Here is a 241,097-nt window from a genome sequence, read left to right as displayed (position 1 = left end):
CTGGTTCAGACCGAAAAGTGATGGTGGGAGGACCTTTTCTATGCCAGGAGCCAGATCCTGATGGACTATCTTCCAGGGCCAGCCTTCTCAACTAGTTGAGAGGGAGGCGTTAGTAAACTACATCAGCATTACATCACATTGCTTCCCCCTTGCAGTAGAAAGCTGTTTCATGCTGTCCACTCATTCACATCACATACTTGAAACAGTAATTCCAGGAATTTAGGAAATGCTAAAACATGTGCTGAAAGCACAGTATAATGATACTTAAGTTAAAATTGTAGACACAGATCACTTTTGCTCCCTAAAAATTTTCATTTAGAGTACGAAGGCATATACATGACTCACTGGAGCACACCGGGCTGATAATTTCTTTGTGAATAACAGTTCAGATGGTGTTTTCTGAGTGGGGAAAAATACAAGCTCATAGAAGTGACTCATGCCAAACAGGGCCTCTGTAAACATGATGAATCACATTTGTGATATGGATGTAAGTGTCTGTGCCACCATAGCATCTTTACATTGGTGCCTAATATTCTGGAATGGTCTGCTTGGCTCTACACCTCACATTGCACAGAGGTTTCTGCTCCTGCCATGGCTCAAATTATTAAATTCCTTTCAGAGTTTAAACATCCATACTAATATTTTGAATTTTATTTCTTTTCCTTTTTAAATATAGATTTTGAAAAGATTTTTAAACTAGGAGTTTTTGAGTGTTAGTCCTGTTTTACACATGAAAAACCATCTGGATGACTTTGGGCCAATCACTCTCACAGCCCAACTCACCTCACAGGGTTGTTGTTATGAGAAGAATAGGAGGAGGAAGAAGTATAAATAACTCACCACCTTGAGTTATTTATTAAATAATAATAAAGGTAGGTTATAAACTAATTAACCTACTAAATAAAGAACTCAAGGTGGTGAACCTACCAAATATTCCTCCCTCTGCCTATTTCCCCCACTACAACCTTGTGAGGGGTTCAGCTGAGAGAGAGATTTGTCCAAAGTCATCCATTTAGTTTTCTAGTGGGACTAGAACTTACAGTCTTCTGGTTTCTAGCATGCTATCCTAACCACTAAACCAAACCGGCCCTAATCTGAAAAAAATATTAATGCTCTAATTAACATTCAGTTAATGCACTTTTTTTAATTTGTAGGGGGTATTTTTACTACATCTGACTTGATGAACAGTTCAAAAAGGTGGCATATGCTTTTGTACTAATTCAGTGGATGGTAATGAACTTCCCAATCAGCTGTACAGTATATTGGTCAGTGGTGGGATTCAATATTTTTTTACTACCGGACGTGGCTTGGCGGGTGTGGCTTGGTGGGCATGGCAGGTGAAAGATACTGTAAAATCTCCATTCCATCCCGATCAGCTGGGACTCGGGAAGCAGAGAATAGATGGAGGCAAGGCCAGTCATAGGTGGTATTTACCGGTTCTCCAGAACTGGTCAGAACCTGCTGAATACCACCTCTGATATTGGTATGTAGCTTGCATTATTTATCCCAGATGGATGATGTCCTTCAGCACCAAGGACAGCTCCTGTTAATTATTGCCAAAATTAGCCAGCAATCTAAATAATAGCAAAAGCCTGTATGTCAAAAAAAGGGGGGGGCTTTGGCACCAAAGTTCTTTTTGCAGCTGACTTTTGAAAATGAAGGTTGCCATTTACTGAACAAGGCTGAGTTCAAAAGCAAAAGCTTTAAAAAAAAAGGGGGGGGGAGCAGTATGCAAATCAACCTGACCAAGAAGAGGGGTTTGGACTCAGAGGCATCCACAAAGAGGAAGAGTTAAAAAAAACAGTCTGTCTGCCAGTTATGTCTGTATGATTGCAGCTCTGAATCTTTTTTATATTGGCTACCTGCATCCTTGTTTGAATTCCAGTCTTAATTGATGGAAGAGAATTGAGGTTCTCCAATATGTTGAGGAGAAGCCCCATTAAACACACAAAACTCCCATCAAAATGTAGCCTATTGTAAAAAAATTCTTAGAGAACAACACGTTATTTTGATTCATGCATTCACGACAACATTGGGGCAATTTTTTTTACTACAAGTAGTCCTCAACTTACAACCATTCATTTAGCAATTATTTGAAGATACAACAGCATTGAAAAAATTAGCTTATGACCAGTCCTCACACTTACAATCCTTGTTGCATCCTTGCAATTATTTGATCAAAATTTGGGCGCTTGGCAACCAGCATGTATTTAATGGCAGTTGCAGCATCCCAAGGTCATGTGATCATTTGTGATTCCCCCCCCCCAGACAGCTTCTGACATGCAGAGTCAATGAGGAAAGCCAGACTCACACAGTAAGTTGCTTGATGACCAAATACTCTGTTTCCCTGAAAATTAGACCCAATTGGAAAATAAGCTCTAGCATGATTTTTCAGGATGCTCATAATATAAGCCCTATCCCCAAAATAAGCCCCAGTTAAGATCCTCAGCCAGAAGGAACCATTTAGTAGTGTATTTCCCCGAGAGTAAGACCTTAACTGGAAAATAAGCCATTTTGGAGCAAAAATTAATTTAAGACCTGGTCTTATTTTCGGGGAAACACAGATAGTGGTAAAACTGGGAGTGACTCACTTAATAACCATACCTGGTACTAATGGCAGTTGTAAATTGAGAACCATCTGTAATAGAGGGTGAACTGGATTAGCTTTCTGCTACCTGAAAAGGAATACAGAATAAAATAGAGAATTTCTCCCCCTCTCACACACATATCACACACATATACGAGAGAGAGGGAGGGAGGGAGGGAGGGAGGGAAGGAGGGAGGGAGGCAGGCAGGCAGGCAGGCAGGCAGGCAGGCAGGCAGGCAGGCAGGCAGAGGGAGAGAGGGAAAGAGATGGCAAATGTTTTGCCTTTGTAGACTGGGAATAACTCCTCTCTATTGCCCTGATCAACATTCAAGTGATGAGAAATACAAGCATTTTTTTCATTCTACAATTGAAGCTGCTTTAGGAATAGGATGTCTTATCATCATATTGATAAAGCCAACCAAATCCTAACTAATGTGTTTCATATTGAAATACGTGTCTGCAAAAAATGAAAGAAGACCCCTGCTGATTCTCCCTGGATATTTATAAAGCATATAGAAGATACTGCCTGAATGACTGTGTTTATGTTGTTTGTTTTTGTATGTAGGTGTGTATGTATGTGAAACTGTTCAGGGGAGAGCTTAACAACTTGTAAAAAGCAGCTGAGGAGAGACTCGGTTAGGCTGCCAGAGTGCTTTAGAGTGAGTAAAGAAGGGTTTTAATTATGCCTCCCTTCCCTCAAAATTTCAAATTGAAATTGCAGCCACAGTCTGCTTCATTAGAATATCCAATCTTTTTTCTTACAGTACAAGGAACATCTTATTTTGCTGGTCTGCGAAATGAGGAGGATAGAAGCTTACAATTGTTTGATGCCACAGATCCTATTATTCCCCAGTTATTTAATAATTTCCTTTCCTATCACATTGCAACTCACAGGTCAGTGGCAATAATACAGAGGTGGTATTCAGCAGGTCCTGACCAGTTCTGGAGAACCAGTAGTGGAAATTTTGAGTATTTCAGAGAACCGGTAATATCACCTCTGACTGGCCCCACCCCCATCTATTGTCTGCCTCCTGAGTCCCAGCTGATTGGGAGGAAATGGGGATTTTGCAGTAACCTTCCCCTGGAGTGAGGTGGGAATGGAGATTTTACAGTATCCTTCCCCCACCACGCCCACCAAGCCACACCAACCAAGCCACGTTCACAGAACCACTAGTAAAAACTTTTGAATCCCACCACTGCAATAATGTATGTGTGTGGAAGGGGTTAGCTTAGCTATCTGGGAGTCCATCTCAATTTGCACTTGAGGGAAATAAAACATAAGATTTAAATGTGTTTCCAAGAATAAAGAGCTATAATGTTTGCAGGCAACCAGTGAGTCAAGTGCTCTGCAGCTCATGAGCCACTTGGGTTTGGAGCCTTTTTTGGAGTGGCCCCCATTTTTGTGCAAATTAGATAAGGTAGAGAAAGAAGACAATTTGGGGAAAGGAAACTGTGGGGAACAATTTGACAGGCAACATTTATACAACTAAGCAAAGGATAGGCAAATATTCAAGATCTGCAGCCCGGGTTGTCCTCCAAATGCCGCTATCCCCAGGGTAATAATGTGAGTGAGCTAGGATTTCCAGACATTCAAATTCAAATTATCCACTTGGAGTCCCTTAATGAGTAAACACACAAAACATACAAAATTTAAAATACAGGAAAACTAAACATGAAACAATAGTGAGGAGAGGATATAGCTTTTGCAAGCTGTTCGAGATTTCCCCCCTTTTAATTTAGTTTTTAAGGAAGGATCTCTCTACTTGTTGAAGATTCTTGAAGCCTTTCTAGGACTTGATGCTCCTCTTTTGTTTCTCTTATTCAGGAATTTGCCATGGAATTTCAGGGTGGGGGAATTCTCGGTGCCACAAGAAGGGAGATTGGGGGATTCATGTGACTGCTGGTTATCTATCCTTAAATTACCCACCCCAATAAGCTTTGCCTAGTTTTTGCTTAACAACCATAAAAGGGAGCAGCCAGTCTATCACTATTCTCAAAAGTCAGAGACTTCTTTGGGCCCCCTATACAAGAACAGGAGATCCTTGCAACTTCAAGAGATGCTTCCTTGCCCCATCTTTCTCGTCACGCCCCCGTTTTGGTTGCAACGTTCATGGGTACTTTTAAAGTAGGAAGAATGATTAATTAGTTGAGAATTAATCGTAGAATTCTTTGTGATGTCTGTCTAAATCAGAATGCATCTCCCTATTTACATTGCCAGGTGATAGTAAAAATACCACCTGCTCCTTTCTGCTTTTTTTTAGAACTCCAGATGTTAACAAAGCATTTTTTGCTTCCTCTTACACAAAAATAAAGTGAGCCATTTCCCTTTGCCCTTGGTTATGTGAGGTCTTTCAAGAAGAGAAATGGGCCGGTCTCCCAAGGATTTCACCAACCACCTTTTGCCCTCTGGATGTTATTTTCTGAGCCTGCATTCTTAGTTAGTGAGATTTTTCTCTATCTCTAATATAGCTATAGCATAATCCCAAACTGCTTGTCTGTGCCATATGTGTAGATTTTCACGGGTACAGGTATGCAGGTCTTGGCCTATTCGGGTCTTTCCCCGTGTAAGATTGAGAGTATCTTGGCGATGTTTCGATGAGGTGAAGTACCATTCATGCAGCATCACAAAATCTCCAGAACTGTAAAGCCTACAAACTTGAAATTTGGCACGCATGTTCCTCTTGGCTTCTAGGTGCTTGTTAAGAAAGGATTTTTTAGAATGGCCATCAGATCATTAGTATTTGTTATATTATTATTAACATGCTCTGATGCTAAGGAGTTAGACATTCTATTCCCCCTCCCCACCTGAAAAGAATTCTGTTCAAACTGCCACTTGGGCATTTGCATGGGTGTGGCCAGTGTGTGACTCATCCGGCTTGTGGGCTGGGAGTTTAGACATTCTTCTCCCCCTCCACACCTGAAAAACTGATGCTAAAGAGTTAGACTGCGGGAGAGAAGGGGATAAGATAGAAGAGTTCTCTGTGGGGCAAGCCTGAGGGAAAGAAGGGGAGAAGATTGTAACTACACATTAATTTTCAAGCTGTAAGTGTTGATTTATCAAGCCCGATCACATGGTTTCGTAGCGCAGCACGGGTATCTAGTTAGGGATCTTATATAACAAACTAACCTTCCCTTTCTGTCTTGGTATTTTGCATTGTGACAAGAAGAATGTCTTTGAATTGGAGATTTATACATTTTAGCGAGATGCCTTTTAATTGGAAATTTATACATTTTAACTGATTTTGATGCCATGGTTAAATTATTCTGGTTGATAGCCTTCTTTGGGAGGTAGGGTGAATTGGAAACAGCTCTGAGAAAATGAAGACAATGACTGTGGGAAAGATCAACGAACTGGCGAGTAGACTGGTTCTTTGGAACCTCTCTGGATAAGGAGAAAATGGGAGATCACCTGCATGGGCTCTCGGTGGCTGCTTCTCATGAGGAGTTCACCGAACAGTGGCTTTCCCTGGGTTGGAGAGCAGGGAGATGATGGGATTAGCTACCTTGCTTGCAATCGTGGACATAAACAAACCTCACTTTCTAATCAGTCTCGAAAATTGCTCATGAATCACTTCTAAGCTATTAGCGAGCTTCAGATTGATCAATGCGGAAACACCAGGTGAGCCTGCCTTCAGTTCTGAATGGAAGAAAATTTCGCTGATAAACTTAAGAATGTAAAGAATCTGAAAATACACAGCAAAAAGCTAAATCATATTTCGATCTTAGAAAGTTATAGGTGGACTAAGTTGCCAGGTGAAATTGAAATATTGAAACTTTTACAATAGGATTTTGGAATTGGTTAGAAAGAACTAGCAGTTTCTCATAAGTAATAGATTGTTTTTTGTTTATGCAAGAGAAAAAGCAAGAAAAGCAATTTCATGATTTCAAATATTGGACATTAGAAGAGACTAATGTTATCAGGCAGAGGGAAGATTTACAACCATCAGAAATGTTGCAAAGGGTTTAACAATGAAAGAAAGTTTTGAAGAATGAAATCAGAAAATAGCAGCCACAATATCAATGCTAGTAATGATCTCTGTTTCTTTTTTCTTTTTTAAATTTTTTTATTACATAGACAACATATATACACACAACAATAGAAAAAGAAAAGCAAAAAAAATTAATTTTATTTTATTGTTGTGTCTATTAAATATATAACAGAGAGATACGGGTTGTGTATGTGGGGGGAAACATAGTTGGGATGGACTGCCACAGGTAGGGGAATAAGAAACGATACTAAATTATAATCTATTAAATGAAACAATGAATGTATAAGAATGATAAATGTTAAAAGACCTGTAACCAAACGACATACTGTATGTGATGATGGGCATGATCTCTGTTTCTATGGATAGACTTCAGGTAAGCTACAGGTAGTCCTCGATTTATGACCACAATTGAGCCTGGAATTATGGTTATAAGCCATTGTGATCATTTAGTGAAATGCCCACATGATCATCTTTCTTGACAACCACAATTCTGGCACTTCCCATTGTGTTTATTAAGTGAGAAAGTAACATCTTTACATATTTTTCTCTTTGCTTATTGTATTCCTACATTTCTTTTCTTCTGTTTTTCTTCTTGCACTTTCTAGTCTCATTTCTTTCTCTAAGTTTAGTTTGTATTAGATTTTACTATTATAATAAAAATGTCCTCTTTAAGCCCCCTTGATTTAAATCAAGAAAGCCACCGCACTTGCATCAGACTACGAAGGTCCCAATTTCCTCATAGTATCTTCATGGTAGCCACTCGGATACCTTTAGGAACCCCTCAATCAATAGCATATGTGATGTGAGTTACCCAGAAACTGGTATTCAGAGTTATCCTGTCTTTACACTGGGATTAAAAGGGAGGAGGAAAGTTGGTACTTTTCAGAGGTTCTAGGTTTCAACTCCCAAACCGTGGGAAGGTTTATGGGGATTGTAATCCAAAATGCCTAAAGGGCCAAAGGTTGGTTTCCTCTGACATAAAGCCATTTAACTGGCTTTCAGCAATAGAAGCATCTTTCTAATCTGTGATTTCTTCATTTAATTTATGCCTATCTCACTTAGAGGTGAGATTTTAAAGCACTTTGTTGGCTGTCACTACTTCTCACAGGAGCTCATTTACTGTCTTCTGGAAAAGTTTCTTCCAAGTAAGGGAACATGGCATTGAATCCATATTGCGTAATTCCATGCCAGTTTACTTTAACTCCAGTCCCATTGAGACCCATGAGCCTGATTCCTTAATAATGACAATTGTAATGTTTGTTCTAATTTGCATTTCCATAGGAAGCCAAAGACAATTGTGTGTTCCTTTTCCAAACACTAAACATTGACTGCAGTATAGATATTTCCAATTGGTTGCATTCTAGATATAAATAGGCACCATCTCCCATTTAAAGCAGCTAATTTGCCCCAAAGTTATGCTCTTTCTTGAACCTTGCAGGGATAACTTTGAGGGGAAAGGGAGAAACAAGAAAAGAGATCCATGCTAGTTTCTGGCAGATTTCTTAGTAGGTTGGTGATTGTTTTAGAAAGAGTTGGGGATAAGAACCTGAAAGCGTCATATTTTGGCTGAATTCTGTATACAGAATAACAGAGTTGGAAGGGACCTTGGAAGTCTTCTAGTCCAACCACTTGTCTAGGCAGGAAACCATACACCACTTCAGACAAATGGTTATCCAATCCCTTCTTAAAAACATCCAGTGTTGGAGCATTCACAATTTCTTGAGGCAGGTTGTTCCACTAATTAATTGTTCTGTCATGAAATTTCTCCTTAGTTCTAGGTTGCTTCTGTCCTTGATTAGTTCCACCCATTGCTTCTTGTCCTGACCTCAGGGATGTTGGAGAATAGCTTGACTCCCTCTTCTTTGTGGCTCCCCAAGTCCTTCTTTTCATTAAACTAGACCTACCCAGTTCCTGCAACCGTTCTTCATATCTTTTAGCCTTCAGTCCCCTAATCATCTTTGTTGCTCTTTTCTACACTCTTTCTAGAGTCTCCACATCTTTTTTACATCATGGAGACCAAAACTGAATGCAGTATTCCACGTGTGGCCTTACCAAGGCATTATAAATTGGTATTAACACTTCACGTGATCTTGATTCTATCTCTCTATTTAGGTGTTTCAGGAGTGCCTCCTTCAATAACCAAGAAAAAAACTCTCAACTCCATTTTTGTAGAGATAAAGATACTTTTACTGGTTATGAAAAGAAAGCAGCGAAAGGAAAGCAAGATCTGAGCCAAAAAGGCATGAACATGTATATATCAAACGTTTGCCCAGCACTCTCCCCCCAATTACCCCAACCCAATGACCAATCTGCAGCTTCCTAAAGTGTTATGTGGGGTGCATCTTCAAAAAGCCTCATCCAGTTGGTATGCAGAGACAGTTGATCTTGACCAAGTCCAAACCCAGGCCATCAGCATGCTCAGAAGATGGTGAGAAGTAAACTCCCTCTTGATAACTCCTCCACACAAGAAATTCCCCATCCCAAATTCCTCAAGCCCCCTCCCTCCGTGTTTCCATGGCAGCTGATGCAAGCAAGCAAAGTAGAGACTGTCATTGCAGCCTAGAACTGTGTTGGCTTTTTTGGCAGTTTCTGCACACTGCTGGCTCATATTTAAATGGTTGTCCACTAGGACTCCAAGATCCCTCTCACAGTTATTACTATTGAGCAAGGTACCACCTATACTGTACCTGTGCATTTTGTTTTTCTTGCCTAAATGTAGAACCTTACTCTTTTCACCATTGAATTTCATTTTATTAGATAGTGCCCAATGTTCAAGTTTGCCAAGATCCTTCTGTATCTTAAGCCTATCTTCTGGAGTGTTGACTATTCCTGCCAGCTTGGTGTCATCTGCAAATTTGATGAGTTGCCATCTCTCCCCTTGTCCAAATCATTGATGAAGATGTTGAAGAGTACTGGGCCTAAACCAAAGAGTAATGGGCCTTAACCAAAGTGGCTCATGAAGTGACTGGATGGAGATTTTGCTTCAAAGAAGAGGTGCCATCTGGTGGGATAAGGAAGAGGGTCTTTTCTGTCATGGCACTCAATTTCTGGAACATCATCTCCCTAGAAATTAAATTTGCCCCAATCCTTCTGGCTTTCATTCACTTGGTTCTCCTACTGTGCCTTGGGCACTGGGTTTATGGTTAAATTTATATCTTGATTACATTGATTGTATTAGTTTTTTTAAAAAAAAAATCTACATAGGTTATTTGTGCTTTGGTCGTGATGCTTTTGTCTTTGTTTTTATTTCTTGTTAGCCACACAAAGTCATGTGAGATGGAGAGCCAGATAAATTGAATCAATCAATCAATCAGTCAATCAGCCTCGGGAGCGGAGAGCCCCAAGTCGACAACATGTTGGTTTGATTTATTAATTTTGAGAGAACTATTTTTACTAGCTGTATGTATGTTAAGCCTCTTAGACAGTTAGCTTTGTTTGTTGCTTCGGTTCAGAACAATAACAGAAGCAACCAGAAAAAGGGCAGCATTTTTGCAAGGTGAGGTTGGTGGGTTTTGAGGTGCAGAAGAACGGAGGGAGGGTCTCTGTAAACTGCTTGGGGCTTACGTACCCTACCTGAGGGGATCAGAAGCCAGATATGAAAGTTCTGCCACAAAAGCTCAGTGAAGCACAAAACCAAATCAATGTTCAGATCCTGGGCAATAGATTTCTTATGCGTTAGGCTAAGAACATTTGTGGTAGTTCAAAATCCTGAGCTACAAATATTTTCTTCTATCAATCTCTAATATTAAATGTTTATATGACATCCTGAAGGGGGGAACACATAGGAGAAGAATTAATCATTTTCTCCATCTCCCTTCCCTTCCCTCTTTCCCTTTCCCTTACCCCTTAATATACTGAAGGTTCAGGGCAAGCTGTGTGACTGGCATTGCCCAGCATCTTCCACCTGAGGCCATTTCCTTGCTCTTCCTTAATGGTAGGACCACTCTTGAATCCCTGCCCCATTTTTATTTGTCCTTGCAAGAAACTTTTCATGATCTTATTGCAAATTTCACAACTGAGCCCTGAACAACTGTTATTATTTCTTATTAATAAAGGATAATATTTGTAGGTTAGGGTTGACATGAGGGGTCCTTGGTGCTCTCTGAGCTTGCTGGTTTTCTTGCAAACGTTTCATTATCCAAACTAGGTTTTCATCAGTGCTTTCTTATTGAATTCATCCACAAGGTGGCAGTATCTCCTTACATTCACCAGTTGATAAATCTAGCACTACCCTCCCCTCTTTTCTTTTTAACACCCTTTTAGTGTTTCAGACCTCAATTGCTTTCCAACATCTGTCTCCTGCTGGGTGATTATTCGTAAGGAAGATTAAGAAGCAGGAGACAAGATTCTGCAATTGGAATGAACATTCTAGTCCAGGTAAGTTAGACATTTGCTTCCCAGTCTATTTCAAAGTGATGAAAGAAATGTCTTTCTGGGTTCGGCTCCAAGTGGGGAAAAAGACACTGGAGACATGGAGGATGCTTGGAAAGATGGTTTATTGTTGGACAGGGCCACATGGCTTGAGCCCTGAACAGAAAAGGTGATCACATGCTTCAATGTTGGTGGAGAAGAAGAGAAGGGCTGAGAGAGGGGCTTGCTAGGCTTTTTATAACCTGTTCAGTCCCACTTCTCTGTTTCCTGTTCCTGTGTAAGAAATGTATTCTGATTGGTTGTCAGACTCCCAGGGGGCCATGCAGGGGCTATTCTCTAGGCTGCGTTTTGAATCCAGGTTTGGTTGAGTTCTCAGATGCCATGTGGTGAGTTGGGACCAATATTATCATGCTTTAATCCCATCTCCCTAGAGCTGAAGTGGAGAAGCCTTTATTATGTAAAGGGACTAGCTTGGCCTTCTTAATGGCCCATTGACAAAGTGGGGATGGGCAGGAAGCCACAGGGAGCTAATCTGTCTTTTAAAACATGTTTCTTTCCTTTCACATCCAGAGAAATATTCTACCTTTTCAATATTTCCTAGGATATTTCATTTTTCTGGGAGAGGGCTGGGTGATTACTTCCTGCAAAAGGACATCGATAGCCGCTTGCCAAGGGGCTCTAAAAGAGAAGCTTATAGTGTCTTTCATTGACAGTTAGAACAATTAATCAGCAAAACGACTTGCCCCCAGAAGTAGTGGCCACTTCAGCACTGGTGTTATGACCCAGGGCTGGCGTGTAAGCAACACATGCTAGGTGGAGGCTTGTCAGCCTTTGTACAACCACCATCCTCACAATCCAGCAATTCCCGGTCTGTTCCCAAAGTCTCTGTACACAGTTTACACGTACAGTCCAAGAGCAAGCCTCGAACGTGCACACATTGCACCTGTGTAGTGCAACTTTCTGGCAGTGGAAGTCCAAGGGAGCCGCACCGCTCTGGGAGGAAGACATGACTTCAAACTTGTCAAAGTTCACGACAAATGCCTTGGAATATTGCGGCATAGAGAATGCACCAAGAATGCAGCAAAAACTCAGAACAGAGCCATGCCGCCATTAGCCTGCTGATGTCAAGGCAAAGAATCAAACATCCATCTACAACAGCATACAACCTGGTCTGCTAACATCAACCATTGCCTTGCTATTTGGGAGGGACTGGTTTGGAATCCTGCCAGAACCATGCCCTGCGAGCGTGCTCCTTCTCTGTGGACTTTCTTTGTTATATACAGGCTGTTGTTTGGGGGACTGAGGGTGGCTGCCTTCAGAGAAGCGTGGGGTGGAGACTTACCAGTTGGTCGTTGGAGGGCTGTTTATTGGAACATTTACTTAGAGCAATAAAGGACTCTTTAGAGGTCTGCCTTGCCTTGATGACATGGGTCATAACAAGATGTATCAGATCATTTGCAAAACAAATCATTGTCCAGTTTCTACCTGTATTGGACTTCACATCTTATAATTCCCAATCAGTTTTGGGAAATGAAACCCAATACAGATGGAAGGCACCAGATTGAAATTGGCTGGCTTAGGAGTTGTGTGGAAAAAATATATAATTTAGGAAGAGGAAGCAGTGTTATCATTGACAGTTAATTTAATTTACCGTATTTTTCAGAGTATAAGATGCATCTTCCCCCCCCCCCCCCAAAAAGAGAGTGAAAATTTAGGTGCGTCTTATATAATGAATACAGCATTTTGGGCCTACTGAAACCCCGCCCCCTTTGCAAAATGGACATGGACAGGGTTTGGGAGGCTTGCAAAGTATTCCCAAAATGGACCGTTTTTGCTCATTTCCCCCCCAGCCCCCAGGAGGACTCTACAAGCCTCCCAAAGCCTCTGCATGCCCCCTTTTTTTTTTTTTTGCAAAAAATGGCCCATTTTTTTACTCGTTTTTACCTCTTCAAAATCATGGTGCGTTTTATACTCTGGTGCATCTTATAGTCCGACAAATATGGTAATCTCATTTAATAGAAATATACAATTGCATTTCTAGAACATGCACACCATTCTGGGCAGTTAACAGTCCTCTGTATTTATTGTCAGTCTCTTTGTTGCACCTACTAATAGGTGGAAATTTGCACTGGTGTATTGTTGCTCCCATGCTGCAACCATTTTTAAACAAACAAACCAGTGGTGCAATTCAGCCGGTTCTATTCGGTTCAGGTGAACCGGTAGTGGTGGGGGCGGGAGGCTCCCCCCTCCCCCCTGGATGTCATCACGTCCTGTTTTTTACGCTCTTCGCATGCTCACATTTACGAACCGGTAGCGAAGGTAAGTTGATTTCATCCCTGAAGCAAACCCTCCCCTCATGACAGTAATATTGTGATAACCAAAACACTATCTCAAAATTCTCCAATGGGCCCACTCAGGAACATTAGACACTTCTTGCCATAAATCACAGTCTATAGACCACAAAAGCTGGGTTCATACATCTCACTGGATGGCTTTAAAGAAAGCATCTATAAATTTAGAGAAGATATATTTGTCAATGGAATTGATCCTGGTGGTGAGACAGCAGTAATAGAGGCAGATGCAGCATCTTTTCTACTATCACTGCCACTTTGAATAGCAATCTTAAATAGGTAAGGGCTTGCACAGTGTTGAAACAAGGGAGGGAAAGTCTGCGGAACAGGGATTCTGCAATTATTTCTGTAAGCCTTGAGTCACATGACCAGGAGGGCGGGAGGCTTAGAATGATGGAGGCGGCAACATTCTGAGACCCTCTCAGGAAGATACGGAGTGGAAATTTATTTATCTGGATTATTTCTGCAAGCCTCCATTAGATCTATTTTGAAACTCAACATTTCTTTTGCCAGTTTCAGGCCGCTTCACCTCATGTCTTTCCAAAGTTCTGTTGGATTGGAAATAATGTAAAGAAGAAGACAGAGGAATCTTCTTGCAGTGGGGAAATCTGTTGGTTGCAGATTAAACATATGTAATGCCCTACCCTGATGGCTAACTCTCTTTGGGAGGGTGGAAAGTGGAGTTCCACAGAAGAAATCATTGGCTGGAACCCAAAACAATTATATATATATATATTGGATAGCAATAGCAATAGCAGTTAGACTTGTATACTGCTTCATAGGGCTTTCAGCCCTCTCTAAGCGGTTTACAGAGTCAGCATATCGCCCCCACAGTCTGGGTCCTCATTTCACCAACCTCGGAAGGATGGAAGGCTGAGTCAACCTTGAGCCGGTGAGATTAGAACCACTGAACTGCAGATAACAATCAGCTGAAGCGGCCTGCAGTACTGCACTCTACCCACTGCGCCACCTCGGATAGAAGACATAGCATTTCGTTGTCAATCCACTTGCTTCCTTTAATAGTGACATTGGTGGGAATCAGGGGTAGTAGTAATTATTTACCTTTCCTACCGGTTCGCGAATGTGAGCATGCGTGCACACACTTTACTCACATGTGCCACTTCTGTGCATTCACAAAGCCTTCTGCATATGCACTTTTTACTGAAAAAGGGCCTAAATGGGATGCCATAGAACTGGGGTAGGTGGGCAGGGCCACCCGCGATTTCTGCTACCGGTTTGGGTGAACTCATCCGAACTGGTAGAATACCATCTCTGGTGGGAATGCCAAACATTTTGGAAGAAAACAGGAGATCTGATGGTAAAATGCTGGCTCTTATAAATGGGAGGAAACTCAGACGTACTAAAAGTTGTCAATTAAAAGAAAAAAGTTGAATACTCCACCAGATTGCTGGAAATGCAGACAAAACCAAGGAACATACTATCATATGTGGTGGACGTGTCCAAAAGCAAAACAATATTGGAATAGAATAAGAAATTGGCTAGAAAAAATAACTAACATCAAATAGACATGAAACCGGAATTATTTTTATTGGGAATATTTGCAGGGAAGTACGATAGGAAAACACAATATTTAATTTTACATATTACAACAGCAGCGAGAATAATGTATGCACAACTTTGGAAAAATAACAATATACCATCAGAGGAATACGTGATAAGGAAAGTTTTAGAGTGTGCAGAGATGGATAGTCTCATAATAGAAATTAAAGATAAAGGAGAAGCAGATTTCTATATGGTATGGAATGATTGGTATAAATGGTTAGATGATAGGTGTAAAGGTTAAGGATGATATAGGAGTTAGAAAATAGTAATAAACTTGTATTAATGGAAATGACACATAATGAAAGAGTATAATTCAATAAATGAATATATTAGTATGTATAGAAAAATATTGGAATTATATGTATAGATATTTATAGATAAAGATAGATTGAAATAGGGGAGGGGGAAGTGATATATAATGGATGTATACCGATGTAGAAACATTGTATAGAAGGAAAATGTCTAATTTCTTTTTTAAAAAAACTGTTTAATAAAAATATTGGGGAAAAAAAATAAAAAAGAAAAGAAACAAGCCATTTAAAATTTATTTAACCTAGCTGGAGAAGATCTGTAAGTTTCCACACATAGCACCCTGCATTATGTAAGGAGGTTACCAGAAACAAAGAATGTGCATTTGTTTTCCACAAGTTTTGCCCCATTTTAGGACCTTTCTTTTCAATGTTGTTAAGCGAATCATTGTGGCTGTTAAGCTAGCAACATGATTATTAAGTGAATATGCCTTCCCCATTGACTTTGCTTGTCAAAAGTTCGTAAAAGGGGATCACATGACTCTTTTGGGGACACAGCAGCTGTCATAAATATGAGTCTGTTGCCACGTGGCTGAAATTTGATCACGTGACCATGGGAATGCTGCAATGGTCGTAAGTGTAAAAAATTGTCATAAGTCACTTTTTTCAGCCCCACTGTAACTTTGAACGATCACTAAGGAACTGTTGTAAGTTGAGACTACCTGTAGTTTACTGCATATATCACCCTTTCCTTCAAAGATGGGGATTTTCCTTCCATTTCCTCTTATGCTCTGTCCCTCATATAGTACATTCTGTCCAAATGAGAGGAAGTGGTTGTGATAGCAGCTTCAATGTACAATTGTTGAGTCACAAATTTCTGCTGACAATGACCACAGGGGTTTCCCCAAGTGAGGAGCTTTTATTCCAGCTCCAGGCAGATCAAGGCAGAACGGTTGAATTTGTGTAATGTACTGTACCAACTCAAGTTGAACAGAGTCAAGTTTTACTTCATAAATTGTGTCTGTACATTGAACCCTAAATTAAACCATGATGAGGAACATGGGTACGTTTCTGCACTTCCCAATCTGTAATCTAGGATGCTATGTGAACTTGAACAATGTCTCATATCTATTTGGTGATTGAATAGGGACTTCTCTTTGCCATTTCTGCTTCTGCCAACAAGCTCTTAAGTAATGCCTTTGTTCCACTGATGCTTTTCTATCTCTCATAAAACTTTTAATAGCAGCATCAGAGAGTGTGAAGCATTCTCAGATATGTCAAATGCCTATGAAATATCATTCACAGACAACAAGCAATGGCAGAGTGGTTATGGCTTGTGGGATTTGTTACCTAAATATATTGACGGCATTTAGCTGGGAAAAGAGCAGGCCTAAAATATGTTGGATAACTCAAAGGCATCAAAAGCAGGTGCGAGAGAGATAATGCAAGGGGTAAAAGAGATCACTTACAGCAGTCTGTCATGGAAGAGAAATAAATATTGTTTGTTTGCTCTATTCAGAAAGTTGATTTGACGACAGTTTGATTGAATCTCTGACCTAAACGGTCTATCTGTACAGCATCAGAAAGCTGAACTGAACCACTGAATTGATTGAATCACTCAATTCAGAAGTAGGAATTGGATTGACTTCATTTGATAATTCATTTTTAACATCTGCATCAAATTGGATCTGATTTTCCAAATTGAAATGAGATGGTTTAAATTAGATGCTGCAGAATTTCCACAAGTCTAATAGCCAGGAACAACAGATGAACAACAAATCACTGTTGAGAACAGTTAACAGACATGAAAATGTCAAGATCGTATATGGAAAGTTTGAATTAATCAGGATTTGATTCCCTTGTAAGGAATCGGTGGTAGAAAATCTACCTACCCAGCAAAATCTATCTTTGGGAAATAATGGGGCAGAAAAGTGCCTGTCAATGTGAAAAGAGATAAAAGATGTTCTTTGCTTTTAAAAAAGAATTTGTTGAAAAGTTAAGAGGGAAGAATTAAGGGGTGAGTGTGCCTCCTGGCTCTATTTCTATCATGCACATGGAGGAGAGAGGTATTGAAAAGTATTGGGAAGGATCAAAGACACACAAGCTTCTTCAAATGATACTAAATTAACCAACCTTGGCTGATGACTAAAAGTAAGGCCAGATCTGGTTAATATGTAGATGAGAAACTACTCAGGAATTTTAAAGCTGTAAGACAGCTTGGGGAATAATAATAATAATAGCAGAATAGAAGAGAAATAACTGGACAAGATAACAAAATACAAAGTTTCCGAAACAGAAATAGAATGACTGTGGCAAACAAAAGCAAAGGGAGTACAAATAGTAATAGGTGCCTTGGGTGTAACCCCAAAACAATTGGAGCACCCGTTGAACACAATCAGCATTAACAAATGTTACCATCAGTCAATTAAAAATGGTAGATTTACTTGGAACAGCTTATATCCTGCGACAATATTTCTAACACCATCAAATACCAAAATCTGACTACCCCTTGAAAAGGACTTGATAGAATAGATGGACAAAAATGCAAAATGCAATTATAACATGTGGCTGATTGTGTGATGAACCATAACAACAACAATATAAGTTTATACATTAATAATAATAATAATAATAATAATAATAATAATAATAAACTAAGTTAGATACAATTAAAGTTTTGATTATTAGGAGGAAAATGTTATGATACAGGATATAGTCAAATAAAGGAGGGACAAGAATAACAATGCATATATAGATATGGGTATAACATAAGGAAACTGGATGCAAACTTTAAACAGTGATTTGGAAAGGAGGATTAGAAAACTTTGTTATTAAATATTATGGATGTTTAGCTAGAAGGATTTAGTGTTAGTGGAGGATTTTAGAATTAGTAATTGAAAGGCCAGTATATGGTTATGTATTTAACTTTGGTATATTTTATGATGAAGGATGTTTAAACAATTATAGTCAAATGAAAATGGAGATATAATGATAGTGACATGTATAAATATTTGAGATAAAATATTTAAGTTAATATGAATTATGTTTGTTGACTGTGGAAGAGATGCACGAAAGGGTTTTTTTTTTTGTAACCAACTGATACACTTTCTATAGCATGTAAAGAAGGATTGTCAGCCTCTGCTTCGCTGCTGCTTTTCGGCTGCCATTGAAACGGGGAGGGAGGGCATGGTATTTGGGAGGGGAATCATTATGTACTGGGAGGATTGTTATTAGGAGCGCATATGGAAGAAGGGAGTTTCCCGCCAAGGCCAACTGTCCAGCATTCCAGCCTGATGATGCTTTTTGAAGACATCTCCCACCTGGCGGTTGGGTGAATTATTATTGGATTATGAAATGGGGTGCCAAGGGGAGGGGATTGAATTATACATGATATCTATTGCTTTCGCGCCTTTTACTCAGACTCAGCTTTGCTTTGCTACTCATCGTTTGTAATTAGTAAAAGTACACTTAATTCTAAAGCATGGAGTTGAGTGGCTTCTTTCTTGATTATTAAACGAAGGAGCACCTGACAAGGATGATGTATTTGTTTCAAATTAAAAATTAAAACATGTTTTAAAAAAACAATATAAGCATAAAAAATCTGGGAGGAAGTCAGGGTAAACAACTTCCATATTATGACCAACCAAGACATATGCATGGACATCTCCATGTATTCACGGGGAGATAATTTGGAGGAGTTTTTACCGTGTATTTTTTTCCCTTATATTTATATGCTGACACAATCAGAATGGTCCCTTGGATGTGTGGAAATATTGTCTGCCAATTCAGATTTACTCAGAAACCATAATTAAGCAAGTCCTGGTTAGCTGCATGTGCATATAAAAACTATCAGAACAATAAAGAAAATAGTACTTACATCAGCAATTTTTGTTAAACCCCTCCCCAAATCCCATTTAGCATGACTGACAGATGGCAGTGAAAACTGTATTTGACTTGAGACAGGCTGTACCTCACAGGTGAAGAACCTATAGATCTTTGGATGACACTAGACATTATAGCCCTACAACAGTGATGGTGAACCTTTTAGATACCAAGTGCCCAAAGTGCATGCACGTGCATGCCCAAACTGAAAGCTGTGCATGAACGGACCAGCTGGCTGGCAGGAGGCAAGCCATCTCAAGGCAGCGCAGCAAGAGATAAGATCTTTTTCTTTCGAGAGCTTCTGTTTCATCATTTGCAGGGAAACAGAAGCAAACGACAGAAACGCCACGGAGATCTGAGCTGGGGCGACAGCTCAGGTGCCAGCAGAGAGGGCTCTGCATGCTATCTCTGGCATGTGTGTCATAGGTTTGCCCTCATGGCCCTACAATATCTAGGGGATTAGATTGTTGCCAACCATAGATGGGTTTAAAACCCTCATAGTTGCAGTTCATCAAAACAACACCAATGCCAGGCTTCCTCTTCCCCAAATCTTTCTTTCTCAGTTATTTCACGGTTACTTTTGTTTATGTGTTGTTGCTATTCTTTCTTTCTTTCTTTCTTTCTTTCTTTCTTTCTTTCTTTCTTTCTTTCTTTCTTTCTTTCTTTCTTTCTTTCTTTCTGTGTGTGTTCCTTCAAGTCAAGTTTTGATTCCTGGCAACAGACAGGACTATTTTCTTGCCATGGTTTTTGGACAGTGGTTTGCCCCTGCCTTCTTCTTAGGAGTGACAGAGGGACTGGCCCAAGGTTCACTTAGCTTTTGTGCCTAAGGCGAGACTTACGGTCTCCCCATTTTTAGCCTGATGCATTAACCATCGTTGGAAGAAATGTCCATCTGGGTTCAGCTCCAAGTGGGGAGAAAGACACTGGAAACATGGTGGCTGTTTGGAAGGATGGTTTAATGGTGGACAGGACCACATGGTTTGAGATCCTGGCCAAAAAAGTACATAGGTGTCTGTGAGAGAGAGATTTATACTCTCTCTTGGGGGGGGGGGGGGGCTTGGAGCTGCCTGTTCCTGTGTAATAAATGTATTCTGATTGGTTGTCAGACTCCCATGAGACTATGCAGGGGTTCCTTTGTAGTGTCTTGAGTCCCAAGCATGGATGAATCTTGCTGGGTAATGCAGTGTTTTTCAACCACTGTGCCGCGGCACACTAGTGTGCCGTAACATAGTGTAAGGTGTGCCGTGGGAAAAACACCCGCCTATAGTCAATATAGGCACAGAGTTAAAATTTTTAAACATTTTCTAATGGTGGTGTGCCTCGTGATTTTTTTCATGAAAAAAGTGTGCTTTTGCACAAAAAAGGTTGAAAAGCACTGGGGTAATGTAATCTCCCCAGGTGCCATGTGAGGGCATTCACTTATGAATCGATCTAGCTAACTCTTTATCTCTTAAGTGGTGACATCTGCTGGGGGCTATTGAGGAGGGTGGGGGCTATTAAGAGTGAGTCTGCTTCCTGACTCAAAAAACCACGTTTCTCCATTTCTCATCCAGGGAAATATAATATTCTGCCTTTTTAATAATTCTTAGAATATTTAATTCTTCTAGGAGAGGGGTGGATGCAAACCTCCTATACCACTACACCAAACTGGAAAGCCAAGATGGCAACCATAACCTTGTCATCAAAGCCCAAGCTTTTTTTTTTTTAAATGTGCATTGCAATTGCTACAGTTATGGCCACCATCTTGGACTCTCCTTCCCCCCTGCGGAGACCCCTGAGTGTTACTGACGTAAAGATTGCTCCAGCTTACAAAAAAGAGACACATTGGGCAATATGGGGAAGTAATGAGAAGAGAACTATTACATCCTCAAAATATTTCTGACTTATTGGAAATTTTTTTAGAGGAGGCCTCTTCCTCAGGAAATCATATGAAAGAGTGAATAAGAATAGAATCTCATTGGCTAGAAGGACCACTAAAGCAGTTAGCCTGACTATGAAAAACCAAGCAAAACCTATTACTTTAGCCAACAGTTATAAGAAACAGTTAGTAGATTTAGACTGCAATCCTACATCTTAGTTTTTCCTATGTTAATAGAAGCAAAGGGTTACTTATTAATACAGGTAGTCCTCAAATTACAAACATTATTTAGTAACCATTCAAAGTTACAACAGCAGTGAAAAAAGTGTCTTATGATCATTTTTCACACATGTCTGTTGAAGCATCACGTGATCAAAATTCAGGTGTTTGGTGACTGGCTCATATTTAGGATGGTTGCAGTGTCCCAGGATCACATGATCACCTTTCATGACCTTCTGACCGGCAAATTCAACAGGGAAAGCAAATTCACTTAACAGCGGTGTTACTAACTTAACAACTGCAGTGATTCACTTAACAATTGTGGCAAGAAAGGTCATATAATGAGGCAAAGCTCACTTAACTGTCTCACTTAGCAACAGAAATTCTGGGCTCAATTATGATCATAAGTCAAGGATTACCTGTACAGTAACCCTATTATCTTGGTGGGGGGGACGACCCAAAAGAGGCAAATCTTAAAGAGGCTTATAGGGATAAAAAAAATTGCTTATGTTTATAATTTTGCTTCACAAAGAAAAATTCAACAGCAAAACCAAGAAAAATGCATATTCTAATAAAAATATCTAAATTAGCAAACAGGACATGTAAATGTATTTTTCAATTATCTTTCAATTTCCATATTTTTCATTTAAATACGAGGAACTGTGAATTTAGTGGTACCATTTGTAGGGTAAATGTTAAATGACCATATGAAGGATAAAAGTGAGTATTTGCAAAATAAATAAATCCAAAGGACTGCTTTTCCGAAATAAAGTACTGCTCTTTATGTTAAAGGATGTACGTTGTTGTAATCATGAGTCTAACGCAGCTTGGAGGTTACATCCTGGGGAACTATCAAATTTGTGTGACTCATCTTTGAATAATCTTGTATACATTTAGGATTACTGTATAAAATGCTATGGCAACACTGTATTCATAGGAAAGCATCCAAAAGTTTCTCCATCATTGATATATCCTGAACACAGTCCTGGATTGATATCATGTGGCTTGCCTGTCTGTACCATTGAAGTAGGTTTGAAGGCATTTATATCTCAGCTGTGAAAAAAAATAGTGCATTTCTCTATCGGAAGACAAATGGGAAAGGGAAATGAGGTAAATCGTACATTAGGTGAGAAGAAAAATAAAACCAAAATGCTTAAGTGGTGCATATGGGAAATTAGCACCCACCCCTCTCCTAGAAAAATGAAATATTTTAGGAAATATTAAAAGGACAGAATGTTTCCCCTAAAAGGGAGGCAGAAACTCACCCCCCCCCCTTTGTCAAAGGGCCATTAAGGCCTGAGCCAGTCTATTTTACATAACAAAGATCTATCTCCTTCAGACAGAGCCATAATAGGAATCCCAAAGCCCTTTCATTACATCATCACCCAGCAAGAGTCAACCAAGCTTGGGACTCAAAGACAACCTATGAAGTTACTCCTGCATGGCCCCATCGGAGTCTGACAACAATCAGAATACAAGCTCAAATTCAAAGCCCAACAGAGGGTATAAATCAGAAGTGGTATTCTACCGGTTCGCCTGAACTGGTAGCGGAAATCATGGGTGGCTCCGCCTACCTGCCCCCGCATCTATGGCATCCCATTTAGGCCCTATTTTCTCCAAAAGTGCATGCGCAGAAGGCTGAGCTCATGCGCCGAGATGGCATGTGTGAGTGAAGTGAACGTGCCCCTGTGCTCACATTTGCGAACTGGTAGGGAAGATAAATGAATACCACCCTTAGTATAAATCTATATCTATCTCTCATCCTTATGCCTTTTTTCCCAGGATCTCAAACCATGTGGTCCTGCCTACCACCATTAAAACATCTTTCCAAGCAGCCTCCATGTTTCCAGTGTCTTTCTCCTCACTTGGAACCAAATTTCTTCCAACGTGCAAATGGCTGTAGATTTGGGTACTGCAAAAACCTTCAAAGGTTATCTTGGCTGCTGCTGGAGATTATCTATTTGCCCAGTAAATTTAAAGCTTAAATAACATTAACTTTTTTTCCTGCCTAATCTTTGATTTCTAGCCCCGTTTTTCCTTTTCCTTCCTTTCTCAATGCTGCAAATGCTTCCCCTTATGTTCTTTTCATCTTTTTCCTCCCTCCCCTCTTTTGCTTGCTTTTTATGGGAAAGTATGTACATGTAGGATCTGAGCTAATGGTTTATTTATAAGGGGGAACAGTTGCTATACACACAGGGATCAATTTATTTTGCAAATGGCATAGCTTATTTCATAGGCAATTAATTTTTATCAGTAGCTATTAATTTAATCAATAGTGTCCTTTTACTGTTCAATTAACTGTCTACCCCTCCCTCTCTTTTTTGCAATGTAGCTGCTGCAAAAATCTGCGACACCTGCACAGTTTTATTGAGGAAGGGGAAATTCCAAAATAGGTTTCAGCAGGAGCTGATAGTCATTGGCTGGCAAGCTAGACACCAGCATTCTGGCTGTGGAATTCTGGGAGTTGAAGTCCACACAGGTTGCCAAGGTTGAGAAACACTGCGGAGGACAATCAACTTATTTCTTTATATGTTGTCTGTAGACTAAAGGTAATCCTCGACTTAATGACCGCAATTGAGCCCCAAATTTCCATGACTAAGCAAGACAGTTGGTAAGTGAGTTTTGCCCCATTTTACAACCTTTTATTTTTACCACCGTTGTTAAGCAAATCACTGAATTTGTTAAGTGAATCTGGCTACCCCATTGACTTTGCTTGTCCAAAGCCAACTGGGAACATTACAAATGGTGATCACATAACCTGAGGATAGCGCAACTGTCATAAATACATGCCAGTTGCCAAGCGCCTGAATTTTGATCATGTGACCAGAGGGATGCTGCAATGGTTATAAGCATGAAAACCGAACATAAATTACTTTTTTTAGTGTTGTCATAACTTCAAACAGTGACTAAACAAATGGTTGTAAGTCGAGGACTACCTGTATACTGAAAACTGAGACAAGTCCTATATAATTACTCCAGGGGCATATTTGCTGTTACGTATTTAGCATAATGGTCAATCCCACTTTATGCTATCGATGCCTTTGTAATGTTTATCAGATATACTCTCCAGTAAGAAGTGCCAAAGGACTCCTGAAAAGATTCAAAAACAAATTTCAATGGAACAAGAGCTTCCGGATTGATCTACCACATCCTTATTACTTCTATTTCTTTGACCAACATAATGTACCAATGGCTTGTTTACCTAACAGTGTGTCAATAGTAATTCTGAGATTATGTATTTGCACATCAATCAACCTTGCATACAGAAACATTTACAGATACAGAAACATTTATCAGTCATAGCACAGAGAGAGAAAGAATTTTATCAAGCTGACTACCTAGATTACTTGATTCTGCATATGTAGCAAGTTTGCTGTGTATTGCTTTAATTCGCACAGTAAACCTGACCTTAGATAAATATTGCAAAGGGCAGCATATAAATCCCTCCAATGGTGGGAAAGCCGTAAGAAGATTTCCTGGCCTTGCTTGTTTTCACCTCTGCAGGAGCCTCATAATGAAGAAATTAAACGGGGCAGAATTTTCCTGGCATAAGAAATCAGTGGCAGGGAAATGGCTCCCCTGTTTCATCTGTGTGATCTCAGCTGCTAGTCAGCAGGAGGGTATGGGTCAATTATGAAAAAATAAAAAATAAAGAAAGCAAAAATGAAAAAACATGTTTGCACAGGGTCTAAACAGAAGAGAAACAGCAATGTGGCACAGATTGCAAGGAGTTTGGTTGAAGCCAAGCAGATCTGGCTTTGATTAATATCTTGATGGGAGAGAGAAGGTGGCTTCAGGAATGTACAAATATGTCAAGATGATCAATACATTTCTTTAAAGAAAAAAAATCAAGAATCCTTTTTTAGCAGCTGCAGTCTGGCATGAAGAAAGTAAATATTTAACAACTTCTTATCCAGACTAGGGACGCAATGACTCAGTGGCTTAAGGAGTGGAGATGGTCTCTGTTCCAACGCTTGAAGCCCTAGCATCACATAGTGGTGTGAGCCTCCATCACTCACCTCAGCTTCTGCCCACCCAGGAGTTCAAAATTGTGTTATATGCAAGTAGATAAATAGGTACCACTTTGGTGGGGAGATGAGAGCTGGTGCTTTGTGTGGATGGTTAGAATCCTGCTGGTGCTGGCCCTTTCCAGGTGTAACCCCCGTTTGCAAGGCAGCTTTGATAGAGGGAGAGGGTCCCAGGTGACGCTGCAGGAGAGCCATGGAGATAGGTCGTCCCCTGTGTGGCACACCTTGGAAAGTGCAGAAGTGTGAACCCAACAGAGCTAGCAATCTTAAGCAGCCAAACTATTATTCTATATTAGTGTATTGGCATTGTACTGTCCTAGCTAATGTAACATCGTCATATGCTAAATAATAATAATAATAGTAGTAGTAGTAGTAGTAGTAGTAGTAGTAGTAGTAGTAGTAGTAAAAATCAAGACCAGAAAGAGGGATGAAAAAAGCTGCAACTCTAGATAGTGATAGTGAAGACATGAGTAACAGTAACCTAATTGGAAGGGATCTTGGAGGTCATCTAGTCCTACTCACTGCTCACACATGAGGCCAGATATAGCCCTCCAAAGCATGGGAGTCCTGCTGGAAGAAACATTGACCAAGTTGTAAGCAAGCGACCAAGCAGCTCAGATCTGGAGCCCCACCCTGGCCATTCTGGCAGTCATTTGGCCTCCTTTCCACATGCATAGAGTTGTCCTCTTCCTCAAAAGCCATTCCAGCTGTCTCACTAATCTCAGCTCTTGAGAAATAGGACATGCACAGGAAGCCATGGTGAAAGTGAATGGGGCCCAAATCCATTTCACCCCAGGCAATTTAAAAATTATTTTGCTGAAAGCTTAGAGCAAGCAAAAAAGAAAAAAAAAAACCAATGACTTAAGCATGCAAACAAGAGCTTCCAACTGTCTGTTTTGCAGTTGGACTCTCAATGGCTGTAATAGATAATTCAGGGTTTCCAAAGGAGGAACAGAGATCGTCCTTCATCAAATCATTGCGTAGAACCCTTGCTTAGCGTGGGGCCGCTAAAAGGTGGCCAGATGCAAAGGAAACTGGGAGGCGGGTGGAGGCAGCCAATATTTCATAACTGGTTAGTAGACAGAATTCCAGCAGGTTCTGCTTTCCATCCCTTTATGCACCCTTCTTTGCTTCAGTGTACATTGTGTACAGATCTCATTTCAAAAAGGATGTTGCAGCAGAACAGTAGAAGTTCCGAAATAACCCACAAAGGCAACCTCTATCCCTGGGCAGAGGCAACTTCCCCATTTGGGATGGGTTGGTTGAGAAGATTAAAAAAAAAATCAATCAACAAAAGAGGAGTCTATGATTTGGTGATTTTTCTGGAGAAACGCTCTGACCTAAGCGTAGTACATAAAATTATCTTCTAGAATGTCCTACCTGTCAATTACTACTTCAGCGTCAACCACAGCAATACACGAGCACACAATAGATACAAACTTAAGGTAAACCGCTCCAAACTCGACTGCAGAAAATACGATTTCAGCGACAGAGTGGTCAACGCCTGGAATGCACTACCTGGTTTCTTCCCCAAACCACCAAAACTTTAACCTTAGATTGTCTACTGTTGACCTCACCCCATTCCTAAGAGGTCTGTAAGGGGCGTGCATTAGTGCACCAGAGTGCCTACCCTCCCTGTCCTACTATCCCCATTTATTTGTATCCATTTCATGTATCCATACCATGTTTATACTTATATCTGTTATCTAATCCATGTTTGATGAAATACATACATAAAAATAAATCCTTTTGACTGGGCAGCCTTAGTGAAACATTTTGAGCATGTTTAATTATTTATTTATACATAATATACATACATTGCTGTACTAATAGATGAGGTACATTGCAAAACATTGTCTCATGTTTTGTATATTAGTCATTAGCTTCTCTTTCTTTAGATTAAAAAATAAATAGAAATTCTTTAATCTTTCAGTAGGTGTTGCTACTCTAAGTAGACTTTTTGAATGTCTTCGAATTTCTTCATCTACTGTAACAACGCCACAAAAACTGGGTTCCAGATATTTGCATCTACCCATTCTTTTACTGATGTGTTTATTGGCCTAGTCAATTTTGATCTTTTTTGACATGAGCAGCACGACCAAAAGACTATTTTTAGATACATATTAGACAACCCCATCACCCACTGGGTTATCCTTTGAGAGAAAGGTAGAGCAGCCTGATGCAACTAGAATTAACCTTAAATTGTAGGCTGATCATATATATTTTTTAACCTCAATGTTGGACAATCCCATGCTAAGAAGAGTAGCATATAGCAGTATTTATCATATATGCTCCCATATTTATATGATAGAGTATTCCAGTATTTGAGAGGCTGCCACAAAAGAACCAAAGGGCAGGACAAGAAACAATGGATGCAAACTAATCAAGGGGAGAAGTAACCTGGAATTAAGGATAAACTTCCTAATAGTGAGGAATTGTGGGTGCTTCATCACCAGAGTTTTTAAAGAAGGGACTGGACAACCACTTATCTGAAATGGTATAGGGCAGTGATGAAGGGTGGACTAGAAGTCCTCCAAGGTCCCTTCCAGCTATATTCTGATTGATTGAATACATATCATAAATGGAAAAATAATTGGCAAATGAACTTCAAAAATAATTGAACTGAATTGAATTGAATTTATTTAGCTTATATGCCGCCCTACTCTTGGAAGACTCAGGGCGGCTAACAATAAAAAGGGAAGGGGGGGATACAAGAAATAAAAAACAACAATTAAAAATACAACAACATTCATAACTTAGAATGGGGATGGATAGTTCAACAGCCCCAGGCCTGCCGGAACAGCCAGGTCTTGGTCGCTTTGCGGAAGGCCGGAAGGGTAGTAAGGGTCCGGATCTCAACAGGGAGATCATTCCACAGGGCCAGAGCAGCTACAGAGAAGGCCCTCCCCCGGGGGGTCACCAGCCGACATTGGCTGGCAGATGGAATCCGGAGGAGGCCTAGTCTGTGCGATCTAATAGGTCTCTGGAAGATAATTGACAGGAGGCGGTCTCTCAGTAAATCAATATTTCTTTACTTAAAGAGATAGAATGACCGTGGGGAGGAAGGGGCAGGAGCAGGAGCAATTTCCAACTTCTTGCTGACTTCCCCACTGACTTTGCTTATGGGAAGCTGACAGTGAGTGTTGGAAATCATGATCATATGACTGCTGGGATGCTGCAGAGGCCTCAATTTTGCAAATAAAACTGGTCTGGCCATTGTGGAAATTTCAATTTCATAGGCGTAATGGGTCCCAGATATATTTATGCATCGTTTCAGTATAAGCGCTGTTTGAATCAATCTGTGTGTACAAACAGAGAAATGGATAAATACAACAACAATTTTAGTAGTACATAGATATCACAAAGCCCCTTTTATATGTTGTGATCCTTTAGCACCACACCTACATTCAAGGAATTGTAATCTACAATCCATCATAAAAGAGATAGCTATGATGAGGGCTAGGGGAAAATAGTGAGAGAAACACTAGATTATTTATTAGGGAGGCAAATAAATGAATGGTCTCAAAGATTTGTGAGTTTGGATGAGAGATCTAAAGGAAGAGAAAATCTTTCTCCAGTTGAGCTTCATTTTTGATGACTGCATAGACTTATGGCATCTTCTTGGCAGCAATATAGAAGTGGTTTGTCTTTTTTAAGGATTTCTTTAGTTTCCAACTCTTGTTGGCAGCCTTGAGAATTTTTGGGTGGTTTCTCATCCAAATAATGACTGGATCTATCCTTCATAGTTTTACTGATTACTGAAGGATAGTTAGATGAAAGAAAGCAAAAGGGGCAGAATAGCTTCATCTGAGGAATTGGAAGACCTTGGAGAGCTGAGGGTGGGAGATTTGGCTGAGTGTAACTGAAAGATCTGTGAATCTTTGAATTATGGTGCTGGAGAAGACTCCTGCCGAATCCCTTGGACTGCAAGGCAATCAAACCGGTCAATCCTGGAGAGGAGAGGAGATCAATCCTGACTGCTCTTTAGAAGTCCAGATCCTGAAGATGAAACTCAAATACTGTTAAAATATTCATGACTGGGAGAGACATGGGAACAAGGTCAGCCAATGAATATGCATAACAACTAAGTCAGCCAATGGGAGCTTAAACAGATCTGAGTCTGTGCAAAGAATTGAAACAGAAACTTAAGCAGTCGGCTGCTCTGTGAAGTAAACTAGCAGACTATCTGGGCTTGTCTGTTGAAATGAAACTTACTACTTGTGTTTGCCTGTAACTCTCCTGCCTTGTATTTACTTGGAAGAACCACCTGTTGGTATTGTACATTTATACAACTATTCTTATGTATATAAAGAAGTTAATGAATCCAGCTGAATTGGTTATATGTGTATGCTTTATGGATTTAAATTTTGCAACAAACTCTGACAAATACTTTGGCCACCTAATGAGAAGGAAGGGCTCACTGGAGAAGAGCCTAATACTGGGAAAGAATGATGGCAAAAGAAGAAGGGGACGACAGAGAATGGGGTGGCTGGATGGAGTCACCAAAGCAGTAGGCGTGAGCTTAAATGGACTCTAGAGGATGGTAGAGGACAGGAAGGACTGGCGGAATGTTGTCCATGGGGTCACAAAGGGGTTGAAACAACTTCGCAACTAACCACAACTGAAAGATCTAGATACAACATAAGACTGAAGAGATATGGGCTAAGCCTTAAATGCGATTTAGAATAGAGAGAATATATTTCCTCTCTATTCTAAGCTAAAAATATGTTTTCAAAGTAGAAGATCCAAGGTCTTTCCAGATAGAAAATCCAAGGTCTTTCCAGATAGACCTGGAAAAACGTTTGCATGAAAACCTGACAGCAACTTTTATTATTACTAAGGGTCGAATACAAAAACTACCCAGGTATTGTGAAAACAAGGACAAAGAGTTTTTACCTGATCTGGGAGCAGACAGGAGATTGTAATTTGGGGAGGAGCTCAAGAAGTGAAGGGTTTTTGGCAATGAAACACAAAACAGAAATAATGCATAATAATACAAAAATATGTACCATGTACACAGGCAACTGATGTACAGACAATTCATGCCTAACACAGAGAGAGCAGGTTGCCCCACCAAACAATCCTTTACGAAGGGCAACATTTGCAGTATTAACGTGAACCTGGCCAGTTTTTTCCCCCTCTTAGATGCAGACCCAAAGTGGAGTTTCCATAGTTTTCAACCACTCAGATTGAGGCTCAGTCAGTCAATTCTGTTTGATTTACAAAGTCACTCCCCATTGGCTTCCACAGAAGATGGAGTATAAAATACAATAATAATAAGAACAGAAGTTAAAACTCTGGGGATTTAGTCCTCAGTGAAAGTGTAGGCAATTTCCTGTCCATTCCTGGAGGACAAATCGAGGTCAGAGAACTTAGCCATGAGGAGAAGGGGTTTCACAGCTCCCGACAGGTTAGCGGCACCAGCGGATTTTCTTGCCAATGTTGTAAATCACTCCTCTGTAGGCCTCACGGAACTGCCGGTTCATAGCTGCATAAAGTAAAGGGTTAATACAACTGTTCAGCCATGTCAGATTGGCAGCAATCATGTGCAGGAGAGTTGGAGCCCGGTTTTTGGCATCAAAGATGTTGATGAGCAAAAAAGGCATGTAGGAAAGGACAAAGAAAATAAACACCACAAAGCACATGCGGGTCACTCGCTGGAATTCGGTGTTGCTATCCTTGGGTTTGCAGGGGGTCGCTTTCTTTGATGGGACCACAGGCTGGGCCACAGAAGGAGCCGTGCTGCCGTCCAAACTCGGGGGAATGCTGGTCTTGGATGTGGGCTCAGAGGACAGACCCTCACAGGAATGCTGTGAAGCAGCTGCGCTGTCCACTCCACTGTCCAGTTCCTGGTACTGTCCTGGTATGGCTGAGTTGGTTCCAGCTACATGAGCTCCCTTCAAGCTGGCCTTCTTCAGTTTGTATTGATCCAAGGCCTGGGAAGCTATCTTGACTTTGCGATGGATGAGGAAATAAAAGATGCCAACACAGCTCAGGCCCACCACAAAGTAGAAGCCCAAGAGGATGGTGGTGTAGGGCCTCCCACGGAGGCGATGGAAGCTGCAGGTACAGACTTTGGGGACCAAGACATAAACATTCCACAGGGGGGCAAAACTGGCAATTCCAGCGACCCAAGTCCCCAGGGAAATTAGTATCACTCCCAGATGGGTGAAGATACGGTCAAAGAGAGCCGTATGAGCAATGAGGAGGTAGCGGCTCACTGCTATGAGACAGAGTGTCAAGATGGAGACCGAGTTGGAGACAAACAGCAGCATCCCAAAGACACGGCAAAAATCAGCTCCTGCCCTCCAGTAGAGATTCAGGTAGGTGTCCACGGAAAAGGGCTGCAGAAAGGTGCAATAAAGGATGTCGGCCAAAGTCAAGTTGACAATGAGAATGTTGAAGCGTGTCTGCAGTTTGGTGTCAAGAGCATAGGCCAACAGAGTTAACACATTGCCCACTGTGCCCACTATTACGACCACAATGCCCCAACTCACTGACATGTAACGGTAACCAACAATGGATGGGTCATAGCAGGAGAAGTTGTTAGCAAGATTTTCCATCTTAGCAGGAAGTGGTCCCAACTAGGCCCCCCTCTGGGTGAAAGCTTGGAAGTAACCACAGCAGTATTGGTTCTAGAAGAAAGGAGAGATGGACGGAATTAATCCAGAGTAAGTTCTGATTAACAGAGATGTCAGGTTAGGCATAAGGATTGTCATTCAATATATAATATACACCATGTATAAAATTAAATATGTAATCAATTCAAAGGATTGTTTGGCCAATAGCACAAATACTATTTTCAAAGGGTAAATGTATTGGGAGATAGAATTCTAAAGATGGGTCTTAGCCTCGGTAACTGAGAGCCAACCATCCATTCAAAAAAAATATCTCTCTGATGCTCATATGTGGTTTACTCTGCTTTTAAAATTCCATTTGAAAATTTTATAAATAAAATCCTCAGCTGGTGTGCACTTGGAATAGGTTATAAATATAGGGATAGATAGATAACTACATATAGACGATAGATAGATAGATAGAGATATAGATGATGATAGATAGATAGATAGATAGATAGATGATAGATAGATAGATAGATAGATAGATAGATAGATAGATGATAGACAGACAGACAGACAGACAGACAGACAGACAGACAGATCCGGATCACTATCTCTGAACCACTGTCAACCAAATGGCTTGTTTACCCAGGGAAGCTTTCACAAAGGTTACACAACTTATTTTTTAGAAGAAAATCCTCCATTAGAGAGGGTGGTCAAGTCCATTCAGTTTAACTATATACTGTATTGTGAAGTTATTGTTATTTCATGAAATCCTGGGGAACATCAGAGACAGGGTTTGCTATGTTTTTTTACAGTGCCTAGAGAGAAAGGGTTCCAATCTCCGTTGGAAATTCCAATATCATGATCAAAAGAAGATTGGAAAATGTTGGCAATTAACAAACAACAAATATTCAGCTAGCCTTCCATAATGTCCATGATTAGCTCTACTACAGTATTTATTTTATTTTATGGACATGCACACATGTATTTACAACGTAATTCCTTTCAGGGAATAGAGATAAAAGTTTTAACCCATTTCTTCTTTCTTATTGTGCCTAATTAGGATAGTCTTCTTATACAATTCTATTAATTTGATTGCCAACAAAATCTCAATCCTTTTGACAAACAGGATCCTTTTATACTATAGAGCTCTGGTGACAAAATGTTCATTTAAGACACCCATACCTTACCGTTCCTTTCCTTTCCTTTCCCTTCCCTTCTTTCCTTTCCTCTTTTCCTTTCCCCTTTCCTTTCCCTTCCCTTCTTTTTCCTTTCCCCTTCCCCTTTCCTTCTTTCCTTTCCTGTCATACTTTCTCATCACTTTCTTGTCACTTATGGATTTTTCTCCTTTTCTCTTTCTCCATCGAATTCATCACCTTAAGAAAAGGGGGTGTTTGAGAAAAACCTGAACTATCCAAATTACCAGTGAATGAATAATTATTAGTTTTATTTTCTTGATTGAAGAGCATTAATCTAACTGGCCATTTCAATTTCCTATTGTGGAGTAGCCGGGATAGTGCTCCATGAAAATTGTATTCCCTCTCCTCCAAAATTGGGAGGGAGAAAGATACTGCATTGCCCTTACACCAGTAGTCCAAAAGGCCTTCTTTCAACCTATTTTCTGTCAAGAGCTCTTTGGGAATCAGATGGAAGTTATCGAGTCAACCCCACACTTTCAGCTGGTCTGCCATCAAGTTTATGTTCTCCAGATTGCTGAACTCTACAGTATGTCCTATACATCCTGCCCCTTCTTTTTAACAGCCAGAACTTCCCCCCATGGCCAAGTCTAAGGGGGATAAGATCTATCACTATAGACCCGTGATGGCAAACGAATGGCACCTGTGCCAGAGGTGGCATGTATGGCCCTCTCTGTGGGCAACGTGCCATTGCCAGCTGCTTTTCTGGTTTTCAGCTGGTCTTCACAGGTGTTGGAGCACTGGAAAACAGCCCAAAAAAGGCCCCCAAAACAGCTTGTTTTCAGGCCATTTTTCAGGTTGTTTTCAGGCCATTTTTGGCCTGAAAAACGGCCTGAAAATGGCCCCAAAAGCAGCCTGAAGAATTGAAAAAAAAACAGGCACGCATGCACCAGCCAGCTGGTCTTTGGGTTTCCGGTGCTCCAGCATGTGCGCATACAAGCACATTGCAGCTTGGTGCTGAAAAGGTTCACCATCCCAGCTATAGACTATTTCTGAGTTCTTGTGCGTGACAAAGAAACCAATCTGTAATGCTGAAGGATCCCCGAGTACTTCTGTTATCTCCTCACCCCTTATGAAAATGTATGGGTTTTTTTTTTTTGTCAGTTGAGGCTTTTTCTCCTTTTTTCTTTGACCATTGAATTCAATGTCCTCCAGCATATTTCAACAGGAAGTAAATAGATGAATTGTCTTCTGCAAACTTCGACTTCAGGTTTCTGCCTGATCAATTGTTGACAAATCTATGTGTACATTGTTGAGCGGATGCCAATCTTGATGCAAACAAAGAACTTCAGCTTGCGATGTACTTGCTGGAATTCCCTCTTTTACATAATATTGGGCAATGTAAGGAACCGTGTGCCCATTTCCCTTCAACTGGCTGTGAGGGTGGCATGTAATGAGGTTAGGAGTAAATAGAACCAGCAAGAATTTGGAGAATGATACAGGCATGGCTGAATGGAAGCTGTTCACTATGGCATCCCTTTCTGCTCTCCCCCCCTCTTTAAAATTACAATTATGATTATTCATGTTACAATTTTACTTTAACAATTTCTTTTCTAATACAAAATGGTGTTTATCCCTAACAACATTAATTTACGATCATGGGAAGCCATCATTAAGATTTATAATTATGGGTTTTAAAATTGCCTTAAAGGTAAAAGTTTCCCTCGCACATATGTGCTAGTCATTCCCAACTCTAGAGAGGGGTGCTCATCTCCGTTACAAAGCTGAAGAGCCAGTGCTGTCCGAAGACATCTCCATGGCCATGTGGCTGGCATGACTAAATCCCAAAGGCACAAGGAACACTCTTACCTTCCCACCAAAGGTGGTTCCTCTTTTTCTACTTGCATTTTTACATGTTTTTTGAACTGCTAGGTTGGCAGAAGCTGGGACAAGTAACGGGAGCTCACTCGGTTATGCGGTGCTAGGGATTCAAACTGCTGAACTGCCGACCTTTCTGATCGACAAGCTCAGCATTTTAGCCACTGAGCCACCACATCCCTCTAAAATTGCCTTACTACACCCTAAATCTCCAACCAGTTTCACCCAGTTCCTGTGTTTTAAGAACATATTGATCCCCCCCCCCCAAATCAACAACCAAAAGTTTCACAGCAAGAAAATAAGTGTGAACTGGCAACAGGTCACACTTTAAGCTGTCATGATATATTCCAGAGCTGAGGCTGATACATGCAATATCTTCCCACAGACCTTCAGAATTCTATGCCCAGGAGGCACAGATAGCAGCAAATAAATTCACAAAATGAGAGGCTCACTGATACTTTCTCATGTTAGTTTTCTCTTGAATATAACTTTCCTTATATGAAGTAAACAAGAATGACTTACTGGAAACACAAGAACCAGATGACGACTCCAAGCAACCGTTCAAAGTCTGCAGCTCCCACAATCTCCACCTTTTTATTTTTTGACACCCATATTTATAAAGGTTCCTCCCAGGCTTGAATTAAGAAAAACTCCCAGGTTTCCAAACTCCCTGAAGTAACTTCCTCTTGTGACACCCTTGAATGCCTATTTGTTAGACTGATATAGTCTTAGAGAACTTGCCCAGCCCTGGCCCTGGTCTTCAGGAATGCCTCCAGACTCGTCCTCTGCAATTAGCGTGAGTTTTAAACGAGCCTCAATAAAGATTAATCATTAAACCTATCTTGCCTGGGATGAAGAAGGAGAAAGGCAAGAGAAAAACGAAAGTGCTGCTTCAGCTCAACCAATTTTGCTCATGAGGCCACCAAAGAAACTTGTTGACTTAGGTAGGATGTTATACTTTCTGAGCAGAAAGCATATGAAAACTGAAGGGAGGGTACCCTCATTGTCGTTGAAGGTTTGCTATCTCCTTTGTAATTCAGAGTTCAACTTTCCATTCCCCAACCTCAAGAGTATACGTGTAGTTTCTGCATAATAAAATCCTTTGTGCAGTGACCTACAGCTTTTTTAGCATCATCAGCATTTTATATAATAGACAAAGCTTTGTCCAAAGGACTTGGTGTGTGTGTGTGTGTGTGTGTGTGTGTGTGTGTGTGTGTGTGTGTGTGTGGTGTGCATGCATGCCCCTTCAAATCGGTGTTGACACTTGATGAAAAAAATCCCTGCAGTTTTCTTGGCAAGATTTTGGGAAGTGACTCGCCCTTTCCTCTTTCCTAAGGTTGAGACCAGAGTGGTATTCTGCCAGTTCGTCCCAATTCAGGCGAACCAGTAGTGGCAGTAGCGGAAGGCTCCACCCACCCAGCCAGACATCACCACAGATGCTCTGCACATGTGCAGAAGGTTTTGCGCATGCGCAGAAGCGCCATGCATGAGCGCTTCTGGTTCCGGAACCAGTAGTGAAGATAAGAGGAAACCATTACTGGTTGAGACACAGTGACTGGCCGAAAGTCATCCAGCTAGCTTCATGTCTAAGGTGAGACTAAAACTCACGAAAACTAGACAAAAACTAGTTTCATGCCTGAACTACTAGACCAGGGGTATCAAACTCGATTTCATTGAGGGCTGCATCAGGGTTGTGTTTAACCTCGGGGGGCAGGGTGGCCATGGCCAGCTTGACGTCACTTGTGTTGGGGGGCACCTGTGGTGGCCCAATTGCTCTGACAGCGAAAACAGGCTCCTGAGCTCTGTTTTCTGCTGCAGTGGCCTCCTGCAACCCTCTGCCAGTGAAAATGGTGCTCTGGAGGGCTGCCTACTGCCCTCACACGGTCCGTTTTTGGCCGCAACACTCTGCCAGAGAAAACAAAGCTCCATTTTTCCTGGCAGAGGCACTGTGGGTCGGTCCTTTGCTGTTTCCAAGACAGCCCTGCGGATGAGATCTAAGCACCCCACGGGCCAAATCTGCCCCCTAGGCCTTGAGTTTGATACTCCTGCACTAGACCAACTGGGCTTTTAGAGTACAATAAATATACCTTATGACTCGCAGAGTAAGATAAATAACAAGAGAGTGTATGGAAACAATTCCATTGTTCCTTGGTGGTGGTGGTGCGACTGCTCAGTTAAGGAGAACAAAACATAAAGGCACCCTTCCATGTACCACACTGAGGTGCACGGTGGGGTATCATGATGAGTAAATATGCTCAAGGATTGCACTGCAGCTACCTCATATACGGATAGTAGCTTTTTTTGTACATTCTTGTGTACTGTGCAAAAGTTTCTCCTTCTCAAAACACTGTGCGAAGAAAATGTTGACACTTGTCATAAGAGAAGCCATTTTGTAGGCAGCTAGACTAATTGGAGTACTAGTACATTTCCAAAGGCCTGGTTTACTAGCAAATGGTGGACAATTGAAACAAGATGTTCTGTTTCCAGGAGGTTGTACTTCCAAAGACTGCCAGGTATGTCTTAGAAGCATTAGAATTATAGGGCTGGAAGGGACCTCAAAGGTCTTCTAGTTCAACTCAAGGTAGGAGCCTTATACCATCCCAGTCAAATGGAACACGAAGATTGGGTTTTCTTTCTGTACATGTAATACCTGCAACTCTGCAGGTTTTTTTTAGTTATGTGAGGTGCTGTTTGGATAGTATTTTGTTTCTCTTTACTTTAAATATGCACTCACTTTTTAAAGATCACAGACAATCTTTGCAGGCAAAGGTTGCAAGCTCCTGCAACATGGACTGGAAAACTGTGCCCCGTTCCGAAGGTGTTGCATCACATCTTCTGCTCTTGGCTATGCTATGCACGGGGGTTTGAGCCTAACAACATGTGAAAGCAACACGCTTTCCCTACCTTTGCCTTAAGTCTGATGAAGTCTCAGAAATATGTAGAGAAAAAAAAAACGGAGCTGCTTAGCAACCTTTCAAACTAAGATCCAAACTGAAAATGTTGTCTCATCTCATTAAAAACAGAACTGGCAGTCTCCCACGGCCTGTGGTTTTGGGGTAAGATAAGGCCTTTTGGCTGGTGCTTTGTTTATCTTGCACATCTTGGAATGTTTACATGATTCTTTCCTTCTTTCTTGTGCACACAAAAACTGTGGCAGCTGACAGATGAAAAAGGATGTGCTAAAAGCTTAAAGGGATAATATTGACTTGGGAGACAGCAGTTTAAAGGAGAAAATGAAATCTTGGCCCGGCTATTAACATTTGCCTCTCCCAGGCCTTATAGAGAGGGCTTGAAGGCAGGCCCGGAAACATATTATATATAAGTCTTAGGAGGAACATTTCCTTCCTCCTCAAGTAGTTTTATTTCCAAGCTGGGAAGATGTCAAAGGCCAGTTGACTGGCAAAGACGTAAAGGGAGATTTTATTTTGCCCAAGATTAATAGGATGTTGGATGGCAACTGCATCTTTGTTAACTGTTTTTTAAAGTTTCTATTCCATAGGTATGAGTCAATCATTAAAAATATGGGTATAGTGCAGTGGTTCCCAAACTTGGCAACTTTAAGACTTGTGGACTTCAACTCCCAGAATTCTCCAGCCAGCTCTGGAACCACTGGTATAGTGAATCAATCAGTCATATTTTCCTCCTCCTGTTGAAGTTCTCTCATGCTGCTCAACTGTGCAAAAGTAGTTGGAACAGGTGGTTTTCTTCACCATGCTTAGAAAAATACCAGTGGACAGCCTCAGAAGTAGCATCTATAGCTACTGTCAGAAGAATAATTTGAGCAGTGTTTCTCAACCTTGGCAACTTGAAGATGTCTGGACTTCAACTCCCAGAATTCCCCAGCCAGCGAATGCATTCGCTGGCTGGGGAATTCTGGGAGTTGAAGTCCAGACATCTTCAAGTTGCCAAGGTTGAGAAACACTGAATGTGAGGTTCCAACTTGAGCCAGGGTTGTGCAAGAAGAAATAAAAATGAGCTCCAGACAGCTGTGAGGAAAGAAGACATATTTATTCCTAAAAGCAAACAATTTGCTTTTAGAGGCAGCTGCAGAGAAATGGGATATAGCAGCAGACTTTTATATGAGGAGCTTGTCCGCACTGTGGAAGTGTCTGTGTGCTGATTCTAGGGTGACACTTGAGAAGTATGTGTGTGTATGTGTGTTTGTTTGTTCTTGTGAACATGCAGTTTCACTGTGAGACCTAATTTAATTACCGTATTTTTCAGACTAAAACGCATCGGTGTATAAGACACACCAAGATTTCAAAGCCGTAATAGCAATAGCAATAGCAATAGCAGTAGACTTATATACCGCTTCATAGGGCTTTCAGCCCTCTCTAAGCGGTTTACAGAGAGTCAGCATATTGCCCCCAACAATCTGGGTCCTCATTTTACCCACCTCGGAAGGATGGAAGGCTGAGTCAACCCTGAGCCGGTGAGATTTGAACCGCTGACCTGCTGATCTAGCAGTAGCCTGCAGTGCTGCATTTAACCACTGCGCCACCTTGGCTCTTAAGTAAGAAAAAAAAGTTTTAGCCTTCCCTCAGCCCCCAGCAGCACTCTGCAGGCTTCAGCAGGGCTGGGATAAGGCAAAAACAGCCCCATTTTTGGCAAAAGGGGCAGAAAACGGGCCGTTTTTTGTAAAAACCGAGGCTTTTTGCCTTACTCCAGCCCTGCTGAAGCCTGCAGCTAGGGACTGAGGGAAGGCAAAAACTCCTCCATTTTTGCTAAAAATGGCTGTTTTTCACTCATTTTTTGCAAAAACGGGGGGATTTTTGCATTACCCCAGCCCTGCTGAAGCCTGCAGAGTGCTGCTGGGGGCTGAGGGAAGGCAAAACCTCCTCCGTTTTTGCGAAGAACGGCCCATTTCCCCCAAAAATGGGGTGTGGGGGCAGAGCTTTGGGAGCCCAAAAATGGTTGTATTCAGTGTATAAGATGCACCTACATTTCCACACTCTTTTAGGGGGGGGGAGGTGCATCTTATACTCCAAAAGATTTGGTAACTATTTGTGTTTGCAGACCTTATCCTTTGATATGTGGATTAGGTCTGGGTAACTTATTGGGGAGTTTGAGGAAGTTGGGTAAAGGATTTCCCCCCGTTTGCTATTTTTACTTGATTAATGTAGTTTCATATTGATTGTCAATTATCTAGTGGAGACGCTGATTCACAGACCATTGTGGATTCTGTTCTAAGGCAGGGGTGTCAAACTTGCGGCCTCCAAACCGGATGCATCATGCGCTGGCCACGGCACCCCTGTTTTAGCAAAGAGGAAAAAGTCGTGACACGTCACATGACAACAATATGACAACATGTGTTTGACATCCTGTTTTAAGGGAAGATGGGAACAGTAAAAAGAATAAAATATATTTGGGTACAAAACTTCTCACACTACCCACAATACATGAGCCATTGGTCTTTCCTGTACACACTTCTTTATATTTGCTCGCTTAACCTGAAATGACAGAATTAGTTCTTTCTTTATAAGATGGCATTTCTACTGCTTACTACAACCCTTAAGCTCAGTACCAATCTTTCATGCCATTTAAAATATTATTGTGAGTAAATAAAGAATATATTCCAATTCAAGAGATGGAGGTATACAGAGAGATTTGGCAGATTCACGAGGAATTTAGTCCTAATAAAGAGATTTAAGCTTAACCAGACAGACTTCATTATTATGAGGCAGGGTTAGCAGAGACAGCATGGAATAGATAAGCAAACAGCCACTATGCTTTTATGGCTGCAAATTCAGGTGTGATGGAATTGCACATCAGGCCACAAAAGACCTGGTATCAATAGTGGGGCAAACCCTATAGTAGGTTGCTGTGGAAATGCTACTATGATGGTACATCTGAACAAAGACAAACTTGCGGGTGGGAGTTGTTGGTCGTTTGTAGTTACACACTAGAAATGTGTAAATAACCAAATGTAGATTATACAATGCAATTGCAATATTTGAAATTGCATTGTTCAAGGTCTTTTATTTGGGGATGTCACTTTTTATGTCCTTATATGACTGATCATGACTCAGCACACTTTTAATAAAGTTTGGAGAGTTTTAATTTGTGTCCTGACATAATAGAAGAATGGATCCAGGAAGGTAGGAGGTAGCAAAGAAGGGAGAAGGGACTTTTCTTAGGGTATTTCTCCAACAATTATAAGTCAGTCAGTCCTTCCTTCCTTCCTTCCTTCCTTCCTTCCTTCCTTCCTTCCTTCCTTCCTTCCTTCCTTCCTTCCTTCCTTCCTTCCTTCCTTCCTTCCTTCCTTCCTGTGGTGGGATTCACCTCCTTCACTACCAGCTCGCAACGCTACCACATTCTGCACATGTGCAGCGCCTTCTGCGTATGCGCAGAAGGTCGCACATTATGTCATGGGTGGAGCCTCCAGCAGCCGCTGCTACCAGTTCGACTGAACCAGCAAGAACTGGCAGAATACCACCACTGCTTCCTTCCTTCCTTTTTCTTTTTTAAGCAACAAAATGGCCTAGCTGGGTAGAAAATTTCAGAAGCCTTTAGTTTCAGTTGATCTGCCTTTATGAGCCATTCTCCAGGTATAAAATTAGTAAATAATGTTTTCAGACATGAAATTTGCCTGCTTGACTTCTATACTGTAAGGCCTTAGCTCTAACCTGCAAAAATCAAGGCAGTTTAGTCATTTGTATCTGTTTGCTGCCATCTAGTAGTCAGTTTAATTTTGCAACCCAAATCTGGTAACTCTACAGTTGTGTAACTTGGTATATTGTGAAGGATTCCGAAGCCAGGACAGTAATACAACATAACAATTGCTATGTCTAAGGTTAAAGTTTAATTCTGTTAAACTGATCCATTACAGGTTAGTATGGTCAATCCTACATTAGATCATTAAGTATGAAACAAACCCTTAATGTTTATTAGACCTCAATTTAATTAAAGACATGAGTAATCATGTCACCTATTGATCGTTACTTCTAGAGCAGCAATGATCATTTTTCAGAGAATGATGGAGTTTGATCAGAATTTTGGAGGGCTTCCAAGGCCTGGAAAAATTCTCCAGCTCCTTCTGACATAACATCTTCTGTACCTTCCAACAGTTTTTGAAATTTACAGACAATAGATCCTTCTCTTGGAGTCCTTGTCACTTTCTTTTTGACAATATGGACTTTCCTACTAATTCTAGTTTTCAATTGACCTTTTTTCTCTCTCTCTCATAATTTGCAATTTAATGTTTGCCCATCCTCTATATAGATTCTAAAATGCTTATGTGCCATTTCAATTGAATAGAAACAAGCCACATATGCATAATTAATGTAGACATTATGGGAGCAATGATCAGTGAGTATCTGAGTGTCTCTGAATTAAAATAAACCAAATACCACACATGCTAATAGGATGCTGAATACAATTTATTACAACAAATTCTGCAGGGATTCCTGAGCATAGGTGAAGAACCTTAGGTTAAAAAGGAAATTTTGAAAATTGTTTTTTAAAAAGGATGCCAGGTTTTGAAGCATTCTCTGTAACTGTTCCATTAACAAAAACTTTTGGTAGCCATGAGTTTGGTCCCAGGTCACAACATACTCAATCTGCTGATTTTTTTACCCACAATGAAAGCTTTCAAAGGCATGTAGGCACACACCAAGCTTTATAGTTCTGGTTAGTTGTCAATGCTGTAAGTAAGATTGTTGTGACACATTTGTCATGTGGCTTGGGGGGGGGGGAGATCTCCTGTTTAAAACATGTTGAAATTAATCTTCATAACCCATCCTGCATGGCTTCTAACAATTCTCGGCTTAACACCTGATTGAAGAACGCTGAAGGTGTCACCTTCCTAATCTTCCTTTTGAGCAACTACATAAGCCTCTGATTTGTAGCACAATCCCAAATGTATTTACTCAGTAGTAAGGCCAAAGAGGGTTTAAATGGCATTTTATTCCTTGTAAATATGTTTAGGACTGCAGTCTAAAAAGACTTAACAAATCACAACTGATCCTTTTGTAACTCTTTCACTGTTATGAATCATTTGCTAAAACTGATTCATTTTACATAGCTGGATCTCGAGAGGAGTCACTGGAAGCATGTTTGGGGCAGTCAGCTGTTAAACAACTGACATGTTCAACAATTTCATATCTGAGGAATATGTTGGAAAACTGCTGTATTTATCTGTAAGGAAGTCTATTTTCTTCCTTACAGATTTTCTTCCCAAATGATGTACCACTAAATGGGAAGGGGTCCCCTAGATTTGTTGAAAATGTGGAAGTCAGATTTTATCTACCTAGTTTATTTTGGAACAGGAGCATCTTCTTACATTGAGGGTTCAATCTGCGCCATTGCTTGTATATATCATAAAGTGATGGCGAACCTATGACATGCATGCTGGAAGTGGCACGCAGAGCCACCTCTCCGGGCATGCGAGCTGTCGCCCGTTGCTCTTCTGGTTTCCAGTGCACCAGCCAGCTGGTCTTCACATGCGCAGGAGTGCCAGGAACTGGAAGAGCAGCCGCCTGGTGCGCATGCATGTGCCGGAAAGATGATCTTCCAGCCACCTGGTCTTCCAGTTTCTGGTGCACATGCGTGCATGAAAACCAGCTGGCCAGTGAGCATGATCTTACTGACTTTGTAACTGAAGGGTTTGTAACTTGCTTACAAAATCTGATAAAGAGTCAAGGGCACGAATTGTTTTTTGCAGGTGCTCTTGGAAAATATTTTGGCAAGAGAAGGAAATGGAAAGAAAAATATAAGAACCCTTCTCCTTTGAAGAGTACAAAAGAACTTGTGCTTAAGACTTTACACACACACACACACACACACACACACACAAACACACAAAAGAAGCTTGGAAGGCTAGAGTGGCAGTGGCTATCACACTCCTTTTTTTCCTTCTTCTTCTTCTTTTTTTTTTTTTTTTTTTGAAAAATGGAGCAATATCCAGATGAGGAAACCTTAAAATTTCGAAACATCCTAGCTGGAATTCAAAATATTTTAGAAGGATTTGGGAGATTTGAGAAGAAGTTGGATAGACTATTGTTTCTCACAGCAAATGATGATGGGGTTGGAGCCACAAAAATTAAAGAAGAGAATGAAAATATAGAAGATAAAGACAAGACAATAGATGAACTTATTAATGGAGCAAATATGGGTGAAAGCGGAAAGAAGGGAAAATGGAAAAGTGAGCTTGACAATTTGGAGCTTTATCCCAGATTTCAAGATACAGGAGAAAAAAAGGGTGATAATGATGGAGTTAAGAAGAGAAATCTATTCAGAAATAAGTTTGACAACCAAAGACAAGCTAATGTTAATAACAATTCAAGGGCAACGAGACTATTTGAGAGATCTTTTAAGCAATAAAGTGCAGAGAGAAGTTTATAAAAACTTTATAAAGGAGTTGAAAAGAGAATTGACACAACTGGCAAGAGAGATAAGACTGTTTTGCTACTGGAAAGATGCAGGTTGATAATGAAAGTTAATGATAAAAAGTTAGCTAATTTTTGGTGATTAATAAATAGGGATTTCAGTATTTTGTAGATTGTTTTAGATTATCATTGAATGTTTATTCATTAACATACAATTAACTATGACAACAACAATGAAATGATAATCTTAATTAGTATAAGTAACCTGGTTATAAATTGTAAATTGGGACTTGGTGAAAAGACCTATAAATTTTATTAATACAATTTTGTTTAGATCTTGTTATAAAGGTATAATTACTTTGGGTCTGAAGAGAGGAGATGTGATATAAATAGTAAATATTTTTTTTGTTAACCACAACAATAACAAAGAAATGTTAATGGATATTTTTGGTGATTAATAAGTAGGAATGTTAGCATTTTGTAGATTGTTTTAGATTCTTATTAAATGTTCATTTGTTAACATATAATTAACTACGATAATAATAATGAAATGATGACCTTAATTAGTAAAAATAACTTGGATATAAATTGTAATTTGGGACTTAGGGAAAAGACCTATAAATTTTATTAATAAATTCTTGTTTAGAACTTGCTATAAAGGTATAATTTCATTTGGGCCTGATGAGAGGAGAGGTCATATAAATAGTAAATAATTTTTAGTTAACTACAATAATAACAAGGACATGTTAATGGATAGTGTTTAATTATATATATGTGTGTGTGTGCGCGCGCGTGTGTGTGTGTTGTACTAGTAAAAGCAAATTGGATATAAGCTTTAAATTGTGAGTTGGGGGAAAAAGGGGGGGGGAAATGCTTAGATTTCTTACTAACTAACTTTGTTTCAGAATATGTTATAAAGGTGTAATGTTATTGGAGGTTTATTGAAATTGCGAATGAATGCAATTGGGTCTTTAAATAAAATGAATGAATGCAATTGGGTCTTTAAATAAAAAAGATTTTAGATAAAAGCACGTTTAAATAATTGTAATTAAATGAGAATTGTGGTACAGTGATAGTAAAATACATAATTTTTTTTATTTAAAATGTACAATTCAATTTGAATGAAGTATACGTAATGATTGTGGAAGAAATGCACGAAATGTATTTGTAACCAATCGACACGCTTTCTACAAGATGTAACAAAAGATTATTCTTTTTTTGTGTTTTGATTTAATTAAAACAATAAAACTTAAAAAAAACAAACCCATCCCTGAGGAAGCCAAGGAAAAGGTCTTCTTAATATTGTCCCTCCCTCCCCACCCAAATTATAAATATTTGCTGAAAGGCGGTGGTGAAATTCAGCCGGTTCTATCCGGTTCGGGTGAACTGGTACCAGTGGTGGCAGGAGGCTCTGCCCACCTGCCCAGACGTCATCACCTCCGGTTTTTGATGCTCTGCGCATGTGCAGAAGGTCCTGCGCATGTACGGAGGTGGTGCATGCGCTCACATTTGCGAACCGGTAATGAAGGTAAGTTGATTTCACCCCTTTCTGAAAGGTATCTTTTTTATTTATAGTCCTCTTTTAGTGACTGCCTATTTTTAGCAACCAGTGAGGAAAAGGCAGTTTTGTGACCAGTCCTCACATTTATATCTTTTGCAGGTCAGTAAAGCAAATGAAAGATGAAATAACATCATAAGCACAGTCATGGTTTCACTTAGCAACTGCTTCACTTTAACAGCCAGGTTGCCGGTCTGAATTGGTGGTTGCTAAACAAGTACCATCTCTATTTGTTTTAAGGCTCTCACAAAAGTCCCAAGGCAAAACTTAGGCAAGCGTAGTCAAATGTCCAAACCCTTGTCTAATCCTAGTTTGTTGGTTGACATTTCTACTTTCTTCACAACATTTGAATCATTGAGCAAATGATGAAATAAGGTAAGAGGCAAATGTTTCTACATACCAAGTTGCTGAAGTTAAAAATACAGTTACAGAAAATGATTACAATTTCCCCATCCCCAATGAGTTCTTCCTCTACTAAATCCTCACAGGAGGACTAGTTTGTTGATTATTTAATTTTGTTAAATAAATTGATCTCTCAATGAACATTGTTATTAGGGAGGGGAGGAAAAGGAAATACAGATAGTCCTCCACAACGGAGTCCAAAATTTCTGTTGTTAAGTGAGACATTTATTAAGTGAGTTTTGCCCCATTTTACGACTTTTCTTGCCACTGTTGTTAAGCGAATCTCTGCAGCTAATAAGTTAGGAATACGGTTGTTCAGTGAATCTGGCTTCCCCATTGTTTTTGTTTATCAAATGATTGCAAGAGGGGATCATGTGCCCTTGGGACAGCAAAGGTCATAGGTATGAATCAGTTGCCAAGCATCTGAATTTTGATCACATGAACATAGGGAAGATGCAAACGTTGTAACTATGAAAAATGGTCATAAATCACATTTTTCATTGCCATTGTAACTTTGAACAATCACTAAACGAACTGTTGTTAAGTCAAGGACTACCTGCACAGTACTCCTTGATTAACAATCACAATTGGGGCTGAATTTCTGTTACTAAACAAGTAGTTCTTACATGGGTTGTGCCCATTTTTGCAACCTTTTTCCCCTTGATTGCTAAATAATCACTGCAGTTGTTAAGTGAATCACACGGTTGTTAAAGGAATCTGGCCTCCCACATTGACTTTGCTTGTTGGAAGCCTGCTAGGAAAGTTGGTGATCATGTCATCTCAGGAAGTACAACTGTCATAAATACATGTTGATTGCCAAGGCCGCCAATTTTGATGACAAAACTGTGGGGCGCCTGTAATGGTCGTAAGTGTGAGGACCAGTCATAAGTCACTTTTTTCATTTCCATTATAATTATGAAAAGTCACTAAACAAATGGCTGTAAGTTGAGAACTATATGCTGGTCTTGTTGTATTCGGGTCTTTTCCCGTGTATGTTTGAGATTATCTTGGCAACATTTCAGCGAGGTCTCATTCACCATCCTCAGGCTGGTGTTTTTGGCTTAAAGTGTGGCCGGAACTGCCGTCTTTAAGCCAAAAACACCAGCTTGAGAATGGCGAGTGAGACCACGTTGAAACGTTGCCAAGCCAATCTCAATCTTACAGTGGAAACGACCAGAATACAACAAGACCAGTACACCTACACCCATGAAAATCTACAAACACACACACACACACACACACACACACACACACACACACACACGGGAGTGCTGATATATCTAAAGAAGAAATATTAATATTTCAGTATTCTGAGTTTGCCTCAAAAGCCCTATATACTGTACACAGAAGTAATCTACTGGAAAGACTATGTTAATAAAGACCCACATGTTGTGCTTTGACAGTTGCCAAATTTGTTTAGGCGCCAGCAGCAACAGCAGGTTGGGGAAAGGTCTCTTATATTTAATAATGACTACAATAAGCCTGTGTTGGAAACTTGATTATCTGGACAGAGAAAATGTTTCTATTAAAAAGAAAACAATCCCCCTTTTACAGAACATCACCAGGAAAATGAATTCAAGTCTAGTCCTCCTGCTGACATACTCATTTTCTATAGGGAATGAATCCATTTTATTTATATTTCTGTCCTGCAGTAGTGCGAGACTATCTTCCTATTGGGCAGTGGGAAAAGGATGGGATGGAAGCGATTTGTGCTACATTTGCTGTAACAACTAAATAACAGGGAAGGGAACTGAAGGAATTCTTTTATTGCAATTTTAACAGCACGTTCCAATAAACAGCGACAACACATCTGCCAAGCAAAATGTGAACTCCATCCATAGGGATACGGAGCTCGGTTGGAGAAAATGAGTTTTGTGTCAGCCAAGCCTGAAGATAAGTCAACTGGCTTACACAACTTAATAGCTGGGTATAGTTCAGGAGATGGTGAGTTCTAGTCCTCCTCTAGGCACAAATAGTGGCTGGAGGGGGGACTTTGCTCTCTCTTTCTCTCTCTCTCTCTCCCTCTCCCTCTCCCTCCCTCCCCCACAACCCCTCCACCCCCACCTCACAGATTTTTGTTCTGAGGAAAATAGGGACTCAGGAATATTACATATGTTCAGGATCTTGAGTTACATATAAAAAAGACAGGATTAAAATATAGTATTGATAGTACTGCGTTTCCCCAAAAATAAGACAGGGTCTTATTTTCTTTTGACCTCTGAATTGATCGCTTATTATCCAGGGAAGTCTTAATTTCAGGAAAACAGGGTACTACTACTACTACTACTACTACTACTACTACTAGTAATAATTATTATTATTATTATTATTATTATTATTAATTATTATTAATAATAATTAAAAAAAGGCCAAAATCGAAAAATCCTCTGATGATGCCAAATGCAGACTTTGCAAAGAAGCTGATGAAACTGTTGATCACATACTCAGCTGCTGTAAAAAAATCGCGCAGACTGATTATAAATTGCGGCACAATTCAGTAGCACAAATGATCCATTGGAATTTGTGCAAAAATTATAATATTAAAACAGCAACAAACTGGTGGGAACATCAGCCTGAAAAAGTCACCGAAAATCAGATGGTCAAGATCTTGTGGGATTTCCGTATACAAACCGACAAAATACTGGCGCATAATACACCAGACATCACACTGGTTGAGAAAAATAAGGTCACAATCATAGACATCGCAATACCAGGTGATAGCAGGGTCGCCGAGAAGGAACATGAAAAAATCGCAAGATACCAGGACTTAAAAATCGAAATTCAACGACTATGGCACAAACCAGCAGTGGTAATTCCAGTGGTAATTGGCACACTGGGTGCTATTCCAAAAGCACTGGAATTACATTTAAAACAGTTAAAAATTGACAAAATCACCATCAGTCAAATGCAAAAAGCCGCACTGCTTGGATCTGCACGCATATTACGAAAATACGTTACGACGTCCTAGGCCCCTGGGTGGGGCCCGACTAGTAACCAATGCCAAATCCGGCGAAACAACTGGCCGCTGTGATACAATTGTATAATAATAATAATAATAATAATAATAATAATAATAATAATAATAATAATAATAATAATAGCAGCCAAAGAAGCTGAAAAAATTTCGCATTTACTATATATGGATGATTTGAAACTCTATGGAAAGTCAGAAATAGAAATCCAATCATTGACAAACACAGTCCGAGTATTCAGCACTGATATTTCAATGCAGTTTGGCATGGAAAAATGCGCCACTGTATCCATAAAAAGGGGCAAAATCACTGCATGTGAGGGAATTGAAATGCCCAATGGCCAACTAATTAAATGCAACGAAAATGAAGCCTACAAATACTTAGGCATTCTGCAGTTGGATAACATCAAGCATGGAGAAGTAAAAACTATTGTCAGGCGAGAGTACACCAACAGAGTTAGGAAAATTTTGAAATCTAAATTGAATGGTGGAAATACAATCAAGGCCATAAATACCTGGGCAATACCAGTTATAAGATACACAGCTGGTATAGTTAACTGGACACAAGCTGATTTGGACCTTTTGGACCGAAAAACCAGGAAACTAATGACAATGCACTACAGTTTACATCCACGTGGTGATACTGATAGACTGTACCTGCCCTGAAAATCAGGTGGCAGAGGATCTTGTGGGATTTTCACATACAAACAGACAAAATACTGGCGCATAATACACCAGACATCAGATTGGTTGAGAAAAATAAGGTCACAATCATAGACATCGCAATACCAGATGATAGCAGGGTTGCCGAGAAGGAACATGAAAAAATCGCAAAATACCAGGACTTAAAAATTGAAATTCAACGACTATGGCACAAACCAGCAGTGGTAATTCCAGTGGTAATTGGCACACTGGGTGCTATTCCAAAAGCACTGGAATTACATTTAAAACAGTTAAAAATTGACAAAATCACCATCAGTCAAATGCAAAAAGCCGCACTGCTTGGATCTGCACGCATATTACGAAAATACGTTACGACGTCCTAGGCCCCTGGGTGGGGCCCGACTAGTAACCAATGCCAAATCCGGCGAAACAACTGGCCGCTGTGATACAATTGTATAATAATAATGGTGATTATGATGACAAGGCTTCAAAGCCTTTAGCCATCTCCATTTGAGGACACCATTTGCCCCTTTCACATGCTATTTTTTTAAAAAAAAAAAACTAATTTCTACAATTTCTAGAAATGTGGGCATTTGAAAAATAACATGTCTGGAGACAGACACAAATCCAAAACCCACTTACAGTATTTCAAATGAAAACTCCATTAAAGAATGGAGATCATACCTGCTAAATCAAGACCTGAAAATTATTGCTGTCTTTGGGAAACCTTTCCTGCCTGAAGTCCAATGTGGTGTGTTTATCTCAGGGTCAAAATATCCTTTCTATTTCATGAAATGGTACACTTGCCATTTGGGTGATTTAAAAACAAAACAAAGCCAACAACAAATGGGGTCCTTTAGCCTTATGAGACTGCCTTAACAGGAAGAGACGGGCATTAACCAGCCTGGATCCTAATGAAGGCTCCCCTCCCCTCCTGCAGCTATTACTGGGGGTGGGAGAGAAAAATGACCCTGTCAGGAAGCAATTCCAGGAGAGGCTTGAAACACAATGATGGCATGGAAGGAAGGGAGGGAAAATCTCTATTACTATTCACTTTTTAATGCCACCAATGACTGAATTCCTTATTTAATATTACACAGGGAACTTGCGAGTGAGGGATAGTTTTGCAGTTCCATATATTGTCTTTTGGCAACAGAAAGACAATTTCCTCTTGCCTGGATGGTTTTGGCTCCCAGGCTTGCCTTAAATGGGATGTGTGTGTGTATTAGTTGATGCCATTGATCGGAGGGCCACGCCCGAAGGACACATTGGGGACTGTATTACAAAGGGGACTGGGCTGTTTTTAAAATGGAGGCAGAACAAGCATTAAGCTTAATTCTGATTATGTGCTATCAAGTCAGTGTCCATTCTTAGTGACCACATAGTGGGATTTTCTCCAGGATGACCTATTCCATACCCATCCTCTTCAAGGCTTCCAATGGTGCACTGTCACCACTGTAAACTGAATCTAGCCACCTTGCTCCTGGTATCTTCTTCGTGTCTTTCCTTCTATCCTTCTCAGAATTAATTAATAAATAATAAGCATAAATTCAAAAATAAATAAAAAGAATAATCTTCTCCAGAGAGCTAGCTCTTCACATATTGTTTCCAAAGTAGGATAATTTGATTCTGGTTATTTATGCCTTGAATGAGAAATCTGGCTTGATTTGTTCAATGAAATATTGGTTTAGTTTCCTGGCTACCCATAGTATTCAATCAATTAATCAGACTAGAGCTGAAAGGGACCTTGGAGGTCTTGTAGTCCAACCCCTGGCTCAAGCAGGAGACCCTATACCATTTCAGACAAATGGCTGTCCAATCTCTTCTTAAAAACCTCCAGTGATGAAGGGCCCACAACTTCTGAAGGCAAGTTGTTCCACTGGATCCAAAACCATAATTCAAAAGTATGCATACTCTTTCTATCCTGCTTGTTCCAAGTCCAACCTTCATTTCCATACAGTGTCACACTGAAGGTCATTGCCTGTATTCTTCTGATCTTTGTAGATATAGACACATTCTGGATTCTGAATCTTTTCCAAGCTCTTCATAGCTACTTTGTCAAGTGCCAGTCTGCAGTATAAACTTAATGTTATTGCATGGGAATTGCTGCTTGGTGGAAGAAGGACTCAAGGAGCCAATAGGCTGAGATAGATGAAGGTAGAGGGTAAGGGCTGTCCTTGCTGGTAGGATAGAGAGGTGAAGGGACGTGACAGTTGGTTTGGGAGAGACAAATAACACTGACAGTGCAGAAAAAAGGGATGAACCTGAATGGGGGGGGGGGGAGTATGATAGAGGCTACATTGAAAAACATGGTTGGTCACCTCTAATTTTTTGGGTGCATGTTGTGTGCCAGTGCTCTAAGAAGAAGACTAGCTGGTGTGTTTCTCCACCATATTTGTTTATCTATTTTCATTACCATTCCAGGTAAGTAGAAGTTACTTGACGAACAAACATGGGCAACCTCTTCCAGTAAACATGAACCAAAGCTTTGGATTGACCCACATGAGCTCAGGAGATGGTCAGGTAGCCAATCACAGAACTAGGACTTACTGTGGATATCGGTCAGTGAGTCCAGAAGCTGCCTATTGGACAGCACTAAATCAGTCGATGGTCCCTTCCACTTTAGTACTGCTTAAGCATTGCCTTGTTCACAATCATCCCTTCCTACACTGCATTTTCTTGAGAAGGTCCAGGTTTGAGCTACAGCCCCGTGGTAGTCTTTTTCATCCAAGCTGTAGAGCATCCTGGGCAATGGTTGCTATCCAGTGTTTTTGATCAGCAAAAACGAGAGAATTAAAATAGATCAAAAAGTTGTATAAACTTGTAAAAAGGAGTGAAAAAAATATCAAAACAAAGAAACCAGAGAGAAAGATCAATACTAGTTTAAAATAACTATAATCTTAATTCCTTGTCAGTCATGTCCTCTAGGGCAAGGTGCTCATCTCTGTTTCTTGGCCAAGGGAGTCAGCCATTATCCAAAGACAATGTCAAAGTTGTATAGACTATATCAGTGGTCCACAACCTTTACGGCTTGGCGGTTCGGGGTGGGGGGGAGAGGGGAACCAGCCTGCGCAAGTGGCAGGCTGCCCTACACAGGCATGCGTGTCAGCCCAACACTGATGCAGATATGGGTTGCAAATTTTTTTACTACCAGTTTGGGTGCACTCCCGTGCACACTTGCGCATGTGTGAGATACTTCTGTGCATGCGCAGAAGCAACTGGGCTGGTGGGTGGAATCTCCTGCCACTGCTACTATTGAGTCCTAGACTTGCGACCAGCCACAAGTCCTTGACTTAGGAGCCGGCAACTGCTCAGCCGCGCCTGATTGGCTAAGGTGCGGCTGGCTGAGCATGGGCTGTTTTCACCTTCCCCATTGGTCGCCCTGCTTGACAGCTCACATATAAATAGCTGTCAAGCAAGGCGAGGTGCTGAACTCTGTACATAGTTATTTGTTAGCTGGTTCTGTTAATAAACAGCTGTTCTACTTACCTCAGCCGTTCCACGTCTCTTCAATCAGGCTAGTCTTCAACAGCTACTACCGGTTCGCTCGATCTGGCAGCAACCCATCTCTGCACTTATGTGACTTGAGCTGTGTGTGTGCGCTGGCTTGCCACTCATTTGACTCAAGCTGCACCTGCGCACATGTGCGTTGGCCAACCACTCACGTGGCCCCATAGTGGGCTGCAGCTTGGGGGCTGGGGACTCCTGGATTGTACTATATTTCTCCACAATAGTTTTAACCATACCAGTGACATGTGCTAACCATAATTATTGTTCCATTCAGGTTTGGTATATTTTGGGCAGTATTCCAGAAGCACAACCCAAACCAATGTTGCCCCAAGGAGCTCACGCTATTTTGTACAAAGTAGATCTTCAGCCCAGAGATTATTTTGCAGGTCAAAATCCTGTTGACTGTATCTCACCAATCAGGAAGAATATGCCACATACTAATACAGACTCAGGATGCTAATTTTCTTCCTGGGGATGCCAACTCATCATTAACGATAGCAAGAAGGCTTGGGTGTTTTCCTTGGCATCTAATTTTATATTTTCAAATAGTACTTTGTTTTCGTCCCAGCATTCAAGCACACGATCCTCTAACAACCTAAATTCCAAGAGTTTTGTCAAGCAAAGTGTTATGTGTTTAAAGAGTCTCTTGGCTTACTCATGAAAAGAACAGGATATTGACAATTTCCAGCTGCTTTTGGTGGTGGCTTGAACATGCAGCATAGGTTAAAGCCCAAGTCAGCAAACATGAACCTAAACTTTACCTGATCCCAGTAGAATCTTCTTCTGAACTCACAACTCAGCCTTGTTTGGGCTGTCCTGTTAGACAGATTGAACTACAAGTTCTATATGCTGTTTGAAAATAGAGGAGCTGTATCCAGCATATCAAGAAGGTCTTAGGTTGGAGAAGTCTTACTTAATCGAAAAAATTGCTCCAATGGTGAAATTCAATTTTTTTACTATTGGTTCTGTGGGTGTGGCTTGGTGGGTGTGGCAGGGAAAGGATACTGCAAAATCCCCATTCCTCCCCACTCCTGAGGGAAGGATATTGAAAAATCTCCATTCTCACCCCACTCTGGGACCAGGCAGAAGTGGTATTTGCCGGTTCTCTGAACTACTCAAAATTTCCACTACCAGTTCTCCAGAACCTGTCAGAATCTGCTGAATTTCCCCCCTGAATTGATCCAGTACCCACTGAGTTTTTATTTGTACCATTAGGGATGACCTATGTCCACATGTTGATAGTTTTCCTGATGTACTATTTACTGACTTAAGGCAGTGGATGAAATCAGATAGATGGGAAAAGACTCTGGAAAAATCCCATAATTTAGGGATAGGAATTTGACGTGGGACCATCAGTGGTGGGTTTCAAATTTTTTTAGAACTTCTTCTGTAGGTATGACCTGCTTTGTGGGAGTGGCTTGCCAGCCATGTGACAGGGTGGGTGTGGCCAACTTGTAAAATGTGGTGAAACTCACTTAACAACGCTCTTGCTTAGCAACCAAAATGTTGGCTCAGGAACTCTGGCATTTGAAGCACGCAAGTCTTAAAGCTGTCAAGTTACAATACCCTTGCACCCCTAACCCTTTAGAACCCCCCCCCCCGGGGTGTTCAAACTTGACAGCTTTACGACTTGCGTGCTTGTGGACTTCAACTCCCAGAATTCCTCCTCTCGCTCTTCATCTTGATGATGAGTGGACGGGCAGGGAGGGGAGGGAGCTGGAACTGGTCCTAAACGGCACTGTAGATTTATGAAACCTCTTCTATAGATATGATGAAGATATGATCAGGTCCTAGGTTTCTATGCATCTGGCAGCCAGGATTTCCCTTTGGAATCACGGTCTTTTGGACTGCTTGAGTTTTGTATTTCTCCAAACTCAACTAAAGTTGTTTTCCTGGGAGGCCCACTGAGTTCACAAGGAAAAAAAGAGCCCATTCATTAATAGATTAAGAATGAGGATCTTTAATTGGACCCATTCCACTAAAAAAGAAAGAAAGAACAGTGTTTCCAGCACTGCTGATGCCTCTTCATTGGAGCAATATTTGAATGCGTCCCTTAATTCAACTTTCTCCTACCAAAAACCTGTGCCCCTTTATTTTCTCTCCCCCCTCCCCATTGGCTGACCCAGTTAATTGGTTTATTACATCAAAAAAGCTCAGCTCAGTTGACAGCCTGGCAGACAACCCTCTTTGCAATTTTTTTATAAAAGGTCGGGGAGGAGAGATTTTATTTTCTGCAGGGGCATTTGAGAAGAAACACTCTTCTCTCATTTCACACTCTTCCCTTGGCTGCTTGGGCACTACAGTTCTGAACACAGCTGCAGGTCTGCTGGCTGCCAATAAAGCTTATTTTCTTTTTTCTTTCTTTTTCTTTTTTTTACCTTTAGAGGCTTTTGTTAATTCCAGTTTAAGAGAACAGCACTCGGATGGAATCACCTTACTCATTAATTAAGGAGCAAGGAGAAGGAAGTTTCTTAAGGTACATCAGCAATCCCCAGCATTGTACCCATTAGATGGCTTGGATTACAGCTATAATCAGCCTCAGCTTGCATGACCTATGGATGGAGCCTGAAAGATGCAGAGAACCTGGCTGAAGGCAGGCCTATTTCTAAAAAATATACAAACTGTAGACCTCCCCCAAATCCTGCAAAGTGTAGGGAAAAGGGTTATGCTTAACCCACTCTCTGTGGTTGCTTTCTCTTATCTTAGCTGTTGGTTTCATGTGCCGAAATGTCATAGCCTTCACCACTATCACAACCTTAAATGGCTGGGTTGTGAAGTTACTTGAAGGATTGTCCATTCCTATATCAATCCATCCCTAGTTCAAGATTTGTATTAGGTGTTCTTCCCTGGGCAACTATACCATGTAAAATGTTGCTGGTGTTGGGAGAAATATCCTGCTGGTTCAGTTCCAAGCTGAGAGAAAGACACTGGAAACATGGAGGCTGATTGGAAAGAGAGTTTAATGGTGAACAGGACCACCAAGTACAAGGTCCTGGGGCAGCTGACCACATGGAGTTGAAAGTGAAGGCTATTGATACCTTATCTTTGAACTTGAGCTTCCTGTTCCTATGTAAGAACATGTATTCTATTGGCTGCTATCAGACTCACATGAGACTATTCAGGGGTCATAGCTGAGGTTGTCTGAGCTCTCAGGTTTGGTTGAAGCTTGTTGGGTGATGCAATGCCCTTAGATTGTGCCATGTGGTGAGCTCTGCTGCTAGATGGATTAATCCTATTATGTCCTGGAGGCCATGTCTTAATCCCATCAGCCTGGAGCTGGAGGTCTTTTGTCTTGTATTTAGGCTGGCCCAGTCTTTCTTAATAGGCACTAAATATCTGCTGGAGGCAGGGAGCTGGAGCTCTGAGTTTCTGTCTCCCTTAGGATTTTTTTATTTCTCTTGAGGGGAAATAATTTATCCTTTTAATATTTCTCAAAATATTTCACTCTTCTAGGAGAAGGGTGGGTGCTAATTTTCTACACTAGGAAAATAGGTAAGCAGCAGTGTAAAGCATAAAAGAATGAAAACATTAAAAATGTAAGCTTAATTATTTTATATGTATCAACATTAATATTTACATCTATTGAATACTGTGAGGACAGATGAGGCGCAGGTAGCTGAGGTAACTTAGAACAGCAGTTTATTAACAGAACTAACAACAAACGCAACTATGTACAAGTTCAGCACCTTGCCCTGCTTGACAGCTATTTATATGGAAGCTGTCAAGCAGGGCAGCCAATAGCAACAAGGTAAAAAGCCCGCTTCCAGCCCGGTGCGCCTTAGCCAATAAGTGTGAGCCTCTGGTTGCTGGGCGGTCATTTGTAAGTTGAGGACCTAGGACCGGTTGCAAGTCGAGGACATAACAACATCAGTATTTTCCTCATGGAAAATGAAGAAATAGAGTTCATGAAATGATAGTGCAGAAAGAACACTGTGAAATAGATTGGCTCCAGGTTGGCAAAGACACAGGACAAGATTGTATATTCTTCCCTTATTTATTCAGTCTATATGCGAAATATCTGTTAAAGGAAGCTGGATTGGACAAAAACATGTGATTTTAAAACAGGAGGAAGAAGCATCAGTAACCTGCCCTAAACGGATGACACTACTAGGATAGCCAAAAATGCAAAGTATCTGCAAGCATCTAGCACTAAAAGTCAAAGAATACATTGTCAAAAAATAGGACTAAAATTAAATATAAAGAAGTCCTAACTAATGACTAACGTAGCTTGTTGAAAACATCTGGGAAGATCACAAATGGTGATCAGTTGAGTCTGGGAATCTGCAACTATCATAAATACACACTGACTTCCAAGCATCTGAATTCTGATTTATGCAACCAGGTGAATGCTGCAACTATAAGTGTGAGGACCAGTCTTAAGTCATTTTTTTCAGCACCATCATAATTTCAAATGGCTGTTAAACAAAATAGTTATAAGTGGAGGACTTCTTGTAATTAGTTCTTTCATTTGTATGGGCAAAGATAGGATATAGGGGTATTGTTAATAGAAAAGAAGATCTAAGGGGGGGAAATTACCAGGATATTCAGCGGATGCTTATGAAAAATTGATTATCTCAAATAAAAATGTTTTAATAAAAAGCAACTGAAGCAGAAATAGGATGAGAGTTTTTGCTTATGGGAAACAAAATGGGAACATTATTTTTCAAGTTAAGAAACTTTCTGGTGATTTAGTTAATATTACAAAATTATTAATAAGATTTTGAAAATGATATTTCTTTTACACAGAAAAAAAAGTCTCTGATAGCTTAGATATCTCCCTTTCTTAGGTGGGTGTGGGAGACTGCAAATTCCTAAAGGCTTGGCTGAAAACAATAAAGAATTAATTGCACACATTTTCCTTCAGAAGAAGAAAAATAAACCCGGTTTTCAAGTCTCTAAAAAAGAATGAGACTTCTGGCATCAGTGGTTGCATAACATCGGTATGTTTTTCTCTTTGGGGGAGAGGGTGTGGGGCTCACATTCAAATGAATAAATACTGGCACTTATCTTGGTAAGTCCGTATTGCCTTGATCAAGGAGTCCGATTCTTTTGCCAAATTCCATCACTGGGATTGCAGATAATAAAATATTGGTGTGGTTTTTGCCAGCCAGTGTAATAATGTTTCAGATATCATAAATATAATAATTCAAATGAGGGACATTTTTTGTAACTTTTTGAAGAATTTGGGAAACAACAGCCAGAGGAATAAATGCTGGTAAGATTTCAAGCCTCTCTGTTGCTGGTGGTTCTGATAGCTCTACCTGTCCAAGTGAGAGCCTAGCAGCCATTTAAGATTTTAAAATTGATTCCCTCACACCGAAAACTTCTCTAGTAGCCCAGATATCTTCGTGTGTGTGTGTGCGCAGGTGTGCATGTGTGAACAGAAAAAGGTTTTTGGATGAGAAGCAGGGATGAAATGCTACCGGTTCAGACCGGTTCACCCGAAAAAAATGCTACTGGTTCGCCTGGTGATGATCAGCTGTGACGCACAATTTATATTAGCTACAAAGCAGGATTGCCTGCTTTTTAACTAATCTAAATCGTGTGGCACAGCGGATCCACCCCCCGCATTGTTCTACTTACCTTTGCAGGCGTGCTCAGAAGCAGGCTCCGCCCACCCACCCAAATGTCATCATGCCCGTTTTTGATGCTCTGCACATGTGCGGAGGTGGCATGTGCACACTCACATTTGTGAACCATGACCTGGATGATTGAGAATCTCCATAGACATTCAGCCGTTCATGCTAGATTCCTCCTCCTCCCTCTCTCTCCCTCCCCCCTCTCTCTCATGAGACTAATTAATAAAACATTCAAAGAGTTAAAAGTAGTATTTTCCTACTTAGTTCCACCACTTCTAAAAGAAAGGTCAAGGTGAGTAAATTCTGCTAGGAGGCAGGAGAAGGAGCAGAAGTTTTTATGCCAGTAGTTTTCTGCTTATTCAAAGATGAGTTGAGGGCACTTCAACTCAACAGTGGGAACAGCCTCATTGTGCTTCATTTTCCCATCCTGTTAAAATCTACAAATTGGGAGGATGACCATCTGTACATGGGATACTATATCTTGTTATTGTATTCAGTCCAACAATTGGTGAGTACTTTTGGTGATGGCATCTTAAAGGATATACAATGCTGTAGATTTCCTCCTCGGTGGGTAGAGAGCACGGCTTACCTAAAGTATTCTTTTGTGATTGCTGGTGGAAAACTCTAGTGCTGTTTACTCAAATAGTAAGGAATGAAAATAGCTTTCCTGGGCTAGAGTGCACTATGGGGATCGTCTCAATATGGCTGTGAGCAAAATGTGGATCAGTACTGCTATTCATATCTCTCCCCCCCCCCAATCTATTGGAGCCCAACAGAGAGGAATCTGGTCAAGAATTCTGGTTATTTGGTGGCTTATGAATATAATAGCTGGTTAGAGAGGAGGGAGTGGGAGGGAGGGAGGGAGAGAGAGTGTGTCACTCCCAGCTGAGTGATGGATTCCCTCTTCCTGAAATATTATATTTTTTACAGTTAATAAAATGGCTATATTTTAAATTAAAAGTCCCTTTGGGGAAGATGTGTGCTTTGTGTTTGTGTTATTGTTACCATGAAAAAATAGCACTGATTATATCTCTTGTGGTCCATTAATATAACTGGAACGGAAAGAGCTGTTCTGTAAAATTTCCGTTCACATTTTTATTATTGTTTTATTGAAGAGTTGAGAGATGAGGATGAACTACTCAGCTGGAAAGCTTTAGTATTTCACCCTGCAAAGTGTGTATTTTAAAAAGTGGTCCTATCTTTTCCGATCTTTCTATAAATTGGTTCAGTTTATGAATGTTTTTGAATAAAGTAGATTTTTTCCCCTCAGTTGAAAAAAATAACGTTGGTATCTATGGTATTTCTTTACAGGGGATAGGTGTGAAGCATTATGTATTTCCTAAATCTTAGGCAACAGTTAATAACACTGATATATTTAAAGCCTGGGAAAAATATAAAAATAAGTGGAAGATAAGTATTTATCCAGGATAATTTTGAATCATGGTATAGTTGGGAAATCAGTAGTTGTTACTCAGTGGAGAAGTTTATTGCAGTATGAAGAGCTATTTGTTAAATGGGAAAAAGGAAATCAAGGTATACAAGAAACTATACAAGATAGCTTCAGACATATAAATGATGGAAAATTCTTATAAACTTATTTGGCACTGAGGTCTCAGCATGATATATGTCAGAGCATTTTAGGAGGAAATGCATACGTTATTCAGCTTTTATTGTGTGTGTCTTTCTGAATGGCAATTCATCTTTATGAGAAGCTCAGCATAATTTACATTTAGAACATTGCTGATGTAAGTGACACTTGCAAAATTAAATATCCAGGTTTGCCTGCAATCATAAACTAGAAATGCAAATCATTCTTGATTCCTGGGGAATCAACAAAATCCTGCTGCCTTGATTGGTTGTAACCTGCTTCTCCAACTAACAGGTGTGGTTGAAGCAACTTGAATCGCTTCATGGATGGGTTGCTGATTCACATAAGACCAGTATGCTTTATTATGTCATCATACCTGTACATGTATATTATTACTTTGCTTCTGTTTACACATCTTTATACACACACATATATAGTTTTTTAAAAAATAATGATATAATGACTGTAAGGTGTTGTAGAAGGGAAAAAAATAATTTAAAAAATCTGCTAAAAAAAAAGACAACCAGTATGCTGCTGTGGTATTCTTGAAACAAACAGAATTAGCAATCAATAATAAGCAATGACTTCTAACTTTGCTTCTTAAGAGAGGAGTAAGTCAGAGTGCTGAACATACCCTTGATGGAATTATGGAATTGCTTCTATACCACTTCCCTAAAAGGCCAGCAAGTGTTAAGATGCTGTAACCTTTGACTGAAGCTAGTGGTTTAGTGGTTTAGTGGTTTATTAGCATTTGTAGGCCGCCCTTTTCCCTGAGGGGACTCAGGGCGGCTCACAGAAAACCAGGGAAGGGGGGAATACAACATTAAGATAACAACATATAATAAAATAATAAGCAACATACATTCATCATTCGGGCGGGGTAGCGATCCTTATCCCCAGGCCTGACGGGCGAGCCAGTTCTTCAGGGCTATGCGGAAGGCCCGGACGGTGGAGAGGGTACGAATCTCCACGGGGAGCTCGTTCCAAAGGGTCGGGGCTACTGCTGAGAAGGCCCTCCTCCTTGTAGTTGCCAGCCGACACTGGCTGGCCGATGGAATGCGGAGGAGGCCTAATCTATGAGATCTTATAGGTCGTAGGGAGGTAATTGGCAGAAGGCGGTCTCTCAAGTATCCAGATCCACTGCCATGTAGGGCTTTATGGGTGATTAATAGCACCTTGAAGCGCATCCGGAGATCGACAGGCAGCCAGCGCAGCTCGCGGAGGATAGGTGTTATGCGGGTGAATCGAGGTGCACCCGCAATCACTCGCGCGGCTGCGTTCTGCACTAGCTGAAGACGCCGGATGCTCCTCAAGGGCAGCCCCATGTAGAGCACATTGCAGTATTCCAGCCTAGAGGTCACAAGGGCCCGAGTGACTGTTGTGAGGGCCTCCCGATTCAGGTAGGGCCGCAACTGGCGCACCAGGCGAACCTGGGCGAATGCCCCCCTGGTCACAGCCGTTAAGTGGTGGTCAAATGACAGCTGTGGGTCCAGGAGGACTCCCAAGTTGCGGACCCTCTCTGAGGGGTGTAAAATTTGACCCCCCAGCCTGAGTGTTGGAATATTGGCCAAATCTTTGGGAGGGAAACACAACAGCCACTCGGTCTTTTCTGGGTTGAGCACAAGCTTGTTAACCCTCATCCAGTCCATGACCGCCTCAAGACCCCGGCTCATCACGTCAACCGCTTCATTGATTTGGCACGGGGCAGACAGATACAATTGAGTATCGTCCGCATATTGATGGTATCTAATCCCGTGCCTGCGGATGATCTCTCCCAGCGGTTTCATGTAGATGTTAAATAGTAGGGGGGATAAGACCGAGCCCTGCGGCACCCCATAATTTAGGGGCCTTGGGGACGATCTCTGCCCTCCCACTAACACCGACTGCGACCTGTCCGAGAGGTAGGAGGAGAACCACCGTAGCACGGTGCCTCCCACTCCCACCTCCCGCAGTCGTCGCAGAAGGATACCATGGTCGATGGTATCGAAAGCCGCTGAGAGGTCAAGGAGGACCAGGATGGAGGAGTGTCCTTCATCTCTGGCTCTCCAAAGATCATCCATCAATGCGACCAAGGCGGTTTCTGTGCTGTAGCCGGGTCTGAAGCCTGACTGGAAGGGGTCTAGATAGTTTGCTTCCTCCAAGGACCGTTGGAGCTGGAAGGCCACCACCTTCTCAACAACCTTCCCCAGGAAGGGAAGGTTGGAGACCGGACGATAGCTGTTAAGAACAGCTGGATCCAAGGATGGTTTCTTCAGGAGGGGTCTCACCACCGCCGCTTTCAGTGCGGCGGGGAAGTTCCCCTCCCGAAGGGAGGCGGTTACGACCGCCTGGATCCAGCCTCGTGTCACCTCACTGCAGTTAGCAACCAGCCACGAGGGACACGGATCCAGAACACAGGTGGAGGAACTTACAGCTCTCATGGCCTTGTCCACATCCCCGGGGGTAACGTCCTGAAACTCAACCCAGAGCTGTTCTACTTGGTCCCCCTGTGCCTCGGCTGGAACTGCAGGTGTGGAGTCCAAGTCCGACCGAAACCGAGCAATTTTGTCCGCCAAGAATTGGGCATATTCTTCAGCTCTGCCCTGCAGGGGTTCCCCCGCCTCCCTTTTGTTCAATAGGGAGCGGGTTATCCTGAACAGGGCGGCTGGACGGGACTCAGCGGATGCAACCAGGGTGGCTATGTGTGATCTTTTTGCTGCCCTAAGTGCTCTAGTATATTCCCTGGTGCAGGTGGTTACCATTGCTCGGTTCGATTCGGACTTATCGGACCTCCAACGGTGCTCTAGGCTAGTTTGAAAGGCAGCAAAATTCTCCTGGCAACAGGCCAACTTGAATTTCTACCTGAAGTTATATTGGCCCTAGAGCAGGAGGGCACTGGCAGGGAGTGGCATCAGGAACAAATAGTACTGCAAATGGTATGGTCTTAAAAAATGATCTAACAAAAGAAACTTTATTTAAAGGGTAGATATATATTTTGTTGTGAGATTGGGATTGCTGTGTAAATTGTTTTGGCAGGATCATTGGAAAGTCTTTCCAGCTCAGACAATAATGAAATGATTAATTCAGGCCTTTAAAAGAACAGAAATGGAGATGTTGGATGGTAAACTGTGATAAAGAAATGGATCTATTTCTGTACAGCTGATGGAATTCCTTTAGATTGTGTTAGAGCAGAGCTGTCAAACTTGATTTCATTGAGGGCCACATCAGGGTTGTGTTTAACCTCGGGAAGTCAGGATGGGCATGGCCAGGAGGGGCGTGGCCAGCTCAACGCCACTCATGTCGGGGGGCACCTGTGGTGGCCCAAGTGCTCTGTCAGCAACAATGGGCTTCCGAGTTCCATTTCTGGCTGCAACAACCTCCTGCAATCCTCTGCTAGTGAAAATAGAGTTCAGGAGGGCCGCATGCAGCCCTCCGAGTTCCATTTTTGCTGGCAGGGCACCACAGGCCAGTCCTTCGTTGTCTCCGGGGCAGCCTTGCAGGCCAGATCTAAGCACCCTTGAGTTTGACACCCCTGAGTTAGAGCATCTTCTGAATCTTAGAAGGTTAGAAATACACCTGCTATAGTATAACATGGAATGCTTCTCAAAAGTTATAAAACTTGCTTTTTTAAGGTAAAGCTGCATGGATACTCGAATGTGCTGGATTCTGGTTTAGGTACCAAATATTAAACCAAATAAAGATGAATTGAGGGAATATTTTCCCTGCAAGCATTGCTATGACCTGGGGCCAGAAAGAATAGATCAAATTGTCATTTAGAGAGCTGATAAGGCCATGCAATCCCACTCAATGTAAGATGAACAATGGGAGAACTTGTTTGACAGTCCTCGGTACAAGAATGACCGAAGAATTGGTTGAGTTTATGACCAGACAGCCCCAGACTCTCACTGGAATGTAAATGAGCCACAGTGCTTTTCTTTTTGGTGTTGAGATTGCCATGTGAAAGGGATAGGTTCTCACTGCTTTGGAAAGACGTAAGCTTGGTAGGAACACAAGGTGCTAAGAAGGAAATAATTCTCCCCTCCCCTAAACTTTTTATTACGTTGTCCAACCTGCCAGGTTTAGGGTATAGGTTATAAAATATTTAGGCTAGATTGGGCTCTTCAGTGCCATCCCTGATTTAAACCCTTAATGTTTTTTATACCTGGTCAGAATTTGTTTGTTTTCTCCAGCTGAAAAATGTACCCTGAGCAGCTAAGATCTCAAGAAACTTTGTGTAGTCCCACAGCCATCTGATTTGTTCCATGGAGCTGCCAAAAAGGCAATTATTGCCCTTGGGTTACCTTTCCTTTATAATGAGGGTGTACTTCAAGCTATGACAGATGAAAGGTCTACCTTTTACAAGGAAATGCCTACACACCATTTTCTAATCTGTGGATAGAGATAAATAATTTGAAGAGTTCCTGGTGGCAATTCTATTTTGCCTCTAGTAAAGCGACTTTCAGGCTTTAGCTAATATGGACAGAAATAGAAAGCATTAAGGCTGGCCTCCTGTCTCAATTTCCTAAACTTTTGACAATTTGAGCAGAAAAGAAATGAGTCCATTGTTCAGAAATGAACTACAGTATTGTATATTTGAGGGAATAATTCTGAGGGAAAATAGCAGGCAACCCTGGCCACGAACCCAAGGGTTTTTTTTCCTGCTTCTGACCTCAGCCTCTCGTACTGTTTTGTTAAAATGTAGTTCTCAATGATGTCACTGGATTCCTATGTAACTGTAATATGCACAATCCCTATATCAGTGACCTATAATGGACATGCAAAAATGACATCAATAGAAAACAAAGAATGTGTTTCATGAGGCAAAATGTTTTGAAAATGACTTTAGAAGCCCTATAGATATAAAAAGTAATGTTTTTATATGTTAATGTTGGAGACTAGTGAGTCCATTTAAAAAATCCATTTCATGATGAGAATAAAATCATCAGCCAAAGTGTTGATGTCTGCCTTGTCATCCTGACCACAACATTGTCCTTCTGCCCATAGCGATAACAAGTGACTTTTCTATTCTATTTATGAATCCATTTATCAAATCACCAATGTTCACATTATATGGCAGGGGTGGGTTGCTAATCCTGTTCCAACTGGTTCGGTTGGAACGGGGCTGGCGGCGTCCTCGTGCATGGGCGCAGTTCACGCATGCGTCTTAGCGCCTGCGCGATGCTCCAGCTGCTTGCGGAGACTCGCGCAGGCGCTGTATGTGCCATCCAGCTGCTCGTGGAGAATTGCGCAGGCGCTGTATGTGCCATGCACCTGCGTGGAAGTGCAGAAGCCTTCAAAGACCGGTAAGGAGCGCGGATGGGCGGGTGGGCCCTTCGCCGTTCCCGGAAGTTACTTACTTCCGGGTTCGCTGACCAACCGGTTCGCGGGGACTGCCGCGAACCGGTTGAAACCCACCCCTGTCATATGGCCTACTCTTTCATTCTGTGCATACAACTGCAACAACATCATTACATAATTTCTGCTCACAAAAGCTTTGTCACCAGTTTCAGAAAACCAAGTGGCTTTATATGAAGAAGAATATGAGGGAATTTACTTGGTATATGCAAGGCTTCATTTTTGTCTATTATTTAGCCAATGAGACTTAAGACGGTCTCTTTTGAAAACACTTCCCATAGATTTTGCCTACATACACATTATATACATGCTTCAAAATTGATTAGAAAGAGGAGCTTCAAAACACAAGGGAGGGACGGTATCCGGTGCTCCGGGCAGACTCGGTACGCCCGTATGGGGGCGTACTGCCTGCATCCCACCACTGATGTGCACCCATGACATTGCACCGGTGTCTTATTTTACTAAACGTAGACATCTGTGAGAGCTTACAGCCAGCCAAAGCTGTTAAATGTATGTAATCAACATTTGGGCCAGGACCATAGCATATTCAAAAGTGATGTCAGAGAAAAGAAAGTTGAAATATTCCACAATAAAGCAATGACATGAACCTCTGCCTAATTCAGAAATGTAGTTTTGGAACCACATTGTTTAAAAATTTCCAGAAAACAGTTGAAGAGGACTGTGAACAAATAAAGCAAACATTTTGTAATATAGATTGAAGTGGTATAGAAACTGAGTAGATGAATAAAATAAAACAAATTTAATGGGTGATAAGCCTAAGGGCTGCTTCTTTGAATTGGCTGAGATATTTTGGAAAAAGAGAATTAAATTAGTTCCGTTGTGCTCCAATGTATTGAAAAACTGGGGGTAGCTGCCATGATCAGCATTGGGGCCAGGCGAGGCTTGTGACTTGGAAAATACACAAAGCGTGTATATGTGTGTGTGTAATTTAACTCTACACAGGCAGGTGTCCAGGAGTACTGCCTAGAGTTGTAACTTGGCAACTTCTAAAAGCATTTTTGGCCAATCAGCTCAGAATTCTGTCAAGGAAATTGTTGGCAGTGGTTTTGGGAAAAGAAGGAAGATGTATGTTTATGAGGTAACTTGCCCCAAATTCTCAGCAGGAAGATCACCTCTTTAAGGGATGGGCAGATAAGAAATAGGAAACATAAACAAATATAAAATAAATAATTTTATGGGGTGGGCATATAGGAGTGGACAGAAAAAGGACAGGTTCTATATCAAAGATATTCTAGTCTAGTCAGTTTATTTTCTTACATAATGAACTCAAAGCCACTCCTTCTTATTGGGAAATGTTAGCAAGCTGAGGATACAATGCTGAATCAAAATATTTTAAAAGGAAACAATGTTATAATATCATGATTTTTAATGACAGCAGGCCTTAAGACATGTCCCATCACTATGGCTACCCTACATGCCTTTCAAAAATCCCAATGGTACTTGATGGCAGAAAAAAACCCTACAGAAAACACTGTTTTCATTTCATCGTTATTTGGATTTTAGCAGCCCAGGTATGATATACCTAATTTTTGCCAGGGAAATGGGACAGAATCCAAACATGGCAGCTCATATATAGAGTAGCTGTTAGACCTGTTACTTCTCTCCAATGGACACGCTACTGTGGATGGAGACACATGGGAAAACAATAAACAGGAGTTTTGTCTCTTGAACACAGGTCTAAAAATCCACATTGGGGAAAAAGTTATACCTAGTTACGTCTTCATAATTACTTTATTTTTTCATTTTTAAAATTCTCCAATGAAATGATAAAACTACTTCTGGCATCCTTGCTGGAAAAGTATTTGGAGTCCCGTTGATTTCCCATGTTTTGGGGACTCCTACTTGTGTGCTGAGGCATTGAGAATCTCACATGTAACCTTATGAACATCCAAGCAACACTAACAGCCAACTGTTCAGAGGTGTCCATAACACATCATGACAGAATCCCACAAAAAGGTAGCTTAAAACTGAACCACATCATTGGACCAAAATCCCATCATGTGCTTCATGATCTGTGTATACTTTGCCACCTGTGGATGCTAGCATCTCTGGCCCTTTGGAATTAAGAACCAGACACTTCAGTAACAATGATGGAATTGCACAGCCATTTTCAGGGAATCTTCCCAATCATTTTGATTGAACAGAAGTTTTCTTATGTAGCTATAGATAATCCTCCTTTAGTGACTGCAATTGATTCTGATAGTTGCTAAGTAAATATGTGAGTGAGAGAGATGCTGAGAAGAGCACTAGTTGCTGCCACCTCATTCAGATAAAGTTTTGCAGTATTCTATGCCTGGCCTGTTTTTCCTTCTCTCTTTACCCCTTTGCAGAGTGGAGAGATTGCTTAAGCAAGTTGTCTCTACCTGAACTGCTTTTCTCTGAGGCATAGGCTAATTGCAAGATAACGAACTCAAATAAGTGACATTAATTAGAACCTTCCCCTGGCTGGCAGCTGCTGCCTAAAACTGACCAGATCTTAATCAGTTTCACACTGAAGGCTTTTATTGTCCTAAATGCTGCATTGGTTGGGTAAATGATTTTTTTAAAAAATTATCATATTTGAAAATAGAAATTATCTGAGACAGTTGTTAAACAAGAACTACCTGTTTATCTTTATAGCGGATGTTCTTGAGACTTTTGGGTCCATGGTATGAAGGATGATCAGTGTTGGAAAGCAACAACAGAAAAGTTTCTAATAACTGCTACCCATCTGCCTCCAGAATCCCTTCGGCTTCCTATCGATCCAGCCCTTTCCAAGTTCAAAACTATACGCACAGTTTCCAAGTTAGCAATCGTATTCCCAGATCGTCCATTTGATTTGGGATCAAAGTTTGGGATCATTTTTCAGTTCATCAGATCTTTGTAACCATGAATGGCTAGATCACTTGTAAGGACTCTGACTCATGGTTAATTGACATACCAGTATATATTCCTTCAGCGGTGTAATCCTCTGAAGTCTGCTACTGGTTTGGTGAGTCTGCTACCGAGTGCGCTCATGAGTGTCTGAGGCATTCCTAAAAAAGGAACATTTTGAAGCCTTCTGAGTCTGCAAAGGTAAGTAGAACAGCGGGGGGGGGGAATCTGCTGTGCCATATGATTTAGATTAGCTAGAAAGCAGGAAATCCAATGATTCTAGCTAATTGCACATCACAGCTGATCGTTGCCCAGCTGATCGTTGGAAATACTGGTTCACCTGAACCGGTAGCATTTTTTACTACTGGTTTCAGGCGAACCAGTCCGAACTGGTAGCATTTCTCCCGTGTATCCCTTTCCAAAGCAATTTGATTCCTCATATATCAGTGTGGTCTTCTGCCCCTACTGGCAGGAGTCAGCACAACGGACTGCATGAATAAAGGACACTGGAGCAGCCAGAGGGAGCCATTACAGTGTAGTATAGTGGACAGCCAGGAGACCAAGAACTTATCAGAGAAATGATTCAGACCAGTGGTACTTTCCGGACCGTTGCAACCGGTAAGCTACAACAGGGCCCAGGGTCCACCTCATGAACGTGCGTGGCATGTGTGCAGCACACGCATGTGTACTTACTGTCCGTGAAGGTCCAGCTGCTCAGCGGAGCGCCGCGCAGGCGATCGGCTCAAATAGCGGTAAGGAGAGCGGGCAGGTGGGCAGGCCCTCCGGAGCATCGTACCAGAACGGTACTTGGTGCTCCCAGCAGGCACCGGTATACCCGTATCAGGATGTACCGGTCATATCCCACCACTGATTTACACCTGTATGCCAAGTTGAAGTCACATGAACAGGACTCTCTCTAATCTATTCATCCATCCTTCCCTCCCTCATAGGCAAATCTTTTATCTATTTTTTTTTTTTTGGAAGCAGAGTCACTACCCTCTGTTAGTACAAGAAATACTGAAATGAGTCTGAACAAGCAGGTGATGGTCTGGCTCTGATTTGGAAGGCATGTGCAAGTCACAGTGGTTTAAACTCAGTGGGTGACAATGAGATTCCCACCAAAGTGCTTCAAAACGTGCTTTATCTTGCCTCAGGAGACATTCAATGTCCATTGAGAAATCTGTTAAATTTCCCTGGGGGCCGTTTCAACATTATAGCTTTAGTGGAAGCATGTTACAGATCAGCGAAGCGCACCACTTAAAACAGCAATGTTTCAAGTATCGAGGCTGCTGACACATGCCAGGATGTGAATAGGGACAGTATTAATATAATTCTGAATGAAATGAGCCTAACTGGGAGAATGCTTTCTTTCAATTTTCCTTTTGTTTCTCTCCCCCCCCCCCCCAAAATATATGATTTCCTGGTTTCTATGCTGAAGTTCTCAGATTTGGTGATAACAGCCATAAAAGCTTTGCAGGAGCTCAGCCGAACAGATCAACAAGTTTGCAATTTGGCAGCTTCCCAAGCTAAATAAGTTGCCCATTTTCCTTGCTGGGAGAATTGCAAATTGGCAAATAAGAGCTGAGGCTGAAGGAAGAAAGCTCCCCCTCCCTAAATGTTCCTCTTTTTTCTCCAAGGGAGACAATTTCAGGGTCCCACTGGGCCTGCCTGTGATTGTATCCCTAAACAAAAAGTTCATCCCAAAATAAATGCAGACTAGACTTGTCTCTTGGGCTGGAAAAGTAGAAAAGGCAGTAATTTATTGCAACAGATCAAGCCCAGAGCTTTATCCTATGGGTAGTCCTCGACTTATTACTGCAATTGAGTCCCAAATTTTTGTTGCCGAGACAGTCGTTAAGTGAGCTTTACCCCATTTTGCGACCTTTCTTGCCACAGTTGTTAAGTGAATCAGAGCACTTGTTAAGTTAGCAATACGGTTGTAAAGTGAATCTGGCTTCCCCGTTGATTTCGCTAGTCAGAAGGTTGCAAAAAGCTGATCATATGACTCCGGGACACTGCAACTGTCATAAATATGAGCCAGTTGCCAAGCATCTGAATTTTGAACCCATGATCATGGGGATGCTGCAAGGTGGTGTGGAAAAGGGATAGTTTTCGATGGTGTCATTTCGAATGGTCGTTAAACAAATGGTTGTCACTTGTGTACTACCTGTATCAAAGGCACCTCTGCTCCTCCTTTCCCTGCTGGGCTTTGGGCCCTGAGCGTGGAGGAAAGAAGTCCGTAGTAGTTTATTAGGATTGATCCCAGCCTGAAATCATGGCTTCCCCAGTCCCTGACAGACAGGAAGACAGACCGAGTGCAGGCATAAATGAGCCTTATCATTTATTTTATTGTTATCAAGGAGCAAGGGGGAGGAGGGAGAAAAGGTGCTATGTGGGGCGAAGCAGACAGTCCTTGGTGTCAGCAAGAAAGAGAGGGTGAGAGTCTAGCATGGTCCGACAAACAGTGGACAGGGGTCAGACTCAGAGGAGCAGAGGGCATCTGCGGATGGAGGGGGCAGGGGGTTGCCCTGTGGGTCATGCCAGTCAGGGGAAGGAGGGTCCTGTTCCCCTCCCATGCCAGTGTCTCTATTGCTCGGAACTTCAGTCACAGTTTGGAGAGAGGCAGGGAAGAATAGCAGGGCCACAAACATGGAAGAACGTCTCCCTTCCTCCTTCCCCAGGCTACGGGGTTTTGTTTTGAGCTGGGCCTTCTTCCGGTTGACAAAATGGGAACCGGCCAATGGCAATGGCTGTTTCTGCATGTACAAGTTTGCAGGGGAAAGAAACAACCTGACCCTTAGATTGTTCTTCCAAACCCAAGTGCCCATGCTTCTACAGTGCACACCCTACAGCATAGGCCATCCCTCAAGAGGCACCAACTGGGGTGCGCACCAAGGGATTTACAAGCATCTGGATTTTGTTTTGTGCTGTCTGGAGGGTGGGGCTGGCTTGGAGGTTGGGGATGCTTAATCCCCAGGAAAAGAACAACCTGGCCTCTTGGCTAACGTCCCCCCGTTCAGTCGGGGAGAGGTGGGAACCCAACGCTGTAGAAATAGCAAAGGGAAGGCGAGGGAGGGGGAGAGGTCACATTACCATGGCAACGGCACAGATAACCCAAAGGATGATCTACAGGCAGAAGGAGATGCCAGCCGCTCCCCCAACAACCCCCGATGCTCTTGCTCTCTTAGCCAACCTGCCATTTCCAGGCAAGCTGATGGGAGCCGCGATTTTCTTTGCTCGGAGGACAGAAAGTTCTGCAGATTGGGAAAAACATGACTGAACAAGGGGCTGGGTCTGTCTGTCTGTTGCTGCTGCTCAGCGCAAGAGGAAGTGGAGGACATGGAAAAATGGGGCACAGTACTTGCTCTGCCAGTCTCTTATTGAGGTGCCGTGGTGAGGAGCCCAAGGGGAGCCCCGTTGCATGGAAGCGCAGTAAGGAGAGGGGCCAGCACGGGGAAGGGGGGGTGCTGATAGGGAGGGACCTTAGGGGATATGTACATGGAGGTGCTGGCCAGCATTATTGCAGTAGGGACTCTGTCAGGAGGCCCTGTCTTCTGTCCCACACACACATATACACCCCCCACTTCTCAGTGCAAGTGGACAATGGCTTGTATGAGTAAGGGGGGCAACAGCCCCCTTAGCTCTGGGATGAAGGAGATTGCTTGCTGATCAGTCCCTGAGGTACCAGAACTGCCTCCCTTGCCAATGCGCCACAGAGTCCTGGGGAGGCACTTCCACTCCCCAACCTTTCGTACCTCGGAAGATGAGACCGACACGCACATGCACGCACAGGCACACCCCAAGACACATGCCCCCATTTAACCCCCTGCGGGAGCCCAGCACTTGTGCAGATTTGGCTGGGATTCCGAGAGGGTGGAGAGCAGGCGCGCCGATGGGCAGGGATGCAGAAGGGTGGGCTTCTCCCCTTTCTCTTCTCAGAAAAATAATTCCATTTCCTGTCACAAAGAAAAAGGATGGGGAGAAAGAGTAAAATGCTCCCTTCAGTGGGCCTGGGCGCCTTGTGAGATTGCCGGGACTGGTTGCTAGTTGCCGGGGGGAAGGGCGGTGTGGTTCTGGTGGAGCCAGGAGTCCCGGGATTGTGGCAGGCAGGTGAGTGGAAGGGCAGCATCAGTATGGTGAGAAGAGGATGGGTCCATGTGCAGTTCGGATGGGCCCCGGAGCCGGGCGCAGGAGTGGGTGTGTCAGAGGTGGGCCCTGCAGCAGGGATGGCGTTGGGGCTGGCCGCAGCGTCAGGGGTGTGGAAGCTGCTGCTGCTAAGGCAGCTGCTACAGCCAGGGGATTTGGTAGCAATCCAGCTGCCAGGGACTTGGGAAGCTCCTTGGAAAAGGCCAGGGAGCCCTGCGGAGACAAAGAGAGAAAGAAAAAGAGAGAGATTGAGTTTGGTTATCTGATTAAAGGGGTGCCAACTATTCTGGCCTATTAAAGAAACACTACCACAGCCCATATTGGAAAATGCCCATTATGTACTCACTGGCAGCTCTGCCATGCCACGCTGCTTCTTGTGCCGACTCAACAAGGGATTAGGCTTCCCAGCAACTCCATCCCGGTGCCGCCGGCTGGAAATATGCTAGAAAACCAAAGAGGAAAAAAGAGATATCAAGGTAATTAGCAAGTAAAGTATCCTGATTCCTTGATCAAATGTTGCCCCTTATGCCAATCCAGCCATGTGGTGAACTATCAAGAGATAGACCAGACAGGAAATCCAATCATCATTGCCTTTTAATGACCCCATAATCCCTTGCAGGTTGGAGTTTGAGCAACTGAATGGAACTGAGTGTTTACTGGCCAAATGCCCTTCCTGTTGCCAATGCAGAGTTATATTCAGCAGATATATTCTCATCGTGCCCAGAGAGCGAAATATGTGCCTCTACCTAGGTTCAAACTACAGCCTCCTGAATGTGAGGCTAGAGCGCCACCACTAGGCCACCACACCACTTAGATAGGAAACACAAGGGCCAGATAAATTAATTTTTCTTTACTATAAAGCTACATTAATAGAATTTTGCATGTGTGAAAGTTCATCTCTCTCGCCATTTCTTTTAAAACGTGAGAACTTAAGAAGGGTCCCTTCTGAGTCTTTTGCTCCACCCACTATGCAATTGTGGGCTATGCTGCCTCTTATCTGTTACCTATTCAGGATCTGTTTGCCCATCTCCCAAGGTCTTTCTCACATATCTTTACATGAACTCAGATTCCAAGATGCTCATTAGAAATCCCTTTGGTGGTAAAATTTGTAGTTTTAAGGCTTCTTTGAGGATGGACTTAGGAGAGAGGCACACCTCATTACAGACCACTACACACAATAGTAACCCATAGCCCCTATCAGATGTGGGTTCCTACCAGTTTGGACCAGTTCAACCGAGTAGGTAGTAACTTGGCTGCCCATGCCCCCAAACTGGTTCTATTGGCAGCGCCATAGGTGCCGGCATCTTGTTTTTTGCTCCTGCAGAGAAATAATTTTTTCACTACTGTGTACGTGCGCATAGGGCACATCAAGTGTATGTGTGTGAAGTGTATCCCTGAGCGAACCGGCAGTAAAAGAATCCAGAACCCATGAAGGCGGAGCTGACGTTACTACAACACGACCTGCAATCTTGGTGCGCCAGGATTGCTGTCAATATCTCTGCTGCTGGATGGTCCTTTGTGGACCTAAACCGTCCCAAAGAGATGGTGATGGACAAGGGCATGTCCTGCTGATCTCAGGGGCATTGCAAAGCCCCTGATTGATCCAGGAGAAGCTCTTTCCTCTGGCTACAAGAGAAGCAGACATTGAAGCTGCACAACGTTGGGACAGACCCCTGAAACGGAAGCAGAGCAGGAGAGAGAGTGTATCGAAATTGGTGAGATAAACTTTACTCTTAAAGAACACCCAAAAAGACTTAGAGCAAAATTAAAATTGAAGACAGAAGAGAGTAAGTGGCAGATTAAGCCTGTATTAAAATTAGTGTTATTTTTCTCTCCTTAACTTTGTTTTCTTTTTTTGGATGGAATTCTTACAAATGCCTCTTACTTTTTAAATTGGACTGGTCTCTTTTTTCCTTCTTCTATTTTTCCTCACTTTTTGTATTTGTGGAGCAAGAATCTTTCTTTTTGTAATGTTTGGGTGGATTTTATCTTTTAAAATTTTTTCTCAAGCTCAGAACAAAGAAAGGGCTAAAAGTAAAAGTAAAAGAAAAAGAAGTAACACTGCCACCTAGAGAATGGAGGCTTGGAAGCACTAATTCCTATGAACATTTGACTTATATTTTATATCTTAAAGTCCTTGACTTTGTTTACTGAAAGGAACAGTGGGAAGAGAACGATTTGTTTATACAGATGCTCTTTTGGAATATTATCAGTAGCTGGACTGGAGTAAAGAGAAAGCCTGGATTTGTAAGATTATAGTGAATTTGTTTGAAATTTAGCAATAAGCCTTGGAGGGTTTAGTGGCAGTGCTTACAACCTGGAAAATTGGTCCAACATGAAGAAAAGGAATTAACATAGCAAAAAAATATGTTAGATATTCAAAAAGTTCTAGTAAGCACAGAGAGAATTGACAAGAGATTTAAGATTATAGAACAAAACATAGAAAGAATGAAGGGAAGAGTTGAGGATATTTACAAAATAACAATGAAATTTGAGGACAGAGTTCAAAAAACTGCATAGAAATATGAACAAAGTGATAAGAAAATTGTTGACATTGGCAGCAAACCGTGAGTGGAGGGAAATGTTATGTGTGAACTACTGAAAGGAGAGATCAACGAACTCGAACTCTATCCCAGACTTCAAAATATAGATGAAGAAAGAAGAGAAAATTTGGCAGAAACAATGAGAGTAATTTTGGCAGAAGCACCAGTGATAATCAAAGGCAAGATGATGGTAGGAACAGATGGAGGGTTTCGACTCTCTATAAGATATGGAATGAACAACAAGTTGCTAAGAGAAGTCCACATAAGACTAATCAAGAAAACACTTAGAAAACAGATTCTACATATGGTAAGAGATATTGGACTGCAGTACTACTGGAAGGATACCAGATGATGAAATGAAATATTACAATAAAATCAAGTTAAACTTAGTTCAATTTTGAGTATTATGTATAAGACAAAGTAATAATAGTTATAGTCAAATAAATGATTAACAATGATAATAATGCATTTATATATACTAGATTGATAATATGAAATTTTATATAAAATTGTTATCATTGTTAATCATTAATTTGATTATATAAAATTGCAAGTGGGACTATGGAGATGAAGTTGAAAAGCTTTTTTATAAAACATAAACAATTTTATATAAAATAGAATATAAAGATGTAATATCATTGGCTGATGTTAGGACGATGTAATGAAACGCCATAATATAAATTTAAAGTAAATTTATATTATGGTGTTTCATTACATCGTCCTAACATCATCCAAAGCATATTTACTTATGCTTCACATAAAAAGAATGTAATAATAGCTATACTCAATGAATGTTTAATAATCATAATAATTGTATACATATATATTAGATTGATGATATTAATAATGGAAAAAACATGGAATTGGAAATTATTAGAGAATGTTACCAATACTAGAATAATAGAATGACTTAGAATAGGATATAAAAAATACTTTACTATTGGATATATTGAAGATGATATAATGAATTATTATAATATAAATGAATTTATATTTAGAATACCTTGTTTAAAATGAAGAAACAAAAGTGATAATCAAACAAATGAAGTACTATAATAATAATGTATACAAACATATTTGATTGATAATATGGGACTTTAGATAAAGTTTAAGTGATGTCTATGGAAAGGACGCAGAAAACCTTGTAACCAATCGACACACTGTAGGTAATTGAAGATGTTTTTATGTTATATGTCTTGTTTGTTTATGTTTGTTTAAAAATAATTTTTTTTTTAAAAAAAAAAATCCAGAACCCATCCCTGGTCCCTACGCAGGACTAGCTCATGAGTAGACATGGCCTCAATCAGGTAATTCCAGCAAGTCCTCCCATCTTCCACAGTGATAGAAGAGCAATCTAAATTAATCTGCCTTTAATAAGCAGGCCCTGAGCAAGAACATCATAGTACCTTCATGATTAGAGTTAATGAATGCCTATTCAATTACTGAAATCTAATCCTGATGTTGAAATTCAAAATTAGAAGCTATGAACGTTGACACGAGACCTCCCACCTTCTGAATCCCAGGCATGTAAGGGATGGCTACCATTATAAAGTAAGCAGTTCTCAACTTACAACTACTATTTAGTGACCATTCGAAGTTACAACAGAACTGAAAAAAGGGACATGACCATTTTTTTCACACTTTGCAGCATCCCCCATGATCAGAATTCAGATACGTAGCAACTGGCTCATATTTATGCGTCCCGTGCAGGGTTGGGATTGAACATTTTTAGCAACTGGTTCTCTGCCTGGTTGCTGGGTGGGCGTGGCCATGATGGGTATGGCCTTCTTGGTGTGGGGGAGGGCAAAAACGGCCTCTCCCGGGCTCTGGAGGCCTTCAGGAGGCCGGAAACAGGTCCATTTCTGGACTTCCGGAAAGCCCATTTTTTGCCCACCCAGAGCCTCTGTGCAGGCCCTGCACTTTCCTGGCATGATGAATGGGCCATGTGGAGACTCCTGGGAGGGGAGGGGTTGGGCCAGCCAATCCTTCCAACTACCGGTTTGGCGAACCAGATGTGGTTCGCCCAAACTGGTCCGAACTGGCTGAATCCCACCCCTGTTCCCGTGGTCATGCGATTAGCTTTTGTGAACTTCTGTGACAAGCAAAGTCAATGGGAAAGGTTAAAGGTTCAAGGTTCATTACACATGTATGCCGCCCTATTCCCGGAGGGAGTCAGGGCGGCTAACAAACCAAAAGGGAAGGGAATAATACAGAAAAAAGCAAAGGCAAGCAAACAAAATACGGAAACAATTTAAAAACAGTCAACAGCCACACAGTTCGAGTGGGGATGGGAACTTATCAGCCCCAGGCCTGTCGGAACAGCCAGGTCTTGACGGCTTTGCGGAAAGCTTGAAGGGTGGTGAGGGTCCGGATCTCCACGGGGAGATCGTTCCAGAGGAAAGCCAGATTCACTTAACAATTGTGTTACCAGCGTAACAACTGCAGTGATTCACTTAACAACTGTGGCACGAAAGGTCTTAAAATGGGACAAAGCTCACTGAAAATCTATCTTGCTCAGCAATGGAAATTTTGGGCTCCGTTGTGGATTGTAAGTCACGGACTAACTGCATTTAGTAGGGAGAGAAATATAGTTTTGTTCAGAGACATTGCCTCCTATCACATGGTCCTTTTTAAAAAAAATCTGAGCCTTAACAAATGTAAGAAAACACTTTTAAGGCTGAGGTTTACTATAAATTAGATCCCTGTTGAGTTCCACCAACGGTTCTTCCTTAGAGGGAGGAAATTCTATTCTGGTAAGATGTACTGACAAGGTGTCATGACTGCATTTCACACCTGTTTGAGCTGGATCTCCGAGTTAACTTTGACATTGCAGATTTCACAGTGGAAGGTTCTCTCCTGAGCACTGGGGTCTTGGTTGCCTGGTTCCCCTCCAGTTGTGGGACTAAGACGTGGATACGCTTTGATAGGCCCCAGTCCGCTGCGCGCTTCCAGGATAGTCTTGTGCTTTGTACCTAGGAGAGTACAACACAATACTGAAACTACAAATGCTCAAGAGGAATGTCCACCAATCATTTCTTGCAGCACTTTCTCTTGTACACTTCCTCCCAAGGGAACGCTGTTTGCAAAATTGATAGAGACAGTCTAGTCCTCTACGAATATATACTTTAGCTACAGTTCTTTTTCTTTATGAATATATATTTTATCTACAACTATACAGTTGTATAGTTACAGTAATGTAGCCTATAATCCAGTCTTGTTGACAAACTAAGATTAGAAAGGACACAGAATAGACTTTTCTGCAGTGACTTTTTGTTTTTAACAGAACCGATTCCTTAAGCTAGAAAAACCCACCAGGTTTCCCTCTTGTAGTAACATCTACCTTCAGATAAAGGTTTTTTTTTTACATTACAACTTATTTAGCTATCAAATCACCACATTTTAGAGACATTCGAAAGTTCCTTTTTTATATTGTTACATGACAATTATATTTTTTATATACATCTAGGTTCCCCCACTCATTCATCTTCATTTCAAAGCCGAAGAATCAGCGCTGTCCAAAGATGTCTCCATGGTCATGGGGCTGGCATGAATAAATGCTGAAGGCGCACAGAATGGCGTTACCTTCCCACCAGAGGTGGTTCCTATTTTTTCTACTTGCATTTTTTACATGCTTTTAGGCTGCTAGGTTGGCAGAAGCTGGGACAAGTAATGGAAGCTCACTCTGTTATGCGGTGCTAGGGATTCGAACTGCCTAATACATCTAAGTATTGCTTTTACTTTATCAGACTCTCTCTGTGTATATATATGTGTACACACACACACACACACAAACACACACACTCATTGTAAAAATGGTTTTCTTCCTATCTAAATTGAGAGGGGCAAGGAGTATGCTGACTGGGAATGAAAAAGTATTCCTGCCTTTGGTTGAGTTTTTAGCAAGAGTTTCATTGGTATGTATTGGTAAGCAAAGCTTTAGCTTGCAAATAAATATTATCATCTTCTGATATCTGCACAGTAACTTGTCACCAATGATGTATAAATACAAACATGAAAGAATTTACAAGAAAAAAGAGAAAATGAGAAGTGAACCCTACAGTATGATTCTAGTTCTCTGTTTAAATACTGCTATCCTAATTCGGCAAAAACCTCCTTTTTTCACAACTGGAAATCCTCTCAAATCATACTTCAATAGCTGCTTTTCCTACAATTGTGTCAGTGTTAGGATATAATTTAGGAAGGAGACAAGACCAAGGGCAAATTCAGATGAACAAATCTATGCCTGAATTGTGCCACTGTAGATTTTGAGTGTGGATCAATAATAGGGCACATAAAATACAAATGCTAAACAGGATAATGTGATCATAATAGGATGGAGACATGGAGAATTTCAAGAAAAACTTTAATATATTAAAATAGAGGGTTAACATTACAATCTCAACGGTGAGAAGAGGCTTATGTTTTATTAGCAATAGCAATAGCAGTTAGACTTATATACCGCTTCATAGGGCTTTCAGCCCTCTCTAAGCGGTTTACAGAGTCAGCATATTGCCCCCAACAATCTGGGTCCTCATTTTACAAACCTCGGAAGGATGGAAGGCTGAGTCAACCTTGAGCCGGTGAGATTTGAACAGCCGAACTGCAGAACTGCAGTCAGCTGAAGTAGCCTGCAGTGCTGCACTCTAACCACCGCGCCACCTCGGCTCTCTTCAGTGCCTCACCTCCTGAAATCTGTTTATTCAAGACTTGGAATATCCAAACTGAAAGGCCAGAAAATTGTTCCCATAGGAAATGAAAAGAAAAACAATAGGAGTTCATTCAACCTTATTCTAATCAGAAGCAATGACAAACGCTGAGCCCAAGAAAAGGACCTTAATGGAAGTGTATTTATCACATAAGATATGAAAATTTGTACTTTGACTCTACATACTAAGTCAGAATCTACCTAAATAACACAGAACCTCTGATATTCTAAATAAATAAGGACTGAATGTACGGTATGCTCTACTAAGTAAATAAAACAAGAATAAGCAAGGAGGAGTACAATATTCCAAATTATGCTTTGCAAAAAGCTAAATTCTGTCATTTACAGTATATGTACTTAATAAATTGGGTTACAATCCATAGTAAAAGTCGGCTTTTGTTAATTTATAGAGAAAAAAAGAATTCTTGCAGGACATTAAACATTTTTCCTCTGTGTGCTGTAAATCCCATTGAATCCTGTTTGAAACTATTGCTTTCTAAAATATTGTATGTACGCAAAAAGATCATGACTTTAACAGAATAAGAGAGCTGGAAGGGACCTTGGAGGTCTTCTAGTTCAACCATCTGCTTTGGCAGGAAACCTTGTATCATTTCAGACAAATGGTTGTCCAATCTCTTCTTAAAACATCCAGAATAGGAGCACTGACAACTTCTGGAGGCAAGTTATTCCACTGATTAATTGTTCTGTGGGGAAATTTCTCCTTAGTTCTAGGTTGGTTCTCTCCTTGATTAGTTTTCATCCACTGCTTCTTGTCCTACCCTCAGGTGTACAACTTTTTATTGTTGCTACTGGGAGTAGCAAGGGTGGCCGGTTGCGCCCATTGCTTTTGAACCACATTCAGAAAAAGCTTGGGAACTGGCACTATCTCTTGGGCCGACACAGGCTCCTCAAAGAGGTCCCCAGATAGGTCATCTGGATCGTTAGTCGCCTGATCTGGGGTGTGTGTGTGTGTGTTCAGATACATTTGCCTTATTCAAGATGGTTTTGAAGTTGGCAAGCTTAAATAAACCTGAAAAGACAGGCTTTTCGGAGGCAACGCCTTTGTCCCCTGAAAACTCAGCTCCGGCCTAGGTAGGATGTCCCCCCAATCAGAATCCTCCCTGCCCAGAGAGGAATGTGGAGACTGAGAAGGCTGGGTCAAGGATGCCTCCCTAGGGGTATCATGGGGCTGGAGATGTCGGGACTTGCGTGTGTGCTTGCCCCGTTGCAGCATGCCCGTCTCTATGCCCTGGGACATAGCCCTGTTAATGACCTCTTGCATCTCTGATGAAAGATTAGGGCCTTGGTCCTCGACAGGTCGAACCCCTGGAATGGGTCGGGCGGCCGGTTGCTGGGGTGCCAAGGGGCCCTCGAGAACTGGCCCTTCCTCCAGGTCTGAAGGACAGGCAAAGAGATTGGCCTGGTCAGCCAATGATGGACCTGGAGAAGCTGCCATGGCAAGGGAAGCAGTGGGAGAGAACTCCTGGCCCTCCTCATCACTATCGGAGATGGGCTGACCCTGATCTGCTTGAACCCCCATGGAGGGCTTCATTGGAGACACCGACTGGGAGGTTTGGGGCTGCTGCTGAGCCTTGGAAAAGTGCTTCTGGCGACGGATGGCATCCCTATCTGGGCCTGATCCCTGTTTGGGTCCCGGCCTAGAATATGGTTTGCTGCCCCTGATGGCTTCTCAGGCAGCCTTGCCAGCTTGCCTGGAGAAAGCTCTGGTAGAGGGCTCAAGCTGCTCTGAATTCTCAGGGATCTGATCTGCCATGGCTGAAAGGTTGGGGTCTAACTGAAACAGGCAGGGACTACCTCCACTCACCACCTTCACAGTTGCAGATCGTGGACCCAAGCGCTTAGTAGAGAGACACAGAAAGCCACTGAGATCAGATCCAGCCAAGCAGGAATCTGGTGCGAGCGTTAGCAGCTCCCAGCACCTTGCAGGTCAGGTAAGGAAGGCGACCTAGGTAAGCCACGATCCGTTGCTGCACCAATCTGATAGTTTTACAAGGGTAGGAGCCAAATCGCCAGCGAAAACCGGACAAAGAGCCTCCACACGGCGACCTGCAACGAGTCAGGCGACCAGGCAGCTGCGGCAATGTGCTCAGAAGCGAAACTGGCTAAACAAAATGGCGGGCGGAACTTCCGGTTTCCCAAAATGACCACCACACCAGTCATGCAGCCCAAAATGGCCACAGCAGAGTCCACGCGCCTCCCACAACAGCTGCCTGTAGCCCTACGGCACCCGAGCGAGCCCAGGACACCAGGAGGACCACGAGGTGAGCAAATAGCCAATTAAAAGGAAAGGAATTTTCTCTCACCAAGCCTGCTTGTAATGGACACAATTAAGGAAATTTTTCCCTGCTTTTAACTCTAGGAGAGTCCAAGCAATCTGTAGAATTGAAGAGAAACTCGAAAGCGCGTCCACTGGGCTAGCTGAATTGAAAAAAACTGAAGATAGTCAGCACCAGAGGCGCGGCTTAAAGTTTCAATTCAGTTCTGGGCAGATTGGCTGTATTTAACCTTTGCTTGGACTCTCCAGAGCAGCGCCCTGGAAAATAGAAGCACCCTCAAACCCATGCGTTAAGCAGAGGCAGCAGAGCAGCAATGGAAGGAAGATCAATTAGCAATAATTAGAGTTATATACCACTTCACAGTGTTTTACAGCCCTCTCTAAGCAGTTGACAGAGTCAGCCTATTGCACACAACAATCTGGATCCTCATTTTACCCACCTCAGAAAGATGGAAGGCTGAGTCAACCTTGAGCATGGTGAGAATCAAACTGCTGGCAGGCATCAGAATTAGCCTGCAATACTGCATTCTAACCACTGCACCACCATGCCTTAATTAAGTGGGTCAAAACAAACTGGGGAGCTGATCCCAGCCACTGTAGCAATGCAGTGGAGCTTTTCTGCTACAGCCATTAGGAAATATACTTTGCCCTCGCTTCCCTTCAAGGCCTGTTTTTCTTTTATTCTGGTTTGGACTTGTGGAAGAAATAAAATAAAATGCAGCTTCATTTTCAGAGTATTTGCAAGATCTTTGGAGTCTAATCAGTTAGTACTATGGCTGTGAAGTTATGCTCAAGAGCGTGTGAAATTAATATCTATAAAACTTGAGAACTCAAAAGGGACTCTGGTAAATAGGGTTTCTTGCCTTCTCTCTGTATCTGTAAGGAATAAAATTTGCGGGGAAAACTCTGTTGTCTTGAAAGATTGAGATAGAAAAATTAAGGTTTGGTCTTTCTTTTAGGTGTGGAGTAGAAGCCACCTCTACACTCAAGTCTTTGCACCAGTCCAAAGTCAACTGCACTTTTTAAAAATCCCACTTTATGAGTCTATTTCACAGCTAAGCTGCTTTATTTCTGATTCAGTCCTATTATATCCATTATCAGATTGAAGTAATGCCCTATTGAAATTTGTTTTTATTTAAAAATAAAGAAAAATGTCGAAACCTTGAAGACCTTGTCACGTTTTCCAACTCCCTTGGTTGGAAGCCACGTTTTCCAATTCCCTTGGTTCAAATTGGTGTTTCTTCCCTCCCAATTGAGATCCAACTCTACTTTCCAGTACACTCTTTAAATATAGGAGAGGATATAACAATCTCCACAATGGAAGAATGGATGGAAAAACACTTCAGTTAGCAGAGATGGCCAAGTTAACTGTTTTAATTAAAGAAAAGAATATATCCAGTTTTGTTTCTACATGGAAACTGCTTGAAGACTTTGTGCTTGAGACAGAACCCTTCCCCCCCGTAAAATTCTGATTAGAGAAATTTGTTGTCATAGAAATGAATAGTATATATTAAATATGTAAAAGTAAAAAAATTGTGGCTGTGATAATATGCTTCTCACACTAACATGAACTCACACAAACACACCAGCCTGAAGATGGCGAGTGGGACCTCGCCAAAACAATCTCAATCTTACACAGGAAAAAACCCGAATACAACAAAACATGTATATATATGTATATATGAGGGACGTGGTGGTTCAGTGGCTAAGATGCTGAGCTTGTCGATCAGAAAGATTGGCATCTGGCGGTTTGAATCCCTAGGGCCGCATAACGGAATGAGCTCCCGTTATTTGTCCCAGCTTCTGCCAACCTAGCAGTTCGAAAGCATGTAAAATGCAAGTAGAAAAATAGGGACCACCTTTGGTGGGAAGGTAACAGCATTCTGTGTGTCTTCAGCATTTAGTCATGCTGGCCACATGACCACAGAGACGTCTTTGGACAGCGCTGGCATATTGGCTTTGAAATGAAGATGAGCACCGCCCTCTAGAGTCAGGAACGACTAGCACATATATGTGAGGTGAACCTTTACCTATGTATGTATGTATGTATGTATGTATGTATGTATGTATGTGTATATGTATATGTATATGTATATGTATATGTATATGTATATGTATATGTATATGTATATGTATATGTATATGTATATGTATATGTATATGTATATGTATATGTATATGTATATGTATATGTATATGTATATAATATATATTTATAAGTAGAGGAGTAGTGCTGAGAAGTAATTTGACAACCCAGCACCAGAAAATGGATCTGGGCTGGGACTCTGAATGCCATTCTTTGCATTCCTGTATTGGGCAGGTGGGAAGGGGGGGCACCAACAGAGTCTCATTGCTCAGCAGCAGGGAAAACAATTACTGGTTGGTTTTAAATTGCCTTAAGAAGTTAGTTAGTGGGAATGCCAAAGCATGGCTCTGGTTATACGTATCTGGAACAACTAATTCCTGAATTAGTTTAATTTTAACTGTTACATGCCATCACACAAGCTTCTCTTGTAAACATGTACCTAGAAGCCTGGAGGGGTGAACTCATGGTTCTCCACAGCTTCTGTTCCAGAAAGCACTATTTGCACAGAAATATTGTCAAACTAGCAGCCATAGGACGAGCGGCTATTTGGTTTGACCCACCTCCTCAACAGTCCCTCTCACCAAAACATACCTCTCAAAACTCTCCACAAATACCTTTGTTATGCGCCTCAAGCTGAGACAGCGAGTTCACGGCCACTTTGCAGAGGGCACAATAGAGCAGCTTCTTGGCCTTCTCTTCATCGGGCTTGGGACTGCTGTTACTATGGGGTGCTGCCCCTGAAGCCGCTGGGGTTGCCGATGTGGTCGAGATTTCTCCCAACTTGGTCCCCCAGGCTGGTCCACTCTTGGAACTCTGGCTTGGCTCCGGGCAAGCGGCCAGGTGGGGCGCTATTGCTGCTGTTGGAGAACCCAGGCAGGGCTGTTTCTCTGGCGAGGAAGGAGCTGGCACAGGGGGCAGCGTCACTGATGCTCCTATGCCGTTCAGCTGCTCAGCTGTGTAAGAAAACCAAGAAGGGAAAGAAAGAAAGAGAAAGGATCAGGAATGGGGAAGAAGCAGAGAAGCCACACACAAATCTGAGCAGAGGGTGTAATTAAGAAACCAACGGTTGCAGAAGGGTTAATTATAGCTAAAGCTCACTACAACCTCAGTATTTCTTTTCAATTCCAGGCTTAAGCAAAGTGCTAGTGTGGCAGCAATAATAGATAACCACTGCACAATGCGCTCATCTATCTTTCCCAGCCCAAATACCAAATTAGGCATCTGGCAAACCCAGATCTAGGATTCAGAATGCTCTCAATTTAAAAATTAATCACTAGGCAAACCTATGACATATGGTGTCCAGGTAACACGCCAAGTCTCTGGATCCTCTGGAAGTCACACAAGAGGGTCCTGCTCTTGCACAGCCTCTCTGGAGCCTCCAAAATACATGCGAGAACGAGGCCTGCTTTGTTTTGGAGACTTCAGGGCCACCCAAGAACATTTTTCTCAAGTTTCCAAGCCTCGTGTGATCTGGAGCTGCCTCGGATGGGCATGTTTTTCTGAGAGACCAACTGAAAAATATTTACAATTATGTAACCTTTTATTTATTTATTTTATTGAATTTAGGCGTTGCCCAAAAGGACTCTTTGTTATGAATTGTTTCTTTTTTGTCTACGTATGTGTGTGTGAGAGAGAGACAGACACGCCAGCAGAATCAAGTTAGGCATTTTCTGAATTTTTGATATGCTGAGCCCAAATGGTTCACCGTCACTGCACCAGGCTCAAGCTGCCCTGTAGCCTTGAACCAGCAATCCCCAATTAATTGCATACCAGATGTGCTGGGCACCCAGAATTTCAAGACAAATAAATCTGTTTTCTAAAAGTATTATCCAACCTTTTATTAAAAAATAACTTACATTAGAGCAGTGGTTCCCAAACTTGGCAACTTTAAGACTTGTGGACTTGTGGAGTTGAAGTCCACAAGTCTTAAAGTTGCCAAGTTTGGGAACCACTGCATTAGAGAGAAACAACATTTGACAGTATAGACTATCAGTTTATAGTCACATGCTCAGAAACTATAATTTCACTGTGCATAAAAACAGATTATCATAGATATTCCAGTATATTATACTGTCAATCATAGCACTCTCTAGGGCTTGGATTATCAAAGCCTATTTATTTCTGGAAATTATAATTTGTTGAAATCTAGCTGCTGCTCATGTCTGTTCTTTGACATAAAAGCTATAGGCATTCAGTTTTGCATTCTATTTTATCCCCACAGAATAGGCAGTCTTGAGGAACTGAGGTAGGCAGGCCTTGTAAACTCTGGGTCCTATGCTTAAGATGTCAAGAATAAAGCATCAATACATCATTTGGCATGTTTTAAATCTGAGCCCTGACATTTAAAATAGCTTCTGTGGTTTAAAATTAAATCCTGTTTTTAAATTAAATCTTGCCTTTGGGGCAAGATTATGGAGACCTTCTCTTTATGAAAAGAAAACAAGCAAGGCTGAGATACAGCCTACTAATATGCTGTTGTTATTACAAGAATCATACCCAAGAGACTTCTGTTCTACAATCAGAAGAAATGCATGTAAACTGCACATGCATTAGCTTGGCATAATTAATTCCACTGTCAAGACTGTGCAGCATTAAAATATTTGTTTGTTAAACAGGCATAAATGTGAAGACTTAGATCATGAATTGCAGAAACCTCAAAAGTTCCCTGTTTTTTTTTAAAAAAAGAAAACAGCAACAACTATATTTTATCCGTTCTTTCTTCCCCTCCAACTCAAACCCTTGTCAAAATGGCTAAGCAAATAAATAAAATGGGACTGAATCGAGTATGCTTTAAAAGCCACAATTCTACCAATCGATATTTGCTTACCATAATTTTAATCAGTTAACGTTTTGGTTCGTTAGTCTATTGATTAACTGGATTAAATTTTATCATGCCCTCTGCAGTGGAGCCAGCACAATGTGTGATCCCTGGGAAATTCTTCCCAGACCTTTCTGTATTCTTAAAAAGGATTTTGCTGCATCAAACTATAGAAAGATACTTTGGAGGGCAAGTTTCTCAAGTTGGGCAGATGTTTTGAATGTCAACATTCAACGGCCAACTAAATTTATAAGTGAATTGATAAGTTGTAAAGGATTTCAGTCATATCTACACTAGTTAATGTGAAATATGGGGAATAGTTTTCAGATATGTATGCTGGATCTTTATAATATCAAAACTGCACCAAGCATCACCAAGGATTTTCCAAAGCTAACTAGACAGAAAAAAGCAAATACTTGTTTACCCAAGAGGAAGATATTCCTGGCATTAAGATGGCATCCCCACCAAGGCAGATGGACAATAAAAGCTTGCCATCCAGAATTCTTAGGAGTCAGGGTGCCTCAAAAGTGCAAATGAATGAATTCATTTTTAAAAGCTTGCTTGCCTAGGTTACCATGTTTCATCTAAGACATCTTTCCCATTGAAGAAGTACATCATTCTTCCTAAGTTACTTTTTCAGGTAAATACAGCAGTAATTTATCTTCATTAAGGAACCTATACTAAACACAACTACTTAACTGGCATTATAGAGGACCATCTTCATAATGTAAGACCTAATTGTTAAGCCAAGCTTGTTTCACTCTACAAATATCTTGGCAAGCAGGAGACAGAAGTCAACTAGTCCATTGTTATATTTACAAAAGAGCTATTCATATGATGCAGGTGCAGATGTCAGTTGTATGTGACCTACAGAGGGACAAAGATTTGGGCAGGAAGGCCCACAGAATATAACCCTGTGTTCTTCTAGCTCAGGAGTGGGCAATCCTCTAGTGATCAGGGAAACTGAAGGTCCGCAGTGGATAAGGCAATAATAAGTTTTTAAGAAGAGATTGGACAACCATTTGTCTGAAATGGTATAGGGTTTCCTGCTTAAGCAGGGGGTTGGACTAGAAGACCTCCAAGGTCTCTACCCAGTCTTCTACTCTACTCTACTCTACTCTACTCTACTCTACTCTACTCTACTCTACTCTACTCTACTCTACTCTACTCTACTCTACTCTACTCTATTCTATTCCATTTGGGCTATTTCTTCCCTTTGTTTGTGGGGAATCAGGGTGGAAGAACACAATGTTTAAAAAGCCATACTATTCTGTTACCAGGCTACCATTAAAACGTTCATACGATTCCTCCCCTCTACATTGTAGGAAACTGCTTCCCCCTATTTTCACAGTAGTGATCACCTGTGACCTGGGAGGGGTCACACATTGACCACCCCATTTTGAACTGGAAAGAATTAATAAAGGATTTAGGACAACCTTGGCAATGAATAATTATTGTCAGTTGGGAGAGTCTGAATGGTGTTGCTCAAAGTGTGAACTGGGCAGCCCAAGAGAGAGGTAGGCAAGACCTCACTCCCAACTTGATAGTGTGGATATGTGTATGTGTGTGTGGGCTCTTTGCTTTACCTGGATATATGATGTTTAGGCAAGGAGAATCTTCTTGAAGCATAGCACTCTGGAAATAGCTACCTCCTGGTGTAGGGAAAAGGCGGCTGTGTGGGCAAGGACAGGGACAAGGCCGAGTGAACGGGAGATCTGAAATCTTCACTGTTCAGCTGACTTCGGCAGAGCTTGCATATGTCAACCCTTATAATTGTACTTGGAGTTCTTTCCTATCCCTTTGTAGCCAAACAAGCTATTTGGATAGAGAAGCAAGCAATGATGATAATAATTAATCATCATCTCTTGTGCTCTAAACAGGTCCAAAAGAGATGTCAGGAAGTTTGTATGGTGTGCCTGTTTTCTATCATTTCTTCCTTTGCATGTCACATCCCAGGCATGGACCACACTGACCTCAGTTGAAAATGCCCTAACCCAGTTTCAAACCAGAGGTTCCAATTGGCTCACGTCAGCTTCTACAGGACAGAACAAACAGTTCTCTTTTCCAAGATTTTCTGATATTTAAAAAAGATGGAAATTGACCAGCTTGATTCCATGCTATACTATATGAATATAGTATAGAATATACTATGTGAAATTCTTCAAGAAGAGGGATTGCCTTAATGGACTATGGCCATTTGATCTGGCAACCATTTTCTTCTTCATCAAGGCTCAAGAAGCACATGATTCCTGTATTACTATTATAGAATAGAACCTGATGAATGGTGAGGGGCAAGGCGATAGACTACCCATACATTTTTAATTACTGTATTTTTTGGCATATAAGATGCACTCCCCCCCAAAAGAGGGTGAAAATTTTGGTGCATCTTATACACCAAATGTAGATCCGCCTACCCATTGCCCCCCACCCTTTGGCCTCTGCGCTTCGCGTTTTCAGTCTCTGAATTCTCCATTTGAGACCCATTCAAGGCTGTGGGGATCGCCAGAGCACATTGCCACTGGTCGCCGCCTCCACGCATCACATTTTCGGCCTCTGCACATCACGTTTGCAGGCGGCGATCAGCAGTGATGTGCTTTGGCGATCCCCGCAGACTTGAACGGGTCTCACATGGAAGCCAAAATGGCAACCTGGAACAGCTGCTGTCTTGTCTGATTGCTTCTGCACTTCGCCTGCTTTACTTACTGGAGCTCTCTGCGATGATCAGCTGTGTTTTTGAGGCTGCATATCAGCCCCAACGAGGTGTGTGAGCACTCACAACCAGCGAACTAATGTGCTGAAGCTGAAAAGGCTGTTTGCTGCTAGCCAGATGAATACCAATGAATGCTGGTAGGAAGAGGCAGATTATTTTTCTTATTTTCCTCCCCAAAAACTAAGGTGCTGCTTATACTCCGGAGTGTTTTAGACTCCAAAAAATATGGTAATCTAATTTTTAATCTGTTGTCATATTCATAATTGTTTGTATATTTATATATTTGATTGTATTGTAAGCCCCTCAGAATCGCTTTGAACTGTGAAGTGGTCCGCAAATAAATTTAATAACAACAACAATAAAAGCTGATCACACAACTATTCACAGCCATTAACAGCTTTTGGCCAGGTGTGTAGCACAAGGCTCTAACTCCACCTAATATACTGATCATGCTGCTGGACAAAAAATATTTTTGCTACCAGAAAAGCATCAACCTAAGCCATATGTAGGGAGATATGTGTATTGTTCCTTGACTACTCATCTCGTGTGTCATTTTTTGCACACAGAAGGCAAACATATCCCTTTTTCGATGATGAATTTATTGACTGACTGATTTATTTATATCTTGCCTGATTATTCACAAATAACTCAAGGTGTGAACATATCCAATGCACCTTCCTCCTCTTATTTTCCCCACAACAACCCTGTGAGTTGGGCTGAGAGAGAGTTATCGGCCCAAAGTTACCCAGCTGGCTTTTATGGCTAAGGTGGGAATAGAATCCATATTCTCCTGCTTCCTAGCCAGGTGCCTTAATCACTACACCAAACTAGCTCTCTTTATTCTATTGGGAACGACATTGGTATGCTATTATTAAGTTATGTTGGGAATGAGAACATGTTGTTGTTAGTTGCGAAGTTGTGTCTGACTCATCGCAATCTCATGGACAACGTTTCTTCAGGCCTTCCTGTCCTCTACCATCCTCTGGAGTCCATTTAACCTCATGCCTACTGCTTCGTTGACTCCATCCAGCCACCTCATTCTCTGTTGTCCCATTCTTCTTTCGCCCTCAGTCTTTCCCAGAATTGGGCTCCTCTCCAGTGAGTCCTTCCTTCTCATTAGGCTGTCAAAATATTTGAGTTTCATCTTCAGGATTTGCCTTCTAAAGAGCAGCCAGGGTTGATCTCCTCTAGGACTGACCGGTTTGATCGCCTTGCAGTCCAAGGGACGCGCAGGCGTCTTCTCCAGGACCATAGTTCAAAGACCTCAATTCTTTGGCGCTCAGCCTTCCTTATGGTCCAACTTTCGCAGCCATACATTGCAACTGGGAAAACCATAGCCTTGATTATATGCCCTTTTGTTGGCAGGGTGATTTCTCTGCTTTTTAGTATGCTCTCTAGATTTGCACATTTCTCTCTTAAAATGAGAAAATGGAAAGGTTCAAAATTATATTATCAATCTTTTCATCCTTCAGAATACTTGTCTTTTATTCAACCCATTTGTAACTACCATTCCTCCATTTTTCCCCTCTGATGAAAATTGTTAGGCTTTCTTTTTTCTTCTTGTTCAGAATCAACTGATCAAGGAAATATGATGACATCATAGCCAAATTTAGCTATGTGATGATGATGCTGAGAATAATCAAACCAACTGCGCCTGAGGACAATATTTCCTGCATATTTCCTACTTGTGATCTCAGCCAACAGCCCGCTGGCTAATTTCATGCTGCACCATCAAGCATTTTCACCGTCTTTTACAAAAGCCCATTTTTTGCCGCTTAAAGCATTTATATAAAGCAAATCACTCTGCTTCTTGGCTTAGTCCCAATTAAAGCGCACATTTTTTATCCTGAGCAGCTGCCTGTTTAATTCAACCAACAAATCCCTGCAAGGTTACAAACTGCAATTGACCCTTTGTCTGGGATTATGCAGCAAATAATCAGCATTAGGTCATTTGCTTTGATCTAAGGTTGGACCTTCGGTATAGGCACAATCTCTTCTCAGCTCCTTCCTGGAGAGTGCATCGTTTGCCACTCATCCAAACAACTACAGCTCCCATCGTTCTCTATGCAAAGAGAAACCTCCTTAATAATTTAACAACCGGTTCTCTGCCCTAATGACCAGCTGGGTAGACATGTCTGGGTGGTCATGTGACTGGGTGGGCATGGACAACTCAACATCATCACATCGAGGAGCACCTCTCCTCACCCATCCTCTCCTCGCCATGCCCGGCCATACCTCACCCCTCCCCTCCCAGCCATTCCTTGTCACGCCCAGCTACTGGCCCTACCGCCCAGCCGGGTGAGTGACTGGATGGCCAGGTGAGTAGCTGGGCAGTGAGGCGAGGAGTGGCTGGGTGGGACCAGGCGTGGGGAGTTATACTATTCAGTCCATTTGCCAAACTGCACAAAAAGTTAGCTACCAATTCTACTAAACCTGTGCAAACCAGCTGAATTCCACCACTGTCCTTAATCCAATTTCCCCGCAACTCCCCTTGTGCTGTAGTTATATATCTGGATACTTAAATTTACAAAATTGCTCAATTTTTGCCAGTTTCATCCCTCCTTCCCCCCAAATAGCAGAGAATCACCTTCCTCTTTCCATGTGTCCTCCTCTCTAGCTGTCTCATCTCCAGCATGAAATAGCTCAACAAAGAAGTGATACTAAAGTTGTTTCAGCAACAGCAGGTCGAAGAGGAGGAGGCGCCTTCTGTCACCTTGGTATGGCTTAACAAAATCTTCTAGAGCAAAGGATGGCGACAAAAATGGGCTGAGCCATCAGCAGCCTGCTGGAATTATTACCCCCCCCCACCCCTTTCTATCTCCCAATGCTAGATTATGACCCATTAAGACATTCCACTTCTATTCCACCCCTGCCTCTAAAATAAAACTGGCAACTGTTAGGTATATTTGCAAACCAATTTTATGTTTTGACTTCATGCTCAGTAATTGACATTTTGTTTAATACACCAGCTATTTTGGAATCGAGAAGGGAAGGCATTTAACACTATGTATGTATGTATGTATGTATGTATGTATGTATGTATGTATGTATGTATGTATGTATGTATGTATAATACAGAACATAGTGATTTCTTGATTTGTAAAGCTGCCCAGAGTTGTAAGGAACCAGTCTTCAATTTGAATGAAAGAAACAATAAATGTTTCCTATGATCCTGACTCAGATAAATCTATTCCTGCTGATCTGTCTAAACCAATCAGCACTACAGTCCACCCAAATGTTGCTCTTGGCTCTACACTATTGATTTATCAAAACGATCTGATTCTTCCTTCTATAAAAGGTTCAAAAGTATCATTAACGTTGATTTGGACAGTACCTTGATAAGAGCTATAATTTGCAACTGCTGCTGAAGTGTGAAAACTTTAGTTTTGATATGCATGACAGTGTCCTTTAAGCATTTGAAAAATTAAGCCCGTGCCAAGAGGCCTGAATAGGCAGAATTCACATTTTGTTCCCCAAGAGTTTCTTCCGTAGAATCCTATTTATGTAAAAACCAGATCATGCCTTGACAATGTCATCAAAGGTCATGAAGAAGATGGATTAAATCCCTAGATCGTTTCTGATTTGCTGGCTGGATTGAGGACATAATTGCTGGAGTATTGTCCTTGACTGAGCCAAGCAGCAATAAATTTTCTCAAAGAAGCTGGATTTCAATTACCCCCCACCCCGCTTTCTGTATTCTGGAGATAAGTACTCAAGAGAAAACTAAGGCTTGCTTATAAACATTCATGCCCAAAACTCAAAAGGGTTTTCTCCAGCTTTCCTTTCTGTAAGACCTCATTTAAGGAGGTATAGTGTAAATGCTATAGTTAGACTGACCTTTGTGTGTGTGTGTGTGTGTGTGTGTGTGTGTGTGTGAGAGAGAGAGAGAGAGAGAGAGAGAGAGAGAGAGAGAGATTGTGTTTTTTCTAAATTTCTCTTTGCTCACTATATTATTTTTATATCTAATCTACATAATTAGCTTAAGTACTTTTAAAAAGGAATTGCTCATTAAATGTTCTCCGGGCACAAAAGTGCATAAACTCTCAACCACTGCTTGTCCTTCAGGATTGGTACATGAAAAAGATGTGGAGACTTTAGAAAGAGTGCAGAAAAGAGCAACAAAGATGATTAGGGGACTGGAGGCTAAAACATGAAGAACGGTTGCAGGAACTGGATATGTCTAGTTTAATGAAAAGAAGGACTAGGGGAGACATGATAGCAGTGTTCCAATAGGGGTTGCCATAAAGAAGAGGGAATCAAGATATTCTTCAAAGCGCCTGAGGGTAGGACAAGAAGCAATAGGTGGAACCTAATCAAGGAGAGAAGCAACTTAGAGCTAAGGAGAAATTTCCTGACAATGAACCAGTGGACCAACTTCCCTCCAGAAGTTGTGAATTTTCCAACACTGGAAGTTTTTAAGAAGAGATTGGATAACCATTTGTCTGAAGTGGTGTAGAATTTCATGCCTAAGCAGGGGATTGGACAAGAGGACCTCCAAGGTCTCTTCTCAGTCTTCTATTCTATTCTATTCGTTAAATTCTTTATTCTGGATTTTGGGTAGGAAAGGTGAAAGCACCTTCTTTTCTCTCTTCTTAGAGCTAGAGTGACGTGAGAAATCCTGGATAGAAAACCCAAGAAGTCCCCAGCTAGACAGACGGAGGGTGGGAGGGTCTAGGGGGCTTATCCTGACTCTTTTATTTTTTGCTGGGAACACTAGCAAAGAGGAATCGGTCAGGCAGGTTTTTAAATCTCCCTGTCCCCATTAGCAACACTGAATTTATTTTTTTCCCCTATTTTCTCCCCATCCCTTTTTTTTTTTTTACATCTGTGCTGTATTCCAGAATATAATTCAGGAAAGATGGATGAGCTTTTAACACTGAATATATGTGAGTTCTTTGGGGAGCCTTTGTTTTGGCTAAAATACAGGCTAGGAATGCCTGAGACCAATAAATCTGCCATGCTTCTGGCATGTCTCGGCTTAGCCAGTTGTGACAGCCAGCTGTGGAAACTGCATGAAAACTTGTCCTAATTTCAAAGCCGGGAAGTGAGATTTCATCTTTACTGAGCAAATTACTCCCCTAAGCTCAATTCTACAACATAAAAACTGCTGAGTGGACAGGATGAACAAGACCTGGGGCTACAGGAAGTGCCCATCTTGCTTACTCCAAAGATGTACCATTTCTTGCTTTCAGTCACTCCCAACCGAGTGAGTACAGAGAAACTAATTTGATGAGAGGGCTGCACAACAGGACATGACTTTGAAGGGAAAGGGAGATCTTTTGATCATTTTGGCATTAAAAGAAAACGGGGAAAATGGATTGGCAAGTCACCAAAACTCAACATTTTTGTCCAAGCCACGCAAATTAGGCAGATGCATGGACTTTTGATGAGTCAACCTGGCACCTCTAACAGTCTTATTGTAGGCTGCCCAGATTCACTTTTTCATGAGAATGGCAGCCATATGAATAAATTATATAAATAAATACATAAATATTAAGACTACACAGACAGGGGTTTTGGCCTTATGGAAATGAAGAGCTATCTTACATCTATTAATAAATCCTAATTCTTTTATATGTGAAGGAAGGACTCACTGGAGAAGAGCCTAATGCTGGGAAAGATTGAGGGCAAAAGAAGAAGGGGACGACAGAGAATGGGGTGGCTGGATGGAGTCACCGATGCAGTAGGCGGGAGCTTAAATGGACTCCAGAGGATGGTAGAGGACAGGAAGTCCTAGAGGAATGTTGTCCATGGGGTTGCGAAGGGTCAGACATGACTGCAATTAACAACAATGTTGTTTTATTGATGCAAAGTAATTGAAAGTAACATAGCTATAAAACTTATGGAAATGAAGAACTATCTTACATCTATTAATAATTCCTAATTCTTTTATTGATGCAAAGCAAACAATCGAAAGTGACATAGCTATAAAACTGAACCATGTCCCAAAGGTGCTTTTTCAAGAGGCAACTGGACTTTGTTTTTCTTTGAAGACATTTTGCTTCTCATCCAAGAAGCTTCTTCAGTTCTGACTGGATGGTGGGGAATGGAAGGATTTATATTCCTTTCATCTTCAAAGAAAAACAAGGAAGTCCAGTTGCCTCTCGAAAAAACACTTTTGGGACAACTATGACCCGTATTATTCACAATCTCCATAGATATAAAGCTGAACCTGCTTTCTATCCATAAAAAATATAACTTGGATCATAAATAAAGTTCACCTTGTCCATGTGCTTTCACCAAGGAGTCTGCTTATGCTTCTGGGGCACTCAAAAGCTGTGCATGATGGAGGAAGTATTTTCTCACTGCAAGTTGCACTTTTTTTTTTAGCTCCATTCTGCAGCACTAGAACTCATGGGCCTCCAGTGAAATTGACTGAAGATCCCCAGTACATTAATTGCTACTAATTGTTATCACAGTACCCACATTTTTAAAAAGGAATGAGTCCCACTTTGCCCTTACAGGATGTTTTTTTATGGTATTGGAAGAAAGAAGATGTTCTGTACACATTCCAAGTGAGCCTGCACAGGACGTTCACAGATACTACTTCTTTTTGCTAGGTCACTCCTGGTATCTACCACATCTGAAGATGGGATGCTAGAGGAGACTGTGCTTCAATTGCTCAGGTGATTACCTTCTTTTATTTTTAAAACTGTATACCTGTATTTTCCTAAGGACAAAGCTGAGAACTGAGCCTCCCTCTTACTCTAACTCAGGGGTCTCCAACCTTGGCAACTTTAAGCCTGGCAGACTTCAACTCCCAGACTTCCCTAGCCAGCTTTTGCTGGCTGGGGAATTGTGGGAGTTGAAGTCTGCCACTGCTCTAACTCATGTAAATGATGCTGAGCCACCCACTAGCAGGCTGATTAATGTCTCTCTTTGGTAGGATAAGCTACTTTCTGAGATTGAGGTAAATATGATGAGCTGTTATGGTGGCACAAGAATGGGGGAGGGCACCAAAGGTGGGGATTGCTTATTTCTCTCATGCCTATTTGTGGACTCCACAAAGATATCTGGCTGACCACCCCTGAAGCAGAGTAAATGGAGGCTCAACTTAACCAATTATGGCTTTTCCTATGTTCTTCTCATTCTATAGGAGCCGAGGTGGCGCAGTGGTTAGGGTGCAGTACTGCAGGCCACTTCAGCTGACTGTTATCTGCAGTTCAGCGGTTCTAATCTCACCGGCTCAAGGCTGACTCAGCCTTCCATCCTTCCGAGGTGGGTGAAATGAGGACCCAGACTGTGGGGGCGATATGCTGAGTCTGTAAACCTCTTAGAGAGGGCTGAAAGCCCTATGAAGCGGTATATAAGTCTAACTGCTATTGCTATTGCTATTACTATAGGTCCAGGCAATCAAGGCAAAGCAGGGATATTATTTAAATCAAGTGACAATGGTTCTGATCTTTTGTTATGCTAGCCTATTTAAATGAGAACTATTAAAGTACCAGTAGCCAATAATCAGGATATGCTTACTGCAGAATAAAATATGAACTGTGCTACTTCAAGAAAGATAAAATATGCCCAAGATAATCTGTCCAGCATGAAGGACTTCTTGCTTAGTCTCATGTTTCTCCTCTTCCAAGAATGGCTTTACCTGAGCTCCTTCTTGACATTGCCTTTGAGGTGAAGTATCCTCCTGCGAGAAGCAAGAGGCCCAATGCTCTGGTTGTAGGCAGGCAGGCTCAGCATTGGGACTCAGCATGATGCCCAAAGGAGAACTGAAAGAGCTTAACAATTGTTTTTCCACAAACTAGAATGAATTAGCCAGATAGCACTTTTGAAGTTATGTTGGAATCCTTTGGCTTGTGGAATTCTACTTTGATACTCCTTCCAGAATCCCAAGGTCCATGCAAGTCAACTTCAAAATAGTAACAAGGCAGAGAAGCTATCATTGCCAAACTGTCAATCTGTGCAGAATTTTGTCGAAAGTAAGGAAGATGACCTTAATGGAAATATGCAAGTCCATAACAGCTAGATAACATTTGGAAACAATTCAGGTAGATACTGGAGCTCCCTAATTCATTGAGCTATAAGGAGGAGGAAGAAGAGAAGGGGGAAGAACAAAAATAGACTTGCAAGATTGACATCAGCCCCACTAGGTAGATTAGGTCAAGAAATCAGCTTCTCAGAAAAGCCAACACTATTTTTATTGAGATTGGCTAAAATAACAGAATATTGCATATTTTCATCAAGGTCCTTACTATACAGATTTAGCCTACTTCTAGACATGGCACAGGTCTATTGATCTGACAAACTGTCTCAGATTTCTGTTTTTTTCCCCTTTAGAATAAATAAGTCTCTACCCTGACTTTCATTTTTTTTATTCTACTTCTATACCTCACGTTAAAGGAAGCTGGCCCAATCTTTCAAAGATTTTTTTAAAAAACGAGTGAAGCTGCATTTATAAGTGACATTTAAGGTGCTGTAGAGGTTTGAACCACACATCCATGCACCAACACTCTGACTCATTTTAAATCAATACATGTTATTTTCCTTCATGGAAAGTGTAAGCACTCCTGTTAAAAAAATAATAGATACATCTATAATTTTAATCTATCTGTGATTAGAAAGTGGCATATCCAGTACAAAACAAAATATAAGGTATGACTGTGCTAATGCAAAGGAAATTCACTGCTATTAAATCCAAACTGTATTTGTGTGTGTGTGTGTGTGTATGTGTGCGTGTGTGTATGTGTCTTTGTGTAAAAGCCACACAGCCATGACAGTATAGACCAGCAGTCCCCAACCTTTCTAGCTTGGTGCCTGGTGGGGATGGAGGGGATAGTTCCTGTGAATAAGAGGCAGTTGCGTACGAGTGTGCTCACCCCTGGGTTTTTTTCCCCCCTAAAGGGTTAGGGGTGCAAGGGTCTTGTAACTTGCATTGTGGTTACAGTTGCGGTTGCTAAATAAAGACTACTAGTAGCTAGAAAGTAAAGGATTAATACCATCTTCCAACCATTTGCCACTTGACAGGCAACTTGCTGTCCCTCCCCATCCCCCACCCCCCAAAATCTAAACCATTCCTACTTGTATAGTTTGACATTTTGTAGGTGGTTGGGGATAATGAGTTCAAGCCTATGTATCTGCTGGGCACTCGGCTGGGGAAAATCACTACAGCAGTAGATACTACTAATCTCTCTTATCCCATCTGGAACGTTTACTTCTGTTAAAGGCAGGTTTGATTTTTCAGGCAAAAATGCTCTCATCCACCATTTGCCACCATTTCCCTATTAGACGTAACCTCTCATTCAACTGTTTTGATAAATTTTGTGTGTTGTTAAACCCAAAATATAGCCTTTAATTTAGGCACTACCCTATTGTCCATGAGAATACTATTTAAATGTCTACCTTTAAACTCTGCAAAGCGTTTTTGTTTTGTTTTTTCTTCCAATCTCTGGAGGGTTGATTCGATTTACATTAATCAAAGAATGTAGGAATGGAACAGGCAAAATTTCAAGCCAATCTTTCTAGGAGCAAAAAATGCATATCATAGATGGGCTTTTTCCATGCCTAAATTCTGAGCCAAGGTGGCGCAGTGGTTAAATGCAGCACTGCAGGCTACTGCTAGATCAGCAGTTCAGCGGTTCAAATCTCACCGGCTCAGGGTTGACTCAGCCTTCCATCCTTCCGAGGTGGGTAAAATGAGGACCCAGATTGTTGGGGGCAATATGCTGACTCTCTGTAAACCGCTTAGAGAGGCCTGAAAGGCCTATGAAGCGGTATATAAGTCTACTGCTATTGCTATTGCTAAATTCTAAAGCAGCTCCTATGAATGCAACTATTGTAGACAGTCTTGTTTCTTCCTGAGGTTTTCAACTTCCATTTCAGCAACATCTAGGCCAGTGTTTTTCAACCTTTTTGTGCAAAGGCACACTTTTTTCATGAAAATATCACGAGGCACACCACCATTAGAAAATGTTAAAAATTTTTAACTCTGTGCCTATATTGACTATATATAAAGTGTTTTTCCCACGGCACACCTTACACTATGTCACGGCACACTAGTGTGCCACGGCACAGTGGTTGAAAAACACTGATCTAGGCAATGGTAAGGAATTGTGAGGGATATAATACAAGAGTTGGCTAACACCAAAGTACTGTACTTATATCTGATCTATCTGAAATACATGATTACGATCTCTTATGGGACTGCACACTGGCTCTACCCTTTCAGATGCCTGAAATAAGGATCTGATTATCAATTTAACACTTTTTCTGTTTTCCAATCTCGGATTCCATCTGGCTCATCATCCTAATCTTTAGCCCTGCATACCCTCCTCTTTAATCTCAGATTCTTCACCTCACCTTTTATCTCTCTATCCTGGATTATGTGGGTATGACAGAATAAATATATTGGGTTCCTTTAAATAGGCAAAAAAAAAAACCTTTGCCTATAATTTAGACAAAATTGTTATTTTTCTAGTGCTGTCAAAGATAAAACTGTTACCAGGAAGCAGTGAAAAAAAAAGCACCAAAATACATCCCGAGAGAAATTAATAAGGAACTTCCATCAGTACAAAAAGTAGAGAGATCAAGAAGGATAGTACAAATTTGCATGCGAGCTGCATTAGACAAACAGAGCAAATCTACGGTATATATCATTATTCAGAAGGAAATCTCTTTGAGTTCAAAGGGATTTCTTCCTACAAAAAAACATGCATATGATTGCAGCCTGGAGGCTTTTGATAATACACATCAGAGCAATCTTACAGCTGTGGGAGGGGGGGGGAAACTCAGTGGCAGATGCCACTCCTTAAGCAGTTCTCTTGCCAGTCAGAAAGAGATGGGCAGATTGTATGTTTCTTTGCATGTGCGTGTATGTGTGTGCGCATGTGCATGTTTGTCTGTGGCTTTCCACCTTTTTTCCCTTTATTGTTGCCATTTTTCTCTTCCAATGGGTTCCAGTGGAAAGCAAATTGAATAATTTAGTTACGACACACTTTTCCAGGACTCAAAGAGCTTTGGTTAAGAATATAAGATTAAAAGGAAGCCAACTGGATGCCTTTAGAAAGTTCACAGATATTGACTGGAAGGCAACACTGTGGTGCAGCCTAACAGTAGGAGGGGATGAATGCCCAATGGAATGCCCTCCCAATATTAGGAATCACAAAGAGTCTGGTTTTCCAAGAACCACCTAAATTGGCTACTATTCTGTACCACAATTTTTGGCAGCAACCTCCATAGGTCAGCAATGGAACTCTGCCTCATGTGAAAATGTATTTTCTTCTGATAGTCCGGAATCTTCCTGTATTTCATTTCAGTTGCTGAACAGAATTTAGAATAGTGTAAAACATGGAGAAAATCTTCTCTTGATCCATTGTACCAGACATTGTTTTATGTATCTCTATTCTGTCTGTTTTTATCTTCGCTGCAATTGATATAGTTTTAATCATAGGAGACATGCGTCCAAATCCTAACCCTTTTGGCTCCTTTTTCTCTTCTGAGTGTGGTCTCTCCACAGATTTGTATAAGGCATTTTTATAGCAGAATTTCTATTTCAGTTGTCATTGCAACATTCCCAAGCATAGACTTTGACTCTAATGCAGCAGCTGTCCAATCTGACCTCAAGGCAAGTCCCTGCTGGCATTAATACATAGTTGCAGATGGACAACATCATCACTGTTTATATTAATCTGTTGAATATTACATTATAAACAAATGCTCAAAAGGCAAACAACTTCCTGAACTTATCTGGCTCCTTGCCTTACCTGATACTAATTTTCCTAAAATCATTTAATAAGAAACAAATCAATGATAAACTGATAAACTGCCAAGTGCCCAGCACAATCTTTATTGGGCAAAGGCATAGAGATGATGATGATATGTGTCTGTGTGTGTGTGTGTGTGTGTGTGTGTGTGTGTGAAGGACTGATGGGATACAATCTCCTTGATAGCCTCCTGCTAATAAATGGCTCTTTTGCCTTTGGCTCCATCCATCATCACAGGCATTTTGTGAACAGCAACTCCCTCCCATGGCAACCATTTTATAAGCATGATCATGGCAAACTCCCATTGTCCCAAATGTGATTATTACCTCCAAAAGGTTTCCTGTATTTGACTCATTATTGGATTCCTTATCTATGGAGTATATTATATGACTGTGACGCCAAACTTATGACACGTGTGGCACAGATGGCACGCGGAGCCATATTTGGTAGCACATCAACCGTCGACTGCAGGTGCCAGCCAGCTGATTTTTTGCCCTTCTGGAGGGCCAGGGGAGGCCATTTTCACTCTCCCCAGGCTTCAGGAAAGTCTCCGGAGTCTGGGGAGGGCAAAAACGGCCCCAACAGCCCAGTTTCCGGATACCGGAGGGATGGCGAAGGCCATTTTCACTCTCCACAGGCTTCAGGAAAGCCTCCGGAGCCTGGGGAGGGATGGTGCGTGCATGTGGAGGGATCATGTGCGCATTCGGGGGGGGGGGTTGCGCTCGCATGCGCAGGTGGGTGGGGAGGATTGAGTGGGCATGTGCGCAATTTTGGCACACCGTAAGAAAAAGGTTCGCCATCACTGTTATATGAGAACCTAACATGCAAACTACTGTTTTAAGGTAAAGGTAAAGGTTCCCCTTGCACATATGTTCTAGTCGTTCCCGATTCTACGGGGCGGTGCTCATCTTCATTTCAAAGCTGAAGAGCTAGCGCTGTCTGAAGACATCTCCGTGGTCATGTGGCTGGCATGACTAAACGCTGAAGGCAAAGGGAACACTGTTGCCTTCCCAGCAAAGGTGGTCCCTATTTTTCTATTTGCATTTTTATGTGCTTTCGAACTGCTAGGTTGGCAGAAGTTTTACATGTAAATAAATAAAGCTTTTATCTTGACATATAACATGTGGAGTCCTAGAAAAGAATGAAAGATGAAAAATTGTGATGTGTGAGAACAATGATAGCTAGCAAAATACTGACTACATACAGAGGATAATCAGGGATTCTAAAGGACTCTTTTCAAGAAGAAAGCATTTTCATTGTGGCACCTAACTATTAAAGTTCAGGGAATCAAAATGTCTTCCCAATTGCAAGTAGATCCATGATCTAGATGAGTTAAAACAAAGACCTTCTGTTTGGTCAATTGTTCTTAATACTGCTGCTTTCATGAAAACATACTTTTCTAGAAATAAATTCCACCAGACTCAAAAGGACTCATTTTTGGCTTACTTTGCAAAAGGTTCTGCACTTTTGTCTTTTTAATTTCTGCAGCAGACTTGATTCCTCCACCCCCGATTTATCTAAAGTCATGAATTGGTTAAAAAAAAAGTCACAGAAAAGATTCTGCATGTTTGGTGCAGAATGAAAGTTTCACTTATTTAATTATCAGCTAGTATGGCCCTTGTAATAAGTACGTCCGTAAACTAAAATTTTATAGGACAGTTAATCCCGTCAAATTCAAAACCAATTTATTTATTATTGTGAAGTCTATGCTTGTTTCCAATTATAGCAGCCGAGTTTCCAATGAAAACTGCTGGCTGATGTGGAAGTTTCTTCCACAATTATGTGATCTATGACACACAGTTTATTTTAATTAATGATCCTTATATGACTAATTCCTATGACATACTGTAACATGTTACATAATAAAGGCTTCAGAACAGCAGCCATAAATTGGGCATGGTTCTGGAAATGATAAAATTGCCCACTCGTACGCTGTCAAGTCCCCTTCAGTCCAGTTTTACTATTATTAGCACATCAAACACTGCAGAAACCTAATTGTAAGGTGACTAGATCCAGGGTTCATAAATCTGAATGACCGCTAGCTGACAGCAAAGGATTCTGTAGTGATTATTCAGAATTTTGTAACCTAGATATCATGGCTTTAATACAGCGATCAAAATGTTGAAGTTCAATGCTGAAAGGTCCAATTCAGCTCTGAAACATATGGTGTTCCTAATCGTTGCCATTTCTCATCCTAACTGCACGGACTGAAATGTTTTTACCTTTTTGAAAGAGATAGAAATGAGAGGGGGAGGGAGAAGGGAAGAAAACATAGCTTGATAAATATTTAATTAAGACATTCTTTCATGTAACCTGAATGCACTGGAAGTTGTTTTTGAATAAATATTCACAGAATTGCCTTGAACATTTCCTGGGATGAAATTCTACTGAACACAAAGTGAGTTCTTTAGACAGATATTGTGCTGCAAATCTCCGCTGATTAGGTAAGAATGAAACAAAGAGCATTTGTGAAGGTACAATAGTTGAGAATCGATTGCCCTAAACCCAGTAGTAAACTATCACAAAGGTTGTAGGTATTTAGCTTAACCTACTATGTTTCCCCAAAAATAAGTCAGGGTCTTATTTTCTTTTGACCCCTGAAATAAGCATTTGGCCTTATTTTCGGGGAGGTCTTATTATTTTTGAGGTGCAGGAGGAGGCGAGCGTGGCCACTTCATGGCTCCTGCTGTGTTGCAATATTTTCGGGGAGGGCTTATTTCAGCAAATATGCTCAAAAGCCTGATTGGGCTTATTATCCGGGGGTGGTCTTATTTTTGGGGAAACAGGGTATATACAATACTTACCATTCCTGTAGGTACCATAAGTAATTCCTATGCTCAAGCAATATATAGCCTCCTACAATTTAAAATTAAATTGGATCTAATTCTGTTTTCCTCTGGACAGAAAAGTATATTTTTATTTACTGCTCTTCCCATACATGCACAAGTAGTCCTTGACTTACGACCACAATTGAGCTCAAAATTTATGTTGTTAAGTGAGACATTTGTTGAGTGTTTTGACCCATTTTATGACCTTTCTTGCCATAATCGTTGTGAATCACTGCAGTTGTTAAGTCAGTAACACGGTTGTTAAATGAATCTGGCTTCCCCATTGACTTTGCTTGTCAGAAAGTCACAAAAATCAATCACATGACCATGGGACACTGCAACTGTCATAAACATGAATCAGTTGCGAAGCTTCTGAATTTTGATCACATGACCCTGAGGATGCTACATTGGTCATCAGTGTGAAAAATGGTCATGTTACTTTTTTTGATGCCACTGTAACGTCAAACGGTACCTAGTTGAACTGTTGTAAGTCAAGGACTATATGTATATATATAATACAATCTCCAAAACTTCAGGGTGGATGGGCAATGTATTAATTTTATGCAATCCCTATGGGGCTGGAATCTGTTTTTTTGAAATTCCTACTCCTATTTTTTACTACCGGTTCGGGTGCGTGCTCTCTCTCTCTCTCTCAACACTTTTGCACATGCGCAGAGGGTGGGCAGAGCCTCCTGCGCTGCTACTACCAGTTTGCCCAATCTGGGCCGAGCAACTCACCTCTGTTCTATTCCCAAACTTTGGCTTCCAAGCAATCCTGGTCCTTTTCTTGGCCAGATGCCAACTAGGAAATCAGAAAAACTTTCTGGATGCAAAAGATTTGTCCTCTGTAGCTAAGCTACTACTTCTACTGTATCTGTTTTAATTAGGGGAGGGGGAGATTTTCTCTTTGGCAACATAGAAAAGTCTTTTACTTTTGCCATTAAGAAGAAGCACCCCAAATAATGCATGGGCTTATCTATTATTACGCCAGAGGTGGTATTCAGCAGGTTCTGACCAATTCTAGAGAACTGGTAGCGGAAATTTTAATTAATTCGGAGAACCAGTAAATATCACCTCTGACTGACCCCGCCCCCATCTCTGCCTCCTGAGTCCCAGCTGATCGGGAGGAAATGGGGATTTTGCAGTAACCTTCCCCTGGAGTGGGGAGGGAGCGGAGATTTTACAGTATCCTTCCCCTGCCATGCCCACCAAGCCATGCCACGCCCACAGAACCAGTAAAAAAACATTTTTGAATCCCACCACTGTATTACACCCATGAAACAAAGAATGAGCCTGTGTCCTCATGGTTTCTTCATCAAATTTGTACTCTTACTATCCTTTTCCTCATTGAGAGGAAATCGTTGAACATGTCTCCCTAAAGGGAACTGCTCCTTAATCCTACACCTCTTCCAGTCCCAGTTTTGCTCTCCATCCCTCTTTCTGCCAAGAAGGAGGAATGTAGCTCATTAATGTAAGGGAATGTGTCAACATCCATTCTGCACAGTAACCCTGTGGAGCACAATTTATTTACAGTCTCACACTCACTCCCACACACACATAGCACACTTCCTGGATATTCCGGAAACTAAATCGCCTCCTTCAACATGCAAACTCAAACACTCCTGGGTTAGTTTGTTTTTTTGCATCAGGAGAGTGGAACTTGAGACGGACTAACTAGATCTCAAAACAAAATCCAGCATCCTGTTTTCCATAATAGTCAGAGAAATCCATGAGTCAAGAGGCCTCATGAAGGAAAGGAAAGGAAAAAAAAAAGGATAGGAGAGTGGGTGGGGAAGAAAATCCAAAATCTGGAAACCTTTATAGCTAACAGCTCCTGACAGAATTATGGCCACCACAACCAGTATATATATAAAAAAGGAAATATTTACTCAGAATCTTTTAAACCCATCTGAGCCATCAGGGTAGCTTGCAGCAACCCACGAACCTCACACAAATATATGTGTCCCAGAATAATGTTGCAGGATCCAATCTGAGTCGATCACCGGGACCAGAGGTTTTGTCTTTTGAGCTTTCAAACTTGTGCTATATTGCAGGGAACTTCTCTTTCGCTGAGAAGATCAAACCTTTGGACCTGGTGACCAACCCAGATTAGATCCTGCAACATGTAACCTCCTTGTGTGGAACACTATCTCCTCTGTCTGCCTTGAATCTCTAGGAAGCCAATGAGTTCCTTGCATGAAGCTGCAGGAAGAAAACCTTGCCATTGTATGTTTTCTCCACATTAAGCATCATCAATTTGTAAACCCTGATAAACCACAGTGGTGCAGTGGTTAGAGTGCAGTACTGCAGACTAAAGGCTCAAGGTTGACTCAGCCTTCCATCCTTCCCAGGTAGGAAAAAATGAGGATCCAGATTGTTGGGGGCAATAGGCTGACTCTGTAAACCGCTTAGAGAGGGTTGTAAAGCACTGTGAAGCGGTATATAAGTGCTATTGGTAGTTTCTCCTAGATGATTTTTTTAAAATTAGGGAAAAGCTCCCTTTATACAGCTCTAAGGTTAGAATTCCATTGCATGGACAGAATATGACCCTTAAGGACTGAAGCATGAGCCTTTCCCAGTCCAGGCAAAGTTTTGTAAAGTTTAAGGTAAATTGGTTAAAGTTTCAGATTTTACTTTCAAGGCCACAGCCATTTTAGTTTCCTACTACTACTGGTCGGGGGTTTGTGTGTGTGTGTGTGCATCCTCTGAAGATATAGCAATTGGGAATGTCTGCAGTATTGCCGGTGGTGCTGTGCTGTAGACCTGGCTAAAGGCAGTCCGATATTTCTTTAATCTCCTTCCTTGCAATTCCTCATGCAGAAGTAGTCACTGAGCTACCCATCAGGGCTCAAGACCATTTTCCAAATAACTTATAAATTTAAATGATGTCAATGCATATGCAAACTGAGCATTTTTTGTTCCTACACACCGATCACACCTTCCTTTTGCTTAAGCTGTGCAACCTTTAGCATTTGATTGGGTTTGGCCCCATATAGAACTTATTTCAGATTGGGTGGTAATCTTTGTTTACATTTGGAGGAAGCAATATTTTGAGTTAAATCAATATTGCACAATAATTTCAAGTAGGTAACTCAGCTGCAGAGACCTGGGTACTTTTGTCTCTAGATCCATGCTAGAAGTGTTCTTTTTTCTAAATGGCAACAGTGGAGGGAGAGACACATATCCCAGTAGGAAGTGAAGTCTGCCTGCCCCCAAAGAATAAACAGAATTCGCAAATAGATTTAGCCAAAAATGTTCTTTCAAAGTATTTTCATCCTGTTCCCCTTGATTATGGCCCTGTGTTCTGATGTTTTAGGACTGCAGAGACTCACAGCACCTATTTTTACCTTTCAAGTCTCGCCTCCTAGGGGAGCAATATGATCACTGTGGATCGCAAGAACTCAAGGGGTGAAATGGATGCTTTAACCCTTTACAAAATCTAAACCTATTTTAGGATAGAAACAACAAGCATTTTAATAAAGGGTGATAGGATTAAAGCTAGAATAAGTGGTAGAAATAAGAGAAGGGGGAATATTAGTGTATACAATTCTATATAATAAAATAAAAGTAAGAGAAAACATGGACTAATTGAATAATGATAGATTGCAACCTAATATAAATGTGTAATATTATTAGAAAAACATAAGTTGAGTGAATGTAATAATTATGATTAACTTTATCAGTTTTACTTGTATTAGAATGTATGATGCCCAGGTACTGTTCATGCATTGATTTGATATATTTGTAAAAATAACAACGAAAAAAAATCTAAACCTATTTTGTGCCAAACATCTCCCCAAACTTAAAAAAAAATCAGGGAAAAGGGAACTAGCACCCTTGTTCTTGTTTCTCAATACAATCAGCAGAATGCAAGGCCAACTTCAATTGTTGTTTAGACTGCATCTCACCCTGTCTTCTCCGAAGCCAGCTGGGTTCTATCAGCTGGCAGAGAATGAACCCAGTGTCTCCTGATGCTTTCTAATTCCAGCTTCCACTGGGACCCAAGCCTCATTTGTTGTGTCTCCAAGTTGAATGGCCACGGAGCTTATGAACCATGAAAAAAACAGAGTGAAGAACTCTGTTTCTGAGAGGATAACTTTTAGGGCAAATCTGCTCTGTTCCAAATCAGTGCATGAGGCAGCATTTGTTCTCCACAACATAGCAACTCACTAGCCTGAAGCCAAAGGAGATGAGAAGTCAGATCTATAAACAAGGATATTTCTGCAGAATTCTGCGGCAGCGGCACAACAGCTGGATCCCAGTTTCAAATATTAAACACCCTCTCAAGTTCCCATTTCACTTCCAACTTCTCTCCATCTTGGTTTCATCTATTACTTTACCCTTTGATTGGTATTCAAGAGCTGAGCAAAAAAAGGAGTTTAAAATTCTCACGCCACACCATTCACATTGTGACCCACACTTCACCTTCTGTAATCTCCCTCAATTCTGGGAAAGCAAGACTAAGGGAGTGGTTTGGAAGATGCCCTGAAACTCTTTGTGGGTGGACTGGCAGTGAGCGCTAAACCACACTTTTACATGTCACTCTGTGTGTGCTCTGTGACCGAGCTTTGTCAGCAAAAACATCCTAGGGCTCAACTCAAGGACTGAACCATAATTAAGACTTCAGGTGATTAAGGATCAGGTGACTTTTTTTTTTCAAATCACCTAACTGAATGTTGTGCCATGACACATGTGAATGAACCAATGATGTATATAACTTTAAAAGAGGATTAAATAAAATATAGAAAAGCAGACTGCTCTTTAGGCCTCAAAAGAGCTCAGAGGAATTTCCAGGTCAACTCTGGGGCGGAGGAGATTTTGTGTCAGTCCTTTTCAAATAGGTGATATTCTTGTTTGAACGGCCAAGAGCAAACCAAGATGAGTACAACTTTCCATTCAATCCTTCCCTTGGTACCTCTCTTACCTTAAACTCCCCCCCCCTCCAAAAGCTAACTCTGAGAAAGGAGAAGTACTGCCTGGTCCAAAACATGCAGTGAAAATCTTTTCTGTGAAAACTGGACCTACAAGTCTCTCTCCAAATAAAGATATTCTAACTTTGTTTCCACTTGGAAACCACTTTTGGACTTTGTGCTTGAAGTGGAAAAAAATGAAACTGACTTTGGGTTTTACTGATTAGATAGGTTTGTTGTTATAGAAATGTTTAGTATATATTTATTTATATATTTATTATATAACTATTAGTATATACTGTATATAGAGGATGTAACAACAGAATTCTCTGACTCCGTTGTTACATCCTCTAACCCTCACAGCTTTAACCTTAAATTGTCTACCGTGGACCTCACCCCATTCCTAAGAGGTCCGTAAAGGAGGTGTGCATAAGCGCACCAGCATGCCTACCATCCCTGTCCTACTATCCCCATCTATTTGTATTCATTTCTTTTGTTTATATCCATGTTTATATTTATACTTGCAACCTTGTACATGTTTGACAAACTAATAAATACAAATATAAATATTACTATATAGACGGAAAAAGTTGGGACTGTGTGTTATTATCTTATGCTAGCGCAATAAAAAGAGTCAGAAGTCAATGCTATTCTTTATTTTTCCCCTGTTTACGTACACTTTCTTTCCTCTTCCGCTTTTCCTCCCTTTCCTTCCCATTATTTTCCTTTTTCTTTGTATTTTATATTTTAACCAACTAATAAAAAAAATTACAATTCATGAACAAAGATGTCCTTCATTCATTATCCATGTCATGAAACCCTTCTCGGCATACTAGAAAAAGAAGCAGTGCTAGCAATTCCTCTACACATGGGAGCCACCCCACTATTATCAACACTAACCCAGAGCACCTCCTGCATCATGAAACTGCCTACTACTCCTTTCCTTGAGCTCTGCCCCCCATTCTCTGTAATGCCACAATTCATGGTTCTTGCTCTCATTTGCTGGAAATCAGTGAGTTATTATTAGATCCAGTTTGGAACAATTAGAATTGGGGTTTGCTATTGACAGATTCTGGGCTTTGGTAGATACCTGCTTGGTTTGCCCAGATCAGCTCAATCCAGATCATCAGGATAAAAAGTGACATGGAGCTAGGTATCTGCTCCAAATTACTCTCACCCTGCTCCAATTATGTCATTAATGTAGCCACAAAATAAAAGAAAAAACTCCTTGGAGCTTGGCATATAGGGCTGGCAGTGCTGGAAGACACTAGTGAGCATGGTGCCTTTTTGGGCCCATCTTCACAAGGCAGGTGAATCATTGGTACCCAACCACCTCAACTGCTGAGTTTATGGACCACTTCTTCCATTAGAATCATAACTCTGGTTTCACACTGCTGAAGCTACAGTCAATAAATAAGATGAGGGAGGATGTTGCAGTCCAGGGAATAAATAAGTTAAATCTTTAAATGGAAAGAGACAAGGATTAAAACTAGTAAGGAGGTGTCTGCTATTAAAAAGTATCTGCTATTAAACTACTGAGAAGAGGGAATGCCAGCACAGTTTCCAAATTCACCTTCCATCTCTCAGCAGCACAAGATCACCTGCTAAAATTCTTCTTTCTATATATCTATTAATGCATCTTTTTTTTTGCAACTATGCATCCAGACTTAGAATTTAAGTGGATGTTGAAACTAGTTCCAGCAATATGCAAGGATTGCTGTTTTTTTTTTTTTTTTTTTTAAACTAGCTCTGTTCCTTTATGTTAATAGCAACTTGAAACTGTGGGTGCTCCATCACTGGAGGTTTTAAAGAAGAGATTGGACAGCCATTTGTCCACAATGGCATAAGGTCTCCTGGTTGGGCAGGGGTTGGACTAGAAGACCTCCAAGCTCAGAATTTAAAAAACTAAAATAAACTCAGGCAACTCTTTTTACTGTATCTGTACAAAGGTAACAAAGTGGAGACTATCCTGGAAGGTATATTTCAGTAATAAATGGAGGATCAGATTCCTCAATCCCTACCTTAGTTTCCTCTCCATTCCTTGAAACTTAACTTCATAGCTGTGATTGTAACGGAAAACGAAGAGTTTGACTTGGTACAGCTTCTAGATTCCTGACATTCCATAGCATTCATTTATTTTAATTAGTCTCTCATCATGTATACATTAGAAGGGATGTGTATATATATTAAAGAGAGGGATATGATTGTGCATATACAATATATGTAAGTTCGTGCATGTGACTGCAGAGCACGAACTTCCTGTATATCCATATAGGCAGAATTAGCAAGGCTGCCAATTTACATATGGTTTTAATTTATACACAAGCAGAAAAAGGACTCCCACCTTATTAATCCCTGGCTGCCCATTTTCTCCAAAAAGGAAAAAACGTGGGAGAAATGAACAAAAGCTGAAATGCAAGACTTCCGGTCCCAACCACAGCCTTTTCTTTCCTCTCTCTCATAAAGTCATTATACAGACACCAGTTCAGGGTTCGAAGTGGAAGAAGAAAAACAGCATTGGAAAAATATCTGAGCCTAATTCAATCTCTGGAGGACCCCAATTTTCAGATTTTTAAAAAAATGGATTCTGTTTTGGTTGTGGAAATGTCCTTGATAATTGAAAGGCAGTTCTCAGTCTTAATTCTAAAAAACAGAAGGAAATATGATCAGGAGGATTTCTTGTCGCTGGACCATGGAGTTACAGTATTCCACTCTATCCCTTCCTTCCCTGTGGATCTAGCATTGAAGACAGAAATTCAAACCTCTTACTATAAACACATTTATGCAATTTATTTAGCAATGTGCTGTTCTGGACATAGGCTGAGGAAATATGACTGTTTTCAGTTAAATACTTCCAGAACAATATTAATGTTCAAGTGTGCCTGTACAATCCTAATTGTGTGGTGTGTGTGGTCATAACCACACTATTGGCTAAGTAAATCACAACAATTATTTTCTGATAGATCAGAGGAACCCAAATAATATTGTGCACATTTTTACTCTGGTAGAATTCCGATACTTTTAACTTCTTTAACTTCATTTTACTTCTAACTTTTTCCTAGACTCAGGGTAACCCTGTGCCCTTGAACCGGCTTCAGGGTAGGCCAAACTTTAATAGAGGAAGCTTTTTCATCACTTTATACCAGAAAAGATTAATAAATACAATCAGTTATCCACACCACAAAAACTGGCTCATCAAAGACCCCGGCCTTAAACTTATCAAGCTCAGTACTTGGCCTTTGCTTTTCAATGGCATTTGTGCCAGCTGAAATTAGTCAGGTGAAGTTGGTCCAATACAGCAATAAAATCAAGAGAAAATATTTATCTTCTTGATTATTATGCAATAAACAAGCAAACCTTAGAATTGGCAGCTGAAGACACTATCTAAACTTATATGTTACCAACCTCTCAGTATCATTTAAGCTAGTTGCAAACTCATTTCATTGCTTTCAATTCATGGACAGTGCAATCCTAGGCATATTTATTCACTCACGGAATCACTGAGTTGGAAAGGCCTTTTAGACGGAGTCCAACCTCCTGCTTAACACAAGAATACAAAATAAAACATGGCCAGTATATTGTCATATGACCTCTTTTAGAACGCATTTAATGGAGCAGTCTGCCACAACTGTGAGTACGGTAATTGGTTTCACTGTCAAACTGCATTGTTGGGATTTTTTTTCCCTAATGTACAATTGGAATCTGCCTTCCTATAATATAAAATTATTATTTAACATTCTGTGCTCCGGAACATGCCTATTTTTTCATAATTGACAACAGGTGTCAAGCACTTTCAGTTATTTAATGAGTGTTATTATATTTTCTTCATGGAGGAAAACTATCTAATGGTCACTAGGAGTCAAAAAGGATTCTGTCACGTATTGCACTTAGCAATAGCACTTAGACTTATGTACCGCTTAAGGGTGGGTTTCAGCAGTCATTACTGCCAGTTCGCTCATGGGGGCGCAGTGCATGCATGCTTCACACATGCTGCACGAGCTTGATGTGTGTTGTGCATGCATGCACAGTACAATAAAAATCATTATGCTCATAAGCAAAAACTAAGATGGTGGCACGGTAGGCACAGCCTGGAGAACCAGTTCAGGGGTGTGGCAGGCCTGGGTCACTGCCGGTTCGTGACCTAGGCTGCCAAACCACTACTGAACTGGTAGTAACCACCACTAGTACCGCTGCACGGTGTTTTACAGCCCTCTAAGCTGTTTACAGAGTCAGCACATTGCCCCCAACCATCTGGGTTCCTCATTTTACTGACCTCGGAAGGATGGAAGACTGAATCAATCTTGAGCTGGTGAGGATCAAACTGTTGGCAGTCAACAGAATTAGCCTGCAGTACTGCAATCTAAGCACTGCACCACCATGGCTCTTATAATCAATACATGAATTATACTTCCATTCAGTATTCTCAAGGTTAAACATTCCTTCTGTCTTTCTTCATAGGCTTTATTTTGAAGTCTCTTGATCACTCTTGTCACTCTTTCTGAACCTTTTCAAGTTTGTGTCAACCTTTTTTAACCTTTGAGGTTCCTGGAATAATTCCCAATCTGATCACACCATTTTTAGACTCAGTCTTCCTTTTCCCAGCGTCTCTTCCCCACACATGCCAAACTTAGTCCCACTGTGCTCAGTTTTTACAGACTTACGCTGCTGATTGATAGAGAGATGGACAGAGTCATCCAATCCCCTTCATGTCTTTGGTTGGACTGGGTGCGGGGGGAATGCAAATTCCTTCCTATAATCAGTACATTTGATTTTGGTTCCCTGAGTGAATGCTTTGCAACAGTCCCTGATAAACCACATTCCATTTTTCTAACCTATTGAGAAAGCTTTTCATTTTGGGGTGTGTATATTCCATGGTAGTAGCTATCCAACCCAATTTTGAGTCATTTGCAAATTTGATAAGCATTTGCTCCACCTCTTCTTCCAAGTCATTAACAACAACAATATGGATGACGATCCCAGATCTAAGCTTCAGTGATGGTCAGTGGCTTTTTTAGGAAAGCATTCGTAAGACAGTAGCTCGCTTAATCATCCAGTTCCCTTTTATCTCTGTAAGCACACAGGCTTCAGGCTCTCGCTAAACCTTTCTCCCTTTCTTAGTACAGCAAGCTCATATGTAAATCACTGCCAGAGTTTCATGGCCGTCTTAACATGAGAGGCTCTCTTTATTTTAGGGAAAACTGGATGATATGCAAATTGGGGATAGGAAAAGGGGAATTACTGATGTTTAGCAGAGAATGACTAACTTTGTGAACCTGTATGCGACACTTCACCAGAAACAAAAGGGCAAATCCTACACCTCAACCTAAAAACCATACAAATAAGACCCCAGTAGAGAGGCAGGAGACAGCTACTGGCAATAAACGGGCTGGAGATTGGAGTTTCGTGGGCTTAAATTTAATTACAAGTAGTCCTCGACTTATGACCACAATTGAGCCCAAAATTTCTGTTCTTAAGTAAAACATTTGTTAAGTGAGTTTTGCCCCATTTTGCAACCTTTCTTGCCACAGTTATTAAGTGAATCCCTGCAGTTGATAAGTTAGTAACCTGGTTGTTAAGTGAATCTGGCTTTCCCATTGACTTTCCTTGTCAGAAGTTTGCACCAGGTGATCCCATGACCTTGGGACACAGCAAAGGCCGTATGTATGAACCAATTGCCAAGCACCTGAATTTTGATCACATGATCATGGGGATGCTTCAAAGGTCATAATTCTGAAGAAGTCACTTTTTTCAGTACTGTTGTAATTTTGAATGGTCACTAAATAAACTGTTGTAACTCGAGGAGTACCTGTAATTGCCGTCATATGTAACTTTCACAGAGGATAATACAAATGGGTCTTGTTCAGTGATAGTGATGAAAAAATAACTTTAAGCTAGTAATATAGTTGTTAAGTGAATCTGGCTTCCCCATTGACTTTGCTTGTCAGAAGGTTGCGAAAGGTGATCATATGACCCCGAGGCACTGCAACAGTCATAAATATGAACCAGTTGCCAAGCATCTGACTTTTGATCATATGGATGCCGAAATAAGTGTGAAAAATGGGCATAAGTGTATATTGGAGGTGATGACGCTTTGAGAGCTGTATGCAGCAAATTTTCATTTTAATGGATGCTGATTAGCGGACATTCAAAGCAGTAGTGGGTTGCAGGCGGGCGTACCGGAGCCTGCCTGGAGCACCAGATACCGTTCAGGTACAGTGCTCCAGAAGGCCCACCCGCCCGCACAAGCTCCTTACCGGTTTTTAAAGTTTTGGGCGCTTCCGCGCACGGCGTGTACAGCAGCTGCACGATGCTCCGCTGAGCAGCTGGAGCGTCACAGAGGCGCTAAGATGCATGCGCGCGCTGCACGTGTGTGCACGTGCTGAGTACGTCCATGTGGACGCCACCAGGCCTGTTCCAACCATACCGGTTGGAACAGGATCTGGAACCCACCACTGATTCAAAGTGACAATAGAGTTATTCTAAGTCACTTTTTTCAGTACCATTGTAACTTTAAAAGGGTCACTAAATGAACTGCTGTAAGTCAAGGACGACCTGTGCAGTGTGGATCCAGCAAGGAGAGAAAGGGGCTAATGGCTCTTTAGAAAGTTTTAAAGCAGAATAGCCAAGATGATGAATTAAGACAGGCGTAGTGCACATATGGACTAGGAGGGGCTAGAATGTCTAGAATGTTGTGTTTACTGGGAGCAGTTCTTTGTGGGGGTGCATATGTGTCCAAAAGCACAGTGTGTAACAAGTCTCAAGCAAAAGAAAGAACACAGATTTCCTGCCTGGAATTGTCATGACATGATGCCCAGCCCAGCCTCACCAGAGAAGACATAAGAACGCTTCTGAGGAGTGTTGGGGCTTTCTGGGTAAGATATGCCCTTTTACTCTGCATCACTCTTCTCATTGGTCTTGCTGCCTCCCCCACCCGCTGAGTCTGAATCCTCAATGAAAAACACAGGGTCTCTTGCGTAACGAAGGGAAGGAGGGAGGGAGGGAAGAGGAAAGGAAAAGTCCATCGAGCTCTGAGGTCATTGGTGGCTGCGAACCAGCAACCCTGAGTAACTCTCCCTATAAATTCTTCATTCTCCAGACAACCACTGCATCTCTGCCAAGTGTTTCCTAGAACTTGTCATTCCAGTGAGGAGCAGACTGCCGCCTTGAACTCCACACAGATGTAAGAAACACCTTACAAAGAGGAAAAAAATGAGCGCAAGTCACCCACGAAATGTTTGCTCTATATAGCTGTTTTAAACATGGGTTTAAGGCAGATCCAAGCCTACCTTCAACTACTTCAAAATACCTATTGGGAGAAGGAAAAAAACAAACAAATGTGGTCTGTAATGCAAATAAGGTTTGTTCTGTGCATACAAGCGAAGTTCAATGAACTCATTATGTGTTTATTTACTAGAACTAAGGCTCTCACCCAGGGGTGAAATCAACTTACCTTCGCTACTGGTTCGCAAATGTGAGCGGATGTGCTACCTCCATGTATGCGCAGGACCTTCTGTGCATGCGCAGAGTGTTAAAAATGGGATGTGATGACGTCTGGGCAGGGGGAGGGGCAGCCTACTACCGAGCGCCCCTACAAAGGTAAGTAGAACAGCAAGGGGGAAGAATCCGCTCTGCCACATGATTTAGTTTAGCTAGAAAGCAGGAAATCTGATGATTCTAGCTAATATAAATCACACGTCACAGCTGATCGTCGGAAATACTGGTTCACCTGAACCGGTAGCATTTTTTTTACCACTGGTTTGGGCGAACCAGTCCGAACCAGTAGCATTTCACCCCTGCTCTCCCCCTCTCCCCCCAATAATCTAAAAAAGTCACAAACTAGAACAGTGGCAATGTATCTCAACAGTCACTTGTACTCTTGTCATCTCACATATGATCTATTGCAATGCAATTTGTTCGGGGCTGTCATTGAGGACCACTTAGAAGTTACAGCTGGTCCAGGATTCAGTGACATAAGTCGTTAAGGGCATCCTCAGTAGGGCCAGGTAACAACTGTGCTATGTGAGTTGCAAAGGTTAGTAGTGAACTTCCTGGCTTCAATTCAAAGTTCTGCTCATCACCTACAAACCTTGCATGGCATAGAACTTGGATATTTGAGGGACTTTCTCTAATTGCTTCTATTTCGCCTATACAATCCAATGGGGTTGGCATCAGAGGTGGTATTCAGCCAGTTCTGACAGGTTCTGGAGAACCGGTAGCGGAAATTTTGAGTAGTTCAGAGAACTGGCAAACAGGCTGGCCCCGCCCACGCTGCCTCCCAGCTGATCTTCTTTTGTTGCCCTGAACAGGAGAACGGAGCTGGAAAGCAGGTTACTGGAGTGGGGAGGGAACGGGGATTTTGAAGTATCTTTCCTCTGCCACGCCCACAAAGCCACACCCACAAAGCCACACCACACCCACAAAGCCACGCCCATAGAATCAGTAGTAAAAAATTTGAATCCAACCACTGGTTGGCATGTTTCAGGTCTCAAGCAACCTTAAGGGACACAGCAGGCTCACTTTCTCTGTGGCAGTGCCCATTCTTTGAAGCAGCATCTCCCCAAGGCCCAGACAGTGCCAACCCTGCTGACTTTCCAGAAGATCTGGTTGTTTCCTCAGGCTCTGAGCTAGGATGGGGTATGAATTTGTTATGGAGATTGTACCAAGGTATGTTAGCCGATTCATTTTTATTTATTTATTTGCCCTCGTACAACTGTCTTTGTGTGTGTGGTTTTAAAATACTGTTTTGTTGTGCGCCTGCCCAGTCATTGGGGGATGGACACTCGGGAAAACAAACAAATGTATGGCCATCCTGTCTCCCTTCAAAGCAGTGTAAATAATTCCCCACAGTTTTGTAAGGTGGATTAGACTAGCCCTGGATGAGTTTGATGGCCAGGTAAGGGTTTACATCAGGGACCCCAGTCCAAATCTGCTCCTCAAATCCAGCTTTCCCTGAACGAATGCCATCCAGCTGAGACGGACTACAGTCCTCAATGTTATCAAACACTCTATGATCGTTGGTGTTTTATCAGTGTATCACTTCTAAAACATACAAGGTTGAAAATGAGGAGGCCTTTGCTGAACCAAACAGCAGGAGGAAGCTTTCATTAAGTTCTCAGCAAAATTTCACTGGGGAAACAGCCATACATCAGAGACAACTGGCACTCTTACACAAGAGGGACGCTGGACTTACAAGACTGGATCCCTGGACTAAACAAGTATCAGATTCCTTCCTTGTGCTCAAAATAGGAAAGGGGTCACAGAGGCAGATTAGGTTAGTCTGATGTCACCAAACAGCCCCATGCTTCTCAATGGAGCTGGGCAACTTGTGGAAATGTAGGAGTGACCTGGTAAAAAAGTGTTTGTTTTTTCCTGCTGTTTTCCAGGAAAAACTAAAGAAATAAGTTGTATGGATAATGTTGGCCAGATGAAATGTAATTCTCTGCTGCAGAACTTTCTTGTTTCTGTGATATTAGGACATTGCCACCTTTTTCTTGTTAATCGTCACAGAAAGCAACTCTTCCTATGATACGGTTGCCTGTTATGGTTCTAAATCAGTGGTTCCCAACGTGGGGCCCATGCCCCACAGGGGAGCAATTTGATTTTTAATGGGGGCAATTTGATCCTTGTTTAAACCAAGTTAATGGCCTTTTAGGCTTCCTCCTTGTGAGTAGAGTTCACTTTTTGAGTAAAGTAAGAATTATATGTCACCGGGGAGGGGGGGGGGAATCAGGATTTTAGAGATGCTTAGGTGGGGCATTGCCAAAAAAGGTTGGGAACCGAACCACTGTTCTAGAGGTACAGATAGAAGCACCTGCCATTTACAATACATGGTTCAGGTGTCCTGACTGACACAAACTCAAACAAAGATGCACAGGTTGGATGTCCTCACCCTGAAGAGCAATGGTTTCGACCCAGGAAGACCTCGATGGTGACCCCAAGGCCTTACACTTGGAAAGAAACAGAAATGAGTCTTCTGTTTAATGAACCCCTTTCATGCCCATTCTTTATAAGACAGATTCACCCTGAAGTATTTGAAATATCACAGTCCTTGAGTTCTCCATTGGGATTATTTCAAGAGATGGACACAACCATGCAGGGCATCCAATCTATCCAGAACTCTGACTATTGTGTTTCAGCCTGCGTTCATTTCTAGCTCATCTGCATAGCTGGTGAGTTAGCAGACGACATATCACACTTCCAGTTCTCTCAGAAGGAAAGGCATGCGTTTTATAGCGTCTTATGACAGATCGCATTACTGATTGATTTAGCCCAGGATCATCTGTTCTGATTGACAGGAGCCTTCAGCATCTCTGGAAGAAGTCTTTCCCATGAGTTCTTGTCTAACCTTTTTTCAATTAAAAGTGGCCGGGACAGAACCTTTTCAAAATTAGGATTCCTCCCCTCAAATATCTGAGAGACATCTCATGAATTTTACATTGCCCACTATAAACATTATCTTGCTGTATCAGTGAAACAGAATTGCACTCAAAGGCAAAATCTAACCATCATTTTAAAATCTGGATGATAAAACTTTGCTTTTGATTTTTTTACAAGCAAAAGTCTTGGAGTTTTGAATACAAGAAATGTTGGAAAACCATAGAAAGAAAAATCTTAAGAGGGCTTTGTTGGGTTTATTCACTGATGGTGTTCAGGCATTTGGGGGGGGGGGGACGACTTTTCCTTAGGCAGCCATGAATTACTGTTGTTGTTTCATTAGTTGTTTCATGTGGTTCCAATACTCTGGTTCTATTTTGCATATTTTAACTAGTTTTGTAAACCATGGAGAAAACAACATATACACATAAAGAGGGAAAAATGTAGAGTAATATGAGGTAACACGTATCATGGTAGTTACTTAAATTAAAAAAGCTCCTTTATCTTGATAGTTTTGCTCCAGACATCTGGAGGCTACCACTGATTACATGGTAGCCTGGGACATGCTCTCTGACAGAACTTTAAGATTGGAAGAGACTTTAGAGCATGGGTGTCAAACTTGTTGCGTCACATTGCTGTCATGTGACATTTTTGTGACATTTTTCCCATTCACGGAGCTGGGGTGGGCCTGGCCTGAGCATGATGCATCCGGCCCACGGGCTGCCTGTTTGACACTCCTGCTTTAGAAAGTATCTAGATCAGCCTTCTCCAATCTAGGTGACTTTCCCATGTGCAAACTTCAACTCTGAGAATCCTCAGCAGTGGCCATAAACACCTGGGAATCCTGGGAGCTGAAATCCACTCATTTGGAAGGAGCCAAAGTTGGAGATAAGTGATTTAGTCTAATCCAGTTAGGACAGGATTCACAACTGCAGTAACCCTCATAGTTGATTAGCTTCAAATATATACCTTTAGCAATTGACAAACTGTTTCAACTGTCAGAAATCTCTCTCCAGTAGGATATTTCTCCTGGTATCTCTTGTTTTACATTTTCAGGGGCACAGTTGTTATAATTTGCTGGTCACTTATTCTAAGCCTACCTGTCACCATTCACAATTGTTTTGGGACAAATCCTCTAATCTTTGTCCTGTTTCTGGACTCTATTCTAAAGAGCATAATAAAATGTGCTTTTAAAAGTGCTTCCTCAACAAAGTAAGAATGGGCAAATTTACTCAAAATTTCCTCACCAAGTTATGGTGATAAGTTGGCATGCAGATTAAATTTCCATTTAAAATAATTCTACATTTGCAAGACTATTCACTTCTGGATATGTTTATTTTTAGCTCCTGCATTGTTTTTACTTTTAAGCTTATCTTTTAAAGTAAGACATATTGGCAAGTATATATATCTTCCTTTTAAAAGTGATTTCTCCTGAATCGCCTTCTGGTCAGTTTTACTGGATGATCTCAGTTTCTTATATGATGAGGAAAAAAACCCACTCCTTTTCCCACTGCAGTCCCATCATGCATAATTTTACAATACTCCCTCAAAGCTTCTCTTCAACTGTGTTTTCTTGAATGAAAACACTCCAAATTTAGAACTTCCCTTGCAGATGCGCTCTAATGGCTTGATTATTTTGGTTCTACTTTTCTTCATCTTAATTATGTGCCATCAAGTTTGCATTGACTCTTAGCGACCACATTTCTTGCCTCAATGCACACACAAAAAAAAATCCTTTGTGTGATGCAATGACGGAAACTATTGAAATTTGTATAGTGTTGCCACACAGACAGTTCAGTTTTCAAATCTCTCTCTCTAATAATTCTCAATATGGAATTTGCCAATTTTTGCAGTCGTGATTCTCAAACTCCTTCAAGTGATGCCTCAGATTTTGCCTATTAATTCAGCGATTTTTTGTAAAGTACTGCAATTGTACGTAGCTTTTACACAGGATAATACAGGTAGGTCTCGTTTAGTGACTGTTTGCATTAACTTGATGGCCAATCCTTGCCTTTATGACCTTTGCAGGTCTCTAAAGAAAGGAAAGCTGAAGAAACATCAAAAGCACAGTCACAGTTTCACTTAGCAACTCTTTTCGCTTAATAACTGAGTTGCTGGCCCCAATTGTGGCTGCTAAACAAGGATTCCCTGTATACATAGAGAAAGAGCACACAATCTCACTCCATCCTTGGAAAAGGCTCTGCTATTTTTTTTTAAAAGCCTCTATGTGGAATGACACACTTCCTCTAATCCTCTGCTGTCCGCAAAAACAGCTTGCCTCATATTTATAAAAGCAGCTGTTAGTCCTAACAAGTTGGTTCTCTCCCCTCCCCATTTCCCTTGTCTTCCCTATTCCTTCATCCCCTGCCTCCAAATCTAGTGGATTGGCTATGCTGCTTAGCTGCAATCCTGCATCAGAAATGCTATAGATGAGGCTAGTCACTCTCTTGCAAATCTCCAAAATCCCCCTCTTCTGAAGCTGGGAGGCAGAGTTCCCCAGGCAAGTATGCTGGCTGCAGCCCCAGCTCCATTTCCACCAGCCATTGGAGCCGTAATCAATGTTTAATTAGATGCGATTTAATTACCCGCTTGCTCAGCGGTCACTCGGACCGAGAAGGCAGCTCAAGTTCCCATCATCAGGAGGACAGGCACAACGTCAAAGACAGGATGTCAGATCTAACCTCCCCCTCCTTCCCTTTAGCACAAAGGTTTCACCCTCAACCCTGTAATTGATGCAAAATACAGCTAAGGTCTTATTGAACTCTGTAATTGAAGCAGAATGTGGGTAGTGCCCAGAGCCCTGTATTTCTTTCCTAGCCAACATTATCAATGTTTGTTTTAGTTTCCCCAGAACTGACTCTATGGCAGAAGGAGAAAAGGCTTATCCGCCCTTCCGGCAAGGGAAGAAAACAGGCACCTAGGACTGGTCTGAAAACTCTCCTCTTCCTATGCTCTGGCCTGGGAATACCTCTTCATTTTCCTCAAATCCCAAACAAACCAGTCTGGAACTTAGAAATTCTGGAGTACATTCTGGTGCAACAGATTCACAGAAAAGTCTTGAAAATCGGTTCAACGTTTTTGGACAATACAGAAACCCTCTCTCTCTCTCAAACACACACACAATGTTCTTCCGGAAACCCTTAGATGGTAGGGAGCACACTTGTAATGAAAGAAGAAGTTTAGAACCTGTGCGGTCAGAATCACTCTCCCCGGTGCTGGAGGATGGACTGCCTGCAGATCCTGGCTTGTCTCCCTCCCGAGGTCCCGATTCTTTCTGCCGCGTTCTGGCTGCTTCGATTCCCTTTACTCGGCGGGCGTGGCGGTTCCCCTTGTAGTGTGCTTCAGCCTGGCTCTATACAAGGAAAAAAGGAGAAAGCAATAGGAGATCCAAAAACCCATAACATTACAAGTACTGGTCGACAAGAATAGCACACATTTATAACCTTTCTGAAACTTGTTTATAATCCTGTACTAGGCTAGGCTATTCTTTTTAATTTTATCTATTTATATCCCAGTTTTATTATTTTTACAAGTAACTCAAGGTGGTGAACATAGTTAGTACTTCTTCCTCCTCCTATTTTATTCATAACAAGAACCCTGTGAGGTAAATAGGGTTAAGAGAGAGTGATTGGCCCAAGGTCACCCAGCTAGCTTTCATGGCTTAGGTGGGACTCAAGATTTCCTGCTTTCTAGTCTGGGGCCTAATCACTAGACCAAACTAATCTAAGATATCTAAGTTGAACACCCAAATAAATTTCTAAGAATGCTTTCAGACTAGTTTGGTTCCCCCGCCCCCTTTTGACGCTAACATCTTTTGTTCTCTTTCCTTTTAAGGAATATTATGACAAGGAAGAACACATTAATTTAAAGCTGAACCTATGAATTATCTACACTAATAATGTTCTTCTAACAGATTACTTTCATCTATAAAAGTGTCATCTTGGATAGAAGTTTTAAATATAGATGCTTAGAATATTTATATTTCTCCTCAAGTTCATGAATACAGCAGAAGATGGGAGCACTTAGGCATCCTTGGCTAATCACCAAAAAGCTAAGCAGAGTTAGACTTAGCTAATGCTTTCATGGGAGATCACTAGGAAACCCCAAAGTGCTAAATTAAAAGGAAGAAGTAAACAAATAAACAAACAGACAGACAAACCCAATTTTCAAAGAAGAAAATCGCAAACCATTTTTTGTGATTGATGCCAAAACGATTTTCTGTAGTCACCATGTAATTAGCCCTTTCCTATACATCATCTGAATATTATTATTCATTTTTCTATTTTAATTTGTTTTTGTACTTGAATTTAGGTTGTATATTGGTGCTTTCTTTAATAAAGATGCAAAATCCCCTTCCCAATATGTTGTTAATTTCCCCTATTTCTTCCAGACCTGACTTGTGTCTATTTTCGGAAAGTAGATGTGAAACATGATTATAACAGTAGCTTGTCTAATATGGATAAGCAAAAAAATGAAGCCTTTCCAGATTTATCTTGAATGAAAAAAATTCCCATTTACAGTTTTGGCACCAAGAGATAAACACCTTTTGATAGCCTTTTGTCTTCAGGAGAAGAAAGGTTTTAATTACAATTTCCTCAGACCTTCTTTTTCTTTTTGCATATTTTAATAATATTTAGCAGCTCTCTTCTCTTAGAACTCAGTTTCTAAACAGAATATTTTTAATAATGCCAAACATCAGAACAAGGTTTCACTAAATGCCCTCTAAGGTCAATTACAATTCTATGATTCAGTAATTGTGTTGGAGGGCATCTAGTCCAACCTCTTGGTCAGTGCAAGAGCCACTTACAGATAAATAACAGTCTTTTTTGAAGACCTATGGCATGGCATGTGGCAGTTTGGCTTGCCCTATCTGACAACTCTTATAATCAGGTACATCTGAACCTGATTTCTAGTTATTTTAATCTACTAATATTATTCCTATCTTTTGAGTCAATAAAGAATATGTTTAGTCTCTCTCCTATGCAAAAATCCTTCAGATATTTGAAGACTGCAATCATATCTCCCCACATTCATCTTTTCTGCAGGCTAAATGCATCCAGATCTTTTAACCATTTGTCAAAAGACTTGGTTTCCAAACCACAATCCATTTCAGTGACTGTCTTTTGAACTTGCTTTTATTGATCATCATCCTATTTTGGACTATTGTGCCCAGAATTGGACATAATCGTCCACATGGGTTCTGACCAGGACAGTTATGTCTGTGATCTGCAGGATCTACTTCTATTAAAGCTTCCTAAGGTGGACTTTGTCATTTTAGCAACTGCTTCATTATGTTCAGTTCTTGAAAGAAGTAAGAGAATGTCAATTTGTTCCTTCTCTGGGACAGAAGAACCCAGCAACTCAAAGGTTACTTACCTTCACTTGTCTTCTAAACCTAACAATGCCTCCCAATTCTAACTTTAACAACCTTATCATGACATAGATAGGCTGGAAATAAGCATTACCAAAACATGCAAGCTGAACCTTTTAATGTTTTTCTGTCCTTTCTTTTTGATATTTACAACAGTAAAAAAAATTAAATTATGATGACAATGTCATCATCTTCAGCATGTTCCCCATAAGTACATCACATCATGATATGAAAAAATCAGGTTAAGGACAGATCATAATAGAGGAAATCTATCTATGTAATCTCTTAGAATTGACGACTTGATGGTACATTACAGCCTATTGGAGGAAGGGAAGTGCCCAGTGTGATAAGCACATTGCATTTGTGTAGTACTACACCAGAGAGAGAAAACTGGCCTCCTTCGAGATGGTGTTTGACCTCAATTCCATCAGTCCACTAACATTTGGAGGGCTATCCAGCCCCAGGTCGTAATGTAAATTTTACTGGAATAAGATAAAAGAAATACATATTATAAGATCTTTGTTTTTTGTTCCGTCTCTGAGAATCTTAATACATATCATAAGAACTGCCATCTTCCATGGATCTTGAAAGAATACAATCTGCCGTGATTCTGAAATCATATCTGAGATCAAGACTAAATGACTTCATTGCTTTGCTTTTCAGTATCTTCACTAACTTCCTCATATTGTGTACAGTAGTTAACATGTGCGACAACTAAGGTTTAATGATGTGCTTAATGAAAAAGGAAGACTAAGCATAAAGCTGCTCATACAATGTCTCTGGGGTATCTAGGCATCTCCATCAAAATCACATTTTGGTCTCAGACCAAGGAGTTCCCCATCATTGAAAGAATATAGAGACCTATATTCTGACTCAGCTCTCTATTGGATCATATGCTAATCTGCAGATTTGCTATCTGGCACATGGTTTTGTTTTCTTTATATTTGTGTTATATTACAATCGGGACTATATTGTTTATTCAAATGTATCAAAAAGTGTCTTGTGACATAAGCTAGACAAAGATCAAATTTCTTTACAATTTACAATATAATCACCGTCTAATCCATGGTGGCGCAGTTGTTAGAATGCAGTAGTGCAGGCTAATTCTGCTGACTGCCAGCAGGTTAGCAGTTCGAGTTTCACTGGCTCAAGGTTGACTCATCATTCCATGGTCGGTAAAATGGGGACCCAGGTTATTGGGGGAAGATGCTGACTCTGTAAACTGCTTAGAGAGGGCTGTAAAGCACTCTGGAATGGTATATAAGTCTTACATGCTATTGCTATTGCTAATCCAAAATGAGAAACTTCACCCATTCTTCAAATTGTTATATACATTAAATTCCCTTAAAGAACTGAACCTGGGCAAATAAAAGGCATGTGAGCTCAGCCATGTAAAGGTAGTCCTCGACTTACAACCACAATTGAGACTAAATTGCCATTGCTAAATAATACAGTTGTTAAATGCCCCATTTTATGATCTTTTTTGTCACTTTTTTCAGTGCTGCTATATCTCTGAACAGTCACTAAACAAATGGCTGTAAGCTGAGGGCTGCCTGTATATATATATCATTTGTTCCTTATATGCTTGTTACTGACAGCGGCACTCTCTGCCACCGAAAAGCAGAGCAAAGTGTCAGAACTTCCTAAAAACTTACCTCAGAATTGAAGCGGATCTGGCAGACGTTGCAAGAGATGATGGGGCGTTTGGCCTTGGTTACAGGGACCCCAAACGTGTGGTTGATCACTGCTTTCTGCACTGGGTCCATCTGCCAGGGGATAATAAGTAAGAATTGTGGTGAGTGACTATATTGTACCTGTACTTATAAGGCCTACTTTTCACAGTAATGATGAACTGGAAATCTAACCACATAATCCTATTGTCCCACAGCACAACAAGTATTTGCATGCTCCAACACCAACAACTCCCCACCCCTGTTCTTATTTCATCCTTTAATGCTAAAGTAAGCATGAGTTTACTCTCTGGCAGCTCTGATGAAACCTGGTTAATTTAATTAACCAGATAAAACCTAGTTAATTAAGGTTGATGGTGCTACAGCTAGATTCCAAGGGGAGAGAGATTGTGCCTATATTAGGCTGGGTGAGATGGCCTTCTCAGGTGTTGGACTTCAAAATATTCCTGAAAGGAAGCTATTTTACAAATTAATCCTCATTTGTTGTCATCCTCAGTGATGAGACTAAAAGCTCTCAGACTAGCTTCAGTGGTTGAGGAGGTGATTGGGCAAATTATGTAAATTGTTTCCTACGCACCTTTTTAAATCCAGCAATCCAACTAGATTCTATATACATGCTAATCAACCCAAAATGGTGACCCGCAGAGGTGCTGGAAATTATAGGGTATACCAGATAGGGATGGCATAACTCATAAGCCTGAGCCTGCTTGAAGGCAAGAGAACAGAATGCTACAAAAGGGACAGTCAGAGGTCAAGGGAATGACGAAAGAGGAATGAGGCACACTTTGGAAGGCTGTACAATAGCGACAAGCATGAAATGGGAAGTTCCTAATTTTGCTCTCACCTCAATCATAAACTTGCTAGGTAGCCTTAGGCAAGGCACTTTCTCTCAGCCCTGCTCTCCTCTCTATTATGGAAGTAAGAGGAAGGATAAACAAAACAAAACAAACAACACATTCATACTGCAAGATGCTTTGAATAACTCTGATGGAACAAGCTTGCAGAAGAGATTAGGTCAAGTGATATGGTCCTCTTACTCTCTAAGACTCCACCCCTACATCCCAATTGACTTCCATCCAATGCCAGCTCACTTCTTGTATAGCTCACTGAGCTAACGTGTACGGTGAGTTGTGAAGCTCCTGACACATGTTACAAATGCAAAGTACTGCTATTTGAGCATGCCATCATGTTTGAGGTGGGGAGGTTGTGAGATGTATGGTACTTTTGTTCTTTCAATATACAATGCTCACTTGGATTAACGTAGGTCAGAAAGGAAAACGAAGAGACTGTGGCAAAGAGTTTAGTTTGGCATTTTTTTTGTCTTCTTCTAGGGGGATGTATTTATTCATATTCTGTAACCAAGGGCAAGAGCACAAGACTAGGTTCTCCTCCTATATTCCTCTGTTGTCTCTGGCAGGAGCATAAACTAAACTGGACATCAGACCGAATAATTAGCCAGGCAGCCAAAGATACGAGGTGTGTCCTGGGCTACTGCTCTGGCCATTCTATACACAAGCTCTTTTCTTAGGAAAACCAAGTCTAGTCTCCCTGCTATTCCCATATGTCTCTCCTTGGACTCTTTCTACCTCCATGATTCACATTTGGATTGGATGTCTCCATACCGAGACAAGGTCTTCCATATGGAATGTGCACTCTTGTTAGGAACTTGGAGAGCCGTGCGTCTCGTCTACTTTCCAACAGAGTGGCGAATTTGGCCACTCTAATATGACAGAATTACAACTCCCAGTAGCCCCACTGCAGTTGGCCAACAATGAAAGATGCTGGAAGTTAGCTATCTGCAAGGCCATTCATTCCCACTTCAACCTTAGGACATCCCCAACTATTATCACAAACACAATGTTTTCATTGGCTTGTTACAATCCAGTGCTGAAATACAGCTGGATGGGAAGGAGCAACTTCATGGCTGGAAGTGTCCCCTTGAAAATTCTGGCAGCCCAGAATATAGTTAATAAATATATTCTTGGCACAAACCTGGAACAGGGCCCAGGCTGGGTTAGCTCTCTGGCCCTTACGTCTGTGATTATAATATAAATTGACAATAGGCAGCTGCCGAAAGGCAGAAGCCAAGCCTTCCACCAATTGCCTGATGAGAGGGAGAGAGAGATTTAATTTATTAAGAAAGACACAAATTGGGGACAGAAGACCATGGAGAGACCCTCAACAGTACCTAAGGAGAGTTCCAAGTATCCTATTAAGGAAACAGCATCCTTTTCTCCTTTGGGTGATTTTAAACCATCTCTGCCCCAGTTGGATTTGTAGTACAAATAAGAAACTTTAAATTAGCCAAAATGCTCCTCTGCACTTCAAATGCTTCTTTTCCACATATTATTCCACTTGAATAATTACCAAGGGGTTAGCATCAAAAGCCTGAGTGAGGCTCAAAGGCACTTTATAAAAATGGCTACCAATTCGCCCAAGAGGGGTGTGCTTCCTGTATCTCATTTTGTCTCTGTTACAGCAGAGAGATTCATATGCAAAAAAGGAGCTTTTCTGTTATTAAAAAGGTACACAAGCTTTCAGATGATCAAGTCCCAACAAACATCTTGTGCTCTCCTTATTTAATCATGTGTCCTGTCTTGTCTCCCCTCTCTGAGGGATGTTTCTCATTGGAAAAAAAATAATTTAGCCTACACATGTTTTTCCGGGGAAACTAAAATTGGCTATCTGTAAAAACAGTCCGGTTGTTTTGCAGTGCTATTTCAAGCCCCACCCACTCTTTTCTGACAAACTGGGTCAAGTTTATTGAGTGCTGTAGGTGTTATGTAGGAAACAATCACCTGGATTCATTTTTACAACAGTTAGGAAAGTAAAAAAAAGAAGCAGCACAATAACCCAAAGTGCATTAGTCCAAGAAAAAAAAAACCCACAAGTGTGTTAAAAGCAGAGAGAGATTTAATCTGGGATAGAGGGATTGAATTAAAATTAAACAAGCATGCAGTAGAAGAGACCCTTAGAAATTGTTCCCCGTGTCCACAGTTTCTAAATAATGTGGATGTGCTATGATAACATGTGAAACATCAGATTCCTGAGATACAACATGAGATAACTTTATTCCTGAATATCTTACTCTGCCTACTCCTCTAATTATGGTTTAAAAAAGGTTAGCTAATGAATACTGTGTAGGGAAACATGTTTATTTGAAGATTCCCCAATCCCTGTGAAAAAGTATTTTTGCTTTTCTAACAGATTTCTGAGTTCACCTTTCTACTCAAGGTGTGGGGAAAGAAGGGAGCAATAATGTGAATCTCTAAGCACTACATAACTTCCAAATAACTTCATTTATTTATTTTTAGTTGTCAGCACTTCTAAAGTTAATCCATCAAGAAAGATACAGTCTTCTTCCATTTGAGGGAACCAGAAGTTGTTGAGTAAGCTATAATAATAGTAATAGGCACCTTGGGTTCAATCCCAACACAATTGGAGCACCCCTTGAACATATTCAACATTGACAAATTCACCATCAGTCAATTGCAAAAGGCATCTTTACCTGAAACAGCTTACACCCCACAACGGTATTGCAACACCATCAAACATCCACATTTGACTATCCCATGTCCTTGGAAAGAACTTGATAGGTGGACAAATATGCCAAATCCAGTCTGAATATCTGGCTGACTAAACAATGAGTAGTAGTAGTAGTAGTAGTAGTAGTAGTAGTAGTAGTAGTAGTAGTGGTGGTTATTATTATTTCACCACTACTTTTTATACTCTCAATGCTACCACTGACGATCATTTTAAAGAAGATGAACTATGGATATGAACTTGCAAAGAAAGGACTGAAAATTTCGCACTTGGTATACATGGATGATTTGAAGCTGTTTGGTAAAACAAAAGCTGAACTGAATTTATTAATTGAAAGCACAAAAGAATTTAGCCAAGACATTGGTATGCAGTTTGGAATTGACAAATGTGCAACAATGGCAACCAAAGCAGGCAAGGTCATAGATGATGGAATAGAACTTGAGAATGAAGAAATGATGAAGGCAGTAAAACCAGAAGAAGGTTACAAGTACTTGGGGATTTTAGAGGCCTCTGACTTAATGCATAATAAAGTCAAGGAATTAACTTCAGCCAAATATATTCGACGAATTCGCAAGATATTAAAGTCCAAATTGAATGGAGGAAACATAATAAAAGCCATAAACACCTGGGCTATACCTGTGATTCGATACTCTGCAGGAATAATTGACTGGACCCAGCTGGAGTTGGACAATTTGGACAGAAAAACAAGGAAGCTTATGACAATGTAATCATGCTTTGCACCCTAAAAGTGATGTTGACCGATTATATCTACCAAGAGCAGAGGGTGGTCGAGGACTCCTACAAGTAAAACAGACTGTGGAAGAAGAAAAACACAGCTTGAATGATTACATCCAGAAAATTGAAGAACCAATGATTAAGGAAGTAAATAAAGGAGGCCTTTTAAAGACAACTAAGTCAAAAGCTGAATATAAGAAAGAAGTAATTGAGAAGCGAGCTGAAAATTGGAAAAACAAAGCTATGTATAGCCAATACTTGAAAATTGAAGGCAAAACTGACCAAAAGCTAACTTGGAACTGGTTAAGATCAGGAGCACTGGAAAAAGAAACAGAAGGCTTTATTTTGGCAGCTCAAGAACAAGCTTTAGCCACAAACTGCATGAAGGCAAAAATTCAACATGTTACCACCAACAGCAAATGTCACCTCTGTTTTATTATATGTTTCTATCTTAATGTCTGTATTCCCCCTTCCCGGTTTTGTGTGAGCCGCCCTGAGTCCCCTCAGGGAAAAGGGCGGCCTACAAATACTAATAAAATTCTAAATTCTAAATTCTAAATTCTGTAATGAGAAAGACGAGACAGTCGACCACTTGATAAGCGGGTGCAGCAAATTTTCACAAACTGACTACCTACAACGCCATGACCGCGTTACTAAGATCATTCACTGGAACTTATGCCAAAAGTTGGGATTTGAGTACAGCAAAAACCACTGGGAACATCAGGTTGAGAAGGTTTTTGAGAATGAGAAAGTCAAGATCTTGTGGGACTTCAGAATTCAGACTGACAGGCACTTGGCCCACAACACACCTGACATAACAATAGTTGAAAAGAAAAAAGTTCATTGACATTGCAATACCTGGAGATGCACGAATTGAAGATAAACAGCAAGAAAAAAATCACAAAATACTGGGACTTGCAAATTGAAATTGAGCGACTGTGGAAAAAGAAATCGTCTGTTGCCACGATTGTAATTGGAGCTCTTGGAGCAATATCGAAAGGGCTACCTCGCTATTTGGAAATTCTAAATTTATCAGACTTGAACATTCTGATTCTACAAAAAACCACCCTACTTGGAACAGCTAATAACCTCTGACGTTACCTTAACAGTTCCTAGGTCGTTGGTTAGGACTCGAGCTGCTGAGCTACCAACCAGCCCCAAAGGCTGTGAATCTCACCAAAGATGATGATGATGATCATCATCATCATCAACATAATGTTTTTTGATATAGCTGTGCCAGGAGATGCCAGAGTCGAAGAAAAAGAACTGGAAACAATCACGAAATATTGCGACCTGGCCATTGATACTACACGGCTATGGATGAAACATATAACAGTAATACCCATTGTCATCGGGGCACTTGGTACCATGTCCAAGAATTTTACAAGATACATCAACAAATTGCAGCTCCCTGCAATAACACCAGTGGAACTGCAAAAAACTGTGATACTAGGAATATCATGTATTTTAAGAAGATACTTGGTTGACACCTGGGACACTGGCAGCAACCCATATCAACCATTAGTCAATGGTATTTGTAACACATTTTAAAATGTCTAGTTGACTGAATTTCATGTTTAATGAATAAAGTACAAAATAATATCATCATCATCATCATCATCAAATGATGGTGATGCAACAAATGGAGGAAATTCTTTTGTGCAAAAAAAAAGACTACATCAAATAAGACTTTAACAGCTTTGTTTGGCATTTTAAATATCTGAAGAGACACATTTATATAAGTTTTACATTTGCTTTTAGATACAAATGTAATTTTACATTTTCATATATTAGTACTACAATGTACTAATTATTGTTATACAGTGGTCTCAGTTTACAATCCGGCCAACAAGCACTTATTATTGAATAGATGAAGAATATAATAAATAAATCCTCCATTGCAGTGGAATCCTCTATCAAGATGGCTTTGCAAAAAAACTTTCCTTTGATTTCATCTTGTCCATATAATAACAGCAACTGAGAAATAAATCTCCATGGTCTCCATGACCAATGGAGAGATACACAACATGACTGATTCAATCAATAACAAGTTAAAAGACTGGCTATGATTCTATACTTTCTTTCCTTAATTATATTTTGAACAGAATGAAAGCAAGTTCACTGTTGGTTAAATCCAAATCATCTGTCATTTTAAGATATACCCTGTATGCCTGAGGCTTTCCTGCATCTTTGTTGATCCACAATGAATTTGCCTAGCACGGAATCAGGAAGAAAAGTCCAGGATTGGCAGAGAATAACTGTGTCCCAGATGGCAGCACAGAGACCCGGCACACTGTGGCTGAGCAGGATAGGCCACCATCTCTCCAGATTTTTGCTCTACATTTAAGGAAGAACATTCAGATTCTTCCAAGAGCTGCCCTGCTCTATGGACATATATCAGAAATGAACCAAAAGGGAAGGGTTACTCTTCCCACTTCATCACCAGTAACGGAGCCTCTGTCAAAACAGCAGGCTGTAAACTGGAACCGCCTCACATGTCTCCACAGGGAAAGGGAGGTTAGCAAGAGCGGGCAACAGCTGTTTAAATAGCTCCCCCTTCATCCCAGGCTTGGCCAGGATGTCCAAGTTCATCCCCCGCACTAAGATAGTATCTTCCAGATATTTAGATCAGAGATGTACAAGAGTAAAATACTAAGATGCAGCCCATGCTGGATAGAATCATTTAGGTTGCAAATGAAGTCTCTGCCATCATGAAAACTGAAATCTCTGGGACAAGATTTAAGTCTAAGCTTAATAGACTATGGTGATTTTTGTTTGACGATCTAATCTCAAACACAGAACATCTTGATGTGATAGCATACAGTTCTGCTAGAACAGCGTCATGTAATTTTTGTGATGATGTAGCCGGGCCCTTTCACCACCAGTTACAGCTAGAGGCTCATTGCTTTAACACAGATTCTTGTTACCCACACTTATAAATGAGTCAGTTACAAATGATGATAATGTAATAAGATCATCTTTCAATGAAACTCTTCGTAAAACTCTGGGTGTGTGTGCATCTGTATCAGGGGTGGGTTTCTCGCCCCGTTCCAACCGGTTCGGTTGGAACGAGGCCGGCGGCATCCTCGCGCATGCGTACTAGCGTCTGTGCGATGCTCCAGCTGCTCCTGGAGGATCGCGCAGGCGCTGTATGAGTCCCGCGCATGCGTGGAAGCGCAGAATTCGGCAAAACCGGGTAAGGAGCGGGCGCGCGCGGGCGCGGGGGGGGGGGCTTCGCCGTTCCCGGAAGTTACTTACTTCCGGGTTTGGCGACCAACCGGATCGCGGGGACCGCCGCGAACCGGTTGAAACCCACCCCTGATCTGTATGTGTGCATACACACACACACAGTATACATATACATACAAACTTTATACACATATACATGCATGACATATGTACGTATCTTAGGCATGTATGTATATAATATATATAAATCATATCACACATACCTATCTATAAAATATATTATACACACATACAATTATACATACTTTTTACTCTTTTTAATTAAAGGCATATAAATAAAATAAAATAATAAAATATAATAAAATATAATAAAATATAATCAAATAATCAAATAATAAAATAATAAAATAATAATAAAATAATAAAATAAATAATAAAATAAATAATACCACACTCTGAGGACCACACTCCTCCCCCTTTTTTCTTTTCTGCCAGATGAAGGCTATACTCAAAGTGAAGAATTACCAAAAAATGGGAGAAAACAAGCCAAGCTTGCAAGAATAGTAGGTCACAGAAGCTGTAGTGAAATAGTAAAATGGAAACAGAATTCAATTACTATGATGGGCTGAATCTGGAAAGGATGGCTATTCTGGAAGAAGAAATGTCTATGCATGGCACCCTTGAGGAAAGCTGAACTATAAAACTATAATAATAGTTTGAGACAATGGCCAGATCTTCATGTGAGGACCTATCCCTCCAATCCACCTTCGCAACAAACTGTCTGCAATTGGGTGCCATTAAAGTTATGCAGAGTTTAAAGTTGGCTATATTAAATTCACCTAAATTAAACTACAGGCATACGAATTGTGAAAAGAAAGGAACATACCTATCACGATGGACGATGCTAATTGAATTACCATTCAAGTGAAGAACTTTTTCTAGCAAACTGTTTTGGATTGTGGATGCAATGCCTGGTTTTACCACAAATCAAAACTGTAAGAGCCAGTGTGACAATATTTGCACTGTTCTACAATATCTGTTGCTATTGAAAGGGAGGGAAGAAGGTAGTAGTTGAGCAAAAACTTGCTTTGTGTCCAGAATAGAAACAGATGGGAAGTAACAAAAGGATGCCTTGTTATCTAGATGTAAAGGCTCTTCTTAATTTTCTGACTCGCTTAGCTTTACCTTGCTTCCAAATAAGAACAAACAGCCATGATTTGAAGAAGGCATAATTGCTTACTCAAAGGGGACTTCATGGAAAACCAGGGATGAAGTGAGTCAAAAAAGTATTCCTAATGGTCAAATTGTCACTAGGAGAACTGAACTTTAACTAACTTTCCAGAATCTTGAATAATTGTTTCTCTCCTTTCTCTACTCAATTATCCTCAAGATCATGCAAAATTTTAGGCCACATAACCAAGTAATCGTGTAGCTCAGCATGTTCCTAAAGTAAACGTCTCCATCTTGCCCAACTCCAGGAGGAGATTAAATAGAGTCTGTTTCAAGTATGTACCAGGCCCAAATTATCCTACTTTGGACTACATTATGTGAAGATCTAATTCTCTGGAGAAGGCTGTAATATTGAGAAAGGTGGAAAGAAAGAGAAGAACAGAACAATCAGCAGCAAGATGTATGGACTCATTTTCAGTGGTGAAATGGGTCCACCATTAGAAGACCAGGAGGACCATTTAGTGATAGATAATTACAGAGAAAATCTATCTATATGGTCGCTAAGAGTTGAAAATGACTTGGTTGTAGGAGATGACCAGGCTGAGGGAAGGGTCAAATGTGTCATCAGTCATAAGTCCCTTTGCTCCCACAAGAGATCTAAGTCCAGCCTGCCTTGAATGCCTTTGACTCTTCTCTACCACCAATTTGCTTTGGCTGTTAGTAGTTCTGATTCTTGTAGAGAGCTTAGCTTAGCTTGCAATAAATCTTTATATCCATTACTGCCTGAGTCTTCTGATTTCCCTGGTGCTTGATATTGATGGTGCATATTTTTTAAAGAAAAGATATGTATGTAATATATTTATACAACTTGCCCATCACATCACTTTATAGGATCTGGTTTCCAATATTACATGTAAAGTCATATTCCACACATATTTCATACATTGTCATAACTTAAATACCCTAGGTATTTGCCCTGAGTTTGCACAAAAAAAATATGAATGTAAGATTAGAGAATTATTATTAATGCAATGAATATTGCAAATCTTGATTGTACAATCTTGATTGTAGAGCCAAGGTGGCGCAGTGGTTAAATGCAGCACTGCAGGCTACTGCTAGATCAGCAGGTCAGCGGTTGAAATCTCACCGGCTCAGGGTTGACTCAGCCTTCCATCCTTCCGAGGTGGGTAAAATGAGGACCCAGATTGTTGGGGGCAATATGCTGACTCTCTGTAAACTGCTTAGAGAGGCCTGAAAGGCCTATGAAGCGGTATATAAGTCTACTGCTATTGCTATTGCTATTGCTATTGCTAATTGTACAGAGACATTTGTACCCAGATGACACACTGTTTAATGGAAGACGATATGTTCAAGTTAAAAAATAAAAAAATAATTAAAAAACAAACATGAAAGAGGTTTTTAAAATTGGAGGAGAAACAGAATTGCTTACCTTCTCCCCACACATTATTAATTCAAGATCATCAAATGAAACTGGTACAAAATTCAGGATGAGCAAAGAACTCACTTTATATAACAAATATTTCATATATACGCTGCCTAGGCTTGTTTTAGTTTCTGTAAATTTTAGATCAAATTATATTTAGAAATGAATCAAACTTTCCATTCACTGATCAGTGGGATTATGCATAAAGGGCCCATACGGTGTTTTATAAATATTTTTGATTCTGGAGTGATACTGAGATACGGAATGAAACAGGAAAAAATGGCATTTTTGTTCAACAATAGGTGACTGTGTTTGCTTGTCTTTTCACAGTGAAACAAATTAATAGGGAACAATGGATAATTCATTGTATCGAATGTTCAAAGTTGTTTTAATTAAAAAAATACCTTAGAAAGATTATGGAGATATGCACATTCAGTTAAATTTAAACCAATTAAAGAACATATTATCAGCTGAAGGGGCTTTTTTTTCTCTTGTTATCTCCAGTCTCACGGATAAACGTGCATTTTAAAGAGAGTTAGATTTCATTCCCAAGAAGTTCTCTGCCACTGAATTAATGTGATTGCTCTGAATGCAGGTTCCATAGTCAGTCAGCATTACACTCATTACTAGAGATTGAGAACAGATGACCATCATCCTTGTCCAATTCAGATAATTTTGCCTTGCCCATCTGATTGGCAAACCCTGAGGACAAAAGTTCTGGACTGAATGAATCTTCAATTTGTCCAAAATAACTTGTGTTGCAGTCTTGCATATTCAGTGATCTCTTTTCCAAGAGACAAAGAGTCTGCATAGACTATTCCCATTCTTTGGGGGAAAAGAACCACAAAACAGCTGGAATGGGAAAGAACAAAAAGGGGTAAAGGAGGCCACAGCTATTTTAAGTAAAGCTCCTTTCCAAAAATAAAATTAAAAAGTGTTTAAAAATTACTTCTGCAAAGAAGTCACCACAACAGTACAAAATCCAAGAAGGGCAAGAAGTGATGGAAGACGAGAGGGGAACTGAAGCCAGCTGAGGGAGGGAAGAAGGCTCCAGGGAGGAGAGAGTTACTGCAGTCAGCAGTGATCTGGGAAAGGTGACTTTGGAGGCTGTTATTGATCCCTCTGCAGGACTGACCTTGTGAAATCACCTCCCTGGAGAAAGAGAGGAAAGGGAGCTATTGTGAAGATTAAAGGGGTGGGTGGGGGTGGGGGATTAAGGCAACCTGCTTGGCATAGGATTCAGTCCACCAGCCCTGCTAGATGCTTTGTACAAAAAGAGAAGGGACAGGACTCTCTGCTCAGAAAGGACTCGTATCAGAAATATACCAGGAAAAGATGAAAAGGAAAAGAAGAGCCAACTCAAGGCATTTGGAGAACCCATATGAGAGGGGCCCCTTTCTATAAATAGAGAAATATGCACTCTTCTGTATCTTGTCCTGTGAGCTTCAAGTCATGTGCACTGGAAAAATCTGAAAAAAATCATAACCCATAGATCAGCGCTCCATATGAAGTAGAAACCCTTATTTTGCTTGGAATCTGGGTATTTCTTCCCTGTTTTCCTTCCTGTGTTGCTTCTAACCAATAGCATTTTAAGGTGAGATCCTTCTTGTGTAATACCTGGTCTCTATGGTACCGCTTGAGGCCTTGTCTTCCTTTTAAGACTTCCCTTAGGAAGACAAGGGTATGGCTGCCAGACGAGGCATTTTTGTGCATGTGCTATTGACTGCCTCGTTCACAGATGATGTCATCCTCCACTTATAATCCTCCAATGCTGTCCCACTGCTCTTACTTTTGCTTTCAACCAACGTCTGAATGGATACATGTTGTGCATTCTGGATTACTTGGAGTCTTCTATTCACTTAAGTCTGAATGAATCCCAAAGATTCAATAAGACTTGAGTGTGCCAGTAAAATTAAGGCAGAAGTCGGGGTCCTGTGACTCTTCCCAAAAAGTGCTATTCCATGACTTCCAATAATATTCTACTATAACATCAGACTAGATAGCCATGATGAAGAATATCAAGAGCTGTCCTGCAACAGCATTTGTGGTTACAGGTTCTTCTAACTTAACAGCATTTCTCCTCTGCCTTCCCACACTGTTACGTTTTTTGACTGAAGATAGAAAGAGCCTTTTGCAGATGAGGTTATTATAATGATTTTTTTTCCATTGGAGAATTCCCCCCTCCCTTTAAGGTGAGTTTGAGGTGATTAACAGCCGAAGTTTCCTTTTAAATAGCCCTTGGAGATGTGGAAATGGAAAGGATTCCCATACTTCAGGTTTTCAGCATGGTTTTAAGTTGGGGATATAAAATTGATAAAGGATGAATATATATACAGCCATCCAACAAATAAACATTTGGGAAGGGAGATTCATGCTCCAATCCAATGTCTGGTTTGTTGAAAAGGAGGTTTGCACTGCTGATTGCAAAATTTAGTTGATACTGCAAGTTAGGGAAGTTTGTTATAACAATAATATCTGGCTGCCTGCTGCCTGCCTACCTAGCATCCATCCAACCAACCAACCATCCATCCATCCATCCATCCATCCATCCATCCATCCATCCATCCAACCATCCATCCATCCATCCATCCATCCATCCATCCATCCAACCATCCATCCATCCATCCATCCATCCATCCATCCATCCATCCATCCATCCATCCATCCATCCAACCAACCATCCATCCATCCATCCATCCAATCAACCAACCATCAATCCATCCAACCAACCAACCAACCAACCAACCAATACTGATGACATGAGCTTTAACATCAATACAAGTCAATACTTTCACAATTCCTTCATGTATCATTTCAGGTGCTTATCTTTGAGAATATTCCCAAAATAATATGGGACAGGAATCCAGTATCAGCTCTCCCAATTTTTTTAAAAATCTGAAAAGAGTTCAGATGTTGACTGCCTAATATTTTTTAAATATATTTTTTCTGATGCTTTTTAAAAATTTTTAATTGTTCCTGTGTTGCTTTTTGTCCATTCTACCCAATGCCTAATGCCCCTCATGCAAAGCAGAAAAGAAATGGATATTTGGATTCCCCACCTACTCAAGAATAGCAATCTCAAGAAAAAGAATTTAGTCTGGAGAGACAATATGGAAGAAAAAGGCTGAACACATACAAACAGTGGAGCTGTTCTGAGCAAAATTAGGCTTTTTTTGGTGGCTGTTCGGAACGATTTTTAAACACTTAGAATATCAGATATCCACTTACTTTCTGTCTTGAGCCAGATAGATCGCAAACTATAAGTCACAAGGCATCAAGCCAAGCTACTGGTTATACAAGGTCACCAAAGTTTAGGGCATCAGCATTTCAATCCCCCATCTCAGCCACAGATCCCTTCTTCTCCTGCAGCAGAGGAGAGAAAGAACCCAAGAGCCCTAGATGTGTGTGTGTGTGTAGAGGGGTGCACTGGCTTCCTTCCCCACAGGAGACCCTGGCAACTTCCCAGGCCCTGTCACTCTACCTGTTAACATTTCCATCGACTTTGCCCAACGTAATAGATATCACTGCCATTCAAGGCCAAGGAGAATGTCATCAGCAAGAAGTCATTTTAGACGTGCTCCTCCTCTAATTAAGTGTAAGCTGTTGCTACTTCTTTGGAATAGCCAGAAGATATAAAAGGTTCAGACTGAAAGAGAAACTCATGTATCTTGCATGCATATCTACAAATATATAATATCCAGTAATGAGTAAAAATTCATTTCTAGCTTTATGGATGAGCATCAAGCCTTTGTATTAACAATAGGTTGTTAGAGAACAGTTGAAAAAATTTAATATGTCAAGAGTTTAAAAAGGAGGGAACACCCCCCCTTATTTTTATTATTTTGCTGCAGACTAATCATAAAGCAAAGGAGCCAAACCCAGTTGATCAAGTTTTAGCTCCATTTAATCCAACGGCTATGATTAAACCCTGCTGGAATCTATATGATTGGAAAGTGCTTTGTTCATGTTTTATTTAATTAGGAATTTAAACTTAGCCAATTTACAGTAATCTACACAACACACAAAACCACCCACTCAAACTAATTGCCAAATATGTCAAATATTAATTAAAATACGAATGGAGACATCTATCGGTTGCAATAACAACAATTGTTCCAAAACTGCCAAATGCCAGTTTCCCCATCTTTGTTATTACCTTTCCTGATGTTGCTATAAGAACTTAAATGAATATTAATGACCAAGGAATTTCAATAATTCCCTTTGGCTTTTATCCTAGAACCCCAGAAAAGCACAAACCATTACAAAATATTTTTTTTTACTGTAAAGAGTCTGCTCACACCAATGGCAAGGTCTTGTCTAAGAGTGTCATGATAAAGGATAGTGGTTACCTTTTTTTTTGCTTACATTAAGTATAAGCCCAAGAAAATGGGATCCATCCCATTTATTGCTGGAACATTTGACGCATGCATTTTCAGCTGGAAACTGCCTTCTCTTTCAGATACTTCAAGAAAGCTATTATCCCACTCCCCCGATCTCTTCCTTTCTCAAAGCTGAAATTATCAACTTGGTCTCCATCTTTCCTCTCTCCAGTCTCCCGATCATCCTTGTTTCTTCCATGAACTCATTTCAAATCGTGTTCTTGTTAAAATATATCTACTTATGGGATTTGGCCAAGTGTAAACTACTGCCTTGCTTTCCATGATTAGGAAGCTAAACTTCTATTGATACAGCGTAGTGTTCCATTTGTGTAGCCTAACATTATTACTGAGCTAGAAAAATAAATAAAAAGAAAAGGCAAAAATACTGCTAAACAGGTAGAATTCCGAAAATCTCCACCCCTGTCACTGCACTGATTTCAGACTGAATCTGAAATTATCTGACTGAACTCAGGCATCATTTCACCTCTCAAACACATGATGATCCAGTCATGAGTTAGACCAGTGGTTCCCAACGTGGGGCCCAGGCCCCAAAGGGGGACAATTTGATTTTTAATGAGGGAAATTTGAACCTTGTTTAAACCAAGTTAATGGCATTCTAGGCTTCCTCCGTGTGAGTAGAGTTCACTTTCTGAGTAAAGTAAGAATTATATGTCATGGGGGAAGGAGGGCATCAGGATTTTAGAGATGCTTAGGTGGGGAATGGCCAAAGAAAGGTTGGGAACCACTGAATTAGACTGAAGGAAAGACCATGAGTGCCCCCCTTTCTCTTGGTGTAGAATAATAATGCTACTCCATTCAGAATTACTTCTCTTCCCTTGGGATCTACTATTACAAAGAACTGACAGAAATGTATGACATCATATGGTGGGAGTTGTCATAACAGTTCCTCTTAGATCCCTTAGTAGCTGCACAGACAAAGCAAATTCCATAGACTGCCTGGCCTTCATGCTTTTCAGCTTAATGCAAATACAAAGGAACAATGCAACTGACTGTATGCATGGAAACATCTTCCCAAGTGACTAGAAACCTTGCTTTTCCTGATAAACTACATTAAAGAATAGGGCTTTCCTAGTAGGATCAATGGAAACACTCAACCACTTATCAGGAGAGAAGATGACATGATATCATGCTCCATGCTTTCAAGATGAAATCATGCCATCTAAACCCACACAGTTCAATATCTCTGAACTTCTACTCCATTATGTCATCCTTCCACATAGGATCTAGATAAAAGAGCATTATTTTGGCTCAGTGTCTTTCTGCAAGGTTCAGCCTCTGATTATATGAAGATATCTAACTATGAACCATATAGACTCCTCAGAAAGAATCTACATATTCACAATAGATGACAGAATACCATTAATACATAGTATTTTATGTATCAATATTTATTGAGCTGCAATCTTTCAAGAGGAGAAATACAAAACAAGACTGAAGATTGTATCACAAAATGGAAGTATGAAGGAAACATGAACAGGAAATTATTCAGATCAGAGCAGGATTGAATAATTCTACTGAACAAAGCAGAACATGTTAATTAATTCAAAAGACTGTGTGTTCTATTCATACAGAATTTCAGATAATAAACTAATTTGATATAAATAATAAAATGGGAGAAGCAGAATTCTGTGACTTGCATGCAAAGTATGAAAAATTGTACTATTGCTTTATTTTTGGTGCAACCTTCTATTTGTGTTTGTACTGTATATACTTTTGTTATTTTTTATCTGCTTTTATTGTCATTGGCTGAGACAGAAGTATTGAAACACTTATTTCAGCACCATCTCACCAGAACATAGAGGTACAACAAGAAGTAGAAACCTGTTCCTGAAAACAAGCAAAGTCAGTAAATGAAATTCTTAAGGGTTCAGTTCTATACTCCCTACCACTTTCCATGTTCTTGTTAATGTTGTTATTGTTTTCTTCATCCCTTCTGTGAAATTGCAACTTCCAGTTGAGGAGTATAGAAGAAAAGAGTTTCTTTAACAGAGACTTCAGAAGGATAGCTGTATAAAATTTCTATGGTAGTAACATAAAACTTCTATGTTTAATATAACAACCATCAGTGATTGCCATACAGCTGAATTATTTATGGAACTATTCCCAACTCATATTAAGCTGTGACATATCCCCAAAGTTAGCATGCTTTCACTGTTCTACAACACAGTACAGGTAGTTTTTGACTTTTGGGCAACAATTGGGACTGGAATCTTAGTCACTGAGCGAAATGGTCACTAAAGGAGATGCCCACATGAAAGCTTCATTCAAAAACCACAATTCTGGCATTCCTGGTTGTAGTCGTTAAGCAATCTTCTAGGTAAGCAGATGGAGCAAAAGAGCTGCCTGCTGAGTGCAGCTCCCCTCTCTTCTTTTTTTAAAATATATTTGTATTGTTTTTGCATTTAAAATAGTGCAGCACAGTGAAGCTGTTATGGCCATACAATCACAGTATATACACATAATCTCATCCATTAGCTGTCAGCCTACTTAATACATTATCTAGCTCCCCTCTCTTATTTAGGATCTGAGCTATGCTTCTGCAGCCCCACTGGAGGGATTGCCCTACCCATAGCAGGCAGGCCTTTTGCTTTCAGAGAGTTGCCTGCAGTTTGTGGGGATCGTAGCTTCATGCAGAACTGAGATTCCCTTGCACCAGGTAGCCATTTTGTTCTCAAATTGCTGCCTGCCAGGAGGGAAGTGGCAACAGCTTGCAACCTTCCCTGATGGCTTCCTCATTGACTTTCTGGGGAAGCCAGCAGAGAAAACTGCAAATGGAGATCACATAATTGCAGCCAGTCATTGGTAGCCAATCATAAATATGAGCAGGTTCCCAAGCACCCAGGCTGTGATTATATGATCATGGGGGTGGTTTGAAGTCCAGCTGCTGGAATTCCATGTTGTCTGAATGCATTTCAATTTGCTACATACAGTCCCTGACAACCTGGAAATTGCCAGAAACTCTTGTTTCAAAGAAAAGAAAAATGCAATAGAGTATAATTAATATACTGGAAACTGGTTCCAAATCTACCTACAATTTTTCCTGGCAATTTCCTTAAAAATTAAATAAGATGGGAGCAAGCAAACATTACAGGAACTTCTAAGACAATTCCCAATACACTGAGCAGATAACTCCCATTTATGGTGGGAAGTGGTATCAAAAGTTGCTGGGATTCAAGGCTATCAACAAGATGCATTTTCTCATCATTCTCTAAGTACAGTTCATCTATCAGGGTGACCAAAGCTATTATTGCTAAATCCAAGCATGAACCTAAACTGGAAGGAATCTAAATAATATGAACCCCCTAAGAAATCCTGGAATTGTGGCACAATTATCTTCTCCACCAACTTAATATGGAATATTGGACCTTTCCCCAATAGCGGTTAAAAACAGTTGCTTTTTAAGCAATGGCTTCACCAACACTTCCTTTAAAATGGCACAAACCTTTGCCACAGAAGCATGTTAATAATGTCAAAGATCAATGGCAGAATGACCCTTACATGATGTTATAAGCCAAGTTGTGTGGTCTCTAACAACCTAATAGCTATACAAACGATTTCAAGTGTTTCTCCGTCTTCCTCAAAAACCTGCTTTAGATTTACATTATCAAACTGAATGTAGGATGTAATATAATTTTGTCCACAGTGGCACTAAGCTCAGCATGAATTTAAACAGTAATATCTGAGTAAACGGTTCAAAATAGGCTTCATAGAGTCTGAGAGATTTGCTGGGGCCACCAAGAGCCAAGTAATTTTCCTAATAGCCCTGGAGATTTTCTCTAGCTGGGAGGAAAAGAATCAAAGAGTCTTTTTCCTAATCAGAATAAGCACCTATCTTGGGTCTAGCACCTAACTCTAGTCCTCTAACTCAGTCTACCCATATGCTTCAAGCTCACCATTTTTCAGTTTAACATGGCTGTGAAGGGGTTAAGGGGGACAGTGGCAGGTAGGTATCTCTAAAAGGACAATGATGTTCGTCCATGATTTTCGAAGAAGACCTTGGTATCTAACAGGTTGTTAGCTGTCCACAATGTTCCTGCAGGTGGCTGGTAAGGCCTATACGGGCATGAAATGTTCTGCCACATGTCGGGCAGATGTGTGTGGACACCATTGTTGCAGCATTTACAGCTCTGGCTTTGCGAAGTGCTCGCAAAGGACAATATGACAAACGGAGAAGCCATCCCCAAAGTCTCCTGGAATCCAAATGAATACATGAATCTCTGAATAAGAACCAAAGTAATTCGATAAATTTGCTGCATCTTTCAGGCCTTTACCAGGTAATGATCAATGCATGGTAAGGGCAAAATTTCCATCCTTATTAGTCCCCTTCAGGATGAAAGTTAAAGTAAGAGTATGGTATATCTCAGTGATGGTGAACCTTTTTCTTATGGCGTGCCAAAATTGTGAGTGTGTGTGCTATTGTGCACACACGCATGCCCACACCAATTCAATTCTCCTCCTTGCACATTCCTGAAGCCTGGGGAGGATGAAAATGGCCTCCCTCGGCCACCCAGAAGCCAGAAATGGATTGTTTCCAAACTTCCAATTGGCCTGTTGGGGCCTGTTTTTTGCCCGCTTTCCTGAAGCCTGGGGAGCATGAAAATGGCCTCCTCCAGCCCTCTGAAAGGCCGAAAATCAGCTGGCCCACATGCGCATGCATGCTGGGGCTGACGGCTAGTGTGCCAGCAAATATGGCTCTGTGTGCCACCTGTGGCACGTGTGCCATAGGTTCACCATCATGGACCTATCTGTATAATAAAGTCCATGACATCATGACGACTATACGATTTTGAGATAGCTTTGACCAAATCTGTCAAGATAGCCTTGATGTGAATGTTCAAGTCCTCCAAGACCAAAATTCTTAGAACATTGAAGGACTGAGTCGAAAGCTGGGTCTGCCTAGTAACAAGAGCATGGCTTAACAGTGTTATCAGACTCAGTCCAATCAATGAGCTGATGAGGTCAACCCAGTCTGGATGCTACCTCCTCCACTATGGAGAATTTCTAATGCTATTTTCAAGACAGCTCAGCTATGGTTTCATTTAGGCCGCAGGGCAGCCATTTTCACCAATAAAACCTTTGTAATTGTTTGACAGTTCTTGGACTACATCTCTTCAGAAGAAGAGATGTGGAAAAAGAGATAGAGATCATAGAATCAAGAAATACCCCTTCCTTGACCATTCATTTGGCACCACTCCTGTTCAGGGTACCTCATCTGGCAAGGACTCCATGATGCACCCTTGATAGCAATAGCAGTTACGATTTATATACCACTTCATAGTGCCCTCTCTAAGCGGTTTACAGAGACAGCATATTGCCCTCACCAATCTGGGTCCTCATTTTACCCACCTCAGAAGGGCGGAAGGCTGAGTCAACCTTGAGCCAGTCAGGATCGAACTCCTGGCAGTGGGCAGAGTTAACCTGCAATACTGCATTCTAACCACTGCGCCACCCCATCTCTTAATATTGCCTTTCCCGGTTATAAAACATAAGATGCTAGATAAGATATAAGACGTTAACACCTTTAGTACCTCCTCTGACATATCTTGGTAGAATAAAAGAGGTAGCAACAGGAGGTATTCTGAATGTAACCTTCCTTCTTGGATGCTTTTGCTTTTTCCCCCTACAGCACGTCTGCACAAATGTGTGGAGGGGGAAAGGCAATTAATCAATCATTGAAGGCCATGGAGGAAGAGCTGGCATGCAGATGATCACCTGTACGGTGGCTGAAGGAACAGTGGCAAGACTGGAGCTGGCAGCTGTGGTGAGACCTGAAGGCATTGGAAGCACTCAGCAGCCTATCTTTCAGAGCGGCTTGTGAATTTGTCGACTTAAAAAAAAAAACCTCTATTGGACCACACAAGGCTGCTTAGCAGGCTGCATGGAGCTCATGGACCATATGTTGTGCAGGCGTGCCCTACATAATTTAGATATGAGCAACAATGCCCCTGAAGAAAGCTGAGAAATGCATATTGGGTGCCAAAAATCTCCACCCACTAGTAAAAAAAAAAAAAATCAGTATCACAAAATGTTAGGGTATAAAATGCACTGCTCCCCTCCCAGAAAGCGTAAGAGAAGTCAATAGTGAAAGAAATGAGGCCACAAAAAGAGTTAATTCTCTATCCTTGGCCCTGCTAACAATTTTAAACAATTCATAACATTTCTTAGAGTAGAATGGAATGGAATGGAATAGACATATTTGGAAGGGACCTTAGAGGTCTTCTAGTCCAACTCCCTGCTTAGGTAGGAAACCCTACACCACTTCAGGCAAATGGTTATCTAATCTCTTTTTAAAAACTTCCAGTGTTGGAGCATTCACAACCTCTGGAGGAAAGTTGTTCCACTGATTAATTGTTCTAACTGTCAGGAAATTTCTCCTTAGTTCTAGGTTGCTTCTCTCTTTGATTCGTTTCCATCTATTTCTTCTTGTTCTGCCCTCAGGTGCTTTGGAGAATAGCTTGACTCCCTCTTCTTTGTGGCAACCTCTTGAGATATCGGAATACTGCTATCATGTCACCCCTAGTTCTTCTGTTCAAAAGGCTAGACATATCCAGTTCCAGCAACCATTATTTGTATGTTTTATCCTCGAGTTCCCCAATCATCATTGTTGCTCTTCTCTGCACTCTCAACATCTTTTTTACATCGCGGCGACCAAAATTGGATGCGGTAGTCCAAGTGTGGCCTTACCAAGGTATTATAAAGTGGCATTAACACTTTATGTGATCTTGATTCTATTCCTTTGTTTATGCAGCCTAGAACTGTGTTGGCTTTTTTGGCAGCTGCTGCACATTGTTGGCTCATATTTAAGTGATTGTCCACTAGGACTCCAAGATCCCTCTTCATTGTGGCAGTCCCCACGTTATGGAACGCTGTCTATCTGAATCTACAAACAGCCCCTGCCTTTTAATATTCTTTCAATGAGCCTTCAACCTCCAGTGGGGTCTTCGCATTCTAAATGTAATATTTGGGTTTTATAATGATGTGTTTTTTATTTTGTATCTTACTGTAAGCTACCCAAAGCATGCCTAGAGGTTAGGGTGGATTATAAGCATGGCAAATAAATAAACACAGATTCTAAAATATTACCACCCAGTACAGGTGGTCCTTGATTTACAACAGTTCATTTAGTGGCTGTTCAAAGTTACAGAGGCACTGAAAAAAGTGACCTATGACCAGTTTTCACACTTACGGCCATTGCAGTATCCCTAAGATCACATAATCAAAGTTCAGACACTTGGCAACTGGTTCCCGTTGCAGTGTCCTGGGGTTCTGTAATCAACTTTTGAGGCCTTTAGAGAAGCAAAGTCAAATCCAGATTCACTTAACAACCATGTTACTAACTTAACATATGCAACAATTCACTTAACAACTGTGGCAAGAAAGATTGGAAAATGGAGCAAACATGTTTAACCAATGTTTCACTTAGAACATAAATTTTGGGCTAAATTGTGGACGTCACTTGAGGACCACCTGCACTTTCTCCTGCAAATGTCTTCCCCTTGTTTCTTGCCTGCTAACTGCTGACATTTCTGCTGATTTCTTGTTGTTATTGGGATACGATTGGCTCTCTAAGGCTTTGAAAGGGACGTGGTGACTCAGTGGCTAAGAAGCTGAGCTTGTCAATTAGAAAGGTCAGCAGTTTAGCAGTTCGAATCCCTAGTGCTACATAATGGAGTGAGCTCCTGTTACTTATCCCAGCTTCTACCAACCTAGCAGTTCGAAAGCATGTAAAAATGCAAGTAGAAAAATAGGGAACATCTTTGGTGGGAAGGTAACAGCGTTCCGTGCATCTTCGGCATCTGGTCGTGCCGGCCACATGACCACGGAGACATCTTCGGACAGCACTGGCTCTTCGGCTTTGAAACGGAGATGAGCACCACCCCCTAGAGTCAGTAATGAGTAGCACATATGTTCGAGGGGAATCTTTATCTTTAAGGCTTTGAAGAGGCAAGTTTTATTGTTGTTGGGGAAGCATGGGCTTATCCCATGCTTTGAAGCTAAATCAGCAAGCCCCACCTTGCTTCCTGCAGCTATTGTGATCATCACTAAGATGGTCACCCAATTCTTAAGAGGTGGTTAATCCCAAATGGAAATGAGTGTTCCTAAATGCCTTCTCCTGACCAAACTGGAAGAGAAGGAAACAGGCTGTGAATCCAGGGAAGAAAATGGACTTGCCAACCTTTGAACATACTTGTGAGTTTAAACAATCCAAGCATCTTCAGACTTGAAGGTCCTTAAATATTTGCTCTTATAATAATCTTTCAGACAGTTAGATTTTAATGGAACATCTTTTATTTAATCAGCTGGGGAAAAGGCATAAGTGGCGTTCTTTGACAAACTGTAAAAATCTGCAGCATCTTAACAACGAACAAAATAAACTTTCCATGGATCATAATCTACTTCATGGAGCACAGAAGAGCAGAGTCCTGTGAGAGAAGTAATATATTTAGACAGTTGTAATATATTTAGTAATATATTTAGACAGTTGTTGCTGGGGGGAGGGGGGTGTAAGAGAAAGGAAAACAGGAAGATGAAAGGGGTGGAGGAGAAAGAATTGGTCCAAGTACTGATCCAAAATAAGACCACAGTTTAGACCTCTGATGAAGGGGCCTGTGATCCGCAAAAGCTTACGCAATGATATAAACTTTAGTTGTTAACATGCCAAAAGACATTGTTGTTTTTGCTGGAAAAATGCAATGGAAAAAAACGCAAAGTAACTCAGATTGCTTCCAGTAAGGTAAGATTTTCAATTGTGGGCCCATTAACAGAAGGTAGGCTGCGATATATGACTTGTCAGAGTAACAGTGTCAGTCCGTAGTCAGGTTTTTAGGGACATTTTGATTGAAAATAAGCAATTGCTATATAAAGAGAATTCCCGGATTTTGCAGCACTTTTCTCGAAAGGGCTAAACTCTAACTCAAGCTGTTTCTCTAGTGATAAATGCATAATGTTTGCCATTATGGACAACTGCAGTATAACACTGGAAAAGTCTTCAAAGGTAATCCAAATCAATTATTTTCCACTGTAGGAAATCTTTGATGTAACAGCTCTGCTATATGGCTTTAGTTTTTAGAGAATTCCTGATTGCAGCTTGGCTCAGTCTCTAAATGTGCTAGAGAATAAGTTCTACTGAACATAATAGGTCATATTTCCAGATAAACATGCAAAAGATTGCATCGTGAGTCAACAGACCACACCAGCCTCCCAAGCTTTTCCCAGAAATATTATTACTATTATTAATTTTATACTGCTTTTCCTCAAGAAGAAGCCTTCAGCAGTGGAGAGGTGGGGGGATATAAGTCATCTGAAATGAAACCATCAAGAATTGAAACCAACAATTCTAAAATACAATTAAAATTTAATTAAAATTAAAATTAAAGGTGAATGGAGAAAATAAGGAACCCAAAAGACCATCAGGCATTCCAGTCCCAAAACAAAAGCAACAATCATTCTGGACATGTAAAGTAGAAAAGGGTCAAATCTATATTTTAAAAAAATGACTTGTCTATGTTTTGCTTATATAAAATGTGTTTTTATTCTTATCTGCTAAGCAGATAAACATTATAATTGTCTCAAATGAATTTTAAAGTACCACCATTGAAATGCTACCTTGCTCAACCGTGTAACTGGGATGAAAAGGCTATTTTTCACCAATTCTTCCAGGATGTAAGTTAAGCAAAGCATTCTCAAGTGCAAGGAGCAGCAGCCTTTCAATGTTTATCCTGCTTTTCTGTCAAGCAGGAATGCAGCCTTGGAGGCAAACTAGTACTAATCTGAAATGAAAAGAAGCCCGCCTTAGAGCCCTTCCTTGACATACATATTTGTTATGGCTCAAATTTTCATGTATTCCGGCTCCCCCTTCATAATTCTGCTTCTTTTGATGGTCACAAAAGCTGATGCCATACTCCAACCACCACTTTTCCCCTGCAATAATCTACCAATGCCATCTTCCTGGAAACTGATGAAAAGACAAATTATTAGCTCAAATCCTTTTCAGCCCATTTTGTTTTTACTGGACATCAAAATAAGAACCGCAAACCCCTGTATTTTTAAATAATCCTCGTATACAGCTAGGTATCGGGTTCTCAGTTTAACCAGGAAGTTCTTTTCCATGTAGACTGTAAGGAAAAGGTTGACCAATAATTAAGACACAACAGCAGAGGTCACTTAGGAGAGCTCCTTTGCCCACAGAAGCCCCACATGTCGACAAAGTGAAACTGTTGTGCCTGTACATGTGTGTGGAGAAAGCCAGAAGTGGCTTCCGTAGCAGCTATATGAGCCTCGCAAACCGCATGGCTGTTGTAAACAATTTAAAAAGAGGTGTAATGATTCATGCTTGAACCCACATGCAGCAAAGCACCTCTCTCAAGGACTTGCCTAGCCCTGACAGCTAGTGAGTGAGAAGAAAAATGGAAAAAATTCTTCCCTCTGGTCTAATCTTTTCTACAAGGACAGGACAGGAGTTGAGAATATTTGCAATAGCACTCCCCCCACCCACCCAACTGAACTGAGATGACAGGCTGAAGGACTCACTAATAGGAGCCAAGAAGGTCAGAGACTGGAACTCTGCACCACATTCCAGAAGCAAGTCTTCTGGATTTGGTTAGGCCCAGCTCTTAACATCTCTCAATGTTGGGTTGAATGCCTCAACTCCAGCCACCAGCTTCAGTTGTCTGCAAGCCTTACGCCTTCCCCATGCTACATCTGCATCAATGCGGAAACTGTGGCTCATGGCTCTTCTGTGAGTCGACACAGGAACAAAGAACATAATGTTTAAACTGGAACTACTTTCTCCTGGTTTTATTTAGCATCCTGTTGTTCAGAAACAGTACCTAATGTATCAGATCAAACAACAGCCAAGATGCAAACACACTGCATTTCCCAAATCAGTAAGTAGTAAGAAATTCAAAAAGGCGACTGAGAAGGTAGGGTGCTCCTCCCCAAATCCCAGGCCTTCGCCCCAAATACATGGCCTGCTTTTCAATCCATTGCTGCAACTACTATTCCCTTTTCCACTCTTAAACTCTCAATTGGTGAGTGTTGAGGGGAGGCCAATATCAGCTCTCCCAAGGGAGAAGAGCTGTCGTAATGTAGATGCCGAAGAGATGAACTTGAAGAAATAAGGCAAAGGCAATGGTTGCAAAAATAAACTTTCAGCTCCTGACATAGAGGAAGAATGAGAAAGAAACTCAGGCTGACATCTCCCTAATCCATTAGACTAATTCCCTGTCTCTGCTTATTTTTTTCAAGGTGATCTCTTTGGTTCTCTACATTCAGGAAGTATCAGTTGCCAACATTTAGTCAAGGTACTAATACTGTGCAGAAAGGGAGTCTCTTGTTCATTAGATACTATTGGACTACCTTTCCCATTATTCCATATTACTGTTCCAATTTGCTGTGGCTAATTCATAGATTTTCCAGCCTTGGTTGAATATTTCCTAGTTTATTGGAACTGTTCATCTTAGAATGGGATTACCTATAGATTATCATCACCAACAGCAAAATCCTGTTAATTGGGCAAACATTCCTTTGTTCTCCTGAAAAATATTATTATAGATAATATATCCCAAAGCATGTTTCTTTTTTTTTTCAAACTAGAAATTCAAGGACCATAGTCTTTAATGTTCCTGCCACTCATTTTCTATTCTACATTCAATTTTCTACATTGAGTATATATTATATATTGAATACTTTATTCAATTTTCTATTTTAAATGGAAAGCCATTTGTCTGGAATGGTATAAGGCCTGAATAGACTGGTTAGACTGAAAGACCTCCAAGGTCGCTTCCAACCCTATTATTCTTATGTTCTATTCTCCTAAAAACACCGCTTAAAGAGAACATAGGCATAATCTTGTATGCTAACCGAGTAACCCCTCAATGTTCTGGGCTACAACTCTCACAATCTAAAATATTTGGAGAGTATTAGACTGCCTCTGTACTAATTCACTGGAATAGTTACTCACTGGCTTCCTACTCACTATGCTCAAGCAATGAAATCAACCTATGTTTATCTTAAGGAGAAATACAACCAGGAATCCTGGCCTCTAGAGTATCATAACAAGTAAGCAACGGTCCTTAGTTGTCTTGCAGAGTTTGAGATAAACTCCAATATCTATTTTTCTATATCTATATTATTCCTCAAAAGACCTAAAAATGGAACCACATGTCGTGACCTGCTATTTGAATATTGGCATTCTTGGAGTAAGAGTGGAATTGGGGTTTTAAAACACTTCTCTATTCTAACTCCAAATGTTGCTCAATCTCCTTTTTCCACATCATTGTCCCAGGAAGGAGTAATTCACACACCATTACCATCCTTAGACCAACAAATTAGAAAATACCAGGATCTCCTCCTCCTTTCTATTCAGGCACTTTATCTCAGTTCATTCTCCATGTATATTTATTAAGTTGAACAACAACAACTATAACAAAAAGGAGTTGTAGCACTTTCCTAACATCCACCACTGCATCTAAGGTGGCCCCATGACCATTTAGTAAGGCAGATCCCATGGTCATGATTCAATTACTGTATAAGTCAAGAGAAATTGGAAACTTCTGAGAATTCGGGATTTTTATGCCAGAGGAAGCTCAGTAAGAGAAAGGCACTGTACCAGTGATGGGTTGCAGGGGGTAGCCCCGGTACGGGCGTACTTGAGCCTGCCCAGGGCACTGGATACCATTCTGGTATGGTGCTCCAGAGGGCCCACCCATCCGTCTGAGCTCCTTACCTGTGCTTTAAGCCTTTGGCGCTTCCGTGCATGCACATGGCACATACGGTGCCTGCGTGACATGCCGACGAGCAGCTGGAACGTCGCGGAGGCTTGCGGAAGCGTCACAGGCAAGTATGATGCATGTGTGCACCGTGCACGTCCATGTGGGTGACACCGGAGCTGTTCCAACTGTACCGGTTGGAACGGAATCCGGAACCCATCACTGCACTGTACTCTCTCTTCAAAGCCTGAATATGTTCACCCATGAGTAATGGAAGATACCAAGAGGCATTCTTAGGATTTCCCAACTTGCTTCATTTGGATTCTCTGCTCTGTTGTACCTGAAGGCCATTTCCTTTCACTAAATTCACACACTAAGCTTGAAGTGGGGTCTTCCACAGAGACAATCTGAAGGGCTTCTTTTGCTGAAAGATGTTCTACAGATTCTACAGATTAACAGAGTTGGAAGGGACCTTATAGGTCATCTTGTCCAACCCCCTGCCCAAGCAGGAGACCCTATACCATTTCTGACAAATGGCAATCCAATCTCTTCTTGAAAGTCTCAAGTGATGAAGCTCTCACAACTTCCAAAAGCAAGCTGTTCCATTGGTTGATTGTTCTCACTGTCAGAAAGTTCCTCCTTATTTCTAGTTTGAATCTCTCCTTGGTCAGTTTCCATCCATTATTCCTTGACTGGCCTTCAGGTGCCTTGGAAAATAGCTTGACCCCCTCCTCTCTGTGGCAGCCCCTCAAATATTGGAACACTGCTATAATGTTTCCCCTGGTCCTTCTCTTCGCTAGACTAGCCATGTCCAGTTCCTGTAACTGTTCTTCATATGTTTTAGTCTCCAGTTCACTAATTATCCTGGTTGCTCTTCTCTGCACTCTTTCTAGAGTCTCAACATCTTTTTTATAGCGTGGTGAGCAAAACTGGATGCAGTACTCTACGTGTGGTTTTACTAAGGCTTTATAGAGTGGTATTAGTACCTCACTGGATCTTGATTGTATCTCTCTGTTAATGCAACGTTCTGAGCAGGCCTTATTATTTACCGCCCCTGGGGCTCCTGAAGCACCACTTGCACTAGGAAAGCTAGAAAGCTCCACCATTCCCGCTCCGCTTTTTAACAAGCCACAAAGTCAAGCAGTAGAGCACCTACAATCTCAGGCTGCCTGCGTTCAACCAGAGGGCAGAGGCAGTTTGCAGCAGCGTCTTCTCCGGTGCACCAAGCTGGGAGAAGCCAGGTGGTAATGTAACTACATCTTGTCATGACATCTAATGAGCAGAAACCCCATGTTCAGCAGATAACAGCTCAAAATAATACCTGTGCCATAAATAGCTGCCCTGGTCATGGTGTTTGACCCTAGTAAATTCAGGACAGTCTAAGGGCTTTTGCTTGTGTTTACCTTCCTCGATTGAAAGGGGTGGTGGTGGAGATGTCTTTGGCTGGATGTAGGTTTCTCTGTTATGTAACTGCATGTTTCACCCCCCCATCCAAAAAAATAAAAATAAAATTCCCTGCTCACCCTCACCCTACATATGTCAGAGAATAGGTTAGATCTTGAATCTTACTCCCCAGCATTAAAGTGTTCTTTTACTTGGGTATTTTATTGCTTGACAGGCCACTGGGCTGCAAAAGGGTCATTTTGCTTCTTTGGGCATTGAGAACGCAGCCGCAGATACACAATTCACTGCAATCAGCCCTTGATCTGCAGCAATAAACAAAAGTCACCACCACCACCTCTTTTTTCAGTTATATGCACTCTTGTTGCTCCACCATATACTCTCCTCTAGAAATTCTAGACACAGGGGAAAAAGGTTCTTTCCTGTTCTGCCCAATATGGCCGCCTCCTCCTCCTCCTCCTCCTCCTCCTTCTCCTCCTCCTCCTCCTCTTCCTGCAACAGCCTTGAGCATTCTTACATGCCTATTCACAATCTCTCGCATGTGAACAGAAAACACTTGTTGACGTTTCTCTCAAAACAGGAACTCGCAACATTGCATATTTGCAGCCTGACAACCCCTTCAACTGCTCTCTATTGAAAACTCAGAAGCATAAGACACTTCCCATTCTAGAGAGGGAAACTGATCCCTAACAATAAACAAATAAGTCTATAATGAGCAGATATCTGTTAACAACCAAGAGAATGCCCTTCAAAACCTAAATCCAATTAAACCGATCCTTATTATGGTCATGCATCACTATAACCCTCAAAACCTAATTTCACCCAGTCTCCCGCTTTGTGGCTCTGAACTCTGTTCCAAATGTGAGGTATGTTCCCCAGATATCTTGCAATTCCTTCAAAAGTTACATCTTCTGCACCACTTTATGAAAATAAAACTTTGGAAGCAAGACTACTTAGGGGAGCTTTTTTAAAAGAAAGATAAAACAAAGGTATTTATCCCAAGGATTAGAACTAGCTTGGAATTGGAATCAGACCTTAGGGGTGACATGACATTTACAAGGGAAAGGGCATCAGTTTAATTCCCAGTTAAGGCGGAGAAATTATGCTCCAAACACATGAAGCCTTCTTTGTATATCCTGTGTGTATCAGCATGTGCATTTTCTTTCCAATGTACATTCTTTTTCCTAAAGTGTTTAAAATTGCTAATGACAAACATTTAAAATATTTTAATACATAGGGCTGGGAATTGCTGATTCCATGAAGAATCTTGCCCTCTGCATGTCTTGACTGTTCTCAGTTGGCCTTCTGAAAGAAAAATGTCAGGTTCAGAGCAGAGACTTCTGCAGAGATGCAGTATACATCATCCTTTGTCAGCAGGAAGTCCAGTTCATGTCATGTCAAGAACAAAAAAAGGATCCAGACAAACAGCAAAAGAGTTGCCAGCACAGCAGTGACTGAGTGGAGGTAGATAAGGCCATGGATCGTGCAAGGACAGAATAAGTAGTTTTCAGAACTCAGAGCATCCTTTAATTACATTTCTCATGACACATCATTTGGTCTTTTATAACTTAGGGAAGACTCAGAGATCCAGAGAATGCATTTAGTCCCAACTGGAAATATAAAAGTGGAAGCCAAGACTGCTGGTTTGTTTCTCAAATGTGACATCTCCTTATTGGAAGTGCAGGCAAGATTGGAGCCAGATCTTAAAAGTTGTTTCGGTTCTGGGAGATGAAAAGTTTTTACCAAATTTTCTGTTCACAATGGTGGACTATGCTATGGAAAATGACACTTATGCTATACTCCTCCACTTTTCTAGCTTTTTCTAGTTACTGGATGAAAGGGACGGGGTGGCAGGGAGCCAGGTTTCTACTCAGTTGCCATCCTTGGATTTAGACAGTTCTGTCTTCCTTCGCCCTCTGTTGCTTGGCTAAAGTATTTTGAGTCTGAGCAATTGCAAAGCATTGAGGATGCCAAGATAAAAAGAAACCGAGAAACAGAGGGGGTGGGTGGTGGGTGGGATGCACATCAATGAAGAACAATGACAGGCAAGCCAGCTACCTGGTGAAAGGATGATATGAAACATAGTGTATGATACATATTATTTGCAGAATATCTCCAGATAGGAATGGGAGAATGGCATACGGTTGTCACATTTGTAGGAGACGTCCAATGGAGCTGCATGTCTGTGGTCTGAACAACAGGTGAGTTGATCAGCTGAGAGTGGAAGAGTGGAAGATACAATTCATAAAGCATATTCTGAAGGATGGAAGGATAATACAAACAAGCTGTGCCCAATTAAGCAGCCTCCAAATGTTTTACATTAGGACACTAGACATCTTAATCTTAAAAAGTTCAGCAAGACTGGCCTAAGCCCATAACGGGGATTGATTAGTACAGTCTAGGGCCTATAGATTAATCCTACCCACGGATTATCAACTGTCTAGCACTGCTCCTACTGAGTTCATTTTAATGGTTCTCACACACATGCACTCAAATATATTGTTTAACCAGACTGGAATTTACTGAATGAAAATTAGAATACAAACTCTAGAAAACGCTAAAAGTAGATGCTGAAGCCGGCGGCACAACAGGTCTAATGTCAACTCAGGTCAGAGACATTCACGTGGGTATCCCAAATGCTCTTTGTGTAATAAAACTCAAGCTTTTGCTGTCAAAGCTCCAGCACAGCAGCTGGTAACTGGGGAGACAAGGAGAAAATATAGTGTTGAACTTCCAGTACCTGACTCGATGATACCAAACCCAATGGAGAAGTTTGTTACAATACTCCTCACATTTCACATCTCTCTAACCTTGCAAAGAGGAACGTGGTTCTTCCAATGGACTGTAAAAGAACCCAAAACCCATTATGAAACCAAAATCAGCAACAATTCTAAAGCTGCAGCCGAGAGAGAATGCAGAGGCCCCAAGTTTCAGGAAAGGATAAAGAAGAGAATCCAATCAGTTAAAGACCCTTGGCTGCTACTCTTAAGAAAGACTCTGATAGAACAGCAGGTAGACCATTCAAACAACCAAGAGGGGCGCCTCTCCCTTGTTCCCCCAGAGCAGAGCAGATTAGGAACTGTTGCTGGGTTTAATCCAGAAATCCCTTTCTAACTAAAAAAGATAGGATACTGAGCATTTCCGGGGCTAAATTCCACATTTGGGGACAGAAAGAGAATCTCATGGTAGACAGGTGAGGGAAAACACAACCAAGAGCTGCAACCTCTCTGTCTCATTATTTATAATTACCGGTTCCTTCTTCCCATTTTATAAAACTGTGGTCCCAAATGGATTAAAGAGGGAGAGAGAAAGAGAAGCAGAGAGGTGACTGGCTGGCTGCAAAGCATGGGAATGAAACTACCCCGAAATAAACAGTTCTGAGACTTGCTGGGGGTTGTACAGGAACGAGATCCAGAGCCGTAACTCAGCAAACCTAGCCGCGCGTGGAACTAAAGGGAGGCGGGGAGGGGGGGGGGCTGTTGGGGAGGGGTCGCGTCAGCACATCTGCTACCTTGCCCTACCTCTTTAAATGCAAACCTCACCCCTCCCAACCCACAGACCAACCCGTTTAATCCGGATCAGCAGAGCGCGCTCCTCTTACCCCGTGCAGCTTCAGTGCGCTGCCCAGACCGGCTGAGCCCCCGCCGGCGCATCCCGGCAGCCAGCGATCAGCGCGCCCTCCCCCTTCTCAGGCCGGGGAGGAGCGAGACCGAGTCTCCCTCCCACGCCGCCCACCTTCGCCTCTCCAGCGGCACAAGCGGGGGCGAGAGGGGAACCTCTGCGAGTCCTGCCAGGGGCTCCCCCCCCCCGCGACACCCCCCATCCACCCAAGTTCTCACCGGAGAATTCTGCCCCCCCGTTTCTCCATCCATCGCCGCTGCCCTGAGGGAGATAATGCGACCGAGAGTCCCGGCCTCTCCGATCCGCAGGCGAGGGATTTATCAAAGCGAAGATATCGGCCCCCAAATCTCTCTGCTTAGCAGCTGCCAAACCGGGAAATAAACAGCGCCTGAGCGTGCAAAGAATACGTGTCTTTTTCCAAACTGTTGTGGGGAGGGGGGGAGGGAAAGACAGAGATCTCCTGCTTTTATTATTATTTTTTTATTACATAACTCAAGGCAGGGAACATATCTAATAGAGGTAGTCCTCAAGGAACCGCCACAATGAAGCCCAAAATTTATGCTGCTAAATGAGACTCTTTTTTAAGTGAGTTTGCCCCATTTTATGACTTTTCATACTGCTGTTGTTAAGTGAATCATTGCATTTGTTAGTAACATTTGTTGTTAACTGAATCTGGCTTCCCCATTGATTTTTTTTTTTTTTTTTGCTTGTCAGAAGGTGGCAAAAGGGGACCCCATGACCCCAGGACACTGCAACTGTCATAAATATGAGTCAGTTGCCAAGCATCTGAATTTCTATTATGTGACCATGGGGATGCTACAAGGGTCGTAAGTGTGCAAAATGATAAAGTCACTTTTTTCAGTGCTATTGTAACTTTGAACGGTCACTAACTGAACTGTTGTAAGTCAAGCACTGCTTGTACTCTTTCCTCCTGCCACTTTCCTGACGACAACAACAACTGTATGGCTGAGAGAGTGTAACTGGTTCAAAGTCACCAAGCTGACTTTCATGCCTAAAGCAGAATTAGAACTCGCTCTCTCCTGTGAAGAGGTTTCGCTTCTCATCCAAGAAGTTTCATCACCAGCTCCTGGTTTCTAGCACGGTGCCTTAACCGCTAGGCTAAACTGGCTCTAATTCATGAGGGGGTCCTTGATCAGGGGTGAAATTCAGCAGGTTGTGTGACAGGTTCTGGAGAACCAGTAGGGGCAATTTTGAGTAGTATGGAGAACCGGCAAATACCACCTCTGGCTGGTGCCAGAGTGGGGAGGGAGTGTATAGTTAATAAATGTGTGTGTTTCTGTGTGTGTGTGTGTGTGTGTACACATACATATATATATACTTAAAGTCACAACCCCTGGTATGCCCAAGTATGGGAGGAAGGTCACACTTCCACTCTCTGTCATTAGGCTCGTCACAAGAGACCATCCAGACAGAAACCCAATATTTTTTACTGTTGCCTTTTTGTTACATTTGTTATATTTATCCTTTATTTATTTATCAGCATAAATATAACAAATACATATATATCTATATATGTGTATGTATATACACACACAGACATATATACACATACATACACAAATATATGTGTGTATGTATGTATACATACACATATATATGCTGGGGTGAAATCAACTTACCTTCGCTACTGGTTCGCAAATGTGACAGCTCCTCCACGCATGCGCAGAACCTTCCACGCATGTACAGAGCGTCAAAAATGGGGCGTGACAACGTCCAGGTGGGTGAGTGGAGTCTCCCGCCCCCAGTGCTACTGGCTCACCCGAACTGGATAGAATTGGCTGAATTGCATCACTGTACACACACAGCTCAAACATCTGGAGGTCACTAAATTGCCAAACAAACTATATACATGGCCATGTATAAAATGACATCATAAGAAATGTCCAGATCAAAACATATGGCTTCTAACAAACTTCACGTCCAGACGTACTTCACACATTATCCCCTGGATTTATATCTTTACAAACACCTGAGTTTGGAAACTATACAGAAACACCCTGTCATTACAGGACAGCAGTGGCTTCTCACCAGTTTCAACACATTTTGTTACTAATCTTTGCACATTGGTCAAAACATTAACCTTCCTCACCCCACAGCCAAAGTTCTACTGAACTTCTCATGCGCAAAAGGGATTAATATTTTAGCTTTTGATACAACACACCATTATTCCCTGACGATAAATGTATTGACTCTTTGGTATTGCTTAAATGTATGGTAAAGCAACACACACCTGCCTGCTTTACTAATGCTAGTGACCTCAATGAGGCAGATTAGAAGTCTCAGTGATGTTAACTTGGAAAATGCTTATGATAGTCCCAGCCTCCAAGTGCAATGAACTGGGCTGGCTTGCATGCTCAATTTTAGGGTCAACAATTACAATCTAATCTGAATATTTAAGAACCAGCTATCTAGAACCACTAATGGGAGAGGGTGAGATGACGGGGACACCTGCTCTGACCTGCTTTTGTGCCTTGATGTGCCAAAAAGCAGACAATCAAGAGAAGCTTTGAACTGCATTGAGATAAACACCACTGGTTGCTAATATCTGGACATTAAAGAGTTGAGAGGGATTTCAGTAAGCCTCTCTTCCCCGATTGCCTGCATGTTCAGACAACAAGCTTTGAACCATCTTTGAAATGATGAGAACAATTAACCAGTGTAACAGCTTGGCTTTGTGGATGCTCCATCCGTAGAGGCTTTTAAGATGAGCCTGGACAACCATTTGTCTGGAATGGTGTAGGGCAGCGGTGTCAAACTCATGTCACAGCAGCTTCACATGACGTATCGGGACTTTCCCCCCTTCGCTAAACTGGGCAGGGGCAGGGCCCGCATGTGACGCATCTGGGTCACGAGTTTGGCACTCCTGGTGTAGGGTCTCCTGCTTGAACGGGGGTGGTGGTGTTTGGACTAGAAGTCCTCCAAGCTCCCTTCCAACGGTGTTAGTCTGTTATTTATTCTGAAAGAGATGAGAAGGTCTGGTAGCATCTCTTCCGACTGACACATTTTATTAGAAGGGAAACCCTTTTGTGAGGACACTTCATCAGATCCATCACATCCATGACAGTGGTTGGAGAAAGGGTCGCTTGACACCCCCTGGTTTTTGTGCTACCATAAACCAACATGGTTTTCTCTGAAAAGTGTCAATCTTACTCCTAAGAGCTCTACAAACCAACTGTTTTTGCATGTAAAACTAATCTTGCTTTGAGAAGGGAAAATGAATGTGGGAAAGAAGACTCTTAAAGGATCAATGCAAAGGAAAGGCCATTTGCACCGAAGAATGTTGAGGAAAGCATTTTTCACTTGCAAACTTGAAGAGACGCAGCCCAGATGCAGAGAACCTCCTCTTGCACTCCAGATATGTTATAGGTTCAAGATGTTTCCCATTTTAGAAGAGAAATTGCTTCTCTGCTGGCTTAAGGAGCATCAAAAGAAAGACGTAATGCTTGAGACCTTCCGGCTAGTTGGACACATCACTAATTTTAAAAAGCACTGTTAGCCATCAATGAAAAGAAAACACAAGAGTCCTGGAAAGGCTGGGAGGAGACACATCAGCGCAGTCTTTTCATCTGGACTGTGATTCACAAGTAAGTTTCAAAAACTGTAAAGCAGGGGTGTCCATCCTTGGCAACTTTAAGACTTGTGGACTTCAACTCCCAGAATTTCCCAGCCAGCCATGCTGACTGAGGAATTCTGGGAGTTGAAGTCCACGAGTCTTAAAGTTGCTAAGGTTGGACACCTCTGCTGTAAAGCCAATCTTCTCATTTGAAGCAGCACTTAGCTGCAGATTAAGGGACGGGTAGTCTCCCTGCCAGGCAGAGCTGAAAAGGGAGCCGCATGCTGTATTGAATTGCTGCCACTGAGCAGCAACTGCAAACAGAATCCGGTGGCAGGCAGAAATCCAGCTCTTCCGGGTGATTTTGTGTCCCAGAGAACATGCGAAATCGAAGAACATGGCACGAGGAACAGGGCAGGGGCTTTGCTGGGCCTAAGGAAACAGCTGACCCTAGAAAACTCTGCCTTTCCATCTCCAAAACGCTGGGAGACGAGGTGCCATTCCTCTGGATATGATACTTTGGAGACATGTGACAAATTCAGCATCTTCTATGCACGGAGATGAGACACTTAATACTCCCGGAACAGCTAATCCAAACCACATCTGATCTGCATAAAAACACCAAACCACTCCCATAAGATCTAATTACAAAAGGCTTTCACAAGCATCAGAGTCACCCTCGACCTTTTTCATCAGGGGTGACAGCCACATTACTGTCTTGTTCCCCAAACAATGAGAGTTCAAGTAATACTATCCTTTTTTATTATTATTATTTTCAAAATCATAGACTTCATTCTCCCTGCTTCAGCAGTTAGGAACAAGTCTGGACTAGAAAAATATCTATTTCCCAGCATCTTTATGTTATAGGGAATTGTTAAAGACATAGAACATAGAATAATAGCATTGGAAGGGAGACCCTATATCATTTCAGACCAATCGTTGTCCAAAATCTTTTTGAAAGCCTCCAGTGATGGAGCACTCACAACTTCTGAAAGCAAGTCGTTTCTGTTGGTTGATTGATCCCACCATTAGGATATTTCTTCTTATTTCCAGTTTTTCTCTCCTTGGATAGTTTCCAACCATAGTTTCTTGTCTTGCCTTTTGGCGCTTTAGAAAATAGTTTTTGTAGGAGTCCCTCAAATATCGGAACAGTGCTACTATGTCACCCCTGGTCCTTCTATTCGTTAAGCTAGACATAGCCAAATGCACCTTGCTAGGTGAGATGGGGAAGAAACCAAAATAGAATATCTAAAGTGACTTCTTTCAATTTGGTGCAGAGCAAGCAGGACTGCAGCCAGATAGCAAGAAATACAGGAGTTCTATCCTTCCATCCTACCTTGGAACTTCTAAAGCAGATATTAGATACCATATTTTTCAGAGTATAAGACACACCGGAGTATAAGACGCACCGGAGTATAAGACGCACCAAGGTTTTGAAGAGGCAAATTTTTAAAAAAAGTTTTTGCACTCTGCAAATCTCCCGAAAATGGGCTGGTTTTTTTTTTTCCAAGAAAAGGGCATGAATAGGAGGCTTGGGAGCCTTAGGAGGCTTGTAGAGTGTTCCAGGGGTGTGTGTGTGCAAAATTGAGCAAAAAATGGCCCATTCTTTGCTCATTTCTGCCCTCCCCAGCCCCCAGAAGCTCTCTGAAAGCCTCCTACAAGCTATGCACGGCCATTTTGGTAAAGTGGTGGGGTTTCAGGAGGCAAAAAAAAAAATGCTGTATTCAGTGTATAAGATGCACCCAGATTTTCAGCCTCTTTTTTTTGAGGGAAAAAGGTGTGTCTTATACTCTGAAAAATACAGTATTTATTTGCGGTCTTAGTTAAGCTTTTCTTCCTTTCTGCAGTATACATTTTTGGGTGGCTGGGGTGTTAAGAGGCTCTAACACCATGCAGAGAGTTAAGGGCACTCATTTCAACTCTTGAAATTTCCCCCCCCCCCCAAAAGAAACCTCCTAAAAATGATCAAAAAGTTTAGACCCATCTGTTCTGGGGCTTATAAAATAGTTGCCTGCCTTGCTCTATAAATGGGGAAACCTTGAGCAAAGCAAGATTTCATTGCTCTTGAACTCTCTCTCTCTCTCTGTGTGTGTGTGTGTGTGTGTGTGTATCACAGATCATTACATTTCCAATCTTTCCCCGTTGACCTTTCTACACAGTTCACTGACACGAACCCTACTCTGAACTGAACGCACGCTTAGCGGCTGCCTATCAGACAAGCCTTTCCAAATGCTTCAGACAGCACAATTCCCCTCATTCCTCACCCAGCACACTCGAACATTGCTTGGGTTAATAGGAATGCAGTGCGACAGGAGGCTTAATATTTGAGAAGTCTGTCCCATAAAGACCTGCCGCCAAAGCTTTCTTCTTCACTTATTTATTTCATCTGAAAACCGATACCCTACCTTGTTAGTGATTATCAGGCTGATTAAAATGCAATAAAACCGCCCTTCTCTCTCTCTCTCTCTGCAATGTAGTGACAGGTGCAGATGATGAAGCAAAGGCATTCAACACAAACTTCTCCAGCAAAATACATGTCTATAAACAGAAACAATTATTTTATTATCTGATCAAAACGGACAAGCCCTTTCTCAGGTTAGAGTTTCAGCCTTTAAGTGAGCTACCTTCCCCAATCCTTTTCAATCAAGCCTTGTCCACAGAGCAAAGGGCATATTTGAGACGGAAAGGCCATGGAGGACTTAAGGGCCCACTAGGGGTTTTGAAAGGTTATCAGTCAACACTGCATGTTCTCTGGAAGCAAGGCAATTAACAGTGTAGATCTTGCAGTGGAGAAGCTGTTGATGTCCTCTAAGTAAGGGCTCACAGGAATGGGACAACTCGCCACAGTCAACTCATCGTGGCCAACTCGCCATGGAACAACTCACCGCGGGACAATTTAACAGTTCAATTTCATTATTCAAAATAAATAAATGATTCTATTTCACCACCCATCTTTGGCATTATTGCAACTCTTGTCCTGCAGCAAGTTATCTCACGGCGAGTTGGGCATGGCAAATTGTCATAGAACCAGTGCTCACCACCCTACCAGCTGCACACACTGGGCAATGGCACTTCCTCCAATTGGATATATTGCCACAGTGCAATCTAGAAGCAAGAAAGGCATATGCTATCAGGTGGAAGATATGATCTTGTCAAGAACGCAGGCAGAGGCCGTTTGGTCTACTGGTTAAGGCACCAGGCTAGAAGCCAGGAGTTTGGGAGTTCTAGTCTCACTTTAGGCATGAAATAGCAATAGCAATAGCAGTTAGACTTATATACCGCTTCATAGGGCTTTCAGCCCTCTCTAAGCGGTTTACAGAGTCAGCATATCACCCCCACAGTCTGGATCCTCATTTCACCCACCTCGGAAGGATGGAAGGCTGAGTCAACCTTGAGCGGGTGAGATTAGAACCGCTGAACTGCAGATAACAGTGGCCTGCAGTACTGCACCCTAACCACTGCGCCACCTCGGCTCTATGAAAGCCAGTGGAATGACCTTGGACCCGTCACACTCTCTCAGCACAACAGGGTTGTTGTGAGGAAAATAGGAGGAGGCATTGTATATATTCACTATCTTAGGTTATTTATTAAAAACATAAAGGTGGGAGATAAATATATATATTTTAAAAATTGGCCTGAGTCCGACAAAAGCAATTAGGTGAATCTGAGTTCCAAAGCAACCTCAGGGAGGAGACCTGATTCTTTAAGGGTAATCTTATCCAACTCAGAAGGGGGTGGATTCCTCATTTATCACCCATCTACCCTATTCTGTTCCCACATCCATATCACCTCTCTCATGACCGGATTATTATTAGCTCCTATATAGATTAACGTGACTCAGCATGGCTTCACTGAAATTTTCCTGAGCTGGGGATAAAAATCTTGAGGAGGTTAATGCCTAAGTGACTTCATGATCCCTAATTCCATGAACAAGACACTAGTCTGGCTGTTAGTATAGAAATTCAACTCAGACCCAATGGTTTGGATAATTACTTACGTATATCTATTTTGGTGTTGTTTTTTAAAGTTAAAACATATGGTAATTTCTCAATTCCAGGTAATGATGATAATGTTATTATTTGGGGATGATTTAAAAAAGGCCCCATGGCTATAAAGAACTCCCAATGCCTTGAGAACAGCCAGATCAGAAATAATGCAAAATTGTCATTTTTAAATTGTGAACAAAGGAGAACATTATTAAATACATGGGAGAAAATATTGTACATAATACATTAAAAATAGGAAGTTAGCAATATTACATTATTTTGAATCAAATTAGCATTTAATTAAATACACAGGGAGTATATAATAATGTATATAATATGCTTTTAAAATATGGAGAGTAATACTATTGATGATATTACATTGTTTTCAATTACATTTAATTTTTCTCTTGGCTCATCACTTATTTTTCTGGCCTTGTTTAATTTTTGGTGTGAGCCAAGGTCAACCCCTGGCCGTAAAAAGGTGCTGTCTCTGATTCAGATCACTTCCACTCCAATTTCTATTGCTGGTGATTGGACACTGCAATTACAGAGGATCCTACTACAGAGCCACAGTGATGCAGTGGTTAGAGTGCAGTACTGCAGGCTACTTCTGCTGACTGCTAGCTGCAGTTTGGCAGTTTGATTCTCACCGGCTCAGGGTTGACTCAGCCTTCCATCCTTCCAAGGTCAGTAAAATGAGGACCCAGATTGTTGGGGGCAATAGGCTGACTCTATAAACCGCTTAGAGAGAGCTGTAAAGCACTATGAAGCGGTATATAAGTCTAAGTGCTATTGCTATTGCTATCCTCTGGACGTCTAAGTAGCTTCTGACTGTAGACTCTCTTCCTTCTCCCATGTCCTTAGGAGATGACTTTGACTTCTTTAACTAGGTTAATGTGTTTTTTCTTAGCTAACATCTCAATGAAGATTACAAACAGTTAACAGAATATACAGTTAAGTCTATGCCTAGACTTTATAGAGCCAAAGAGGAAAAAGCTGCTATCTTCCAGTTGCATTGTGGGGAGGAAAGAGATTTAATAGACGAGAACATGGAATTCTACCACATCTAAGACTGGCAACTATCTGCTTCATGGCAATTATTTGCTTAATTGGCTTGGCACATTTTGGGAACAATTAAGGAAGTGTTACAAAAGTTTTTTGTTTTTTTTAGACAAAGACAAGTGAAATTTGTCAGAGTTTGTTGCAGAAATCAAAACCAGAAAGCACACACAGGTAACTGATGCAGCAGGATTCATTAACTTCTCTTTATATACATAACAACACATGAGATATATATACAATACCAAGAGTGGTTCTTCCAACATGGTAGAGAGGAGAGATTGATTTCAGTTCAGAGCTCAGACTAGTTTTAGTTCTAGCACAGACTCAGAGCTACAGAGCTAAGCCACACCCAGGCCCCAAAGTGTTTCAGCTCCCATTGGCTGACCTTGTTGCTAAGCCCTTTTCCAGTTCATGAATATACTCTGATAAAGTTGTGTAGATTGGCACTCCCTGGAACAAGGCAAATTCAGCTCCCAGACAAGCCCAAAAAAAGAAAGACGATGCTAGAATAGAATACTATCAATTTCCTGATATTATTACTCTGGAGAGTCATACTTTCTGGAAAATAATACTCTGGCGACCCAGTTTGGTATTGTGGCTAATCTGTGGTCTAGAAAACTAGGAGACTCTGAGTTCTAGTCTTGCCTTAAGCATGAAAGCTAGCTGGATGACTTAAGGCCTGTCACTCTCTCTCTGTCCCACTCACCTCATAGGGTTGTTATAGTAGAGAAACTAGGAGCAGAAAGGAGTGTTACATATGTTTGCCGCCTTGAGTTACTTATAAAGTAATCAAGTCATTTAGGTTTTAAACTGCAATTCAACATTGAACTGCACAAAGTGCGTGTGCACACAACCACATGAAACTTGTGTTAATCAGTCTTCTGACAATATTACTCTTGCTATAATGCTGTTGTTAGGGGGGGGACGGATAGAACATCTGGGTTTTATCCAGTCTAAATCAATCCTCTGCCCTTAAGCTGGCAAGGAAGGAAATACAGATATTTGTCTCTCTTATCCTGCCCCCAGGGAGTAACAGTCACATTGAAAGGAAGATGGCTTAGGAAAGTGAGAAAACAGCAAATTATTCCATTACCCATCAAATTTAATACGCTCCCCCTCGCCAGAAACTCTGGGCGACAATGTATTGATAGATAGATAGATAGATAGATAGATAGATAGATAGATAGATAGATAGATAGATAGATAGATAGATAGATAGATAGATAGAGTTATCTATTTAGGTAATATATTTTCTAATATTTTTTCCCATAGGCAGAAGATTCCCTCCTAAGATCTTTGAGGAGGAGGAGCAAAGAGACAAGCAGATGAAAAGTGGTTTTACCAACACTGATGTAATTATCTGCAGAGTCTCAGCCACTCAAATTCAGAATGCCAAGAGACAGGCAAATTTCACTCCAGGATTGTCAGAGGCAAGCTAATTCCACTCTCAGGAGTGAATATATATATATATATATATATATATATATATATATATATATATATATATATATATATATATATATATATATATATATATATATATATATATATATATATATATATATATATATATATATATATACACACACACATATATATACACATATATATACACATATATATGCACACACGCACACAGTTCTTCATTGAAATGCCACCCCCATAGTCGAGACATCCCCAAGTGGCTCTTATCAACTGAGAATTTCTGAAGGAGCCCCCAAGGCCTCCCCAACGTATTAAACAAATGAACAGCCACTCTCTATATCCCAGATGTGAGGCGCATATTCATGAGTGAGGGAAGCAACACGTGTTACTGCAGAGAGATGAACATCTATCTGCTATTGGAAAAAGAGAGAGAGACAGGGGGGAGAGAGAGGAAGGGAGAGATAGGGTAGAGAGAAGGACAAAGGGGGAAAGCGGGAGAGGAAGAGATTGGGAGGGAGGGAGAGGAAGGAAGCGGGAGAAGGAAAAGAGAGAGGGAAGGAGGGAGGGAGAGAGAGAGGGAGGGAGAGGGAGGGAGACAGAGAGAGGGAGAAAAGAGAGTGGCGGAGGGGGAAAGAGGGAGGGAGGGGAAGAGGGAAGGAGAGAGGAAGGAAGAAAGAGGGATGGAGAGAGGAAGGAGGGAGGGAGGAAGGGAGAGAGAGGGAGGGAGGGAGAGAGGGAGAGAGAGAAATGCCATTAATGCCATTTGAGGGCCGCGGGGGGGGGCACACAACACCATGGGCCAAATTATTACTAACTAACATTCCATGAGCAATAGCAGCAGCAGCAGCAGAAGAAGAAGAAAATGACACAGGGATTAGGGCCAAGGGATTAACTGTGTAAAGTCCAGCTTCACCCAGCTCCTCTTGAACAGCATCCAGCTGGTCACATAATAATCTGGTAAAAATAATTACCATCAGTCAGGAGGCTCTGAACGGTCTTGTTTCTCTTTGCTCAAAGTGTGAACTGAGCAGCCAAAGGGAAAGGTAGACAGGAATTCACCCCCAACTTGGTTGTGTGTTTGTGGGGTGGGGGTGTCACTGCTCCATGGAGGAATGTGGGGTTTAGGCAAAGAGCTTTTAGCTTGCAGCAATGTATATTGGAAATGTGAACAACATGAAAAGATGAATGTCTCTAGAGATTCAATGTATGATCACAGCAATGATCTGCACGGAAATGAAAAGATTCAACACTACTCACTATTGATGAGTAGCTGGTGAAGTTGATGGATTTTGCTGAAATAGATAAATTAACTTCTCTGATTAGAGAAAAGACATTATTTATAATTACATGCCAATTAGAAGCCACTTAGGGATCTTTGGCGTAAAAATAAAAAATGTTTTTAATAATAATGCAGGATAGGTTATCAAAAGAAGTGTATCACAACACCTTTACAGATAGGGATTAAAATACAATTGTGCTATAATTGCTGGGAAGAATATCAAAAGCCATTTCTTTATATTTTTTCTTTCTTTTCTAATTTTCATCAACTTTTTTTCTTTTCTTGTACTGTTTGCTTTTCCTTTGATTTCCTTCATTTTCTTTCTTTCTTTCTTTCTTTCTTTCTTTCTTTCTTTCTTTCTTTCTTTCTCTTTCTTTCTTTCTTTCTTTCTTTCTCTTTACTCTATATTAGCTTGTGTTAAATTTTTATCTTCTTGTTTAAAAGTTTTTAATAAAAATTATGCACACAGAATAGTATCCAGCTGGTCATATAATAATCTGGTACAAAATTAGGAATTGCTCAATGAGGTTACAGCACTTCAGTTAGTAAGGTAAAGATAAAGGTTCCCATCACACATATGTGCTAGTCGTTCCCAACTCTAGACGGTGGTGCTCATTTCCGTTTCAAAGCCAAAGAGCCAGGACTGTCTGAAGACGTCTCCATGGTCATGTGGCTGGCATGACAAAATGCCGAAGGCACACAGAATGCTGTTACCTTCCCACCAAAGGCGGTCCCTATTTTTCTACTTGCATTTTTACATGCTTTCAAACTGCTAGGTTGGCAGAAGCTGGGACAAGTAAGCTCACTTTGTTACGTGGTACTAGGGATTTGAACCACCGAACTGCCAATCTTTTTGATCGACAAGCTCAGCGTCTTAGCCACTGAGCCACTGCGTCCCTGCACTTCAGTTAAATTGTGCCAAACCACACTTGGATGGGAGACCACCAGAAATGTCAGGGCTGTAGGCCATATTGGGGCCCATCCAAAAGAAGGATGACACCTGGTATGGTTTTTAAGAAAATAACCAAGATGTGCCTTAAAGGAGACTTTTCTTGTTTTGATACAGGAATTATCTCAGCAAGATGCAGTAGTGAACTGGCAGCTAAGGAGGAACAGCCCTGCTTAGCATTTGGATGGGGAGATTGTCTAGAATTCAAGAGAAATTAGGCAGAATTTGAAGCACACACACAAACACACACACAAATCTGGTAGACAATGACAAATAAAGGTGGATCTTGACTTGCAACCATGTATTTAGCGATTGTTCAAAGTTACGACGACACTGAGAAAAATGACTTATGACCCATCTGTCACAACACCCCTACAGTCACATGAACAAAATTCAGATGCTTGATAACTAGCATGTTCTTTCAGCAAAGGCAGCATCTTGGGGTTATGTGATTGGCGTTTGCCAATCACGTAAACTACACAGCTGGTTTCTGACAAGCGAAGTCAATGGGGGGAAAAGCCAGATTCGCATAGCGACAGGTAACATCATGTGGACCTGGCAGGAAATAGACGCTGCTAAGGGCACATTTTGTGCCATGGTTAAATAGAAGTGAGGAAAGGCTCCAAGTCCCCAGAGGATCTTCTTCATTTGCGTTGTTTTTTTTTGCAATTATACAGTGCCAACAAGCTTTTTACTGTCACCAGCAGAGGGCACTCTAACACAACCAAATAAATCAAACAAGTGATCTCCAAGGTGGTGACTTTCAAATGTTGGACTACAAGTTCCATCAACTCACTTAATATGTTGACCAATTAATGTGTTGGTCAGATTGATGGGAACCATACTCCAGAGTGTTTGCTTGACTAGACTTATCCCATCTCAAATCTCAAATCCTGCCCAAATGTCCCTTCTTCCTCCAGAGATCTGAGCATGGAATCGCTAATTAATATTCTTATGCAATCAAACCTCTCTATGCGGCAGCAGATTCTAGCTATGTCTTTTTGGTTCTAATGCTGTAGTGATTCAGAAGCACCATGGACTGATTATAGGATACGTTACTGTCAATATGTATGGGCTGAAGATATCAGAGGCATTCAAGCTTCACAGCTAATCTCCAAAACCTGTATATGCTAAGTTTGTTTTGAGCTGGTCCAACATTCACCACCAATTGGTTTTGTCCACCAGCTATTCATTCTTTCCCGGTGTGGCAAGCAAGACTGCGTTCACAACCAGGGTCTGAAGAGCCAGTAAGCCCTAAATGAGGCTAGAGAACCCCTTCAGATATCTCTGAGTGCTGATTTCACGCAGACCTAATTAGCACACCCAATAGGGAAGGATAATGAGAGTTGCAATGCAAATGTTGAGGGTTACTCATAGCCCACCTCTGATCTAAATAAGAAAAAATCTCAACCCTCTAAGAGCAGAGAGATCTGTGCTGGACTGCAGGAACAATACTTTCAGAAAGCAGTTGCTATTCTGATAAAATGGGTGAAGCATCCTTGAGTCAGCTGACAGGAGCATGCAATGAAGCATCCAAATGAGAGTTTGCCTACCATGTTTCCCCAAAAATAAGACACGGTCTTATTTTCTTTTGATCTCCGAAATAAGTGCTTGGCCTTATTTTCAGGGAGGTCTTATTATTTTTGAGGTGTAGGAGGAGGTGAGCGTGGTCACCTCATGGCTGCTGCTGTGTTGCAATATTTTCAGGGAGGGCTTATTTTCAGGGGAGGGCTTATTTTAGTCCATGCGCTCAAAAGCCTGATTAGGCTTATTATCCGGGGAAGTCTTATTTTCAGGAAAACAGGGTAGATGTGCAGGAAGCAGACTGTAATTCATATGATTCCTTGCAAGCATAGCTAGAGGTACCAGCTTAAAAATGGCAAATGAACCAGGAGCTGAGATGGTTGCATTAAGAACGCCAGAGCTAAGGAATCTCTTTGAACACCAACCCGCCCACAGATGACAGACTCTGGGTTCCTCACCTGGCATTCCCAGGGGGCCAGGTATCCAGAGCACCCGGGTGGGGACAGAGAAAGAGAAGGAGAAGAGTAGGAGGGGTTATACAAACAGTCCTACCCGAGCCTGCACCTCCTGGGACGGAAGCAGCCACGGCCTTACCGTGTTGAAACCTGGAAAGAGACCCACGGCTGGCTGCGCCTCCATGGGGAACGAGAGGAAGGGCTTGAGATCCAGGGGTGGCTGCATCATGGCCGGTGGTGGGCGCAGGATTGCAGGAATTGGGCCTGCCCGGCTCAGGCTGCCTAGGCAAAGAGAGACAAGGAGAAGCATAAGCAGGTTGTCCTCCAGTAGAGGAGTTTGAAAGGCAGGCGATGTGCAAAAAACAAGAGATCAGGATATGGGGTTGAATACGGATTCAAATTGTTGTCAGTTGCAACATGATGGAACAATTTCCGAAAGTAATAAACATTTCAAACTGACCCCTGAAAACTCCATCCCAGCTCCTCAAAATTTCAGATCTGCAGTTAGCAAACTGTTGTGGCCCGGGAGGAGCCATTGGAGCTGCCACCAGACTCCGACAGCGAGGGGCCCTATGAGTCAGCCCTGGAGGATGTGGAGGACCCTGGATAGGGTTCCGACTCTGAGCAGGGCGCAGAGCCTTGGATCAGTGGGGAGGAGACAAGAGAGAGTGATCCAGAATCCAACTGTGAGTTGTTCGGGGATGCATGCTGTCAAAGGGCTACTCGGCGTCAAGAACAACTACTTAATTACAGGAGGTAATTCCGCTCAGCTGATGGTCATTAAGCTCCTCTCCCAGACTATAAAAGAGACTGCTTGTGCCACGCCCTTCTTGCAGAAGTCAACGTTTGGGACTAAAGAGAAACGAACTTGGCAGGCTGGTTTGTTGCCAGAGTTTGTTTGCATTGCTGCCAAGGTTTGTCGGACTTGCTGCCAAAGTCCTTATCTATTAGTTTATTTGGCTTTCAGCCACCAAGAGTCTGGTCTTGTTAATTAAAGGACATTCCATTTTATGCTTGTCTCGGCTTTCGTTACTGGACGGAGGAGGAGGGTCAGAACAGAAAACCATGTTGAATTCAGTATTATGATCACTTTGGGGAGTTGCTTTGTCCATTGTTCCCTGTACACAACCACACAATTTGTTTTCATTATTTGGATAATTTATATTAAACACTTATTCAAATTACCAAACTGAAGTTAGTGGCATTTAACTGAATAAAATGCAATAGATTTTGAAGTCACTTACCGTGTTTTTCCAAAAATAGGACAGGATCTTATTTTCTTTTGACACCCGAAATAAGCACTTGGCCTTATTTTCGGGGAGGTCTTATTATTTTTGAGGTGCCAGAGGTGGTGAGTGTGGTTACCTCCTGCCTGCTTCTGTGTTGCAATATTTTCGGGGAGGGCTTATTTTTTTGGGTGGGCTTAATTTTGCTCATGCGCTTAAAAGCGTGATTGGGATGATTATCCAGGGAGGTCTTATTTTCAGGGAAACAGGGTAGTTTTTAAACGTATGTGTTAATTTAATTAACTGTGTAGGATCTGAATGTCTTCCTAGGCCCTATGATCACAGTGGGGAAAGGTGGAACTGGTGCAGAAAGGCCAGTGTGCCTGAAGAACAGTGAAAAATTTCAGTCCATGCATATGGAGTACCCAGTTGGAGAAAGCAAGAGGATTTGCTACTTCTCTTCTTTCAGTGCACAGAAGATATGAGTCCACTGAGTTTCACAAAAAGTTCAGTGAAGGTTCACTCAAAAGACAGCAACTGATCTGAGTGGGCTTTATGACTCAACAAGGATTGGCATTCTATTTCTGAATACAAAGTGCATGTGATCAAACTCCAGGATCAACCACCACCACTGATACCACCACCTTAGTTACTACCGTATTTTTCGGAGTATAAGACGCACCAGAGTATAAGACACACCAAGGATTTGAAGAGGCAATTTTTAAAAAAAGTAGGTAGGTAGATAGAGGGAAAGAGAGGGAGAGAAATACAGTAGGTAGGTAGGTAGATGTTTCCAGGTGTATTTATCCATGTGCTGGAGAAGGAAATCACTGACAACCTAAGACTTGTTTCTGCTGGCACAGCAGTTGATCAATCTAATTCTCATCAATCACTCTAACTAAAAAGCTTTCCGAAAGGGGGGGAAAAAGTTTTTGCACTCTGCAAACCTCCCCAAAACAGCCCGTTTTTTGTGAAAATGGGCCCATTTTTTTTCAAATAAAAGGCATGAATAGCCTTGGTGGGGGGGCTTGCAGAGTGCTCCTGGTGGGGTAAGGGGCCAAAAAGGGCAAAAGAACGGCCAGTTTTTCACAAAAATGGGAAGTTTTTTGTCAAAAAAAATTGCATGCATAGCCTTATGGAGGCTTATAGAGTGCTGCTGCGGGCTGGGGGGGGGACGGCCCATTTTTTTTGCTAATTTCTGCTCTCCCCAGTCCCCCAGGAGCTGTTTGAAAGCCTCCATAAAGCTAGGCACGGCCATTTTGGTGAAGGGGGCAGGGCTTCGGGATGCAAAAAAATGCTGTATTCGATGTATAAAAATGCACCCAGATTTTCAGCCTCTTTTTTGAGGAAAGAAAGGTGCACCTTATAGTCCGAAAAATACAGTATATATGTAAGCCAAAAGGCAAAAGTGAGAATTTTAAGAAATATTACGAAAATGTACATACATCAGTGAGCAAATCCCACAGGAAAGAAATGTACAAACGCATAAACACTACCCTACTGAGAGAAGAATAAACATGTGAATGGCACCCTCAGGCTTTCAGACATGCACTGTGTGCCTTAATCATATCTGGGTTCCGGAGCATAGTCCTTATCATGTCAATGTGTGACTCATGAGGCTCCACACAGACATTGCTCAAAAATAGCCTTGTGATTCTGGTTTTATGGGTGCCTGCTTTGATCCCAGAAATCAAAATTGCCTAAAAGCTGCATCACCAAACCCTCAGTACTATATAAGTTAAGTCTAGGCTTTGGAGAAAACTGTCTATTGACTAGAATAATAGAACAGAACTTCATTTAGTTATTTGGCCATATCAAAAATATTAAACTAATTCAAATATACAAGTAGATATAAAGAAAACAATAGGACATGTTTCATAGTGAGATGTCATCTCTACAGTTAAGCCCAATCTGATCTAAGTATTACATCCTCTTGGAAACTCTTTGACACAAAGAGTGCAGTCTTACTAGTAATATGCTGGTTTTTTCCCTGCAAAAAGAAGACTTCCAGTTCGACACTGCGGCAAGATCGGAAGCAAGGAACGGGCCTCTGAGAACTCGGACCAAATCCTCCTCATTGGAGGGGCCCCCAAGGGGCTAAAGTCACCCTGTAGGGGTGATGAAGAAAGGAGAGGGCACCCTGCAGGTCACAGAGAGTGGCAACTCTCCAACTGGACCCAGGGATTCCTTCCCATCCAATGACGAAGAGGAGAGGCAGCCATTATGGCTGCCGTGAAGCTGGGGCAGCCGAAGAAACAAAGAATGTGCTGGAGCAGTATAGATGAACAGTGATTGGAACTGGGTGAGGTGATTCTTTTTTTACCTAGAGCCTAACCCCAAAGAAAATAAACCCTGGAAAAGAGACTCTGAAATGCTTGTTAAAGTGGCAAATAATTACAGAGAGAAAAATTATAGACCAGAAAGAAAAGGAACTGAAGGGAGAGTGCAAAATCTTTAAAATATAGAATGATCGGATTTTTAAACTTTATTTGCAATATTTTGATAAGTCATTTTAAAATGTTGGAATTATTTGTCTGAATATTGACTATTTGCAGAAAACTGAAATAAATATTTGTCAGACTTTGTGCAATGTGAAAATTTAAGATGAAGGTGCCATCTCCTGATGAATGGTATATATACTAAACTCCTACAACCTTGGGAAGTACTGATAAGACAAAGAGAAAAAAAGTGGAAATAAATAACACCTGGAAGGTTGCTGTGTTATCTACTGATCTATATCTGTCTACCTCATAGTTTTTGGAAGTTTAACTGTAAGATTATGAAAGACATCTAAAGAAAGTGACTTTTAAATGCCAGGATCTAGGACTGAACTTACAGACTAGACTTAAGGAGACATTTGGAAATCTTCCTGGATTACCTGAATGGAACTAATTGACTAACTGTGGGACACAAAGAACTATAACTATTGCATTCCTCTGAGGAGCAACGCTAGGATTGAGCAAACAGTTTCTAAGCTGGCTTTCTGAGGTCATAGACAATTGAGACTTAGGGGCAGTGACAGACTACTGACAGGCTATTGAGCAATATTTGGACCTATCAAAATAAGACAAGATGTTGCATCAGGGGGACATGAGTAGATTTCAAAAAGAAATGGTGTTGATGCTCCAAAGTACTTATGATATGTTGATAAAGAACAACAGGGAGATAAAAGACTTAATGCATGACATTGTGGGGAAATCAGAAAATGTTCAACACAGCAATAGCAATAGCAGTTAGACTTATATACCGCTTCATAGGGCTTTCAGCCCTCTCTAAGCGGTTTACAGAGTCAGCATATCACCCCCAACAACAATCCGGGTCCTCATTTCACCCACCTCGGAAGGATGGAAGGCTGAGTCAACCCTGAGCCGCTGAGATTTGAACAGCCGAACTACAGAACTAGCAGTCAGCTGAAGTAGCCTGCAGTGCTGCATTTAACCACTGCGCCACCTCGGCTCTCTTTACAATGAATAAAGATCATAAAACATAGGAAATAGAGAAGATAATAGAAAGACCAGAGGAAAAGGCAGAACAGATAAATCAATAAATAAAACAAGAAGTGAAGAAGGAGAAGACAATAAAAACTTATAAATCAAATAAGGGACAATGTGTATTAAGAGATCAAAAAATGGGATTGGATAAAAAGAAAGGTATTTTTGAAGAGAAGATAGGGGCTTGGGCAGATCCTCCGGAGGTATCACAACAAAGGATAGTAGAGATGGAAGAAATATTTGGGTTAAATAGGAAAGATGTAGACAGAGACAAAAGCCCAAGGGAGGAGTTTGGGAGGAAAGTCAAAAAACAAATAAGAATTATAAAGTGGACAAGAGATAATGGTTAGAAAGTGAATGCTGTTTAATATCTTCTCTATAGCTGCCCCGGCCCTCTGGAACCATCTACCCCCTGAGATCCGGACCCTCCCTACTCTCTCGGCCTTCCGAAAGTCTGTTCCGGCAGGCCTGGGGCTGCTGATCTTGATTGACCTTCAGCCCCATTAAGATCGAGTGCATGTTGTATCCTTTTTTTTATTCGTTCTGTCTTATATTTTAAATCTTTTAATATTTTCTTTTTTAAACTGTTTTTATGTAAGCCGCCCAGAGTCCTACGGGATTGGGCGGCATACAAATCCATTAAAATTGAAAATTGAAAATATAAGATTGGCTTTACTGAGAGTAGAATGGAGATAGAAACAAGATCAAGGGGGAATATTATTATACATATTTTTATATAATATACTAAAAGTAATAGCTAGATGTAAAGATTAGGTCTTGAAAGATGGTATCACTATGTACATTTAAATAATAATGTAATTGTTATTACAGTGGCACACAAAAATACTGAACAACTAAACAATGATGGAACACACTCTTAATACAAATATGTATAATAACACCACAATTACCTGAGTATGATTAATGTAACAAATAAGACAGGGTCTTATTTTCTTTTCACCCCCAAAATATTGATTGGGACTTATTATCGGGGGAGCTTAAAGTTTTGGGGTTGCTTGGTGGCTGCTCTCTTGTGAGCGGGCACCCGAAGAGCCAGGCACAGCCTTAGGGGCAAACGGCTGTGTTGCACTGTTGCAGCAGTGCAATGCACCAGCCATGAGGTGACCATGCTCACAAGCAGCCACTTGGCAACCCCCCTTTCCAGCCGGGCAGAGCTCCATTCATTGACCTACGGGCATTCTGAAGGCACTAAACCGCTTGGTGCTCTGCCCTCCTCCCAGCTCCCGCGGCTTGGTGCATTTGGGATACCCTTAGGTCAGTGCATGGTGCTCTGCCTGGCTGGAAAGGGAGGTTGAGCGAGTGCCTGTTCCACCCCCAGCTCATGTGCCTCCCAGCCTCACCATGCCCTGGCCCAGCTCTCCCTGCAGGGCCAGGGCACTGCCACTGCTGCGGTGCTCCAAGCATAACCTATTCTCCAGCTGCCAAACTCCGGAGAGCCGCAGCTGAGTCTTCCAGCAGCGGCTGCTCTGGAAGTACGCTCTATGGCTGTGGGCTGGCTGCCGGCAGAGCATACTCCCAGAGCGTACAACCATACAGTGTATTCCCAGAGTGGCAACTTCCGGAAGAGTTGGCATCCTACCTCCGTGCTTTGGAAGCTGCAGAAAAAGCCATGTGGTGGGGGGCAGCAGCAGCAGTGGCTCTGCAGGGAGAGTTAGACAAGGGCATTGTGAACCTGGGAGTTGGTCGAGCGGGAAGCAGAAAAGCTGCTTGCGCAACTCCCCTCTCCAGCCATGCAGAGCCCCATTCACTGACCTAGGGGCATTCTGAAGGCGCCAAGCTGTGGGAGCCAGAGGGTGGTGAACAGCCACTCACGCAGCTTGGCAATACCCCTAGGTCAGTGAATGGAGCTGTGCCCGGCTGGAAAGGGAGTTTGCCTGGCGGCTGCTCAGCTGTTGCAACAGTACAACACAACCGTTAGACCCTGAGGCTGTACTCGGCTCTTCGGGAGCCCGCTCGTAAGAGAGCAACTGCCCAGCAACCCCCCTCTCCAGCTGGGCACAGCACCACTCACCAACCTAGCGGTATCCTGAAGGCGCCAAGCAATGTGAGCCTTTGCCCCCCCCTCCATTCCTGTGGTTTGGTGCCTTCGGGATACCGCTAGCTCGGTGAGTGGCGCTCTGCCTGGCCAGAGGGGGGGTTGTCCAGGGGGCTTAATTTCGGGGAAGGGCTTACATTTTTGCCCACCTGAAAAATGTGGCATGGCAAGAGGAATTGCTGTGATTATTGTTTAATGCTGTATGGCTCCGGCTATGCACAGTATATATGTGAGTGTATGAAAATGAAAAATGGAAAATGAAATAAATCCTTATGAACAAAAATGTGGCATGGCCTTATTATCAGGGCATGTCGTATTTTCGGGAAAACACGGTAGTTGGCCATGATAAATTGACAGTGGCAAGATAGCTGTGGTGTGTAGGGCACAGCGAGTTGTCCCATTACACAGTATATTTTAGGTTTTAAATAAGAATCTAAATAAGCAGTCCCTTCTGCAGGGTACAATTTGCACTCAAAAAGAGTATGTCCGCATGCCATCAATGGCTGCTGTTCCACAAATGCAGTCTTTCTTCAAACAAGACTCCCAAACCAGAAAAAGAAACGAAACCTGTGTCTATAATCTATAAAGAGGATATTTTTCTATCAGGAAAAAAGCAGGCTAGACATAGATGTCTACCACAACATTTTATGCCAGCGAAAAAGCCTATTTCCAATAGCACATGGTGTGCCCCTAATTTTGTCTGTGGAACTGGGGGAGAATTCAGTATAATGTGCAGTAGCTGTGGGTAGTGTTTTCAAACAACTACTGGAAAAGGGTATTCTTTCTCTCTTTGTTTGCCTAAGTAACTATATTTTGGTAATTGCTGGTTATCCAGCTCCTAAGGAAAAGACTGCAAAAGGTGGCAAAACGGGTATGCCCTTTCTCCCATTCTCCACAGCAAATGAGGGAAACAGGTTCATTAAGAAGTGAAATTGACAAGGATGTTAAGCTGAAGAATGGAGAGGAAGAACTTTACAGTTCCTTAAAAAGCCAATTACTAGCTCTTATGGTTGCCATTATATACTTGATAGTATAAGGAGTATACTTTATAATAAGGAACTAGTCCTTAACGCCTGCCCAGATCCTTTTCCCTTAAGATGATCAGATAATTAAAATAAATTAGTGATGCAGGGTAGGATAGATGTATTTCCATGAGTTAATTTAGTCAACTACAGAATTTAATCTTTCTGGAGTCGGAATTTGGGTTGCCTCTCACCCAAGTTTGCAACTGAAGTTTAAAAAGAAATAAATATCAGTCCCAGATTACTGTGTCCACCAAACTGTAAGAAATATTGATGCTTAACTGAAGCAAAGTGGCGGAAAGGATGAAAATTCCAAAGAATCAACATCAGCTGAACAAAATATGCAGGTAAACATTTGCTGCTGTCATGATGCTGATGTGGACAATGTGGCTTTAGGTGGGCATGCCAGGACCCACCTCTAGCTGTTCCATAAAAAAGCTTGCTGAATAGCAAAGTGGTAAGAAAAAAAGAGGGCTGGGTATGAAAAAACAAAAGAAAGGTGGGGTGAAGAAGGGAGGAGGCCTCCAAATGCCAGAAAGAAACATCTTTATTGTGTACAGTAAAAGCATTTCAGAAAATTCCTTTGTCAAAGGCACTGTGCTTAACCCACTAAAATATTTTGATTGAAGAATGCTGGCTAAACATCACACAATTATAGCATCGTTGAACTGTGAACTCTTCTTTTGAGAAGAAGGGATTGTGCAGAGGCTATACGTTTATTTACATGCATAAAATGTATTAATGACAAGCCAGGCAGTGTATCAATTAAAAGTATAATCGCTGTTGGCTGGTTGTTATATCACATACATATTAGACTAGAGCCATGATGGCGAACCTATGGCATGCATGCCTGAAGTGGCATGCAGATCCATGTCGCCTGGCACATGCAGCATTGCCTGTTCCTCTTTTGGGTTTCTGGCGCGCATGCGCACACGATGATGAGCTGGCCTTCATGTATGCATGGGTGCTAGCCAGATGATCATCGTGCACACATGCATGCCAGAAACTGGAAGACCAGCTGGGCGGCATGCATGTGCACACCAGAAACCGGACGTTTATTTTCCAGCATGCGCATGCCCTTCTGCATTGTCGCCCCGATGAGCGCATGCGTTCCCTTTTCGGCACTCGGTGCTGAAAGGTTTTGCCCTCATGGACTAGAGCAATCTCCAAGACTGTGTAGTTGGCAAAGAGAAGTCATACTCTATGACAATGTTCCCCAACTTTCCAACTTTAAGATAGGTGGACTTCAACTCTGGGAATTCCCCAGCCAGCCAATTGTAGGAGTTGAAGTCCACCTAAAAGTTACCAAGGTTGGGAAAGATTGCTTTGGGGTTCTTGACTCCACTGAATCTCTCCTTCCAAGCACTGCCACCTCAATAACTCTCAGTTCATTCCTCACTCTCTGCTGCCTTCTGAGAATTGGCCCCTTACCTTCTCTTCCTCCTCTGCCTCCACTGCTACTCATTATGAGAAACTGCCACAAATCACTACAGGTGTGTGTGAGAGAGAGCCACTTCAATTACTGGGCAGAGCAAGGTGGCAGCCTCAGAGGAGCCATGAAAACACAGGAAATTATTGTTGCTGCTGCTATTGATGATGATGGTGTCTTTGCTATCAGAAAAAGGAACTGCTGTTTGTGAGATTCTTCTGCCCAAGATGCCAAAATAATGTACTTTAGATCAGAAAAGGTGATGCTTTGGCTCTCCACCTCAGAAAGCAAAATAATTCAGCTTCCTCCGATTAAGGAGCATTAAAACAAAACCAGAACCATGTGCCATTATGTGCTTTTCTGCTACTGCCAAGAAATTGAAGTGGACTCGCTAATTTTAGGCACAAAGTTCTAGAAACAGAGCAAGAACACTGCAAGGTATGGACTGCCTGAATCAATAGCTGCTGTGCTGAAGCAGTTGGAATGCTGGATCCATTCAAAATCTACAGAAAGGGTAACAACGTTTTTCACCACTTCCCCCTCCCTATTTAAACGTTGACACAAGCTGATAGTCCTCATGAAGATTCTAAAGGAGCAAGAGTATTTCTAGGTGGGAAAAGTATACTTGGAATCCCAAATGGGACCACCAGGTGTAAGCTGCAATAATGCAGGTGAACAATAAATATCAGGGACATTCGCTATTTCTTTGTATCTCTGCTGGTCTCGTGCCTGTGGTCATGCAGAGACTTTTTGCAAGCTGCATTGGCGTCGCTAATTTGGAATATTAGCGGGGTTCTCAAGATTTTTTTTAATCACAAATCAGCCTGAAAACACTACACAACGGAACAATCTTAAGTCTACTGAGTTGACAACACGGGAGATCAGGTCCTACTTCCTCTGTACCATCTTCCCTAAGAAGACACACATTTCCTTGTGCTGTCCTGACTACTGAAAGCAAAGCATGCAAAATTACATCACTGGGTCTTTTGAGAAACTGAGAGTCAAAAGGATTACAGTAAACATTTCAGTTGTGCCTAGATGTGAGCCTCCTTGCAACACCATGTTGTTGCTTTTCCTTTTCTTCTTGTCATGCTGCATCTTACATTCATACAACAACTTCTGTCCCTTCTAGATCAGTAGGTAGATTATGACAGGACAAGTCGATTTCTACAGACTTGTCCTGCCCACTCTAGGCTCTTATTCCATTCTACCCCACCTTCCAGCAAACACAGTGATAATTGAGACCATGCATGCATGCATTTCACACATCACATCACATCACAACACAACACACACACACACACTCTTTAGGGAAAACACCACCTCCACCATCACAACCATCCCCACCACCATCAGGCACTCCATTTATTGAGTATATTAGTTATTCTCCTATTTGTGATATTAATCAACACTCCAGTGTTCTGCAGATGAAAAGGCTGGCATTTGCAACAAAACCTTTAATAATAGGATTCCTGACGTCAGTTAAGACAGATTAATACATGAAGGAATTGTCCTGAGAGAGCAATGCCTAAGGCATAATCTGCTTGCAGGTCAGGGCTGCCTCACGGATGGTCCTTCCTTCCTTCCTTCCTTCCTTCCTTCCTTCCTTCCTTCCTTCCTTCCTTCCTTCCTTCCTTCCTTCCTTCCTTCCCTCCCTCCCTCCCTCCCTCCCTCCTTCCTTCCATCCAGCCATCTCTGCATTCCTCATAATTCAAGGACACAAAAAGTTTGAGCAATGTTGCAAAGAATGCTTGTGTGTAAGCAGACAGCTCCTCTTTCTATATCCACAGAAAACAGATTCTTCTAAAATTTTAAAAGTACAACCTGCAAGCATTATTATTACTATGATTTCCCCATAATAATTCTACGGAAGTTTATATCAGCAGAAAAATAAAAAAGGAGGAAAACCAACCTCACTCTTCATCTCCAGCAAGTATAATCAACATTAACAATCTATCATAATTTCTTAAAGTAAAACCAAATATCTTTTCATTTTCATAACTAATCCCATTCTCTAAAAATCTATCTCTAAAACCTCTTTTCTTCATATTAATCAGCACATCTATTAAGGATTATCAGAAATAACAACATACTGTAACTAGTACAAACTGTAGCTAGTAAATCCAATTCAAATCTTCCCTTTTATATTTACATTTCTATTTAAACATATCCACTCATTTTCTCTCTTCAAATAAACAAAATCCTTTAGACATCCTCAGCCAGGCCCAGTAAAAACAACAACATTGAACATTATTAGAAATAGCAACCCTTTAGTTTAGCTTTGATCAAATAAACCAATTTTATACTCATTCTTCTTTCTCCCAAGTATTTCTCATCAAAAAAATAAGTGGTAACATTTGCTTTCTCAGAGTCTCTTTGTCTCCTCTCTCAGTAATTCTCTTTAGTAATGCTCTCTGATTCTTTTGTAAAGGTAAATAATTTTAAAATGTCCTATGCCCATTTATCAAAACTCTCCTTTAAAATAGCCATGTGGTGCCCTCTAATGTCCAACCTTCAAAGTCATCTTATAATATAAACATTTCCCACAAGAAAGTTTTCTTTCAATTAAACAAGTCTTAAATCAAACCCATCTGAGCCCTTAATGCATTTAATTTTTTCTAAAAACCAACATTAGCCATATTTTGCTATATATTCCTCCCCCTCACAATGTTTAATACAAATCTTTAAAGTTGTAGTTAAACTTTTTTTTAACAGATTAAAGAAAACTTCCCAAGCTAAAGCTTCTCAAACTTTAAGAACAACACGATTAAATCCAAAGTGATTAAGAAATGAGCCTTAGTCAAACTGTACAGATGACAGTTGTGCCTATAAGCATGATCTAATCCCACAACTCCCAGCTGATTATAAACCAGCTGCAAAAATGCAGGCCTTGCTGTCTGCTCATAAACAGCTGTCTGGAGTACATATGGGTAATCTTGCAATCTCTCCTTATTCTGGAGGGATTCCAACAGCCCAAAACCTACATTTGGATGCCATTTTTAACTGCAATGTGTCTCTATTCCTGAGGGAGATTGGTTTATCATTGGGACTCCCTGGAATCTCTCTGCTATTATTACTATTAATGAGGTTATTTATATGGTCTACCAGTTAGTTCTGACTGAATTTTGACAAGATACCTCAAGATATCATTGTAATGTGTATGTGCAATTTTTTTGCCTTTAGTATGTGGAGATTCTGTCCATTTCTGTTGTGTCAAAGTGCTTTTCAGATTTTTGGTATGACACCTAATGTATCAGCCACTATTGGCATCATAACACCTTTCTTTTTTCCACATTCGTTGGATCCTTAATTGAAAGTCTTCATATTTCCTCATTTTTTTTTATAATTCATGGTCATTGAAATTTCTTCTATGTCTAATTATACATTGTCAGTTACTCATACTTGTTTCTTGGTAATCAAGTCATATTTGGCTTATTATGATCTAAAATATTTATCATATTTCTTCTCAGAGGACACTGGGTCAATACAAATTCCTGTATAAAGAAATGTATACAGAAGTAGTAGATAGGTATATAGAAATATTTGTATGCCTTTGGGAGAATAAATGAAGAAAAGCACAAGAGGGAAGATTGATGAGTGTTACTACATTTGAAGTTGCCTTCCCACAATACCAACAAAATTAAAGAGGATGACAGGTAAAATCAATCTTTATTTTGATCCTCGGCCAGCATTAAAAAGTATAACATAAAACCCACAAAATTGCCATGAAATAACTATCCCTTTGGAGAACAGCGATATCTAGGTCATTTTGACTGTGCATTAAAAGACATTAGAATGAACAAGGAGGATTTTTTTTAAAACAACAACAAAAAAGGCTGAGAACGAACAAGCCTGTCACTTAGATGTCCACCCAAGTTCTAATATGTGTCTGAAAGCGACCTGATAGAGGGAGATCGAGGGGAAGGGAGATCATCAAATCTTCTTCCTCATGCTTGATCTGCTGCTGCTACTTTTGACGGCTAGCAAGTGACATCCTCTTCCTCCTCCTCCCCCATCTCCTCATATTCTCACTTGACTATGGGCAAAATACACTGTTCTCCCTTTGGCTTCATTGTTGACCTGGTGCCACTATTTAGGGTCCTTAGAAAGCTAGTGAGTAAAATGGCTTACTGCCTTTTCTGCAGGGACTGAGGGTGGGGGGACAGAGGGAATGTCTCACCCCTAGCAACACCTCCATTGACACCCCCAAACGACAAGCCAGATTTGGAGAGGTGGTTCAATTCAGCATTTTCTATGTCTAAAAATAGTCTCATCCTGTGGTCATTTTCAGCTGAATATAAAAAATTCCAGCTCTGTATAAACCTACCTTCTTCCCCTATTTCACATATACACATCCAGTCTTTATCTGAGCTGAACAGAACTACGATAAAGGAGAATGAAGGGAGCCAACCACAGGGATCTGAAGACCCATCGTCCAGCTGCCTCTTCTGCTGTGTACTTCATGGGGAAGAAGCAGAGTCGATCTCCCCCTGTGATCATTTGTATTCAGGTAAAAAACTGGACCATTGCCTCTTCAAAATAACACCTGATTACCCTTCTCAATTCTTTCTTCCAAGTCAGCATAGAAAACCTGCTGCCCTAAAGCCTCTTGGTGTCCTTGCCGTGCCTGGCCTGACCCTGGCATAATTGCTTGGGAGGACTAGGATAGTGTGGGGGCTTAATGTGGCTTACCATCCACTTTTAACTACCAGCAGAATGGCAAGATTCCAGAATGGGAGCTAGAGGATCTCTCTAGAAGAGCAGAAAGAGAGAGAGAGACATCAAGACCTTTCAAGATTTCAAGCTACCCACATATACACAAATACTGTATATCAGCCAAAGGCTTGTGCCTAGTATTTCCAACGTTTTATTTTTCAGTGAGCATCACTAAGAAATGAAGATCAGTTTTCAGAACCATACCTTCCTACTCAGCCTTAATTTTCTGCTTCGCACTCTGATTTCCCCCAAATTAAGCCCCCAATGGCCCCATCCATCTTGAGTTCAAACTATTAAAATGATAGGATAATCATGGTAGTGTTGAGCTTGTCTATCCTCCCAAATTTTCTGAAGTAGTGAGAAGGGTGTATCTATAGCAGGCAGGGTTGCTTCATGTCTCTCCCCAATTCAGTGGGCTTTGAGCCCCTCTTTCTACATTGCTTCCCATAGAATACAGTTATATAAACCTAATAAATAAAATATAGAACATGGATGTTCGAAGTGAAGGAGAGGGAAAGAATATCCTATAGTTCTCTGACTGCCTCAGGATCTCCAGCTGGATTTGAAACCTCTGGAGGGGGGAGATCTGGTTTCCAAAAAAACCCCAAGACACCCCAAATTATAGTTTCTATAATCATAAACATAGAAATGAACACCCCAATTTTCTGGATTTACTTTGAAAACTTGAAAACTTATTCCCTATTAAATACTCTTAAAATTGCATTTCAAGCGTTGTTTTGAAAGAGATTCAATGCATACATGATAGATTTCTCTGCCCGATTTTTGAGGAATCCCCAGGCAACCACAGCTGATCTTGCAAAACTAAGCAAACTGGGATCTGATTAGGAAATCCTAGAGTTGTAAACTAGGCTTGGAAGCCAAACAGGAGTCACTGGGAAAGAAGCACAGAGAAAACCATTTCCATAGCACATGTCTATTGCATAATTCAGGATTTCACCAAGAATATCTCCTCTTTCACTTAGTATGGACTGGGTATTGCAACTTCACTTTGGTATTTATATATTTCAGTGATGGAGAACCTTTGGCACGTGTCCCTGAAGTGGCACACAGAGCCATGTTGACTGGCACATGTAGCATTGCCATTCCTCTTCCGGGTTTCTGGCGTGCATACGCATGCAACTATCAGCTGGCCAGAAACTGGAAGAGCGGGCCTTCCATCTTCCAGTGTGAGCATGTGCGCTGGCCAGATTGATAGGTGGACATGCACGGCAGTAACTGGAAGACTTGCCAGCTGGCGCGCATTGGAAACCGGAAGTACATTTTCAGGTGTGCACATGCTCCCTGGGCAACTCCTCTTCCTGGTCATGGACCAGACGGGCGAGTATAAAGTGCTCCCTTTTTGGGGCTACCCGCACATGCACCTTTTTTGGCACTTTAGAAAAGGTTCGCCATTACTGATATATATGGTCCTGTCACCACAGTATAAATTAATCCTCTTTCCCAAATGTAGGAAGATGTTCCCAACACTTCATTTGTGGGTGATCCTCTACAGAGTAGGCCAGTGAAGCATAACTGTAAAAACGAACAGTGAAGTCCGCCGCCCACGATCACAAATGATTTGGCAAGAAGCTTTGCAAGAGGAATCTCCCTAAATATGAAGGTGGAGGAGTTTGAGATTTGATCCATCATGCCAACCAAAAGCAGAAGGGGAAAAAACACAGCCATCTGCCTATGTTACTACAAACATGTTTTCCTTTCAACGAAGCCAAGCAGAACATCAATAAAAGATGGCACTCTATGCTGTGTGGGTGTCAACAGCAGGGTATGTGTGTGTTTGGGTTTGTGTACAGTCAGGAAGGCAAAGCAGACCGCTTTTCAACAAGGTTCTGTAATTAGAAAACTGCCAGGCAATTTGGGGGTTTTGTTTTTAAGAAATCTGATGCTAGAAATGGGATACTGTTCTCCCTCTCAGCAACCCGTGCATTTAATATGACTTTTTTTTTTTACTTCTCTGTATCTTACAGGACCAGAAATGGTTTATACTATTTTATTGGTACCTGTTAGGTTGGAATGCCAAAAAGGGCTTTCCTGTCTACTCGCATGCAGAAGAGATATAAGATTACTTCGCAAAGCCTAAACGAAATCAATATTAAGGGTTCAGGGGATCTTCCATAAAAGAATCTTGCAATCTTTTATCCTTCTGTAATAGGGTCTTGAATCTGTTGTCTGAGGTAATCAACTTGTGGAATGTTGGGAATATTTTCAGAGGATTTCCAACAGTCCCTTCTTCCAAATAATGAAAAGAAAGATATGTAGCAATGAAAAACAAAATAATTGAAGTGACAACTGATCTTGGCTCCATCACATTCTGAGGGAGGACATTTTATGACTCTTGTTTGGAAGTATTCCAGGATCTGATGAGGATAACTCCCTTTAAGGCATCCTCACACCCACATAGGATAGCATTTGCTTTACTGATTTTAAGTATAAATTTATCATTTGGGCAGAGCCTCTAATGCTTGGGCAATCACAAGATGCCAATCTCTTCTAGATACTGAAGCTGGCTAAGACACCAGGACGCTAGTTCTTGAATCCAGAAAGCCCTTTCAAAACAATTCACATAGAATAGAATAGAATAACAGAATTGGAAGGGACCTTGGAGGTCTTCTAGTCCAACCCACTGCCTAGACAAGAAACCCTATACCATTTCAGACACATTTCAGTCCAACATCTTCTTAAAAACTTCCAGTGTTGGAGCATTCACAAGTTCAGGAGGCAAATTGTTCCAATGATGAATTGTTCTAACTGTCAGGAAATTTCTCCTCAGTTCTAAGTTGCTTCTCTCCTTGATTAGTTTCCACCCATTGCTTCTTGTTCTGCCCTCAGGTGCTTTGGAGAATAGTTTGACTCCCTCTTCTTTGTGGCAAACCCTGAGATATTGGAACACTGCTATCATGTCTCCCCTAGTCCTCCTTTTCATTAAACTAGACATACCCAGTTCCTACAACCGTTCCTCATATGTTTTAGCCTCCAGTCCCTTAATCATCTTTGTTGCTCTTCTCTGCAATCTTTCTAGAGTCTCCACATCTTTTTTACATCGTGGTGACCAAAACTGAATGCGGTATTCCAAGTGTGGCCTTACCAAGGCATTATAAAGTGGTATTAACACTTCACGTGATCTTGATTCTATCCCTAACATAGAAACATTCCCCTTCTTGGAAAATGCCCAAATTTTAAGAAACTGTTACAAGATCATCCCAAAGGTGCTTTTTCAAAAGGCAAGTATACTTTGTTTTTCCATGAAGGTGTTTTGCTTCTCATCCAAGAAACTTCTTTGGTCAGAACTGAAGATTGAGGAAGCTTCTAGAATGAGAAACCAAAATGTCTTCATGGAAAAACAAAGTCCACTTGCCTTTTTAGACCTTTGGGACAATCATGACCTGGATGACTGAGAATCTCCATAGACTTAGTTACGATATCAGTTTCAAAATTAAGGCTCCGGGTTTCAAAATTAAGGCTCTCACCTTCTTTAAAATTCACAGAAAAATTAAATGTAAGCTGCGGACAGCTTACAACTAAATATTTGAAAAGGCCTCCCTTCCCCCGCAAGGACTCCAAATGGAATCAACATTTTAGCTATTTTATCACTGGTACCAATTTTTACAGTATTTTCCACCAACCTACATGGCATCACTAGATAAAAGGTTAGCCTGTCTTGTGCATAAGAAAACCAGCTCCAACAAAGTTAGAAGAACAATGTTCAGAGTGATACAAATTCTGGAACACAAGGAAAGCAGAAAGCACAACTAGGTGATGGAAAGTGGCTTTTGATGAAGACCAACATCTGTCATATCTGGGATTACAGGCAAGAACAAAGAGAGTAGCTTTCAAGGAAGTTTGACGATCAATATCTCTTATTTTTTAAAATTGGCCACTAAACTCATAGCACTCCACTTCTTGGCCATGTTCTTTTTTATTGCTCTCTCTTTTTTGTACCCACATTTGCTACATTTTTTCCCATGGGAAAGGAAAAAAAAACATTTATGAAATAGGATTGTTTTATCAAAGGAATTAGAAGAATAAGGAATGCTAGGTACTATGCCAAAACTGGATAGTTTCAAAATTAAAATTAACTCCACCCCCCTTTCTTAAGAAATATGTATCAGTAGCAAAAATGGAATGTTCAAAGCAAACAACACAAAGCTTTTATGCCACTTATTGTCGTTGTCCCGTTCCCCCCCCCCCTCCCAAACCAACAAAAAGCATAAGAAATGAAAAGCTAGCAAAAAAAAGCTGGGCGTGGGGGAAATGTGGAGAATGTTAAAAGGCATTATAATTTCTGCTATGACAATGTGAAAACCCAGAGAAAGAAAACTAAAGCAGAAATGTAGGGATGAAAAATATTCACCATTCCTCTCTTTAAATATTAAAGCTAGCAAAAATTCCTATCGGAGGAAAATTATTTGTTTACTTATGGCCCCAGACCAATAAAATACAAATACAGCATAAGTAGGTATTGGCTGATTCTGCAAGAACTTGGCAAATTTCATTCATATCTATATTTATAGCTATATGTATATCTATATGTGCAGTCTGTATGTATATCTATATGTATATCTACATCTTTACATCTGTTTCTTATATTGTTACTTGTTTTTAACCATTTTTAAACCATTCAGAGTTGTTGGGTGTTGGGCAGGATATAAATTTAATAATTTACTGTTATTAAATATACCTCAATAGAGATATTCATCCTACTGAACATAAATACCCACAATAATGCAAGGTTTTGAAAAACATCACTTAAAATTCCAGAGTTAATTATATCTAGGGAACAATGTGTAATGTCTTTATTTCATTTGCACATAATGTCAAACATCCCAATTCAGATCCCAATCAGTGTAGATATTTTAAAAAGTCCAAAAAGCTATCATGATTTATTTCCCATTGATTTTGACTTGAGAACGACCTGAATTTACAATCACTGTAGCACCTTCCTTTCTTCTAGAACATGAATTTGTGTGTTAGATCTTTTCACGGTCTTTCATTTTTCTTTAATTAGAATATATATGCAAACTCTTAAAAATATGCAAAACTCAAATGAAGCCTCACATGTAGCAGCAGTACAAAGCTACACACACATGAGACAAATATCCCACTTCTCTGACAAACAAGCCACCCCAAGTTTTATACAGAGTGTGTGCATCTGCCTTACGCAGCTTTCTGATTTTCTTCTGAATCTTGTTAATCCAACATAAAAAACAGTCAATCATTAATGAATCCATTTTTTTTTAAAGAAAAAAAGAGGTTTTAAGTTTTGCAGTAGCAGTTCCTAGCAGGAATCACTGAGCTATCCTGTTTTTCTTGATCAAGCGCATGATCAAACCTCAGTGTGTGCAGAGGACTAGCAACGAGATCCCCCAACATTGTTGTATTTATTGCAATGCTGCTAGGGAGCAAAAAAAAAAGAGAGTTATGGACAGCACTATTCCAGAGGAAAGATCCTTCTCTGTCCTACAGTCCCTCCCATGTCATCCTGCTTCCTGCAATTGCTATAAATCTTATGAGAACAGGCAAGGCAGGAGAACCAAAATAATAATATCAGTGTTAAGGATGACCTAAATATTATGGAACTGCTAAATGTCTATGGAGATTCTCAGACGTACAAGACATGGTTGTCCGAAAGGTGCTTTGTCAAGAGGTAACTGGACAGAAAGTCCAGTTGCCTCTTGAAAAAGCACCTTGGGGATATGGGACTGCTAGTTAGACTTAAATAAACCTTTTGCCGTGTTGACTGGGAATTCTGAGTGATGTAATTCCCCAGCACCTCTGGACGGAATGTCAGACCAGGGAAGTTTGGAAGAATATGCTTTGTGTCTATCTGGGTATTTTTGGAAACTACCTGATAGGAAGACGACTCTCTAACTTCCACAAATATCCTGGTTATGGGAAAGGTAGCCTTTGGGGTAGAGTGGCCTTTGGCCACTCTCAGACTCCAATGTCATTGCAGGGAAAGGAAGCATTTCATAAATTCCGGGCAGGAGAGGAAATAACACCCCCTTCAAATATTGAGGTCAGTGAACCTTGGTGACATGTGGGGAGGGTTGAGCAGCTAAGCAGTCAGATACACGGTTACTTCTAACTATCTCAGTTTGTGTTGGGCTTTTGGTTTGCAAGAGAAAAGGAACAGGTATACAAGTCGTTTAACTGGTGCAAGGGCTGCCCGTGGCCTTTTGTTGGGTGACTTCTCCTCATCCCCACACTCCCTTGCATATTTGGAAAAGGAAAGATGCTGGCAACTGACCAGATGCAGCAAAGCCCAGCCACCTTCCTCCTCTTTCCCCTCCCAAACAACCCTTCCCCCACCATGAGCAGCTGCCCTCCCTTCTCCCAACTATTCATAATAGGCTTCGGAAAGCCCAGCCAATTAAAGATGCTTAAAAGTGGGACAAGCATGCAGAGGAGGAGGAAGGGTGCATGCAGAAAAAGGACAGGTTGGGGTGGCCTTGCGGGAGAGGGGAAAGCAATACCGCCACCTCAGAATGGAACGATCGGCAAATACATTCCAAAAGAGAAGCAGAGGAATGAGAAACAGAGATAGAAATGAAAACATTCCACAATATACACACATATATGCCCACCCCCACTTCCCAGTATGCAACTAAAGATCATGCCACAAAGTGAAATGGGGCAAAGACAGACAAAGGAGGCAGCTGGGGCCAGGCTTTCCTTGACCAAGGCTGCACCAAATCTATCTCCACAAGCAGAAATGATTAGCATTCAAACCAGTTCCTCTCTTGAAACTGCTGGTTGCTTTAAGGTACAGAACTAGGGTGGCCAATTCAAAAGTCTATCCCAGGTACACCACACAGGTAAAGGAGGCCATATGTGCAGAGTCAAAAGATCTGGAAGCGTATTCCCCACCTGATGCCCACCAAAACTGGAATAACAGTTGGAATAATAATCATCAGGTATGGAGAGGCTGGCCAGGAAGAAGGAATCTCAATTAGAGTTTATGGAATAGTCATGGGAACATGGAATTCTTGGCAACATGGAAGGAAATAATTCCTAGCAATTGACTCGAGGCTGATATATTTAACCCTGGCAATTGGTATTTTTGAGAGCTATCACCACTGCCTCTAACATTAATCCTCTACATTGTCCAACTGCCTCTCCTAACTGTGAATTACCAGACGATGTTAAAGTTCCCATCATTCCCACCAATGACAAGAAATAAAATGCTGTAGTCTCTATAATACTGTTTCCTGTATCCCTTCCATCTCTATTGTGCACCTCACCTTCCTGGAGTCTGCACAGGAAACAAAATGCACTTTATTACTTGAAACTGCAAGCAGGGAGTTGCCTTTATAATTGCTCGTCTGAGGATATTTCTGAAAGTAAAATCAAAAGTGCGAAAGCTATTGCATCAGAGATAAAAAATCTAGCTCAGCTTATTCTGTGACCTACAAATATTCCTATCATTGGAAGCAGTATGAGAGACTAGGCTCTTCTCCTCTTGCAAATAAACATGTCACTTAACATACACAGGCAGCATCTTGTTTCTGCCCTATCCCTAGACTGATAACTTCAGTTTGTTCCAGACCAGCAATGACACAGTCTTAAATTTAAGCAATGTCCTATGCTAAAGCAGCATCCCCCACCCCTTATTCCAACACAGTCCAAGGGCAGCTTCAAGGTGAATTGAATCTCTTAAGCTTCCTCCCCCATTACCTTGGAAGGAAGTCATGTGAGCCAAGTGGCTGGGAACAGCGGTAATAGAGACAGGATAGGGACCAGCGATGGAGGCAGCCCATTTCATCCTGATATTCCGTAGTCTTCTGCCGACTCAGTGACAGATGGAGAGCATTTCAAAGGCCCACTGCTTTATAAGCAGGAACACCAAAAATGTGAGCCACCTCCTCCATCCTTCAGTCTGAAATGGGTCAGCCCAGTTGATCTACTTAGGATTCCACCAGTTAACTCTCCCCTTGCTGCTGATGCCCGTGTAGGGCAAAGCTTATTAAAATACTCTCACTCCCAGCATGCCTCTTAGGCTTCTCCCATCCTCTTCTGTTAATCAGAGTTGAATCTTCCTTCATCCTGCCATATCTGAGAACTATTCTTCTCCTTAGGCAGGTCTCTGCATGAAAAACTGCAGCTGAAATGAAATCCAAGCATAATTGAGTTTGTGCCTGGGCTTGGGTGGAGTGCTTAGCAAGTCCTGGCTATGTTTCCAAAGTGGGATGGGGTTTGGCTTGAAACCAGAGAAACAACCTTGATAACAATCACACATAGGATACACATGCAATCTCTCTCCCTCCCTCTCCTCTCTTTCTTTCTTTGCTCTTTCTTACTCTTATTTCTGTCTACCACCGTCGCTCTGACACCCACAGAAGCATGCATCTTGCCACACCTACAAGTATATTTATGGAAATATCATACTTTGCCTTGGTTTAGGAACTCACAGACTGTAATACCACATGCATGAGCAGAGATATGCTAGACAGGAGCCTGAACCACGAGATTTCCAGCAGGTGCAGAGAGATCTAATACATACAACACAAAAACATGCAAGGCACACACTCTACTTCGCTATCAACATAACACACCTTCAACTGTCCTAAATGCACATTCATCTGGGCATCCATAATTCACAAACTCATAGGCAACATTCACCTCCATATACAGCACATATAGGCACCACTCTTGTCTCTATGCACACATCACCCCTCAAGAAAAGTATTTCTCCAGACTAAAATCCTACACAGTGCTCAGGAAAGGAGCAGAGCAACAAAAGGGCAGTTCTCAAATCTCAGAACAGGAGGGAGTTAAACTCGCTTTTTTCCACTCCACAACCCCAAACAATAACAGCTAAAGTCTCCTATCTCTCTTCCCTTCCCCACCCACCCCAGATGCAAACCTGGAGGAGTTCTGCTCCTTGCTGCTATTGGCTAGGTCATAAGGTGGTCAAGAAGGAGGGGGAAAGCAGGTGAGACAAAAGGCCTTTGTTTGGGGAAAAGCAGGTGCTGGGAGTGGAGTAGCCAACAAGCCACTCCTTTTGGAACGAAAGACTGCAAGAAAGCTGCCTGAAACAAAAAAACCAAAATTAAGCAAAAGTTGCTTTCCTGCTTCCTCTGGCTAATTAAGAAGTAGGAAACCCTCGGACTAACTAATCAAAGAGAAAGGCAGATTGGCTCCCCAAACAAGGGGTGATATGTACATAGAGACAAGGGTGGTGCCTATTTGTGCTGTACATGCAAGGGAATGTTGCCTGTGAGTTTGTGAATTATGGATGTCCAAGGATGAATGTACATTTAGGAAAGTTGAAGATGTGTTATGTTGATACCAAAGGAAAGCATGTGCCATGCACCTTTTTGTGTTGTTGTTGTTGGTGGTGGTGGTGGTGGTTACTTTATTCATTAAACATGAAACTCAGTCAATTGAACATTTAAAAATGTATCACAATTAGCACTGGCTGGCACTAATGTTTGATACGGGTTGCTGCCAGCACCCTAAGTAACCAAGATAATGTTGTTGTTGTTGTGATGATGATGATGATGGGTCATCACAGTCAGATGCTCAGACTGGATTTGACATTTTTGTCTACCTATCGAGTTCTTTCCAAGGACCTGGGATACGCATATTTTGATGGTGTTAGAAGTATCATCTCAGGATGTGAGCTATTCCAAGTAAAACCACCTTTTGCAATTGACCAATGGTGAATTTGGTGTGTTCAAGGGGTGCTCCAGTTGTTTTGGGATTGCATCCAAGGTGCTTATTACCATAGGTACTACCTTTCTTTTCTTTTGCCACAGTGGTTCTATTTCTATTTGCAGGTCTTTGTGTTTTGTTACCTTTTCCCATTCTTTCTCTTCTATTCTGTTGCCTCCAAGTGTTGCCACATCCACTATCAAGACTTTTTTGTCTTTCTTATCTTTCAATTGTTAAGTGTGGGGTGTTATGTGGCAGATGCCTGTATGTTCTGTGAACTACCAGGGAGGAGCCATCTTAGCCTTCTTCAATTTAGCAGACTTTCCATGTTCCATTACCTCTTTTGTGTTCAGGAAAACAGCCCTTCCCTTCTCTTATCAGGAACTCCAGACTACATTCCACCATATTATGGAGCCTTGGACATAAACCCCATAGTGTAATAAAAAATGGCAACAATGGGGGCAGAAACCACATGCAAAGTTCAGTCCTGGAGCTGAGTAAAAATTGAATTATAGATCTAGGGAGATCCATGATGGGGAAGTCATCTTCACCTCCCATCAGAGAAAGGGTGCACTTTCAAGGGTCTTCCCTACGGCTCACTTAAATACTCTCCTCTCATTTGTGAGTCAGTTTTGTCTAGTTTTGTATCAGTTTGGCTGTCTCCACTTCCACTCCCCTTTGCCTCTGGTCTGGCTTATAGTCAAAAGACAGTCTCCTCATTTTCTGTTCCTCCTCCACCCTCTTAATGTCACTAACCAGGGGGCAAAACCATCTGCTAATCACAGCACTGCTATGATGAGTGGTGCTTTTAACCAACAATTAGACCTGGGTAGGCTTAGCCACCTGTCAGAACTCACTTCTTCTGTCACTTCTGGGAAATGGCTATCAAGGCTAGGACAGCTGACTGGCAAAGGGAGAAAGTAAACACCTTGCCCTCCAGTTCACCAAGTCAATCCCTAGTTCAGAGACTTGGATGAGTCTGAATAACTGACTATCCAAGCAACATCTGGATGAGCAGTAAATTGTTGTTCAAAAGCAACTCAAAGAACTGCTGAGAGGCACAATGGGAGATCTTCATAAGCTGGTGCTTTCTTTGTGGTGTCACTGGAAAACCCACCTATTGTCCGTTGTTTGGCTCCCTTGAACCCAGGTTTAGTACAGCAGGGAGTAACTGTGCTATGTAATAGTCAAGAGATTTGACTCTTTTTCTGCCTGGTCACCATGCAACATCCTCCCCATTGCTCAGGAATTATTTGGGACACCTGACATTACAAAATGCACATCAGATTGTACCATTGCTCATTGGATATTTATCTAACAGTCTTTTAATACTATATTTTAAGTTCAAGTATGGACTGGGCCACTACTATGGGTATATGGCAGAAAGGAGAGGTCATAAGGGAATGTCTGTGGTGGGGTAGTGGATATAAGAGTGGTTCAAAAGTAGCATAACTAGATGACTCATGAAAGTGAGTCAAGGCACATTCTAGAGGCAAAAATGAAAATGTAGTTGAAGTAAAGTATTAGTCACAGAAGGGATGAAGATTATGACTGCAAAACAGTTTTCCTTGCAATGATCTTAGGCGGATGGGGTAGGAGAAGTAAAGAACATTAAATCTTAAGCAGCACAGATCACTAAAAATTATACCAACTCACCTTCTTGTTTTGTTTGGGCTGACCCAGCACTTTCTAAATGTTTCTAATACTCACACAGTCTTCACAAGCAGTTTACTTAAAAATATAAATACACTTATGCATACACAGAGAGAGTGGGGAGGGGAGGATTTGGGAGAGCACTCACATATACTTATATATAAAAGTAAACCAAGGTTACTACCACTGTGCTCTGCATGTTTAGAGTTGAAAAGGTAGAAATTGGCCAATCACAGTCTTCAAATCAGTTCTGGAATTTGGATGATTCACTTACGCTCTGCCCTGACTCTCTATGCTGCTTATTTCTCCTGCTGTTCTCCTCCTGAATAAATATTCAGAAAGTGATGGGAATCATCTTAATCTACAAAATATATGTTCCCTTCCCCCTCAACTCTAAAGAATCAGGATGGAAAAAGTATTGATGCTTTTGAGCTTTGGTGCTGGAGAAGATTCCTGATTTTTAAAAAAAAGACTTGGAGTACTCAATCGAGGCACAAATAACTTTGCTCAAATTATCCTACTTAAGACATATTATGTGAAGACCTGCCCTCTCTACCATTGGGAAAGATGGAAGGAAAGAGAAGGTGAAGGTGAAGACAGTCTACATTTAGATGCACCTGAAAGACCAGCCTGGGGACAGATAGTCATGGAGAAAATCTACAAGGTTGTAAGAATCAACAATCATCTGATGGTACATAATGGGCCACCAGCTAAATATGGGCCAGCAGTGTGCCGCGGCAGCCAAAAAAGCCAATGCAATCCTAAGTTGCATTAACAGAGAGATAAAATCAAGATCAAGTCAGGTACTACCACCACTCTATAAAGCCTTAGTAAGACCACACCTAGAATAATGCATCCAGTTTTGGTCACCACATTATAAAAAAGATGTTGAGACACTAAAAAGAGTGCAGAGAAGAGCAACTAAGATGATTAGGGGACTCGAGGCTAAAACATACGATGAATGGTTGCAGGAACTGGGCATGGCTAGTCTAGTGAAGAGAAGGACCAGAGGAGACATGATATATATATATATATATATATATATATATATATATATATATATATATATATATATATATATATATATATATATATATATATATATATATATATATATATATATATACACACCTATATCTATCTATCTATCTATCTATCTATCTATCTATCTATCTATCTATCTATCTATCTATCTATCTATATCTATATCTATATCTATATCTATATCTATATCTATATCTATCTATCTATCTATCTATCTATCTATCTATCTATCTATCTATCTATCTCTATATCTCTCTATCTCTCTATCTCTATCTCTATCTCTATCTCTATCTCTATCTCTATCTCTATCTATCTATCTATCTATCTATCTATCTATCTATCTATCTATATGTTTTTTTTTAATTTGTGCTGATAAATAAATAAAATTAAAAAAAACACAAATATAACAAAGGCAACAGTAAAAATATTGGGTTTCTGTCGTGATGGACTCTTGTGACGAGCCGATTGACAGATGATGGAAGCAGTTAGCTTCCTCCCATAATTGGGGCTTACCAGGGGTTGTAAAAATCTAATATATATATATATATATTATATATGCCTAAGATGCAATACAGCACAGGTTCAAATCCCAGTAAGGGTATGGCTAGCTGATGAGAGCTAAATAGCTTGAAATAGATCTATACTAGTCTCCCTTTATTTATTTATCAGCACAAATAACACACACACACACACACACACACACACACACACACGTATGTATATATGTATGTATGTATGTATAAACTGAATTGATTAAATGTAAAACCCTTTGTTTACAGGGTGGCCTGTAAAAGAAGCCATCCAACTTGTAAACATTAACTTATTCCCTCTTTGCAGAAACAATTTTGTTACACACACACAACTTTCTCTTTTACGTATATACTTTATATAGTGAAAGACTGGAAAAAAACTGGTCTAAGAAGATATTTGTGCTTACTATATAATAAATCCCATTGATTTCAGTGGCATTTTCTTTGAGGATGGAATTCTCTCTGTCTTTTCCCCCATTGCATGGTCCTACCAACTTCCCTCTCACTCATTTTCAAAGTCGTCTTGTTTCCATATTCTAAGCAAATGTAAAATGATTCCAATCTTAAAGGATTCCAATACAGATATTCCTCAACTTACAAAGGTTCATTTAGTGACCGTTCAAAGGTACGGCGACACAGAAAAAAGCGACTTATGACTGTTTTTCCCACTTACAACTTTTGCAGCATCCCCATGATCATATGATCAAAATTCAAATGCCTGGCAACTGGTTCATATTTATAACCATAGCTGTGTCCCAAAGTCATGTGATCACCTTTTGCCACTTTCTGACCAGCAAAATCAATAGGGAAGCCACATTCACTTAACAACCATTGTAATAACATAGCAACTGCAGTGATTCACTTAACAATTGTGGCAAGAAATGTTGTAAAACGGGGCAAAATTCATTTAACAAATGTCTCACTTAACAACAGAAATGTTGGGCTCAATTGTGGTCATAATTTGAGGACTACCTGTATTCCTTTTGCATAAATACAATACTCATCCAGACTCAGAAAGAACTCTTGAATATCGCTTATCAATTTGCTATTTTTTTTCTGGCTCCAATAGAAGGCAATGCATTGTAGTAGTTTCTGGACGTCAGGGCCTTTCCCATTGAGTTAAAATCCTATCCACTAATCCTCAAATTGACAGAAAACTGTACTGTAATCATATAAATTTGCTGTCCTGTTGTTAATCCTTATCCTGCCTCTATGGCCCTTGTTTTGACATGCTGCTGAATGATGATGCTTGATAAGCAAACTGATTGAGTCTTCCAGCTTTGCTGTTCTCCCTCTTCTGTAGGACACCGGTCAGGCCAGTGGAGGAAAATATCCATCAATCATGATGCAGCAGCAGTAAGGAGACGTGTCTATCTCCACTCATCATTTCTAAACTCCAAAGCCTTGAGCCAGGATGAGCTACATCTGCCTTGCTTCTCTTTTCTGTGGCCCCTGGAGGCCTTCCCTAAGATAATTTCACCAAAACTGTGAATAAGATATATAATATATACACATCTCACTCCAATCTGAAGAAAACATTGCCATTTCTTCTCTGGTTATGTCACGGCCACTTTCCTTCTATGGCCTTCAGAGGTCAAGTTTGTTAACAGTGCAGACTCTGGCTACAAAAAGGTTGCCCATCCTTCAACCAAAGTTTTGGACCTAAGACTAAAGTTCACGTGTGCCCTCAAGGAACACTCTGTGGTTCTAAGGCAGTTGGATCTTCCCTCCTCCCTTTGGATGCCAATCTGGGAATTATAATGCTTCAGCGCACAAGAATGCTATGAGCAATTTAACGAGCATCAAAAAGCTCTCTGCACTTTTTTTGAAAAGTTAAGACATACTATAAATAAGTCATAGCAGAATTTCTTGTTTGAAGTAGTGGAGGAAGGAGGTTCACCTTGGAAACCGTTCCCTATGTTTTCTTCTTTCTTCCCCACTGTGCAAAAAGGAAAGGGTTAGAGTTAGGCACCATCAACAAATAGCCCATTAAAAAAAATAAAGTCACACCTGTCTCGAAATAGATTTGGCCATATACCACAAGGAATTCTGAGGTTTAACACAGATTCCTTTGTGAGAAAATGAGAAAAGAATACTTTCCCCTCAATTCACAGCTGTAAAAGAGTGCAGAGCGGGTTCAATCTAGGGCAGATTTTTCTTACATAAAATAACCATAAGACCCAATAAATTTACATATAGGAGAACAGAGATGATGCTCTCAATTTTCTGAAATACAAAACAGAAAATGTGCACACACACACACACAAACTATACTTTCCTGGCAGATACAGCATACTATGAGTATTTGTAGTCCAGATTAGGATCGCGTGGGCTTCAAAATTCATTTGAAAAAAGCACTTCAGACTTTGTGTGAGCACTAGACCCTTCTATCATTCATTAAAGCAACCTGGCTTTTCTCAGACGTCCCCCCCCCCAAAAAAAGTCCCTGTTTTAAGGAGTCCATCATTAATGTTATTGCATCTCTTAAAGTATTTTGAAGATTGAAAGAGTAGTTAGGTGTTTTAATGAATAGCAAAGAAGAGTTATGTTCATGTGAAGTTCAATAAAGTCTTCCAAATTACGTTGAAAGCATTGTTGTTGTTAGTCGTGAAGCCGTGTCCAACCCATCATGACCCCATGGACAACGTTCCTCCAGGCTTTCCTGTCCTCTACTATCCCCCGGAGTCCATTTAAGATCATGTTGACTGCTTCAGTGACTCCATCCAGCCATCTCATTCTCTGTCATCTCTTTCTTATTTTGCCCTCAATCTTTCCCAGCATTAGGCTCTTCTCTGATGAGTCCTGCTTTCTCATTAGATGGTCAAAGTATTTGAGTTTCATCTTCAAGATCTGGCCTTCTAAAAAGCAGTCAGGGTTGATCTCCTCTAGGACTGACCGGTTTGTTCACCTTGCAGTCCAAGGGATTCGCAGGAGTCTTCTCCAGCATCATAGTTCAAAGGCTTCAATTCTTCGGCACTCAGTTGAAAGCATGCCTAAGGCCTAATATGTTTCTCTCTTGTCTCCCTCCTCATACAAGCTAGTCTAGGTCAGACAAATAACAAAGATTTAGGTGATCCTCAATTTAAACAAATATAAAAATATAACAAAATTGAACTTTACCTACATTTTCAGTTCTTACTCACATTTTACTTCTTGTAAATACTTAAGCAAACATATTGCTGCACAAAGAATCCTTATAGGTTTTATAGGTTTTATTGAAATTTGTAGGCCGCCCTTTTCCCTGAGGGGACTCAGGGCGGCTCACAGTAAACCAAGGGAGGGGGAATACGACATTAAGACGACAACATATAATAAAATCAACACCATACATTCAATATTCGGGCGGGGTAACAGTCCTTATCCCCAGGCCTGACGGGCGAGCCAGTTCTTCAAGGCTGTGCGGAAGGCTTGGACGGTGGAGAGGGTACGAATCTCAACGGGGAGCTCGTTCCAAAGGGTCGGGGCGACTGCTGAAAAGGCCCTCCTCCTTGTAGTTGCCAGCCGACACTGGCTGGCCGATGGAATGCGGAGGAGGCCCAGTCTATGCGATCTTATAGGTCGTAGGGAGGTAATCGGCAGAAGGCGGTCTCTCAAGTATCCAGATCCACTGCCATGTAGGGCTTTATGGGTGAGTAAAAGCACCTTGAAGCGCATCCGGAGATCGACAGGTAGCCAGCGCAGCTCGCGGAGGATAGGTGTTATGCGGGTGAACCGAGGTGCACCCGCGATCACTCGCGCGGCCGCATTCTGCACTAACTGAAGTCGCCGGATGCTCCTCAAGGGCAGCCCCATGTAGAGCACATTGCAGTATTCCAGCCTAGAGATCACAAGGGCCCGAGTGACTGTTGTGAGTGCCTCCCGGTTCAGGTAGGGTCGCAACTGGCGCACCAGGCGTACCTGGGCGAATGCCCCCCTGGTCACAGCCGCTAAATGGTGGTCGAATGACAGCTGTGGATCCAGGAGGACTCCCAGATTGCGAACCCTCTCTGAGGGGTGTAAAATTTGACCCCCCAGCCTGAGTGTTGGAATGTTGGCCAAATCTTTGGGAGGGAAACACAACAGCCACTCGGTCTTTTCTGGGTTGAGCACAAGCTTGTTAATCCTCATCCAGTCCATAACGGCCTCAAGACCCCGGCCCATCACGTCAACCGCTTCATTGATTTGGCACGGGGCGGACAGATACAATTGAGTATCGTCCGCATATTGATGGTATCTAATCCCGTGCCTGCGGATGATCTCTCCCAGCGGTTTCATGTAGATGTTGAATAGCAGGGGGGATAAGACCGAACCCTGCGGCACCCCATAGTTTAGGGGCCTTGGGGACGATCTCTGCCCTCCCACTAACACCGACTTGAACATTTAGAGACCAGTAATATTCAACAGCAGTTCTATTATATTTATCCACCTGTCTAACCGAAAAGTATTAGGAGCCATAGACATGGGTGAGCCAGGGGTGGGTGAATACCAACAAAGGGAGAGATATGGAGCCTTAGAGAATGACCGTTGGCTTACCTGAATGGTCGTTCTCTGGGCACTGTGGGAATGTCCAAGCATGGGTTAACTTCAGCTTGCTGCCCAAGGACTGAGTTCAAATCTTTGTGTAGCCACGCCTCCTGTTCCCCACAGAGGCTCAGTTTTAAAAACGAAGGTATCCGATCCAAAGGTTGTTGTATGGAAAAGTCCGTGTCTTACAGGTGCTAAGTCCTGCACCCACACAAGAAAAACCCCAGGGCGGGGGTTGGACACTCCAGCAGCACCTAGAGAATGACCATTCAGGTAAGCCAACGGTCATTCTCCTAGGCGCTGCTTGGAGTGTCCAAGCATGGGACATACCCAAGTTATGTGGTCCCAGGTTGGGAAGAAGGAATGTCCCGGGTAACCGGGGCCGCAAGGACCCGCAGTAAGACCCTCCTTTCAAACGAAGCCTCAGCTGAGGCAAAGGTATCCAGTCTGTAATTTTGAATGAACGGAGATGGCAAGGACCAAGTGGCCGCCTGACAGATCTCCTCAATGGGTGCTTGAGTGGCCCAGGCGGCCGTCGTCGCAGCGCTCCTCATGGAGTGCATTGTTATACGAGGAGGAACAGGCCTGGCTTGTTGTTTGTAGGCCAACCTTATGAATGCGCGCAGCCAGCGACCTATGGTAGAAGATGACACTTTCCTGCCCATTGAAGTAGGTTGGAATGAAACGAAGAATGATTCCGACTTGCGAAAGGAGGCCGTCCTCTTTTTGTACACCCGCACAACGCGGCGCACATCCAGCTTGTGCCAGACCTGCTCCCTGGGATGGCTAGGGTGCGGGCAAAAGTTGGGGAGGATCACCTCCTGCGTTCTGTGGAATAAATTGTTAATGTTTGGTAAAAAGGCTGGGTCCAATCTCAGAATGACCCTGTCCGAATTAATGATACAAAGGTCCTCCCTAATGGATAGCGCAGCCAGCTCTGAGATTCTGCATGCCGAGGTAAGGGCTATGAGGAAAGCAGTTTTGAGCAACAAATGTCGTAGACTAGCTGAGCAAATAGGTTTGAATAACGGTGATGTTAGGGTCTGCAAAACAATTGACAAGTCCCAAGTTGGGTAATGGTGCACCGTCGGAGGGCGTAAGTTGGTAGCCCCATTCAGGAAGCTGCGAACCCTTGGGTGTCTGCTGAGCGGTTGAGAATCGTCTCTGGACAAGATGGTGGCCAGGGCTACTGTCTGCCTCTGAAGTGTGTTGGGGGCAAGGCCCTTGTCCAAGCCCTCCTGTAGAAAATCCAGGATTTGCCAAATTGTCGTAGCCGTGGCGATGATATGATGGGAGTGACACCAGGAAGAGAAACTGGTCCATGTCGCATCATAGATCCGCACAGTAGAAGGTCTCCTGGACGCCTGGATAGTGCGGATGACCTTGTCAGAAACGTTGTCCTGCCTCAGGAGCTCCCCCTCAAGTGCCACACGGCCAATTGAAGCCATCAAGGGTCCGGGTGAGGAATGGCCCCCTGGCAGAGGGAGATCTGCTCCTGAGGAATGTGCCAGTGCTTGGTCACCAACAGACTGACAAGGTCGGTGAACCAGGACCTCCTTGGCCAGTGCGGAGCCATGAGCAGTACCTCGCCCCCCTCCAGTAGGATCTTCCTGATCACCTGAGGTATCCAAAATCCCCTTCATCTGTCAGAGATGGAGAGCTCTCCCGAGGAGTCTCCACCAAGGGAATGTCTGTAGAAACTGGTGGTGGAGGTGGTTCCCTGGCTTGCCCAGTTTGTGCCTGGACACTAACTGCCTTTTGAAACTGTCTCTCTAGGGCCTACTGTCTCCTTTCAGCCAACCTGGCAGTTTAGAAAGCTCAATAGAGCCTCCATTCTAAATTTAGACCACCGACAGCGAATTCAGAAGGATCCCTATCTGCCTACCTGTCCCCAGAGCTCGCCAGCAGCCGCTGACAAGTCTCCCGGTGGTGCCTCAACTGCGGTGGTCATGGAAGGCAGCCACATTCTGAGCACCTGTTCCGCGCTTCAATTAGGAGTGAACTTTCCTCCAGTGATTTTTCAAGAATCCTAACACTATATGCTAAACACAAAAATAAGAAAAAAGGCTGCACTAATTCCTTGGAGAGTCCAATTTGCTGTTCAAGAACTGGAACTCCCCAACTGCATTCTTTTAGGGCGACTGAGTTTTTAAAACTGAGCCTCTGTGGGGAACAGGAGGTGTGGCTACAAAAAGATTTGAACTCGGTCCTTGGGCAGCAAGCTGAAGTTAACCCATGCTTGGACACTCCAAGCAGCGCCTAAGAGAAAGTCCCACAATGTCTGGAGAACCAAGTTAGCTACCTCTGGTCTTTTGACACTTTCTCCCTGATTAGTGAAAAGAATTAGCACCCTCCTAACTAACATAAAGGAAATAGAATTGGCAAGATGTTCATCTGATTGCAAAAGATTGGCAGAACTGGAATTTTATAATTCAAAAGAGGCATCTTTTCTAAAGGAGGAGGAAAATGTTGGTCCTTCTGATTCAACTGTTAATCGACTAAGCAGAAAACCTTTCCATCTTTATCTGATTTTTGTTGAAACAACATCTCTAAATAGTTTTCCCTTGAGCAGTTTTATTTCAAAGCTCCTTCACCTTGGCTCTTGTTTGTCCATACTTCCAGCTCTGGAGAGGATTCCTAGCTGGTGTCTTGACACCATTTAGATGTCTGCTTCAATCTCAACTTGCACAGAATCCAAGATGAGAAAGTGACCCCAATGTGAAAGAGAATTTCCTTTTTTTATTGTGGATGTGTGAGAGCAGGTGGTCCTGAAATTGTACAGAGAAAAAGATGATGGATGCAGGTGATAACCTGGGTTTCATAGTGACTGAGAGATTTCTCTCTCATGCACACTTCAGCTGTGATGGTATGAGGGAATGCACGTTGGCAGGAGCATTTCATTCTATAAAATCAGCACAATTCTACTCCTGTCCTTGAAAGCTAACTTGGCCTGCCCTAATGTCAAGATGGAACTGTGCCCGTTAGTCCCAGTGCCAATAGGCACCATCCAAGTTGGCCTCCCTTTCTCTCTAATGGCAGGATCTTGTAAGATGGGCAGGATGTTTCTGCTACAAAATTGTTCACATGCATGCACACCATTCAATCTTTGCAGTTGAATACCTCCTCCCACCCGCCCAAGTTTAAAGGGAAGCCAAAACAAAAAAGTGAGAAAAAGAATCAGAATTTTAAAATCTTCAAGCCTAATTGCAACAGAACAAAGATAAATGGCTTGGCAAGCAGTATCCTTCTGTTGTGGCTCCAAATGGTGAAGTCAAAACTGATTCAGGTTGGAAGGAATACTTAGATGGAGGGAACACTGAGGCTGGAATATGGGAAGGCCAGGTCTAAATCTCAGCTGAATGCGCCGTCTATCCATAGGTCAATTGCTACGTCCTGACCCCTGCCATCTGTCAGAAATGATGTAGGGTCTCCTACATGAGCAGGGAGTTGGACTAGATGACCTGCAAGGTGCCTTCCAACTGTATTAATCTGAATCTAAATCTGAATCTATTCTTCCTAAGGAAAGGAGCCATTCATTTAATCCAAAATGGCATCACATAACCGAGGTGGTGGTGGTGATGGGAGAGCAGGGGAGGTTGTAGACTTGTGACTGATTTAGGCATGTACTTCTACCTTTTAAAAACATCAACAAAAAAGGATAGAATTTAGATGGAGACCAGCTATTGGCTCTAATTAGAGAAATGTGTGAATGTAATATGCAACGCTTGGTCTAAAAGTTTGCTCTTGCTAAAAAGAGACAGCTGGAGAATGCTGCTACACTAAATTATGGCAAATCCAGCAATTTTTAACAAGGAATCCTGGGCTAACCAGGGTATCGTTAACCTTCTTTTCCCAGTGCAGCTAGACATATCTTGTCTAAAGATCAATTCCTCAAAATGTTACATTGCAAACCGTTATTTACACACCAGTGGAGCTTCCAAGCCAAGCACTGTCACTAATAAGGGCATGACACATGAAAGACCTAGTGAAGCTGACTCATGTGGTTATCATCATGTTTAGACTGCCTCAATTTGCTGTAATGGGGCTGACTTGAAGAGGATTTGGCAATTATAATTAGTAGAGCAGCCAGGCTATCAGCAGAAAGAAGCCATGTAACACCAATAATCCACTGGCTGTTTTGTTTACCAATAGAATAGATTTATAAGCCAGTTCAAAGTGCTGGAATTAACCTATAAAGCCCACATTGCATATCCCTAGGATATCTTACAAACCAGCTACTTCAGACTGAATCAAATTGCTCCATGCAAGGATCCAGACCCAAGAAGCAAAAGGATCTTTCCCATTAAAATTAAAAAAATAGCCAGTAAACCTCAATATAACACAAATATATGTACCTATACATATGCAATGGAGGAAGACATCCAAAATTCAATGGAAGCTTGAAAGAGGTGCTAGATTTAAATAAAGGATATACTATAGGTGGTTAGAATGCAAGTTGGAGAAACCAAGAATCAAAGAAACTTCTCAACTGCAGAAAGTTAGTTTTGAAAAGATTATTGTTTGTTTATTGCTAACTTCAGCTTCAAGCAGCGCTAATACAGATTCTGTACCTGGATATCAAAGCCCGAAGCTCAAAGGAAAATGGATAAACTATATATACTGAAACTCTGATAAATAGGATCATACAATGACAGAAGCTTTTGTGGAGAAACAAAATATTCAGGAACCAGCTTCACTAGAAAGTGAGGTATGTCAGACAATAAACCAACTGTAAAATAGAAAAATAACAGAGGCAGATAAAATACTGAATAGTTTAAAGCTATAGGAAATAGATAGTTTAAGCTATCTTTTAACTGTCAACAAATATGGAGAACATTACAATGACTAGCAATAGGAAATAGGAGATATGTGTAAACTACTGAACCTTTAGACTAATTCCGCACATATGCAAAATTGTGCTTATAGTTAAGAATAAACCTAAATATAAGAGAGAAATGCTAAGTGAACAGACAGGTTCAGAAAAGGAAGTGGGACATGAGCTAAAATTAAATGAATAATAGAGAGAACAAGGAAGTACACAAAATAAGTTTACCTTGGCTTCATTTATTACAATAAGAACTTTGTGTGGATCACAGCTAAATATATTAAGTCTGTTCTAGAACACCAAATTATTGTTCTCAGGAATATCTACATTGAAGAAAAAATTGAAGAACTGAAAGAAAACTAAAGTGCTTTAAAATAGGAGATGAAGATGTAGAGTATCTTTGTATACAACAAAGATGGCTGGAATAAAAATTACAGGTTTAAAAAAGTAATAGTTTTATGTAGACAGATAACTCCATTCCGTTAGTTAAAATTAGATAGCATAAAAGAATTTATTACACAAGAAAATCTGGAAAACAAAAATCTGGGTTAATATTATTATATTAATAGGACAGAATATTCCTGCATGCTTAGTGAATTTATAGGTGAAGGTGGATTAAGGTGAAAACAGTAGGTAGTTTTGTCTTCTTAGGCTCAAGTACAAATAAAGGTGGACAAAAGGAATCAATCCTATGCATGAAGCCAATGACAAACTTGGGCAGATCATGCCGAATAAAGACATTTTGATGACAGCTAAAGCAAGAACAGCTAAAATAAGCAATGGCCTTTCCAAGATTACGTATATGTGTAAACACTGGACACTAAAAGGCCAGAGAAAGGGCATTTGAATTATAGATTTGAAAATGACTACAAAGAGTCCTATGGTATGCAAGAATAAACTATATCAATTGGTCCAGGGCCAGTCTTAAACTGACTGCTCTCCAAGCAATGATCAGCAATTAGAAATTCACATAGTTTAGGTATGTTATGCAAATGAAGCATGAACTAGAAGTAATTATAAAGTTTGGAAGGGATACTAGAAATGGAAGGGAAAAATGACTCAAGAGAGGTCACTAGAATGTTCTTTCCCAGTCTCACAGAGAAACTAGAAAGCCTGCCTTTAAACAATCACGCAAGCAGGAGTATTTGTACATATTAGGTGACCACAATTATCAAGTTGAGCACAGAACTTTACATTCTGAGGATAAGGTTCCCCTTCTCCTTTTTTAAAGCAAATTCTAGACTTCATAACTTGCTGGCAGGGGAGAGAAAAAAGAAATACCGTATTTTTGGAGTATAAGACGCACTGGAGTATAAGACGCACCAAGGCTTTCAAAAGGCAATTTTTTAAAAAAAGTAGGTAGGTAGATAGAAGGAGACAGAGAGAGAGACAGAAAAATACAGTAGGGAGGGAGGGTTTTTCGTGGAAACGGGCCCGTTTAAAAAAAAAAGGCATGGATAGCCTGGGGGTGGGGCTTGCAGAGTGCTCAAGGGGGCAAAAAACAGCCCCATTCTTTGTTAAAAAAATTACATGCATAGCCTTATGGAGGTTTATAGAGGGCTGCTGGGGGCTGGGGGGGAAATTGAGCAAAAAATGGCCTGTTTTTTTTCTCATTTCTGCTCTCTCCAGTGCCCAGGAGCTCTCTGAAAGGCTCCATAACGCTCTGCACGGCCATTTTGGTGAAGGGGGCAGGGCTTCGGGAGGCAAAAAATGTTCTATTCGATGTATAAGATGCACCCAGATTTTCAGCCTCTTTTTTGAGGAAAAAAGGTGCATCTTATACTCCGAAAAATACGGTATGCACACATCACTTAAATGCTACTCTCAGGAAGGTAATATTAAGACTTTCAATATCCAGGAAGTAACATTTCAGTAAATTTGCAAAGTTTTAGTCCCTAAACCAGGTTACTAGAAGAATTCATTATGCAAATGATGAAAAAAAATACCCAATTGAATCTGCTCAATTTATTTAGAATATAGTTAGAATTAGTTAGTTTTGAAGCATAACTTTAGTTACCTTGGTATACGTAATCATTTCAAATCATTGAATCATTTCTAATCATTTTTAGAGAATGGGCATATAGTTTTTGTAGTAGGTTTAGATTTACTAAATAAAATTACTATAAATGCTATATAATGGGCATGCTGCCATCTTTTATTTCCTTTGCCTCCCAGGTACCTGTACAAGGATGAGGTTCAATAAACTATTATCTTGATTGGAACTGATGGTTTGAGAGATTGGTTGGAGGCTGCCCTGGTTATCCTTTCTTCCATCCTTGGTCTAATAGTAGGAGGGAGAAAGAGGGCTGAACTGTGAGGTGTCCCTTGAGATTCTGCTTCAAAGGTAAACTCTGAGGTAATGAACCGAGCTTGGGCGCCAGGCGTTATGGAAGTCATTCCACCACAACTGGCAGCCCTTGGGGGGGGGGGAAGAGAGAACCAGGTCCTACTTTATCCCTCACTTGGCCACCCATGCAGCATGCTCTCCTGTGCCTTGAAGCTTGGCCACATCTGAGCAATGAGTAATCCCTTGCGGCCTAGCATGCATGCAGCCGTCTCCTCACCCCCCAATCCAATGTAACCAAAGCTACATGCAGAGTAGGCAAGCACCGAGGCAGAAGAGATTATGATCTGTCCTGACAGCCTGGCCCAGTTTTCTGCTGCTGCTGCTACAACAGCTAGAGGTAAAGAGGCATCAGCTAAGGGGAATCCAAGGTCAGAGAGAAGAAAAGAGAAGAGAAGGGAAGGGAAAGGACAACAGCTAGAGGTAAAGAGACCTCAGCTAAGGGGAACCCAAGGTCGGAGAGAAGAAAAGGAAAAGGGAGGGAAGGGGAGGGGAGGACTGGTAAGTTGTAGAAGACTATATGAAAAGAAACAAGTACTATAAACACCCTGAGCAAATTTCATCATGAACTAAGAATGCAGATGAGTGCTTATACAGGGATATTTTGGATTACAATTTTATGACTTGAACTCCAGAAGCAAAGCCTAGTAGGTTGCAGAGAGAGCCAGAAGAATCAGAATCTTAAATTTAAGTATGTGTGCTTAGGACGTTTCTACAACAATGCAATTGGTTGTGTCCCCCCTCTGTGCATCAATGCAGGCCACATTGGACTGGTGTTTGATTCAGGTTGCTGGAGGAGAAGGACAAAAATCCTGCATGGCTTAACTATGTAAATAAAATGAAATAGGTGCTAATATTGGTTAGATCTCTCAAGTTATTTCTGGTTAGTGGAAGACTGCTTCCAGAGATAAGCACTACTTTCAGATACAGCTAATTTTCGTTCATTAGAGTTCAATGGTATTTCTCAACTTGGTAATTTTAAGATGTGTGGATTTCAACACAGAGAACTTCTCAGTAACTATGAGCAATATTTTTTTTATATAATTTATCTTAAGAACTTCAATTCTGCTTTTCTGGGAACTAGCATAATGTTGTTTTCTTTCCCAACTCAAAGTAATGGAAAATACCAGATTTTTCTGCTTCTTCTGGATATCTTTCCCATGTAAAATGACATTTTGGAAGATTAAATGTAGAATTTAAGATGCCTTTGTACAGTATAATAGAGCAGTGGTTGCTTTACCTGTAATAGTATTCTGAAATCAGGCAATATCTTTTTACCCAAATCAAAATAACAGCAATCAAGAAACTGCTTCTTTTCCATGTAAGGTAGATTTGTTTATTTGCTTTAGTGAAGAAATAAGATTTTTACCTGGTTCAAATTAGCATGTAATTAAAAAACTCATCACCAATTTTCCAAATAGCTTGAAACCATGACTAGTGATAAGTTTGAAATTGTACAAGCAAGGACTAAGGCAATTTACAGGCAGAACAGGGACAAGCTGATTTTCCAGTAGTTAGGAGACTGCAGTGAGTGTTAATTCCTTGCCTCTCAACTTATTTAGAAAATGTTGTGCAAAATAAGCCTTTATAGGCTGATTTCCCTAAATAGTATAATCTATGTAGGTGACAGTATTCACGTTGGTTTTTTTTGGCACACAACCTGATAGGTTTTGCATAAAATATCTGCAGATTTAAGTACAGCAGGGTCATAAAATAATTCACACCAAAAGGCACCTCCTGTTTTTACGCTGAGCATAGTTAATATCCTGCCAATTGGCAAAATACAAGAAGCATCAGAATCCTGGGGCTAGATTGAAAAGATGCAGCTTTACATTCCTGTTCAGTCATAGAGTACAAGCAGTTTTGGGCAAGCTAGTTTTTCTAGGTCTGGCTTATCATCAAAGTAAGGATGAAATAGGAATGTCCAAAGCTTGCTGGATGACATTAAACTGCATTAGGAACTGAAGAAACTTGGTCCACATGTAATTCTAAGCTACAACATGGTTTGTTTGGTTCTGACTTAGCATGTTGTGATAGTCCAGCCACTTGAATCAATAACCATGGAAAACACCCCAGGCCTTAACACAAGATATGAACTTATCCACTTGTCCAGTACTATCCATGTCAAGAATAGGCCACCAATTTTGAACCAGGGGACTCATCTGGAATTTTAAGAGCAAGTCCTACTGTCCCCCCCCCCCGCCCCAAGGGGTGCTACTCAACAGTCTCCTATTTACAAAATGGCTGCTGTGGTCATCAATTAAGGGAAGACATTGTCATGAAATTACTATTTACCACCTCCAGGGTGTTCTGTGCTAAGTGACTTTGAGCCAAAAGCCACCTAACACAACACACTTAGCAAAGACTTCAACAAAGTATTTGCAAGGTTGTCCACAGGCTTCATATGGCCTGCTGCTGCTTCACACAATCTGGCACAGTTCCTCAGGCTCTCAAGACAGAGGCCTTTCATATTATTTGATTGATTAGGTGCCATTAAGTCAGTGTTGACTCTTAGCAACCACACAAATTGATTTTCTCCATGAAGATCAAACTAGACCTTCAGGTCCCTCCATGGTGTACTTACTGCCACTATAATAACTGAGAACATCCACTGTGCTCCTGGTCGTCTTGTTCTTTTTCCTTCCAACTTTCCCAGCAGTACAGACTTTTCCAGAGAGCTGAGTCTTCACATGATGTGTTTGAAGTAGGATAATTTGACCCTGGTTATTTGTGCATTGAGTGAGAATTTTGGGTTGATTGGCTTATATTATTGACTTTTAGCTAAAAATTAAAGCTCCCCCCTCCCCCACAACATTATTGTTCAAAGAACTCTCATCTCCAAGTAATTAAGATATGCATTTTATTTATTTGGTATCTTTTTAATTTTTTTCTGGTGTTATTGGATGACTTGGGGAAAATTTTAAGCTGCCATAGATGACTCAGTAAATAGAATCTAATCTCAAGTGACACTATTTTACTGCAAATCTCAATGCTATTACCATGGAAGCTCAACCCTGCCTTCAACATATATTATGCAAATAATGGAAGTGCTATAAATTAAACAAGTTCACTTAAAAAAAAACCTTGGAATTCAGTTAATTCAGATGTCAAAGAATTAATTCTACACAGAGTCAGCTGGTCAAGCTATGTGCAAAACGTCTAATTTTTGTTTTTGTGAAGTCCAAAATGTTCCATTCCCCTTTCATATCAAGCCATTTCAAGGAAAGTGGGTTCAGACATAACCTGGCATGAGATTCAGCATGGTCTGCTGAATAAATGGAACACTCCAGAGTTCTCTAGAATGCTCTGAGCCCAAAATGCTGAGTTTTGCACATCTGCTGCAATGAGCATTTTGAGTTGTGACAGTATCATGCAATCCAGCAAGGATGGTCATATTCTAATGGCCAAAGAGAGAGGAGGAAGGAACTTTCTGAGATACTGAAAAATGCTGTGGCAAATAAGGACTGTGTCATACATATAAAACGGATAGAAAAAAAGTTATTTTGCAGGCAGGAAATCTATCAGTCAGTTCATGCTGAAAGAAATTGGTGGATGCAGCATTTATTCTTTTTCTGTAATCGGCAGGACTAGTGTTGTTCTTTTTTTTCTACTCTTTGAAAGCTGAAATATTGTTCTTACCCGGAACTTTCCTGGCATTGAACAACCTCTTCTCTCAAATCTCTATCTCTCCTATGGATAGAAAGTACTTATAGTTAGGAAGAAAATGTTATATTGCTAACACCATCTATACCCGACTGCAACTTTTGCTGATTTTAGGAAGGCTCCCAATCTCGGGTTGAGGGGCTCAGGCAGATGATTTCATATCACATAATTAATAACAGAATAACAGAGTTGGAAGGGACCTTGGAAGTCTTATAGTCCAACCCCCTGCTTAGGCAGGAAACTCTATACCATTTCAGACAAATGATTATCCACTCTCTTCTTAAAAACATCTACTGTTGGAGCATTCAATTAGCATGACATGTTTCGACCCAATTATTATATAACATGGATGGAAATCCCTACCAAATATTTGTCACAGTAGCTCCACATCTAGTGTCTAGGGAAACAATGATGTCTTGTGACCTTGATGGGGAAACACAGACCCAGTTCTATGGAATACCAGAGATAAAAAATATGCTGCTTCCTCATTGCAGTGTTTTAAGAATGCCTCATGTTTTGCATTCTGCTTGTCATTCATGCAACAGAGCTTGTAAGCATGACTACCCAGCAGAAGAGCTGAACCAGCTCTTGCAATATACTCAAAACACAAATTAACTCTTCTTGTCCTCCTTGGTAGCTAAAATCCCTTGCAGGCCAATCCCCTGGGCAGCAGGTGTCTGGCAAAGTCCCAAACTCCCCTGCCCAATACAACCATCTCTATTCCCAATATCCTAAGTACATCCAGGGTGTGTCGGAGTCAGCCGACAACTGCAAAGGGCAGCCAAGGCAGCAGATGATGCCACTTGCTCAGTGCAGGATGGAAGGTGCCCCCCCCCCAGCCTGTTCTATCTATTACATCTGCCCCCAACATGCATGGAAACCATCTGTGACATGACAACCAGCCAGATTTGAACTGTCAATTGAGTATCAAGATGCTTCCCACCCACTCAACTCACATCTTGATTATTCGGGACATGGATTGTTTTTAAATCATCTCAATTTCAAATAGAACCCTAAATATTTCAAAACATTAACATCAGCTTATAACCTTGTATGAGATCAGCTATTTGGGCTTTGCTCAGCCTGTCAAGTCAAGGCACCAAAGTGGCAATTCTTTCTTTTCCGCTAAGTATAAATGTTATGATCCTAACATCTAAATGTATTGCTTAAGATGACAAGGCATAACTTCTATGTAGGTCAGAACACCACAAGTATTTTATCTTACAAAATTAAACACTGTGGTAACCATTTCCAGAGAAACGATTTGCAATTCTATAGGCCGGTCCCATCTTTATGTCCAGAACTCCTGATACCCCCAACTCAGAGGCTGCTGCCAATAGTCCTCTGGAACAGTGCTAAACAGCTAGGGTAACTGTTAGCCTAATTACAACTCCAAGCACGTTTCTTGATATTATTCCAGTATCTCCCTATATTGGAGCTAGAATTTTTTGTAACCAGAAAGAAAGGGAAAAAGAAGGGAAAAACAATTTATTTGTCTAATAAACTTCCTGGGAAAACAGAAAGCATTCCTGATAAAGCATGCTGATATGTTAGTATCATAAACTTTTTTGTTTACAAATGTGTTTATAAGGTCACATCTGATACAGTACATTTAAAGGTAATTTGAGCAGGTGATTATCCACAAAGTATCAGATTAACAATAATTCAAATACATTTTTCACAAATTACTGAAAATAAATCTTGTGTAGCTCAAAAAATGTATACTGAATTCCAAATTCTCCTATTTCGATATAGCACTGACTTTCCATTTTTCCCCCTTGTGTTCTCTCAAGGACAGTTTCTAATCTAATCTTTATATGAACAAATGGACTGCTGCTCTGTCTACTACACTCACTTTTATTGTTTGACCAAAACATCCTCAGAAACAGATTTTTTTATAAAAAAAATAAAAAAAGTTTCTCTTGGGACAATGATGATGCTTCTGGAGGCTGGAATGCATATCTTGGGAAGAAATCTTCCATTATTTAATCTAAAAACCCATGATAGGTATTAAATTAAAAACAGGGATTAAACCATGATCATTTTATGGCTGAAGAACTGACTGCAGGTCACCTTTTCACAAAGCTGAGGTAGCCACTACACCACATGCTATCTAGCAAGCAGAGTTTTGTGAAAGAATATTTGTTCCCTTGTATTCTAAGGAACAAATACTCTTTGTAGTATTCTACTAAATATTTGGTAACTAGTTGAGCCAACATTAGCAGCAATAACTGAAATGAATATTTCTGTGATCAGTCTTCAAGCTCACATATGGGCGTGAAGCAATTTTTATTCAATCCTTTATGGTAAACTGCTTAAATTCAAGAACTTTTGAGGGTTTCTAGCATGAAGTGCATCACCCTGCCAACAGAAGGGCGTATAGTCAAGGCTATGATTTTCCCAGTTGCAATGTATGGCTGTGAAAGTTGGACCATAAGAAAGGCTGAGAGCCAAAGAATTGAAGCATTTGAACTATGGGGCTGGAGAAGAGTCCAACGAGTCTCCTGGACTGCAAGGCAATCAAATCGGTCAGTCCTAGAGAAGATCAACCCTGACTGCTCTTTAGAAGGCCAGATCATGAAGATGAAACTGAAATACTTTGGCCACCTAATAGAAGGAAGGACTCCATGAAGAAGAGCCTAACACTGGGAAAGACTGAGGGCAAAAGAAGAAAGGGATGACAGAGAATGAGATGGCTGGATGGAGTCACTGAAGCAGTCAACGTGATCTTAAACGGACTCTGGGGGACGGTAGAGGGCAGGAAAGCCTGGAGGATCGTTGTCCATGGGGTCATGATGGGTTGGACTAACAGCAACTAACAGCAACAACAAGAAGCATGAAGTGCTTGCTTTAGATCCCGCCACAACACTTTTAGGGAGTTGATGTCTGGGTTAGTTTGTTATTTGGTCTCAAATGACAAATTGTGTAGATAATTATTTGATAAAACCCAGAAATCATACTTCTTTCAATGACGGCAAGTCATCCAGGCCTGAGAACAAAGCAATTCCGACTATAATACTATCACCTCCAGAACTAACTGCTAACAAGTAATGTACATATATTATTATGGAATCAATTTTAGTTTCACCAAACATAATCATCCATATTTAAAAAAACATATTTAATCTGTTCATAGCACATTTCTATGAAAGTCTGGTGGGTCATCCCAGTTCTTTTTTTACTAACTTCAGATGAGGAACTACCATATTTTTTGGAGTATAAGACAAACCTTTTTCCCTCAAAAGAGGGTGAAAATCTGGGTGCATCTTATACACTGAATACAGCATTTTTGGCTTCCTGAACCCCCCCCTTTGCAAAAATGGTTGTGCATAGCCTTTAGGAGGCTTCCAGAGTGCTGCTGGAGCTGGGGAGGGCAAAAATGAGTGAAAAATGAGCTGTTTTTTGCTCGTTTTTGCCCCCCCAGCCCCCGGAGCACTCTATAAGCCTCCTAAAGGCTATGCATGCCGTTTTTTTTTTTTTACAAAAACCAGGCCCTTTTTTGTGAAAAACGGGTCATTTTTTCCTCATTTTTGCCCCCCCCCAGCCCCCAGGAGCACTGTACAAGCCTCCAAAAGGCTATTCATGCCCCCTTTTTTGACAAAAAACAAGCCCATTTAAAACTTTTTTTAAAAAAATTGCCTCTTCAAATCTTGGTGCGTCTTATACTCCGGTACGTCTTATACTCTGAAAAATACGGTGTTTCTCAATAAGCAACACTTTTTCCCTTGCTTCTCTTCCATGAATCCCATTTATATCTGGAGTCATGAACAATTACTTTAGTCTTGATGAAAGAGGCCTGTAGATACCTGAACATTATTCTGGGACATTTCTGTGATTTCCTGGACAATTTTATACTGAGCTCTTGGAAAGGGTTTGATAGGATAACCAGGCTTGGGAAGACTAACTATTATTCCAAATGTTGTGCCTTTTTCAAAAGGACTTGCTTGTTTTTCTCTGAAGACGTTTCGCTTCTCATCCAAGAAGCTTCTTCAGTTCTGACTGGATGGTGGGGAATGGACGGATTTATACTCCTTGCAGACAGCTGGTCATTTGCATTCATTTAGAGAGACATAGAGGCCACCTGGAGGTTTATCTGTGACCTCAGGGTCACCTGAGTAGTACAAATGGGTGTGGAGCCTCCTTGGAACTGCTGAAAGTATTGTGTTGTAGACCGGATATAGATGATGTCGTATCCCTCCTCCTCTGTTGAGAGAGAACTGTTCAACCATGACCTGGATGATTGAGAATCTCCATAGATACTGTTCCAAATCTCGATTTCAAAACTATGTCTGTGACATAAAAAAATTCAATGCATTTTTCAATATTTTATCAACATTATACTTAATATTAATTGTACAACTTAAGCAATCATGTGTGCATTAACATTTTAGATATCATATTTAACAATGACATAAGCCTTTTTTCATCTACAAAGGTTTAATTCATCTAAATCATAGTGTTAACACTTTCCAGTTTCTATTTTATAAATATCACTATAATAATCATTTATTCTATAATGAATTATTCATAATTTATAATGCTGTAAAACAACAGAAAAAACTCTATGACTGTCAGTAAGTAAAATTCTGATACTTTAAAAATAGTTTTGCAACCTCTTTTACACTAATAAACATTAATGACTTTTTATAGAGGTTTTTAAAAAGTATTTTAAGTAGAGCATAAGGTTGTTCTAAAATTTGTGTGGTGAGAATTTTATTATGATGAGAAGGGTATAAAAGGTACATAGCATTAGAGTAGATTAGTTAGAGTTGTCCCAATGCCAGCTGGGTGACAAACAAATGTAATAAATAAATCAATCAATCCAGAGCAGGGCTACCCAAATCAACGCTAATAGTTTAATGAAGTAGTCCCACAACTGAATTCTCCTTTTAACTGAATTAGGATTTTTTCCCCACAGTAGAATGTTTTTCTGCATGTTTTTTGTTGAAAAGGTTTTTTTTATTCTCTTACATACAATTATAGGTATATATTCACATAGTTGTTATTCTTCTTTACATTTGTCATTCTTATACATTTGTTATTCCATTTAAAAGGTTATAGTATACAATTTGATTTGCTTTATTTACCATCCTTTCCGCCTGTTATAATACCATTTTATTTCCCCTTTTTCTCCCTCCCTCCCTCCTCTACTTCCTTCCTTCCTCCTTCCCTTACCTCTCCCCTACTCCTACTCTTCCTCTTCCTCTTCCCCTTACCATCTATCCTTCTCTTTCTCTCCCTTCCACTTTCCTCTCCTTCCCTCTTTCTTCCTTCCCTCCTCTTCCTCTCATTCTCTCCTCCTCTCTCCCTTTCTTTTTTTTGTGTGTTGTTGTTATAGGCATCTCTTTCAAATCTCAGTTTATGTTTTCTTGGGATGGTATTTCCGCAAGCCCAAATATATTTTGGTATCATTTCTTATTTCCTTACCTTCGCTAATCTATCCTATGTTTTTTCCCCTTCGCTCTTGAATATATACTTGTATATTTAGTACTTTCTTTTCTGTTTTCCCTCTCTTCCCCCCTTTTCGCATTTAATAGTGTATCATCTGGGTTCTGTATTTTTCCTTTACTTTCTTTTCTAGATTCCTTTCTCTAGCCAGTCATAAAATCTTCCCCATGTCTTGAAATACACCAATTCCTCTTTATCCTTTATTTTCAATGTCAACCTGTTCATCTCTGCAGTCTAATATTTATTTTATTATCTCTTCATCTGTTGGTAACTTATTTGATTTCCAATTTTGGGCAAATGCAATTCTTGATGCTGTAGTTACATGTATAATCAAATAAATATCTTATCTCTTATGTTTCTCTGGGAAAATACCCAATAAAAATGTCTCTGTTCTAAATTCTATTTCTTGTTGTAACATTTTCTCTAGCCATGCTCTTAATTTAATTCAGTATTTCCTTGCTTCTGCACATGTCCACCACATGTGATAAAATGAACCTGTTGCTTGTTGACATTTCCAACATTTTGCTGGCTTGTCTTTAAATATCTTTGCTAATTTTTCTGGTGACATGTGCCATCTATAAAACATTTTGTATAAGTTTTCTTTGTAAGCTGATGACATGGTTAGTTTATAGTTCCTTTCCCATAGTTGTTGCCACTTTCCTAACTCAATCGTGTAGTCAAAGTTCTTTGCCCAAGCTAACATTGTACCTTTAACTTCTTCTTCTAGCCTAATTCTTAATAAATACCTATATAGTTTCTCAATTATTTTTTCTTCTGTGCCCATAAGTATCTTATCCAACTCTGAACTTCCCAGGTTAAAACCATACTCCCTTTTATCTTTTTCATATCTTGATTGTATTTGCAATCGCGAAAACTAACCTATATCAATCCCTTGTCCTTCTAATTGTTTTTGTTTTAGTTCCCCCCTTTCTGTTAAAATATCTTTATATCTAATAATATTCTTCATGCTACTGACATTTGGATGTGTCAATGCTTCCATTGTTGAAAGTCACATTGGTATTTCTAGCTAACGTTTCCTTTTTACTCTTTCCCATATTATTAATAATCCATACCTTACATAATGTCTTTGGAAATAGCCATATGCCTTACTTTTACCATAGCACATAAAAGCATGCCAACCTACTTGCAAATCATGGCCCTCTAATGTTGTGTATCTTAATAAAATCCATTCTTTCATCCAAGTTAGTACCATTGCTTGGTAATACAATTCCCAGTTTAGTAATCCAAACCCACCTCTAGCTCTTACATCTTGCAACATTTTTATATTAATCCTTGCTTTTTTTGTCCTTGCCATATATATATGTCCCCACTATTTTATTCATTCTTTCCAAATATTTGGTATTGTTTGAAATAAGTATAGCAGTCTTACTAATATGTTCATCTTTATTACAGCTTTTCTTCTCATTAATGATAGTTGTAAGTTTTTCCATCGTTCCAAATCTATTTCTATTTGTTTTCTCACCTTATAATAGTTATCCTCCTTTAATGTTACACACCTTGAAGTCAATTGGATACCCAAATATTTCACTTTTTTCACCACCTGTATGTCCAGTTTCCCCATTAACTCTTTTTTCTGTTTTATATTTTTCACCAAGATTTTTGTTTTGTCTTTATTAATCTTCAAACCTGCTATTTCTCCATATTCTTCTATTGTTTCAACTAGTTTTGGCCCTGTTTCTATTGGATCCTCCATAATAAACAGCAAATCATTCGTGAATATTTGTAATTTATATTCTTCTTCCTTAACCCTCATACCTTTTATCTCTTTGTTTTGTCATATTTCTCTATTCAAAATCTCTAGTGTCAATATAAATAATAATGGCGATAGTGGATACCCTTGTCTAGTTCCATTGTTATCACTATCTTTCCAGTCATGTCACCGTTTACCATTACCTTTGCTGATTATTATAAATTGTTTTAATCATATTTGTAAACCCCTCACCAAATTCCATCATTTGTAATTGCATTCTGCATGTTGAGTGACTTCCTTTATGAAGAAAATGAAAGATTATTTCCTTTTATATAGCAGTAGGATCCTCATGAAGCTCTAACAAGATTTAGTGGCCAATGTATGTAAAAATATTCCATGACTGATATATGTACAAATATAAGAATGTAGAGCATTTAGCCAAGAATGAAAAAATATTGAGATCCGGAGAAAACACCAAGAGCCAGTGTGGTGTAGTGGTTAAGGCTAGAACTCCAGCACATTGTGAGTTCTAATCCCATGTTAGGCATGAAGACAGCTTGATGGCCTTTGGCCAGTCATCCTCTCTCAGCCCTAGGCAGAAGGTAATGGCAGACCATGTCGCAAAAACCTTGTCAAAAAGCAGCAAGGACTTCTCTACGTAGATAACATGTTAAAACTTTCTCTCCCTCCATCCCTCTCTCTCCCCCCCCGCTCTTTTTCACACACACACATCACCTCATTTGATGTGAATTGTCCATCTATGGGTAGCAAAATCGGAGTGTTGCACTTGTCTTGCCCTTGGAACAATGATTATTATTAGCAGTAGAGCAGAGGTGGGCTGTTGTCAGTTCAGACTGATTCAAGTGAACTGGTACTTCCAACCAGTAGTTGGGCCCGCCCATCCGTCCTGATGCTGTCCCATCCTATATGATCATGTTTTTGATGCCACACATGTCGCGCACGGTCACATTTTCGGTTCTAGGCGAACCAGCTGTTACATTATGTGACACTCACCTCTGCAGTAGAGGTACTTTTGACAAGATTCGTTCCAGGGAACTGTAGGACTTTAGTAAAATAAAGTCTTAAAGGTATTATATGTAAGAGCAGTTATAAACCTTTCTAAAAATATCCAGCTTTGTTAGTTGACTGCTGCAAAACCACCTTAAAGCCTAATAAAATTGGCATAGCTAAAAAAGTATTTTTGGTCATATAAGCTTTACCTTAGATGCATATCCAGAACTGGCAGATACATAAGCACACAGGTGTAGAGAGAAGAATAAAAAAGCATTCGCCGAGGCTCCTCTTTCGAAACTGAAAATCCACATCTATTTATAATGCATCTCGATGGGTAAACGGGCTTACTGGGCCTTATCATACAAACACATAATTTAATAGAAGAAAGAAAGAAGAGGCATCATGGCTCGTTGGATGGCATGCAGTTTGGGCCATCAATCAGCACCTTCCAATTAAAGGGAAACTCAATTGTTGTAGGAAATGATACAGTGGGATTTACTAACCTGATGCCATCCAGATCAGGCTATGTACTTTTACATATGTAAAAACATCTACAGTCAGCCAGCAGCTGACCCTTATCTTATTCTCATCCTTTTTCTTTCTCTGCCTTTTACCTTTTCTTATCCTAGAATAGGGAGGGAGAGAAAATTTTAAACTCTGTGACTTGCATGGCTAGCTTAGGGATGTGTGCATCCACACACACACGTTTACATAAACATATACCATTGTCAAACTATAACATATGGTTGTCAATAAATCGATGCACGAAGTGACCCGATACTTCTAATCTTCACTGACCAGATACTGTTCCTTCTTAAAAAGACACCAGTATGAAAAGGAAACTTAGTTTTTTTTCTACTATCAAACCACACTGATCATTACAAAGTCACAAAAGTCATAAACGTGGATTATGGCTCTTGCATTTTTCCATTTCTTCTATGATATGCTGCTAGGTTTTGGGAGGCTGAGATGGAAGAAAACTTTACTGAGAACTGTTTAGGAGTTTCCTGCCCGGTTGACTGGCTGGCAGGGTTAGAAATAAATCCTCTAGCCCCCTATAAAAGTCACAAAAAGGTAATAATATGCTGCTTATAGCCAATTCGTTTCTATTTACACTGACCGTGTTGTATAAACATTGCCTGGTCTTTGCTAGCCTTACACCGGTAGCCTCCCATTGTCCAGATCCCACAGAGTTGGCCTCTTCAGGGTGCCGTCGGCCAGACAGTGTCGGCTAGAGACCCCCAGGGGGAGAGCCTTCTCTGTGGGAGCGCCTTCCCTCTGGAATGAGCTGCCCCCGGAGCTTCGTATAATCCCCGACCTCCGGTCCTTCCGACGCGCCCTAAAAAGTTGGCTTTTCTAGCAAGCCAGCCTGGCCTGAACAAAACAAAAGAAATAATTGATCACTGTTAATTTTAATTCGAATTTTTTTTTAAAAAATGTCATTGTCAATTTTAATTGGGTTTGGGATATTCTATTTAATTTTTTTAAAACTTTTGTATTATGTGTTTCTTTTAATGTTGTACGCCTCCCTGAGTCCTTGGGAGAAGGGTGGCATATAAATCTAATAAACCTAAACCTTACACGTATGTAAAAATGTAGATTTTTTCCTCACATTGAGAACATTTTATGAAAACTTATACATAAAACGTCTATCAATGGCATGCTCATTCTACAGGGCTGTCCAAAAAAAAAAGGCATCATTAAAACCTTTTTCTTTATTGCTTTCTTTAATTTCTCCCTTTGACATATTTATGCCATTGACAGTGCTTCTTTATTACATTTTGCATCCAATTGTTTTCTTTAAACAACACAGAAGCTGGCTTAAAGCACATTAAAATACCAATTAAAAATGTAAGAAAACCAGTGCAATTGGAATTAGTTGCCTTAACAGGAAAATCAATTCAATTAACTATTAAACAATTGATGAAAATAGGATTTTTTGTCATTTTCCTAAATAGTGGGAAAATAGGGGTCAAACATATTGCCTTGGGGAATGGGACAGAAGGCCATTTCTGACAGATCAGGGAATGCTCTTTTTTAAAAAAAAAGTGTGTGGGGGAGATTCACAGCAGGAGCAATGTTCCCTCAAACAGACAGATCTTAAGCCAATTAGGGCATTAAAGGTTAAAAGCCCCCACAGTATTTCAATGGGAATAGAGCCAGTTTGGCCTAGTGGTTTAAGGCCCCAGACTAGAAATTGAGACATTTGGAATTCTAGTCCTGCTACAGTTGTTAAGTGAATCACTACAGTTAGTAAGTTAGTAATGTGGTTGTTAAATGAGTCTGGCTTCCCCAGACTGGTCACTGTATCCATCAAAAACATGAGCCAGTTGACAAGCCTCTGAATTTTGATCATGTGACCAAGGGTGATGTTGCAGAGCTCTTAGGTGTGAAAAACATTGTAAGTCACTTTTTTTCACAGCCATTGTAACTTTACTTCAAATGGTCACTAAACAAAGTGTTGTAAATTGAGAACTACCTGTCCATACCTTTTCCTCCCATCTTTTAATTCAGTGGGTCCCAAATTTGGCAACTTTAAGACTTGTGGACTTCAACTCCCAGAATTCTCCAGCCAGCAGAGCAGGTCTTAAAGTTGCCAAGTTTGGGAACCACTGTTTTAATTCAACAGATATTTGGCTGTTCCATGTTGTTACATATTCAAAATTCTATGCGTGAATGTTAGCAGTGAATAGTTTTGTCTTCCTTTTTCCTTCCCAGTGCTAACCCGTCATGTTCAATATGATTTTGAACTTTTAAAATATATATTGCATTTTATTATTGCATTTTAATCATCTGCAGTTTTAGTGTTAACCACTTTGACACATATATTAAATATATATCAAATAAAGCCAAAATAAAGAGGGCCTATGCCATAACCTATGTTATTTCAATATAGGGTTTTTATTACTTAAGATGGTTAAAAAATAAAAGTGGAAAACAAAAGTGGAAAGTAAAAGAATGTATGGTTTGGACAAAATAATCTCCTACTGTCATAGGACTAACTATTAGTTTATGTGGATACAGAACTTATATAGAAAATATTGTTTTACATTCCCCTTTTTCTAAAAGAAAATAATATTTGACAGAACTCTTTTTTCAGAGTTCCACAGGTCCAGTTTTGTTTTGTTTTTACAAATAAACAGAAAGGAAAAAAACACTTTCTTCCTGCTTAATTTTTCCAGATTTTTCTTTTCTCAGACTTCAATTCTATAGAATGGCTTCTGAAGTCCCAAAGATCTTCTGCAAATATGCAGCCAACGATCAAAAGCTTCCCAGTATCCTGAGGTAATTTTCATAAGTTACACCAGGATTCAGATCATAATCAAAACCATTTATAATCTGCACTTTAATTTAAACTATGAGAGTGTCAATTTCAAAATACGTTACACAAGTGTGCATAAGCTTGCACATATTATGTAATTCAGTTCTTTATTTCTTAAATGATGTTCTCTCTCAGATATTTTCCCTCCTATTTAATCTTCTGAAATGACAGCAGTTATTCTCTTCTTTCCAAGCTTGCTCTCAGAGTTTATTATTTTTTAAAACTGACTTAGATCATTAAATTTTATGCTCAGTACTAAATGCTACACAAGCATAAAATGGGTCTAATTCAGACCCGGCAATTTTAAATGAACATAACATATTGATTGAAAAACAAGTGTCATGCCTTCAAAAGTCTCTCCTTCCTCTCCCTTCCCTTATATCTTAACTTTTCAAACTTTGGAAATTAGGTTGTCCATTACATGCAAACTTGGAAACTTACAAGCCAAAATTTGGCTTTGAACTAGATAGATCTACAATATCTTGCAGACTACAATATATGATCAGACTATGGTTGCCCAGTTTAGCAATAACAAGAAGCAGCCTTTAATGAGATTCTATCACAGACGTTGGAAAAAGGTAGGCAGGACTATTCTACTATTTGATTGATAAAGTATTATTTGGATAATCACATATCATTGGAAGGAAGTGTTGAGGGATATACAGAGCCCTGCACTGTACCGACGTATTGATAAATGATTTGAATAAGGGATTGGAAAATATTATCAAATCTGCAGATAGCACAAAGGTGGGGAGCTTAGAGAACAATATCAAAATTCAGAAGGAACTTTACAAATTGGAACAATGGGTAGAAATAGAAAGGGCTATATTTGGGTAAGAAAAGTAAAAGGTGAGAATTATGCAGGAAACCATACTGGGTATTAGTACATGTGAAAAGGATCCAAGCATCCTGGTGGATCACAAACTGAACATGAGACAGAAATGTGATGCAGTTGCAAAAAAACGCAAAGGCAATCCTAAACTGCAACAAAAATAGTGTCAAAAATCAGAAGCTGCCACTGGCCCTTTCTATTCTGTACAGGTAGTTTTCAACTTACAATAATTCATTTAGTGACTGTTGAAAGTTACAACAGAAATGAAAAAAGTGACTTATGACTGTTTTTCACACTTACGACCATTGCAGCATACCCATGATCACCTGATCAGAATTCAGGCACTTGGCAACTGACTCATATTTATGATGGTTGCAGTATCCTAGGGTCACGATTCCCTTTTGTGACCTTCTGACAAGCAAACTCAATGGGGAAGCCAGATTCCTTTAACAACCACGTTACTAAGTTAACAACTGCAGCGATTCACTTAACAATGGTGGCAAGAAATGTGCTATGGCCCGCCAGCACATTTCCAAGCTAGATAAGGTCTGTGGTCATAAATTCATCTTTGAAAAACTGTTTACCAGGCCTTTGTGAATGTGAGTGAGAGGAATTCACGTTCGTTTAATAAAAGGGATTTTGTTGGGACCGGGTATCTGCTTCGTGCTTTTGAGGAAAGCCTAGGTCAGAACAAAATATCATAAAATGAGACAAAACTCACTTAACAAATGTTTCACTTGGCAACATAAATTTTGTGTTCAGTAATGGTTATAAGTCAAGGACTTCCTGCATATATCAGTTTACACTAAGAACATTCCATCCAGTTTGGAGGACACCGTTTAAGGAGGATATTTACAAACTGGAACATATCCAGAGAAGAACAACCAAGATGATAAGGGATTTGGAAAAAAACATTTACAAAGAATGGTTGAAGATGTTGGGTATATTTAGTGTGAAGAAGGTTATGGGTAGTCATATTAGCTCTCTTCAAGAAGGGCTTTCCTACAGAAGAGGGAACAGATCTGTTCAGAGGAGACAGCTGGACATCAGGATAATTTTTCTAATGATAAGAGCTGTTCAATAATGAAACGGTCTGTCTTTATAACTTCTCCAGTGTTTATAAATAGAGGCTGGATGGCCATGTATGGGGCATGCAGTATTATTGGAATCCTACACTGGGCATATAGTTGGGCTAGATTATTCCCAATTCTTACATACTATGACTCTATAAAATCTTGGGATTTTTGTACTACAGGGGGGAAAAAAATCAATTTTTGCATTCATGGACAAGGTAAAAATGGGAAAGATACTTGTAAAACAATTTTCTATAGTGAGATAAACCTACAGTATATCAAACCTTTATATCTAAATTAGAATACCTAATTTACTGTAGTGTTAACAAAGCCTCTGTGTCTAATGTTTGCCCTCCACATATCTGTAACTTTTGTTTCTCTTACAGAAACTGTATTAGAACTTTCATATCGCAGATTGCCATTAAGAGATGCCGTTGTCCAGAATTCTTTCTTAGCTTGTTCCTAGATCTCCAGATGTTAGCCTGCAAGGTAAATGAAATTATCTCTATTGCATGTACAGCACTGCAGAACCACTACATGTTTTGAAGAAGTCATGTAGCTCACTTTGCATGCCAAAGAACCTCTGCCTGAAGAACTGGAAAGATGTTCCTGAGGCTTTTAAAACTGGATATGAAGGCTACTGTGAGAGGAAATGAAGACAGGATAGGTAGTGGTGTGGATGGAAAGAAAAGAGCTGAGAAATAAATCTAAAGATGCACTTTAATTGATGAAGCATGGGATTAGCAATGATAATACCTTTCCACAGAACAGTTGCCACAGATCAGCTTACAAAACCAGAACATGGTGAAAGGAAGTTTCTCAAGCTATAATTTGTATAAACGAAATGTTTCTGAAACCTGAAGAGCTGCTCTCATGACACATCAAATGATATTTTCTCCAATGTGAGATAAAATGATGAGGAGAAAATTAAACTTTCAGGTTCAGCAAACAGTTCGAAGCATGAAAAAGAGAAGCTCTTCTACAATATTTCTCATCAATCTCGGCCTCTGTTCTACACTTCTTACCAGAAAGCAAAGGTCCATGGAGCTAGCCAAGAGGGCTCTGAACCAGGCCCACTTTATTAAGAGAAGTCTGGCCAGAAACAGTAGCAGCAGCAGAGAATGGTGCCAAGAGGTTGGGAGAGCTGGTGGAAGTGTAGAAAAACTGGAGTTCAAATCCTCATCATGATACGAAGCCTATTGTTGATGTTTGTCCAGCTTAACCCACCAGTTTTGAAGATAAAATAAGGAAGGAAAAGCATGTATGTCATGTTCAGGTTCTCATGGGAAAAGTCAGATTATCAGTGAAATAAATTAATGTGCAGCTGCTTTGCCTTTTTAACTTTCCAATTTAGTGCACTGTCTCTGGGGTTTATAACTTCCAGCACACATTTAATATCCAAAATTCATCAGAGAAAATTATTGTGTCAAAGAGAATGGCTCTTCTCTTAATATGCTCAAGAAAGTCAACTAATATGCTTCAAGGAATTAAGGAATTAGGGAGGATTCAACAAAGGGAGGCCTCCATTTCTTATCTCAAGGAGTAGAGTCCCAAAGAGAAAGAAACCACTAAGGTGTGCCTCAGCTTTGACTGAGCAAATCATTTACCTCCAGCCCAATTAGGTACCTAATTCATTGTTTAAAGATATCACCTCCACTCCATTTTCTTCTCACCCTATAAAAATGGAATAAGAAAGGAGTCCAGATCAGGATGACACTATAAGGGACCAAGTCCAGGTTGCAAAACAAACAAACAAGCATTCTATTTAATAACACAGTGAACACAATAATTAGAATGTAACATCAGTAGAATGTGAGGAAAATATTTAGGTAGATATTGTTCAGTGGTGGGATTGAAATGATGTGGCTTGGTGGGTGTGGCATGGCTTGGTAGGCATGGCAGGGAAAGGTTATTGCAAAATCCCCATTAACTCCCGATTAGCTGGGACCCAGGAAGCAAAGAATAGATGGGGGCGGGGCAGTTAGAGGTGATATTTATCGGTTCTCTGAACTACTCAAAATTTCCGCTACTGGTTCTCCAGAACTGGTCAGAACCTGCTGAATACCACCTCTGATATTGTTGAAGAATAACATTTTAATTTGTAATGTGTAGGAACATCCGGCTATCCTGAAGAAACCAAGAAATCATGATAAATAATGAATAGTTATGTTTGATTTTTACTTTAAGTGAAGTGAATTATATAGAGAGAAATGCAGAGACTTATCTCCTGTTCAATAAAGAAGATAATAAAGGCTCTGAAGAGGGACAATATATCTTTCCCTTTTCACTACAAGGCCATAATTCACCACAGACACTGAGCAATATCCAGACCAAAGATCAGTGAGTCTTTGAGCCACAAAGTTACCATTGATTATTTTCATTTTATGTGCAAGGTCTAAAGAATCAAAAACTAAAATTTGTTAACCAACAAATCTTTGAGATGAAGATAAATCAAGACTTTCCAGGCTATTATTTCTTCCAAAATAAAAGATGCCAATAATTATTAAAAGATGTCATATGTAATCACTATTTTGAATGGAAAGATGTTGGTCCTTTTCCTTGTAAATACAGAAAATTCCCCAAATACTGAGGATTGAATGCCAAGCTACTGCAATCAGATTAATTGTGTAAACAGCATCTCGGCAGAGCTAGCCCAACAACTCAAGGTCTTGAAAGAAGTCAAAGGTGGACATGGGTACCAATGCTTGAAGATCTGCTTTCCTATTTTACAAGTGAAAAAAAATAGTGCAATGTATCTTGCTATCTCTGGAGGAAGATTAAATGTACTGCAGTTAAAAATCTGGGCAATTCATACAAACTAACCCACAAATGAGATGCTGCTCAGAAGATAAAAATAGCCACTAAAGCTGTGTCTACCTGGTTACATAAAAGCAGCAAAAGCTGTCTGGATGCCTGACTCAGCCTGTGACAGAAAAGGCCTTAAGAAGGGACAGGTATTGCTCTAGCTGGGATCCTCCATTCAGAGGGATAGTTTGGAGCATCCTTTAGCAGAAGAACGATCAGGGATTATCATCAGCAAATAAAAAACTTACACAAGACCTTAGAGACCATAGGATGTATATTCATATGCAAAATTGGGGTTTTCAAGCAAGATCCCAAACAGATGTCTAATAAAAAAATCAGTATCTGTGTATAACAGACCCAATTAGAATCTTGCCCACTGGGTGGCAGATAATTTCCCATTATATTCTTGAGTCAATGACATAGTTGTACCTTCACAGGTATTTTCCCATTTTGAGTTCCATAGTTTTCTTTTTGAGAACGTGTTCTTTTCATATCACTTAACATGTGCACACTTAGTATCTTGAAGGTATAGAACATTTTCTGCATACAATTATCCATTTTGGTATAGAAGAGTCCAGTCTGGCATCTTGATGCCACCTTTGCACGTCAAATTACAAACACTGAAGGAGATTTAATAGCAGCATTTTTACTAAAGGTAAACAGGTTTTCAAGTTGAGTTTGACTCCTAAAGACTGCATTCACATGTTGTGGCCCTGATTTCTCTTTGAGATGATTTTTCAACTTTCCGGTCTAGCCAATAGCTCTGGAATTGCCTATCTAAATATTATATGGAACTGACACAGCTTAATGTCTGAGCTCAGTCAAAGACCTCTAAATGCTGCTGTGTGCTTTCTTTAAAAAAAAAATGAAAATAGCTAGATTTTCCAGTAACAAAATGAATTCTAGGTTTCTTTAATTGTTGTGGTTTCATTTTTCAGAATTCTGGGAATTGTTGCTTTTCTGAGTTTCAGGGTTATATTTGAGAAGTTCCTTCCATTGGAAATCAAGTAGATCAAACAAACTGAACTACTAGGTTAGCTCTGTCATATCAGGGGCTCCAGATGTTGAAGTCAAATTGCTTCCCTACAGTTGTCTTTTATGAGAAACTGAAATGATATAGTTGCACAATCTGATTTTCTATTGGCCTCCACTAGCAGGCCCACCCACTGCAAACATTTAAAGAGCAACTATTCTATAGCCAATGAATTACCAAAGTATTCATAGACATGCTTTTATAAAGACAATTGGGAAAATAGGTAAACGTAGTGATGATTTGTGCATTCATATAAGGTGTAAAACATTCATATAAGGTAAAAAAGAATCTCAATTCAAGGAAGATGGGACATCCCTCAAAGAGAAGTAGGACTTACTATGGCATTTTGGCACTTTCTGAGTTTGATTGTTTGCTTCCAAACATTTCATTACCCAACTGGGTAATATCAGTGCAACTAAGTATGTGGCATGTTCCCTGTTTATATACAGTAGTTTGCCTTACTAGTGTTTCTGGAGGTGTGGTTTTTCCACCCTTGGTACATCTATTATTAAGGTGTTGTTTTCTACTTGTTTGTCTAGTGATTAATCCCTGCTTATCTGAGTGTTGGCTTCTGCAGTCTTTTGGTTTCCTTCTTTGCTTTTCATTTCATTTTTATTTTCATTCATTTCCTGTCATTCCATGTCATTTTTGAATGGTGTGTGTATGTGGTTTATTTTTATATGTCTATTGAAGGCTGAATTGCCTGAATTCCCTGGCAATTTTGGGTTTACGTTTGGGTCTAGGATGCTCACAGTTTCGCCGTTGAAACTATGGTTTCAAACTGTGTCCGTGTGTTGTGAAATTAAGGAGTTTTCATTGTGTTCATGGATGTGCTCTGTTAGACTTCTCTTGTCTGCCCTATATGGTGGCTGTTATACTCCTTACAATATATATATTGTTCCATGTTCCAGTTCCATATCTCTGACACACAAACTACTATGCAGCTTGAAACCCAACACTAGATCAGAGAAAGAGAAATGGATACAGAAAGGTGTACTGCAAAAAGATGGTTCCTGATTTTTCTTCTTGGTCTACTGAGCCTTGGATGTTTTGATTTGTATGCCACAGTGATGCTATGTAATTGCAATAATAAAATAGATAAACCACATTTACATTCCCTTCAAAACATATTGTTCAATGTAAGGACAACTGGCAAAGCAAATATGTCCAAATTTCATGTAAGGAATTAGGTCAACAAACATTGAAAAGATAGATTGTCCAGGAATGTTGGAGATCAAGATTTCAAAGTTTTCTTCCCAGCTTCAGGTGCTGCTTGTGGGCGGTCAATTAAGGCAACGTCATTTTAACACAAAATCCACTTCTCTTCATACAGCAGGTGAGAGAAATACATCCATGTAGTATCAGTCTCAATATTCTGTCCCCCCTACCCCAAAGAAGGAGCCCGTAAAAGAAAAACTTTTAACTTTAGTTAGTAAAGGAATAGCCCTGGGAAACTCTTCATTTGTATTTTTAGAATGTAATTTTTAAACAGAGACCGAATCCAACTCTTCCAACAGATGCATTTTCTTGAGCCAGTTGTTAAAAAAAGGAAAACTCCAAGCTGCACAGGATTCTGCTTCAGATAAAGGAATTCTGCAAAGTTCCTAAACCTGCTACCCTTCTAACATAACCACAATCAGAAACTTCTGGGATCCAAATTAGTGTCTTATACCTGTCGATGACAAGTCACATGGGAACTTAATTAATTTAACAAACTTGGATGATGCCTTACAGTAATTGGGGAGGCAATTTTAAGCAACGTAACTCATAGTACAAGTACAAATGTGTACCCTTTTGCTACAGGCTGATTAGCAAGAGGAAAGGAATGGTGGGATATGAAACTTACAGGTGGGAACTTACCAGACAATGATCTCTCTCTGTCTCTGTCTCTGTCGGTCTCCCTCTCTCCCCCCTCCCTCCCTCCCTCACACACACGCGTGCACACACACACACACACACACACACACACACACACGTTGGCTCCCTCACTACATCACCATTTGAAAAAAGGAGGTGAAGAATGATCAGCCTCTTCCAGTGAACTCAGCAGTTGGGAGTTTCCACCATTGCTGCGTCTGACCCTTCCAACCACTCCGTTCCCAGCCGGTCTTAACTGCCCCCCAAGGAGTTGCTGCAGCCAAGGCCAGAGATAGCTGTGGCTTTGCTGCCACTCCACTCATCATGCCGGGCATTTCTCAGCAAAACAATCAATGGCACTCAGTAAACCCACATTCAATTGTCAGCACTCTTATATAACATATCCTGCGTTTGCTGCTTAGCTTTGAAACAACTGCGGGGGGGGGGGGGGAAGAGAGAGAGAGAGAAGGAGAGAGAGAGAAAGAGAGAGAGACTGAAAAAGCAGCACTGAATGCTTTGGTCCTTACAAACTTTCAGGGAAAATTTCCTAAATTTTGCTGTGAGAAGACTGAAAGGAACAAAAAAACATTCCCTGGGAATGAACACACTCATTGCACACACCACTTTCTGTACTAATGCACTCCATTATTCCTGCTGTGTTTGATACACCATTCCTCTCATTCTGCAGGGGTACCTTTGACATTGGCAGATCTCCTACTTCCTCTCCTCTGAGGAGAGTCTCCCAGGGTCGTCCCCCTCCCAGCCTCCCTGACCCCCCTCCCCAGCCTCCAGCCCCTCTTCTGTCTCTCCCTGCACTGGGTGCTGCATGTTTCTCTACACCTGCAAGGAACAGAGTTTTTTGAAAGATCAACCGGAAAACTACAAGCCTTAATAGTGAAATGAGGCTGGAGATGCTGCTGTATCTAGGATAATCCCTGGAAAATAGAGCATCAACAAGGGAAAGATGCATTCAGTGATCCAAAGCCAGGCCTGACCACACATCATTGCCCCTCAATATGTTTAGAACTGAAACCTTTTTAATATGTTTTTTTTTTAAACATAGCCTACACTTTTTCACACGCACCTACTCATGCTTGGGTAAGCAGTATATTTTTGGCTTCCTAAGCCCCTGTTAAGGTAAAGTTCCCTTCTTTCACCAAATGGCAGTCTCTGTCTCTGTCTGTCTGTCTGTCTGTCTGTCTCTCTCTCTCTCTCTCTCTCTCTCTGTCACACACACACACACACACACACACACACATTTCCAATTTTTCATGTCAAGTTTTCTGCAAGGTAGGTTTTGGAACCATTTGCCTTGTGTATAAATCTCCCACAATCTTGCCCTATATTTTTCTTCTGATAAAGGCTCCTTGGAGATTGGAAGTACAGCTCCTGGACTTGAGATGAAATGAAGCAAATTGACACAGAATGTGCTATATTTAATTCACAACAACAGCCAAGGGCAGTCCAAGGAGCCTGACTCTTCCCTTTCCTTCCTCCAGGCCAGTGCCTGCGATATGTTGGACCCGCAACTCTACCCCGAAGAATTCTGTACATCAGTTGCATGGCACCCTTTTCCCCACTACAACCTGAGGAAAGAGATAAGATAAATGCCAGGAAGAAAAATAACCAAGGCCTTTAGAAGAAGAAGAAAAATAAACAAACAGTGATTCCAAGCAGAAGACAACACAATCTGAAAACAATCAGCTGTGGGCATTACTGACAACAACCACTCAGCCACGCTCAAGGCAGCACAAAGCAGATTTGGCTGAGAAATCAGGCAGGGGAACTAAAGTGCAAACAATGCCCAGGCCAGTTCCTGCTGCCAGCTTTAGCAAGAAGGACCAAATTCGGTTGGCACACCGATGGTCTGGTACGGTGTATCCTGGAAGGCATTCAATAGTCCAACAGGAGGGAGAGAATAAGGAGAGGAGTTTAACTCTCTATGAAATCAGACTTCTCGGAAGAAACGGATATTAAATTATTTGAGGGGAAATGTAACAGGATAGATTGGTTTTAACTTAAACTGTTCATAAGTGCATTTGAAAAATTATTTTGGCTGCTCCACTCTGTAGGAAGATTTGCTGTACAGTAATTCCCTTGTCCCGTACCCCAACATCGCTCACAAAATTACACCACATTTGCAAAGTACATTCTGTACTATATTCTGTCCCTACCTGCACCCCACCCACACTTACCGGTAGTCATCATCACGGACAATTGCACCACAATCTTTTGCCTGGCTGCAACTGTGGCTCCCAGATCTCATTATTACCAAATTGTTCAGTGACTTCTTACTTGGTTTGCCAGCTTTACACAATTTTTACTGCTTGCATTACCACTAACCGCACCACTCTCTCTGGTTCAGAGAAACCATAAAATTAAGCTCCCATAGCTGGACACCCTCTTCGCCCTATGTTCAACTTCACAGGGTTACTTTCCTTGGCTCCAATCCGTGTTTTGTAACTGTGCTTGCATGGATCTTCCCTGGAATGTCATTAATGAAAACTGTCATCTCTTAAAATACTGTGTTGCAAATCCCTTCTTATTTATTAGTCATTTCTAAAGCAATATGACTCATTTTCATATCCATCCAGTTCATGATTCCCCCCCCCCGGCCCCCATTTTACAAAGGAAAGTATAATGCTGGTTGTTGCCCACTTTGTCCAATGAATACATGACAAAACACAAATTGTGAATATAAGTAGACAAGCTTGCAACACAAACTAAGCAAACTGGAGACCTCATTTTAATGTCTCAACTAGACCATGGCATGGTTTGTGTACTCAAAAGAAATAACTACGTCACATCCAGCACAGCCCCATAATGGGATTAACCCATTGCTCAAATGCCAATCTTGATGTTTCCCATCCCATTTCTAAGTCAGGAACTTACTTGGGAAACATCAGGATTTCTGGCCCAGTTCCATGTCTCTGACACACAAACTGCTATGCAGCTTGAAACCCAACACTAGATCAGAGAGAGAGAGAGAGAAATGGATAAAGAAAGGTGTACTGCAAAGAGAAACTGGAAAATCACAGAGATTTAGACACAGCAGATTTAGAATGAGGCAAGAAAGCCTAAGGGAGGAAGGGGAAAAATAAAGATGGATGTGAGCAATGATTAGAGGCAATGAGAGCTTTCTCTACAATGACGTGTATGACCCTTTCTCTTTCCACTCCCAAGCTGTGGTTCCCTTTCTTGTTTAGCAAAATGGGGATAAAACTGTGGTTAAGCCAGAGCCTGACATCCTCAAATGTCAATGCTAGGCCTATAGACAAGAGGGAGGCAAAGTGAATTGCCACTGTAATCAAGAAATCAAGCAGGATTAGCAGACAATCCCTAGGATTCAGTGGCAGAGATCACAGATCAGAATTGCTTCCCTCCCTGGGCCGTTCTTGGATGAGGCTTAGGTATCCAGGAAAGAGGAAGTGATGGCAACCAGATCTGCAGGGATGGGGGTGAGAGAGAGAAACACAACATGTTATTTTGACAGATGGATACTGTGTCAAAGATTGGGGGGACAATAGGGAGGGAAGAAATGTCCGCATGACTGGGACTGATAATCCTGAGCAGAATCTGGCCCTAGGCAAAGCACACAGCTGGTTAAAGAGATTGCAAAAGACAATCTGAAGCGTGTGGATTTGTTTGCAAGGTTAAAATAGGCTTCTACAAGAACTGGATAAGGAATTTGCAAATGGAAAAATAGATGAGGAAAGTATGACATCAAAAGAACGTCAGCTTGGGATGCTGGAGGTATTCCTGCTTGTGACTCTTTTGTTTTTGTTGCTGTCGTGGCCTAAGCTCTTTGTGTGATCTGACTCCAGACCCTGACATCTTTAGGTATTTTGCTCCCCCAGCCACCCATCAAACAGCGGAGCAACACAAAAGCAGTACTTTTAGTGGTGGAAAGAGCTGACCAGGATAGTGTGTCCTCATTTTCATTTCCATCCTGTTATTTTGAGACTTCCTCTCCTTTACAAACTCTGTTTATCCCCCTAGGCAACAGAGATCAGAAGGCTCTCAATTATGTCTCCTGGAATGCAGGGAGATATGAGAAAAGAACAAGCTCTCTCTATGTACCTCCATCCAAGCTGTGCATTTTTCTATCCCCCTCCTCACCCCAAACTAGGCATACTCATAGTCAAGACATAAAGCCAGTTTATTCAAAATCTGGGCCAGCCCCATAATTCAGATCTGTGGGGACATTTCCTGTGACCAAGTACTCCCTCAAGAAGAGTGCTGTTCATATACTCTAAACACGGCATGTAAAAAAAAATTTTTTTTTTTTTGCTAGAAATTGAGTAACTCAGAATCACAACTGGAATCTAAGTCAACCCTCACTAGAATCCAACTTTTATGTCTAACAGGCACTACATGGAGAGAAGAATTCAATCTTTCTCCAACACTATGAACGGAAAGTGCCCAACAGGGTATATAGTGGGTCAAAAATCAGAAGGGGGGAAATGACCTATGATCCGTACCCTTGAACATGCATTCAACTTGAGCCCTTGTTTTGCCCCTTCTAACTAACTCAAAATAATTCTACTGAAGTATGTAAAGAGAATTATAAGGCAGTGTCCCAATCAACATCCCCCCCTTCACCAAACAGGGAGAGAAAGTCTCTGAAGGTGGGGAAAGAGAAAAAGGAGGAGCATCTGGCTGCATATGGGAGCAACCTCCCTCTCCATGCACAGAGATCTAGGTCAACACTGATGCTCCAAGCGTCAGTTTATCAAACAGTTTATCAGAATAAGGGATTCATCCAGTCAATCAGTCAGCTGCTCTCTCTCTCCCCCCCCCCCTCTCCCCCTCCACATCTCCTGCCTGGCAACCAGCTCTGCTCTCTCTCACCCAACAACCCTGAGTAAAAAAGGGGGGACGACTTATTCCATAGCCAGGCAATGCTGAAGTAGGTGATGGGGAATCTGGAGATGCTGTTTTCAGGGGTGCACAAAAGAACAACGACGATCCATGTCTCGAGTTTTTATTATGGTTCCCCCAAATTGTCCCACACAGCCTCTCTCCTGCTGGGATGTCCTCCTCACTGCATCGCAAAGCTCTCTCGCCTCCCCACCTCATCCTTCCCTCCGTGCTGCTGTTCAGAACAGTTCAATAACTTCCACCTTGTGACGCAGACCTGAGCCCTGTTTAAAGAGGGGAGGGGGGATGTAACAGTATCAGGTTGTGGGCTTCTTTGGAATTCTGATGCCTTGAAACTGCATAGACATGGGAGGGGGGATACAAGCAGGGATCTTAACGAAGTGCCCTTCACTTACTATCTTTTTTTTTTTTTGACAGGCACAACCGACAGCCATCACTTCCCATCTGAAAAAGAGGTTGCAGGGTATCCCAGTTAAGGAGAGCAGGGAGATTTTGCTATACCTCCCAGGGCTTGAGGAAAGGACAAGCTAGAGAATCCATACTGGGATATAAGGAACAGCACGACAGGAGAGACTACGGGCAAAAAGAAGTGAAGCGAGAAGGAAAACGGGGGAAGGAATAAGCTACCCAAAAGAGGACAAGGAGACTCAAGAAAAACTGAATGATGGGCACCGAGGTGCAAAAATGGGGGGGGGGGAGTCAGAAGCCCAGAGAAGCCGCCACTCACCTAGGATCATGCCTGTTCAGCTTTCGCTGCGGAGCAAGCAGCACCTTGCGTCTGGTCTGGCCGCGGCGCAGCAGGGATGGCAGCTGCCTAGGCAGAGGACCAGCAGCTGCTGCTGCCTCCGCCGCCGCCTCTTCCTCCGCCTCCCCCGTGTCCGCTGCAGCGGCGGCGGCGGTGCTAGGAACGGGCTAGGCTACACAGCAGCAGCGGCGGTGGCAGCAACGATGCAGGGCCCCCTGGAACAGCAGGGCTGGCGACGGAGAGAGCCGGAGTAAAAGGAGGCATCGCCAAAAAAATGTCAGCGCAGCGGAGCACAAGCTTTCGCTCTACCACCCCCGGGCAAGGCGGCTCGCGCACACCCTCCCTGCCTCGCGATTGGTTGCAGCGCCAATTCGGGCGCCCAATGAGAGGGACCAAAGACAACTCGGTTCCAAAAAAAAGACAGAAAGAAAGAAAAAAACGAAAGAAAAAAAAAAACCCCACCACCTCCAACAGAAGGGGGGGACTTTTTTTTACTTACCCATCCGCCCCCCTTCTCCACCACCACCACCCCTCCACTCCCCCCCCCGCACGTCCGAAGCCTTGCTAGCGAACGCTCTCCGCAGTGGCAGCCAAGCAGGTAAAGCGCACCTTCAGAAGGCGCGTCGAGAACGTCTCCGCTCGCGCTGAAGCGCGCGTGCTCGAGAGCGCGCAAAACGCCCGCCGGCTGAAAGATCGAATCCGGGCTGGGTTCCAAATCCCTTACCTGGCGGGATGGCAGTTAAAAAAAGGGATGGGGGGGCGGGGATGTGTGGATGGCGCGTCGAAAGCTGCAAAACGTGTAGAGGCAAGACCTGCGTCTTCCCAGTTAAGTTTGTGGTAGTAATTCAGACTTTTCGAATAGAATAGAATAATAACTTTATTGTCACTAAAATTGTACACTAATCGGCGTACATCAAAATGAAATTTTGTTGCATACAGCTCTCAAAGGGTCACCCCATCCAATATAAACTTAATACAAACTTATGTACTATGAATAAAATTATGTATAATACAAAGTATGTATATACCAGAGGTGGTATTCAGCAGGTTCTGACCAGTTCTGGAGAACCA

At 41.1% G+C, this 241,097-nt stretch overlaps 2 protein-coding genes and 1 long non-coding RNA gene across 7 annotated transcripts; 1 reads left to right on the top strand and 2 right to left on the bottom strand.

The window, feature by feature from the left end:
- The first annotated feature begins 9,868 nt into the window (after window positions 1-9,868).
- LOC148048270 (uncharacterized) lies at window positions 9,869-26,785 on the top strand. The gene is made up of 3 exons (XR_015696056.1): window positions 9,869-9,931; window positions 10,840-10,953; window positions 23,401-26,785. It is a non-coding gene; the product is annotated as an uncharacterized LOC148048270 (long non-coding RNA).
- Window positions 26,786-26,868: 83 nt separating this feature from the next.
- On the bottom strand, window positions 26,869-35,303 carry GPR84 (G protein-coupled receptor 84). The gene is made up of 2 exons (XM_014064688.2): window positions 35,196-35,303; window positions 26,869-31,731 (listed from the first exon to the last, which is right to left on the bottom strand). The coding sequence occupies exon 2, from the start codon at window positions 31,657-31,659 to the stop codon at window positions 30,508-30,510; it is 1,152 nt and encodes a 383-aa protein (XP_013920163.2). The 5' UTR covers window positions 31,660-31,731; window positions 35,196-35,303; the 3' UTR covers window positions 26,869-30,507.
- A 32,672-nt stretch (window positions 35,304-67,975) lies between these two features.
- ZNF385A (zinc finger protein 385A) lies at window positions 67,976-240,440 on the bottom strand. 5 transcript variants are annotated; one of them, XM_087710493.1, is made up of 8 exons: window positions 240,009-240,440; window positions 173,229-173,413; window positions 126,629-126,739; window positions 122,789-122,954; window positions 84,869-85,207; window positions 77,961-78,139; window positions 72,971-73,066; window positions 67,976-72,837 (listed from the first exon to the last, which is right to left on the bottom strand). In XM_087710493.1, exons 1-8 carry the CDS (start codon window positions 240,016-240,018, stop codon window positions 72,607-72,609), a joined length of 1,317 nt encoding a protein of 438 aa, XP_087566619.1. In that variant the 5' UTR covers window positions 240,019-240,440; the 3' UTR covers window positions 67,976-72,606. The 5 variants fall into 5 exon arrangements, with proteins under 5 accessions (XP_087566619.1, XP_087566620.1, XP_087566617.1 ...); XM_087710494.1 differs by having other exon boundaries at window positions 173,229-173,409; window positions 240,009-240,439; XM_087710491.1 differs by lacking the exon at window positions 240,009-240,440 and adding an exon at window positions 194,764-195,154.
- Window positions 240,441-241,097: the final 657 nt, after the last annotated feature.

The sequence above is a fragment of the Thamnophis sirtalis genome, unplaced genomic scaffold (genome assembly GCF_051295495.1).
Source record: "Thamnophis sirtalis isolate CommonGarterSnake01/CBP01778 unplaced genomic scaffold, rThaSir2_p1.2 scaffold_3, whole genome shotgun sequence".
Taxonomy (NCBI): Eukaryota; Metazoa; Chordata; class Lepidosauria; order Squamata; family Natricidae; genus Thamnophis; species Thamnophis sirtalis.
The sequence above is the reverse complement of the archived record's forward strand: the minus strand, read 5'-3'. Positions and strand labels throughout refer to the sequence as shown.

Bases quoted from the DNA above. Each gene is read 5' to 3' on its own strand.
- GPR84 (XM_014064688.2), bottom strand. From the start codon at position 31,659: ATGGAAAATCTTGCTAACAACTTCTCCTGCTATGACCCATCCATTGTT.
- ZNF385A (XM_087710491.1), bottom strand. From the start codon at position 194,851: ATGAAATGGGCTGCCTCCATCGCTGGTCCCTATCCTGTCTCTATTACC. The intron at 85,208-122,788 runs GTTCTAAACTTC...TTTCTTACACAG, and splicing joins GAGTGATTCTGACCGCACAG to CTGAGCAGCTGAACGGCATA. The intron at 72,838-72,970 runs GTGAGTACATAA...TTGTCTCCGCAG, and splicing joins GTGGCATGGCAGAGCTGCCA to GGCTCCCTGGCCTTTTCCAA.